The sequence below is a fragment of the Meriones unguiculatus genome, chromosome 19 (genome assembly GCF_030254825.1).
Source record: "Meriones unguiculatus strain TT.TT164.6M chromosome 19, Bangor_MerUng_6.1, whole genome shotgun sequence".
Lineage (NCBI taxonomy): Eukaryota > Metazoa > Chordata > Mammalia > Rodentia > Muridae > Meriones > Meriones unguiculatus.
Window position 1 is genome coordinate 13,303,845 of NC_083366.1, and position 288,358 is coordinate 13,592,202.

Sequence of the window (288,358 nt, forward strand, 5' to 3'; positions counted from 1 at the left end):
ATGAGCCATCCTTTAACATTTCTTTTCCATTAAGTAGGCCACATTTCATCGTGTTGTAGAATGTTAATTTTATCAAGACAATAATGGGTTGCAATGTTCCAAATTCCTGCAACTAAATTATTTAAGCATTCCATAGGCATGTCCATTACTTGGCAGCATAATGATTTCATGGCAGATACAAGTCCACTAAAAGTTTCTTTGGGTCACATTTAATGTTTTAGAGGGACCCAGCAGTGCCTAGATATAGGTATAATAATGGGCCTGTGGTACTATGTACGTATTGTATAACCCTTTGGAGAGTACATCACCACCAGCTTCCTATGTCTTCTCCTTTGCACTTTGTACCCACCATTACTGATGCTTTATTTCAAGTTTGGGTTATTATATATATGCTATCCCTCTGTAAGTCAGTGCACCACCACACTATTTGGGAGATAAAGGACTCCTTATAAAGATTGATTGATAGCCCAGATGAAGGGTCAGTCACCATGCTGAGCACTTACTCTAGACAATCTAGCATACCAGACAACCTCAAGCATCAAAGAGCAATTGATAGGCACAAGTGGCATCCAAATCAGAGTTCTTTACCCAGCTTGTAGTAAGTATCTGAAAGAACTCGACATACGTAGACCCAAATTCTATTAGTGTTGCTCTGATTCAGTGTCCCTCAGGAATTCATATGTTGTAAGCTGAGTCCCCAGTGAGTCAGTGTTGCAAAGTAGGAACTTTAGAGATAACTGAACGGATTGTTGTGGCTGTGATAGGGGTCTTATGATATCACACGAGTTGTGCTTATCTCGTGAACAGGTCCCTGTTAAAGGCTGAGTTCAGTCCGTGCTTACACACTCACATGCGTGTCCCTTTGCTTTTTCCACCATTAACAATGAAGCAAGAAGATCTTCACCAGATACTCACCTCCAGCCTTAGTCTACCCGTTCTCCAGAAGTACATGAAACCCGTGTTCCTTATGGATGATCAGGGCTCAGCTGCTCCTTCACAGAAGCACAATGGTCTATGGCATACACTAATCTGGAGGAAAGGGTATTAGTTCATCCCATTCAAAATACAGCATGGGCAAAGAAGAAAAACCATGTTCAGGAAGTTTCCAGGGTCTGCCTGATAGGATGCCTAGTGAGAGTCGAAGGACATATGTTCTATGTCAGCACATTGGTATAGACGGTAGACTATTAGAAGAATAGAATCTGATAGTAAAACCCCACCCTGGGGTAGATAGCTTAGTAGGTACAGACACGTTTAACGAAGGCATGAAGACCTGAGTTCAAATCCGAAGAAACCATGTAAAAGATGGGCATTGTAGCATGTGCCTGTAACCTCAGTGCCTCATGGCTAGAGACAAGTAGACATCAAGAGAGCTTGGTAGCCAACTGGCCTAGCTGAAACTGTGAGATTCAGGTTCAGGTTCAGGAAGAGATCTTGCCTTAAAGGACTAGGCAGAGACTGATGGAGCAAGACACCCAACATCCTCCTCTGGTCTCTTCTCACGTGTACGCAAGCATGTACATACATGCATAGTTGCATGCATGCACACACACACACACTCACACACACACACACACAATCTTTAAAAACACCTCACTCTGATGCTGCATTTCCTGTGAAGTATTTTTAAGCTTATGCCACAGGCCTTTGCAGTGGAAAGATTCCTATTTGTTTTCCCTGAAATAAGATGAAACAGCTTCTGGAAAAACCCTCAGCAATAACGCAGGTCCCACCCACCATTATGACTTTCACAGAGGTAGACATCGAGGGGAGACAGTCTGTCTTGTGGGAGAATTTGGCAAAAGATGTCACTGTGACTTAATCTGGAGCAGCTCGGGTTACAGTTGCTGTAGAAAACTGACTCCACGCAGCTAATAAAGCCTGCATTAGTTGCAAGCAAGGATCATTGCTGCTACTACCGAGTGAGGCCCTTAAGGGGCCCTACCACGCCCTAGAGGCTGAAGTCAGACATTCCAAGTTTCTTTCACTTGAGCAGACCATCTTTTTACAGAACTTGTGAGACCTGAGGCAGTTAGACCAGATGCAGGACAAATCTGGTTAAGACAGCACATGCTCCCGTTCAGCACAAGTTCCCGAGGGCAAGGGATTTGCCTTGTCCTCTGTTGTGTGCTCCGGACTCATCACTTTCCACTTAAACTCAGTAAACATTGATGACCAATTAAATGAAAGCCAACGTAATGTTCCCCCTGTTGATACAGCCTCGTAGTGATTGAAAAAAGAAAACCAAGACTGTGGGGGTAGGTAAAGAAAAACTAGAATATTGGATTTTGTGTGTGTGTGTGTGTGTGTGTGTGTGTGTGAGCCACTGAGTACAACTTGGATTGATTACAAAGAAATAAAAAGAAACACGAATGGGGGAGGGTTATGGAGAACAGAAAAACTGAATTATTTGCTATAAAAGCAAAAGTATTGGATTAATTTTTGGAGTGAGTTTATTTATAAAATGGTCCCCATCTTTGTAAATCTGATTGCCCATTTCTCAGGGAGTAGATAATGGTATAAATACCCACAGTGCAGGTGAATGTGACAGATTACTCATCCCACCAGTCCCTTTGCTTCTTAGCCAAGGGAGAGAAGTTCTGGGAGGCGGGCACAGCGCTGTTTGATCTCTCTGGTTTTTAACTACTTGAGGATAAACATTGTACAGCACATTACTTGATATCAACAGAACACATACAGAGGCATCTTCCAAGTGCCTATGTTCTCCATTCGCTGTGGCTCAAATGTGTTGTATCTCTCTCGGGCTCACATATCTGAGCACGTGGTCTTCAGTGGGTAACAGTGTTTACAAAGGTTATGGAGCCTTTAGGAAGTAAAGCTTCTCTGGAGGAAGAGGACCGGAGGCAGGACTTGCAGTTTTCTATCTCGGCCTCATTTTCTTCTTCCTGGCTGTGACACTGTGTACCAGTCAATCTCCTGCTCCTGCTACCATGCCTTCCCTGCCATGTCTCCCCACCAGGACAGACTGGATCCCTCTGGAGCCAAAAGAAACCTGCCCTTCTTTAAATTTCAATAACACAAAGTAAGTACAACACCCTCCTTTCTTGCTGAAGCGGATACTGGGGTGGGGGAATGGAAGGAGTTTCCTATAACTGGAAAGCAGCAAGATGGCAAGGGTGACAAAGCTGTATCAGACAGAATTAAGGGGGAGTTCAAAGGAGTGCAGAGATGCCAGCAAGGGGAAACCACGGGAGAAGAACCTCTACAACAGCAGTTCTCAACCTGCAAGTAATAATTCTTTGGTGTTGAATGATCCTATCACTGGAGGACCTAAGAGCATTGGAAAACACAGATACTTATATCATGATTCTAACAGTAGCAATGAGAATAATTTCATAGTTGGGGGTCACCACAACATGAGGAACTGTATTAAATGGTCACAAATTAGGAAAGTTGAGAACCACTGCTCTAGAATATCAGTTAGATGGAGGAGGCACAAACCCTGTACGCGAAGCTAGGTCTAGTGGCAACACCTGTAATTAGGAAGCCAGAACGCATTAGTAAAATTCTGCCTCAAAAAGGTGGGGGCAGGCACAAGAGAAAACTAGACTAACAGTGTGTATTTATGCTGCTTGGATGTGTAACAGATTGTGATATGTATATATGTATGTATATGTATATATATATATATGTAGACACACATATGTGGAAAACAAGAGATTGGGTCTGAAGAGACATTCTAAGAATGCAGAAAAACTTCCCATCCAATGAATAAGCAGACCATGCTCCTTAACTAATGATAGCTCAGTTTAAGAACCATAACAAGAAGGAGTAATCAAGGATTATTATCAGCTCTGACTATATTTCTATGTATCTTTAAATAATACCTATATATATAATATATTTAAAACAATATATTTTCTTAATAACTGCTAAGGTGTGAACATTAGGAACTTTAGGTACATTTAGATTTTGCTCTTATCATTCTAAAACAAGAACTGAAGCATTTGGCTCAGACAAGAGATTCCTGAAAGCCACAATTTGTGATGCTGCTATAAAGTGCGGAATGGAGAAAATGAGGCGGGGAAGTTAAACTGGGAAAGAAGGAAGAGGGCAACACAGAAAGAGAGGATGGATAAATAGCACTGAGATTGTTTGAAAAATCATAAGAAAACATATTATTTATGTTTACTATGATATGTACGCGTATATGAATACACAATGCACAGATTTTTTAACGAAGATATACCACTTGGGCTAACAATGCTTTCCCCAAGAATCATAGACCAGCTAATAAAACTCCTTTAAACTTGCTGGTCAAGGTGTTGAAGGACTCCTCAAACAATTGGGGCATTGCCATCTACCTTGGCTCCCTCACAGAATGTGAAGATAAGACCCAGTTATTAAAGAAATCACAGCCTTAAGACATAGAACTTAGAGGAAGCAGGCTGGAGCTAACATGGCAGTCTCCTCTCTGACTAGCTCTCATAGAAGCCAAAGACACTGTGCCATCTTTAGTACTACCCAGTTGCAAAGCCTGCAAAACACAAAAATAGCTGGGCAGACAAGCTATCCTTGAGGATGCAATAGTGACATTGCTATCTTTGGAGTAACCACCAGCTGCCTAACTGTCCTGAAGGCCTCCTCAGTAGGAGAGAATTCAGGTCTGGTACTATAAACCTAGCCAATTATCTATGGCTGCTGAGGTCATGAACCTTGCAGGAAGAACCTAAATTTCCTAAACCAGTATAATTTCCAACTGCTAACTACTTATCTTTATAGCCACAGGTAACAGTAACTCTTACCCCTTATCAAAAAGCAGCTTCTTTTTTTGTAGCAGGCAGAGATCATTTTAGAAAGCCACAAGTGGTCAAAACACATAGAACAACAGACCCTGGGGTGCCCACCCCCAATTGATTAATCTATAACACAATCCTTTTCCCTAAGGCTCAGGAAACACCATGGAATGGAAGACAGAAAGATTGGAAAAGCCAGAGGACTGGGATGCCAGGGTAAAGATCTTCTATACATGACAAGAAAGCGGAACACATAAAAATCTCAAAAATATGGTCTCTTAATTAAATCCTGCACAACAGTACCACCGGCTGTCATGCCAAGGTGAGCAGGGGAGAGGAGGGGGATCTTACCAGACCCCAACACAGAACTATAGGCAATGAATGGATGCTGCCATTGGGAGAATCAACATTCTCCATTGACAAGGCCTCTAGTAAGTTATTTCATCCAGGGTGAGATCAGCCCTAAACAAACTCACCTAGAAAAACTAAATGGTCTTAGTAGGCTGTAATTATAGACACATATATGCTTCTATAAATAAATAGCATTTTATATATAAATATATAAATACATATAAACCTATAATAACAATTAAAGAAGAAAAGGTTATTAATTTGAAAGGAACTTTAAGAGACAAAGGAGTTTCAGAGGTAGAGGGAAGAGTGGAAATGATATAAATACAGCACTAAAGTATAAAATCCTCAAAACCTTTTTTTTATTCAGTTTCTTTCTTTTTTTATATTTTTTTCAATTTATTTATTTATTTACTTCCTTACTTATACAGCATTTTGCCTGCATGTGAGCCTACACACCCGAAGAGGGCACCAGATCTCACTAGATGGTTATGGGCCACCATGTGGTTGCTGGGAATTGAACTCAGGACCTTTGGAAGAAAACGCCAATGTTCTTATCCTCTGAACTATCTCTCTAGCCCCCTCAAAGACTTTTAAATAAATCTCCACCTCTTCGAAAAGAAAAAAAAAAAACCCACTTGTCACTCCATAAGTATATTAACATATTCTGACATATTAACATGTAATTAGAAATGTGTACTATGAAGCAATGAATCATGGGCTCTTTAAAATAATTTTTATTACATTCACTTATTGAGCATGTGCCATGGTGCGCATGTGGATGTGAAGGACAAAGGACAACTTGTGAGACAGTTCTTTCCACCATGAGGGAGCTAGGGTCCTCAGGCTTGGCAGCAAGTGCCTCTCTCTGCATGCTGAGCCATTTCCCTGCCCCTGGAGCTTGAGCCTTCTAGGGCCGTGAAGGCTCTGAGCAGGTGATAAAAGCTATGGTCCTTCTGTGAAGAAAGATGCAATTTTACTTTATTTTAAATAGCTTGTAGTTCCTATAAACAAAACATACAAAAAAAAGTCTACTTCAGGAAATAAAAAAAAATTGGGGGTGGTAGCTTGGAGGGGTGGTTGTTTGAGACAGGGTTTCTCTGTGTAGCCTTAGCTATCCTGGACTCTGTAGACTAGGCTGGCCTCAAACTCACAGAGATCTTCCTGTCTCTGCCTCCCTGAGTGCTGGGATTAAAAGTGTGCCCCATCACACCCAGCTCTGAAATATGAACTTAATTAAGTCAACAAATGGTGCTGGTCCAACTGGATGTCTACATGTAGAAAAATGAAAATAGATCCATACTTACCACCCTGCACAAAACTAAAGTCCAAGTGGATCAAAGACCTCAATATAAAACCAGACACACTAAACCTGTTAGAAGAAAAAGTAGGGAAGAGCCTTGAACTCATTGGCACAGGAGACAACTTCCTGAACAGAACACCAACAGCACAGGCTCTAAGAGCAACAATCAATAAATGGGACCTCATGAAACTGAAAAGCATCTGTAAAGCAAAGGACACTTTTGTCAGAACAAAATGACTACCTACAGATTGGGAAAGGATCTTCACCAACCCTTTATCTGACAGAGGGCTAATATCTAGAATATATAAAGAACTCAAGAAATTAAACAGCAACAAATCAAGTAATCCAATTTAAAAATGGGGTACAGAGATAAACAGATTTCTCAATAGAGGAATATCGAATGGCAGAGAAACACTTAAATGTTCAACGTCCTTAGTCAACAGGGAAATGCAAATCAAAACGACCCTGAGATTTCACCTTACACCCATCAGAATGGCTAAGATCAAAAACTCAAGTGACAACACATGCTGGAGAGGTTGTGAAGAAAGGGGAACCCTCCTCCACTGCTGGTGGGAATGTAAATTTGTACAAACCCTTTGTAAATCAATCTGGCGATTTCTCAGACAACTAGGAATAGTGCTACCTCAAGATCCAGCTATACCACTATTAGTCATATATCCAAAAGATGCTCAAGTACACAAGGACATTTGCTCAACCATGTTTGTAGCAGCTCTATTTGTAATAATCAGAAGCTGGAAACAACCCAGATGTCCCTCAGTTGAGGAATGGATACAGAAATTGTGGTACATTTACACAATGGAATTCTACTCAGCAATTAAAAACAAGGAAATCATGAAATTTTCAGGCAAATGGAGGGAATTGGAAAAGATCATCCTGGATGAGGTATCCCAGAAGCAGAAAGACACACATGGTATATACTCACTCATAAGTGGATATTAGGTATATAATATAGGATAAACATACTAAAATTTGTATAACTAAAGAAACTAATCAAGAAGGAGGACTCTGGGTAAGATGTTCAATACTCATTCAGAAAGGCAAAAAGGACGGACATCAGAAGAGGGAAAAAACAAGGAACAGGACAGGAGCCTACCACAGAGGGCCTCTGAAAGGCTCTACCCTGCAGGGTATCAAAGCAGATGCTGAGACTTAGAGCCAAACTTTGGGCAGAGTTCAGGGAATCTTACGAAAGAAAGGGGAGATGAAAGACCTGGAGGGGACAGGAGCTCCACAAGGAGAGCAACAGAACCAAAAAATCTGGTCACAGGGGTCTTTTCTGAGACTAATACTCCAGCCATTCATGGAGATAACCTAGAACCACTGCACAGATGTAGCCAATGATAGTTCAGTGTGTAAGTGGGTTCCCTAGTAAAGGGAGCAGGGACTGTCTCTGAACCTGCTCTTTGATCACCTCCCCCTGAGGAGGGTGCAGCCTTACCAGGCCACAGAGGAAGACAATGTAGCCACTCCTAAAGAGACCTGATAGACTAGGATCAGAAGGAAGGAGGGGGGAACCTCTGCTATCAGTGGACTGGGGAAAGGCATTGGTAGAGAAGAGGGAGGGAAGATGAGGTTGGGAGGGGAGGAGGGAGGGAGGGGTTTACAGCTGGGACACAAAGTGAATAAAATATAATTAATAAAAAAACATTTAAAAAGCCAAAAAATCCCAAAACCAACCAACCAAACAAACAAACAAAAAGTCACAGTAGAAATTACTTCATATCACATGTCAATAAAAAGTCAAATTTCCTTTGGCTCAATAAAGAAAATGAAATAGATGTGGTTTATCTGTCAGAGTAATACAAATGTGTCACATTTAATACCTATTCTTTTTTAGTTTTTTAATTTTTTATGTTTAAGTTAATTTTTTATTTATTAATTACAATTTATTCACTTTGTATCCCAGCTGTGGCCCCCTCCTTTGTCTCCTCCCAATCCTACCCTCCCTCCCTCTTCTCCCTCTATACCCCTCCCCTAGTCCACTGATAGGGGAGGTCCTCCTTCCCTTCTATCTGACCCTAGCCTCTCAGGTTCACCAGGACTGGCTGCATTGTCTTTCTCTGTGTCCTGGCAAGGCTGCACCCCTCAGGGGGAGGTGATCAGAGTGCCTATCACTGAGTTCATATCAGAGATAGCCCCTGTTCCCCTTACTAGGGAACCCACTTGGAGACTGAGTCTATGGGTTACATCTGAGCAGGGGTTTCTAGGTCCTTTCTACCCATGGTCCTTGGTTGGGGTAGTAGTCTCTGCAGGGTCCCCTGGGCCCAGTTTTTTTTTTTTTTCTCTGTTGGTCTCCTTTTGGAGCCTGGAAACAACCTAGATGTCCTTCAGCTGAGGAATGGATACACAATCTCATTGTGGCACATTTACACAATGGAATACTACGCGGCAATTAAAAACAAGGAAATCATGAAATTTGCAGGCAAATGGTGGGAACTAGAACAGATCATCTTGAGTGAGGTAACCCAGAAGCAGAAAGACACATATGGTGTATACTCAGTCATAAGTGGTTATTAGACATATAATATAGGATAAACATACTAAAATCTATACTCCTATAGCTTCTATAGGAGTTATAAATCTATAGCTCCTAATGGAGCTAAACAACAAGGAAGACCCTAGGAAAGATGCTCAATCCTCATTCAGAAGGACAAACAGGATAGACATCTGTAGAGGGAGAAGACAAGGAACAGGCAGGAGCCCACCACACAGGGCGTGTGAAAGACTCCACCCAGCAGGGTATTGAAGGAGATACTGAGACTCAGCCAAACTTTGGGCACAGTGCACAGATTTTTTTTTTCATGCACGCTGAGCAAACACTCTGCCTCTGAAGTACACCCCTCTACCCATATCTTCTCAGTTTTGACTTTTATTTTATGAAAACGACACACGACTCTGTTCTAGCCTTACAACTCGGGAGCTCCCCATGCTTTGAGATGAACTATAGCCATCATTTCTCTGGTCAATAAAGTGATCGTAGATAAAGTTTGCATCTTTGATGTCATCCTCAAAGAGGACAGGAAGTATCTAAGAAGACGTAATCACAAGCAAAGGCTTTAAGCCTTACTCAGACAGGAAAATGGACTTTCTCCCGACTTGCCAATGCTCTGCCCTTCTCTTTTTTTAGTTCCTTCCATAACCACATCTTTGTCTGCTTCCAGCCATAGAAGATCTTTGCCACCCTTTTTCATGGGACTACCAAGAAGCACTCCAAACCTACTGTAGCCAGGCAGAATCGCCCCAAGCTCACTGCAGCAAGCGAAGTGAGAAGTCCAGCCATTTCCAGGAGAAACTCGACTGTGCATGTGACTGCTGTCTCTATCACCATGTCAGCCTGCTCCAACACCATGACAGCTGCACTGGTTCCTTTCAGAAAATGTGCTCCAGTTTGTACATAGTCTGTACAAACTGACTTCAGAGCACATTGTCTTCTGAGCCTGGGATGTTACACACAGGCAGCACCCCGTCCACCACACGTTCTAAGAGCAGAACACAGATTTGGATGTCATTTGTTCCTAAGAGGACACTGCATGGCATATGCCAGTCAACATTTCAACTGTCATAGACAGTCGTTAGCATCAAAAGAAACAAAAGTGGCAACAGAGGCTTATAAACACTTTTGCTTTAACTACTACCAAGCAAACCTTGAATTATTATTATTTTTCTGACACTAGAGCAGAAAGCTGGCCTGTTAGCCTTGTCCTTGGAGTCATCTTGGATCCACAGAGTTACAGAGAAGCTGACAACATGGTGGGCTCGCTCAGATTAGAAAGTTGCTTCTGGTCCGACCACATCTTCCCCAATTTGGCCAAACTTGAACTTATTGTGAGACATACCAACTACTTCTTGATTGCCGCTGGCCTTCTGACCTGCAGAGAACATTAGATGGGACTTGGAAGGAATGTCTTGGCTACGCACACAGCCATAGAAGGCAACCTCCCACACATTTTCAAGGCCTAACAGTATCACCATCATCTTCCCTCTTAATTACTGGCCTTCAGGAATGAAGCTGCACTTTTAAAACTGCAGAGTAACTCGCAATAAATGGAATGCGTGCAGCCCAGCGTCTTCCCTCTCACATTATAATAATCCAGTTGTCTCCCTCAGCCCTGCTCAAAGCACACATCTCTATCACAGAGAGCTGTCCGCATCTGCCAAGGCAAGCCTCCAAAGCAGGGCTGTCTGGCACAAACAGGACTGTATTTTAGCAACAGAATCTAAGACAATTGTGAGCGATGATCTGAAACCAGCATAACGTGGGCCAATTAAGGATGCATCTGTTACATCTGGCCTCCAGCTACTCGCACTCCCCATTGATTAACGTGGAATAAGGACACCGTCCAGGCTCTACAGTTAATTTTTTCTCTATAAATTAGAGGCTCAAATTTGTTTGTGAATAAACCCTGGATACCTGAAGTCCTCTTAAAAAACAAAAACAAAAACAACCAAACAAAAAACCAAAACCTTCACTATGTTATCTCAGGTTAGCTGCAAGCTTTCTCCTTCTGATTGGCCTCCTGAGTGCTGGGACTAAGTGTGTATACCACAACACTCAATTTAAAATGCTTTTTACAGTTTCTTGTGAATTTTATTTTTAAAACTCTGTTTAAACGCTTAGTGTTTATATGCCTGAAAATAACAACTTATTTGGATCAGTATGATTTGAAATAGACATAAATGAAACTCCAACTCAAAAGGGTTTATACAGTACCATATAACTCACATATTGGAAATGTCCAGAGGGGAGTTAGGCAGACACTGGGCATTGTCCATCCTTTGAGAACCCTGATACCATCTCTCTGTGTCTTGCTCATTTTTCCTCTCTAGTGGCCACTGCCAGCAGTTGACTTTATAATCCTTCTCTTTCCAACCCAGGAAGAGTAAAAGCCTTGCTCTCCACCATGGTAGTAGTTAGTTGAGCCTGAACCAATTAGCTGACTGTTTGAACGTCAGGCATTGATTGTTTTACACCTGTGATGTGAACCATGCTTCTGCCAATTATTGTTTGCAGAGGGTGGCACAACCCGTTTGGCTTATGCCAATCAGAGCCTTCCACCTGCTGGCTCATGAATCTGCACCGCCTGATAGTAAAGGAGGGATGAGGGGGAGGAGGTGAGTTCCAACACAAAATAGGAAGACAGGTGAATACCCACAGGCAAACAACTTCTAAATATCCACAGCTACTTCCCTTAACAAAGAACCGTGTCTTAGAATTGTGATGAGCCATTATAGATGTCTTTAAAGCTTCATATGGTTTTTGGAAGCGAGCAACAAAGATAGCAATGAGACAGTATTTTTCCAAAGGGGCAATTTGATTGCTATCATAGTAACTAGAATTTGATATTGTGAGAGCTGAGTCCCTGGACCTATGTATGCTATTTCTCCAGCCCTGAACGTTTGCGTGGCCTTCCCAGGTGTCGGCACATGAAGAAAACAATAGTGCCTACATCATGAGGACTATGTTAAATCATACAAGCAAAGAGATCTTGTAAAGTCCTAAGTACCCAGGGCTGTTATCCCCACCACTGCATTGTGACCTCTCGGTGGACAAAGTTGTCACCTGCTTTTCCTTTTGCTGTAGACGGCTAGTGAACTCTTGTGAGAAGAGTGATTGTATCTCCTTCCCTCTGTAGCTGACTCTCTCGAAAGCAGCAAAGGAAAGAATTAAGGAAGCAGGGGCCAGCACCGCTGGCAAGGTCTTGGTTAAGAGCCCACGCTGAGGTTCAGGGTTTGGACATCTCATCTGAGCGCTACTGCAACACTACAACTGACAGAGCAGTGGAAACAGACACAGAAGAGTTGCTTAAAGCGCACAGCAGGGCACTTGCTTCTTTTGTTTAGTTTTTGTTTTTGTTTTTGAGCCCAAGAGGCAAAGGGCCAAGATGGATCATCTGGTTCAGTCCCATAATCTTAAAATGAAAACTCTGGGAATTTCTCTGTGGGAAAAGAAAGCCAAGAACTCGAAGGAAAAAGACAATAGAGGATTTAATCCAAAACATCCACAAGCAAATGTTTTCATGGATTTTTCAGATTCTCTATGGAGGGAGAAACTGACCACTGATGGAGAGCCAGGCACCGCTTGCTGTGGGGAGGCTTCAAACAGGAGCTATGTGTGTTACGGTAGAACATAAAAACCCTCCCGTCTGCACAGATGAGGAGGCCCATCCCAAGTTCCCCTTGGTCTCTAGGCTTCTGCCACCTTCTGGCAGAATATTGGTTGCAAGAATGCATCCTGCAAGATGGGGGGTGGGAGTGGGTTGGGGCAGACGAACAATTAAAACATCAAACAAACAAAAAACAAACAAACCCTGTTTTAGTCTGAGGCCATGAATATTCTTTGTGTAATATTCAGAAAATAATGTAAAAGGAAGTGATAAGAAAGATGATAGAACAGCTTTATGTTCATAGAAACTTTGCGACAGACATAGATCTGTATCCTTGGGCTCTGTATCTATCCATTAATTAAATGAGGAAAAAGACTTTTGCTTTCAACTATCCGGTGAACAATAAGTACAAAGCTTATATGTGGCGTTCACCACTGTTTTAAACATCAGGGGTACTCTACAGAGTATGGGAAGCACACAGGAAGTACATAGGTCATATGCACATACAATGCCAGTTTGCATGAGAAACTTGAACAGCCACAGGCTTTGGTACCCGCTGTGAGATACTCTGCAACCAGTCGGTCACAGATAACGAGAAGCAACTGACCATCTAATATGTCCATGTGTTTTGCAGCTAGAAGACTTTACACAGTACTATGCTAAGACCTTCCACAGCGCTGTGCGGTCTCTACCAGGCAGTGGCGGGCAACACCTTTAATCCCAGCACTTGGAAGGCAGAGACAGGTGAATCTCTGAGTTCGAGGTCTACAGAGAAAGTTCCAGGGTGGCCAGGGCTACACAAAGAAACCCTGTCCATCCCCTCCCCTACACTGCCAAAAAGTCAAAACAAAACCAAAGCCAACCTTATACTACTGTGGTATACTTGTTGTTAATATTGGTTAATGTGTTGTGATTCTGAAAGCTAACGTCTTACTGACAAGCCTTTAATACTCTTTCTGTTCAAAGATCCCATCTAGATACCCAGAACCCCACATGGTATGGGGTCATGATGTCTCCTTTGCCTCTACAAGGCTGTGACAGCTCTCAAACTCCACTTCTTTTGGATGGCCAGCACAAAATGCAAGCCAACCACTTTTGAGTCTCTGACATTCTTTTTTTTTTTTTAGACTAGGGCTGTGTGTTTGTGGAGGAAAACTACAGAGAGACAAAAATGTCACCTTCATTATCTCACACCAAGGGATAATAGCCATATTACCATCACTGGCCACTAGAAGCCTCAGCCCTTAAGACTACTTATAGTCAAGCTTGCCCTCCTACCTACACAGTGCTGTGGCACACAAAGCAAATGAATAAATAAATAAATAGATAGATAAAGCAAGAAATAAGTTATTAAAAGTCACTAGGATATTCTAGGATATTCCTTTTTAAAATTTATTTTGAGCTCCACTTGGAGCTTTTGTTCCCTCCTCTTCTCCTAACCCTTCCCTTCACCTCTCCTCCCCCCTACCCCACTCTGCTTCTCCTCAGAGAAAGGGAGGCCCCCGTGGATATCAGCCCACCTTGGCATATCAAGTTGCTATAGGACTGGATACATCTTCTTCAACTGAGGCTAGACAAGGCAGTCCAGATAGGGAAAAGGGATCCGAAGGCAGGCAACAGAGTCAGAGGCAGCCCCTGCTTCTGCTGTTAGAGGTCCCACGTGAGGACCAAGCTGTACCTCTGTTACATATGTGTAGGGGTTTAGGTCTGTCCCATGCATGCTCTCTGGTTGTGGGTTCAGTCTCTGTGAGCCCATACGGGCCCAGGTTAATTGATTCTGTAGTTTTCCTTGTGATGTCCTTGACTTCTCTGCCTCCTTCAATCTTTCTTCTCCCTTTTCCACAGATTCCCCAGGCTCCTCCTATTGTTTTGTTGTGGGTCTCTGCATCAGTTTTCATTGGCTGCTGGGCGAAGCCACTCAGATGACAGTTATGCTAGCCTCGTGTCTGCAAGTAAAGCAGAATGTTAATAATAGTGTCGGGGTGAACTCTGGTTCAGGGCAGGGGAATTCAAGTTGGGCCTGTTGCTGGTGGGTCATTCTCACACTTTCTGCTCCCTCTTTATCTCTGCACCTTTCACAGGCAGGAAAAATTGTGGGTCGTGGGTTTTGTGGCTGGGCTGGTATTGCCACCCCTCCATTGGAAGTCTCACCTGCTTACAGGAGGTGACTGTTTTATGTTCCAGATTCCCTATTGCCAGGAGTCTTAGCTAGGATCACCCTCATAGGTTCCTGGGAGTTTCCATTGTCCAAGATTTCTAGCTTGTCCCACAAGTAACCTCCCCCACTGATTCCAGTTATTTCCCAGGCCTTTCTCTGGCATCCTCGCCACATTCAACCCTTCCTATTCCCCACCCCACCCTCTCTCCTACCCACTTCCCTCCCTCCATTCACCCAATATGTCTATTTTATTTCCCCTTCTCAGTAAGAGTCAAACATCCTCCCTTGGGCCCTACTTTAGATTTGCACCATGGTTATTCTGTATTTTATGGCTAATATCTACATATAAGTGTGTACATATGCTGCGTTTGTCTTTCTGGGTCTGGGTTACCTCACTTAGGATGATCTTTTCTAGTTTCACCCATGTCCTGCAAATTTCATGATGCCATTGTTTTTAATACCTGAGTAATATTCCAATCTGTAAATATATTCATTCTTTGGTTGAGGGACATCTAGATTGTTTCCAATTTCTGGCTATTACAAATAAAGCTGCTGTGAACATAGTTGAGCAAGTGTCCTTATGGTATGTTGGAACATCTTTTGGGTATATGCCCAGGAGTGATGATATATCTGGGTCTTGAGGTAGTACTACTCCCAATTTTCTGAAAAATTCCAGATTGATTTCCAGAGTGGTTGTACAAGTTTGCATTCCCACCAGCAATGAAGGAGTGTTCCCTTTTCTCCACATCTTTGCCAGCATGTGCTGTCACTTGAGTTTTCATCTTAGGATGAAAGGTGGAATCTCAGAGTTGTTTTGATTTGCATTTCACTGATGAGTAAGGATGTTGAACAGTTCTTTAAATGCTTCTCGGCCATTAAAGATTCCTCTGTTGTGAATTCTCTGTTTAACTCTGTACACCATTTTCAATCGGGTTGTTTGCTTTGTTGGTGTCTAGTTTTTTGAGTTTTTTATATATTTTGGGTATTAGCCCTTTGTTGGGTGTAGGGTTGGTGAAGATCTTTTCCTATTCTGTAGACTGCTGTTTTGTCCTTTTGACAGTGTCTTTTATCTTACAGAAGTTTTTCAGTTTCATGAAGTCACATTTATTAATTTTTTATCTTAGTGACTGAGCTATTTGGTGCTCTCTTCAGGAAGTTGCGTACTGTGCCAATGTGTTCAAGGCTATTCCTCATTTTTTCTTCTATCAGATTTAATGTATCTAGAATTGTGTTGAGGTCTTTGATACACTTGGACTTGATTTTTGGGCTGGGTGATAGAAATGAATCTATATGCATTCTTCTACATTCAGACATCCAGTTAGACTAGCACCATTTGTGCTTTCTTTTTTCCACTGTATGTTTTTGGTTTCTTTGTTAAAACTCAAGTGTTCTTAGGTGTGTGGGTTTATTTCTGGATCTTCAATTTTATTCCATTGAACATCCTGTCTGTTTTTATGCCAATACCGCGTGGTTTTTATTACTATTGCTCTGTATAGTACATCTTGAAATCAGGGATGGAGATACCTCCAGAAGTTCTTTTGATTGTACAGGATTGTTTTAGCTACTGGTTTTTTGTTACTTTTTTTTTTGTTTTTGTTTTGGTTTTGTTTTGTTTTTCCATATAAAGTTGAGAATTGTTTTTTCAAGGTCTTTAAAATTGTGTTGGAATTTTGATGGGAATTGCATTGAATCTATGGATTGCTTTTGGTAAGATTTTTTAGTAAGATTTTTACTATGTTAACACTACCAGTCCCTGAGAGCTTTCCATTTTCTGATATCTTCTTCAATTTTGTTTTTCCAAGACTTGAAGTTCTTGTCATACAGCTTTCTCACTTGCTTGGTTAGAGTTATGCCAAGATATTTTATATTATTTGTGGCTATTGTGAACCCTAATTTCTCCTTCAGCTTGTTTATTGTTTATATAAAGAAGAGCTACTGATTTTTAAAAATTAATTTTGTATCCAGCCGCTTTGCTGAAGGTCTGAATCAGCTGTAGGAGTTCTTTGGTAGAATTTTGTGGGTCACTTAAGGTATACTATCATATCATCTGCAAATAGCAATACTTTGACTTCTTCCTTCCTAATTTGTATCCTCTTGATGTCCTTTACTTGTGATATCACTCTAGCTAAAACTTCAGTTACTATATTGAATAGATATAGACAGAGTGAGCATGCTTGCCTTGCCCCTGATGTTAGTGGAATTGCTTTACATTTATCTCCATTTAACTTTATGTTTGATATTGGCTTGCTATATATTGCCTTTATTGTGTTTAGGTATGTGCCTTGTATCCTTGATCTCCAAGATTTTTATCATGAATGCATGTTGGATTTTGTTAAAGGCTATTTCAAAATTTAGAAAGATGATCATGCTTTGCTTGTTTTGCTTTTTAGAGACAGGGTTTCTCTGTGTAGCCTTGACTGTCCTAGACTTGCTCTATAGACCAGGCTGGCCTCGAACTCACAGCTATTCACCTGCATCTGCCTCCCTGAGTTCTGGGATTACAGGTGTGCACTACAGCTGGTCATGTGTTTTGTTTTGTTTTCATTCAGTTTGTTTGGATGAATGGTGGATTACATTACCAGGACATTCTCTATTTGAAAGATGGAGAGTTGCATTGCATCTCCTCCACAGGAACTGTCTGAGGTTAACACACATCCTGCCAAAGAGAGCACAACAGAGAAGTAGCTCAATACTTGCAAAAAACTTTCTGTGTGGGAATTTGTTTCATTTCTACCTATCTGTGTGTTCAATTATCTATCTATTGACTGGGTGGTACTGGAATTGAACCGAGATTCTCATGCTTGCTAGGCAAGTAGTCTACCAAAAAACTACATCTCCAGCCACAGTGACTCTGAGTCATGGACATTTATTTTACTGCTCTTTTAAAAATGATAAACCATTTAAAATGTACCTGCTTTTCACATTTTTCTTTGAGTTTGGTTTTTAGTGGCTTTAATATGAGAGCTGTAGTTGTGGTTTAACTTCTACTTTGTGATATAAATAACTTTTTGAATCTGTAGCTTAGTTTCTTTCATGGTTTAAAACAAATTTTCATCTACTAAGTTTAGATTATAATATAAATTTCCCACATGACTCTGTCACTTTTAAAGACTCCAATGTACATGTTACACTGCCATATAGTACAGCATTATTATTATTATTATTATTATTATTATTATTTATTTTATATTATTTATTTTATATTTTGAGTTATGGTTCATGAGTACTTACTTATATTGTCTAAAACCTATCTAGTGGATCAAAAAATTTGAAAAATGGCAGCAAACTGGAAACTATACTATGAGAAACCTATGTCTTAGAGATACATCAGGCAAATATTTAGAACTGAATGGTTTAATTTGGTAGCAAGTTAGTAACAATTAAAGAGGTAATCAGTTGAGAGATCAATCAGAGGATATTGATCTAAGTCACATACGATTAAAGGGATGGGCCAGGTGTTGTGGCACATGCCTTTAATCCCAACACTCAGGAGGCAGAGGCAGGTGTATTTCTGTGAGTTCGAGGCAAGCCTGATTAACCAAGGGAGTCCAGGACAGCCAGGGCTATTACATAGAGGAGCTCTCTCACTCTAAGAAAGAAAGAAAGAAAGAAAGAAAGAAAGAAAGAAAGAAAGAAAGAAAGAAAGGAAGGAAGGAAGGAAGGAAGAAGGAAAGAGAAAGCAATGGGCTTGTGTTAGCTTTCCAATGCTGTGACAGAATATCTGAGAAGAGGTGAAGGAGTTATTTTGGTTCACGGTTTTAGTCCATGCTCTACTGGTTCCATTGTTTTTAGACTGTGGTGCATCAGAAACAATCATGGCAGAAAAAGCATGGTGTTGGGTTGCTCACCTCACAGCAGCTAAGAGACAAAGTGCCAGAGAATGGAATGGTCCAGAGACAAGATGTATCACTTGAAGGGATGCCCCAATGACCTACTTCCCACATGGACTAGCAGATTAATAGCTGATTTATCCATGAACTGACCAAACCAGCACTGCTGTGACCCAAGGACTTTCTGCAGCATCACCAGTTGAGAATCAAGCCTTCAATCTGTATCCAAATAATAATAATAATAATAATAATAATAATAATAATAATAATGCTGTACTATATGGCAGTGTAACATGTACATTGGAGTCTTTAAAAGTGACAGAGTCATGTGGGAAACTTATATTATAATCTAAACTTAGTAGATGAAAATTTGTTTTAAACCATGAAAGAAACTAAGCTACAGATTCAAAAAGTTATTTATATCACAAAGTAGAAGTTAAACCACAACTACAGCTCTCATATTAAAGCCACTAAAAACCAAACTCAAAGAAAAATGTGAAAAGCAGGTACATTTTAAATGGTTTATCATTTTTAGAAGAGCAGTAATTGGACTGAAGGGGGATTTCCAAATAGAAACAAATGAAAACTAGACATCACTAGAGTGATATCTTCAAGGTAAAAACATAAATTAAATTAAAGCAGTCAACCCTAAATTCTATATAGTAAAACTATCTTCCAAGAATAAAAGCAAAATAAGGTGGTTTTCAGAGAAATCAAAAGCCAAGACTGTTCATCATGAAGAAATGGCACTAAACTGTCCTAATGTATGTTCTTCAGACTGAGTGGAAATAACAATAAAGAGATGTGCAGAAATCTTAGAAAGCATGAAGAACAACAAAGGGTAAATATATAGTGATATTAAGCAAGTATTGTTGTGTAAGAATAATAACAATTTCTATTCCTAATTTTTTAAAGAAGTAAAATACGGTAATAGCAAAAGAGTCAGGAGAAAATAAATGGCTTTATAGTATTCTAAGGGCTCTAAAAATATCTAGGAAGAGGTAAAATTGTTATTTAATAGCAGAGGTTAATATGAAAAGTGGGCATGTCTGAATGAATGGTAATCAAGTATGAAGTTGTAAAACTAATAGAATGAAAACTAAATAAAAATACCATGTAAGTTTAAAAGCAGACAAGATATCAGAGAAAAAGAATACGAAATGAAAGCAAATAATAAGAGAATGTTCAAACTAAAACTTACTAGTATTAAATATGAAGTCAATAAATGCTCTAATTAAAAGGCAAAGACTAAATGACTGGGGAAACCACCATCATCCTAGCATAGTCACACCCAAATGGAAAGGACTGAAGAGTAACAGCAACCACTGATATCCTATGCTCTAGAAATTCCATGCCTAGGAATATGCCTAATCAAGTGCTTGCAGAAACGTGTGAGGAGACATGGCCATAAATGATCATAATATTACTTATAACAATCAAATCTATCAATTATGGAATGAATAAATAAACCACATTCTATTTATACAAGGCAGAACCACTTACTAATGCGAAATAACTAATATATTTATACAAATAACAACAGAGATGGGTTACAAACATCTGTTAGGCAAAAATAAGCAAGTACAAACAGTATATGAATATTTGGTATGCCGTTAAAAACAGTATAAGAAGCTATGTTTTAAAAAATATTTGTTAATTTTTATTTTTATATGTATGACTGTTGGTTTGCATGTATGCATGTATGTATACCATGTGCACGCCTGATGCCTGTAGAGGCAGGTGGTTGTGAGCCACTGTGTTGTATTGGGAACAAAATCTGTATTCTCTGCAAGAGCAGCCAGTGCTCTTAACTGCTGATCCATTTCTTCAGACTTGTAAGACATGCTTTTTAAATTTAGATTATAGTTTTGAGGACAGAGGCAGGCAGTGATTAGAACTAGCCGGAGGAACTTTTGGGCTGTTGCCACTTTTTCTTCATTTGCATGATAGAGGGTTGTTTTGCTTTGTGATGATCTATCACACATTTTAATTACATTTTCTAATTGCTACATTTCAATTTTCAACTCTAAATAGTTTCTAAACCGTCAGGTCAAGCATGCTAATGAAAGGCTGTAATCACAGCGCTTGAGTTGTGGAGGCAGTAGGACCTTTATTTGCAATAATGAAACTTTGTCTCAAAAGCCAACATGGGAATGTGCACAGTGGTAGATGCTGGGGATGCCGCTCAGGGGTAGAGCACTTGCCTAACATGCAGGGCTCTGAGTTTTATCCCCAGCACTGGGGGGAAATCCTCCAAGTTATGTTTCCCTGTCTTTCCTGCCAGCCAGTCACACAGTTCTGCTGTCATTTGCTTTGTGTCTGTGTGTCTGCTAATCCTGAATGCAGTTCATTTTTCTGACTCTGAGGTTTTATTTTTCCCATATACACTAATCTATACATGTAGTAACTTCTCCAGTTTTCCTCCACTTACCCTTTAGATTAACATTTCTGAAAGATCATCTTGCCATGTCCTTTCATGGCTCTGGATCAGACCTGACTGGGGCAGCAAGGGAATGAAGAAAAGATAAGCATGTAAACACACAGAAAAGCTGGGATCTAATGAGTTGTGATCATTTTGATGGTGAATCTTCAGCACTCTGGACACTTAGGGTGTTTATTGTGTGCAGTTGAACAGAGAGTTGAGGTTAGTGAGTAGAGACGACCAAAGTGACAAGGCTATTGCATATATATTAAATAGAAGGCAGGAGATGCAGTCTCCATAGGGGAGTTGTCTTTAGGCCATAAGAATCCACAGGGGAAAAACTATGGTGGTCAGTTCCTGTATACATTATCAATATCTGCTCAGGGACCAGAGGAAGGCTTCGCCCCGCCCCTCTGGGCATCACCTTGTAGGAGGAAGGGAAGCTTTGCCATTTTCTATGGGCCTGAGGCTATTCTCTTTGTCCTGGGCATACCCATGTCAAACAATATATGTTCATCCAGAACTTCGTTCACTTAGGGATTTTTCTACTTTCTGCACCATTTAGTCCATCAAAATCTCAAACTAATTTATGCAGGGAGATAAATATGAATCTATTTGCACTTTTCTACATGCAGACATCCAGTTAGACCAGCACCATTTGTTGAATATGCTATCTTTTTTTTCATTATATGATTTTGCCTCCATCATACAAACAAAGACACTTGCTCAACTATGCACTTAACAGCTTTATTCATAATGGACAGAATCTGGAAACAACCTAGATGTTCCTCATCTGAAGAGTAGTTAAAGAAACTGTGACATGACAATACAGCCAGTTTGGATGAGACCAGATAAGCTAGGGTCAGATGGAAGGGGAGGAAGACCTCCCCTATCCGTGGACTTGGAGAGGGGCAGGGGAGGAGATGAAGAAGGGAAGGTGGGATTGGGAGGGGAGGAAGGAGGGGGCTACAGCTGGGATACAAAGTGAATAAACTGTAACTAATATAAAAAAAGAAACTGTGACAACAATGATATACTACTCAGCTGTTAAAAACAAAGAAATCGTGAAATTTGCAGGTAAATGGATGGAACTAGAAAAGATTATCCTGAATGAGGTAGCCCAGACCCAGAACGACACACATGGCATGTACTCACAAGGGGATTTCAGCTGTATAATACAGGATAAGAATACTATGAGGCACAGACCCAAAAAAGATAAATAGCAAGGAGGATCCAAGGGAGTTTGCATAAATCTCACTTGGAAAGGAAAACAGAATAGATAGAAGTAGTGGCTGAAGAGAAGGAACAAAGTAGGAGAGGGGGCTCAAGAGGGTGGAGATCAGACCTGGGGAGAGAGAGGGAGAGAAGACTGAAGGCCTGTAGAGAAAAGAGAAACTGAGTGTGGGGACATCTCTGTGACAAGCTAGAGACCTAAGTCAGGGTGGGCTCCTGGGAGGATATGAGGGGGATTCAAGCAGAGACTCCTAGTAGCAGAGACCATAGAGACTGAAGAGGACACCCTCTAACTAAACTAGCCTCCTAGCAGAGGGAGGGGAATACCAGCCCACCCACAAAAACTTCGACCTAAAATTTATGCTGCCTATAAGATGTGCAGGGATAAATATAGAACAGATAGAGCCGACATCGAGGGAACACCCAAACAATGCCTGACCCAGCCAGAGCCCCATCTTATGGGAGAGGGCCAATCCCTGACACTATGAACAATACTCTGCTATGCTTGCAGACAGGAGACTCTCAGAATGTTCCTCTGAGAGAATCTACCCAGAAGTTCCTCAAAACAGATGCTTGGATTCACATCCAAACATTGGGCAATGAGAAGGGAGTCTTGTGAAGAAGTGAGAGTAAAGAGAAAGGGACCTGGAGGTGACAGGAACTCCACAAGAAGACCAATAGGACCAACTAGCCAGGGCCCAGAGGGGCTTGCTGAGACCGAAGCATCCACCAAGGACTGTGTGTGAACTGGACCTAGGCCCCTACAATGATGTAGCATATGGGTGTCTTAGGCCTCATGTGGTTCCTCTAGTAAGAGAAGTGGGGACCGCATTGGACATGGACTTACTTGCCAGTTTTTTTTTTTTTTTTTTTTTTTTTTTTTATCACTTTCCCATGGAGGGACTGCCTTGTCAGGCCACAGGGAAAGAGGACTTGCTCAGTCCTGATGCAACTCGATGAGCTGGGGTGGAAAGGAATAGGGGAAGGAGGGGAACGGAGGGGAATTGGGAGAGGAGGAGGAATGGGACTACAACCAGATATAAAGTGAATAATAAATAACTACATTTTTAAAAATCTCAAAATAATTGAGTAAGGTTTCTATATCCTGCCATTTATTGCCTTTTTTAGGAGGCTCAACCAAGACAGCAGAATACTGCTTTGCTCAAAAATGTGACAAATTTCATGCTAATTCCAGCAAATAGTGAGCACTAGTGAGAAACAGACAAGTGTGGAAATAGAACACAAATATAATGTTACTGTACACACAATACACAACCAACTAGAAGCGTAAGAGAGGCGAGAGACACTGCTTTCCATGCGCATCCTTACATACGCCCAGAGGTCTGGTCCATATGGTCTTCTCTAGTCCATGTGATTTACTGTTAATATGGCATTTTGTAAGTGGGGAAATTGGGGTAAGGAAAAGCCATTGCACAAGCTCCTACAGGTGGAAACACTCAAGTCCAGATCTAGAGCCCACTCATTGTGTTACATTGCCTCTCCACCTATGAACATCGCTGGTTTTTAAACAGGATCATACCATAACTAGGCTGGCTATAAGATTAAGGACCGAAGAGAGAAATTTAACCATATTTAAAATTTTCACTACATGTATTTGCATGCGAGCGTGTGTGTGTGTGTGTGTGTGTGTGTGTGTGTGTGTGTGATGTAGGTTGAGGAGGTTATGCCAGGGTGCACATGTGGAGGTCAGTAGACAGCTTGTGAGATTCAGTTCTCTTCTTCTACATGGATCCCAGAATCCCACAGGCCAGGCCATGAGGCCTGGTGGCAAAGACCTTTACCCATTCACAGAGCTATCTTGCTGGTCTTTATATTTTCAGTCTATCTCTTATGAGTCCATCACTCAACTCCCAAGAGCGAGAAGAAAACCAGTGAGAAGACACAGTGATTAGGTACTGAACAAATGATTGATCTAAAAAAAACAAAATAAAACAACAAACTATCATTCAGAACTCCCCGGGGTAGCCATTGTTTCTGAAGTTTGGCCTGAGAGCAAGCAGCAGCAAATCATTTTTCAGGGATTTTATAGGGAGTCACTCCAACATCTACTTTGAACAAATTCTCCCTGCAAACCAGTTGAAAAACAGGCTAAGTTTAATCCAGTTGACATGTTTCTTTTTCCTTCCAGTAATACTACCTGGCATCTTGATTCCTTTATGGCACGATTTAAACTTTCATCTGCTGGTTTTAATTTAACTAGTCGTATTTCTAGTTTTCTGTGCATGTGCCCAGAGGCCTTTGGGAAAATCCCATATTTTAAAATGACTTAGAACAGTAAAAACCAGAGAGATCATTTTAAGCCAATTAGTCCCATTTTAGGTAATCTAAGTAGAAAGCGAGACATTCCCTTCCAATGCTGTTGTTTCAAAGACTTGCTGGAAGCCAGGCCTTTCCCACATAACAGACTGCATCTCTTTTTAAGCCATGAACCATAATAAATATTTTCTTTCTTAAGCTGCTTTTGCCAGGCGTTTTGTCACAGCAATGGAAAGAGTAACCAACATGGCCCACACGTGGTTTTAGTTTTTGCAGGTGAGAAATCTCTCAGGAGCACTCTTCTCGCCCACCTCCAGCCTTGCCATTCTCAGGTACACCGTCAGCTTTTCTCCCGGCATCCATCCACTTAATTATATTCTCCTCTGCTTTCTTCTTTTCCATCTACAACTTAAATAAATCAAAGTTCTGTAAGAAACTGTCATCATCTCTCAATATCTGTGGGGCTAGGTCCAGAGACCGCACATATACAAAACTCTAAGGATGCTCAAACCTCTTATAATATGGCATAAGACTTACACATAACCTCTGCGATCCTCCTGTGTCCTCAAATCACCTTTTGTAATAATAGCACCAAGTCAGAGCTATGCAAAGAGCTGCTGTAATGTATTGTGTTGAGTATTATGACAAAAAAGAAAAATCTATTATGACAAAAGACACTAAAATTGTGTTTAGTATGGACTCTCTATTTTCTTTTGGATGTTTTCATCCATGAGTTATTAAAGCCGTGGAAGTAGGACCTTTAGACATAGTGGGATGGCTGTGTTTCTCTTTAGCTAGTTGCCTAAGATGGAGTTACTGGTCATGTTTGTTCAGAATATAAAAATAAAGGATCAATCAATCAATAAAGAAAAATCAAGGAGACCAAAGAACTTGAGGGGGCATAGATATCAAATGCATGACAAGAAATCTGATTTAAATTTGCTATTATTGGGAAAATACTAATAAAAATTTTTATATCCACTTCCTTCTCAGACTTCCTGCCCTCTCTCCTGTCTTTTTATTTGTTTCACCTTAATGATGAGCAAGACTATAACAAGGAGATAAAACTCCTAGTAAGTATGTGAGGAATCACCACAATTATTTTGAAATTTTTAAAATATAGACCACATAAGTCTATTTCCAAAGGGTACCTAAATTGTGAGATTTCACAGGAAGACTTACTGATCATGGACGAACCCACACACTTGAACAGGCTCGCAGACGCTGGAGGCAGTCCTGGATACCTGTGAGATAAAAACACAGCACACTGGCTTAGGGGTCCCGCACCCTCAGACCAGCATGTCAAACACTTCAGCCTTCCACCTGTCTTGTGATTGGGACTCTCCCTTGCCTGTTTGGTTTCCAGCGTCTTGTTGAGTCCTGCAACCTCCAGCAAGAGCTGAAGGGAATGGCGAGTGTCTGACTGCTGTCCCAGGGACTGCATCTACTGCTGCTGCCATTGACTATCCTGCACCTCACGCTTGACAGGCAAGCCCCGTACTACTGAGCTCAATCGCTAAACCCATCTTAATCGTACACGTGGAGTCTGGGGATTGGAGGGTTTAATTTTGCTACTCTACTCCTCATGGCTCATATTCAAGGCCAGTGCAAAGGGAAATTACAGGAATGCATTCAAGGGTCTCTCTAAAAGTATCTCATTGTCCTTAATGTATTAGAGTTGGGAATGGGGAATGGCACTTAAACGAAAAGCTTGTTTTCATCCCAAACCCTGTATACCAGGATTACAAGGTAGATGCCCTAGTTGGACCAAGCACAGGCCTTAATCCCAGAGCGTTCACCCACACAACACACACACACACACAAATACCACACACCACGCATACACACAATTTCCATTTAGTTCATTGAGCAGATAATAAAAGGCACATCCCACCTACCCATCAGACTTGTAGAGGGTATTCAGAATTCTGAAAATAAAGGGGTTTCTTTGAAAGCTTTCAGTCACCATTCCAGACCCTGGTTGTAGGCTGAAATCACACAAGGGCTGGGATCTCAGAAAGATTTGCCCTAAATCTCAAAGCTCAGGGAACTACATCTTTTTCCCAGTTCCTTAGCCAGTGGGGGAAGAGTTGCCTTGGGAATCTTTGTTCCTAGAGCACAGCTGTTTGGAAAGTCATGTTCTGAAAAGATCAAGTTGACCAGTGGGAGTTTTCCCTCAGATGAACCAGTTCTTGGTTGTGCTTGGATTTCTGTCAATATGAGGCCATTGCTCCAACACTCATGACTCAGAGGTGGCCAACACCTCTGAGAAGAAAATGACAATCATCAGAAGAGGAAAAATGATTGGACCATGATAAAACTCACCCTGCAGAAATCAGAACAGAAAATTTACAGACATAAGCTGATGTCAGCAGACACTTAGATTTAATTTAAGTTTAAGTAACCACTTCCTTCTAATAATTTCTTTTACTAGTGTGGGAAAACTGAAAAAATTAATTGAGGAAAGTAAAGTCTGCAACACACATTTTATTTCCTTGTGACATGGTCTCTTTGTGTAGCCCTGGCTGTCCTGGACTCACTTTGTAGTCCAGGCTAGCCTCGAACTCACAGAGAGTCGCCTGCCTCTGCCTCCCCAAGCGCTGGAATTACAGGGATGTGCCACCGCACCCAGCTTAAAGTAAAGCCTGTAATTGCAGTAACTTCCCAGATTACAGGAGAGATCGGAAAGTTAAACGTCCCTCTCTGTTATTTACTTTAAAAGTTGATTGAGGGCCTGTAGAGACTTCTCGGTAGGAAAGGCACTTGAGGAGAAGCCTTACATTCTGAGTTCAAGCCTCAGCACCCACTCAGTGAAAGGGGACAGCTGAGTCCCACAGGCTGTCCTCTGACTTACACATGCACATGCACACACACACAAACACGCGCGCACGCACACTGGGTAAAATGAATTTTTAAGCTGGAGGGTCACTTAAAAGAACACTGTTTCCACACTGGCTTGTTTCCTAAGTGGTTTACTGAACATGGTGAACACGTTGAAATTAGTGAAAACAATAGTGTCAGAACTCCCAGACTTCTTGACGTGAAGACTAGGCTACATTCCATCAGATAGAGAAACAGACTTAAACACAGTCACACATCATAACTGATCCTTAAGCTACGTGTGTATTTGGCACTCACTGGATAAATGTTACAGCATCTCTATTTTTAAGCATTTTGTACATGGCTGCAAATCCAAGGTCATTTTTCCCTCTGGTACTCTTTACTTGTTTATTTTTGGAATGTTTGGGCCAAATCTGTTCCATCTTTGACCTTTGGGTTCTTTTCTTTTTCGGGAAACAACTATGTATACCTTTCTTGGAATTAAACATACACATATACTCACACACACGATAAACAGTTCCCAGACTTGCTTTTCTGACAAATAAATCAGTGACATGAGATCTTTAAAATGTCAAACTTCTCATGGAGCCCAAGACCTGTCACCGTCCATGTGTGCCTCTGACAGGACCCAAGACCTTCCCGATTGGCGTGGCTCCCAAGTGCCAGGCAGCTGAAGTATCAAGACACCTACTCAGGCCTGTGCCTTCCCCCACAATTTTCAAAATCCCTTCTTTTCTGAATTCTTGTAAGGTTTACTACTGTGCCCAGCTGTGGGCCTCGTGGAAAGGTCAAAGAGCTTTCCTCCCCACCACTCTCAGACAACAAGGTAGGTACCGTCAAACTGTTCCTCGGGCGTGCCTGAAAAAGTGCATACCTGACTGTTGTCACTTCACAAGCAGCTCTCACAGCTGTGCTCCAAAGGTCAGCCCCAAATAGCCTATGCCCGGAGGAAGGTAATTTCTCATGCTTGTCGTAGCTTTAAGAAAGTATTTTTTTATTTTTCCTTTTATTTTTGAGATTATAATACAATTACACCATTTCCTCTTTCTCTTTCCTGCCCCCAAACCCTCCCATGTAACCCTTCCCACTCTTTAAAATTCATGGCCTCTTTTTCCAGTACTTGGTGTTACAAGCATTTTGTGTGTGTATAACATACATATGTACATATGTGTATATGTTTATGCACATATTTATATGTGTAAATAAATGCATACATAAGCAGATAAGTATTTCTTTACAATATGTGTGTGTGTGTGCATATTCCTAACCCTAACCTTCTCAGTCAGTATAATGTTGCTTATGTGTGTGCTTTCAGGGCTGACCATTTATTTGATATTGGATAACCAATTGGCGTGCTCTTCCCTGGGGGAGACTTTTTCTCCTACTCTCAGCATTTCTCAGTTTCCTGTAGCTCTTTGTGTAGGGTTGAAGCCTCATGATCTTTCTCCCATCCACTTCGGAGTGTGTATTGTTGTCCTTGATCAACTCATGTTTAGGCAGTCATGTTGGTGAGAGTTTAAGGGTGCAGCTTCTGACATTATTCAGGAATACAGTCTCATAGTTAGATCTTTACAATCTCCTGGCTCTTACAAGCTTTCAGCCCCTTCTTCTGAAATGACCCTTAAACCTTAGATGTAGAAGTTGTTTTGTTGATGTACCCCTTGGGACTGGACTCCACAACTTTGCATTTCTATTGGTTAAGGTTTTCTGTAGTGGTCTCCATCTGTTACAGAGAGAAGCTTCCTTGATAAGGAGTGGGGACTGCACTTCTCTGTGGGTGTAAGGACAAATACTTAGAGTATAGTTCTGAATTATGTTGGTTTAGTGAGGTGGTGGTTCTCCTCCAAGATCCATGACTTTACTAGCCCTGGGGAGTTGGCTAGGCTCCCAGTACCAGGCATGACTCCCATCTTGTTGAGTTGGTATTGAGTCCCACTAGAGAGCTGTTGGCCACTGCTGAGGTCCGTGTGCTGCTACTGCACTGTAGGGTTCTGGTGCTGTGCTGGTCATTGTTGTGGTTCATAGGCATGATAGCTGGGTGGGACTGTTGGTTGCTTCCCTCCTTTGGAGGCTTGTATGACTTCTTGTGGCACCATAAAAGCAAGTCCTCAGGGACGAGGCTTTCAGCTCAGTTCCAGCCCAGGGTCCTGTGGCCCTGTGCCTGAAGCCCACAGTGCCTTTCACAACAGAAACCTACCGTCAACCTCGAGGAGGCAACAGAAGGCAACAGCAATGGTCTGTAATGACAGAATCGCATAGACAAGCCTGACCTATAACTTTCTGGTGTTGGGGTTTATTTAGGTCGGGGAATTTTCTTCTTTGACTTTCCAGACCTTTATGCCAGGAAACTTGACCTTTTTTCCTATTCCCATTATTAGGTTTTATCTTTCCATAGTGTCCAAGATTTCCTGATTGTTTTATGTCAAGACTTTTTTTTTTTATTTAACATGGCCTTGCCTGATGTATCAATTTCTTCAATTATATTTTCTACGCCTGCAATTCTGTCTTCTATCTCTTGTGTTCTGTTGTTGATGCTTGTATCTGTAGTTCCTGTTCTCTCCCCTAGGTTTTTCATCTTCAGGATTCTCACAGTTTGTTTTCTTTATTGCTTCCATTTCTATTTTCAGGTCTTGAACAGTTTTATTCATTTCCTTCACCTGTTTTATTGTATTTCCTGTACTTCTTTATGGGAGTTATTCATTCCCTCTTTAAAGGCCTCCATCATCTTCATAAGATTGGATTTAAGATCATATTCTTGTGCTTCAGCTGTTTTAGGTATCCAGGGCTTGCTGTAGTAGGACATTTGGGCTCTGGCAAAGCCATATTGCCCTGGCTGTTGTGGTGTGGGGGCTTTTATCAGGTGATCTTTGGCTCTTGAAGGGAACACTGTCATCCCAGATGAGGAAAAAAAAAGGCAAGGAATTCTTTGGGCATTTGATAGACATGAGCTCAAATCACACTGCTTTCTTGCTTTGTGAGCATGCAAGGATTGTGCTTCCTGGAAACTTAATCTGGGTTCTCGTCTATAAAGAGTAGAATGGCAATATTAAGAATATAACTTATATAAGCAAGGGCAAGCCTATTTTAAAAGAAAGAAACAAAAAAGTCATCCACGTATGTGGGAGCAGGAAATGAAGACTGGGAGACATCTCAGTGGGCACAGTGCTCACTGTGGAAGCATGAGCACATGAGTTCTGTTTCTTAACACCCATAGAAAGCATGGACTGGAAAGCCTGGAATCCCGGTGCTGCGGAGACACAGACATGACTGTTTCTGAGGTTTGGTGGCCATGCAGTTCAGCGGTTCAGCTGAGTCTGTGAACTTCAGGCTCCGTGATATCCTGCCTCAAAATAGAAGAAGAGTGACTGAGGAAGACACCCAACATCCACTTCTGGACTAAACACACACACACACTGAGGGGGAGGGAGGGAGAGAGAGAGAGAAAATGCATATATACAAGTATATATGCACAGGCATGCACACACAGCATGTGTTTTCTTGTGTGAAACAAGAATAAACATCTGATGGCTATCCCAGGGAAATAAGCAAGTGGGTACAACAGAGATGCTGTGGTGATGAGCTGGCTGACACGAAACAATGTATATCATGCTAGTTATGTGCAGAAAGTCTGTCCACAGCCACGTCTAGGCTCATGCTGTCACTCTCTACCCTCTTAGACATTCCGCATAAAACTACTACTTTCCTGGAATATGCCAGCACTCAAGATCGCCATGTACTGGTGCTAGGAAATGATGAAGTTGTGGTCAATGCCCAGCCTTCATGCCCACCGCTTCTCTGAGCCACTCTATGTGTGTGCTGCATGTCAATGGTTCATTTGAGCTCACACTGGGGAGCCTCACTTTTATTATTAGCAATAACTTAACCCGAGCAGCAGCGAGCTCTGTGTCCAACACAAGTTGACTTTAGGATAGAGAAGGAAAAAGAGCCAACTGGTCTACCATCTACTCTTAGGTTCTTAATCTGGAAAGGACAACATAATTAGGAAATGATGATGTCATGACTTGGCAGAGAGCCTTCTGGCAGATTGCTTATTATGATTTTTTAAAACAGGGACAAGTAAAAACACATAATTGAAAGTATTCTACAGAGTGGGTTGTTATGGAAAAGGGCTAAGAAAATATGGTAAATATGTTGTTTTTCAGTAGCCTGAGACTTTGTCGAGTCTACCCAAAATGTATCAACCTCCTGATGGCTCCCCAACTGTAGGGAGTAGTACTAATTTCACGCAAGCTGTACTTTTATTCAGCCACTCTCAGTCTTTTTTTTTTTTTTTTTTTGTAAGTGGGTAACTTTAGACTCAGCTTGGGCCTTTCCTGTCTTTCGTCCTCCCCCGATATTTAGCCTTTTCATTAACTTTTATGATCCTTCCCTCCTGTGCTGTTAACCAGGTTGGAACTTCCTGGTCCATCTCTGCTCTCTTTTTCTTTTAGTAACTCGCCTCTGAACATTTGAATCTCTGTTACTTAATGTATTTCTTTTATTTTTGAGGAGGGTCTTTTTAGCTCTCTAAGCCTTTTCTTTTTTTCCATTTATTTGTTTATTGATTCACTTTATATCCTAATTGCAGCCTCCTCCTGGCTTCCCTGGGACCCCCCTCACACTCTCCTTTCCAATCCCATTCTTTCATCTGCTTCTCCTCAGAAAAGAGGGAGGTCCCTCATGGGTACCAACCTGCCCTAACACAGTAAGTTGCTGCAGGAACAGGCACTTCCTCTCCCACTGAGGCCAGAGGAGCCGAGTTGGGGGAACTGGATCAGAGTTAGAGAAGGCCTATCAAACTTCTGCTCTGGATCCCTTTACCTGGACCCCTGGTGTCAGGATCCATGCAGCCCTATTTCAGAGCACTCCCTAGCTACTGATTTTCACACCAGTCTTGCACACAAATATCTAACACTATGTGTTTAGAGTCTTCAATGTTTCCTTTATATTCTTCTCCCAGGAGGTCCAGGTCTAAGTCTCTTATTCAGATTCCTACCTACATCTACAATTTTTTTTCCCAACTCTCCTGAAAATACCCAGACTCTTCTGCCTCTATATTTTTTGTTTTGATTTTCTGATTGTTTGTTTTAACACAGTCAACTCTGGCAGGCCTTGAACTTGCTAGCTTGGCCCAGGCTGTCCTTGAACTCAAGATCCTCCTATGAACAAAAAACCTCCACTAGTGTTAGAACTTCAGGTATATGTCACCACATCCCACGTTTCTTTCCTCACTCTTAAATTCTGTGTGACCCCAGCTTCACGCTGTTTTATCACTTGTCTATGTTCTGGAAACAAAGCCACATCTATACCACATTTCTCTTCTCCTCTTTTCACCTTCAAGTTCCTCAAAAGATCAACAGTTAATGCACGTGGGGTAGAGTTTCTGTTGTTTCCAACACTCACACCCAAACCCTGCTTTCTTAAACTGCGACTTTGCCGTTCTTCATCATTTGCTTTACTACCAAGTCATACAATGTGCCTGAAATGCCTTTGAGAAAGTCTGGAGAAAATCTACAGGATTTCTTTATTAGTATGTCAGCACAATAGGAGAAAAAGAGGGTTGTTACATTTCAGTTTCAAATCCCAGTCATAGAGGAAGAAACTCATTGATCCTAAAAATCTCTCAAGGGTAGAGGTGACACACCTCTTTTCTAGAGGTGGGATACACTTTGGCATGCTTCCATCCGAGCCTCCAAGTTGTGAGAAACTAGTAAATTCTCGTCCCGTGTGGAACACCGCTTCCCCAAAACAAATGGCTGGAGGTGACACCCGTGAGATTTAGATGGTCCCTAAGATCTTAACTGCTGTAGAAATCCAGCAGGCACAACAGAAGTCCAGCTGTCCTGGACCGCCAGCTCCGGCCCGCAGCCTGGGGACCCGCCACTAGAGGGCGCCGAGAGCGCGCCCGCCCCAGCCCGCCACCGAGAGGGTCAAGCACGGGATCCGCTGCTGCAAGCCCAGAGCAGACGGGTCGGCGGGCCGCACAGGACGCGAGGACTGTCACCGTGGACGCGCCGAGCTCACCGACCCGGGACGCCGGCCTCTGGGGAGCATCCGGCCTTTTCTTCCGGGCTCCACGGTTCCCCATCCCGGGTGAGCAGCGTTTGGGCCGTACTGCGATGTCTGTGGGAGTCCACAGCCGTCCCCCCGGGAGCCGGGCTCCTCCTTTCGCGCGTCTCTGCTGCGTCTCGGCCGCGCTGGGGATGCTGTGGTCCCCCGCATCGCTGGCGTTCAACCTGGACGTGGACAGGCTCACGGTGTACACTGGCCCCGAGGGCAGCTATTTCGGCTACTCGCTGGATTTCTACATCCCTGATGCGCGCACGTAAGTCGCTGGGTTGGTTTGGTAGCGCGCTCCAGTCCCGTCCCTGTCCCTCAGTGGTCCCCGCAGCCAGGAGGAAAGGGTGTCTGAGATTCCAGCCAATTGCCCCCTCGGGGTCGGATTCTGCTCTCTGCCTAACACCAGTCTCTTTCTTTCCTGGCTTATGCTAGATCTATGTGCCCCGGGACCCTGGAATTGGAGATACTCCACTTGTGTATAAGTCCGGATTCAGAGACAGGAGCATCATACAAAGAGGAGAGTGGGACCGGACAGACTCGTGCCGGTGTAAAAATAAGGACCACGACAGAGTGTTCCTACCGAGCTTGAGCTTGTGGCAACTAAGGGCAGGGTGCAAGCGCCTTAGGGTGCAGGCAGTCTGGATCTGTCCTTGCCTTCTCCACCACTGTCACCACCCACCTCCCCCTAGACACTCAGAGCCATTAGCAGCCTCTTCCAAAATCAGGTTTCTGATGCTCACAGGCTTGCAAGGAGGGCATAAAGTTCGGCAGTCTTCCCACAGTAAGGGTGTTTGCGCCCACCACCCCGCAGCAGTTCGGTGGGCGCGCTTCCACAGGCTGAGCGCCCAGGTTTATGATCCCTCAGGAGTGACTCTCTCCAACCGTTTTGCAGAGCCAGTGTCTTGGTGGGGGCGCCCAAGGCCAACACCAGTCAACCGGACATCATAGAAGGGGGAGCCGTCTACTACTGTCCGTGGCCCCTAGAGAGGTCTGCGCAGTGCAAGCAGATACCGTTTGACACCACCAGTAAGTGACGATGTTCGGCACTGTTAAAAAGAACCCGAGCCGAACCCCTTCCCCCTAAACCCATCCCTGGTGGCTGCTTTGCTTTCTCTTTCCCCTCCTAAAGTAAGTCTGAGTGTTTCGGTGCATCTGGCAACTTCTGTTCCCCTACTGCTCAGAGGTGAGCGCTAGGGGGAGTGGGTGCTTGGAAGGGCTAGGACATTGCAACCTATGGGACATACACCTTTTTTTTTTTAACTTTTATTAATTACGCTTTATTCACTTTGTATCCTCCCATAAGCCCCTCCCTCCTCCCCTCCCGATCCCACCCTCCCACCCTCTTCTTCATGTATGTCCCTCTCCAAGTCCACTGATAGGGGAGGTCCTCCTCTCCTTCCTTCTGATCTTAGTCTATCAGATCACATCAGGAGTGGCTGCATTGTCATCTTCTGTGGCCTGGTAAGGTTGCTCCCCCCTCAGGGGGAGGTGATCAAAGAGCAGGCCAGTCAGTTCATGTCAGAGACAGTTCCTCTTCCCGTTACTATGTAATCCACTTGGACACTGAACTGCCATGGGCTACATCTGTGCAGGGGTTCTAGGTTATCTCCATGCATAGTCCTTGGTTGGAGTATGAGTCTCTGAGAAGACCCCTGTGTTCAAATTTTCTGGTTCTGTTGCTCTCCTTGTGGAGTTCCTGTCCTCTCCAGATCTTACTTATTTCCCATTTCTTACATAAGATTCCATTCACTCTGCCCAACAGTTGGCCATAAGTCTCAGCATCTGCAGGGCAGAGCCTTTCAGAGGCCCTCTGTGGCAGGTTCCTAGCTTGTTTCCTGTTTTCTTCTTCTTCTGATGTCCATCCTCTTTGCCTTTCAGGATGGGGATTGAGCATTTTAGTCAGGGTCCTCTCTCTTGATTAGTTTCTTTAGATGTACAGATTTTAGTAGGTTTATCCTATATTATATATCTGTATGAGTGAGTATATACCATGTGTGTCTTTCTGCTTCTGGGACAGCTCACTCAGGATGATCCTTTCCAGGTCCCACCATTTAGACACATACCTTTTTAATCCTAGCACTTAATTGGCAGATGCTGGCTGTTCTCTGTGAGTTCAAGGTCAGCCAGGGAGCCTTAAAACCTTCCCTGGGCTGTAGAGAGAATTGGGTTGTTCCTCACATGCAGAACTGGAAAAAGGCTCACTTGGGAGCTTTTGCAGTTCTCAACTTCCCAAGTCCAGAGTGAAGACTTCCGCTACAGTAGATCCAAACTGAATCTGGGGTGCTCGCCATTCTAATTCCTAACAGAAAAAAAAAAATCTTTCAAAATATTGGACATGGGATGCAAAATACTACAGGCAAGAGTGTGGATGGATTACATTCATTTCCAAAATCCCTAGACAGATGTTTCTTATTTAATTAAAGGGAAAATGCATTTTAAACAATTCAGTCTGGTTATGTTTCGTCTGCTGCTTACCCCCCCTCCTTTGGGTCCTAAGAAAATAATTTAAAAGTAGTGTTTTGAAAACATTATCACTCAGTGTTTTAGCTTGTACCGCCCAAATGTTAGCATTCAAATGATAGATATTATATGAGAATAAATTTCTCTTTTCAGACGAGATCGGGCACGTTCAGGGTGGTATGGCCGTAGACAAAATTTCTCTTTTCAAAGATGCAAATATGTCAGATCAAACGACAGAGTGTGATGGGCAGTGGTTTAAAACACCTTGTCCAAGGCATAGCCTTTTAATGACGTCATTCTTGCTTTCCTGTGGTCTTGTGGTTATCTAGATGCACAGATATTGTGCATCTAGAATTTATGTAAATGTCCATTTTCACAGAATTTTGATGAAATTGGTTAGGTGGTATATACTCATGACTTTAATCTGTATCATTTATGTTGAGAAGGAAAATAATTCTGGTACTATGAATATGGATATCATTTTAAAGAAAAAAAATTATACAGTCCTTACCTTGAATCATGACCCAATTAGAAAATGTTTTGTGAAATAATTTTGTAAATTATATTTCCGTGCCCATCTATGGTCACAATATCTTATTTGTCATCTCATTAAATAATTCAGTCATTTAATGCCAGATTTGTATGCCTTTACTTATTGCACTCAAGTTTAGCAACTGGAAATTTTAAATCTTTTGTCAACAGAACAATGAAGTTTTTAGCTCCTTACTGATCTCTAGTTTACGAGAAACTTCTGGGGCTGGAAAGATGGCTGGGTGGGTGAACGTGCCTGCTGTACAACATGAGGACTGGAGTTTGAACCACAGCACCATACCACAGCTGGTCGGGCTGGGATGTGCCTAGGACCTCAACACTTGGGTGGGTGGTGCACAGGAGGGTTTAAGGTGCTTTCTAGTCAGCTGACCTTAGCTGAAACACTGTGAGCTCCAGGTTGCCTCACCTCAAACAATAAGGCAGAGAGTGATGGGAGAAGATATATCCTCAAACTCTGTCTTCTACATACGCTACTTGGGCAAGTACATCTGCCCACACATGTGCACACATGCATATGTCATGCACACAGGCACACACAAAGACTTCATCTAAGATTTGATTATATAAGCATGAAATCAATGCCATTTTAATTATCTGAGCCCAAGTTGCTTTTTTCAGGCTTATTTTTATTTATCTCTGTGTGCATCTGCTTGTGTATGCTCCATGGGTATGGCTGCCGATGGAGGCAAGAAGAAGGTATTGGATTACCTGAAGCTGGAGTCGTGTGGGCTGTGAGTCAAATGCTGTGGGTGCTGGGATCTGAACTCACTTCCTCTGGAAGAAGAGCTAACGACTCAGCCAACTCTCCAGCTACCAATCTATGTTTTTAAAAGGTAATTTAAATCTGGACCTTGAAACATAAAGATGGAAATCATTGTACTCTTTGAATTTACAGTCAAGAAAGAAAGCATTTAGTTGTTGAAATGATTGATTTTTTTTCACTAAGTAGCTGTGTCTAATCATACAAATGAATTTATTAACTTTCTAGTACATTCTATAATACATGAAATCAGGATGTAGTTACCACTTTCTTTTCATTTGCTTAAAGAAGAACTGATGTCTGCCTAGACAAGTTATACCTGACTATCTTCGTAAGAGCTAATCTCAGTTGATGGTTCAATAGATAAAAGCCACAGAATCTAGGCAGCAAACTGACTTTTAAATTCTCCAGCCAAAACTTTCCATGTTAAATTACAGTAGTTAACATTTTCCAACATTTGCTCTGAAACAATTGTTTGGGGCTTTGTGTTCACTTTTCTTTAGCAAACTAATGCTGAAAGCTTGTGTTTGGATTTCCAGAATGGCCCACAAGAATGCACTTATCCCATATTGTGGCTGTACTTATATTTGCAACAGGACAGAAGGGGACAAGCTAGGGCAATTTTGGCAATTACCCAAGTAGGAAAATACTATCAAGAAAAGACCTTTGTTACTTGGAGAATGGTAAAGGGGTACCTGGCCTCTTGGTACCGTTCTGAAGAACATAGCAGGGTGTGCCAGCACTCAGGCATTGGGGTTATGTTTTATAAATGTATGCAGGATTTCAGCTTTGGTGTGTGTGTGTGTGTGTGTGTGTGTGTGTGTGTATGTGTGTATGTGTGTATGCGCGCTCGCGAATGGGAGCAGGTGTTTGTGTATGTCTGTAGACCAGAAACTGACTCTTGAGTATCTTCTTCAATCTCTTGCCACCTTAATATATTTGAGTTAATGTCTTCATTGGACCCTGAGCCCCCAAATTTGACTCTTCTCCCTGACAGGGAGCCTCAGGGATCCTCCTCTTTCTGTCTTCACAGTGCTGGGAGTGCTCTTGTGTGCCTGAGGGTCTAACTCACACCTGAGTACTTCTGCAGCCAGCACTCTATTGACCAAGCTATCTCCTCAGCTCCAAGACGGTTATTAAATTCTCAAAAGCACCGAGACAGGAAAGGCTGCAGAGTTTGAGAGAAATGAAGGGTTCAGGCAGAAATTAATGCTTCAGTGAGCTATGAAAGAGAGACTTCTCACTGAAAAAGAAGATAGAAGTCTCTGGGAAAGAAAAAAAAAATCCCCGTGTCAGCCAAGAGGGGGTACTGTGAGTCCAGAAACAGTTTTTTTTTTTCCTATGTGAAGTATTGGGGAGAAATGAGTGGGGAGCCAGAAGCCCAGGCTCAAGCATGTGTTCCTGAGTAGGTGCTGATACGCCATACATAATCTGTCCAGTTACTCTATCCACGTGACCAGGTAGAGAAGAACTGGCGGTAGCTGTGATTTGATGCAAAGCTCTGAAAGCAAACATGGGACCTAAGAGCCCACAGAGCTGCCTTCTACTTGAACATCGACATTGTGAGCAAAGGAGAGTGTGAGAATCCAGGCTGAAAGGTGGCAACAGGCGTCCCTGACTCCTGGTGTCACGGTCAGCGTTGTAGAAACGTGAGCCTGGCTGATCACTACTGCAGAGCAACCCTTCTTTGCTCATGTTCGTTATTCCTAACCTCTTACATGAAACAACCACATAATATTCATTTTGTGAATCTAGACTCATATCCCAAAGTTATGGCAGAGACCACATGATGGCACAGCAGCAGACGCAGGCTGCTTTTGGGGAGGATGCGGGTCTTCTCAGAGTCAGAGATCAGGATCTCTAGTGGGTCCATGGAGCCCGAGAAGCACTGTGCCCCCCCCCCCTTAACTCCATCTCACCCTCACCTGCCCACCACAGTTGGATCTGTGAATCCCAGTGTAAATGTTGTCTTCCTCTGAGAGGCCAAACAGCTAAGAAACAATTTTGACAAAGCTCTTGGAGAAAGCAGAGGTTGTTTTGATGGAAATTATGGGTTGCAGTGGCCCTGGTTTGTTTAAGTTCCCACTGAATCTTTTCTTAGGGTCCCTAATGAGTTTTCCTGGGGAGAGGAAGACAATGCCTTTTCTTTAGAAAATGGGACTGTGGCTTAGGGACACAAGCAAGCAAGGAGGCATCCTCGGAGCTGTGTGTAAAGTGTCAGGCGCGCATGTGTGCTGTGTTGCCAGTGGTCCTCTGTAACACTACCCACCAGCCTTGTCTTTCACGCTGTTTGCTTTTCTTGCTACATCTCAAGGCAAGATACCAAGAAAATCTGATTTTGTTTCACCTTATCCCAGCCCTGGGATGTGTAACATTTAATGTTTTGCTGGTGTAACCCATTAAGTAGCTCGTCATATCATTTCGTCTCAGAACCTACCTTAGCTTAAGACCAACTTCCCCCTTAAAAAAGTTACCTGCTAACTTAATTCTTTTTGTTAACTGATCATGATTTTATTTTTAACCTTATCAATCAACTTGGATTTTATTTTTTTTCACTATATCATGCGATAAATACAAAACTAGAGGAAGTTTCCAATAGCCCAGGACTTCAAACGCATGAATGCCATCAAATTCTGGTCCTTTCAAGTCCAGAAAGAGAGGGTTTTAAAGGAAGCATATGGCGATGGGGGAGGTGCAAAGAGCAGATAATTTCCCTGCTCTGTACAAAATCAAGTTCCAAAGAATCGCCTCACTCTTCCCCCCTCGGTTACCCTCATACTTCAATGGGAAAAATTCCTCCTGTTTGCTGAATCGATTTCTTTCACTTTTGCCTGTGAACTCACCCCTGTCACACAGAGCTTAAAACCTCCCATCTGTCACGTGCATATGAAGATCCAAGGCTCAGTTCTCCTTTTCCCGCCCCTTTCCAAGGCAATGTGTGGATGTCATAACGACGGGTAGAATAGGATCCTTCCGGTAAAGGATGGGATGTATAAAATAGAGATTTTCAGTTATGAAAGGGTAAATGGTCGACCACTGTAACCAGCACCATGCAGGAAAAATCTGACGGTTTTTGATTCTCAAGTGGCACGCTTGGAGGAGAAGGCTAACGGCACAGGCTCTTGTATGGTAACAATTGTCTCAGCAGTAGTAAATACAGAGTTAGTCGGCTGGGACCCACGTGAGAGACGGAACCGGAAGAGGTGGGAGGTACCACTGGGGTAAGCCCCGGAGAAAGACTTCTAGAATTTGCCGTAATGTAGTAGCTTTGTGGAAAAGAGAAAACGAAAAGCACGAGATGTTAGGAAATTTGGTCAGGGCCTTTCAGCGTTCCAGAACGGCAAGATTTTGGCCGGGGTTTGGATTGGAAAATGAAACCCCTTGTTTTGTGGGACCCGTTTTCTTCCATGTTGCTGGAGCCCATAAAATAAGCATCACTCAGCATCTGTGTGGCTGTGGGCCCCCGACTGGCTGGTTTTGTGATAGTGCCGGTTTCCTTGCAGAGGTGAGAAATATGTTGGCGACAGAGCCTTGCTTCTCCAGCCGCCCCCTCCCTCCACTCCCGTATAGGTTGGGTGGGGGACTCATGTTTTGTTCAGGGACAAAGGGAAAGGGAAATATAGGTCAGAGCTGCTAACACAAATGGCAGCAAGAAGAACATGAATGTGAAAGGACTCAGGGAGAGCAGAAAGCTGGTTTCCGGTGAAGAAGACGGAGGAGGGGCTGGGGTGATGACCTCCTTTGAAGGGTCCACAAGGGCGCCAAGGGTGCTGGTGCAGACAGGGCCCTCCGGCTGCGTGCAAGGGTGAGGTCAGAATGCCGACAACTCCTGCACGGGCAACGCAGTGAGTCCAGTTACAGCGGGGACAAGTGAGTGAGATGAGACTCAGCTTTCAAACGGAAAGCAGAGGGAGGGTGGTGATAGAACTGGGCGGTAGAATGCTTGCCTAGCATGTGAAAAGCCCTCAGACCGATGCCGGGCACGGCAAATTGATGACGATAAGGGTGAACTGCATGAGGATGAGGACAGTGGGACGAGGGATATATATCTGATTGGCAGAGAGATTTCTTAACATGGACAAGGCCTTGAGTTTGCGTCCCAACACCAAATAGAGTGAAATTTTGCTACTCACCAATATAGACAGATGAATGTATGTGTGCACGTGGAAGACGATACGTTTATGAATGCGTACGCAGAAATGTCACTAGCCATGTGCCAATCTGACGGACCAACACTTGATCAGGTGACACTGTGTTCCCTGTGAGCAATCCCTGATGGCTACCGCACCCAAATACGCTGGCCTCATAGAGACACCCACCAGCCATTCCTAAAGGAATCCCCATTGGCTCAGACTGCCACACAACCAACAAAACTGGGTCCTGATAGGAGAAGGGAGGAGGCAGTGGACTCCACAGCGCTTAGCAACCAGGGGAGAGGGAGGGAGGAAGCAATTAGAAAGAGGAAGCCCTTGAAACTCTGAGGAGAAATGGGAAACAGATCTGCTCCACGGCTAGCTGAGGAGTAGGAACACGAGGCGCCTGTTGCTTAATCTGCAAAATTCTTTCAAGAAGCTGGAAGTCTGTGTGAGGGAACAGGCTTCCAGGTTCCTGGCAAGAATACTCCAGGCAACAGACGCAGTGTTCTGAAAGAAATACTGAAAATAGTCTTGAAATTATTCTGAAAGAGGAAAACTGCACTTTGACATTCAGGCTGACTGGCTGAGGCGTGCATTTGCAGCAGCCCCGTGGAGAGAGTCCTGCGTTCGCGATGAAGATGAGGAGCATGACCAGCACCGTGTCCAGGTCTGCTCAGGTTTGCTCACCTGATACTGTCTGGTTACACAAACATAGATCTTTGTGGAAGATTCATAAAGCTAACATTGGTTTCATTAGAAGCATCCATTCGTCTTTTATCCAACAAACATGTTTAGTACTTTTAATGAAAATGTCTAATTTTTTCAAAATTCAGTTTCAGCACGTTTACCAAAAACGTGTGTAGCTGCGTACAAGGTGTATCTGCGTAACAAGTCCTGAGCTAGATTAGAAGTGATGGCAGTTGTAGGCCATACTCTAAGGAGATCTGAGATAGGGAAGCAAACTGTGATTCAATTGTGGTTTATATTCAAAACCTCTACCTCTTACGCCGGTTCTGCATCATTATGAAGTGCACATGGACAGATCTCAGATGAATGTCACCAGACAGTCTGGGGGGAGAGGGTGGTGCAGCTCAATCTTAGCCACACAGAAAGGCCGGAACTGGGATCTCTGATGCTAAGTGTAGCACCCCAGAGGTCTGTCAAGATGAGAAACATTTCTAGATCTACAGATATTGCCCAGGTCATCATTCACCCTTCGGATTATTTTTGTAAAGATGAGGAATCCATTACAGAACTGGGGCACTCTTGAAATGCTTGTTGCACATTCCAAAGGGGAGGAGGTGACTGTAAAGGGCCAGTGGGGGCAATTGGGGCAGTCTGGTGGAACTTTCTGCAGCCTGGGGATTGTGGTGCATATTTGACTAAATGTAACTGTCAAAATCCATGAAGGTACACAAGAGTGAATGAATGTTCCTGTAAGTAGCATGACGACAAATGTTTAAACTGTAGAGGGAAAGAAGCCTCCTTAAAGGATACAAGAAAGCTATATATTTAATATGATCAAATTTGGTTCTGTAGCCATTGCTTTGAACACAGGGGCATTAGCATCTTCAGTTTATGGCAGGTTCTGATCTAATGAAATTGGAATATGTAAAAATACCTAGTTTGAGTGATGAGTGCCAGCCTGGCACTCTCCTGAGTGAGACTGAGGCTGTGGGACCATCTTCAACCTTCTTTAGCTTAAGGTTGGCAACAGGAATGTATTTGGGAACAGAGCTGTGGCTGAGCACGCGTTGAGAAGGGACACACTGTTCATTGAGATGTTCTAACCTGCACTTCGGCGGTTTGTGAAATGTGAGGGCGGGGTCCCTCATCCACAGTCACCAAGCTGAGTGCTCACTTCAAGCACAATATCTTACATAGCAAAATGAGTGTGACTCCTGTAAGGCTTTTACTTAGCAGTTTCAGACTCATTTTTCTTTATCTCTGGCATTTGGTACTGTAACCGCTTCTTTATCAGTCTTATCATTGTTTCTAGGACACACTGAGAGCAGATAAAAGGGCACACAGTATTGCTACAGCAATCTTATTCAAGAACCCTATATAACCCACACTAGACCCATCATGCGACCCAGGCCTAGTAAGGGAAACTCTTAATGATCAGGCTGCGGCTCCATTTCAGCTGCTTCCATTGTCACCTCCCAAAACTCAGCCAGATGGCTCCACCATGAGCCAGCCACTTGCTGCACTGCTTAATTAATATCTTCCCACAGCTTCTTTCTCATCACACATGTTTCAGTTCATTTTGGTCTGTTTTGTGGCCTCTTTACTGCCTAGAATAACTTTCAGAAGTGATTTCCTTTCTTTCTTGTTCTTTTTTCCCATTTATTTAATTGTTTTTTGTTTGTTTGTTCAATCACTTTACAACCTGATCCCAGCCCCCTCCCTTCTCTCCTTCCAGTCCCACCCCAAGTCCCTCCCTCCATTCTCCTCTCCTTCTTCTCAGAAAAGGGGAGGCCGCCCAAGGGGTAGCAACTCATCTTGGCAGCTCAAATCACAGCAGGACTAAATGCATTCTCTCCCACTGAGGCCAGACAAGGCAGTCCAGCTAAGGGAATGGGATCCAAAAGCAGGCAACAAAGTCAGAGACAGCCTCTATTCCCATTGCTATGGGACCCACATGAGACCAAGCTGCACATCTGCTACATATGTGTGTGTGTGTGGGGGTGTCTCGGTCCAGCCCATGCAAGCTCTTTGGTTGTTGTCTCAGTCTCTGTGAGGCCCCATGGGCCCAGGTTAGTTTACTCTGTAAGGCTGTCCTTTACCCCTCTGGTTCCCTCTGTCTTTCCTCCCACTCTTCCACAAGAACTCCCCCCCCCCGCCCCTACTCAAGCTTGGCCTATTGTTTGGCTGTGGGTCTTGTCATCTGTTTCCATTAATGGCTGAATAAAGCCCCTCAGAAGACAGTTACACTAGGGTCCTGCAAGCATAGCAGAGTATCATTAATAGTGAAAGAGGTTGGCTCATTCCCATGGGGAAGGTCCCAAGTTGGGATAGTTATTGGTTTACCATTTCCTCAATCTCTGCTCCATCTTTATCTCTGCCTTTCTTGTAGGCAAGACAAATAATTTGGGTCGATTTTATGGTTGGGTTGGTGTCCCTTCCACTGGAAGTCCCACCTGGCTACAGGAGGTGGTGACTTCAGACTCCTTCATCCCAGCTGTTTCCTGGTTTTCCTTCTTATACTTCCCAATAGGATATGTTTAGTTCTAGGATTACCACACATTCTTGTATGGAAGAAAGACAAGAAAAATAACTTCAACAGCCTAAAAATGACAGTCAACTAAGTAAATGCCATGTCAATGTGGTGTAATCATAAAATTGAAGTCTACAAAGAAACATGAAAAAGAAAAACAAACAGAAAGAATCAACATGAATATGAGAAGTTACTTTAGTTTTAATGTTAATTAAAAAAATTAAAAACAGTGTACATAACTTTTGAAGAGTACTGGAAGGAGAGTGCAGTGAATGGCTGTCTGGGTTGTAGAGAGTCTCAATTGGTCCGTGCTTTCCCTGAGAGCATGAGGATCCAAGTTTGGGCTCTAGAACCCATATACTGAGTTCAGCTCAGTGAAATATAGCTGCAATATTAGAGTTCTGGAAGCTGGAGGTCAACACCAGGTCTTCTTGCTCAGGTGTTCCTCCCTCTTTTTTTTGAGACAAGGGCTCTCGCTGGACAGTAACTCATCAAGCCTGCTATGGTGGCTGGCCAGCAAGCCCCAAGTATTCTCCTGTCCCTGTTTCCCCAGTGCTGATATTACAAGCACATACCACCTTGCCTGGCTTTTTAACACACACACACACACACACACACACACACACACACACACACGGGTTAGAACTCAGGTTCTTGTGTCTGATGCCTATGTCATCTCCCCTGCCCTAATATAATATCTTTTGTACTTAAAAATTGCCTTTTATCTCCATCCATATATCTACTTATTACAGCGTCATCTAAGGGGAATAGTAGAGTTTTAAATAGACCTTAGTGGCATCATCCAAAGCAAGCCTTCTAGCCCCTGCTGTGTGGTCCCAAAGAGAGCCTTGGCCTTGCCTCTGTAGTGCGTGCAAGGAAAAGCAGTGGCAAGCGGAGGAGCGGAGGGACAGGTGCGTGTGTATGTGCATGAGCATTTATTTCAGACTGCCTTCTATTACTGCCACAGAACATTAGTTCGTACTGGAGAGACTTTAAGCAACACACATTGATTGCCATACAGCTCTGAAAGTCTGAGTCTAAAATTGCCCTCCCTGAGTTAAAATCAAGTTCTTGGCAGAGCCATGTTTCTTCTGGAAGCTCTTGGGGAAAGCTGTTTCTTTGACTTTCCCAGGCTGTACACTGGCCCATGCTTTGGCTGGTGGCCTTTTCCATTTTTAAAGTCCACACTGTTGGCCACGTGCTTCCGTGTGGCTTCTTTGGTAATGCTTTTTCTCTTTTGCAGAACTGGGCCACATTAATAAGCTAGAGACCCTGCCTGTCTTAAAATCAACTGTCTAGTCTCTGGAGTGTACCTCAGACATAGCTCTCCTTTATTATTATTTACTTCCAGCCTGTGTATAAGTTTCTACACATGTGGAGCCTATTATTTTACCTAACCCAAGAGGTAAATTTCACTGAGGGGGTGATACTTGTGAAAGGGCCTAAGTTAAGTGAGGCCTATTAGAGAGAAGTGTTTTATTTAGAGTGTTGTCTGGGGTTAAAATCTGGGAGTGAATGAATGTGGGCAATAGAGAAAGGGCCTATGCCTAGAGAGAAGGGAGTCAGAGAAAGACTAGAAAATTAGACTAGAGAGACTTTGGAGGGAAGATGGGGCCATAATTCTGAAGCCACATGATTCTGAATGCCCATGGCCTCTGCCTGTGTATATTTATTCACAGATGTGAACACGCACACAATTTTTAAAAAGATATAGATTAAAAAAAAAAAGACGTGTAAAAGTATCTCATGAAGGTTGGTAATTGTGTGTAACCAGCCTTTTAACTATGGTCATTTGAGATACTGTGATGGATGCTCAAAGGTGAAGCAGTTCATAAGATCCATCAAAAACTTCATGGGAAATAGAGTTTCTCAGTAGTCCTTCATAACCTCTGGTTTGTACAGTCTTGCTAGTCCCTCTTCCACAGTGACTCCTAAGCCAACTGGACTCCTTGGTTCCAACAAACAGCATGTGGTGTTGGAAGGAAGATTTGGTGGGCAGTGACCTGGTAGGAGGTGCAAGGGAGTGGATTCTATCAAAACATATTGTATATCTGTCCAAACTTAAGTCCTCAGACTTAAAAATAACATCTCAATGGGTCGCCCCTTGATGCAGTTACCTAAAGAGCCGAGATCTGTAGACATTTTATGTTTTACAAATGCCAATGCACAAAGGACATATCTTCATCTACTGAGGAAACACGGATGTTTTATAGTACATGCACAACGCAGACAAACTAAGTCAACACTGTGCTAATGCAATTTCATGGAATAAGTCGAGCAAAAATATGTAAAGCTAACCAGAACCTTTTAAAGTCTTTCTAAAAGCCTCAGGCCATTTGGATACAGTACTCTTCTCTGAAAACACACTCAAAATCATGCCTTAGCAGGCTTCCATACATTTGTTCTGCCCGGCATGATGCTCCTGTGTGAAGCTAAACATGCTAATGCTTTTTCTAGAACTTGACTTTCCTTTCTTCCTGTTTCCCTTTGGAGAGAGTTGTGGTTTGGAGAGCTTGAGGGATTTTGAAATTTGGCATTGTAATCTCTCATGATTATGATTTCAGAGATCTTAGATTTTAAGCACTATAAATCTTACGGATTTGGATCTTTCATAATTTAAACATTTAATATGATGACATGGGTTGGGATGTGTGTTTCAGGATTGCGACCAATACTAAATTATATGGTACTTTAATAGCCAGGGTTGAGATTTGGGGCTTTATACTAAAAGAAATGCACAACCAATGCGGGAGTTTTGAGTAGGAAGTAAGATTATTTGAATTGTGTTTTTTTAAAGGATAACTTAAGCTTTTGGATGGAGAATAGACTATCCAGAACAGAACAAAATACAAGCCAGAACAGAAGCCAAGGGGATAAGGCAAGGGCCTCTTACCATTTTCCAAAGGAAATAATACAGCCTGAAATGAGTAAGAGCAATGGGGGTGGGGTGAGAGATGAGCGGAACTGGATTTCTTATTTCAGTTAATAGGGTCTCATTCTGGGTGAGTTGAACAGTGTGAAAAAGAAAGAAAATTTGACCTTAGTTCCCAGAGTAAATGGACTGGGAGGCTGGGAACAGTGGAGAGGGAGCATGCCTTGGAGGAAATATCAAGAGTTGAATCCAGATATGTAAAATCTGAGATGCTTATTAGACTTCCAAATGGATGTCAAATGCACTGTTGAATAAACAGAACCAGGCCTTGTGAAAGACTTCTGGGATTTTAATTTTGGAAGCCCCGTGTAGATATTTAAGACAATAGCTTACTTATGGGGCATGTGTGGACCAAGTGTAGAGCAGCACAGGGAGAAAATAGAAAAGAGATGATCTCAAAGTTGAAACTGAGGCCCAGAGCAACCCAACCTTCTAGAAAAGAACTGAGCATAAAGGGGAGTGTGTAAGGTCTAAAGAGTCCTGTTAGGTGAAAGTCAAGATGTCAACAAAAATGTTATGTGGAATGAAAATATTTGCTTTGGTAATTGAAAGTTATGTATGTAGATGAGAGAGAATGTGTCAAAACAGACTGAGAGAACATAAGAGGACAGAGCAAGTGTGCAAAGCTGTAATTGGGACCATGGAGATGTAATGATCAAGGAGCTACCATAGCATGGTTGCAAAATGATTGATGGACATTAACTGGAGGAAATGTAAGGAGACAGTGTTGATGGAAAGAGAGAGTGTTCACATAGCTGGGGATGGCTGGGGTTCTAAAATAAACACAGGGTCTAGCCTGGAGGCTCAAGAAGGGAGGGCTGCGGGTCCTTAGTACTGGTGAAGGGTGGAATAGGAAAACAGCTGTGAGTGGCTGATGGATGATAGGTTTCAGGAAGAAAATGACCTTTTGGTTCATTTTGTCTTCAGATTTTTATCAGTGAAACAAAAAGCAAAGTCATCAGCTGAGAATGAGGAGGCAGAGATGGTTGGGAGAATGTGAAATGTGAACTTGATGAACACAGAACACACTAAGTTTTGCTGTAACAAAGCGGCCAGGCACTAGACAGACCACCATTTCTGCACGTGTTGAATGAATGTATCTTTGTCTCCACTTACCCCATAACATGAGTAGCTGGATGGGGTAGAATTTAAGAAAATCTCCCAGAGGACAACTCCATCTTGGATGTTAATCTTCCAAAGTATATATTGCAAGCAAAGATGTCTTGTATTCAGTGGTGCCTATTTGAACCTTAGGAATATCTCTTTAAAAAAACAAAACAAAACATAACATGGGGTGAGTGAAGGTGCCTTCTGAACAAGCCTGACAACCTGAAGTGAGCTCCTGGGACCCACTAAAAAGTGGAAGGAGAGAATCAACTCCACAAAGTTGTCCTCTGACTTCCACACGCACTGTGGCATGCACACACCCATGAGCACAGGAACACACAAACAAAATCTATTTAAAAATTTTTAATTGCATGAACTGTTTTATTAGATGAATGGTTGGGGTCATTTTTATTGCATCATCTGCTAACAAAGGAGATGGAATTCTAACTACTATTCAACCAAGCAACAGGAGGTAGCTTAAACACGTTCTCAAATGCTACCCAGAGAAGCTAGTTTACACAGCCTTTCTTCTGAAGCCCCATCAGCTACTGTATTTAAAAGCATTCTCTGAGGTTATATTGATGCCATTTTCATACTGAAACTTTTCATTACTTCATATAAATAAAGAATTGGGCATTAAATAGAAGCACTCAGCACAGTTGGCAAATAAAAGTGATAAGTTAGCCATATTGGAAACCTTTGATTTTATAGCTGGACCTATAACCAAGACATGCGATCCCAGGTAATTCCTTGAGAGAAAGAGAATTCTAAGAGAAAGAGAAAATCTAGAAGAAGGGCTTGAAGGAGAGTGAATATAAGAAATCCCAAGCAGGTAAATTAAAGTCACATTGGTTGGAAATGACAAGAATGACCCTGGTAAGGTAAAGGTTCTGTGCGGCTGGGTTTTTGGTGGAGAAATCTCTGCCGCTGGGGTAAAGCATGGATTTGAAGGTGGTAAGCTTGAGCAAGAACAGCCAACCAGGAAGGCGTGTTAGCGACTGAAGCTAAGGATCACAGTGGCAGCCATGAGGGATGATTCAGCAGAGACAGGAAAAAATGCAGCAAGTAGACATGAGAGAGACAAAGAAAAGCCATCTGCAGAGAGTGATGATGTGGAAGTCAAACTGTGGAATTGTGGAACACAGGGTTGATGTTTTTGGAGGATGTAGTCCTGGCTCCTGACTTGGTTAATGGGATTGCCTTATGTCAAACTAATAGATAAGATAGACAGAACAGTCTGTCCATGCAATATTTAAATACTATGGAAAACCGGTGCATTGAACTTTTATTCCAAATAGAGGTGTCCTATCAGCAGAAAGATTCGATATTTGACTGAAATATGTGTATTTTGTAGATCCAGGAAAGCTTACATCAGAGGACATGATGTAGAGAGACAGCTGAAAAGTGATGTGTGTGTGTGCACATATATGCACACATATGTGTGCGTGTCCATAGCGGGGATTGTTAAGAGAGAAAACTGTTTCAGCGAATGTGGCTACAATGAAGTGATTTGCAGAAACTGAGGTTTAAGTTGATGGTTTCATCACTACAGTCCAACCGCAGTCAAGCCTGCCTCTCAGCCTCAGTAGGAGTTGTTTTTGTCCTTAATTCTAACTGATCTTATGATTTCTCTTGGGGAGCTCCTTGGTTTGTTTTTTATTTCTAGTTATTTTATTTTTTTGCTCCTCTAGCTGTACCATATATATCAACAGAATTCCAGCCCTCCAAAATTACTTACACCATCTCAACAAAAGTCCATATGTATTTCCAGAACATATGAAAAGCATTTCAAGTAGTATTATAAGATGTTAAAAAAAACCTCATTCATTTCTATTGCTAAGCAAAAGTCTAACTAACGCTGGTTAGCTACTATGGTTATTCAAAACAAGAAGCTTGTAATATCTCTGTTCTATGGGATATGGTTTAGATATGGAAATAATTATAGAAAAATTATGTCCTTATCCAGGGCAGGAAAATATATATAATAGGAATATTGTAATATAATATTTACTGTTGCTTTCCCAAGCCTGTACATATGAATGTTATTATTTAAACTCTAAAAGCATAAATTTGTCCTATTTACATATATTAATGTTTGGTTATATATGGAGAAAAACATTGAAATTGTGGTTTTGACAAATGAATTTAAAAGCTCCACAGTTTTCAGAACAGAATAATTTCTTTTTCTGCTCTTGAGTTGTGAATGGCTGAATAAGTTTACCATGATGAGCAGAAAGTACATCCAGAAAACTGCATTTTAATGTCCTTTCTATTGCCATGTTATAGAACTCAATATTAAGTCACTTAAAAAGAAAAAAGAAAAGAAAAAAAAACCAAACAAAACAAACTTTCATGGCCCATCCCTGTCACAAAAGAACCCCCAAAAGTACCTCTTTTGTCACTGATACACCTCTAAGATGACAAGTTGTCTTTCAGCCAGATATAAATAATTTTCCAAGGTCTTCCATGAACCCACCCAACAGGGAATAGTCCCATCGGCAAACGGCAGAGAAAAACACGTTAAGCCATTGTTAAAACAGCGCTTAGTTCCTACAGAGAAGGGGAACACACAGAGAAGGAGTCTTCATGCGAAACAGTTCACTGTTGGAAAATTATAAAATTACCTACATATTTTCAATGAAAAGAGAATTTACAGCCTTATTTATTTGGTGCTGACACAGAACCGAGAGACCTGTGCCTAATACTCTAATGATGAGCTACAAAACCAGCCCTTTTGTCATTTGTTTGGTTGGTTGGTTTTTGTTGCTTTGTTTTGGGAGAGGTTCTCACGACTAGTCCAAGCTAACCTCAGACCCAGAATACTCCTCATACCACTCACATACTTGGACTGGAAGTGTGTGCCATCACGTCCTTCCCTTGTTTTAAGGAAGTTACGTAGAAAACAGGTTTCAAGGAAGCTATTTTTAAAAACTGGAAATAAGAAAGGATTGCAGTATGTGTGTTTGTGCGCACTTGTGTGTATGTGCATGTGTGTGTGTGCATGTGTGTGTGTGCATGTGTGTGTGTGAGATCAGGCATGGAACTCAATGGGGAAAAGGAGAGAGCTACCAGATTAGGAAAGGAAGCGTCACCCATGGAGATCACATAGAGTCTACGTCCTCTGATCAGAAGAGGAGGGCATGGAGACTCAATCTGTTAAGCAAAGATAAGCAGTTATTTATACTGCATGCGTGTTTTCACATTCATGCACATATCTACTTACGTAGGGCATATGATGTAAACCACCAATTCCAGTTAGTAAATTCTCATTCAACCAGAGTAAGACATCTCTTGACGATCAGAGGCAGAAACGAGTCAGTGAAACTGATTTAAGCACTTGAAAATTCCCAACAGTCTAGAGTGCAGTCCCAGAGCTTTCTGTAACAACTTTTAATGGGGGACTGAGAATAATCCATTCGGAATTTTAATGTTCTGTGACATAAAACTCGACTCATGCTCTCTCTTGGGTTTGTTTCTTTTAGAAAAGGGTTATCTAACACCATCATTTTATCTTGAACTTTACGTATGAGTATTCTTTATTATCACACACCTAGCTCCAACTTAAATGCAACTTTTACACTACACATTTGATGATGTTCAGTATTTAAATGTTTATAGATTTCTTCCCTCTTTTTCTTGATCAAAACTGTCTGGGCAGCTCCCGCGACAGCTTGAGGAGAGACCCTGAGGCGACAGACTTGGAGATGATGACTGAAGGCGGGAGCCAAACTTACTGTTTTTCCAAACTGAGGTCAAGAGCGTTGTAGTTCCCCCAATCGGCCCATCTGCAGAAATGTTTGGTCGCACCTGCGCAGTTTCAGCTTTTCCCTCCCCTTCCCTGGCATCTACCCTCATTTCTTCAGTTCTTCTCATTTCACTAAACAACTTAGAGGACTCTGCTGTTGTTCATGTGTGCACCACATTCTGCAGCCCCACACCCCACTCCGGCTCTGCAACACACGGTCCCCGAAGTAAAAAGACCCAAAGCGGACGTGCTTTGCCGCCCACTTGGTTCTGCCACCCAGACTGCCCAGATACACCAGCTGAAGGGGGGTCATTTACATCCCAGAAAACAGAACAGACCGAAACATGGCTGTCCCCTGCACCCGTCTGTATTTCTCTGGTTGGCTACATGTCTTTTCAGGGTATCTTCAGTTTTGTCCTCACCACCAGATTATGGAAATATATTAAAAGGAAACGTAAAGGGTCAGCCTCGATTTCTGTCTCTCTGCCTCTCTCTCTCTCTCCTTCCCTCCCTTTCTCCCTTCCCCTCCTTTCTTCCCTGACATGCACATACTTTTTTTGTTTACTTTTTTCAACAAAAATGAAATTGTGCTGAATAATTTATCCTGAGAAAACTTCTGACTGAATGCATGGGAACTGGGCCATTCATTCAGTGAACACTTATGGACAGCTTACAGGGTGTCAAGAATTATTCAAGAAGTGCAAAATGCACAGGAGAAACAGGAGGTCTCTGTGCATGGAATTAATGTATATTATCAAGGGAAAGTCAATACATTTTAAAGACCAATATACCATCATCTCAGATAGTGGTCATTGCTGCTAATGGAACTTACAAAGGACCACAAGAGAGTCAGAAAGAGTCGGGTGATGTAGGAAAAGTGTGTCTTGGGGAGGTGGGTGTTTTAATTTCCAGTTGAGTGATGAAGAGGAGAGCTCTCTCAGCCATGGAAAGCACAATGGGAAGAACATTCCAGACAACAGGAAGAGCAGCAGCAATAGGCAGTAGAGAGGTCTTAAAAGCTGGGTGTGTTCATGGGACAACCATCAGTGTATCTTCCTTTTAACAAAAACTACAACCTGGGGGGAGACTGAGGCTGCAGAGAGGCTATGGTGTCTCCTAGGATTTGTAAGGAGTGCTTTGTTTGTTTTGTTTTGTTTTTGTCTTTTTCCCCCCTCAGAGATACAAAAATCATCATTGAGCAAAGAGAGGTCAATTTTTCAATAAATCATTGCTATGGTTCAAATGTAAATGTGACCAACAGATTCACATGTCTGAACACTTGCTTCCCAGCAGAACACAGTTGTGGGAGGTTCCAGAAGTTTTAGGAGCTGGGGTCTGGCTGACAGAGATGGGTTGCTGGCTGGGGTTAGGGTGACATTTGAAAGTATAGCCCAGCCCTAGTTTTAATCTAGTGCTATCTGTTTCTTGGCTAATAGCATGTGACCAGCCAAGTCACCTGGCAGGAACTAAGCCCCCTCCTGGTAACATGGCTTCTGCACCAGACGAACTGAAGTTCCCTGACACTAGAAGCAAAATCAGTTTTTCCTTCCTTCAGTGGCTTCTGTCTGTTATTTGGTCACAGTGGAAAGAAAATAAACAAATATAATGGTGTTGGGACACGTGGCTTTTCATGCTGAAATAAGCCCCATACCTCTACCACAGTATGTAAGAATAAATTCTGCATGGATTGTAAGCTACATACAGTGAAAAGACAAAAAAGAAAACAAAACAAAAGGAGATATTTAAAACATATATGATGAAAGAAGAAATCAATACCCCGTTTATGATTAATTATTACCAATCAGTACAACCAATATGCAAACAATAAATGAATCAAAGGATAGAAATGAGAAACAAATGGGAGGAGGGAAGGGAATGAATGGTCCACAGACGTTATGAGTAGGTGATTGAAGTTTCTAATATTGGGAGAACATAAATGAAAACAAACAAACATGAGATGCCCTTTCCCAGCTACTTTAACTGTTCTGAATAGCGGATGTACCACCCCCACCCCCTGATCTGTTGATAGGCCTGGGAACTTCAGTTAACTTTAATATTCGATGAAATGGTTTTTACAAGGATGCTCAGAGCCCATGTGCTTAGTAATAGCAAAAGAAAGAGACAAAGTTTTGTATGCATGTGCTGTGGATACCTGAAACATACATGGTTTTCTAATGGGGTATAATACTATATAAGAATTTAAGGAGTAAATTAGATTTATGTTTCCCTATTTAGACAACTGTACACCAATGGACCAATCTATGTTTCTATGTACACATTCATCTGTCTGTCCAGCTAGCCACTATGGCTGTCTCTCACGGACATTACATGTGAAACACAAACACACCCACCTAAAGATTACTGTTTATACTAAACATACTAAAGAATGCTATTTATCAGTTAAAAGAATAGTCCACAATGCACATACCTAAACATAGTAAAGACAATATACAGCAAGCCTATACCAACATCAAGCTAAATGGAGAGAAACTTAAATCAATCCCACTTAACTCAGAGACAAAGCAAGGCTGCCCACTCTCTCTGTATCTCTTCAACATAGTACTTGAAGTCCTAGCTAGAACAATAACACAACTAAAGGAGATCAAGGGGACACAAATCAGAAAAGAAGTCAAGGTATCTCTCTTTGATGATGATATGATAGCGACCCCAAAAATTCAACCAGAGAGCTCCTTCAACTGATAAACACCTTCAGCAAAGTGGCTGGATACAAAATTAACTAAAAAAAAATCAGAAGCCCTCCTGCATACCAAAGACAAAAGGGCTGAGAAAGAAATTAGGGAAACTACACCCTTCACAAACAGCATAAAGTACCTTGGTGTGACTCTAACGAAGCAAGTGAAAGATCTGTTTGAAAAAAACTTCAAGTCTCTAAAGAAAGAAATTGAAGAGGATATCAGAAGATGGGAAGGTCTCCCATGCTCATGGATTGGTAGGATTAACATAGAGAAAATGGCCATCCTGCCAAAAGCACTCTACAGATTCAATGGAATTCACATCAAAATACCAACACAATTCTTTACAGACCTTCAAAGAACCATTCTCAATTTCATATGGAAAAAAAACAAAAACCCAGAATTGCTAAAACAACATAATCCTGTACAACAACATATTGTCTGGAGGTATCTCCATCCCTGATCTCAAGCTGTACTACAGAGCAACACCACTAAAAAACTGCATGGTACTGGCATAGAAACAGAATGGTGGATCAATGGAATCAAATAGAAGACCCAGAAATAAACTCACACATCTACAGATTCTTGATTTTTTGACAAAGAAGCCAAAACCATACAATGAAGAAAAGATAGCATATTCAACAAATGGTGCTGGTCTAACTGGATGTCTACATGTAGAAAAATGCAAAGAGACCCATATCTATCACCCTGCATAAAACTAAAGTCCAAGTGCATCAAAGACTAACATAAAACCAGACACACTAAATCTGTTTGAAGAAAAAGTGGGGAAGAACCTTGAACTCAATTGGCACAGGAGAAAACTTCCTGAACAGAACAACAACAGCACAGGCTCTAAAAGCAACAATCAATAAATGGGACCTTGTGGAACTGAAAAGCTTCTGTAAAGCAAAGGACACTGTTGTCAGAACAAAACGACTGCCTACAGATTGGGAAAGGCTCTTTACCAACCCTAGACCTGACAGAGGGCTAATATGCAGAATAGATAAAGAACTCAAGAAGTTAAACAGCAACAAATCAAGTAATCCAATTAAAAAATGAGGTACAGAACTAAACAGAATTCTCAAGGAATATTTAATGGCAGAGAAACACTTAAAGAAATGCTCAACACCCTGAGTCTTCAGGGAATTGCAAGTCAAAATGACCCTAAGATTTCACCTTATACCCATCAGAATGGCTAAGATTAAAAACTGAAATGACAACACATCCTGGAGAGGTTGTGGAGAAAGGGGAACCCTCCTCCATTGCTGGTGGGAATGTAAACTTGTACCACCACTTTGGAAGTCAATCTGGTGCTTTCTCAGACAATCAGGAAGAGTGCTACCTCAAGATCCAGCTATACCACTGCTAGGCATATATCCAAAATATGCTCAAATATATAACAAGGACATTTGCTCAACCATGTTCATACTAGCTTTATTCATAATAGCCAGAATCTGGAAACAACCCAACTGTTCTTCAACTGAGGAATGGATACAGAAATTGTGGTACATTTACACAATGGAATACTACTCAGCAATTCAAAACAAGGAAATCATGAAGTTTGCAGGCAAATGGTGGATTTAGAAAAGATCATCCTGACTGAGGTATCCCAGAAGCAGAAAGACACACATGGTATATACTCACTTATAAGTTAATATTAGACATATAATATAGGATAAACATACTAAAATCTGTACACCTAAAGAAACTAATCAAGATGGAGGACCCCAGGTAAGATGTTCAGTCTTCACTCACAAAGGCAAATGGGAAGGACTTCGGAAGAGGGAGTACACAGGGAACAGGACAGGAGCCTACCACACAGGGCCTCTGAAAGACTCTACCCAGCAGGGTATCAAAACATGCTGAGACTCATAGCCAAACTTTGGGCAGAGTGCAGGGAATCTAGTGAAAGAAGGAAAAGATAGAAAGACCTGGAGGGGATAGGAGCTTCACGAGGAGAGCAAAACAGAACCAAAAAATCTGGGCCCAGGGGTATTTTCTGAGACTGATACTCCAACCAAGGACTGTGTATGGATATAACCTAGAACCCCTTCTCAGATGTAGCCCAACACAGGGACTGTTTCTGACATGAACTCAGAGATCACCTCATCTTGAGGGGGGAAGAACCTTACCAGGCCACAGAGGAAGATGATGCAGCCAGTCCTGATGAGACCTGATTGGCTAGGGTCAGATGGAAGGGAGGAGGACCTCCCTTATCAGTGAACTTGGGAAGGGGTATGGGGGGAGATGAGGGAGAATGGGTGGGGTTGGGAGGGGATGAGGGATTGGGCTACAGCTGGGATACAAAGTGAATTAACTGTAATTAATAAAAAGAATAGTCCACCAAATGTTGGCAAACTACAACTAGTTTGAACTATCTTTTCTTTCTGTGTCTATTATTATTATTAGTAGTAGTGGTAATAATAGTAGTTTTGCACAATTTGTAAGCTATGTGTAATTTTAAAGTTTTAACTAACTAACATTTTAAGGAATATTTTATTATACATGAAAATCATATGGAATTTCAATTTCTGTGCCCTTACATAAAATTTTCTTGAAACTCAGCCAAGCCTACTTTCCTCTGTACTGTCTGTGGTTTCACTTTGAGTGTAGGTCTGGGCAGCTGTAACAGACTGCGGAAGGTCGCAGTGCCTAAATCACTTATTGTCTGGTCCTTAGTGATGCAGAACCTGGGTCTGTATTATTCATGAAGTCATTTGTGTGTTTATGTGTGTGAATGTTTACGCGCACACCGAGGCCGGAGATTGTTGTCTTCTTTAATTGCTCCTCACCTTGTTTTGTTTTGTTTGTTTGTTTGCAACAGGATCTCTCACTGAAGCTGGCGTTCTCCGGTTTGGTTAGTCTCGCTAACAAACAAGGGGATCCTCTTGTTTGCACCTCCTCAGTGCTGGGATTGTGTAGCAGGCCACCTCATCTGGCTTTCACATACGTAATAGGGTTCACATTCAGTTCTTTATGCCTGCATGACTAGCACTTTCTTGAATGAGCTATCTCCTTAGCTCCTGTGTTATTTTCACAAACACACACACACACACACACAATTTGCGATGTGACACCTGTAGAGGAGGAGGTTAGGATGGGTAGAAGAGGGACTGCAATGGTTATGAAGGTGAGAAATCTGTTACACCGTCACTTCCCCTGGGTGATCTCACGTGTGCTTTGCACTTTTCTACCCTAACTTTGTTCTTCCTTACAACTGAAACACTCCACTGTGTATATAGCCACATTTTATGTAAATTCTTCTGTTGATGGACAGTTAGGTTAGGTCTGTGACTTAGCAGTTGTGAACTGTGCTGCAGGGATGGAAAAGTGTCTTTGTGATGCATTGGCCTGTAGTCCTTTGAGCGAATACCTAAGAGTGCTACAAACATGGTCATATGATAGATATATTCGCAGTTTTTGGAACCCTCCTCCCCCACACTAATTTTCATGTGACTGCGGTGTAGAAAAGATTCCTGTTTGTATACGGCTTTCCTATTGAAGTTTTGTCTTTTGTGTATTGATTTTGGAGTTCTTTATATATTAATCGTGTGGTTGTTTCTCTTGAGAAAAAATTCACATGGAATTTTGCTTATTTCTTAACTTTGTAAGTAGTCTACTGTCGCTTAGGAAACTTTAAACTGCATGCAGTCACTTGAAAAGTGTTTCTCAACTGTGGACCTTTCACTTATAATCTGTTAGGAAGTTGCTAAGATGGAGTGGTCTTCTTCAGGTCTGTGCAGTAGACTATGCTCTGGGTCCTGGGGTGACCAGGTACCCTCCTGCTCTGGAGGGCAGGAAGCCGTGCTAAATACTGTGCCCTGTCATTGTGCAGCAGTTGGGTTTGGGTTTGGAGCTGGGTAGGAAAACAGTGCACGTTGCCTGTGACAGTCAGGGAAGAGCTCGGTACAGCAGCTGAGAGGCCTGTGAGCCCTGGAAAGAAAGCAGCTTCCATGGGTCAAGGAATCTAGGAGTGTGGGAATCATGGACATGGCTGTCAAAAGGACATTTGGGGGTGGCTGGGCTGGCCAAGCACTACATCTGCCGCCGCTGAACCCCATGAGTCTACCTGCAGCTGCCACTAGCAAATAGCAGGCTCCCGGTCAAGTCTCCAGTGAGCTTCTTGTTCATAAGAAAGTCCTAGAAATGTGGTTTTTTTTTTTTTTTTCCATTTTGTGTGATGGTTTTCAGTTCCACCCACTTCCCTGAAAAGGACATAATTCCACTGTGCAAGTCAATAAACTCTCATTGTGTAAATGTGCCACATTTTATCCTTGTACCTGTTGGTGGGCATCCAGACTTCTCTGGGCGGCTGTTGTGAATAATACAGTTGCAAACAGGGGCATGCATGTATCTCTGTGGAATGCTGATTTAGACTCCTTTGGGTAAATCCCAAGAGTGGTGCCGGCTGCATCGTGTGGCAGCTGATTCCCATGGTGGCTGCAATATTTTACGTGCTCACCAAGAGCGTAAGTGGGCTTCATTTAGCTGGTGCTCTTGCCAGCATTTGTCATCTGCTTTCCTCATGACAGCTACTCTGGCTGGTGTGACATGAAATCTCAGTGCAGCTTTAATTTGCTTTTCTTTTGTGGTTAAAGATGTAGAGTTATTTTTTCTTTTTCAAATGCTCATTGGCCATTTACTTTGTCTTTTGAGAGCTCTCTGTTAAGTTCACCAGCTTATATATTAATCAAATTTGTTTTTTTTTCTTGTGAAGAATTTTTATCTTTATTTGTTTAACTATTTTAATTGAATTATTATTGGATGTGGGCACATGAGTGGAAGCAAGAGGGTGACTTTTTATAGCAAGCTCCCTTGTTCTACCTTTGTGTTCATTCCAGGGCATGAACTAAAAGGCTTGTGTACCTGGCACCTTTCCCGCTGAGCCACCTCACCAGCCCCAAATGATTTTTTTTAAACAAAATATAGAGTAGAATAAGATAAAACAAACCCCATCATATTGAAGTTGGACAAGCCAAGCCAACAGAAAAATAGAAGAACCCGAAGAGGAGGTTTAAGAAATCAGAGACCCACTCATTTACACATTAAATAGTCTCATGTAAGTCCTAAACTGAAAGCTCTAACAGAAATACTGAGGACCTGGTGCAGACTCATGTAGGCCCCGTCCTTGCTGCTTCAGTCTCTGAGCTCTACCCAATTGTTTTAGAGTGCCTTGTTCTCATGATGTCCTCCGTCTATTCTGTCTCCCTCTCTCCTTCTGCCTCCTCTTCCGAGGAGTTCCCTGAGCTCCAAGAGAAGGGATTTGATGGAGACATCTCATTTAGAACTGTGTGTTCCAGGGTCTCTCTATCTGCAGAATGTCTGGCCATGAGTCTCTGCATTTGTTCCTATCTGCTGCAGGAGAAGCCTGCTGGAAAAGGCTCTGATCTATGGTATAGCAGAACATCATTAGGAGTCATTTGAGACTCTTTTTTTTTAAGTTATTGACCAGTAGTGTTTGGTTTCACCCTGGGCTCTGGGCTATCGACTCTAGTTCTCAGTCACCCAAGTAGTGTCTGGGATGGGCTCCATCTCATGGAGGGGCCTTAAGACAAATCTGACCTCACTTGGTTACTCCTATGAGCTTTGCACTGTCATTGCCCCAGCATATTTTGCAGGCTGGACAGATTGTAGATCGGAGATTTTTGTGGCTGGGCTGGAGTTTACTTTTCTCCTTTGAAAGCCTGCAGAGTGCCTGCCATGTCCTACTCATTAGGACATGAAGGTGAAGGCTCTAAGTAGGCATCAGCTCAACCTCTCCACATTCAGTGAGTTGTGTGGGTGTTTTCTTCCGCAATGGGGCCTTGCTGTCTGTTTTTAAAAGATGTCTTGTATATGATCAGCATCAATGAAAAAATAACACACCCACAAATGTAATGGAAGTCAGTTATGTGCATAGAGGGACCCTGAATCTGAGATATCCAAAATATGCTCAAGTACACAACAAGGACATTTGCTCAATCATGTTTGAAGCAGCTTTTTCATAATAGCCAGAATCTGTAAACAACCCCCAACTGTTCCTCAACTGAGGAATGGATACAGAAATTGTGGTACATTTGCACAATCAGCAATTCAAGACAAGGAAATCATGAAATTTGCAGGCAATTAGTGGAAACTAGAAAAGATCATCCTGAGTGAGGTATCCCAGAAGCAGAAAGACACACATGGTATATACTCACTTATAAGTGGATATTAGACATATAATATAGGCTAATCATACTAAAATCTGTACACCTAAAGAAACTAAGCAAGAAGGAGGACCCTAGGTAAGATGATCAATCCTCACTCAGAAAGACAACGGGATGGACATTGGAAGGAAAAAACAAGGAAATGGACAGAAGCCTAACACAGAGGGCCTCTGAAAGACTCTATCCAGCAGTGTACCAAAGCAGATGTTGAGACTCATAGCCAAACTTTGGGCAGAGTGCAGGGAATCTTATGAAATAAAGGGGAGATAGAAAGACCTGGAGGGGACAGGAGCCCCACAAGGAGAGCAACAGAATAAAAAATCTGGTCACGGGTATTTTCTGAGACAGATGCTCCAACCAAGGATCATTCATGGATATAACCTAGAACCCCTGCTCAGATGTAGCCATGGCAGCTCAATTTCCAGTGGGTTCCCTAGTAAGGGGAACAGGGATTGTATCTGACATGAACTCAGTGGTTGGCTCTTTGATCACCTCCCCCTGAAAGGGGAACAGCCTTTCAAGGCCACAGAGGAAGACAATGCAGCCAGTCCAGATGAGACCTGATAGCCTAGGGTGGATGGAAGGGGAGGAGGATTTCCCTTATCAATGGACTTGGAGAAAGGCATGGGAGGAGATGAGGAAGGGGGGTGGGGTTGGGAGGGAATACAGGAGGGGGCTACAGCTGGGATACAATGTGAATAATAATATAAACAAATTAATATAATTAATTTATTATATTAACTAATATAAACAAATAAATATTATACAAAAACTCAGGTATGTAAATACGTTTTTGTTTTAATCCCAAGTGTGGGATTTTAGTTGGGCTATAGTTTGTCCACACCTATTAATTGTCTATAGTGTAGCAGTTTGGAGAGACCAGAGATAATGGGGAGGCAATTTGGAGCAGACAGTTGGAGAGAAATGCTTCAGAGCATAGCAGCTTGGAGGACAAGGCTGGCTGTATTTGCAGAGCTTGGTATAGAGCCCTAAAAGACCCACTGACCCTAAACAGCTGGGGGAAGTAAAGGGGACTGGGCTGTCTCTCCTCAATAACCTTCTCTCTTCTATGTTGAGTTGGAAATTTAGAAGGGAGGTTGAGGCCTAAACTTCCCCAATACAGTAGAGTTTTAAAAAGGAGCACTACACACATCAGAACAGATCAGGGGAATTTGAGACTGACACAGAAGGAATCTTCTCTATTACAACAAACGGGTTGGAGAGGGACTCAACAAAACTTATTCTCAACTAAATAAAGCTTGTTTCCCCAAATAACCATAGTTTGCTCTCTTGGTAAAGTTATCATACAGCTCAACCTGTAGTAACACACACACACACACACACACACACACACACACACACACACACGACACAGACAGACAGGTTCACACCATTCAGTCCTATAAAACAAAGCCGGGCTTGGAACTGGAATTATTTTCCTCCTCCTAATTTCCATCTTTCCTTACAGAAGCCTGCTTTTCTCAAGCCCTCTGGGGATTTCTTTTAACTGTGAATGTTTGAGTTGCCAGTCTCTTTTTCCTGACTTTTTACTAGGTTAGAAGTTTCAAAGCCGCTCCAGTACTTTCTCCCCATGCTTAATCAAAGCCACATTGACAGCTTTGTGAGGTGTTGCACATTTTTATTTCTGAGTCCCACAGATCACTAAATAGTCTATTATGTTTGTGTGTCCATAAGGTCCTTTCCAATTCGTGAATGTAAGTTGACTTTCTGAGTTCATTTTTTATTCTTTCCATTTTTTATTTTATTTTTTATTAATTACACTTTATTCACATTGTAGCTCCCTGTCACCCCCTCTCTCCTCCCCTCCCAATCCCACCCTCCTTCCCCTTCTTTACACATGCCCCTCCCCAAGTCCACTGATAGGGGAGGTCCTCCTCTCCTTCCTTCTGATCCTAGTCTATCAGGGCTCATCAGGAGTAGCTGCATTGTCTTCCTCTATGTCCTGATAAGGCTGCTCCCCTTCAGGGGGAGGTGATCAAAGAGCAGGCCAGTCAGTTCATGTCAGAGATAGTCCCTGTTCCCATTACTATGGAACCCACTTGAACACTGAACTGCCATGGGCTACATCTGTGCAGGGGTTCTAGGTTATCTCCATGAATGGTCCTTGGTTGGAGTATCAGTCTCAGAAAAGACCCTTGGGCCAAAATTTTTTGGTTATGATGCTCTCCTTGTGGAACTCCTGTCCTCTTCAGGTCTTATTATTTCATACTTCTTTCATGAAATTCCCTGCACTCTGCCCAAAGGTTGGCCATAAGTCTCAGCATCTGCTTTGATACCCTGCAAGGTAGAGCCTTTCAGAGGCCCTTTGTGGCAGGCTCCTGTACTGTTCCCTGTTTTCTCCTTCTTCTGATGTCCATCTTCTTTGCCTTTCTGTATGGGGTTTGAATATTTAGCCAGAGTCCTCCTTCTTTATTAGTTTCTTTAGGTGTACAGATTTTAGTAGGTGTGTCCTGTATTATATGTCTAATATCCACTTATGAGTGAGTTTCTAATTTGATTTTTTTAAGGATTATGAATATTCGGTCAGATTGCTAGAAGACTCTGCTTAATGTGATATCCAATTTGTAAATATATTTCATGCCAACTCTTGCTTGTGACCATGGTGACTTTTGATCACCTGGAAAGTGGCAGGTCAGCCTCAAACAGAAAGGCTGGGACTTTTAAAAGGTTGAATGAATCAATCACCCACTTGGTGGAGGCAAGATCCCTTGGCTTTGAGTTTTTGGTCACTCATGGTGCCTAGACATAAATGGTGATGTTTATAAATTCCATTTAGGGCTTTAAGCTCCAAGATGCTCTAATTCTTTGCCAGTTGTGTGCATTTGGGGTGAAAACTTCCAGAACTTGTCTTTTCAAGAAATTCCAGAGACATCAAAGCTAAGATTTTTGAAAAGGAAATTCATAATTTTCTACTAACATGCCACAATGTAAATTTTAGATTCAGATTGAATACATTATTCTTTCAAAAAATGTCTGTAGTCATAAGTAAACTCAGCTGAATTCTTAATTAGGTGTTTATTTTGGCCTTACCTACTAGAACTTACAGCTTTATTTTTGTAATGTATTTATTTGAGAGACAAGGAAGAAAAATAAAATCTATGTGAGAGGAAACACATGCTGATGAGATGACTTAGGACAAATGTCTTTAGGAATTCCTCAGCTGTTACTATAGAGTACCTTGTTGGGGCAGATGAAATCCCATGGCAAGTAAGTTGACTGTGAACCAAGAATGAAGGGAAATATTAGGGCCTGAACTGTGTTGCACTTGAGCTGAGTTTCTCCCAATATAACCTCTGACAGGCTGAGATCTGCAAGAGGAGTAGAAACTATGTTGGGGCATTATCTTCAGTGGCAATGCAAACACGTGTTACTGAGTTAAAGCCAAGTCCTGAGCATCCTTTCATGCTGGTTTATGATGCATGCTGAGAAACTTTGTGCTTATCTGGTCAGAGAGAAGAGGTTTTTTTTTAAGGTTTGTTTTTATTATGTGATGTTTGTATCTCTCTCTCTCTCTCTATCTCTCTCTCTGTGTGTGTGTATCACCTGTGTGCACAGGTATCCAAGGAGTCCAGAAGACAGCAGTAAGTGCCCTGAAACTAAGGATAAAGGCAGTTGGTTGTGAGTAGCCCAAGTGAATGCTGGAAACCAACCTATTGTCCTCTGGATTGGTAACAAGCATTCTTAATGGCTGGGCAATCATCATAGTTTCCAGGGAGAATCTTATATATTCTACTACTGAAAATAATCCAGCTTTCTTCAAAGCAGTGACAATGATTGATAATTGATACATACATTCAAGATGCTCAGAGCCCACATTATGTGGAAGGTGGAATTATCTCTAAAGTATGAAATGTTAGGAAAACTTTCCTTTAAGTTGTGAGATATCATGTATATGTTTTCATTTTGTATGTGTGTGTTGAATGCCACTCTCATGAAAGCTATGTTTTTTTAAGAGCTGGTGGTCAAACCAAGGTCTCATGCATGCTAGACAAGCACTCTACAAATGAGCCATATTCTCAGCCTGAAAACCATCTTGTAGCTTAGCCTAAAGAAACATTCCCAACGTGTATTAAAATTAGTTTTCAAATATATTTTAATTGGCAAGTAAAATTATATATATGTACATATACAGTATGTGATGTGATCCTTTGATAGATGTATATTCTGTAGGCTATCTAAATCAAACTATTTAATGTATCTATCACTGTATTAGCTATTTGTATGTTGCTGTGATAAAACACTTTGAGAAGATAGTTTATTTTGGCTCATGCTTCCCAAAGAACAGAGCCCATCATGAGAGCAGGAGCAGTAAATTAACTGTCTGGGTTTCATCTACACATAGGGAGCAGAGTGGAGGAACCGGAAGTAGGATGAAGCTATAAATTCTCAAAGCCTTCCCCCAGTGACCTTTCTTCTCCAGCAAGGCTATACCTCCTACTAGTCCTATAACCTCTCCAAACAGCTCCACCAACTGAGGACCAAGTGTTCAAATACTTCAGCCTGTGAGGGACATTCTCATTTAAATCACAAAGATCATTAACATTGTTAGCATTTTTCTGTTGATAATAACATTCAAAATCTATTCTCTTAGAATTTTCTGTATATAATAAATCATTAAAAACTCTTGGTGAGTATATACCATGTGCGTCTTTCTGCTTCTGGGCTAGCTCACTCAGGGTGATCTTTTCCAGGTCCCACCATTTACCTGCAAATTTCATGATTTCCTTGTTTTTTATTGCTGAGTAATATTCCATTGTGTATATATACCACAATTTGTGCATCCATTTCTCCACTGAGGGGCATCTTGGCTGTTTCCAGCTTCTGGCTATTACAAATAAGGCTGCTACAAACATGGTTGAGCAAATGTCCTTATTGTGTACTTGAACCTCTTTTTGGGTATATGCCTAGGAGTGGTATGGCTGGATCTTGAGGAAGCACTATTCCTAGTTATCTGTGAAAATGCCAGATTTCTTTCCAGAGTGGTTGTACAAGTTTACATTCCCACTAGCAGTGGAGGAGGGTTCCCCTTTCTCCACAACCTCTCCAGCACGTGTTGTCTCTTGAGTTTTTGATCTTAGCCACTCATATAGACATATAATATAGGTTAAACCTACTAAAATCTGTACACCTAAAGAAACTAATCAAGAGGGAGGACTCTTGCTAAAATGCTCAATTCCTATCCAGAAAGGCAAAGAGGATGGACATCAGAAGAAGGAGAAAAGAGGGAACAAGTCAGGAGCCTGACACAGAGGACCTCTGAAAGGCTCTGCACTGCAGACTATCAATGCAGATTCTGAGACTTATGGGCAACCTTTGGGCAGTGTGCAGGGAATCTTATGAAAGAAGTAGGAAACAGTAAGATCTGGAGAGGACAGGAACTCCACAAGGAGAGCAACAGAACCAAAAAATCTGAGCACAGGGGTCTTTCCTGAGACTCATACTCCAACCAAGGACTATGCATGGAGATAACCTAAGACCCCTGCACAGATGTAGCCCATGGCAGTTCAGTATCCAAGTGGGTTCCATTGTAATAGGAACAGGGACTGTCTGACATGAACTGATTGGCCTGTTCTTTAATTCCTTCTCCCTGAGGGGGAAGCAGCATTAACCAGGCCACAGAAGAAGACAATGCAGCCACTCCTGATGAGACCTAATTGACTAGGATCAGAAGGAAGGAAAAGAAAACCTCCCCTATCAGTGGACTTGGGGAGGGGCATGCATGCAGAGGGTGGAGGAAGGGAGGGATTGGGATGGGAGGAGGGAGGGAACCACAGGGGGATACAAAGTGAATGAAGTGTAATTAATAAAGAATTAAAAAAAAGAAAATTAAAGTGTAACTGTTTACATTGTTTAAAAAAAAAAGACCTCTTGGTGACCTATTGTATGATAAAACTTCAGAATGTCTGCCTCCTAGCTACAATTTGTCACCTTTTAACCAACAGCTCCTCAGTACCCTTGGCAAATACCATGTGCCTCTGTAAGTTCTTTTTATTTTCTTTTATTTATTTATTTTAATTACTGCAATTTATTCACTTTGTATCCCAGCTGTAGTCTCTTCCTTTGTCTCCTTCCAATCCCACCTTCTCTCCTTCTTCTCCTCCCATGCCCCTCCCCAAGTCCACTGATAGGGGAAGTCCTCTTCCCCTTCCATCTGACCCTAGTCTATCAGGTCTCATCAGGACTGGCTGCATTCTCTTCCTCTGTGGCCTGGTAAGGCTGCACTACCCCCAGAGGGAGGTGATCAAAGAGCTGGACACTGAGATCATATCAGACACAGTCCCTGTTCCCCTTAGTAGGGCACCCACTTGGAAGCTGAGCTTCCATGGGCTACATCTGAGCAAGGGTTATCTCCATGCATGATCCTTGGTTGGTGTATCAGTCTCAGAAAAGACCCCAGATTTTTTGGTTCTGTTCATCTATTTGTGGAGTTCCTGTACCCTCCAAGTCTTTCTATCTCCCCCTTTTCTCATAAGATTCCTTGCACTCTGCCCAAGTCTGGCTATGAGTCTCAGCATCTGCTTTAATATCCTGCTGGGTAGAGTCTTTCAGAGACCCTCTGTGGTAGGCTCCTGTTCTGATCAATGTTTTGTTTTGTTTTTGTTGTTGTTGTTTGTTTTTTATTCCACCCATTGTTGTACTCATGCACTTGGTGTGTCGATGGTGTGTGTGTGTGTATGTCTGACTGATGTTAGTATAATATACCACAGATTCACCCATGTTGTTGCAAATGATTCAATTTCCTTCTTTTATCAGGTCGAATAATCTACTGTGTTTTTGCACGACATTTTTAAATTTATTCGTCTGCTGGTGTGCACTAAAGAAGATCCTTATCTTGGCTATTGTGAGCAATGCTATATTGAACACAGAGTATGACTATCTGGTCAACATACTGACCCCATTTCCTTTGGATATAGACATTAGAAGAGGGCTTCTGTATCAATCAGTAGTTCTATTTTCAATTTTTAAAAGAATTTGCCTATTGTTTTCCATGGCAGTGCACCAGTGTATGTCCATAGCCACCTGGTGCAAAGGGTCCTTTTCTCTCGTTCTTACAAGATTTTTTTTAGTCTTTTTAGTAGTAATTTTTTTTCCTGAGGTGAGTTGATATCTCACTGTGGTTTGAGCTTTCATTTCCCTGATTAGTGTGTTGAAGACATTTTCATTTACCTGTTTTGTCATTTTTATGTCTTCTTTTGAAAAATCCTGTTTAAGTCCTTTGTTCAATTTTTAATTGGCATTATTGCTGTTTTGCTCGTGCGTTATTTGAATTTCTTATACAGATGTACAGTTTGTAAATACTTTCTTCAACACTATAGACTTTCTTCACTATACTTTGATTCAACCCCATTGTCTGTTTTTGCTTTATTGTTCATGTTGTGGGGGTCATGTCCAAAAAAAAAAAAAAATCTGTGCTGAGACAAATGCCTTAAACTTTTCCTTCTATATTCTTCCAGAAGTTTACAGTTGTTATCATTTTGAGTAGTTTTTGTATTTGGGTTTGTGTGAGATAAGGGCCCAATTTCTTTCTTGTGTATGTGGGTATCTAGTTTTTTCATCCATTTATTTATTGAAGCTATCTATTCTCTGTTGTATGTTTTTAACATCACTGTAGAAGATCAGCTAGATAAACTGAAATGTATGAGTTTATCTCTGTGTTCTCTATCCTGGCCCACTGGCCCATGTATCTGTTTTTAGTGTGATGGCATTTTGACTTCTATAATTATTCAATCAATGTATTGTATTTTAGAGTCAAGTTTGTTCACTTTTTTATGCTTGCTTTGGCTATGTGGGGTTGTTGTGATTCAGTATGAATTTTTCTTTCTGTGATGAATATCACTAGAATTTTTATAGAGATTGCATCAAATCAGTAATCATGTTGGGTATCATGGACACGTTAATGATTGAAATTCTTCCAAACCAGGAACATGGATATCTTTTCCACTTATCTTTCTCAGTTTACTTCACCAATATTTTATAGTTTTGATGTACTAATATACTAAATAAATTTGGTACAAATTTGTTACAAAAATGTTGATGCTAATGTTTTTTTAAATTCATTCACAGATAGTTTGTTGTTAGTATACAATAATGCTACCAATATTCTTGTGGATGTCAAAAGAATCTCCTTATATAGGCCAAGCTAGTTTTCAAAGTTTTACATAGAATAAGCTGCATCAAGTCATAAGCCCCATGCTTAAGCTTCCCAGGGGAATGAATTAAAGGTTTGTGCCACCAGAGTCAGTTCTGCTTTCTTCCTTCCTTCCTTTCCTTTCCTTCTTCCTTTCTTTCTCTTTCCTGTGTGTGTGTGTGTGTGTACATGAACATGAGTTACTAGTAATATAACCCAGGGCTTTACATAAGCAGAACAAGCACTTTGTCATTTCTCTGCATCCCTAGCCCTCTGAATTTTGTTTGCTAATTTTGTTTCTTGCAGTTTTATCAAACTTTTATTTCTAACATTCTGGGTTTTTGTTTTGTGGGGTGTTTGTTTTCTGGAGTGTTTAGGATTTTTCACATAGAAGAGCACATTATCTGCACATTATCTGATTTCAATGACTTTCGTTCTTTTCTTGTCTTATAATCCTATGCATTTCTAATATTATGTTGCATCTACGTGGGCGGGGGGGTCTTTGGAGGTGGCTCAGCAGTTAAAACCACTTGCTGCTCTTGCAGAGGAGCCACATTCAATTTCCAGCCCCCACACAGGGAAGCTCACAACTGCCTTAGCTCCAGTCCAAACACTTTGACACTCTCTTCCAGCCTCTGTGGATACTGTTCGCATGTGCACACAGAGATAAGCACACACACACACACACACACACACACACACACACACACACACACATACACAGGAGAGGGCATGCTTTCTTGTTTCTGATCCTAGAGTAAGGTTTAAGTTTCTTCCTGGCGTATGATACTAAATATAAGCTTGTGATGGATGGCCTCTGCTGTGTTCTTCCTTCCATTCCTAACTTATTGAGAGTTTTAACATGAAAGAATGCTGAACATTAGCAATGCTTTGTCTACACGTATGAAATGTTGGCGTGGGTTTCTTTTCTCATGGAATCCTTGTTTGGCTTTAATATCAGGATAATTCTAGCCCTTGGAAACATTTTTTCCTTTTCAACTTTCTAGACACGTTTAAGAAAGATTGGCATTCCTTTATTTCTGGTTTCTTAATGTATAAATTTATTCCTTTATATTTTAATTAACTACCATACTTCCTAAACTATTCATAATTCATCCTTCTTGTCAGACAACAGGAAAATCAGAGTTAATGGAACCAAAGAACCGATAGAGTTTAAGTCAAACCAATGGTTTGGAGCAACAGTCAGAGCTCACAGAGGAAAAGTCGTGGTGAGTATCACGGCCTGGGGAACCGCTTGCTTTGTGCACCGCACAATTTAAATGCCTGGTGTACGTAAGTGCTTATCTAGAGGGATATGTTGATAGACTTTCTGGCAGCTTAGAGAAATGCGGTGCATAAAACCAGACACTCAGTGACAGAAATGAAAGAATCTATTTTTTAATGTGCTTAAAGTTATAGGAAATGACTTTTTTTTTCAAAAACTTTAGAAATTTTCAAACACTTTAAAAGATCGAAAGTTAAAAGCTACAGCTTGAACAGGTAGATACTTTATTGCTTAAGAGCAAATTAAAAGGCTACTTAAAATTGAACCAGAGAAAAATAGGTACAGGGAAAACACTCCAGGGTTGTTTAAATGTTAATCTATTGTGGTATCTTTTTTAGAACAGAGGGAAAGTTTTTCTTAATAGTAAGATTTTTTTTTTTTACTTTTACACAATGGATAACTTTATTTTTAAAGAAAATATTTTAGTCAAAATTTTGGAGGTAAATCTGAGCTTTAAAAACTACCAACTGGCAATTTCTCTGAATTTGTTAATGATTTTTAAAGTAAGCAATTTCACATTTCTTTTTTTGGTGTTTCAAGACAGGGTTCCTCTGTGTATCCCTGACTATCTTAGAACTAGCTCTGTAGACTAGGTTGGTTTCTAATTTACAGAACTCAGCCTCAGTGTTGGGATCAAAGGTGTGAGCCATGATTGCCCAGCAAGCAGTCCCAGGTTTAGGTTGGAATCCCTCATCTTTCCAATGCTGTAATTTTGCTTTTGTTCTCCTATTGTGTAAAGAATTATATGTGCCTAAACTATTGAGAGATAAATGACTTTTAATAGGTCTGGAGTTTTACTTTTTGTTTTCTTTTTTGTTTTTAGTTTGTAAAAGGACTCAGTGCAGGTGTTGGACATAAGTCATGAAAGAAGATACAAATCTTCTTTCTAGTTTTTCTAGTTCTAATTCTGCCACAGGACTTTCATTTTTGGTGGTAGATAAGTGCCTAAAACACACTCAGTAGTCAGAGTGTGAAACCCAGTGTGAAGCTCACAGCTGCTCTCACTGAGATGTACAGACTTTGGGTCTCATTAATTTTGGTGTGTAATGTTTATTCTATCTGCCTATTTTTTTATAATGAAGTTTGAAAAACAGATTAATTAAAAGAAGAGGAAACCAGATTGGGCTATGAGTGAAGCATACTTTTCTTATTATTGTTTAAATTAACTTTTTCTGGTAAAACTCCTGATACTAAGCAAGCTAATTTGAAGGCAGTTCTCTCATTTCACCCTAACATATTACTTGAAATGGCATCACAAGACATAATTTAAAAAGTGTGTTTTTGATTTTTCCAGAATCCTAAAATTAGAACATGTATGCAAGTCATCAAATCAGTATCTGGTATGACAAATTACATACCACAAACTCTAAGATGTAAAAGCTAATTTATAATAATCTGATAGACAGTTGTATTTAAGCTTCTATAGAGTGCATAAATTTAATTTCATTAGGCACGCACTTATTTATTAAGGAGATTTTTACATGCGAAGTTCTATGTTACGTGTGACCAGCAGTTCAGTAAATTCTAAGCAAGGCTTTAATGTGTGTGTAAATGTTTGCGTGGTATGCATTCTTCTCAGGGTTTACCTGGAAATAATCATGGGATGTTTTACTTATAAGCTGCAGAATTTTTGCCAATTTAGAATTAAACATATGTTTATGGAGTGACTAGGGTGGGTCACCACCATCATGAAGATTATCTGTGGTCACTGGAATTTGTCAGAATAAATTTTCCAGAGCAAGCAAGGTCAGAGTATGGGGTTACTTCCCATCGGGTCACAGAACCTTAAATATGTGCCTGTCTGTCGTTAGCATGTGCCCTTTGAATACTTGCTGTCCTCAATGCTCTTTGACTTCCAGTTTTTCCATGAATAAAAACAATTATCTTCAAACTAGTAAAAACTGCTATGCTAAGAAGGTAGCCTTCCTACATAGCAGTCTTTATTTAAAAATTTATAAGATGCAACTTCAGTGATAAATTATGGTAGTCCACAGAACAGAGATTTACAAACTTGCATGAATCCACTGATTTAAAAACCATTTTCAAATATTAATATCCAGACAAAGGAAGAGATGAGTGATTTTAAGACATGGTGTTAATTCAGTCACTACTTGAATGTTATAGCTCTCCCCTCACCTGTTTTTAAACAATGAATAGAAAATGTGCGTTCTTGGCTTTTAGAAAATACTTCTCATTTGCCACTCTGCTTTTTATTCAATTAAAAATTCAACCATGAGATTGGATCATCTCCTTGTTTATGTAGAGTGTGTATAACTTGTTCAATGAATTAATGTTAAAAATTAGCTTTGGAAGTTTGACTCTGGCTACTGAGATACTCATGAACATTCTGTGGACCAATTAGTTTACCTAACAATTTAACATAATTTCATATAACTTCTGTTACACTACTCACCAATTCAGACCAGGTTGAGTGCATTCAGGGTTGGTATAGCCACAGACTACTAGTCAACAATTCAAATCAAGCTATTGTCTGAGAAACCTACATCAAAACTGAATTTCTCTCCTTTGGTATCCATAGGCCTGTGCTCCTTTGTATCACTGGAGAACTCTGAAACCTAACCCAGCCAAGGACCCAGTTGGAACATGCTATGTAGCAATTCAGAATTTCAGTGCTTACGCTGAACATTCTCCGTGCCGGAACAGTAAGTTATTTTTATTCTTTGATGGTGAAATTTAGCTTGAAAGCCTTCAAGCTTGAGAGTTGTGATGGAGGATAGTCAAGATTCTAATATCTAAGAGGATATCAAAAATTCTAATGATCTATTCCGTATTTATTTATGTCTTAGTTACTTTTATAAGAAACTAAGACACCATGACCAAGGCAACTTGCAGAAGAAAACAGTTTATTGGAGTTTACACTTTTTGGAGGATGAGTCCATGACTGTCATGGTAGCATAACAGCAGGCAGGAAGGCATGGTGCTGGAGCAGTAGCTGAGAACTTACAACTGATCCTCAATTAGGAGGCTGAGAGAACAGGAGCTCTAACTAAGAATGCTTTGCTTTTGGAACCTAAAAGCCCAGGCCCAGTGACACACCTTCTCCAATAAGTCCGCACCTCCTAATCCTTCCCAAACAGTTCCACCACCTGGGGACTATGCACTCAAATATATGAGACTATGGAAGCCATTCGCATTCAAACAACCACATTTTTTAACTTCTAAAATTTATGCATTTTGTATGTATGTACATACATGCATGCTAAAGCACATGTGTAGCAGTCAGACAATATAAAGTTGATTCTCTCCTTCCAGCATGTGAGTCTTAGGGATGGAACTTGGGTCATCAGCCTTGTCAGCAGGAACACATATGTGAGCTATGTCATTGACTCTTCTGTGCTTAAAAGTCAGTTTTTAGACAGTATTTGGTAGAACTGATTGGTTCCTTGTGTTTGGCTCTTAGCTGACAGTTTCTTCTGAAAATCCCCACTTATTGTTCCACAGGATGCTGCCTAGCTACTGTACTTGTTTAAGGAAGCAGTAATATCAGCTAGGATGATTGGACTGAGATCATTTTTGACTGCAGCATTACATAGCCTTCATTCCAACTGTTGTTGCTTTGTTTGGCACTTTCTGTTTAAGATGTTGAACCCCCTTTGCCCTCTAAGATTCTGTCCACTTAGCGTCCGAATGTTATCTAGAAGTCCTAGAAGTCTCCCAGGACAGCACCCCTTCTGCATCTCTTATGCTGGCTTTGAACAAGTCCGGGCTGACCTCAGATTACTGATCCTCCTGCCTCAGCCTCCAAAAATCTAACAGCAGGCATACTCCCCCACACCAGTTTAAAGTAGCCTTTAAAGAAAACATCGGAGTAGTAATGGGAAGAGGGACTGCCTCTGACACAATCTGATTGACCTGTTCATTGATCACCTCCCCCTGAGCGGGGAGCAGCCTTACCAGGCCACAGAAGAAGACAATGCAGCCACTTCTGATGAGAACTGATAGTCTAAGATCAGAAAGAAGGAGAGGAAGACCTCCCCTATCAGTGGACTTGGGGAGGGGCATGCATGCAGAAAGGGGAGGAAGGGTGGGATCGGGAGAGGAGGAGGGAGGGGCTTATGGGAGGATGCAAAATGAATAAAGTGTAATTAATAATAATAATAATAAAACATCGGAGTGCCATCTTAGGGCTGCTGAGGTCCAATTTGAGAAGTCATGTCTGATGTTTGATTACCAGTTATCTGCTGGAAAGTCTTTTGTAAACTTCTCTATTTTTTCAAGTTGTTTTGGTAGATCACTGGGAGATATGAACAAGCAACAAAAGAACTTTCTGTTACTGTTCTGTTAACTAATGGGAACACATTGTAAAGAGGAAAATGTCATTACAGAGAAAATCAGAGTAACTTATTTTAGAAAATTATTTTTTTTAAAGACTCAGTCTGAAATTATTATAGATTGTCCCAAAAGCTACAAATAAAATTTCCTCTTTTCCATACTTGCATTTTTTTAGGTTCAAGGTCAATTTGGGGAAAGATAGTAAGCAAACCAGAATATAACAGTGAAGATAGAGAATGTATCAGCGTCTTTAAAGGGTTCATAAAGAAGCCACTGGGATTTACAGCTCTGAACTAACCCTGAGCTTTTTAAACCCAAGAGTTTCTCAAGAGGCTTTTGGCAGGAAACAGTATGGTTTTCTAGGTGTGAGCTGGATAAATATCTGAGATTAAGGAGTTTATCTTAAAATAGCTTTAAAATTAAGGTTCTTTGTTAAGAATGAGATACAATTATTTATTCAACGTTGTTTACTGACCACGTTAGCACCAAGTATTTTATGTGCAAGAAGTGTGTCAAGGAACTAGAGAAAGCAAACTGTGTCCAAAGAATGGGCATAGTGGAAGAAAGAGGGAACAAACCAATAAACTCACAATACCATAATATTTAGTAAAATGTCACATAAATAAATAATTATGTATCATCCGTTTAATGGAAGAGGAGAAGGAGTGGCCTGAGTCCAGAGGGACCAGGAGAAGGGAAACTCTTCAGAAAAGGTCACAGGAAGGATTTCCTAGCAGAGGACATTTGGAGTAGGAAAGGAAGAATTGCCAACACTGGTAATAGCTGGGACATGGCCACAATCCACACCAGATAAGAGGCTGACATTATTGCACTGAAAAGATTCAGTGTCAGCCTTCTCATCAACACTTACGTCTATGAATATTCTATTCTTCGCTGTTTGCTGGAGATGTTTTCTACAGCAGCAAATGATGGCATTCTTCACATACCCATTGACTGTGATGACTTAGAATCTTCTGGCTGTCATGAAGTTCATTTTGTGAAACCTGTCACTACTTCTCATTCTGCCCTTAAGCCTTATGACCTTGTATCCCGAAAGCCTGAATAAGACACTGTCCACAGAACCTCAGCCTGTGAGGAGCCTGATTCAGCATGAGATTGAACCATAATTTAAATATATAATTTAAAACTATAAATTATAGTACCCAAGAATCTTGAACTCTGTGGGCACATATCATGCCCATTTCTTTACTCTCCTTTTTCCCAGGTAGAAATATGCAGAGCCAATGAAATAGTGGAGCTATGAAATAGTTTGCTAGGAGCTGTATGGCAGTAGGGCATACCTACACTTTTCATATACTCACACTTCCTCCTCTTCAGAACAGTCAAAGAGCTGGCTTCCTGTCAAGGCTGAGACACTCATGGTCCACGAACACAAAGCCTGCTTGTTCGTGAGCATATGGTCAATATCCCAGAGCAGGAATATCAGTAATATCTTTTTCAAAAGAGAAATGAAGGAAGTGTCTTGTATTACTTCCGCAGCAGAGCTGGGGCACGGGAAACAACGTGGGCGGTAGCCTGCATGTGCGTCTGAATGGTATGCCTTCTGCTCGTGTGGCCATCCATAATTCAGGTGAGGGTGGTTCTCACAGCCCTTCGATTTCACTTTAGCCATTAGCCACTGGCAGCGAATGAAAATGAATGGCACACATCCCTAGATTCCTGAAGCTATAATAGGGCATAACGCCTAGAGACACTGCGAGGGTCCAGGAAGAAAAATTCCTTTGGGTATCATAAATTATAATTCAATGAGAGAAGGGAACTGGGCTTGCAGAGCAAAGAACACCCACTCTTCTCTAACTGCTACTCAAAACAAACCTTGAAAGTTGATTATTTTCTCAATGACTTGTTTTTAGTTAGAGATTTTTTTTTTCAGCGTCCTTTTTAAAGAACCCTGGAAGTATATTAAAACAAACCTCAAGTAAAAAAAAAAAAGAATGGCCAGGTTTCTGCCCTTCTGAATAATTTACAATATTAAAAATAGAGAAGCAATTTCAAAAGTGGATTTTTAAGAAGGTTTGTTTTTGTAAATAATTTTTAAATATAATTAATGCAATCCACATGAGTTCACATAGACTACATCATACATTCATGTATATTTCTGAATATGTATAAATTTTATACCATTAGATATCTAGAAAATTACAACTCCATAAATTGAGATTATTTAGATGAGATTGAAAAAGATGAGCTTTTAGGGAACTTTACAGAATTCATAACCATAAGTCCTAACACACAGTTGTAAATGAAGGAACAAATTTGGTAAAATATATTGTGTGGGGTTAGTAAACTGTTTTAAATGTCAAGAGAGCAGGGTCAGGTGTGGTGACGTATGCCTGTAACCCAAAGACTGGGAGATAGAGACAGGAAGATCGGGAGTTCAAGGCCGTTCTCTGCTACATGGTAGGCTCCAGGATAGCCTGAGCTGTATGAGAGTCTCTCCCAGCAAACGAACAAACGAAACTACAAGAACAGAAAGCAAGCAGATAGGGCAGAGGGGTGCCTGTACGGATTTGGTTCGGAGAAGCTGAAACTAATGATGAAGTGGCTGGAAGAAAGAAAATGGACAGATCCATTTTAGAGGTCTAATGAAACGAGGCATGCCCAGCCTACCAGCAGTCCCTACACCCATGTTTGCTCCTTTGCATGGCTGTAATGGCATCGGTAGGAAACATGTAATTGTCAGTATGCTCTTATCTAACTACATAATAACTGAGATTTCACCTACTTAACCACACTTTGATTGCAATTCAAGTATGTTAGAAGTTCTAGGACCTCTTTCAAAGTACAGGTTGCAGGGAGTAAATGTGTTTATAAAACTGTATGACAAGTCCTCAGTGGCTCTTCAGATAGTCGAGAGAATATAAAATAGACCATTATTGGAGGATTTCTTCTTCTGCCAACATTAGCATTGCAAGGTCCCTGTGAAATCACTAAAATCAGAAATACAATTTTCAAATTATCCTAGTATAATTTAAAACTACGTTTCTACTAAAGAGCTGGAGATGCACCGCAGTTGGCAGAGAACTTGCCCAGCAGTCGCCTGGGTTTGGTCTCAGCACCACAGCTGGCTGAAGTAGCAGACATTTGTAATTCCAGCACTCTGGAGGTAGAGGTAGGGGACTCACAAGTACAGGCTCACCTTGAGCTACATAGAGAGCTTGAGGCCAGCCCGGGCCTCATGAAGAATGAGAAGGGAGTTGTTGCTGTTATTCTCTCCAGAAAGGTATCATCTCAAGTTGTCACTGAAGAAATGGCGGACACGTCAGGAATGGGCAAAGTGAACACTTCTGTCACATGGGCATTTTGGAACACAATCAGAAGATGGAGGTTTTATTTTAGAAGTGAATATGAGCGTATACCCCAACATAAAGCCATCCTTTGATGGGTCCCCCAACTGGAGATTGGCTTGTGTAATCTGCGCTCAACAGACCAGGAATAGTCATCCCCTCAAGCTGACCTCACCACAGCATGAACGAGATATTCAGGATCAGAAAATACATGGAAATATACTTAATATTTCCTGAAATGCGTTTTTAAAATAAAACAGATTGGTCTTTTTAACTCAGCGGTATATTGGGGAAACAACAGAATAATCTGCATTGCTTATAAAATATTCCCCAGAAATGACCTAACTGGTATATGTTTTGATTTTTCCAGGCAATGCTGATCCTGAAGGACAAGGTTACTGCCAAGCAGGCTTTAGTCTAGACTTCTATAAGGTGAATCTTTCGGTCCGTCAGCATGCGGTGTGGGATGAATTTTCTTGTTGTTGTTGCTACTGTATTATTTTCTGTCTTTCCTGCCCCTCAAACAATAATAACCAGACAAGGCTTGGGAGCCTATCATGTCTGGTAACTTCTGGAAGTTTTTGTTTTGTTTTCCCGATGACTATTTCTATATATATTTAGGCACACAATACTGTATAGAAAAGCAGATGAGATGAAGAAACTCGTTCTTTCCGTCACCAGCATTAGTCATTTTCGGATGCAAATCTCAAAAACTCATTTTTCAAAGACCACAAGAATCTATCGACTTGTCGCTCACTTTATCACTCAGCTGCAATTGGCTGCCTTGGTTTACTATTCATATTAAAATTTACATGCCCCCTCAGAAAGCAAAGAGCATTTGATACACATGTGAAGGAAAATGGCTCTGTGCTTTTGAAATCAGTGCTGGGAAATTTCATATGCATGTGCTCTGTTTCACTACTGCTTCGTTGCATTTTTCTATGATTGCTTGCTTTGATATATTTCTGGAAGCTACAGACCGAAGCTAAAGAATGAAGCTGCTTGCATTTGCTAACCTAGAGGTTTTGCTTTCTCCTTTGAAGGAGGATGGGTTTGCGATTAAAAAAAAACTGTTTTACTTTTTTTTATTTGCTTTTTGGAGAGAAGCCCCTTTTTTCGTGTGTGGGAGCTCAGAAGACACCTTTGGGGACTCAGTTCTCTCCTACAGCATGAGTTCAAGAATGAAATCCAGCTTGTAGGGCTTGCTGGCAAGCGCCCTTACCCCCTGAGCCATCTTGCTGGCAGTAGATGTATTTTTAAAGAAGACATCCCTGTTGCCTTGAAAATAATTGAAATGATTTTTTTTCCAAGGTTTTCAAAACAGCAGTTCCTCCATTCTCCCTCCCCCAAATTTATATGCTCTCCAGGGAGCCAGGTCAAAGTGCCTGAGTCAGATTAAAATTATTTAACACAACACACAAAAGAATTGGAAGAAAAAAAAAAAAAAAAAAGGAAAGAAAAGAAAAGGAAAGGCCCTCCAGCCCTCAGGCATAAGGACCTCTTTAAGAAAACGTGGTTTTACGAGAAATGCTTTGTCGGGGGCAATGCTTGTTAGCAGTGACTCAGCACCCTTAAAACACTTGGCGTCTTGTCCATATGTTCCCTCGATGCTTCTGTTTTGCAGAATGGAGACCTTATAGTGGGAGGACCCGGAAGCTTTTACTGGCAAGGTATGTTCCATGTCAGAGGGAAGCATGTTTGTAGTTACACAGAGAAACAGATGAGACATCAAGTGTTGGCTTTTCCTAAGGGGCACTATAACCCCCTGCTCACACTTTCCTGACTGAAGCATCATTGCGATTTGCATTTTCTTGTGTAAACTGTGTTTCTAAAGCATCCTGATACTCATTCCTCTACCAAGAATTTATTGAGGTTATACCAGGCTTCGTATTAAATGCTGGAGACACTGTACTGAGAAGACAGACTTGCTGGGGTGGAGAACAAACTGAGAACAAAGGCTTGCTGTGGCCAGGCTAGCACTTGCTGGCTTATTCCCTACAGTCAGGGTCTCTCACTGAGCCAGATCTAGTCGGTCACCTGAAATGCTGTTCCAGTCTCCATGCATGGGGTGTACAGTCACACATGGATATAGAGTGTCTGTCCCCAACCCCATAACATACACATATAAATATTTCTAAAAATTAAGCCAAGTGGGAAATATTCAGAAATATAGATTTATGACTATTTTGTATATGAAGTTACTATTAGAATTTATTGACATATGTAAAGATATCAAATAATATTTTATTCTCTTAAAGTTATTTTATAAACTTAAAAGAAATATGTCTTATGCCAGAGATTGCTGTAAACTGAACATTGTATTATGTGTATAAATATTTTGTTCTAATCTTGCTTAATTTCATGTAATTATTTCCTTCATTTAAAGTAGAAAATATGTCAAGTGAAATAATAATAAGCATACAGGAAAACTTACCTGAGATACAGAATTTAAAGTCTTACAGAGACTTAAGACCTTTATAGACTCAGCTAATGAAAACTAGCAACTGTCAGGACATAAGACAAAGAAGGGGAAACTGAGATACAAGTCAGAGAAATTTGGCAAATTCGGCAGATAGTCTTTATAAATTCCCATGTAAATCTAACTGTCTTGATATCAGAGCGGTCATTGGTCCACGTCACATAAAAATATCCACAACCCAGTTTGACTGGGTTTTATTCCTTTCCTAGAGACTTGGAATTCCCAAAGAACAAGGTAGCTTTAAATTTGACACTAAGTACCGTGCTTTCAAAAGCATTTCTCTCGCTTCGTCTCAAAGAACATGAGATGACATTTTTGCCTTAGCTGTCCACGAACAAATATCTGGATGCTTGGACTTTTACAGATGATGATGTATTTTGATATATGTTCCAAATACAATCATATTTTCAGACTTCTGACAGTGACTTTGAGAGAAATGAGCCAAGGTTCTTATCAATGTTTGTGGCCTTTTTCTTTCTTTTTTTTTTTTTGTTTTTGGTGAAATTTTAAAGCTCATTGGACATAGCTGCTTTCTACTATCATAGTTTTACAATAAATATAAATGGCTCAAAGATTTATTAAATCCTTACTTTAACTGGGCTTAGTACTTTAAGAAAATTGCAAAAAAAAAAAAAACCCAACAAAATAGTATTGGAATGCAAAAGAGACTTTGGTTGTATAGGCACTAGCAAAAATATATGACCTTTGAGAACACCATCAAGTTCTTTTAACATAAAAACATCTATATATGATATGTGATATGTATATATATATTTGATGTTAAATTTTCTTCTGACTAGAACGTTATAGTTTGTATTGTTGTTGTTTGTCTGTTTGTTTTAGATACAAGGCTCTATGTATCCTTGCCTGAGCTCCATTGTGTAGCCCAAGATGATCTTGAACTTCTGATTTTTCTGCTTCCATCTCTGAAGTGCTCGGATTGGAGGAATGTGTCTCTCTACTTGATGCTCCCTCCTCAGTTTTCTGTTGAGCTGGGACTTGAACCCAGGGCTTCATGCATGCTAGATAGGCAGTCTATGAAATGAACTCCATTCCTAACTCTAAAATATGAATTTAAACGTAATTTCATTTGTAAATGTTTTTATTCCTTCATACATTTATCATTTGAAGACAGAAAGAGTACTAAGTACAGGGAGAATGGCTAAAACATTGCTATTCATCTCTGGACTTCTACTAGAATAGAAAGTTTTACCCAATTATAACTAACTTCTGTCTGACAGTTTGGGGTGCAGATCAGAACCACATCCTCAGGAGCATTCAGAAGTGTGTGTTGTGGTTCCAGGTTTGCTGAGCAAGAGGCCGCCCTTTGCCTCCATTCAGTTGATGTATTAATTTGCTCAAACACAGGTCAGGTGATCACTGTCAGTATAGCAGATATCATCGCAAACTACTCATTCAAGGATATTCTAAGGAAACTGGCAGGAGAGAAGCAGACAGACGTGGCTCCGGCCTCCTACGATGACAGCTACCTTGGTAAGAACGATTGTTCCAGATTGTGTGTAGTCTCTCAAAAGACAAGCAAATTAAATGCACGTGTGGTGTCTTTTTTGTTGATTTTGTTTTTGTTGTTGTTATTCTTTTATTTTACTTTTTTGTCATGACTTATCTGGTGTTGTCTGAAATCTTTTGAGAGCCTTCTTTCTTATTATTCTCAGTAGACCCTTACATTTTCTTTTTCACCAAAATTTGCTTTTCTCTGTATAACATGCATAATTTGAGCTGCTGTTTTGTAGGCTCTTTGACATTCTCTTATGAAACATTACTGGTAAAAGACATTTGTGTTAGCAGGGCTGCTGCTCATGCTATGGAGCAACAGGATAGTAGCCTGTCCAGTTTCAACAAAAAAAAAAAAAGAATCTTTCCAACTTTTATCATGTGAAAACCATACAGTGTCATCTTAATATTTCTGTTACCCATCTTGGGTATTCAAGTGATATTCTGATTGCTTTACGAATTGAAAAATTAAATTGTGGTTATGCTTTGTGAATGTAAATGGAACCTTGCTTTTGAGCCCAATGGCATCTGTGGGCCAATATCATGAAAGGAATTAAGAGTAGGTCATGATGATGATTAATAGCAAAACCTAACCATGAAGGATGTCTTGTAGAATTATGCTTGATACTGATGAATTTGCAGCCTTTAAAATGCAACAGCCACCACTGCCACTTATAAGGGTTATGACTCACACTCTGATGGCTGATCTGAAAATCTAACTTTTTTGGTCATGTTTCTCCTGAAAATCAGCATTTCTCACTGGAAATTAATCTGAAAGTGTTCATGTTGCTGTGATTTATTTTTCCTCTCAGAGATTCTTTAACTTTTTACATGTTTTTAGAGGTTTCTAAGCAAAATGGTATCATGATAGCACTTTCATTTTTTTCTAGACACAACTCATTCCTTATCAAATAAAATTTATTAGTTTCTTTTCTTTAATACAGGATATTCGGTTGCTGCTGGAGAATTCACTGGGGACTCTCAGCAAGGTCAGAGACATTAATGAATTTAAGTGATTTTAAAACCTTGGGAAATCCTAAATAACACAGAAGTCTTATCATAAATACAATTGATTTTCTTTGCTATACAAAGACTTATAGAGATATAATGTATATATCTATGTGATAACATTTTGTAGAATATATAAATATTTACATATATATATATATATATATATAGTCTCAACACATTTCATAAGAATCAGTTCCACAGCCTGATCTACAGAGTGAATTCCAGGATAGCCAGGGCTACACAAAGAAACCCTTCCTCAGACAAACAAAGAAACACACACAGAAAAATATTCCGATCCCTATAAAAATCTAACTCAGTAATTAAAAATGAGGAAAGCTGCCCAGGATAAGAGAGGAAACTAAACAGATGATCAAATGACTTAGACAAGTGTCACACTTGTGTAGCACTCAAGTGTGAAATCAAGGTTTTCCACTCTGATTTATAGCATCGGTCATCACAGGTGTCCACCACCACCTGACTCCACCCTAATGTAACAGCGTTGTTTCCCTCTCTCCATTAGACACACCAGTCCCAAATAACAGAAGAAATTAACCCCTACTTACACAGACAGCCTTCATTGTTCATCCTGTTTCTAAATCTCTAGTCCTTTATCCGTCTCTGTCTTTCCACAGAATTTGAATTTTCAGGCCAGTTTTCAAATGCCATTTCCTCAACTCCTTATTTAGCGTCCTTCTATAACTGCCTGTGTCATCTCATTTTTCTGGTCTTCTAAGGTTTTTGCCACCCATTCATTTGTTACAGATTTTTTTGTGTACCTATTATGTGCCAGCATCTGTTAAGTGCTGAGAATGCAAAAGTAAACAAATTGTCCTTAATCCTAGAGATTACACTATAGGTCTCACAAACACAAAACATCTGCTGTTTTAGTTAGGGTGAAGACACAAGACCACCATAATTCTTATAAAGGAAAATATTTTAATATTAAAAAGTCCACTGTCTTCACGGCTGGAAACATGACAGAATGTGAGCATGATGCAGGCAGACATGATGCTGGGAAAGGAGATGACATTTTGATCCTCAGGCAGTAGGAAAGGAGTGTACTCCACCCTGGGCTGAGCTTGAACATAGGAGACTTCAAAGCCCACCCCCATAGTGGCACACTTTCTCCAGCAAGGCCACACCTACTCTAACAAGGCCGCACCTCCTAACAGTGCCCCTCCCTAAGGGACAAGCATCCAACCTTATGAGTCTACGGGGTCATTCCTATTCAAACCGCCACAGTTCCCTAAGAATTGTGAGGAGTACTAGAGCAAACCAGAAAGCACAGAGTAGAGGACTTCCATTGACTAGGACTTAGAAGAATGAAAGGGGGTGTGGACTGAGGGGTAATATCTTCAAGATAACTTGTGTAAAAGATTGGAGTAGTTAAGGAATGCATCTGACTGGCTAGGCTTTTATGCTTTGATGGTTACTGTGATTGGGTTAGAGAAAAGGAGGGAGGACCTAGCTCACACTGGATCTTATGGAGCATAGAGTTCTAAAAGTTTGCAAAATACAGGAGCAGAAATCGGAAAAGATTTATGGAGAGGAGCAAACACAATCTAAAACAAAACAAACAGAAGGAAACCACATCGGTTATTCCATTTAAATTTGATTGGGAAGAATAGCATGATATACAACATTTTTATGTTCCTTTCTGGTTCTTGAATATAAGATCTATGTCTCATTGCTATTTATCTTCATTCTAAAGACTAGACAACATTCTTCTCATAAATGGCTCATAAAATAGATACTATCATAAAACGATAGTAAAAAATTTGAGTCAATTTCAAGTTCTGACTTGACTGACAGCATTTTTTTAGGCTACTACAACCTCTCCAATTCTCATTTGCTTATATCCGAATAACATTAACGCTATGTAACCTGAACTATCATTCTGAACATTGCATAAAATAATACATGATACATTCACAAAAAAACCAGAGTTAAGCTTTTGCTTAACTGGTAATATTGACTGAATGAGTCAATTGCTAATCAATATTTGCCATTTTTTTCACCTTGTTTCATAGCAGTATTAACTGTTTTTTCTTATTACATGAGGGTATAACTGTGTCCATAATAAACATATAATTAGAAGATCACTTAGACAACATTGATGTGATTCTTGCAATCAAGACAGACACTTGCAAATGTCTTATTCTAAGCAGTAGTTAGAAAGAGCTTGATTATAGTATTAACACCTTAAAGCTAAAATATTTGTTTCACACAAACCACAATCACACCTCTGACTAGATATCATCAGGAGAAAATGGTCTTACAATCATAAAAGCAAGAATTTACCGTCCCATCACAAGCTCATTGTCCCATTTGAGTGAAAACATAACAGTAACTTTCATTGGATTTCAGAAATATATAGAAAATGCATTCAGGATTTATATGAGTTGAGAATTTATAAAATAAAGGCATTGTCAAAGACGTCTTAAATAGTTAATTAGACCATTGAGAATCCATGGCCATTCATGCTCATTATCAATTAGAGAAGTTGGGGAGTTCCAACATGAAAGACAATTTGAAGGTCTAGAGGGATGGTTCATGAGCAAATGATGGCTACGCAAGAGTGAAGAGCAGAGTTCAGAACCCATGTAAAAAAAGCCAAGTGCAGCAGCAAGAACCTATACTTCCAGCACTGGGGGCAGAGGTGGGACCCTTGGGGCTCAATGACCTAGGTCTAAGTTGAATGGTAAACTCTAAGTTCAGTGAGAGACCCCGTTTCCAAAAACTAGAGTGGAAAATGATAGAAGACGCTACTGGATAGTAGCCTTTGGCCTCCATATACAGACTCATGGCTGCATGTGCACACACACACATGCACACACCAATAAATAAATAAATAGATAAGTAAATATATATACATATATATAATAAGATAAAGAAAAATAAGGAGAAGAGAAAGGAAAAATAATTCTACGAGTTCTAGATGTGGATTCTTAATATGGAATCTTTGGCCTGCTGGGTGGTCCACAGAGCATAATTGAGCCTCTGAGGGTGCACCTTTGTGGTATAAAGATGGCCGGAAAGCAGAAGTTAGCAAAGCCTCAGCAGAAAGTTTACCTTGAAATCACATGCACACCTGCAGAGACAGGAGGATATTCTAAAAGGCAGAGCTGCATGGTGTCTAGTACGCAAAGCACAACAGCTCAAAGTGTGACTTTGCTTGTTTGCAAAAGAAGCATCCTGTAGAAAACAACTGTAAACCCCGATTTCCAGCCTGTAACACTCTGCATTGCCATTCATAAGGCACCAACTTTACCCTCTACATTGCTCATTTATAGAGCGCCATCATCTTTACAGCCTGAGGCTAATAGCTTTAAGCGTACTGGGAACTGAAGACATGACTCTGTTGGTGAGGTTCAACTTGAGCAAGGATAAGTACCGGCTTGTGCTAGGGTTGCGTTCTCAGACCCCATCACACACAGTAGACAGTGTGGGGCTTGGGCTTACAATTCCAGAGCAGGGGACATAGAAGCAGGCAGATCTCCGTGGCTCACCAGTCAGCCAGGAGAGCTGAAATAATTTCATAAGCACTTGGTCCCAGTGAGAGACCCCATCGCAAAAGGTGGATGTCTCCTGAGGAAAAAAAAAACCACACCCAAGGCTCTACTCTGGCCTTTTCATCACCTGCATCTGTGTGTGCCCCATACATACATGAACACACATATGTAGACACAGTAATTAACTAACTAGTGTGTTGTTCTCCCTCTAAATGACTCTTTTTATTCCCAGAATTGGTTGCTGGTATTCCGAGAGGAGCGCAGAACTTTGGCTATGTGAGTACCAAGATGTATTCCAGACATTTTCTACCTGCACTGAAGTATGTCCCCATGTAACTTTAGGCCACTTTCAAAGTTCTTTACTAATGGGTTCCTACTACAGACCCTGTCAAAGAACTAGGTGGGTGTCTCCCGGGGAACATGCATGTAGTTAAACATATGCCTGTAGCATGCAAGGATGTGCACAATGGTGCTCTTATAATGCGACCTCTCAAGAAGCTGCTAAGTCAGAAGAATCCAGAGTCTGAGGTCAAACCAGGCTACACAAGAAGTTTCAGTTCACCTCAAGCTGTAAGTGAATCCCTGTCTCAAAATATAACTTAAAACATAATCTAGACAGTATACAATTTGTAGGTTCGTGTTTGGGTAAATAACATTAAACATGACATTTTTTTTCTATGTAGATAGCATTCAAAAAGCTTATTTTTCCAAAGAGTCATTTATCAGTTCTCATAATAACAGAAGCGATTGCATAAGTACATATCATGTGCACATATTCATTTAGAACAAAATAATAAGCAGATAAATTAATTGGACAACATGATAACTACTACCTACATCCTTGCATTTAATTATTTCCCCTTTCCAGGGTAATAAGCATGCTCTCTGTTTAAAAATTAAAAAGTTTAATTACCTTTTCTGAGATTATGCTTGGGGCCTAACCAACTATTACACTTCATAAGAATGTTTAAGTTGCAATTGTTTAAAAGCCAGTTCTCTGATTCTGTCGAATGATACAGTGTCTCACTTCTGCAATTTCAGGTCTCCATCATTAATTCCACGGATATGACCTTCATTCAGAATTTTACTGGTGAGCAGGTAAAGACTTTTTGGTGTTTGTTGACTAGACACAGAGTCGTATTCAAAATATCCTGGAACTTACTGTGTAGTTGGTCTTGAACTCGTGACAATCTTCCTGCCTCACCCTCCACAGTGCTGAGATTACATACTCACACCACTCTCCCCAGCCTAAGTCATTTCAACCAACACAGCTAGTGCTCATACCATGTACTCATTCATTCAGGAAATAATGAACCCCTGGTACAATGGTGTACCTAATCGATCCTAGCTCTCAAGCAGCTAAATGCGGAAGAATCAGGAAACAGCCGTTGATTGCACTTTAGATGGTGATCAAAGATTTGAAGAAAATAAAACATTTATACTGTGGTGGAGGCAGGGAAAGGCTGGTGTCCTCTACAAAAGTCATGGCCAACTCAAAACCAGCAGCAGAGACTGTACAGGCCTTCACACAGGAGCCAGCTGCACAAAGGTGGGGCTTCTGAGGGCTGCTGTGGCCATAAACAAGCAAGAAATAAGCCAGAGCAGAGGGTCAAATGTGTGACATCTAACCACACTCACCTACAAAATTAAGTACACACTGTGAGGCTGACATAGCAAGCTGCACTGAGCTAATTTTATTTTCCTCTTCATGGTATGGAGGGTGAAACACAGGTCCTTGAACATATTAGCTATATACTGTGCCAAGCTAACCCTTAGTCCTTATTTGGTTCTGACATTTTCAGTATGCAACACATAATCTCCTCTCCTCTGTCTTTCATATGCTAGGATTAGGCCCAGGAACCACCGGGCCCAGCATGGTCTCTGATCTCTCAGGGTGTTAAAAAGGCAAGCCCACCAGGGAAACACTTCTTATCAGAGAAAGGACTCCATATTTTCCTCAGCATAACCGTGTGACCAGTATATACTGTGTTTAAAACTAAGACTTAATTGAAATCATGGAAGGAATAACCCAGGGTCTTTTCTAAAGAAAGATTTTTTTTAATTTTTCATATATTTTGGTCATATTCTTTCCCCTCCCCCAACTCCTCAAAAGCTCTCTCCACCACCCTATCCACCCAACTTAATGTGCACACTCTCTCTTTCACGCTGCCTCTCAAGAAAAAATAAATCAAAAAATTTTAAAAATAAAAAATCAAAACAACACACACACACACACACACACACACACACACACACACACACACACACCAAACCAATAAGACCAGGTCTTAATGAGGTGCCTAAGTAATTACTAGTGGTAAGTGGCAGCCTCAGGTAGAGCTGGCATTGAATTCTGGGAGTAGCTGGGAACGGCAAAGAGGCCCTTGGTTGTCAGTTCCTGGAAGTTCTCAACAAAGGTCAAAGCCTCCTGCCAATGGTGTTTGGGTAGACATGTGTGCACACGTGGGTGGGGCTGCTGAAGAGCGCAGATCAAACACCTCCCTTAGCATCCAGAAATTCCTGGCAAGAGATTGAGACATGAAAAGATTCCGGTGGGTTTATTTCTTCTCTATGTTTATTGTCAAGGATTACAGGAAAGAAAGAATCTCAGCATGTGTTTGGTATTTGAGACTCATGGCTTCCCTCATGGCCAGCCAATAAGTCAGGTCTCTACAGCACAGCAGACTGTAAGGAACCAAAGCAAAAAGCCCCCAGAATACGGAACAGCAGAACAATATTGTTCTGTTGCAGCTGGTGGTCAGTGTACCCAAAGAGTGAGTTCTCAGAACCTCCTTCCCTATGGTAGGAGACTGGCTGTTCCCAGGTCGGCCCTTATCAGCCAGAGGGGGAGTCTGGCTTCTGCCTCGCTTCCCTAGTACACCATAAGCGTTCTCCTGAGCCTCAACATGATGTCGTCCTGGAAGGCTGTTGCTTTGGGTTTCTCCCTTGCAGGAATTAGGCATTTATCTCTATATCCTGTCCTTACCCGAGACCCTATGTAAATGGGTCAACGCTTACATATCACATGCTACCACCTTCCCAACCATGCTTTGAGACCCATGTTTCCCTGATTACTGTGACCTGGTGACATTTTCCACATATTTTTCAAGCACTGGGATGTAACCCTGCCCTCCAGGAGAATGATGTCCAGAGAATTAATTAGAAAGGTTTTTAAATGGACAACAAGAGCTTTTCATGTCTTGCTGTCAACATTTGAGGGTCAGGGTACCCATTGCTGTGAGATTTTCAACAAGGAATTTCATATCTCGCCTGTTGCTTTGTTGGGTGGCAGGGACAAATGAGGCTGGGGTGATAGAGAAGGGAGATGGGTTCATGAGTTCATAACAGCTCTTCTGGAGAGATTTTGTGTCATAATGAAGTCTGCTCTGGTCCACACATTGCTTAGGCACAGCAGGAAGTAGAGAGCTTAAAACAGACAGAAGTCTGCCTTCTGTGAGACAAAGTTTCCTCCTTCCTTCCCTTCTTCCCTCCCTCCCTCCCTCCTTTCCTCCCTCCCTCCTTCCTTCCTTCCTTGCCTCCTTTCTTTCTTACCTATATTTTTTTCTTTTTTAAAAATTATGTATTATTGTTTATTTATTCATTTGTTTACTCTACATCCTGATTGTTTCAGCCCCTCCCCTCCTCTTCTCCCAGTCCCACCTTCCTACTCTCTCCCCCCTTTCTCTTTCTCCCCTTCTCCTCAAAATGGGGAGCCCCTCACCAACCCACCCCAGTACATCAAGTACCATTAGAACTAAGCACATTTTCTTCTACTGAGGCCAGAGGGGGCAGCCCAGCTAGTTTCTCCTAGCTAGAAAGTGACCCCAAAGCAGGTAACAGAGTCCATGTCAGAGATAAGGCTCTACTTGCTAGAGACCCACATGAAGACAAAGCTTCCCATCAGCACACACCCATGAACATGCAGACAAACACATCGACACACAAAGAACAACATTGGTAAGATGAAATGATGAGCTAGACTGAAACAAGTTATAAAACTATTTAAAAACAATTTTGAGGGAAACTGTGGCAAATTATTATATAGTCTTTCTACTCACTGAAAAGATTTAGGAGTTTTATTAAATATGATTTCACTGTAATTTGATGAATTGTGTATCTCCCTAAAATGAAAATCATATTGCAGATAGAGCAATTCCTACTTCTCGTTTCTGTCTTTGTGCTTATGAGCAACCATCTGTTCTTTGAGTCTGCCGTGTGGAAACTCAGAGCTGGACTGTGGGGCATCTGAAAATGCCCCGAAAGTCCTTCCTATGGGGTGGAATTGAGTTGATTCCGTGGGGTTCAAGATGACTGAACTAAACTGAGGAAAGCACTAGATGTCTCAGAAAGACTACAAGTAGCAAAGACCCTCCTAATAGTTGTGTCTGAAAACTGAATGGGCCCAATGTATCCAGAGGATGTACAAGCAGATGTCAGGATTATTATGGAGGGAATTATTCATTAGGTCAGAGGTTAGACTAAATGACTTGAACACTTGGAACAAGGTCCGGAGACTATGAATTTAAATTCAAAAAATATGTGCCACAGTGAGAGCCATTTTTCATGAATAATTAAGAAGTGACCATAAACATGACTTCCTAAACACAAAATCTATTATTGTTTTACAGATGGCATCTTATTTCGGGTATACCATTGTGGTATCAGATGTTAACAGTGATGGGTAAGTTTCTAAGAACTTCCTCCCTTGCTGTATGTTATGTCCTTCCATAAAAGATGTTACATATTTCTTTCATAGAACACATCCTTCTACACTTCCTGAGCAAGATAGAGGCCCTCTTGTTTTAACTTTTGATTCAGGACAAGAGGATGCATCTAATAAAAAAACTCTGTCATCTTATTTTATGTCTTGCTGAGATTTTCCACATCTGCCACTTGTAAAAAGAGGACAATTTTGTTTGCTTTTGCTCTGATCTTCAACAGCCTTTGGCCATTCAAACACCACAGCCAGTGAGGAGTTTGCTCATCTATTTCTCTTTGTGTCTAGAGGTATTCCCTCCACATGATAATCATAAAGCATTTTACACAGAGATAACTTTTTTCTCCTTCTTACAGTGCTTTAACCAGCATATCAGTAAACCCATGGAGAACATGAAATAATTTTATGTTTTTCGAATTGGGGCAGTAAATTACGGCTGAGTTTGAAGTAAACTCATCTTCTCTCAGGCCACTCCCATTTAGAATCCTGTGACTTTTCCCAGAGGTCACAATGTGCTCTGTAAGACTCCCCTTTCTGGAAACATCCTTATTTGCATGACAGCAAGACTTTTTGGCAATATTTACCCTACACGTTTTTGCCATGCAGAAAAGAAAACACTTGTGAAAAGGGATTCTTTTGTTTCTTGCTGATCAAAACAACTTTGTGGTAACAAGCTCAGGGTCTGTTCAGATGGAAGATTTGTCCTTTGTCATGATGTTTCTCAAAATTGCTGTGTACACTAGTTCTTCTTTAATTTAATTAATTTAAAAAATTAATAATATCTTGTATTCCACTAAGAATGGATTCATGAACCCCATACTTCCTTACAAATAAAAGGCCTCAGATTTTCAGTGTGCTAATAAATTGCTGTTTTAAATTACTTGGATACTTTGAGATTCAAGGTGCTATAATAAATAATCATATTCTGGAAACAAATAAGATTGAGCAAAGGCAGATCCACGGTAGAGCTGCACACCTCAGGTGAAACCTAAGATCACAATGGTGGTAGTTTATCCAGAGAGCTAAGAAAAATACTTAGCTAGATGGTGACTCATGTTGAGAAAGGCCATAGGGCCATACCCCTCCAACACACACACACACACACACACACACACACACACACACACACACACACTGTGTTTGTCTCTCTTTTTGTGTCTTTGTCTTTCTCTGTCTCTGCCTGTCTTTCCTCATTCTCTGTTTATCTCTCTGTGTCCCTGTCTCTCTTTCTGCCTCTCTCTTGTCTATTCTTTCTCCTCTCTCTCTTTCTCTCTCTCTCACTGACTGAACCATACTTTTCCACACCAGAAAATTAAGTACCATGTATGAGACAGCTATTGAAGATTGTTTGACAATATGCATGTTCATCTGATGTGCTAGTAAGTCAAGGTTTTTACAAAAATTTAAACTTCAGGAAAGAAAACAAGGTTATATTAAGCAAAGTGAGAAAATAAGGTAATGATTGCTGTTAATTTTACCATAAGCACATGTGTGTATATGTATTTATTTTTGAGGCAGATTTTTGTCATGTAACCCAAACTGGCCCTGAACTCATGATCCTCTTGTTTTAGGCTCCCTACTCTGGGCTTACAAACATTCATCACCACCCCTTTTAATATATTTTTTATTCAGAAAAAAATCTACCAGTACTATAAGTGGATGCCAAACATTTAGACCACAAAATTGTGCACATGATGTTTGGTGAGAGATGTTATCAAATTTGTCATAGTTTTGGAATGGTGGTACATACTAACGGGCAGAATTAAGTGCAGTTTTGGTTTCTTGATGTAGCACATACTATGAACGCATCTATGTAAACTTTCTTAGGAATTTTTGGAACAGAAAATGAAATAGTAATTTTTATTATATTTCTAGACAAGAGAATTTGTTTTAACTTTTCATTATAGCAATTGAACTGTGTAATATTATTTATTCTATTTTAGAAACTGATAGACTTAAAATTGACATCACGGGCATTTCCGCACCCATTGTGAATAGCCTTGCCCAGAAATGAAGAAGACACATTTTAACAGACTTTAGCCATCAGTGAAATTGAAAATACTTTGGAGAGAAACTTTTTGAAAGGAAGTAGCTTCTTAACAGCTATAATTTTAAGCTAGAGACACATAGGAAATTGTTTTACTCACATAGAAGAAGTTGTTACAAGTTAATTAGGTAGAAAAAAACCCCCTAAAACATAATAAGGTTATAAGTTAGATTCAGTCACTATGTAACTAGCTGTTACCTTTGCTGGTGGCCCTCATAAACCAATTAAGTTGCCTAGATGTTAGCTGCTTCAGCCGGTTGTTCTGGAGTTCTTTAGTAAGTATAACCTTTAGCATGCAAGTTTTACCCCTGGAGAAAAAGATAGAAAGTTCCTATATTAAATTAACTTATTAATAATATTTTTCATCCATAGGAAATAAATTCTGATTCTTCATGTTTGATGTTCTCATTGGTGGGTCCTCTCACACTTTATCACAGGGAGTAGCTGTTTGTAATGTCCTGTTCCACATGTCTTTGAAGAGTGCGATGTTGAGCCTTTCATTGTATTGGCTCATCAGGGTGGATTTAGACATGAATTGGAAAGAAAAATGAAACCGTTATGCATCACAGAAATGTTTATATGAACATATTTAAAATCTCTCTATACATAGTCTTTGAGAATGTTTCTCAGCCTGTACATACTATTACTGACCAAACAATCAACAAAACTTATCTTTGCTAATAAATACTTTAAAATTTTAACTTGAATTGGTTACACACACACACACACACACACACACACACACACAAGAATTTATTCAGCTATGGTGGCATACAACATTCTGGAGCCTGAGGCAAGGGGATCATGGGTTAAAGGCTAGTGCTGGCATGATGACATATGCCTATAATCCTAGTACTTGGGAAGTGAGACCAGGAAAATCAGAAATTTAAGGTTAGCCTTGGCTGTATTGCAAATTCAAGGTCACCCTGGACTCTATCTCATAAAGAAATAAAATTGTGCCATAGCCCAGCACACACACACACACACACACACACTTCTTAATCCTCATTATGTATAATATATTCACTCTATTTTCTATTATTATATTCTATTTTATTGAAAACTGTTCCTGGAGACGCATTCAACTGATTTCAAATCCTGTAATGGGTTGCAAATCAAGATTTTAAAACACTAACCCAAACAATCATATGAACTGTGATTAAATGGCCCTGTGAGTATATTTATAACAAGTGAAAATAGTCTATGAAGCACATTGTGCCAACTGAATCTGAGCTGCTTATTGTCTCTTAATTCTGTGAGGGCATAAGTATAAATTAACATTTAAAGTATTTTAAGAGGCTTATAACTTAAACATCTAAGGAAATATATTTCTAAGAAGAGAAATCAGTGCTGTCACATTACTTCAGTTCATGGAATTTAAACATTCCATGAATGCTATAGTTCCTCACAATCACAGGGCTAATAATTTCTGACTTCTAGGACCCAGTGTTTGCAAGGAGAAAAGTACTGAGCCAGTTGTGTCAACCCTTGTCATGGTCACACTCTCGCAGACCAATTGGATGGCTTCAATCAGAAATGGCTCCTGTTAGTCTCTGCAATGGAGAACTGGTGATTCTGTGTGTCTTACTTTGAAGCTGCTAGGCAGCCAGACTCACAGCTAGAAGTCACGTTTGACATGACAGTTGCGGAAATAGAGCTAGCGAGGGTACTCTGGTATAAGACCAGGGGCTGGAAATATGGATCCCTGCTCTCTTCTTTATATGGAGCACAAGGGAAAATGATGTGATGTTTTTGCTTTTGCTTTTACCTTTTTTATTTTTTGACATTTATTTGGAACATGTTAAATTGCGTGTGAGCCTGTAATCCCAGCACCTGGGAAGCTAAGCCAGAAGATTGTGAATTTCAGACCAACGTGGGCAACAGAGTTAAGACTCTGCCTGGAAGAAGGAAGAAGGAAAGTAGAAAGGTGGGATGGAAGGAAGTAGGGAGAGAAAAAGAAAAGTTTAAGGTTAGGAATCCTTCATAGGTTTTGAAATCTAAAACCGGTAAACTCTGTCCCTCGGCCATCTTCCCGCTCACAGCTCAGGCTGCTGGAAGCACTTCCTGGTGTTTTCCAGATGTTGTACCTACTACTATGGGTACCCGGCTCTAAAAGCATCTCCAGACTCCAACCATTCTAGAGTTACTTTCTACTTGTTCGTGGCTCCTGCAGAATGAGAAAGAGGGAACCATAATCTTTGCCTTTTGGACATGAATTTTTTTTCTATTTACATTGCTAGAGTGTAGGATTATTGGGTATTCTCCTTGCCAGAGAGCCCAAGCCCCTGTAATACCTACCATTTGTTAAATGCTTCTGCCTAGGGAGTGCTGGGTAGGAGCTGGGAGGGAGGCAAGAGAGAGCAGGCAGAGATGCCCCCAATGGTTCAGTGAAGTGGTCCATTTCCATATTGTCCATATTTAACAAATAAAGCTCTCCACTACACAATTGCTAGATCTACATCAATATTACTCCAAAATTCTGACTTTTCTCATTTCATCAGCATTTAACTTACTTCTTCAGTTACTTTTCTTTTTCACTAGTGTTAAAATACTCCCTTTTTAGGCATACAAGAGAATGGATGAGACAGTGCAACGTCGCCATATTCCCCCTCACCCCTCCTCCCTCCCCTGCTCTTAACATCTTGCATCAGTGTAGCGCAGTTTTCACAAAGGAGGAACTATTAACAGCAGGAGTTCCCTCTGCATTACAAAGTTCTATAGTTTTGGACAGGTGCATGCCTATGCGTATTTTTCCTCGCTCCTTGCCACTGCATGTCTACACGCATCCGTCATTACAGTGTCTCCCACAGACCATGCTACAGTGTTGCTACCTTATAAATCCCAGGCATGCTTCCTTATCCCCTTCACCTACCTTACCCCTGCAATCCCTGCTTTTCCTACTTTCCACAAATTTGCCTTTCCCCGCACATCACGTAGTTGGAATGATGCAGCCTCGGGCCTTTTCAGGTTGGCTTCTTCCAGTCAGTCCTATGTGTTCCTTCCTCCATATCTTCCCATGGTTCTGGGATAATTTCTTTTCATTGCTGAAGAATATTCCACTAGATGATGTAACAGTTTTTTTTGGGGGGGGCATCTTACTTGTTGCAAATTTTAGCAGTTATGCTGCAAATATCTGCATGCATGTTTTCATATGAGCTAAAGTTTCAAGTTCACATGGAAAACTAAAAAAAGTACAAATGTGAGACAATACGTGATAAGCCTACGTGCAGCTACGTAAGGACCTGCGAGATCGCCTCCGGGCAGCTGTGTGGAGTTGTATACTGCCTCATCCACTTTAACTCTCGGTGTTAGCGGCATTTGGAGTTCAGCTGTTCTAAGCGATTTACAGTAGTACCTCAAGAGGGGAAGAGTAGGCCATAGTGGGGGAAGAGAGAGGTAGGCGGGACTGGGAGGAGATGAGGGATACAAGGTGAGTAAATTGGAATCAAGAAGAAGAAAGAAAAAAAATTTAAAAATAAATTTTCAATCCTTAATGACATGTGATATCAAATATCTTCTCATATGCAAGCACCTTCTTTGAGAAGGTATCTAACTCAGATCTTTTACCCAATTTTAATAAGTCTTGGCTTACAGTTCTTACTACACATTATATAAATATAACATAATTATAAAATAACCTATAGTATTCTATAGGGTTACATATACTATTTGACATTGGTGTGCATGATTGCTTTTTAACTTTTGAATTCTAAGAATTACTTGCACATTTTATCTTTCAAATTGAATGTGCTAGAATGCTCAAATCATGGAACTCACCTAGGCCATTCAGTGCTCTCTGAGTATACTCATTAAGCACCTTCCTCGGCTCACAGCACGGGAAGGGCTGCTTACTTGTAAATATATCAGCAGATTCCTCCCTCTGCCTTCCTCCCCCCATCTCTGTCTCTCTATTTCTGTCTCTGTTTCTGTCTCTCTCTCTCTCTGGTTTTTCAAAACAGGATATATCTTTGTAGCCTTGGCTGTCTTGGATCTCCCTTCATAGACCAGGCTGGCCTCGAACTCACAGAGATACACGAGCCTCTGCCTCCTGAGTGCTGGGATTAAAGTAGTGCACCACCACTGCTGGGCTCAATGTCACATTCTCTAGGAAGCCCAGTTCCATTCCTTCTAAGCTCTGGTCTCTCCTCTACAATCTCAGCGCTAATTGAGATTAAGTTTGCATTTTCAAGCTGCCTTGTTTGTGGTTATGTGAATGATAATTTGAAAGAATATCATTTCAAAGTTTTGGCTTGACCCAATATCAACACTGTATTCTTTAGATTACTACCACCAGTCTTAAACCTAGCAGGCTTGCACATATATTTTTCTTTTTATTATATGTTTATTATTTAAAACAATTTTAAACCTAAATATAGTTTGATCATATTTCTCTCCAAGTACTTTCAGATCCTCTGCCCCTCCCTGCCTACCCAACTTTAGGTTCTTTCTCAAATAAATAAATAAATAAATAAATAAAAATAACCTCCAAAACCAAGAAAACAAGATAAAACCACACCCAAATGAAAACAAAACCAAAAAAAAAAAACAAAAAACAATACTGTCATCAAATAAAAGTGCACACACACACACACACACACACACACACACAAACACCTATGGAGCTTGTATAATGAGCAACTATGTTAGGCCTGTTCTGGAGTACGTGATAGTGTCACTATTGGAGAAAACTGATTCTCCCTCTTCCAGCAGGTATAAAAGACAGTTCTGTTGTTAACCTTTCACCTAGTAGCTAGGTTTTCATTCACTTATTCATTTATTCAAAAATGATAACAAAAAGCTAACAAGATGAAACAAAAACTGTCACATCGAAGTTGGAGAAGACAAACCATCAGAAGGAAAAGGGCCCTGAGAAACAGCCTGTAGACTGTTACTGTAGGAAAGCTCTGAATTCAGAGAGAGAAAGGGCAGAAGAAGAAAGTCAGGACAGAGTGTCATTCATACTACTGAGAGCTTCCGGAAAGATTTTGGCTCTAAAGCTGAACGTGATGGCACACATCTGTAATGCCAGCATTTGGGAGGCTGATATTGATCTTGAGATCAGGGCCACCCTGGGCTACATAGGAGATCCTGACTGAAAAAGAAAAGATAGATAGAGGGAGAGAAGGAGGAAGGAATGTAAGGAGAGAAAAGGGGAGGGTAGAGAAAGAAAAGAAAGGAGGGAAGAGAGGGAAATAGAGAGGAAGTAAGGGGAAACAGTAAAGAGAAGTGAGGGGAGAAGAATAAAGTTTCAGACTTGCAATAGCTTTCCAATCCATCCTTACTTTTTAAAAACTGTATTATAAACGTCATATATTATTAGACTTTTATATATTAGTGACATATCAAAGCATTGATTTTATCCCACAGTACATATATATATTAATATAATTGCTGTATTACTTCTAGTCTAGTAGTTTGCAGTAATGTCACAGCAGTAAATAATTAAATTTTTCTAATGAGAGTATTCAGGTAATTCCGTAACTTGGCAAACCTCAGCATTAATCTGCATAGAGTAAGAGTCAAGCTGAATTTGTGTTTTCATACAAATGCATCTGCCGTCTGCCAAGAGAGGCTCATCTTCAGACATATTTGGGCAGCAGTCATTAATAGAGGTCAAAGCATGTGGTTTTGTTAGTAAAAAACTATTTTCTTAAAATTTTTGAAAATAAAAATCAAATGCTTTAGAAGTCTCCTCACAAAACAGAAAATTCTCCATCCTGTCTGCTCTGTGATATCTACCTTTGCCATGAAAATACCTCTAGCCACTTTTGTTTTTTATCCACATGGTAGTTATAGCTCATCTCTAAATCCAAGCCTTAAAAATATATTATTAGTTTCTTGCTATGACATACACAGAATGACTGCATATTTCATCAGGAGTAAAAACGCATTTTCCAGCTAGTATTAATTACTTATCTGGCCTCCTTTTAACCAGAGAAAGGACAGGACAAAAATTATTTGCAAACTTATTATTGCAAGAAGTCAGGGTCAGCTCAATAAATTATACACAAACTCTTGGGCCCTCAAAAAACGAAACCTGGTCAGGTTTGATATGTTTTCCACGTGTGACTCAAGTTTCTGGAAATGCACTAAAAAGCCAGAAAGATGAAATGTCTCTGTTTTCTTAGTCATTTCTTGCATAGTTGGAAAGTTCAATGCGATAATTTAACAACTTTTATTTTCTTCAGCATTCTGCTTTGTAGACATAACAAAGCTATGAAAGAAATCTGATTGTAAAGTGACCCTCAGAAAAGGAAACATACCAACGGAAACAGACTCGTCTGGTTGGTTACAAATACTTGAGGGACCCGTGTGTGCCCGGTTGCTGACTGTTCATTTGCTTTCTCTGTTCCCTGCAGCATGGATGACATATTGGTCGGGGCACCTCTCTTTATGGAGCGTGAATTTGAAAGTAACCCCAGAGAAGTAGGACAGGTCTACCTGTACCTTCAAGTGAGCGCCCTCCTCTTCCAAGACCCGCAGGTCCTCACCGGCACCGAGACTTTTGGGAGATTCGGTAGCTCTGTGGCCCACCTGGGAGACCTGAACCAAGATGGATACAATGGTAATTCAGGGATATTTGTGGGCTTGCTTGCACTTTAGTGCCGTGCTACTGCTGCAAAAGGGAAGTCGTGACCACTTCAAAGATGCTGAATGATGGCGCCCACTTCTTACTGTTGACTATTAATCAATTCTGAAAATTCTCAAGACAAATTTAAGTTTGTATGTCTTGGTTAATTAAGATATTGCACAGAAATTTTCTCATGTGTGATTTCTCAATGGCAACTTGAGAGCGATAGAAATTTGCATACAAATAGAGTGGAGAAAAACGTGTTGGTGTGTGAGCTAGCATATAATTATTTTCTGATAAACTACAATAGTTTATGCATGTTATACTGGCTCATTCTTGGTCAGTAAATGTCATTTTAAAGGCCCTTTTCACGTTTGCAATATAATAGTGTTAAAGCCTTATTTTGGGCATGTAATTTTTTATGTAAGAAATCCATATATGTTCATGTCAAATTTTGCATACGCTTCCAGGATATGTAAGTAAAGAACGAAAGTTCTGTGTGTTTGTCATTCAAAGAGGATGCTATAAGAGGAACTTCCTGGATATAACCAGGATGGGAGGATTCCCACCAGAGGGATTCATACCCACTAGTGTCAAGGGTTTCACATTCAGAATTTCTTAAAGAAAATCTCAGCAACAGGTAATTGCTAGAGTCCTATGGGTCCTATGGGTCAGGAATACAGGTCAGTAGGAGAGCACTTGCCTAGCATGTGGGAGGCTCTTGACTCAAGCTGAGGCAGAAGAAGAAAACAAAGTGCATGTCAGATGCTGTGTTCTGGGAGGATGAAAAAGACTGTTTCCCCGTAGAGTAACAGACCTTGTCGCTTTCTAAAGCGACTATCGCAGGAAGTATGTGATACAAAATTATGTGATCTAGTTGTCTTTCCCCTTAAACCAATTCTGATATTCTTAAGAGCTAAGAAAAGAATATCTTAGTCTCTGGGCCTTGGTGTTCTAGAGTACAAAACAATCAAAACACTGCCCAGCTGGGCTTAAACTTGGTGACAGCTGGGAAGTCACGGACTTAGGGGGAGGGCAGAAAGTGTTTCTTCCCACCAAGAACATGATGCTGTCTTTATTTTCTACCACAGTCACAGTTGCTAGATCACTTATCTTGGACAGATCTCCTTATTATAATTCTCAAAGAAAATTGAGTCCTGATTCATTCAGAGATGTCCACATAGGAACACACAATGAGACATTTTGCCAACAGATGAGACTCACCCTCAGGTTGTAAACGCGTATGTTGCCATTGGTAACTTCTTTTCAAACTACAAAAGTTTCTATATAGCACCCAGAACAATCCTGATAACTCATATGGCAAGCAATGTATTTGGGTGAGAGTTGGGTAATATGGCTCTCCTTGGGTTTCCTAGAACCCTTGATTATAAAATAGGCTCTTTCTAGTTCACTAGATTAGGGAACTGCTAAATAAGACAATCCATAGGGATGGAGCTTTTGATTTTTTGTTTTGAAAGAAGAAACTCCTACAACAGTACGTGCCTGGTCCAGCAGCCTCATGACTATGCCTCACAATCATTGATGACCATCATGTAGATGGTTCCTTGCCTCCTCTGCTTTTCAAATGGGCTACCCTCCTTCCTCCTCCAGGTCTTTGTAAGGGAGCTCCTTCTCCTGAAAGGGGAGGAAGGGCTCTTCCTTTTAATTGTCACATGCTTGGTTTCTTGGTGACCTCAGATTTCAGGTTCAGTGCAAGCCACAGTGACCCCTCAGCTGACAGCCTAGTCTAAAGCAATGCTCTCTCTTCACTGGGCCAGTGTTTAAAAATTTTAACATTTTCTCAATTGTATCTCTTTTCAGAGTGCCCGTTACCTTCCCATAAAACACAAACTTTCTAAACACGGGTCTTTAGGGTCTCACTGGCATTGCGTCGACTGCATGCTGATCCTAGCACCCTCTCGGCTGACATAAGGCTACGATACTTCTCCATTGCCACAGTACTCCCAAAACCTCTGGAAAATATAACAAGCCATTTGCGCTTTGTGGCATCGCTTTTGGGTTGCACTTAATTTTTTTCTGAAATAATTTTTTCTCCAAATCTGATTCTGCCTCTGTAGACATTGCCATCGGCGCGCCCTTTGCAGGCAAGGACCAAAGGGGCGAAGTGCTCATTTACAACGGGGCTCCAGAAGGCTTACATGCCACGCCTTCCCAAGTTCTGCAAGGAATGTGGGGCTCCCAGGCCATCCCTTCCGGGTTTGGCTTTTCTCTAAGAGGAGATGCAGACATAGACAAGAATGATTACCCAGGTAAGGTTCTCTGTCTTTTCCCACGTGAGTACTTGCTTCCTGGCAAGAGCCCATTCTCTGGCAAATATATTATGCGTAAGTATTTCTCTCCTAAAAGATGAAGGTCAAATTTAAGATGGCATGGGTTTTTTGGTATGATTCCAGAGTGACTTTCACAAATATTTAAGACAAAAGACACAGTTCCTTTATAGTCAAGAGACAATGTTAGAAAGGCAAGATGGCTTTAAAAGCCGCCTCAGACATAAAGCCTGTCAACTGTGCAACCCAAGTTTTCACTGAAAGCCCAAAGTGATGTGGCCTCCAAAGGGCATTCAGCCAGAGTCAGACACATGTCTCAAGCAATTTATTTTAACCTGTTATTCCCGTGTAAGCTCAGTGTTACTATTAATCAGTGCATAACCTAAATTTTTTAGTTCTAAGCTGCATGTTTTCAGAGCACATTTTCCAACCATATTCCTGGCCTTTCCAAAGTCAGTTGGTAAAATAGTTCATGATGGGAAGCATAAGCTCCTCTTGATTGAGCTTTTCATATTGAGGGTGCATGGCAATCCATACAGCACAAACAGGTCATTCATAGTTTGCAGCTGCGACACAAAAATACAAGTTTGTCCTAAAGGACTAGTAATCAGAACGTTTCTCAGAAGCCTTAGACTTCCGGGTTTCATGGTTCATTGGTCACTTTTATGTTAGTTTTTTATGTTAGTTTTTTAAGATTTTCGTAAATCTTAAAAAACATTAATACTTGATGGACAACTTTATTTTCTAAAACCTGTCTCTTTCCACCATACTTTTCCATTTTTGGAAATCTTCCATCTATAGCCTGCTCTCTGGTTTGCGGAAGCAGTTTAGTAAGCTGACTGTGCAAATGTACATCTGTAATTCCCGTTGTTTGGCTTTGTTTCGTCTCTGGAATCAAGCAAAACAAAAATAACAAAATATATTCTCGTAAATTTTCCAGAAACCTTCCACAGCATTGGCAGAGCTGGAATGATGGGCTGAGAGGATTGGGGTCATGCTGTGTGCTAATGCTACTGTGGGAATGCAAAAAAAAAAAAAAAAAAAAAAAAAAAAAAAAAAAGTGACATGCATTTGCTTAAGCGATACAGTCCTAACCATAGTCAATGGTTTGATAGGGGCAAAGGTCTCCTGCATAACGTATCCTAGTTTTGACTAACTAAAAATTCTGGATCCCTCATGTCGTTACTATTGCAACTCTGTCAAGGTGATTAATGAAATCCAACTCTTGTGTTGCGGTTGCAGTTTATTTAGAAACTATGGCTGTTCATCATGTCTGTCGTAAACATCCTTTCCCCACGGGTGGTAACAGGGAACTTGATGGGCAGAATGGCTGTGCCTTCTACAGGGCAAGGGAGTAGAGGATGTATCAGTCAAACAGCCAGCGCACCACTTCCTGTGAAGGCTGAACAAGGGCCAAATGAGGGTAAACACAAAACAACTTTCCCATCAGATTCCATTTCTTCCAAGCGACAGGCCAGGGAAGGAAGGGCAGGACAAGCAGAGAGCGCCAATTTGTCTCTTCACAGGCTCCCAAAGTGCAGCCTTGGCTGGTCTTCCTGTCACCCCTGGGATAAATTGTAGGGGGATGAGATTTGGGTTGGGTTCTGAAACTTACCAGGTGTACCAGGTACTTCCTGATCCTGTTCATAAATGCTGAAGGGATGGCACGCTGGAACTTGAACTCGTCAACACCAGGAGGTGCTGAGGGATCTGAGTTTTGAACCCAGCACCCTCCTTTCCAAGCAAGCTTCAGAGTCGTGGTCGGCAAGGGCAAGGCTGCCACAGCCAGGTGTACAGTTTCCTCTTTTTATCTAAGCTCCCACATCTCCTTTCTCCTTACAAGGGTAAGCTAGGCAGCAGCTCCTTTTTCCAGATCATTCTCCTGTTGTAACAGTGTAAGGTCTGAACGCACCACAGACTGTGACCCAGCAGGAAAACTGAGTGGGAAGGCTCATTGGAACATGTTTCATTTTCCAGGCACTGGTCTACAGCTGATAATGTTTACCAAGTTTCATTTAAAATAGACTACCACAGTTAAAAGTCAAAGTGTTTACTTTTTTAATTTTTAAATATTTATATTAAGGTGAAAGGACTATACCAAGTTGCCCCCTGACCTCTACATGTGTGCTACCCCCCATACACATGCACACAGACACACATACACACAGATACACACACACACACACACACACACACACAAATGAATGAATAAATAAATAAATAGATTTTAAGTGAAAACCATCTTAAGATAACACAAGGGCAGGGACTCCCCAGGCCCTGGAATGTACTGTCAGCTCACCTCTCTTCACTCTCCACAGCTTCCTCCTCTCTCTTCTCCTCTGCTTCTCTCCTCTGTCCTGTCTTCTTCTCTCTGCTCCTCTCTTCCATTCTGTCCTCTCCTTTACTTTCTTCCCCCATTTCTTTCTTGTCCCCTCCCCCACAGGCTCCTCTCCCTCCTCTCATTCTCTTAAATTCCCCCTTCTCTCCTCGCTTTACTTCCCCTCCCCCCCTGTTTTTCTCCTCCCTTCTACTCTCCATTCTCTCCCTTCTTTTGTATCTCACACTCCTCTCTCCCTCCTCTTACTCTCATATCTTCCCTCTTATTAGCTCCTCTGACCCTTTCCTCTCCTCCATTTTCTTTGTTCCCCTTTGTCTCCAGACCAGATTCCTCTGTACACAGGACTAGCTAGCTGTTTCTGCTCCCAACTCCAGAGATGACATGTTTCACTTGAATCCATTGAAGTCTGCAATTCATCTGAGTCTAAAATCCTCTGGGAAGAACTTGGATTGACTCAGAGACAAAGGGTGATATTTTCCAAAATAGACAAGAGTTGACTTGTAGACAGTGGAGACATCCCAGGAAGCCTCCAGTATGGCAACCCTACCAAGCCAATAAGTGGAAAATGACCCCAGAGAATAATAATGGCAACCAGAAAGGAGAAAAACAGTGCAAAGGAAAATGCTACTTGAAATGAAGTACTGATTTTAAATTTCTCAGCCTCGTTTTTCTGTTGGTTGTTTTAGTTTAGAGGCACAGAAGGAAGATAAGTAAGGCACTGCATCCTGTCAGGCAGCACATGTTCTGCTCCGCTGTGGACTGCAGGCTGTGTTGTGGCCAGATAAGTTGCTGCCTTCCCAAACTTAAGACCACAGGTAATGCTGCTCCTCACTGTCTACGGAGGACCTCTGAGTTGACCTCCTGTGAAGGCTGATAACAGACAGCCACGCAGGGGAGGCAGGCAGGGAAACTCCACTGAGAACACGTGACCTCCTGGAACAGCCCAGAGGCGTCCAGAGTCACGGACAAACCACAGGGCAGGAGGCAGAGAGACAAGCTGGAGGCGGACCGAGTGGCTGTCTTTGCACGTCCTCTACAGGGAGGGGAAAGAACACACCTGTGTGTTGCACGCTACCTTCGGTGCGGGAACTGGACACATGGAGCGCTGTATGACATGGTTTAGTGGAGGATGAGCGCGACCTTGATCTTGGTTCTGATGGGATGGTCATAGGGACATAGATGAAGAGCGTCTTGGTAGGTGAGTAACTGTTGTATGCACAGGGTAAGGAGGGGTGGGTTTTTGAGCAGCTTCCCGTTCACAGACTTTGGCGACTAGCCATGGGGCAGTGCCATTCCAAGTTCATTCATACAGGAGAAAGTGAGGAGCCACAGAGCTATGGCGGAGGTACTGATTTGTAAACACTGTGTGTCTGGGATAACTTGGCCTTCCAGTGACAGTGCGGAGAAGTGGTGGGGTGCAGTTTGTTGGGAGCGTGGGGCTTATCCAGAGCTGCAGGACTAGAAGACGTAGGCACTGAGGCGGTGGCTGTGTGAGGTGCCAGTCTGAGGGGCGATTCAGGCGCAGTAAGATTCCACATGTGCGAATTACCACATGGAGCCTCTGCTGAAGACTGAAGAACCTTCTTAGCCTGCTGACCTTCTATTGCTCAGTTCCACCAAATAAGGTGCTCAAGAAGTAGCTGGGTGTGGTGGCGCACACCTATAATCCCAGCACTCGGGGAGGCAGAGGCAGGCGATCTCTGTGAGTTTGAGGCCAGTCTGGTCTATAGAGTGAGTCCAGGACAGCCAAAGATGCACAGAGAAACCTTGTCTCAAAAAACAAAACAACAATAACAAAGATATTCAAGAAGTGAGAGACAGCCTTCACACGGGACTGACAGATAATCCATTTTGTATTTCGGTGCACACTCTCTCTGTGTGTATTGTGGCATGGTGTGTGTGTGCATGTGTGTGTACACTCTAGGGTGCCCACATGTGAGTGCATGTGGAGGCCAGGGTAAGATGTCAGGCATCTTCTTTATCACTCTCTTCTTTATTGCTTTGAGACAGGGTCTCTTACTGCACCGGAAGGGTGCTGTTTTCCCTAGGGGAGCGCTCTTAGGATTCACCTGTCCCCACGCCACAGTGCTGTGGTTAGCTGTGGTTATAGGCATATACCCAGTCATGTCCAGCTTTTCTCCTCTTTTTCACACAGGTGTTGAGGAATTTGAACTATAGCCTCATGCTGGCAAAGCCAGCACTTTTACCTACTGATCCATCTCCTCAGTCCCCAAATCTTGACTTTCTTCAGGAATACCATGAAATGTAAAAATTTGCAAATTCATGAAATGCTTGCATCTTAAAAATGTACCCCTTTTTTTTAATAGAATAGAATATGCTCACAGAAATCTAAAATGTTGTTGAATAATACTCTTGTAAATTAAAAAAAAAAACATACATTTTATAAGAGAAATAGTGCTAGACCTTAGAAATTTATAATCATTTGGCTTTAATTATATGTATTCCCAGAAAAAATGCCCAGGCTCTGTAGATTCATAAACAGGCACCTCTGATTCCCTGATTACTTCCAGAACATGAGCTGGTTCCAAAATCAAAACTGGCGCACATGATACACGTCCAGTTTTTACCCCATCAAGGAGCCAGTGAGGGCAGCTTGACCTAGCAGGGAATTCCTCCGAGGCCAAAGGCACACTGAAATCATCACACAAAGGCACATTCTCCGTGGCTCCATTCTAAGCCAATCAGAAATGAGACCCTCAAGCCTTTACCCCCTTAACCTACTTACCTGAAGAATGTATGAGGGAAAAAAAATGCAAAGACAAACAGATTTGAATCCAAGTTTCGACCAGCCCTACTTTTTGAAGTTGTTACCAACTGGAAAACAACTAAAATTGGTGCTTACCAGTGGTGGTGGGCGGCTGAAGTTACTGACTGGGTTACAATGGTGTATTTTCTGGTTATTGCAATGAACACTGCCCCTCGCTGTAATGCCAACAGGATAAGCAGAATAACACTGCGGACATCAGTTGTCTTTGCTGCCCGCTACACAGCCTTTCTGGGTAGCCTGTCATTAAAGCCCACTGTAACAGTGGCAAGGCACGTGTGCATGTGTCAATTCGTAAACAGCAGCAAGACCTCTAACGTTCTTAATACAACCTGGATGCTCTCTACAGAGAGAAAGAGAGAAGGCCGAGAGTCATATGCTCTAACTCAGCAAGTTTGGGTAGTAAGACTGGATGACACTACATTATTTTGGGGGGAAAATCAAACCAGTATTATCCTGGTAAAGTTAGCAGGGCACACGTGAACAGGGATAGGAATTCAGACACACACCCCCCTGTTCAGATTCCCACTGACTGGCTTGACACTCAAGGGGCCACTCGACTTCCATGAGCTTCTGCTTCCCTGCAGGGCTTGCAGTGTTGCGTGTGTTTGCACTTTTAACTTCACAAAAGACTGTGCATATCAAGATGGGAATCAATTCTGATTGTTGTGGACGGAGTCAAAAGCACTTTGTCACAATAGTTTTAGGTGTCAGAAGACTCTGAAAAATTGCATTCTACTGGGTTAGAGACAGACTGCCCAGGTCGCAAACTTGACTCTTCTAATTTCCAGCTGTGTGTAAGGGTGAGAAAATGTCTTAACCTTCGTTTCCTCGCCTACAAAATTAGACAAGACTGTGTGGATGTAAAATTAAATGGTGGAGGAGGCGGCAGGTGGGTCAGTGGCCAGAACTCGCTGTGTAAGCATGAGGACCTGAGTTCAAATCTCCCACATAAAAGCTGGGAGTGTCCACTCGTATACATGCAGCGCTAGGGCTCTAGGGGTAAAAACAGAATGCTAGGGCTTTCCAGCCCCCAGCCTAGCTCTAGCTTCAGTGAGACTGTGTCTCAAGAAAGTAGATCAGAGTTTTATAGAGCATGATGCCCGCTCGCTCTCCTTGTCTGCTCAAGGAGCATGCACACCTACTGATGTGCGTGTGCATATAACACATAAGTTGGATAAGTCGTGTGTTACAAATTGACATCACATGAAATTAAATTGAGATTATATAATCACATAAGGAGTGGTAACTCTCCACTTCACTTTTAAAACTATGTACTTTGGAGGTCCACTTTTTCCTGTGGATTCTAAGGCACACTCCTTTGCTTGAATAAACAGACTTTCCTAGATTGGCCTATAGGATATGTCTGCCTCTTTCACCAGAAATAGAAATATAAGTCTGATTATCACTACTGTGAATCCCCCTGGTTAGTAATCCCCCAGAAGAAATTTCCTCTCTACCCTGCGGATTGCTATCCCCTGTGAGAATACAAGCCACCCCTCGCCCTACCTCACTGCCACACGTGGATGGAAGATGAGGTAGCAGGGACTTCTCTCAGGGCTGTCTGTGATTTGCTAGGTGGCAAAGACAGGCAATGCACTTATCTTCCTGTCCTTTAGCCATTTAAATATGTAATTACATTCCAATTAGAGATGAACTCCTATGTGATGACAATGGAAACTGAGCAAAAGGAACTTCTAAATTCTGTAAATGAAAGATAGACTAAACATGGGAATGACAAGCTCCAAGGTAATACAAAGGAGTGGAAGAGAGCAAGGAAGAGGCGTGTGAACAACAACTCAAACACTGATGCAGAATAGTAGAGAAAACTCTGTACCATGTGAAGAGGGATTTAGTTACAGAACTATAGACATTCATTTATAAAAATAACGTATGAATTTTTTCTCTCATGTTTATGATATCCAAATTATATTTCTTAGATGTTTCTGTATGTAAAATGTGTTGTCACTGGCACACACACATAAATAGGAATCACAGATATTTTCAAAACCAAAATAGAGATTATTTAACTTTCTCTGTGGGTCCTCACTGGAAGCCAAGGGCTGGCCAGAGGATCTTGTGTACATTAATTGAGTGAAAACATGCCGGAGAAGAAACAGCTGTGATAGTTGGGAATCCTAAAATCCAATGATCTCGTCTAATCCTGTTAACCATGATTGCATAGCAACTGCAGCCTGCCAAACACATAGCCCCGGCATCAGAGGATGGAGGAAGGAAGGGCAGACTCAAATCTTACAAGCAATAAAAACCGGAGAAAACATGGGCTGAGAGCCAAGACTATCGTTGTCTTGTTCGGGCTCCTAATATACGGTGATTATATCATGAAGCCATTTCAGACAATTACACTCAATGAAATAAAACGACCCATCTGTTTTAGTGAATGCTGGGGGAGGGGAAGTAGAAAAGGGGGAAAGGAAGGAGGGAGAGAGGGAGAAGGAGTGAGAAGAGAGTACACACAATGTAAGTGAGTTAGGCCAACCTTTACAGGAGGGAAAATAAAGGGGAGGTTGAGCCAAAGGGAATGATGTATTTTCGTTAAACTTCAAGGACCTTGAACCCATTAATTTGAAGTTTAGTTTAACTGCATTAAAATCTTGTAGTGAAAGTTCATGCACACTTCTCGTGTTTCTAAACCATATGAACAAAGCAAATATGACATTCTTACTGAGGCATGTTGCTCATAAATTCACTATGACATATTACAAGTTAGAATATTGATGTTCTTGTAAACACAGCCTATGAGTTTAAATGGAATTGAGTTAATTCCGTGGAGCTCGTTCTTGCTTCCGCATCAAGGCAGGAGAAATAGAGAGGTAAAAGTCCTCAGTTCTTAATCTGTGTTCCTCAGTGAGGTTTCACAGCTCACCATCTCTGAGCCTCGCATTCAACCTCCAGAAGTAAATCAGGTGTATGTTGCTACTCAAAAGGTCTGGACATCAGCGTCTGTGGTGATAACCCAGGTCTAGACACACTGCCTCCCAGGTGCTTCCACAGTACTGTGCAGGCCACTAAGGATCAGTCTTAAGGAAAATAAAAGGATTTGGTGAAATTATTTTTAAAATGGCTTCTCCTTATGTACTTTAGGGAAAATTTTTAGATTCACAGAAAAGTTATGAAGATACTCACATCTCATGATGCTTTTACTCGGAGTCCCCTGTGAACAGCATCCTATATAACTGTAGTCCATTAGCCATCAGCTAATAAACAGATCTGTTAGAAATTCAATGTGGCGTGTTTACTTTTAGTTTTTACATCCTTTTTCCCCACTCCAGATACAATCAAGGATCCTGCATTGAATTTTGTCAGCTTTTCCTTCTTCTCCTTCTCCTTCTCCTTCTCCTTCTCCTTCTCCTTCTCCTTCTCCTTCTCCTCCTCCTCCTCCTCCTCCTCCTCCTCCTCCTCCTCCTCCTCCTCCTCCTCCTCCTCCTCCTCCTCCTCCTCCTCCTCCTCCTCCTCCTCCTCCTCCTTCTTCTTCTTCTTCTTCTTCTTCTTCTTCTTTTTCTTCTGCCTCTGACACTTTCTCGGTTTTTCATTTACTATCACAACCAGACATATTGGCTAGACATTTTGAAGAACACTGAATTTAGCTTTGTCAGGAGTTTGTTTAGAAGTAGATGGAGGCTGTTTATTTGATGAGAATAGCACCCAGCGGTGCTGTGCCTTCCCGGGTGCATCCTGCCAAGGGAGTGTGATGGCAGCTGTCTTCTTGCACCTGCTGTCCTTGCATAAGGGGCTGTCACAGGCTTCCCCACAGAAAGTCGCATGTTTTGTCACAATGAGTACATTTTTAAAAAATAGACTATGGAAATATCTTGTTTCTTTCATCTATGTTTTTTCACTAATCTAACCATCCATAAATGAGTCTTGCCTAAAGAATTATTACTGACAAGTTGTGATGTATCTAAATTCATTCTGTGTATAAATTTATTCTCTGTAACTCTAACATAGGAGAATATATGTAATCATTTATTATATATTTTATTTATTTATTTATTAGTACTAATATGGAACCATGGACAGTTTCTTAATTTTTGTGTCATATTCCACTTCCATGTCCATTTATGTTTCTGGATTTGCCACAAATTGAGTGACTGGAAAAGCCTTCTTGTGGGTTTCACTGACTTTTTGATATTGCCCATCTTCCTATAAGTATTTCCATACCCTAAAACACCTCACGATACTCCAGAATCATCCTGTGTATTTTTTTTCTTCCTAGACCTTGCAGTCAAACTTTCTTTAAAAAGCCATGGTTCTTTCCTTTCTTATTCTTTAAGACTTGTATTTGACAATCAAGATCTGGACACCAAGTGTTCACGTAGCTACTAGAATGCCAAAGACAAAACTTGTGACCTGCTGAATTAAATGGGATACCTCAACCCATAGCATCTTCCTACCATGATCCCCTCCCACATATCCTGACTACTCCAAACCATCAATATTATCTGAAATCAACAAATTACATACTTTGTCACATAGCTAAACTTGGTGAGTTAGAATTTCTTTACTTTTTTTGTTAGTAACATGTACCCAGGCAATATCAACATTGCTCAGCTAATGTCTTGAACAGCCACTTATTTCCTCCATTTTTAAAAATGACAGAATAACATTGATAGAAGAATGATAGAAGATCATTGAACATGCTTCAAGGAGTGCAATTATTTACTTATTCCACAAAAGCATACTTAGCGCCTTCCACATGCCTACTGCTGTTCTAGATGAAGAAGATACTGTACTGAATTAAACAAGTACCAGATCTTTGAGCCTGAGTTCCAATCCTGCAGGTGACAATGGCTGCAATTGAATCTTAGCAAGTGACTGCACCCTGAAACCTCAGTTTTCTTATCAGTAAAATAGACATAACACCTAATACCAATTTCTGTAAAGGGAATATTTTGAGGTTAAGTTAGATAATATGCATATTTTATTAATATTCATCACAAATGAAATAGTGACACTATGTCGACATAACGTATGCCCTTCAGGAACACTGTATCACACAAAAGAAGCATCTTAATAGCTGGCTTTGATACAAGGCAAAATAGGAAACAATTTAAAATTTTTTTTCATACAACATATTGTTTTTGTTAATTAGGATTTTGTTTTTATTTTATGCACATCAGTGCTTGGCCTGCATGTATGTTTGCGTGTGATTCCCTGGACTGGAGTTACAGAAAGTTGTGAGCTGCCATGCGTGTGCTGGGAATTGAACCCAGATTTTCTCAAAGAGCAGCCAGCGCTCTTAACCACTGAGCTATCTCTTCAGTCCCAAGAAGACAACTTTTAAGACAGTTGACTATAGATGAATTTGGAGGCAGACCACTGGGGAGAAAGCTCGGCCATAAGAACGTGCTACAGGAGCATAAGGAACAGATTTTGATTCCCTAGAACCCTCATCACAGTTATGTCCTTATGAAGATACACATATATCAAGGCTGGGGTAATGATCGGTCAAAAATGTGTTTGTCTGGAAGCATGAGGATCTGAGTTTGATCCCCAGAACCCATGCAAAAACAAAAACAGAAACAGGAATAGTGGTGCACACCTGCAATTCTAGCACTGGATATGGCTCCTGAGGAGCAGGAACAATGATCACCTTTCCCTACAATGACAATGCCTCTGGTTTGCCCTGAGAGGCAGGCATGTTAAAATAGTGTGCCTACCTGGCTTGCCCCTTGAAGGAAGCCATGTTGAAACAGTGTGCTTTTCTGGTTTATCCCTGAGGAGCTGGCCATGTTGAAATTGTGTGCCCCTTGAAGGAAGCCATGTTGAAACAGTGTGCTTTTCTGGTTGGCCCCTGAGGAGCTGGCCATGTTGAAATTGTGTGCCTTCCACCCAGAGCTATCATCACTAATATTAGAACTAACCATAACTTCCTCACACCTGACTCTGAGCCTAAGCTAAAATTTCCATAAATACTTGGTAAAAAAAAAAAAAAAACTTACTCCAAACTCTATTCTAGAGCATATTTAAACAATATCCAACTTGGAAGTAGTAAAACTGTAGCATTTCCCACGCCAGATAAAAGAAATCAAACTGTATGACTATTACATTCAGGTACAAGATGGCATCTGTCAGTTTAAATTTGAACTAATTTCCTTCTAAATCTCCACAGTGTACATGAGGAAGAACTAGAAGAAGCCTAAGCACGGCAGTGCTTGGCCCTCACACTATTTCTTCCCTCTTACTGCCCATTCTTTTATTTATTTTTTCATTTATTTATTTATTTATTTATTTATTTATTTATTTATTATTAGTTACATTTTATTAACTCTTTATACCAGCTGTATCCCGCTCCCTCATTCCCTCCCAAACCCTCCCTTCCTCCCCCCATTCTTTTAATAAGTAATTTAACTTTGTTAATGTGCAAATGGACACTATTTTAGTGTCTTTACTTCTACTCACCCTTCTGTTTCCAAGTCTTCGCACACCCTGGCCATTTCCCCATATTCACTCCCCACTTAGAAACTCAAGTCAAATATCACTTCCAAAGGAAGCCTTTCGTGTGGAAACACACATCTCAAATGGAAGCTATACCCTCATGTGGTTATTTGACAACTTTCCTTCTTAAAGCAAAGGAATGAATATGGTTTGGGTTTCTTTGGAGTCTTGGTGTTCAAACCGTTTGCTAACAGAAAAGAAACCAGGTGAAGATTGGGTGAGCAAGTGAATGATGGGGCGAATGACACGAATTTATGATTCCATGCACCATCTACCTCACAGGCGCATGTCTTTGCCTATGAACCACTGTCCGCCTCTCTCTTTAACTCACCACTGGTTTCTAACTCTACTGAAAATTAGTAAGTCCTTTTATCTCTATGTAGAATGAGCAGGGAACTATAAGCAGAGATGATGAAAAAGAACTTTGGTACTTTTCTCCTAGGGGTTCATCTTAAAGTGGTAGGTCTCTTTTGGCAGCTTTGGCCTTTGCTCCTAGCTTTATCTCGACCAGACAGGTAGGAGCTCATTAGCCACTCAAACTGCTGTAGCAGCTGTGTTAGGTTTTTAATATCTATAGTAAAATAAAAAATCACCTAAAGAAAGATTTGCTTGGCTCTCTCTCAGTCATTTTGGACCGGGGCAGACAGGAAGCAGAGCAGGGCAGCGACAGGAAGGGCATTGGGAAGATGCAGTCCCCATGGACAGCACTTGGATCCTTGGGATCTAAAGCCACCAGGGACCACTTCCTCCAATCAGGCCCCACCCTCCACAGGGCCACTTCCTCTCAATTTCTGTTCAAATTTTGAATGCATCGGGAATGACCTCAAGGACACACAGAAATGGGCTTTTCAGCAGCTAGCTGCCCCTCGTACCAGTCAAGTTCAACACCGAGATGAACCATCACACCAGGTAGTGTGAAGCCAGGAGCCCATGTTCTCCCTTCTTCTCCATCATGAACCAGTTTTACAGTCTTGGCTTATGTTAACCTCAGCTTATCCAACCATAAAAACGTTAAGCAGACCAGCCCTCCCTGTTCAGGATTGTTCTGCATGCAATTGGAAAACTCTAAGATTCTTGTGATTACTCAATTAATTGTTCTCATGTGGCAAGATTGATACTCAGCTTCAAGGATGAGGTCTAAGCTCTCTGCTTCCGGCTCAGTCCTGTGTCCTCAGATAATTAATGTCTAAAGTTTCCTATGAGAGGGTCCGTGTGTGTGTGTGTGTGTGTGTGTGTTCTAAGTGTGATTCTAAGTGTGTGTACATGTGTGGGTGGGTGTGTATGTGCATGTGTATGAATGTGTGTGTGTATGTGAGTGTGTGCACGTGTGTGTATATGAATGTGTGTGCATGCTTGTGCATGTATGTGGAGGCTAGGGCTTTACACTGATGTCTTGTTCAGAGCTTTCCATTGATGTCTTGTTCAGTCATTCTCGTTTATTTTTTGAGGGTTGTTGATTCAGCTGGGCTAGTTGTTATACATCACCACCCTGAGTTGTTACATTGGTGCAGGGATCTGAACTCGGGTCCGCATTCTTGTACTGCAGCCATTTTGCTGAGCTACCCTGAAATGGCACATTAAAAAAAATAATAACCAATAAAGTCTTCTTGAGCCCTTTCTACTTGCATTCTTAATGGAATATCTTTCCATATGATATTCATATTTTATTGATATTTTCTTGTGATGATAGGGATCATTAGCTAAATTCTATTAATCTTCTCTAAGAGGTGTTTACAAGAAAGAGTGAATGGACAGTAGAGAGGCTGGGATCTGGCCAGGCCTTCAGTGGGATTGTGAAGTAGGCAGAGCTTATTTGGGGTGCTCTGAGCCTCTCTTCTCTGCTCATTCTTCTTTCCATCCAAAAAAATGCAGAAATGCCCATGGCTTGCCTTCCCCCAAATATGTGCTAAAGAAGGACTGAAGGATGTCATGTCATCAATTCAGGAGTTATTAGGAGAGCCAGGTTCCACCTAGGAACTCTGATGCTACGGGTCCTGACCCATGAGGTTTAGTGTCTCTGTTTTTCTTCTCTCTTCCTGAGGATGGAAGCAAGGGCTGTATACTCAGTGAGTACTGAGGAAGCACTTGGCCACTTAGGACCCCATCAGCTCTTGACCTTGCTATTTAATAAGCTCCTTGCTGAGTTGGATACTGGCCTCTGAATGCCTGAAGACTAGAAGTACCTGTATCCTGCCTAGGATGAGCCAGGGAGGTTAACACAGCATGGCTTGAGGTCCACGTTCAGTGAAATATTGAGGAATGAGGTGCCAGGGCATGGAGCTATTGGTATAAATGCTGTGCCTGTTTTCCCTACTCCTTTCTAACCTGTAATTTGTATCTTTCTAAAACTACAGATGGGTTGGAACAAACAAAATGAAACAAACAAACAAAAGGCAAAACAGAAGAATAACTTCAACAAAAAACCATCTGTTTCCTCCTAGTCTTATAGACAAGAAGTCAGCCAAGGTGGCAGCAGCTCTTGCCTTGGTTTGTGCTGACCATCAAGGGCTCTCATGGTCTAGGGTACCTGTCCTTGCTTCCTCCTATAATCCCAGGCCCACTACATAACATCATTATAAATTACCCCTCCCATACAGACACACTGTAAGGTGCTTCCTAAGGAAGTTAGAATTTACACCATGAGATATGTTTATTTTATATGTTTAATAAAAATTATATATCTATATAACGTATCAAATTATACCCTCCCTCCACTAACCTTTCCTATTCCCCAATCCTCTGAGCCTCTTCTCCATCCCCAAAGCGCCCATCTTACTCCCATGTCTTTTTAAAAAGTAAAGGCTTCAGTGCATGATACTTAGAAAGCACATACAACCCCATACTGTTCTAATCACAGGAGTTTTCCTTCAAGCTGGATATGGGTGTCTTGGGAGCTTGTGGCGTTTCTGGGGACTGTGAACTTATTTCCTAGGCTGACAAAGGACCCTGTCCTGAAGAAGCAAACTTTTCTCCCGGGCTTTTGGCAGCTGCCTGGACAACACACATACACTGTGCACCAGTGTGGTCCAAGACACAGACCGAGTGAAAGGATTTGTACAGCGACACTGAAAGCAGAGTGGGGGAGGGGTAGTCCTTGCGACCATAGGCTGTTAGTAATGTATAGAAAACGATTTTCATAAGGCACAGTCATTATTTGATGTTCTGCTCTTTTTTGTGTGGGATTTTTTTTTTAAAGAGAAAAAAAAAACTCTTTGTAAATTACAATGCCGAAACCTAATACCGTGCTCAAGCTCATAAATGTTTTTGTCCGGAGTTCATTTGGAAGCATTTCAGACAGATTGTTAGCATTATTGCTTTCTGGGATAAAATCATGCATTTTTCTCAAACATTTCTTCCTCAGCTCATAACCTTCTCCTCAATAATATTTTGCATGTTGTGATAAAATAGCAAAACAGGCGGCCTCTGTCTATTTTTAGGTTAACACATTTGCCAAACTTAAGGAAACTCCTCTAATGCTGGCTTCCCACAGACATGAGCTGTTTTTCTGCTACCCCAAAACACCAATTTTTCCCTTGCCAAACTTACACACCAGCATCTTTAACCCCAGTGTTCTTTAACTGGTGTCCACTCCTGTGATCTCTCTTAGTATCCTTACTATATGTGGAGCAGCAGATCTCGATGGCTCCCCAGAAATGACTTTACCTGACTGCCTTTTTTGGTTTTTACATACTTTAGGAACAGGCCTAGCAAAAATGGACCCTGATGATTACAGCCTGGAAGAGAGTCTATGATGTATGGGCAACAGCAATCCCCAAACAGGGATCAAGAGTCAGTAGGCTGAATCACAAAGATGATACCCAATGTTCATGAATAGGTTGAGAAAGCCATGCCAAACACACACACACACACACACACACACACACACACACACACGCACACACTCGGGCGCCCACACACATGTGTGCACCTCTGCAGGAGAAAGGCTAAAAGACAAGGCTAGGAAAGGCTTGGGTTAGACATGAGAACACAAAAAATAGCATTCATCCAACCCCAGCAAATTCTACTATGCAGTTCGCTTTCTGGTTTTAGTTTGCTTTCTTCAAAGGCTCCATCAGGTATGTTACTGAATGAAGACTCCTCCACGGACACGCACAAGTCAGTGGCCAAGCAAACCAGGACTTGGAACTCCTAGGTCTTCACCTTCCATCCCGCAATTTTCAGCTTGACAGACAACACTTCATTTAAATCGGGGTTTCCAAGTTTTTTTAGGGAATTAAAGGAGAGATGTGGTGCAAGTCAAAAGTCCCCTATATGTAAATGAATGGTCATGTAAATGTGTACCCACTCATGTACACCTATTTACTGTGATTTTCCAAAAGTTGGAAACATTTCTGGAGTCTAGACAGACTGGTCAACCCAGCTGTGGGCCGTGGACGCCAACTGGGCAAGATGGTATACACGCACCCACAACCCCAGCACGTGGGAGTTGGAGGTGGGAGGATCAGGAATTTAAGGTCATCCTCAACTACGTAGCAAGTTCAAGGCCATCCTGGGCTACCTCAGAACCTATCTGAAAAACAAGCAGCAACCTTCCAAGAAAAACATCAGCTTATCCTCTCCTAAACCAGGCACCCGAATTCGTGGTTCTCCACCAGTCCTGCCCTGGGCCAGTCTCTCATCCTTCTACTTTAAAAACAAAATCTCCTTGTTCCCTTCATCTGCAGTCCTTTGATGACTAGTGAAGTTACATATCCTCCCATATAGTTACTGGCCATAACTGTTTCATGGGAAATCTCCCCTTATAACTTTTATGAGTATGTTCATAGTTTTATTAGACATAAATAATAAGCATGTATCTTTAACTAGGTGCCAAACATTCTGGAAAACACTAGCCTTTGGCCAGGCTGACATGGTAGCAGTATTTTCCTGCTTCTTCTGTCCTTTTAAACATGCTCTGGTGCACTTGCTAAAATGATAACCTGAGAATTCCTGCACGATCTCTTTATTTTCTCTCTATTTAAGATGCACCCTATTGAGTTTGTATTAATCTTTTCCTGCAACTACTACCTTTCCCTAGATGTTATGTTAGGGCATTAATTTTTTTCATTATTGTATGGGGGATGGATGTGCCCTTTCAGAGGTCAGTGTGGGATGCTGGGAATCCTCTTACTACTCTGTTCTTGCCTTGGAACAGGGGTATCTGACTGAATCATAAGATCACTGTTTCAGCTAGGCTAAGTGCCTATTTTTGCCCCCAAATGCTGGAGTTGAAGGAAGAAGCAATTACAGCTGGCTTTTTATGTGGGTGCTGGGATTTGAACCCAGGTTCCCATGCTCTTATGGATTGAACTCTCTCTCTCTCTGTCTCTGTCTGTCTCTCTCACTCTTGCTTTCTCTTTCTCTCTCTACATTTCTTGGGATATTTTTATGGTACCCCTCATTGTACACATGCACTCTAAATTGCTAAATCCTCTGCGTGTGAATGTGCATGCGTGCTGCACACATGCACACGTGTTTTCACATGTGTGTGCACATCCGGCAGCCAGAGATGGACAATGTGTGTTTTCTGCATCACTCGCCACCTTAGTTGGAAGGAGGAGTCTCTCACTGAAGTTAGAGCACAGGCGTAGAGCTTGCCTGCCTGAGCAGCAACCCTCAGGAATCTCCTCCCCAGCATCGACACTATAGACAGGTCACATCCCTGGAATTTACGTGGATGCTGAGAATCTGAACTTGAGCTCTCTCGCTCACCCGGTGAACACTTTGCCCACTGAAAAAATTCCCAGCCTCAGTAAATCTTTTTGAGTTCCAAAATAAAAGAAGGAACTATCTGACGGCCCCTGTTGTAGCTCTCTTAAGACTAGCGTGTTCCTCAGGATGGTGGGACAAGGAGAAGGTTCCAGAATGGAGGTTACAGGCGGCAAGGACTGCCCGAGCTTGGGGAGTATAGGTGTGTGGGTGACAGGAAATGACCCTGGACTAAGATTTAGTGGAACACTGTCACCTCTCTTCCTCCCTGCTGGGCAGGTCTTCTCCTGGGGAGTCTCCCCTCCTCCTCACTGCACGCCCCCCACCTGAACAAACTTCAAGCACATATTCCAAATGTATCCACTGCTTGGAACAAAAAGTCAACTGTAAGATTTCCTTCCTCGTGAAGTCAGACTCCGCAGCCCGAGCACGGGAAGGATGAGTGCTTCCCTTCCTCCTTATTTGAAAATAAATAACAGCTTTGTTTTCTCCCTCTTCCGATGTCTGTCCCGTTTGCCTTTCTGGGTGAGGATTGATCATCTTACCTAGGGTCCTCCTTCTTGCTTAGCTTCTTTAGGTGTACAGAGTTTAGTATGTTTATCCTATATTATAGGTCTAATATCCACTTATAAGTGAGTATATACCATGTGTGTCTTTCTGCTTCTGGGATTCCTCCCTCAGGATAATCTATTCTAGTTCCCACCATTTGCCTGCAAATTTCATGATTTCCTTGTTTTTAATTGCTGAGTAGTATTCCATTGTGTAAATGTACACAGGACAAGAGCCTACCACAGAGGGCCTTTGAAATATTCTACCCAGCAAGGTAGCAAAGCAGATGCCGAGGCTCATAGCTAAGCTTTGGGCAGAGTGCAGGGAATCTTATGAAAGAAGGGGGAGACAGAAAGACCTGGAGGGGACAGGAGCTCTATAAGGAGAGCAACAGAACCAAGAAATCTGGGCCCAGGAGTCTTTTCTGACACTAATACTCCAATCAAGGACCATTCATGGAGATAACCTAAAACCACACCACAGATGTAGCCTATGGAAACTTAGTTTCCAAGTGGGTTTCCTAGTAAGGGGAACAGGGACTGTCTCTGACATGAACTCAGTGGCTGCCTCTTTGATCACTTCCTCCTGATGGGGGAGCAGCCTTACCAGGCCACAAAGGAAGACAATGCAGTATCTGTGGAGTTTGGGAGGATCATCGGAAGAGATGAAGGAGAGATTGGGAGGGGATGATTAAGGGGGCTACAGATGAGATACAAAGTGAATAAACTGTAATTTATAAAAAAAATAATTTAATAAAAAAAAGAAAAACAAACAAACAAAATAACAGTTTGGGGGCTGCAGTGATGGACATGGATGAGCACGTCCCCAGTGACTTCACATCTTATTAGGGCTACTTTTTCTTGCTAACTGATCCTGCATATATGCTAAATCCCCCTTTTATTTCTTTAAGAGGATCCAGTCCTTCCATCCAAAGGAAAACAGACTGTGCTTCGCAGGCTAGTAAGGCTGTGACCAAGGCCTGAAACATTTGGAGAACATTTTCTGATTGAGTGGAAAGAACGGATTTGAGTTGCCAGTTATTTCTTCCAGAGAAACAAAACAAAAACAACTAGTGTATATATGTGGAAAGGGGCAATTTTTTTTCATTTGTTTGTTTTCAGATTTGCTTGTGAGACATTTCCTAATTAGAGGAAGTGAGCATGAGCTCACGGTGTAAGACCTGTTATCCAACAGTCAGAGAGCCGGGAGAAGGTGTATATGGTTACAGATCCACAAAGAAGAAGCAAAATTACTTTGTGTCCAGATTACCATTTCAATGCCTAAACAGAGGGGCTGGCAAGATGGCTCAGTGGACAAAGGTGCTTGCCATCAAGCCTGATGAGTTAGATTCCTGAGAACAACGTGGTGGGAAGAGAAAACTGACTCCCACCTAATCAGAATTCTGTAGGAGTTCTTAATAAGTGTTGTCTCTGGATGTGTGTGCATATTTGTGCATGAATATATACATCCAGACTTATGTGTATATAAAGGATACATAGATGCGTAAGTGGAAGCACATACAAACACCCCTTCTTTACCTGTGTAACACACAGAGAGTAGCAGAGAGAGAAAGAGAAGCTGTGTGGTACTCATCAAAACCAGTCCCGTCCTTTAGAAAGACAAAGTAGTGAGAAATGAAACTATCAAATCAATTCTCTTCCCACATGGAGATCAGGCCAGCCTTAGATCCTGAGCATAAATGCTTCTGGCCTTTTCCAGCAGGCATAATACCAAGGTGGGGTCTCAAGAGATAAGCATGGTTTTACTATTTTCTTAGCTTCCGAATAACTGTGGCCACATCTCAGGAAGAAAAATGTGACCTATTTTACCTGTTAATTTTATTTTATCCAGAGCTGGAAAACTCCCTCCCCAAAACACAGGAGTTACAGTGCCTAGAGGGAAGAACCCCTTTTTTGTCATCATTAGGAGTTTGGGATTCTAATGACAATCTGATGATGATGGAGCCTCTAGACTCTTGAGGGTGTGTGCATACTCTTCTACTATCTTCAAGTGCACATGCAAAATAAAATAAAATAAAATAAAATAAAATAAAATAAAATAAAATAAAATAAAATAAAATAAAATAAAATAAAACCCAGCAGAATTCCACCCTGTTTCCCACTACCCTGCTTGGATAAGCACCACAGTTCTTCATGCAGCTCATCCTTTCAATGTCATCACATTTGTATTTACTTTTATTCAGCAGAAAGCTCTGGGCCTTGATTTTGTATCTTGCTCTGTGCCTGATACCACAAAGATTTATTTCCTTTTCAATTTATTTTAATCTATCCTATTGCACAAAGGCTTTGCCTATGCAAACTCAAAGATTTCTACCCTGTTTCTTCTTATGTGTTTTCCACTTCTTTATCAGATAATTATCTTTCTCTCTGTCTCTCATGTGTGTGTGTGCACATGAGAGAGAGAGAGGAGAGAGAGAGAGAGAGAATGATATATGCATGTGTGGTACAAGTGTGCAGTGTTCATGCTTGTACATGACCATGGAAAGGCGAGAAAAGGACATTGGGTTCTCTCTCTACTTCTGTCCACCTTTCAGCCCTGGAGAAGGTCTTTCCAAGCTGGAAGCTCATATTGTGTGCTGGGCAGCAGTTCTCGGAGCTCTTGGGATCCACCTGTCTCCGTCTGCCAATGCTGGAAGCTATAGATATACATAGCAATGTCTGGCTTTTTACATGGTGCTGGAGATTCAAACTCAGGTCCTCGTGCTTGCAGAGTAAGCGCTCTTACCCACTAAAATCTTCCCAACAAATGTTTAAAATTCATCTCTTATTAGTAAAAGGTCCAATCCTTGGGTAGAAATATTTCACTGTATTCAGTGCCAAGAACAAAGCCCACAAGCCTCTTTAATCAGCTGGTGTGACAGCTGTCCATCTGTTGTCGTGTCAACAGGTACAGATTCCAGTGGGGCTGCCCATGTCACCCTCCGCTCATGCTCGGAGCCTGTGAGAACACAGAAAGGAGGGCTCATGTTCCGGCAGCAGTGAAAAATGCACTAATATCCCCAGGGAGACCCAGGAAACAAAGACTATACATGAAAATAGTTGGAGAGGTTGAAATTCTGATATAAGTTATTGAAGGGAGTTTTTAAGTTGGACGACTCAGGAATGTAGTCATCTGGCTTCACGGATTTAAGGCAGAAGCTGGCTAAGCTGCAGCCCCCTTCTCGTGGTTTCTTTAATTCCGTAAACACAGCTCTCTTTAGATGGCGTGTGTCTGACCTACTCAAACAACAGCATGCACAGTGCCTCGGAGTCAAACCTCGAGTCTACAGTTCCAGACACTGTATTTACAAAACAGAAAGAGTTTGCCTGGTCTTTTGATCTTGGAGATGCTTGAGACTGTTTCTTAAGAGAAAATGTTCAATAGGAATTATTGTATCGTAGGTTGACTTAGGTCCCCAAGCAGTCATTAAACCAGGGATTAGAAGACAAATTGTGTATTTGATAAATTAGCCTGCGAAATATTGGTGAAGGAAGGATGAAGGAAGACTAAAAGAGGATGAAGGCTCAACTGCATTTCTATTGGTTGGTGCCAGCTCCCAGCCTTAAATGGCTAGGGCTGTTCCCAGGAGTAACCCTGCGAGCAAGTACCAGGTAGAAAGATGGCTGACGGGACAGCACGGCACGAGAGTCATTTTCCGGTGAAATCCCATCACACCATAGTTGCTCTGTCATTCTCCATACAGCTCTGCAAGCTAAGATTCTGCTTCTTTCTCTTTTAAGAATACTTATCCTTTCCTTTACAGAATTAACCAGTTATAGTTTGAACTGTGTACGTTTCACTCTCCATCCCTTATTCCTCCCAAGTCTGTTCTCTGTACACTCTGTAGGCAGGGTCACTTTTAATGTGTATTTCCATCAAGAATTACCACTGTAAATTAGATAGAGTCGCTGCCCCTCAAAGAGCCCAAGGCTTCACTATTGCTGTCACTGGGATGCACCTCTGACCTGGTTATGTGACTGTTAGTAAGTCTGTAATCTAGTCTTCTCAACCTTCAGTTTCCCTGTGAGTTGCATAGCTGATAAACTTTTGACTTTCCTCATAGAAGTAAAAGGAATCACTGGAAATAATTTTTGATAACATAGTGTGTTTGTCTGTGTGCTATTTATTATTATTATTATTATTATTAATTAAGATCATCAGGATGATACTTCAGTTGTTTGCTATGTTATGGGATACTGTGCCAAAAGAATACTCATTGGCTTCACTCTCTGGAAAGAGGGAATGGCGGCCTCAGAATGACACAGTGTCCTACTCACAGGCAATGACCCTTGCTTCCTAGAGTTGTCCTTGGTAAGAGAGAAAGAAGGCAGCGTATGTAATGGGCCAGGCTTACCGTCAGCCCTCAGCTTATACTATTTCCCTTTGCCTTTTCGTGGGTCATCTGCCTTGAATCTAGAGAATGGGAAAACTGATGCCGTGGTGAGCCCTTACGTATGTCTGAAACACTGACCTAGGGCAGAAGGTGTTTGGAAGCCAGCTACTCATCCGTGTTGTTACACCGAAGCTCCACACTCTTCCAAACAGTCTACGAGCAGTGTGGATTCCTCCTGTTTCTGTGGCTGTCACTCTACGGCCAGCACTCAGGGACAATCCGTGTGCTGCTTCGGACTTTGAGCTCTGTGCGGATAAAGCTGAGCCACCCTTAACAGAAACACTGGAGTCCAGAAATGTTTAGGATTCTGCTTATTTTCTCTTCAAGTTGTGCAACATGTGCATGCACGTAGTGACAGATCTTAGAGATGAGACCCAAACATAAACACAAAATTCATTTACATTTTATATAGACCTTATGTACACAGCTTGCAAGTAATTTTATACAAAACTTTTAGACATTTTGTTCATGAAACGAAGTTTTCTGGTGTGGAGATTTCCCACTTGTAGCATCGTGTCTGTGCTCAGAAAGTTTCAGACTGAGGGAGGAGCATTTCTGATCTGGAGTTTAGGTTGATTACTTCTATAGAATGTATGCTTGTATTTTGATTTTGTCTTCTTTTAAAGATTTGCTTGTAGGGGCGTTTGGAAAAGGGAAAGTGGCTGTCTACAGGTATGTGGTCTCTGGTATGCTTTTGCATTTTCCTTTTATTGTTAGTTTTGCTTAAGAATTCAAAGACCTATCCCACTTGTTTATTCTGGAGAGTGTTCCTGTGTCCTTTTAGAACCCTGGCTGCATTTTCCCGTCTGTTTTTAACCTTCTGCTCATTTCTATGTGTTTTTATTCTCCTGCTTTAAGAGCAAACCTCAAGCTCCTACCAATATAACTAATATTAAACAAGTCATTAAACTCATCAAATGAGAAAACGACCCATGATTTAGATAGTTAACTACCAGAGAGATCCTAAGGTTAACTTTCCTCAAATCAGTCAGCCTTTCTTCCTCAACCCCAATATAAATACATCACGGTCTGATTGTGTCAGCCTTTCTCACTTCAGATTCAGAGAATCAGAGAGCTGAAACTCCTAGCAGCTCTAAAGTATGAGGCTTAGGATTCTTATGGCCGTAAATTGACAAAGCCCAGAACCCTGGCTCTGTCTGCCACACTCCAAATCCACAACAACCCCGTGACAATCCCGTATTTTCCATGAGCTGCTCCAACCTAATTCTGGCACAAGGACATAAGTGCATGCCAGTCCTTGGAGACAGAGAAACCCTGTCACAGGCAACTCTGCCCAAGAAAAGCCCAATGCCAATGTCAGGATGTTCTTCTCCACCCTTGAGGGGATTATTACCCCCACCTTCTTTCACTTGCTTTTCCTTTTTACTCAAACACCATGGCCACAGCAAATCTCTTGCATGCCAATACCATTTTATCATCTGTTTTTTTCAAGATAATACAATTTTGAAAATAAAATAATACAATACACATATCATCAAGAGGCTTGCAAAAATTCCCAGTGGCCCCTTGTTGCTATCATGAAATTGAAGTAGTGGCTTGCACAGCATTTGGCTCCTAGGCATGGCCCTCCTTTCCTTCTGTCAAATAAAATCTATTCAACATGGCATCAGTGTGGCTCCAATGCCATTCCCATCAGTTTCTCTCCTCATATACGACTATTAAACTCATCCAGAGAGTGTGTTTAAAATTCCAGCCCTGGTCCTTACCCCCAGAAGTACTAGCTCTATGGACCCATGTTGTCTGAGTCTAGTGTTTGTTCGAAAGTTCTCAAAGTAATTTCATTGTGCAGACAGGATTGAGAACCACTGCTCTGGGGAAATACAGAATTGTTCTGTAAACTTTGTACATCTACAAAGTTTAGCTAAAAAATTGCTAATCAGGTTGAAAAATTATCAGTGAGCCAACAAAATTAAAAGAAAAAAAAACTCATGTACTTATTATGAGTAGACATACCTTGGGGTTTGAGAGCAGCTCAGTGGTTAAGGGAGCTTGCTGCTCCTGCAGAAGACCTAGTTTGACTCCCATCTCCTGCATGGTGTGGTTATAGTTACCTGTAATTCCAGCTCCAGGACATCTGATGCCCTCTCTGGCTTCCACCATCACCAGCATATGTCATACACACACAACACAGAAATAAACGTAAAATAATTCTTTAAGGAAAATACGTGTCTCCTAAAATGTGAACATGGGGCTCCAAGAAAATTATGGAGCTGTGCTATAATCACGCTATGTTATCACGGTGTGGGAGTCCAGTCAGTAAAGAAATCAGGCCAATGGACGTAACGTGCTCGGCAGGCCTCCAGCATTCCTTGTTCAGAGTTCTCTGTCCTCAGACAGTTTAGAGGACATCAGCTAAATGTGATGCCCACTTGTTGATGACATGAGCAGAATCCATTGTGCAAGGCTGGGCACGTTGACAATGACTTCTAGAAAAAGAATTCCTTTAGCCGGGTAAAGATCTGCTGTGATTCATGAGTCCCACCCATGCCCTGGCTTTCTCCCTACAGAGCGAGGCCAGTTGTAACAGTGGATGCCCAACTTCTGCTGCACCCGATGATTATCAACCTGGAAAATAAAACTTGCCAGATTCCAGAGTTCCCGACACCTGTGGCCTGGTAAGTTAGTCAGTGCTATACATAGGTTCAAATTGCTTAGGATGTTATTTTTAGAACAAGTAAATGAATAGATAAATAGATAAATAAATACAGATTTGGGTGCAGAAAGTCTGGGGTAGGGCCTGATAACATGAACACTGCATTTCTAGAAAGATCTTCAAGAGGATGTTGAGACTTCTGGACTACAGACCAAGACTGGGTGGCAAAGACTGTGGGCTTGCACAAAGGTCACTGCTGCAGCCTACAGACTTCTAGATAAGAAGACCAAAACATTTTTTAAAATCCCAGTTAAATAAACTTTTTCATGGCACACTAAATGTTGACCACACCCAAAAAACACCAAAATACCTTGCCTCTTACTTTTGCACATATTATGGATACCACTTTTTAGATCTATTGTGTTTCTCTTTTTAAAAATAAATAAACTAGTCAGGATTACTTAGTTTCATGTGCTTAAAATAGCAGTTTTATATCTTGGCATGTACGACTAGACTGAAGGTCAATGTTATTAAAAAGGAGATTTTTGTACTCTGACCTGCTCTGTGGCGATGATATCATGAGCATAAAAGGGACAAAAGGAAAACACGGCTGACCCAGCTTTTGAATTACGCCTGTCACCTGAAATGACAAAGTGAAACTGGATTATAACACATCCCAAGAAAAAAAAAATATCAGCTTGTTTGTTAGTGTGGGATCCCCAGACATCAAAAGACATTGCGTTGGCCCATGGTATCAGGGCATTTCCTCTGGAAAAGCCACAAAAATTTTGAGGTTCACCCCCATTTTCCAGGGTGAATGTTCAGGCATTATGTTCAGTTCTTGAAAATATCAGAATAATAATAATAATAAAGCCATCATTGACCCTGAGAAGCTATTTACTGCCCATTGTAGCATGTAGCTGATGGCCTTTTGACAGGAGTTTCTATGAGAGTCAAAGTTTTGGGAGATGGAGAATAGAGAGTTCCAGGATCCTGAGGAATTCTTCAGAAAACATCCTGTTGTGAGGGGCTCCTGGGGTGGGAAGGCCAGTCCTTTCCTTTAACTGCCTTTGAAAGTAGTTGGGAAATGCCCTGAGCACATTTTAAAACAGTTTTAAACCATAAAATAGTATAATGAAAACCTGATCTGAGAGAATACGTGAAGGAGCCAGCATTTTCCTATTGCCTGGTGTGATTAAATGAACACTAAATGAACTGTGAGTGCTACTTGGCTGTGAGCATTAAGACTCTAATGTTCTCCAAGGAGCCCTCTGCTCACACCTCCAAACTCCTCAGTTTCCACCCTGCGTTCTTTTAACATGATGGCAACAGTCCAGGACAGAATGTGTTTATTTCGAAATCAATGATTTTCTTCCTTAGAGTTTCAGTTTTGTGGATTTCAAAAAGAGATTGGAATCTTTTTCAAACAATATAGAGCTTTTTACTTCTGTTCAGGGAAAAATATTTTATTATTAGTCTTTAAAAACTTTCATGCGTGTATAGAATGTATTTTGACTATATCCACCCCTCAATCCACTCCCAGTTTCCTCCAGGACTCTCACCATCTCTCCCTCAAAACTTCATGTACTTTGCTTGTAGTTCTTTATTTAATCACGGAGTCAGTGAGTGCTGCTGTGTATGCATGGGCATGGAATATGTGGCCTGCTAGGACCCTGGCAACCCACCCGTGTTCACACTGCTGAGGACAAGCAGTGCCATCAATGCCAACAGCCCCTCGGCTAGTGCCTTTCTTTTCAGCAGCCATTTTCTTGTCCCCTGGAGTCAAGCTACTAAGATAAAATGTCATTTGCTCTGTGGACAATTATACTACTGTTATTTAATCCTATCACATTACTGTTACTTAATCCTATTGTACCTTTTTCTGAAAGATACTTTATTTTCAAGTGCAAAAGTTTTTGTGTGTTTCAGAATATTGAGACACAAAGTTGGGGGTTGAGGGTGTATCTCAGTGGTAGAGTTCCCTGGGTTCTATCCTCAGGACCACAAAGCAACCAACCAGACAGAAGACAGAAAGCAGACAGCTGACTTGTGTCAAATGCTTTGTGCATAATTTACCCAAAGTGCTTGAAAGGCATCTTTGCTCTAACTCTGGCCTGATTTGACATCAGCTTGTACTGTACATGAACCCTTTTGCAAACTCTACTCACAAATCACTCCTCACTTCCTTCCATGTGGATTTCTGTGTCATTCAGTCAACTGTCTGGTTTTATAAAATATCTGCTGTAGGCATTGCTCCATTAGGAAGAAGGAAGTGAAGTTCAGTGAAATAAATATTAAGCTAATTGGATACTAGTGAGAAAAACTGTATTTTATGTCTTATGAACATAAAACAAACTACTTCTCCAATCTAAAAAAAAAAAAAGGAGATTTTCAGATATGAATGACATTATGTAAAATCAGATACTTTTCAAAGTTAAAGTGGAGTTGAATCGCTAATAATTGGACCAATGAGGTGGCTCAAATAGTAAAGGCACACATGCCGTGGGACCTGAGTTCACTGCCCAGAGCCGGAGTAAAGGTGGAAGGAAAGCCACCTTTACCCTGTCCTCTGATCTCCAAACGAGCACCATGGCATGTGTGCCCCGCAACACATACACATCAAGTACGTATCTGCACAACAATAAACGAATGAGAATTAGTGCTTGTTTGCTTTGTACTTCCATCCTTATTTATTGTGCATGTGCCTGCTGCTTGTGTGGTGTATGTATTGCTCGGAGTGTGCACATATGCACGTGGGTGTGTGTGCACAGCTGTGTGGAGGCCACAGGTTGGCATCAGGGGTCTGTCCCTATCTTAGTTTTGAGACAGGGTCTCTCCGTGAGCCTCGAGCTCCTCAGTTAGGCTACCCTGGTGGGCCAGACGCCCTCCAACAGTGGTTCTCAGCCTTCCTAATGCTGCGACACTAATACGGTTCCTCCTGTCGTGGAGACCACTAACCATAACATTGTTTTGGTTGCTACTTTATAATTTCATTATAAATCTTACATAATTTGATTATGTAATGTAAATATCTAATATACAGGATATCCAATATGTGACTCCTGTGAAAGGACCATTTGATCCCCAAAAGGGCCGCCACCCACACGTTGAGAACCACTGCCCTGGAGTCACGTGTCGCTGCACCTCCTCCTGGCTCCAGCCCCAGCACTGGTGTGGTTGCTGTTGGGCCTCCGGGTTTCTTCTGGGGGTCGGTGTCCAAACCCTGAGTCTCATGCTTCCGCAGCAAGCCCTGGACCAACTGAGCATCAGCCCCCACATCTGGCTTCGTAGTTTGAAATCACGTTTCGCATTTATCTCATTTTCCCTTCATACCTAACCATGAGCAGACTTGCACCACAAGCTCCTTGTTCACGGGCTTGGGAAGGGCAAATAGCGTGAGGATCCTGCCTTGGCCATCCTGCCAGCCTGTCTGCCAAGAGTCTCTTTCACATGTACACAGTGAGAGCATGCAGTTGAAGTCATGTAGCTCCCGTTTGGCTTTGCTTTATTTCTCTAATCAAAAATCCTTAGGCTAACGGACTTTGCTGAATCTGAACATAAACCATGGCTTGATAGTATATTTCAAATTAACTCATATTTCACAGCTTTGCCTGACACAATTCATAATTATGTATCAACCTGAGAATGGATCTGGTTCTTTGGTATCAAACTCATGGTGAATCTGTAGTGACAGATAATAAATATTTTTCTGTATTTAGAATGAATATGATCCTCCCTGACTGTAGAATTCTGAAATTTTCATTTTAGTGTAGGACAGAATTATGAAAAAGCTGCCACCTTGAACAGACCTTTCATCTGGAGCCATCTTTTGCCTGTTCAGGTTGAAATGATACTATCAACCATCGAGCAGGCTATCGCAGTTATATTAAATTTGAATGGAAAAAGTTAGTATCCAACTGTTAATAATGTTGAAGTAACAGAAAGGGGAAACTAAGGAAGAAGTACAGATGTACTCTGACATAATTCATACACTTAGATTAAACCCTTCAGCTGACAGCATTCACCAGATCCCCTCTTACCAAAGATAATGCCCACTTCACAGCTGTAACTGACTCCCTTATAAAAGTATATTGCTTCATGTTGTGTAAGCATTAACTTATCTAAATCCATTTTAATTTCATATGCTGATAATTTTATCACAAATGTGAATTTATTTTGCCAAAGCTTTGTCTCTGCTGAGGAATCACGGGAAAGACACAGGCAGTAGACCATGTGACACACACCAAGTGCTTCTGGAAAAGCTGGGCACGAGGAAAAAAATAATCCAGTTTGGGAGGCCAGAACTGCCAGAAAATGAAAAGATTTGATTACCTACCTTCCTTGAATAATTCTAATTGAAGGAGAAGTGGGCTTGAGTGTGTGATTTCTCTGGGGAAATGGTGTAAACACTTGTAATAGCACAGACATCTCAGGAAACTTTTGACTAAACGGTGTGTGGCGAATTACTTGCCCTGAAGGGAGACACTGAGGTCACAGACATAGATGAATCCCAGATGTGACACATTTTTGTTACATTTGACACAGGAAGCTGACATTCAATTTAAGCATGATTGGAGGGCATTTGCTTCTTTTGAATCCCATAGAAATACTCAAATCATACTAGAGTCTTTTTAAGCAAAAAATGTTAAGACTTCCACTAAGTTATCTATTCTCTTACATTTCTACCTTCTTAGCAATGTGCACAGCCCCTGTCTGCTTCCTGGCTGGTAGACTATTTCAGGGGGAAGGGGAGAATATTCAGTACCAGCAGGCGGAGACAAGTGGACATCTCTCATTCAGTCTCTGGCCACAGACCAGCAGAAGTTCAGGTCATGAGGCAGTCCATAAACATTTCTTAGATGGCGGTTAATGCATGTTGAAGGCAAACTTACAGGGTCTTCCACTCAGTTGTCACTGTCTTTTTATCCACACCGTTGTGAACAGCTAGTTCACAATGAGTGAGATGGTTCACCTTTCTTTCTCCCCTCCTCCTCTTTCCCTCCACCTCCACCACTACCTCACTGCTTTCAAGACACCAAGTTCCAGTCTCCTCCCAGCAGAGTGGCTGGCTGATGTTAAGACCAGCATGCTGCCCCATGCTTGAGATTAAATTCGCACGCTTTACCATTACTTCAAAGCCCTGTTCCGCACTCATCAACCAAACCTGCCAGCCTCCTCATCCAGCCAGGAGCTCTAACCACACTGAAAATCTTCCAGCGCCTCAAGTGGAGCTATGTTTTGCTGTTCTCCAGGCTCTTCCATCGCATTTCTCCCACAGTGTTGCCCAGTCCTTTGTTCCATGGCACAATGAGGATATTCATATGTATTTATTGCATAAAGACAAGTGGGGTATTAATTAATCAACTGATTAAATCTCTAGTAATATTTTCAAGTATTTGTTTTCCTATCCAAAGCTACTTGTGTCTATTATATCAGTATTGTGTCGAGCTGGTGAGAGAGAGGGAGAGAGTCTCTGTGTGTATGTGTGTGTGTGCATGCATGCACATGTGCATGTATGTATAATTAATAGTATCGGGGGAGAACTTGTGTTCACTTTACCTGGAAGGAGGGGAAGGAAACTTCCAATCTTGAATTCAAAACTTCACTAACAATAACCTCTGACTACTGTCTTGCCACAGCTTTTCTCTAGGAGTCTGTGCATCTGTGGCAGGCCAGAGCATCTCAGATACAGTAGGTGAGCACATTTTCTTTTTACGCTATCCCATGTCTTTCTCTGCACAAACAATAGAAAACTAAAGAGCCCTTTATTAAGACTCAAATTTCTATTGTACATTTTAAAACTTTCTAATTCATACTACTTCATGGGTATTAGCTATCAAAAACATAATTGTTGGGAAAGTGGCATGTTGTATTTTTTTTTTTAATGTTACAAAACACGGGCTGGGGAGATTGCTCCATTGTACAGTGCTTGCTATACAAGCCTGAGGATCTAGATTTAAATCTTCAGTACTATATAAAAGCCAAATGTGGCAGGTGCTTCTGTAATCCCAGGGCTGGAGAGGTAGGAAGAGGCACTCCCCAGACCTCACTTGCCAGTCACCCTAGCCAATCATGCTCTCAAAACATAAGTGTGTGTGTGTGTCGGGGGAGAATCAAGTAAGACACCCAGTCTCAACCTCTGGCTTCCACACGTACACACACACCATGCACACCACACACACATACACACACACACACACATACACACACACCACACCATACCACACACACACACACACACACACACACACACACACACACGTGCACACATGCGCGCGCACACACACCACACATGCATGCAAACCACAAAACAATTAGATGCTGGGGGGTATTTATTTTAATATGCCAGCTTATTGTTGTTTGATCCAACTATGAAAGTTTTCCTGAATAAGCATCTTGAAATGAGTCCCTTCCCCTGACAGCACTGCGTTTGCCCAATGCTTTTTCTCCCATGACTTTGTTTACCCTGTCTGTCCTTCAGCCCTGATGGCTGAGGTGCAGTTAGATTTCCTGAAGCAAAAAGGAGCCATCAAGCGGACGCTCTTCCTCCACAACCATCAGTCCCATCTCACCTTCCCCTTTGTGATAAAGCAGCAGAAATCGCTCCACTGCCAGGATTTTCTGGTTTACCTTCGAGTAAGTTTTCTAGCAATCACCCCTGGGGTGTCTCTCATTCAAATCCAAATTCCAACTGTTTCTGTCTAGCTAACCACCATGATTGCCACACATCCCGCCTGTCTGCTTTTATTTCCTTGGGAGGAGACTCTAGCTTAAGGTGGAATACTTTCTTGCTGACCCTGGCTTTAACTAACCCAATGATTTGTTGCTCTTAATTTCTAAGGCTTCTTTCTTGTTCTGGACAAAATCTTGATAAGAGCCCTTAACTCAGGTGGTTCTAATTTTTAACTGCCTCCCTTCCCTCATACATGAAAGTTCAGCGCAACTTATTTGATATTTTTTTATCCTATACATGTCCTGTTAGATCTTATCAGGATACATTTAGAGGGGGCCTAGGAAGGCATTTAGACAACCAAATTTTCATTAAAAATAATTTGTAATCATGCTGATAAAGGTGATGTGGTTTTACAAATCCTCATGAAATTTAAAATTCAAAATATCTGGAACCCCATTATCCACTGGTCAAGCTGCCAGTTGTTAGACAGTGATCAATAGTCCCGTTTTTCTCTCTTCCTGTCAGGGACTTGGTGAGCAGGAAGAATCCTAGTAAGGACCAATAGTTCACAACTACAGTTGAGAATGAGAGACCAGGCCCAGGACACCCCTCGCCCCAGCTTGTATGACCTCGGCTAGCACAGCTGAAGGGCTTAATGCTTAGCGCTTGCTGCTGTGTCCTCACCGCAGGAGGACTTCTGTTTCTTTATCTGAGGAATCTTCAAATGTGCTGAAGGTATTCTGAAGTTCATTAAAGAACTTAAAAAATAAAAAAAAAAGGGAAAAGATGCTTTCTTTCACTGAGCCCAAGAGAACCTTCTGGCAACTTCATCAAAACCAAAAATTCCTGATTCACGAAGTTCTCTGGCATGGAATGGTTATAAACATGATGTTTTACTTGATGACTGAGTCAGTGACAGGCACTGCAGGTCTGGGCCGCCTCTAAAGCAGCGGCTCTCAACCTTCCTAGTGCCGTGACCCTTCCTCGCATTGTGGTGACTATTTAAGTTGCTCCTTCATAACTGTAATTTTGCTGCTGTTATGAAACATAAGGTAAATATCTGCTATGTGACCCCTGTGAAAGGGTCATCCCACCCACTGAAGGTGTTGTGACAACAGGTTGGAAACTGGTGTTCTGGAGTATCCCAGGAAAGCCGTGACTTCATCACTAGACATACTTTATTCACGCCAGCTGCCGCAAACCACATCAGCAGCCAGTTCAGCCTGTGGCAGTGAACGCTGTCATTCCCTAGCACTGATGAGAGTCCGGTGCAGCCTGTTTGTCACAGACTAACATCTTGTACTCATCTCATGGGCCTGAGTTGGTGTTCTTCTCCCCTGTAGGATGAAACTGAATTCCGAGATAAATTATCTCCAATCAACATTAGCCTGAACTACAGTTTGGATGATTCCACCTTTAAAGATGGCCTGGAAGTGAAGCCAATTTTGAACCACTACAGGGACAATGTAGTCACTGAGCAGGTATGTCCATGATGCCAACGTCTAAAGGCATTGTCTCTCCCGTTCTCTGGAGAGAGTTGCTCGTGTGACCTGGAGATGAAAGCCACCCTTTTTATTTCCATCTGTGCACAGAGGTAGACAGCAGTAGGAGTATGTTACTAACTGGAACATACTTCCTCATTGGACTTTTGGAAGCCTTTCTCCCCTTATGCAACTAGGATTTAATTTGTTCAAATGTAGCAGCAACGGAAGCAATGCAGGCAGCAATTCTCACAGTGGTGCCAGCTAGCATCATCTGCAAACATTTCAGAGCAAACTGGGAATGGGCCATAAAATAAACCTCTGTCACTCTATGTCATGTTATATGGCTTTGGGTAGCCTCCTGTGCAGCGGAAAACAAAAGCTTCAGTTTAGTCAATGGAACCCTTTAGAATCTTCAAGAGGAAGGATGTGACCTGGGCTTTCTCAGATTCTCTCTGATGCTTCCTTGCTCGACACAGGCTCGAATCCTGGTGGACTGTGGAGAAGACAATCTGTGTGTTCCTGACTTGAGGCTGTCGGCGAGACCGTAAGTTTAAACAGACAAATGTGGGCACCACACCTGGTGGGCTGTGGGTGTTTACGGAAGGCATCCTTTGAGAAAGTATATTCTTCCAAGAAATGGGCGGGGACACGGGCTGGGGTGGGGGGTGATTCGTGAAATTCTTGAGTGTGGCCACGCTTTGGATTTGACTCTGATCTGGTCAGTTCCCTGTCACTGGTGTCAACTGACACACCCTGAGGTCTTGCCTGGGCCATTTCATCTTTCAGCAAGAGTCTGGGGCAAAGGGGGTTTTTGTTGAACGTAAACTCATGTGTGGTATGGCTCAGGTTACATTTACTTGCCTCAGTCAAGTGAGAAAAGCTTCAGTCCACACCTTAACCAAACTTGTTTTCACAGCACCCCATGACTTAAAGGCCTCCTTAAAACTGTCGAAACAAAATTAATTTTAATTTACTGGCGGGAGGACTTAAAAGGCACACCGGGAGGTCAAGCAGAAGGTGTCAGAAGTCAAATGAGAATCAAAGGTCTCCACAGTTGCCGGTAATGGTGAGCCCTGGCTCTGGAGCCGGTCATTGCACGGCTGTGTTGTGGAAAGAAACAGGAGTACGGCATGAGGCATCCCTGGGTGGAAAAGCATGGCTCTACTCCTCTCACCCAGGAACTCCTGAGCTACCAGGGTTTGGAATCTGCATGGTAATCTCTCCGGGGACCTGCCTCAATGTTCATAACTCACTAAGTGTCAAAAGCAATAGCTTTGAGGAGGGGTCAAAAGTGGAAATGGCACTTCTAAATATTGGTTTCATTTGGAGTTCAAAGTGAACTAAATTTGCTTAAAATACTTCAAAACCCTCTATCGGCCATTTGAGATTCTGTTCCGCCTGCCTGCTTTTCCCTCTTCGCATCACATTCCTGTGAGCCCTCCCTCTATTGCTGTCTAAAGGAGCCCTCTTTCTCTCCCTGCAGCTCCCTCTCTCCTTAATGGGTGTTCTCAGTGATATGAAGGGGCTGAGAGCTCTTCGCTCTGGCTCTGAAGTCAAATGCTAAGTTTGCAGGGATTTTGTTAGCCAACTACTCACTCTGCTGATAGCTTCAGACTGGTCACAGTGGGAAGACACAACACTGGAATCCACAATGATATGTATCAATTTTATTTTTTAGAACCTTTGTTAAATAGTTGCTTGCACAACAGCAACATTTTCCCACCTTCCCCACTCAGAACTTGCTCTCTTAAATCTTCCTACAAGCCTTTCATGACCATCTGTCTTCTTTCTCGGTCCTAGCCTTGCATTTACCATTTTCCCTTTTTCTTTTCTGCCTACTCATTATTTTTCTTGGTTTGTTTGTTGTTTGTTTGTTTGTTTGTTTTAACACAGACCTTTGATATATAGTCTAATAGTCCAGGATGGTCTCAAATTTTCAATTCTCCTACCCTAGTCTCCTGAGTGCTTAGATTATAGGCACACATTATTTAAATTTCTTAAATAGAATATTCATGAATCCAGCGGTATGAGGTTGCATAATCATTCCTTTTAAACTGTGTTTTCAGAGATAAGCATCAGATAATTATTGGGGATGAAAACCACCTCATGCTCACAATAAATGCGAGAAACGAGGGGGAAGGAGCCTACGAAGCTGAACTCTCTGCTCTGATCCCGGAAGAAGCACATTATGTTGGGATTGAGCGAAACAACAAGGTAAGTAAACACTAAGCCTGATCAACAAGGCTGAGTCTTCCCTCCCACAAGAGATGAGAAGGCAGATGAGCTGCCTTTCTTGTCAGCTCATAATAGCAATGAGCCAGGAGAAGATGGGCTATGAAGTATTTAAGTCCCTCTCTGCCATGGTACAAAGATAAATTGGCCAAAGACCAGGAAGGGAGCTGAAGCAAGGCAGAGAAAAGACCAGCCAAAAAGGCAGATGACTCATTTCTCAGCCTAACCCCTCTCCTCATTGCCCTCGCAAGCCTTGTTTTGCGTTCCTTTAAGTTCCAAGAAGATCATAGGAGGCCTGCTTTTTATTACTGGTGATGGAAGAAGAGCCACCCAGAGCTGCTGAGCACTGATAACAGCCTGGACAGGAACTGCAAAGAAAACACGTTTATTTTTCTTTCTTCGTACTCCACATATTTGCGACTGTGACCAGAGAAGGCTCTGTTTCTTCCTGGTGTGCCAATCTTCAATGTCACTCTTTACTGAAAAGCTACCGTTGCTACTTAGGGCCTTCCAGTTCATTACCAGAACATGATTCTTCCCATTCAGTGTGTCCTGGGAACCTGTAGTATTTTTAGTCATATTGTCTGGGAAAAAAAATCATTCCAAATAGGCCAGTGTGGCATGCAAGTAATCTTAGCATCCAGGAGACTGGGGAAAAGGGATCCATGAGTTGAAGGTCTGCCTGAGCTTCATATCAAACTAACTAAAAAGATTGAAAACAAGCAAACAAAGAAAAACAACATTATAAATGCTTGGTAGATTGACAGTTTCTCCATTTCAGAAATATCTGAAACATTCAATTAAGAGCAGAGACTAACATTCACACTCTTTCACAGGAACAGGAATGGCTTAGGTACCCCATAAATGCTTGCTGATGGATTTATTCCACTAAACTTTATGATGTGTCTACCACTTTCTCAAGACCACATTTTCTAAGGGGCTTTCGCAGTCTAATGACTGAATTATGTCATGGAAAGTGAACCGCCTGATGTGGCGTTGTCTTTGGAAGAGCCTTTAAAAATGTGTAGAAAGAGCCTGGTATGAAGTTTATCCCTACAGTCCTAGCACTTGGAGGGCAGAGGCAGAGTGATCACAAGCTCAAGGCTAGCCTATCCAGAGAAAGCTCTTGTGGAAAGAAAGAAGAAGAAGGAAGGAAGGAAGGAAGGAAGGGAGGGAGGGAGGGAGGGAGGGAGGGAGGGAGGGAGAGAATTGGTGTGAAGGAGAAAGAAAGAGAGAGGAAGGAGAGAGGAAGAGAGGAAATGAATGAGTGAAAAAAAGGAAAAAGTAAGGGGCAAAAATTTTCTATTTATATTTTTAGTCTCATGCATTCTTGTTTTCTCAATTAAAAATTTAAAAATTTTTTGATCCAAACAGCAATTGAGTATCTTTGACACTTAAAATCATTATTCATTTCTATTAAAGAAAGTGATTTTAAAATATATACACTTATCAAGTTGTGTACTGAGACTTTTCCTGTCAATTACACTTCAATAAAGGGATTTAAAACAATGATGCAGAAATGTCCAAACCCATCCTCATCATCAGGGAGAAAAAGTTTCCCTGCTTTTCTGCAGTTGCCATGGCATTTCCCTCCTCTGCTGCAAGCATTAGCATCAGTTGATATTCCAATTTCTCCAAGGAATAATCTAAAATTCTCCCATTTTCTCAAACTTCCTTTAGTTATGGTCCTTTATGCTTGTTTCTCTGTTAGGGTTATTTCAGTACATAGCAAAGGAGGGTAAGCACAACACTCACCCAACATCTCCATGGCAGGTTTTTCAACCAAAAATACCATCTCCTAGTAAAACCTGCAAGCAAGAGGAACAAAAGAGATGGAGGGTTGAAGGTGCTCAGTGGCTGAGAGCAGATGACCGGGATTTGCACCTCACGACCCCACTCAGCAGCTCACAGTCACTGGTAACGCCAGCTCCAGGTGATCTGACAGCCTCTCTGGCTGCCACACATAGGCCTACACACACATGGGCACACACACACACACACACACACGAACACACAACTAAAAATAAGTTTACTAAAAGGAGACAGAAGGAAAACGCCACCTAAGATGCTTACATGCAAATGATATGTAAACATATAACCTAAATGTGTAGTTTAACATAACATAACATACCCTCATATTTTTGTTTTCATTTCCCACACATCACCCTGGAGACCCCTGACATTTTTTTAAACGTCTGTTTTAGAACGTTCTTTTAATAGAACATCCAGTTCACTGTTTACTTTGTGGCAACGGGAAACACCAGAGTCTTATCTCTGTATCTTTGGCTATAAACATTGTAAAGAGCATTATCCACAAACTCTCTGCTGATGTCCCTCGGGCAGAGCCTTTACTGCATCTTTACATCTCACACAACACAACTGCATTGTTTTCTCGTTTTGTTTTTAAGTAGCTTGGGGGCTTTTTGACTTCTAAACACAAACTCAGTATAAATATAATAACTATTATCTAGGTTTTGGTGTTCTCTGTTGGGAAACTGTCATCCTCTAGAAAACAGGAATTGAAATGCCTCTCTAAATACACTGTTATTGTATTTACATATATGGTTCAAACCTACCACTTTAACCAGTGTGTGTGGGGGGATGTGTGTGTGTGCCCATGTGTGCACATGCACTCACTCATATACAGGTGTGCGGTGTCTGTGTCAGTGCAGCACATGCCGGTGTGTGTGTGGAAGCTAGAGGTACTATCAGGATGCTTTCTTCAGTCACTCCTTCACTCCTTAATTGTTTTAGGCAATTTCTGTCTCTGAGCCTGCTTCTGCTGTATTGGTTAGACCAACTGGCCTCTCAGATTCTCCTGTCTTTACTTCCCAGTGCTGGGATTACAAACACGAGCTGCCATGCCTGGCTTTTATGTGGATGCTAAGCATCCAAGCTCAGGTCCTCATATTTGTTTAGCAAGCACTTCGATGCACCAAGGCATTTCCACGGCCCGGTTTAATGATGTTTAAGTGTGCAAATATCAGCATCTCACAGACACACAGACACACACACACACACACACACACACACACACACACACACCATCACCACAATGGAATTCCAGGACTCATCGTTGTCCCAAGCTGAAGTTCTGCATCCATGCAAAACCTAATTCTCTATTTCTTCTCCTCTCAGTAGACACTGTCCTGCTACACGTCTGTAGATTTGGCTATTCTGGATAGCTCGTTTACATCCCCACAGAACTCTCTCCCAACCACTGTACGACTAGACTTCACTCTCCAACACCCACATGGCTCTCCTGGCAATTTTCTGTCTCAGAGAGTGGTACCTACACCCAGCTGGTGTCTTAGAGCCAACCTAACGTCCGCCGATCTTTATTCTTCTCTCCAAGCACTAAAACTGCCACCGCCCTCCCCCAGGCTGACACGACACGATCAGAATGTCACCTGCCTTCTCTTCATCGCCCCGTCTTTCCCTCCAGGCTCCTCTTCCATCTCCCCTCAGTCCCTGAAGCCTCTTGGCTGCACAGGAAGCATCTTTCTTTTTTTTCTTTTATCTTTTCTTTCCTTCCTTCCTTCCTTCCTTCCTTCCTTCCTTCCTTCCTTCCTTCCTTCTTTTCTTCCTTCCTTCTTTTCTTCCTTCCTTTTTTGAGTCAGGGTTTCTCTATGTATCCTTGGCTGTCTTGGACTCGCTTTGTAGATCAGGCTGGCCTCGAGGAAGCATCTTTCTGACAAGCAAGTTTCTTTCTTAAAGCTTTCGTTAGTTTTGTACTGCCTTCTGGGTAAGACTCAGATCCTTCAGTGGGTTCATCCTCTGTGACCTTCCTTCTCCATAGCTTCAGCCTCACTGTTAGCCCTTTGCTTCTTTCACCCCAATGCCTCAGATTCCAGCTGGAGTGAATATTTGTTCAATTCATCCCTCCATTGAGCTCTTCTTCCTTGGCATACTAGCTCTACAAATTCACCCTCTTCAGCCACCCCACCTCTTTCTGTTCATCCTTCAGGCTGTCATAATAATTAGGACCCACTAATAACTGCCAATGGTTAATAATGTAGACTATCATGCTTACTGTGCAGTCATTGTGGTCTGGGTATTTCTCTGAGCTCTTGCATGCATTGAATTTGCATGATCTTGAGAGTGACCTAATAAAGAGGAAGCAAATTTGATCTAGGTTTCATAGATAAGGAGACTTGTACCGTATACTTGAGTTACATGGTTGTTGCTTTGCAGAACTAAGACTCAGATCTCAGCTATTTTGAACCACTGAATAAGCCCTGCCCCACTCAGCTTAGATGCTGCCTTCTCCAGGATGTCCTCTCTGATTGTATAACTATGTGTACACTTCTTCCTTAAATCCTATTTACTTTGTAATAAAAAAATCATGGAACTCTTTTGTAATTATGTTTCCATTGCTTGCTACAATTTACCTGTTACAATTGTTAAAATGATTAGAAATTCAGTAAGGACATGGGGTCTTGTTTACCTGGTTAGTATCAGGCCCAAGATAAATATTTCCAGGAAATGAATAAAGGAGTGAATAATGCTCAAAGAGTTATAAATGGATTAGAACAAAAATGTCCCTGGAACCACTGAGAAAAATAACCTAGAAATGTCTAGAAAAACAATTGGTTTCTTTTTTCATCAGAGAGAGAAAATAAAGATTAAAAAAAAAGGAATGTGGAGGGGATGTGGGAGGAAAAGCATTTAAATTGATGTCAAAGAACTGTTTGTAGAAAGCTGAGAAAATGTACATGTGGGCACCGGCAAGGTGGCTCAGCATTAAGAGCACTTGCTGCTCTTGCTGAGGACCTGGGTTCGGTTCCTAGCACCCACATTAGCTTGAATCTGTCCATAACTCCAATTCCAGGAGAGCCAAAGCCACCTTCTGGCCTCCTTGGGCACCAGGTATGCAGGACACATAGATATACACATAGGCAAAAGACTCATAACGCATAAAATCAAATAGTTTTTCTTAATTTAAAAATAAAACTTTAAAAAGTGCATGTCAAATTTATTAACTCTAGAAACTAAATCCCTTGGTTATAGTCAAAGGAAACATGGACACTTTCAAATGGTTTTTAAATTTTGTTTTGCTTTCATGCTTAGCAATCTCAGTGTGAAACATCTCTAACTGATTGCTCTTAGCCACAAGTTCTAAAAATGAATACCCAGTAAACCTACCTTTGAAATACTAGCTTTGGAAAGATGCTTTCTAGTGCCTTCTTGAAAACTAGCATGCCCTCTGCAGGGTATTTGTAAAGAGCTTGTGTTAAATAAATGGTACCTCCAAGTATAAGCCAATCTGCTCTTTCTCATTAATCAGTGTGGGCATGTCTACCTGGGGAGGCTCCGAGTGGGCTTCTATGTTCTTGTAGTCGCCTGTATGAAGTGTTTCTGTCCTACTCTGCTGCTTTGTGTAAATTCGGCTACACACGCTGAGATGGGGCAGCTTCCAGAAGCCCTGCCTTCCTGCGGCTTACAGTCTCAAGTGCGTTTACTGTAGAATTCATCAGTAGAGACTAGATGTTTTTGTTTTGTTTTGTTTTCCTTTGTTTTGGTGAGGGCTGTGTTGGGGGTGCTGTGCCTCTAAAGTAGAAAGGAACAGGGAAACATTTCTAAAGCTTTTATTTGAAAACCTCATATTGTTTCCTTATGTAAACTCCCAGAAACACTAACAGAGGAACAAATTATCATCACACTAGGAACCTTCATCTACAGACTTCCTGTAAGTTCCCGAAAGGTTGCTCCACTGCGAAATCCATTCATATATTATCTTAGGGAATATATAGGTGGCAGGCCACAATTTGGTTGCATTTAATGACTTAGAGTGAAATGACGTGTAAGAAGCTGTCACCAAACACACAATCAAGGCTTTGAAAGAAGGAAAGAAGATTGGGGTAAAAGTGAAGGGTGGATTTGCAGCCCACTGGCATTAGCATGAAGACATAGGCAGAAGGCTGTGAAGAAAAAGCTCTCTGCTTCCTTTCTCATCAGCCTAACCTTGAGAGTTACCCCAAAGAGAGCAAGAACCTCTTCAGATGAGGTTTTCACAAATTCTGATCCAGATAGGACATAGCAAGAGGGGCATAGATAGAAGAGCCAGTTAAACATAGATCTTAAATATGAATCAGAGGATAGGCCGGGACTACAGAAAGCAACGCGTACATAGCACGTGGATATGAAAATGCCTGTAGCACTGGTAGGATTTGGTGGTGTCATGCCTGTAACTCCAAATCCAGGGACCAACATCTTCTTCTGGCCTCAAACATCTGTGTGCTTACACAAACACACACACACACACACTCAGACACAAACAATACACTAAACACTTTTTAAAAAGAAAGAAAATACCATAATAAAATTCATTCACTTGTATGCTAAACCAAATAGTGAATTTTTTAAAATTACATCTTAAGTATCTTAAAGATCAAACAGGCCTGATGGAATCATATTAAAATTCCTCTGTGATGTATAGAAAAGAGTTCAAGGCAATTCCCCTACGATGGCCACGGTGTCATAACTGCATCCCCATTTCCCTTCTGTGGTGTTAATGTAAGGACTGAATCAGTTTGTTCAGATTTGATCGCTTTTTGATCTTAATGTTCTGAGTTTAACACTAAAGTGTAGTGAAAGTACAGATGTTATGTTCACAGAAATACTGTTTGAGCCTCTTATTCCTCAACAAAACATGTGTTTACACAACTTTTCCTAAGGTTTAACGTGTGCTTTTTTTCCTCTGGTTTTTCCCTTGAGTCAATGATTGCAGATGGACTTTGTGCAGTGTGACCCACAGGTGTTTGAAATCAAGGGGAGCGCTGAGGCCTCCCACATTGCATGCCAACAGGACATCACTCATTCTGGCCCTGAACTCCACAATGTTATGCTTTTCCCGTTGCAGGGACTGAGGCCACTGAGCTGTGAGTACAAAATGGAAAACGTGACCAGGATGGTGGTGTGCGACCTTGGGAACCCGATGGTGACTGGAACAAATGTAAGAGAAAGCCAGCCATCTTTACTAATCTCCAGCAGAGTGAATGTTACAGAGGGCTAGGAGAACACTCCCCAATTAGCACTCAGCAAAGAGCAGCTAAAACAGATTGGGCAGGAAATTGCGGGCAGAGAGGGATTTAGCACTTTAACCTACACGGGTGATAATGGCCCGTCAAAAACACAAAAAGGTCTGTGCTGTCACACACTTTCTCTGTAGACTTTACCATAATATCTTATAACCACAGTAAGTCAAGGACAACACTTGCACCTGGGATTTTTGCCTCTGATTGTTTGTTGTCTTTTAATTCTAATACAGATTTTAAAACTACAGTGTTGAGTTCAAAAGCTTTAAAATAAGCTGTTTAGGAGGGCCCATTATGCAGCTCACTTAGTAGGATGCCTGCCTAGAACAAAGGCCTGGGGTTCAAGCCCCAGTACTTTGTAAACCAACCCAGAGTGGATTCGCAGGCCTGGAATGCCAGCACTCAAGGTTTGGCAGAAAGAGAAGCGTAAATGCAGGATCATTCCCAAGCTATAGTGAGTTCAAGGTCAACTTGTGCTGTATGATGCTCTGTCCAAAGTGGCAGGGTGGGGGTGGGGGTAGTTTTAAAATATATTAGCAAAGAAAACTCTTTCCAATATGCTTCCCATATGGCTGGGACAGTGTTTCATGTTAAAAATAGCCATGCTCTGGTTTGTAAAGGCTTTATACTAGGTCTGTGTTTGAAAAACAGGGCTAAACAATGCTTCAACAGTAAGAGTGCTTGCTGCTTTCTCACAGAGGGGTGGGGTTCAGTATCCAGCACCCACATAGCTCACAACCAACCTGTAACTCTAGCTCAGGTGGGTCCAACACCCTCTTCTGAACTCCATGAATACCTATACATATGTGACATGCACAAACACACACGAACAAATAAATCAATAAATATTAAGTAAAATACATTTGAAAACTACAAAGGATATAGAGCAGTGAAAGAAAAATAAACCGATTAATGACCTTGTGAGTGAATAGGAATTGATTCAGAATTCCTCATAGGCAATAAGTTATTTTACCCATCTCCAATTTAAGTATTCAAAAGCAACACTTCATAATAAATGTAACAGTAGCTATTTTGAAGTCAGGGAACAAGTTCTGAAAAATGAAAAAGTTACACAATTAAATCACAATAAAGAGAACTTACGTAATCCTCTACTTAAAACAAAGTGAATTAAAATCATCAGTGAAATGGCCTGTTTGAAAAGAACACTGTGAAAATTTACAATTGCCTAAGTTTAATGGGAACACTCCTTGGTGGACTCTCAAGAGTGATGGCTCTTGGCCACCCTTTAAAGGAGCCTCTGAGGTCACTGTTGCTCATCCTAGGCATGCCCACAGCGGATCCAGAGTCTTATATTTCAAAGATGCTGACAGGTTTTCTAGCAGATAAATCTTTTCTCTCAATGTCTCACAAACTTAACTGAGCCTCCGGAAGGTTTTCATAACTAATAGCGCTTCTCCATTTATGCTTCAGGATAGCATGTGCATTTGAATGGTTGTTTTCTTTCTTTACACTGTTGCTTTGCAGTGATCTTGGATATTAAAAAAAGGGGGGGGCTAGGTGGAATTGTGTAAGCCTACTTCCTGTATTAAAAAAATAGTAATTGACTTAATAAAGCATTTTAATGCAAGCCCAACGTCTGCAGCAGAGCCCTGTTAGTTCCCATGGATTCAATGTCTTCTGTGTGCTGAGCCGACCACTAGAGAATTACTGCTTTAATGCCACCTTGCCACATTTCACCCATTTTCTAGACAAGGACGCTCTGGCCTGGAAAAGTCAAACACATTGCCTGAAGTCACACTGGTGATGAATGGCAGAACCAGGATTCCAACCAGGCCTGACCACAAATGCCCATGTCCTGCTCTGCAACGCTGTGGAAAGTATTGAATGAAAACTAATGCACAATAGATGGGACATTAAAAATAAGATATGAAAGACAGAATGGAATATTTCCCCGTTATAACCCCTTCAGTTAGAAACTAGCAATCCTTTTTGTGAGTTTTCAAGGAAATAAATCCAACCACTTGCTATGATATAAAGACATTAACTAAAAGACAAGAGGAAACTGGAGTGCCATGAGGGTATCAACATCAGCATCTACAGATACAGTCACTCGCTCTTGTTCAGTTTTGAGAGTATTAAATCCCGACAGCGGATGGTCTAAAATCACCAGTAACTACATGTGGACTAAGAGCTGCCCACCAGGACCACACTGAGAAAAGGATGAAAACGGCAGTGTGGTCTGGACCATGGAGTGTTTGTGTGACCGGCTATCAATCCATTTTACCAGCAAACACTTTCAGGAAGGCAGGGAAGTAAACTGTTTAGACTCTTTTTATCTCTGGGCCCCTAGCAGAAGAAACCGAATAGTTCCTTATCTTGCCCTGTGATGCCCTCAAACACATCTAATTTTATTGCTTTCTAGTTTGTTAGAAAGCGTGCTGATCTGCCTGCCTCTTAGTTTTGCGCTTTAAAAACACTCTCTGTCCACACAGAGGAGTGAAGTGCAGATGAAAATGCAGCTCTACTATTCAAAAAGTACAAGTAAATAAAATGCCAGGAACATTTATCCCAGGCCCAGTATGTTTATTAAAAGTTTCCAAGTGACTTTGATTTTAATTTAAACTTGTCAACTTGGTAATCAGAAGTCTGATTTCTAATTTTTAAAACGAAAAGTTGTTTACATATGTAGCTGCCATGATGATGTAAAATAGTTATTACATGCTAATAAGATTTACACCTTGCAAATTTCTCTTAAAAAAAACAATGGAGATGGGTTCGAAGCTTTTTAGTTAACATATGTGACTATTTTTAAGATTTGTTTTATTTTATTTATATGTATATGTGAAAGAGTATGTATGTGTGGGACTTCTTCCCAAGTGGGCCAGAAGAGAAAGAGCAGCACCAACAGGAAATTGTCGTCTTAGTCTTATCTAGATTGTTCTGTAATGAGGACCAACCTGAGGGAGCTTTCATCACAATGTAGGGAGACTTCCATGACTGCATGTGTAAGTAAGGACACACTCTCATTTTCCCAACAATTTTTACCACACCCTCTTTGGTGTACCACCTTATGCCTGCTTCTTTGCAAAAGTGCCTGATAAGACAGTAAGGAAACACATTATTCCTGTACAACAGGACCCTTGATATCAGCAACATAGTAGGCTGTGTGAGAAAAGAATACCAGAGACAGAGGATAAGAAAGGGAAACACTTGCCTTCGGTCGTGACTTCAGCCAATTCATTACTCTTCTTATCCTGAGAAGTTTCCAGAAACACTTGAAGTCGAAAAAACAAGACAAAGTAAAAGCAAAAGTCTCCCAAAAAAGAGAGAAGAAAACATGCAGAGGTCTAACAACAACAACAACACAAATGGATACATTTGAAAAGTAATTTCTCAGTAGGGCATAAAATATTGCACATGCTTTATTGTAAACACTTGTGTGCTCTCCCAGCCAGGTGTTCGAAACAAGCATGAAACCAAGTGCTAGAGAGGCAGAGACCCAAAGACCCCTGGGGCTCCGGGTTCAGTGAGAGAGCCTGTCAACCTAAAACAGAAATAAAGATGAGGTGGACACCCAGTGTCAAACTCTGGTTTACACACACACACACACACACACACAGGTACCTGCACATACACATTCATACTCACAAAAAACACATGCATGCATGTGCGCACACACACACACACACAAAGATGCTAATGCATTTAGCTCAAACACACCAGGGAAAGGAGAAGTTAGGATAAATTATTGTAGGTCATTGCTGCTGATTCTTAGTGACATTGGTTTGTTGTTGTTGTTTGGGTTTTGTTTTTGTTCTTTTTGCTGAATTTATTCTCACAGTGCAATAGCTGTGAGTGCTGTTCCTGGAATCCGCCTTACAGGGACTGAAATTCCAGCTCTGCTGTTTATTTGCTCAGTACCTGGAGCAGGGCCCTCAGTCGCTCCCCTCCTCAGATAGTTATTGCATTGGAGGATGTCAACATAATCACTACCTCAGAGAAGTCGTGGTTCCCTGAGACAAGGCTAACAGGGCGCAGAACAGTGCTTAGATAACCATGTCCCATCATGAATATGTGTAATATCATTGTATGTATGTTAGTTTTCATTTTCACTTCCTCATTTACACTCCCCATGGGCTTCTTTTTCTCCATTTAAAAAAAACTATTTTCAGGATACAAAAATACTAAGAGCAGTTTTTACAATTTAGAAAATAAAGGTCAAAGAAATCCACACAACCATAACCCCAATGTAGTCTCTTGGAATATTTTTCTACAATTCACTCCAATGTTCTTAAACATACAGTAAGTTGGCTTGCGTGGACTTTCCAAACTACACCAACATACCTGACACACAGAACTCTGTAACCTTCGTTCTTGGTTGAGCACCATTCATTAGGAGTATCACCCACATTCAGCTATGATCTCGCCAACTACACCAGTATCTGGCAAACGGAAGCACACTTCTCTAAATCTTATGTATTTGTGTTGTTAGAATTTTTATATCAGGAAAGTAACAGCAAAAGAGGGATTAGACGGTGAGAGAGAGAGAGAGAGAGGGAGAGGGAGAGAACGAACAAAAGTGTGCATTGAACTGAGTCTTCTGGGCCTTGTGAACTCATTGTGGATTTCTTATCTCGCAGACATCCAGAATCGAGAACAGGAGATAGGCTGTGGGGGTGGTTGGGGTCGGGGTGATCACTGAGGTGGTGCTGTCACACTGTGTGTAAGAGTCCTCCTGTGAATACCTTTGTGTCCCATGTGTGTTATTGCTGTATTTATTTATTTGTTTGTTTTGCTTTTAGCTTTCTCTGGGCCTCCGATTTGCTATTCCCCGTCTTGAGAAAACAAACACGAGCATTAACTTTGATCTCCAGATCAGAAGGTCAGACTTTCAAATGCCTACTCTGTTGACATCACTCTCAAATGAAGAGATGCATGGTGAAATATATTCCATGTTGCCAAGTGCCTGTACTTTAAAGATTCCCCCAAAATTAGAATCTAGACTTTCACAGCTCCCATTCTTTTTAATTATTCTCAATTATTTCAGCTTCTCTGTTATTTTGTATTTTTAAAAAGATTAAATAATATAAGCCAGATTTTTTTTTTCTTGAGCAGCTCCTCAGCCCTGTTGATTCACCTCTACTTTTCCTCCTTCCAGAAACAGGGCTGTTTGCTATACCATAAAGGACTGTACCACTCTATACTATATAGAATAAGGTACTGAACCTACTCTTACTGTGTTTGAGGACCTGGCTGTCTCTACCAATCCTGAGCCACACAGACAGCTGCACATCTATCCTACATGTGACCTATGCTAGGATCTGGCATGATCTCACCCCTTTATTGTTTATTCTGTGGCCAGAGATATTTCATGAACAGAAAGCCCTACACAGAAATGAAGCATGCAGGCTGCAATTTCCCAGACATGAACTTCATTTCAATCAATTTAATGATTCTAGATTCATATGAAATGGAATTGAATAGATGTAATATATAATTAATATATAATGTAATCTAAAATATTATATATGAAACATTCCTCATTGAGAAATATAAGCCTTTCTAACAAGATTCCCTGTCAAATGGGCATTTTTTGAAGTCAAGCATTTGAAAAGCTTTAAAAACACTGATATAGATGACACATGGGTACCTTCCATGATAATTTATATCTTGCCTGGTTTGCAGAACCTTTGCTGTAACCATATGAATGGCTGTAAAGTTGGTGTCTATTACTTGGTTCTCAAATACTCTGTAATTCACCTTAATATCTTATAAGATGAAAGGATATTAGGATGTGATTGATTTTATGGTAATTACTCTGTATAGCAGATTACTTTCTTACATCAGTAAAAGGCTTGAGATAAACCTGAGGATGAGAATATAACTGATGAAACCTGGATGTGTCCCCACCCCCTTTTCCCATCCCACCCAAAGCTCAGGGCAGCTTTCCAAGTGGCTCAGATGTTCCTTTCTCACCTCAATTAACTCCTGTTTGAATGTGTTTTTGTGACGAATCCTAGGACTTTAAATTTTTTACCCACATTAGCAATGGGATAAAAATGGAACTAAGTCTTCTATGATAACTCTTCATTTTACCCAAAGATTATTAAAGCAGTTCTTCACAACTACCAAAACATGTATCTCCCAAAACATTCATATAGTCTTCAATATTTCCATTTTTAAAATTCTGAGAGTGCATTACCAAGCTTAAAGAGAGGAAATCTTAAAGCAAAGGCTTCAATACCACCTTAGACAAAGGCCTGAAAGTTCTATTTCTCCTTGTCATTGTTGGTGTCAGTGATCCTACATGGGCATGAAGCCTTATGTCACTTGGGCAAAGAATTTCTCTTCCAAATATGTAGACACTTCATCTAGAAGAACCATCCAGGGATAAGATAACAAGCTAGCCCACTGCTTCTTCCTTCTTCCTGTTGATCTTTAGATAAGAGAATCTATGAGAACCGTTGCTTACCAAAGAGACAAAAGCCCCTAGATAATGTTCTAGCTGGACATCCCCAGAATCCACCATGTAGTCCTTACTTTAAACAATGAATTCGTCAATGAGGAATTGAATTAGGTGGAATTGGAAATGACCACATGGCTAACAATCTTCTTCTAAGAAAAAGTAATGATCATATTCCATGTCTGCTCAAAACAATTGTAACATTATTTTTAAAATCATAAAAATGCAGAAAAAAAGCTGGGACATCCAACAGAGATCACATTCCCAAAGTATTTGAGAAATAAAAGAATTTGAGAACAGCTTCTTTAAAAATAAATAAATAAATAAATTGTTTGGAAGGTGTTTATCTGTATGCTTTGCTGGCTAACTCCAAAGATGTAAGAATTCACTGAGGTAGCTTTGTATGCAAGTTAAATGTGTTGAAAGAAAGAAAGAAAGAAAGAAAGAAAGAAAGAAAGAAAGAAAGAAAGAAAGAAGGAAAGAGAAAGTCAAGTGTTCTACAGCTTATCTCTGTCATGCATTTGTTACTACAATCCACAATGAAAACCCATTTCTACAAATTACAGTCAGAAGATAAGTTCACCTAATATATTAATACACTTAAAATATTTTCTATTGCCAAATACTTGCATTAAATGGTCCCTCAAAGCCCTAGATCTGTGTGTGGGACTCCCTCTCCAACCTGAGCAGCAAGACAGAGTTCCACATACACACATGCCTTTGTAAGCATCATTGAAGTTGTTTTCCTAGTAAAGGTTAAATGGCATTATAGTATCTTTACTGGCATTCCAAAGGCCAGAAACTATAGAAGAAATGTTACAAAACAGGAGACAGTGGAAAATAAGACAATGGCATTGAACCAAGAAAGTGAAAGGCATACTAATTCTTTCTATGTGACAGGGTTATAGTCACAGAAAGGAATTCAACATTCCTTCTGTGGAACTAGGAGGACCCGCAGTGGTGATGCATCACTTGTTTGCATGTAGATATGGTATTAGCAAGGGAAGTTTCCTTCCAGGAAATAAGTTCAGGAAGCATCTGAGTTATATCAGCCAGATTCTTCTGTACCAGGAGACTTGGTCAACTCTGCCAGGATGCAATGCAAGTCTCCTACCACTGGCACCCTGTGAAGGAGCATTCTCGTCAAACAAGGACTGCACTATGGCAGCCATTTCTCTCACTGAATTTCAAAACAGATGGCTAGAGGAGATGACTTAGTGGGTAAAGTTTCTTGTTGCCTAGCCTGATGGCCCAGCTCAATCCCCCAGGACCTACAGGCTTTTAAAGGAGAGAACCAACTCTGACAGTGTTCCTGACTTCTACCCACATGCTGTGGTACGTGCGCACTCACATACGTACATATAAGTGAATAAAAAAATAAACGTGATTCAAAACCAAAATGGCAGCTCAGTATCCAAGTGGGTTCATAAGGGGAACAGGGACTGTTTCTGCATGAACTCAGTGGCTGGCTCTTTGACCTCCCTTCCCCACCCCTCAAGGGAGGAGCAACCTTGCTAGACCACAGAGGAGGATATTGCAGCCAGTCTTGAAGATACCTGATAAGCTAGTGTCAGATGGAAGGGGATGAGGAACTCCCCTATCAGTGGACTTAGAGAGGGGCAGGGAGATGAGGGAGGGAATGAGGGAGGGGGCTACAGCTGAGATACAAAGTTAATAAACTGTAACTAATATAAAAAATAAAAAAATTTAACTAAAAAAAAAAAAACAACAAAAATATTCTCTCACAGCCTCGTGTTAAATCCAGATTGAAAGACAACTTCCAGTAGGTAAATTTTTGAAAGCTTTCATTTTAAAGGCAAAAATAAGCACTTTCCCCCAGGTGTTGGAAAAATCATGGATAACAAAATTAGATGGTTGAAAACTGGGCTTTAAGCTTGTGGAAGTCCCTGTAGGCTCCATTACAAGCCTAGTGGGGGTAAGTCGCTGCAGGAAACGAGCCTGACATCTATCAGTTTCCATCTTTTACTAGTGTTTTCAGTTGAAGGCGCCTTATCAGTAAATACAAGCGACCAAGACTGTCCAAAGGCACTTTGGAAACAGTCCTGCCTTCTCCTGGTTGCAAAGCAGGATTTTATCCAGTCCTTTCCCAAGGCCACACTGGGAAAGCATCAAAACACTGATGTGAAGCCGCCCTGCTGCCATCTTCACAGTGAGAGCTTGCCCCGTGGATCCAAGCAGCACCCGGAAGCACCACGCGGCGGCTTTCTTCACTGACAGAGCCGATTACAGCTGCCACCCTGATGTGGTAGTTCCAACCCCAAGTGACTCTGACAGAGGCCTGAAGTGTGGTGGCAGCTGCATCCAGGCCCTGCCGGAGCCTCTTGGGAGTTCTTATGGCCCTGACTGCTTAACATGCATACTTTTTAAAAAGTTCAGTTTCACAATTGATAATTATATTTGCTTGACGGAAAAAAAAAAAAAAAAACAAAAAACAGCAAACAAATTTTCTGCCACACTGAAAGAGGAATTAGGAAACACATCCTCTGTGCTAGGACTGATGCATTCACAAGCATCCGCCTCCTCTGGTTAGGCAATGCCTCGCTTTCCTGGGCCTCTCTATGCCAGAGTCGGGCTTCTAATCCAGTCCCTCTTCCTTGCCATAGACAGCCCACGAGTGTGCAATGATTGTAAACACTTATTTTATGTATCAATATTAACGTATATATACTAAAACACCGATTTAATGTAAAGTTAAAAAAGAATCCATAAGGAAGATAGAATTGCTGACAGAAACAACAAATGGTGGGATGCACTGTAGGGCCAAACCCAAAAGCTTTCTCGATTATGTGCTGCCCTGGACTGTTCATGCCAGTTCTCCACTTTATTAGCATGGAAAATCTGGAGTTGACTGTGCTGTCATTTTGTATCTGAAGGGCACTGAGCGTGATGTGCAGAGAAGCAAAGGAATTTGTCTGAGGTGGAGGCTGGAAGACGAATGCAATTCAGTGCCTTTGGTTTATTCTAACCAGAAAGTGTTAGCTTTCTTCTGTCTCTGTTGTGCTTCCAAATGAAACATCTCCCCAGAGAAAGCTGATTGCTTTCTATGTATCCAAAGACCTCTTAGCATTTCTGTGGACAAAGGGTTATGATTTTGTAGAATAAATCCCATTGTTTTTCCAAATGATAAAATTGAAAATATGGTTTGCTCTTGTGATATGTTTCTTGTGATTGTGAGAAAGTATGCTGAAATCATGTCACCCCTGTGTTTTAGCTCCAACAAGGACAATCCAGACAGCAATCTTGTGAGTGTGCAAATCAACATCACTGCTGTTGCTCAAGTAGAAATAAGAGGGTAAGTAGTAAATCATTAAGTTTAGCATTTGTATGTAAAGACTTCAGATGAAATACTAGACAAAATTACATGCAAGATTCATATTCAGTTATGACAGATTTTTTTATCCTTTTCTACTCAGCATTAGCTCATCAGCGAGCAAAGTAACCTTGTATGATAATTAAGTCTAAGCATAAACAGATAATAGATACATAGAGGGATAGATGATAGTTGGATGATAGATAGATACATAGATACATAGACACATAGATATATTGACTGACACATACATAGTTAGATCATACATACATACATACATACATATATAGATACATAGACGCACAGAGAGAAATATGATTGCCTGAAAGAAAATCCTCACTTTTACTATAATTATTTTTAATACAATGGCCATTTAACTTTGTTCCATCTCATTATGATTTTAGTAAACTGCTAGCATAGATATGAGGGTCAATGGCTCTGCATTCTGTATCATGATCTTTCCATCCATGCTGTTCTTTGAAGAAGGGTCCAATAAAGATAGGGAGGAGAAAGAAGGTCAAGAGAAGCATTTGAATGACTCCCAACTGGGAATCTGGTAGAAGAGGAAATCACACTGCTTATCTTACACAAATTCAGGTTTTATTGATTTTGTTATTGTAATTCTGCTTTCTTCAGACCAATCACTTAGCTAAAAAAAATATTAAAAATTAAAAATGTCAACTAGTATTTTAAATCAAATTATTCTTTGGCTCCAGAATCCTGCTTGCCTTCCTTTCCCAGAGTTCCCAGAGCTCACTCCTCCAAGATGACAGTTGTGGGTTTCTGCTCACAGAGCTGTGTCACTATGCTCATGTCCTCAATGTACAAGTCACGGGATTGTGGCACAGGAGTTAAAGGTCACACAACTAGCAAACACTGAAAGCCAGGCAATCTCTCTCCAGATCTCACCCCCAAAATTGGTGATTGTACCCCTCTTTTGAAGCTTATTTTATGACTTTATTAGCACATGCTTCTGTGGATTATGGTTCACATGCATGCTTTCGAGATCTGCCCATTTTAAGCACCCATGTTTACAGTTAGTTTATCATTTTACTGACACAGCAGTAGTATGTTGTAAAATGCTGCCATAACACATCCATTTTATGTACATTTGGAGCTTCCCCATCTCCAAGTTTTAGAACTTTTCCCTGCACATCTTCTGGTACAATGTGGAAGAATTTTTTCATGAAATACATTAAGAAGTGGGATTCAAGATCAGAGAGAGTGTTCGTACTTTCCTGGCTGATACCAATTTATTTTTCAAAATATGTATTTCTTTATCAAATCCCACTACTGGAAGAACCAGATGAAAGTTCCCATTGTCCTATGTAATCATCTGGCCCCGAGGGTGGTCCAGTTTAAATTCCAAGTCTACTGGTTGGGTGAGAAGTGGCTGAAGATGAAACTTATAGTTCCCTAATTGTTAAGTGAAACTGAGGTACTTTTTACATTTTTGTGGTTTTTATTCTTCCTATCAAGGGAAATTCATCTTCATTTTTTTGTACATATTCCTATAAAAACAATTGACTTTTCTTACTAACAGCAATTTTTAAATGCAGGACGTGCTGTGGAGCCCTGATTAAAATTTTAAAACTCAGTTCTCTCCTAGCATGTGGGATAAAACTGGGTTCATAAGCGCTTTGACACTGCAGGAATTCATTTATGGATGTAGACATATATGTCGCCGTTAGACTTTCAGCCAGACACGCTACAGATCTTTTCATAGCTTATTGGGTTTCCAGTGTGTTTCTAAAGTGGCGTTTGAGATGAAAATTGCATGCTGTAAAATTCACACTTCTGAGAGCACATTTTGTAAAGTAGGATACCAGGAGACCACTGAAAACAGTGATTGATTTGGGTTCCTCTGTAGTTAGCCATTCTCCTGTACCCTGGCATCTTGATCTATTTTCTGTCATTTTATTTTTGCCTTTTTTCAAATGCCACAGAGTAAACTCATTCAGAATTAGTCTGGCTTCTTCTAATTAACATAAAGAATTTGAAAATAGCCATGTTCTTGCATATATCAGTAGTCTGTTTCATAATACTGCTGAAAAAGAGTACAGTCCTTTTCACTGTAGGACCACTTAATGAATGATTCATTCACCATTTGGTGACCATACAGATTGTCTCCATTTTGTAGCAGGTAAGAATAGAGCTGCTATGAGTATTAATGCAACAGTCTTTGCTGGGACATTTGTTCTCACAAATGGGGTTATATAGTAACTGTATGTCTATAAGAGCTTGCCCAGTTATCTTGCAGAGGACTGAATGGCTGAGCTGCACCCTTTCTGCATTCTCATTAGCAATTTAAGAGAGTGCCCTGTGTCCTGTCCCTGCCAGCATGTGAGACACACACACACACACACACACACACACACACACACATAAACGTGTCTTTTAGAGTTCATTTCCTTACTGACTATTTATACGCATATCTCATCCAGGTTTGTTTGCCATTAGTCGCCCCCTTTTTCATGAAGTATCTATTTCAATCTTTCATTTGTTATGGAATCATTTGTCTTGTTACTGAGCCATCAAACCCCCTTACAAGTCCTGGTAGGAAATCACCTGTCATACATCTGGCCTTGAAACAATTTCTCCCAGTGTGAGGGATGTGGTTCTATGTCTTCTTAACAATGTTATTTGAAGAATGAAAACCTATTAATAGGATTTTTTAATGGTGTGTGTTCTTTGTTTCTTATCTGAGTAATAGGTGTCTCTCTGAAGTCACAGCGAGCTTTGTCCTTTTCTTTCTCCAATGTTTTTATGTTTAGGTTTATAATTTCTTTTAAGTCAACTTTTGTGGTTTGTGGGTGGTAAGGCCAAAGGTACATTGCCCTCATGAATATTCATTTCTTCCTGGCCTGTTTGTTGAAATGTCCATCACTTTACCCCTTTCACTACTTTGGCACTTTTAAAACAAATCAATTGTTCAAATGTGAGGGTCTAGTCCTAGATATTTTTCTCTTCCATATAACACACAATAAGTTTTGAAAAGGAGGAACACAAGCATGTAAATTCTAATGACATTTTTGTTGATTTCCTAGAATTTTTTTTTGCATATTTATGTTGCCTGTGAACAAAATTAGTTTTCCCTCTTACTTTTCAAAATACATACATAGATTTAGCCAATTACAAAGTTAGGGATCCTCCCAAAAAAAGAGCAGTATCCCAATTTCTTCATTGTCAAATTGACTCAACTTTGTCACCTGGGGACAGGAACCCTGGACTGAAGAACTGCCATAACCAGAGCGGCCATGTCTGTGTGAGCAGTTGTTTGATGACTGCTGAGGGCAGGCCCAGCCTCCATAAACCATCCTGGATGTCAACACCTAGACAGATGAGCCTGTGCTGTATAAGAAATCTAGCTAGGCAGAACCCTGTGAGACAGCCAGGAACAACATCCCTCCATGGTCTCTGCTTCAAGTTCCTGCCCTTACTTCTCTCAGTGATAGGCTGCTGCATGGAACTGTAGACTGATATGAACCCCTTCCTCCATGAAGTTGTTTTTAGCCAGAGTATTTTGCCAGAGCTTGAATGGGCAACTAAAACAAGTACCATCATTTCTAACACCAGCTGCTTACAAATCTTGTGGTCACAGCAATAGGTTACTGCTGGGAGAAAATCAGATTAAGGTCATCAAAGGAAGAAGGCTATAAGGAGGAAACTGGACAAGTGCCAAACACTAGCTTCTCTTTGTCCTTGTCTGCAAAGTACAACCTATTACTTCCTATTATTGATTCATAACAACATGTAGGGAGTATGATCTCCCATGACACAAGCCTTGGGGAGAAAGTCTCATTAGTCCTTTAAAAGGGAGAATTATTGATTGGTTGCCTTCTCACCTAAGTGATTTCCATCTCCAAGTTGACTGAAATGACATGACAAAAGCTTCCACCTAAATTACACCAGTGATCTTTCTGGTTTGGACAACCTCACAGTAAGTCTTCCTGTTGGAATATCTAGTGTGTCCCAAAGCTTCAGACATACCTTATCACTTTTTGAAGCCTTAAAAGTATATCTTAGAAATTATCCTGAAGAAAATGAGGGCAAAGACCAGACCTCTTCTTGGACGAAGTTGAATGCCTTCTTGTTTTTCTTCTGTTAGAGCAGACTCACTAGTTCAAGACTGAATAGACATGGTACCAGGAGATGTCCTTACTTTATTCTCACTCTTACAGTCATTCAGTATTCCACATGTAGTCTGATATTCACTTCATGGTTTTCATAATTGCTCTTTATCAAGTTCTGGCTGTTCCCTTTAAAATTTTATTTCTTTTGTTTTGTTTTTGATTAAGAGCTGCTAGAATGAATATGTATTGAGTTCTGTCAAATGCTGTTCCTGTGCCTATGAGGATGATTAAATGATTCTGTCTTCCTTTCCATGGTCCTTGAAATTTGTAAACTTATTAATTTTTGTTCTGAAAGTTTAACTAAGCCTGCTTTCTGCAGATACCCTAGGCTTGAACTTGCTAGAATTATGCTAGTGACTTTCACATTTATGTTCATGAGAAGTATTGATCTATAGTTTTCTTACAGTGTATTTTTCTTTCTTGAGTGTTAGGGGAAAGTAGATTCGTAAAATTTATTGGAAGCCTTCCTCCATCCACATGTTCCTAACTACCGAGCATCTCTCCAGACTCAGCACCAACACATGTGTTTTTCATGCCTGTAGGATTTATCCAGACTCCTCTACAATCCCACCCTGCAACCAGAGTTAGCAACTTTGTGGGATCTTCTTTCTTCCATCCTTCTTCACCCCTTTTCTTTTTCCCTTTCAATCCCTAACACTAGGTATGACAGGGGAAAAGTATACAAGGGAAAGGAAAGAGATCCTGAATAAAGTCAGGAGTCAGAAATGGGCGACATTTTAGTTAGAGTACTTCCTGCTAATTAGGGACATTGAGCTCCTTGGGGCAACTTTGACCTTTGCTATCAGGATATCGAATTCCTTTTTGATTTTTACTTTTCTTTGAGCATGACTACTTAACAACTGCAACCAAGAGCAACCAACAACCAACAACCAACCAACAACCGTTGATCCCACCTACTGGGCCTCTAGCATTCCTATATCATCCGAAAAGTCCCCAGAATTCCTGATGTCACTCAACCCCAGAAACTATCTGCAGCTTGCAAAACCACGCCTCTGCTAGAGCACGAGGTAAATCATAGTCAGCTGCTTCAAAGCAGACCCATATTCCCACACGTGGGATTAAAACAAAAACATATTTTTAAATTTTTCTGTTTTTTTTTATAAAGAAATTGAAATTCTAAGATTGTCACCACACCAACCCTCAGAAGGCCGAGTGTGCTTGTGCAATATGTATATCTGTGGAATCTATATCCTTTGTCCCAGACCCCTGTCTTCTCTTGCCTCCTTCCTACTAAGAGAGTGTTCTCCAGCTTGGAGTTCTTGTTATTGGCTCCTACTTGGGAGCCCTCTGCTCTACCAGGGCAGGAAGTCCTGATTTCAGGGGAGCCTGAAATGCTCCAGCTCCTGTTTTGACTCAGACTTATACACAACCTCTGACCTCTTGCTGCTGTGCCTCTTAGTGGCAGATCCATCCTCTTCTATTACTGCCTTGTTCTGGGGAACAAAGAGGAGGGTGGCTGCTCTGCCAGTACCTGGACACACTTCTCTTTCTGTTTCTTTTCCTTTTTGTCTGTTTTGTGATTCTGCACTGTTTTTTCCTCGTGAGTTTGATATTCTCTGTCTTTCTCCCTCTCTTTCTTCTCTTCCCCCTCTCTCTCCCCTCTCTGTCCCCTCTCCTCTCTCTCTTCCTCTCTCTCTCTCTCTCTCTCTCTCTCTAAATTCTCTCTAGAAATTCTCTATCTAGAAATTCTATCTTTGGAGGTTTTCTTTTTTCTTGTAGAAATATTAGCACCATATATTTTTCTTTAATAATGAATTTATCAAGGGCTAGGAAGATGGCTCAGTCAATAAAGGGTTTGCAGTGCAAGCATGATGACAGAATGACAACTTAAGCTCCAGTCCTTAGTACATACTCTAATAAGCAAGTGTGGTGTGCATCGCTGTAATCTTAGCAATGTGGAGGCAGAAACTGTGGCTTGTTGGCCAGTCAGTCTTTTGCAATCAGTGAGCTCTGGTTTCAGCCAGAGACCTGACTCAAAAACTACACTGGAGATAGATAGAGGAAGACTCCTAACGTTTCCACTGAGATCCACATACATATACACACACAGGAACAGACACACACAGGAACACATACACAAGTATACAACACATATACACACACATACAAGCGTGAAAAAAATGACTTTAGCAACATTTTAAACTGTTGCTATGTTGGGTTTCTTATAACTCAGCTTAAATATTTTCTAACTTGCTTTATGATTTTTCCTTTGATTCATCTGACTAAAGGGAAGTGACCTGTTTGAAGTATAGTGATGTGGAGTTAGGAGTTAGTATTGTTTTATTCTTGTTGAGTTTCAATTTCATTCCCTTGTCTTTTTCTAAAAGAAAAGAGCTTCTATTTTAAAAGCCCAGAGAAGAAAATACAGCATTAATTTTTACTGCCTTCTTTTCTTTTCAAAAATAGTATTCATGAACCCTGTCTCACCCTCTATATTTATCTTAGAGTTTTGCCATTGTTTGTTTATTTGGGTTGGGTTTGATGTGTTTGTTTTGGTTTTTCACAGTGCTACGCATTAAACCTAGGACCTTAGACATGCTAAGTAATCTCATACAACTATCTCCTTAAAATTCTTTCTGCTTTTCCTTTTGAGGCAGAATTCTCCAAGTTTCTAAGGTGAGCCTCAAACTTACTCTATAACCCACATTGAACTTGCTCTGTAACCTTTGAACTTTCAATTCTGCTGCCCCAGTCTCTTGAGAAGCTAGTTACAGACCTGTGAGTAGCTGGTATTACAGATATGTGCCACCAAATGCCCTGTAGTTTATTTTGGCTTTGCTAACCAGAAATTATACGAAGCAATCTGAGCATAGTACTATGGTTTAATCCCAGCACTTGGGAGGTAGAGGCAGATGAATCTCCGAGTTCAAAGCCAGCCTGAGCTGCAGATAAAGTTCTAGGGCAGCCAGGGCTATACAGAGAAACCTTCTCTCATAAAACCAATAATAATAATAAATAAAAATAACAAGAACAACATATATATGAACTGTTTTTTAAGTCTACATTTAAATTGCTTTGTAAATAAATTTAAATTGCAGAAGTTTTCCATATTCAATAACGTATAAGTGATGCCAAGGCAGTTGAAGGCTGACTGCAATTGCCTTCATTCTTTTTTTTTCACTCTTTCTTTCTTTTAATTTTAAATTTTTCTTCACAATTTATTCATTATATATCCTGATTGAAGCCTCCTTCCTCAACTACCCCAGTCCCACCCTCCCTCCCTCTTCCCTCTATCCCCTTCCCCTAGTTCACTGAAAGGGGGAACTCTCCACTATTGCCATCTGCCCATAGCTTGTTAAGTCTCATCAGGACTGCCTGGATCTGCTACCTCCTTAGCCTGGCAAGACTGCATCAAACAGCAGTCAACTGAGTTCATGACAGAGGCAGCCCCTGCTCCCCTCACTCAGAGATCCATATGGAGACTAAGCTGCCAATCAGCCACATCTGTGCAGGGGGTCTAGGTCCTCTCCATGCAAAGTCCTTGGTTGGTCTCTGCAGGACCCCTTGAATTGCCTTCATTCTTATACATTCATCCTGTGGGATTGATGTTTTCACATGTATTTCTGCCATCAGTTACAGTAAAAAGGGAAATATCTATTCATGGTTGCCAGCAGTCCAAACGACTAATTAAAACTGGTTTCTCATGTGGATGCAGTTGTTTTAATTGCTACGTTAATGTCCAACAGTTGATCACAGTTTATTCTCTGACGGTGTTGAAGTTCTTTCTGGCCAGATCACATAGCTAAACTCTTTCCTGTGATGATGCTTCTGAAACAGTGATTCCAGTGTTTAATACCTCAAGGAACAAGTAGTTTCGATGTTGAAGATCTCTTGTGTTCAGCCTTTAGGAAAATCTTATGTTCTTCTGGTTAATGCTGTTTATTCTTTGCTACTTTATCATGTGCTATGTTAAGCCCACTTTTATTTGTTGTTGTTTTATAGTTTTAAAATAGTCTTAAGTAGAATGTCTTGAGTGGTAAAAAGTACTTATAACAGTTCCACTCGATTCGGTACGACATGGCATCAACATTGTCTTTGAGCCGATTGGCACACAGTTCATTAGGACAAAGGATGATTTAACACAGGTCTGTACTAGGTAAAACTTAGTCATCATATATAGAGTTCATGAAGAATTCCTGAAATACACAGCCTTTTAAAAATAATCCAGTGGAATAGGAGGTCAAGAGAGGAAGCAGGGCTCAGAAGAAGGTGCACCAGGTGCTATACTTGCTGCCAAGTCTGAGGACCCAGGCATTATACCCAAATGCAAGCCAAAATGAGGACCCAGGCATTATACCCAAATGCAAGCCAAAATGGTAGAAGGAAAGTACTCACTCACACAAGATGCCATCGCAAACACACACACACACACAGAGATGCACACACAAGCACACACAGTCTTAGGGCTACTATTGACATAAGGAGACACCATGACAATGCTAAGAAAGAAAAGTATCTAATTGGGGCTGGCTTACAATTGAAGTTTAGTCCATTGTTATCATGGTGGAAATTATGGCCGCGTGCAGGCAGGCAGAGTTCTGGAAAAGTAGCCAAGAGTTCTACATCCAGATTGGCAGGCAACAGGAAAAGAGAGGCACTGGACCTGGCTTGAGAATCTGAAACCTCAAAGCCCACCCCTAGTGACACAGTTACTCCAACAAGGCCACACTTACTAATAGTGCCACCTCCTGTGAGGCTATGGGGGCCATTTTCATTTAAACCAACACACATACCAAAAAAAAAAAAAGAAAGAAAGAAAGCAAAAGAAAAAATAAAAGAAATAAATTTGAAAAGAGAAAAATCATGAATAATGAAGGCCTATATAGTATACTGTCCATAGCAGGTAGGGTTAGCATCGTTCAAGAAAATAAATTATGTTCTTTGCTTCTGTGGATTAAGAGAAATTAAAAACAATCCTATTATTTTTTAAAGATCACATCATATAACCAAATATTTTGGTTCACATCATGTAACCAAATATTTTGTTTTAAAGTTCCTGACAGCAAACACACTTCTACTCATCAAAACTTTTTCTTTATCCCAGAAAAAAATTATTCCCAGAAAAATTAAAGTTTAAATTTACACAGAAACTTCTATATAAATGTTTATAGAAACTCATTTGTAATAGCCACCAACTATAAACAACTCAAATGGTTTTTCAGTGAGTCAATGATAAACAAACCATACCATACACTATTATTCAACAATAAAGCAGAATGGACCCTTAATAGATGGAACAGTCTGGAAGAAAAAAAAAATGTTTGGAGTTGCTAGAGGCTGGAGCAATTACTGAATATTCCTAAAGTAGCCTTTTAGACCTACATAGGGATGCATTCTGTTGAGACTGATTTTAGCTAAAAATCAAGGCTTCTTTTAAAGATACCCTTTCCCAATAAAAATCTAGAAAGCTGTGTCTTTCGGCATTCTCCTTTGGGGGCTGGGGAGTGGCTCAGGGTAAAGTGCTTGCCGAGGACATGAGCCTGGATTCTCACTGTGCAAACTCTTGTAATCCCAGCACCGAATGGCAGAGATGAGGTGTGGGGTAGAGGATTTCAGGGGCTCACTGCATGGCCAGCCCAGCAAAGCCAAAGCAGTGAATGCAAAGTTCAGTGAGCTCTCCTGTCTCAAATATGAGGTGGAGGAGACACTGAGGATGGCATCTCAGCATCAGGCTCTGGCCTCCATGTCCTCCAGGAGAGAGGAGGACATATGAATGCGTGTGCACACATGCTCGCGCCACACACGCGTAAATAACACCACAAGCTGAATCTCACTCATCAAGTATATCTATGTGTACACTGCGAATGTCAGGCTAATTTCATACTTAGATGAGGGCGACACTGAGCACCTCTCTTGTTCCTTGAGTTTTCTGTAAAGCAACACTTTGCCTCAGTTCATACTTGACCCCATCTGGCTCCGAGTTTGGCTTTGGTCCCTTCAGTAACAGGAAGCAAAGGAATCTCAAGGACTGTATACAAAGCAGCCACTGCTCTAAGCAGGCATTTTTAAACCAAAGCTATTTCTTCCCAACTGGATATTGAATACATCACACAGGAGCCTAGATATATTTATGTACCAACACACACCGCACACACATACAAACAGACACACATCCTATTTCTTATTTGGGGTTAAAGCAGGGACTATAGAACCTCTATGCACAGAGATACATACACATACTTACAAAGAATAGATAGCAGGCTTTGTGAATGTACACGTGTGTTTGTGTATTCTCTCCTTCATGTCCATTCAAGAATGGTCTCTACTCTGCCCCCTAGTGTCCAAGTTATGGGAGACTGTAAAACAGTGACTGTACCATAGACTAGTGCATCAGATATGTCTTCAGATAACTGCAGAGCACTTGTCTTCCTCTGAAGCCAGTGCGACTATATGGTAATATGCAAGAAAGACATCCTCAGCAGGCCCTCATCAGTAATCAACCTCATATTCCGTATTCCAGAGTGTCCCACCCTCCGCAGATTGTTCTGCCCATCCACAACTGGGAACCGGAAGAGCAGCCCCACAGAGAGGAGGAAGTTGGTCCTTTGGTTGAGCACATTTACGAGGTAGCTACTTCTTTTTTAATTATTATTTTACTAATTTACGTGTTTGAGAGTCCTACCTGCGTATATGTCTGTGCACCTTACATGTGTGTGGTGTCCGTGGAGGCCAGAGGGTGGCATCTGCTCCTCAGGACCTGGAGTTCCAGATGGTTGTAAACTGCCTCGTGGGTGCTGGACACTGAGCTCAGATCCTCTGCAAGAGCAGCCAGTGCTCTTAAATGCTGAGTCATCTCTCCAGCCCAAGGTGGTTATTTCTTATATTACATGCTTTGAGGTTCTATTCATATACTCTTTACTGATAAGGACTTCATAGAACCTCATGTCCAAGTCTAAGGTCCACGCTTTGTAACTTGTGCTACTGCGCTGCCATTTTGCGGTGGCTGCCGATGGGTGCCCTGCCAAATAACCACGGACCGGACACTCGGTCTTCAGTGGTAATGTAAGACCTGGGGTCTCACAGCTCAGGAGTTCAATCGCGCCCTTCCCAGAAACTCCCCCAGACCAAGACTCGTTGCAAAAGCAAGAGGTTTATTAACCATTGTACAACGGGGTCACCCCTGCCGGTCAGCAAAGAGTGGCACTGGGAGACAAAGGCCTTTAGGTTTTTAAAAGAAAAATTGCGGGAGATTTGAAGTTCTAGTTTTGGCAATTTAGGATTGGATGAGGAAGCTATAAAGTAAGATAATTGGTTAGTCTTAGGTGTTCAAGCTTGGCCAGTCCTGCCAAGTGTGGATGCAGCTGCAATTGAAGGTGGGGGTGGTTAGCTCATCCTTGAAGATTAGGGCTGCGGGCTCTTGGCTGGAGGTCAAAAGCTACTCAGAAGAAGTCTAGGTTTGTTGCTAAGAAACGCTATCTCAAGGACAAGGGTCTGGTCATTCTTTTGCTGAGTGAAGGTTATGGGCTTCACTCAGGTCAAGGGCTTGCTTGCCCTTTTTTTATATTTGTCCTCACAGATAGAGTCACATTTCTTTACTCTCTGGAAAGGTACTAAGAGGCTTTAGCTTAACTTGGACCTAAAACTCAAAACTATAGGCTTTAGAAGACATATAGGTTACAAAGTTAGCCTAACCCTTTCAGTAAGATATACTACCTGGCAAGACACAGCTCGTCTCATTAAGTGAGCTTTCAAAAATGCTTTTATTTGTTCTCCACTTAATATTTGGACAGCCTTTATATTTAAGAAAAAAAAAAAAAAAACTAGGTCCTTTGTATTTCTTCCTTTTCTTCTCACATTTTCAGATACCTTAAACTTACCTAAATATAAGTTAATGGTCATTATGTATAAGGTACTATTAGAATACCTTATGAACTATTCATTACTGTACCAAAATATAGATATAATTATATAATTATATAATTGTGTAATTATAATCAGAAATGAATCGTTTACTCTGAGATCTGAAATACTGCAAAGTTTAGTAAACTATCTTCAGAGGCAAACAGCAGCTCACAGAAAGAGCCCAATGGACTTTTCCCAAAGTCAATGTGTTGATTTATTGACATGTTACCTAAAACATTTAAAATTTTAATGAAAAATAGACATACGGTAGAGGCTTAATTTAGCAGTTACTTGTTTGTTTGTTTGTTTTTCTTTAGAGCTAATGTCACCAGCCATGTAGTAATTGATTTTCAGGGGACCCAGCATGGAATTTCAGAAAAATAAAACTCCAAGTGACTTTCTGATTGAGATCCTTTTCCATTCCTTCTCTCTTTATTCGTTGTTCAGAGTATGACTTCCTTTCCTTCTCTTTTACTGAAAAGAGATGTTTTAATACAGCATGCTGGCTCTGGCTCCCCCACCAGCTCCTCTCAGTTCATCTCCACTTACCCGCACGCCATTTCTCTCTCATTACGATAAAAACAGGCATGTAAAGAGTGATAAAATTAGATTTAAAAAACAAATAAATAAAAGAAAAAGCGACAAAGAAAAAGCTCAAGAAACACATACAGGTGCAGAGACATAAAATTTTGCACATGCAGAAAAGCCGTAAAAACACAAAACCAGAAATATATAATATATACAAAATATATACAAATATATAATATATAATATATACAAAAGGAGTTTTAAGGGAAACAAACAAATCAACAACAACAAAAAGCCCTAAAGAAGCATTAGAAGATAACCATCAAAATACCACTGAGTTCATTTTGTGTTACCCATCCACTGCTCAGAATGTGTTTCTATACCCAGCAAGGCTGTCCAGGAGAAAACTCCTTTTAATTTGCAAGTAGTTTTCTATTAGAGAGAGCTTCTGGGTTATGGATGGGGGCTTGTGTCTACTTCCTCTCTCAGCACTGGCACAGTCTCTGGGAGTTCATCTCTGTGTGTCAATCCTGTTGTGTTTGGAAGCCCTTGTTTCCTTGGTGTTCTCCATTTCCCTTGGCTCTTATAACTAACCCTCCTATGGCCTCTTCTGCAGAGTCCTCTGAGCCTTGAGGGGAAGGGAACGGATGGAGAGAAACATCCCATCTAGGACAGAGAGTTCAAGGTCCCTTTCTCTCTGCATATTGTCTGGCTGTGGGCCTCTGTGTTTGTTCCCATCTACTGCAGGCAGAAGCTGCTCTGATGTTGGCTGAGGGAAGACACTGATGGATGGGACTAGCAGGCTGTCATGTGGAGTCACTTTATTTCTGAACATGGCTTTCATCTCAAGTGACAAGAATGTAGCTGTTACTTTTTCGTGGCTGTAATAAAATACACTAACAACAGTGACAGGAAGACAGTTTATTTTAGCTTATAGTTTTAAAGGAACACAGTTCAATGGGGCAGGAAAGACATAGCAGCAAGCCTAGTGGCAGTAACAGCATTGGGCACACTGCATCTGCACTCAGGAGTCAGAGAGAAATAGATGCATGCATGCTCAGATCATCTTCTTCATTTGAAACATCCCGGGGTGACAGCCCCTCCTACAGTTAAAGAGGAGCCTGCCCATGCCAATACAAGATAAATATAATTCCCCACAGGGCCAGAGACTCATGTCTCCAGTGAATATAGCTTCTGTCAAGTTGACAAATAGTCTTAACTATCTCAAAAGGCAATGAAAAGTGTCTCTGGGTTAGCAACGAAGACATTCCCAAACTTGAGCTATTTATCTATGAGGAAGAATTGACAACTTCTAAGTTGTATTGGCACGAAAGTGTTCTTCGTCTGTATATCCAGAAGCCCTGGTCCAAGATTAAGCTCTTCCGATAGCAAAAGCACAGCCCTGTCCCACCACAACTCAGGCCAAGAACCTCACAGGGGAACAAGCCAAGCTGTTGAATCATTTATTATACTGTGTGGGCAAACGTCCTCTTAGGAGTAGTAAAACTACAGAGTTTGGGGGAATTGTTCAGATTCAATCATTTATGTGCAGCTTTGCTTCTAGGATTAGCATAAACATCATAAAAGTTTAAAGTAATCACCAGGATGGCAAGAAAAAAAAATCACTGACTATCTCTTAAACACCAGTCTCATCTCATAATATGCTGTCAGTGGGTGCCATATTCTTTTAATGATGTGAATTGAACAGGCCGTCAAACAGCAAAGGCAAAATTGAGTTGCTTTATATAGATTATGATGATAATTGTCAGAACTGAGGGGAACAAAGATCTCTCCTAATCTTGGAAAGAATCTGTAAACTCACATACCTTACAATGTGCTTAGTGTTTGGGGATGTGATCTGCGTCCTCTGAGTATAATTCGTGTGTTTAAAATGTCCATCTTCCTGAGATGTGGCTTTCCTTTCCCCGGCATTTGCTAATGCAGCTAGTCAGCTTGCTCGAGGAACCTCACTTTGAAACATGCACTCACAGAGGACTATGTGGTGCACAGACTGTCTCTGGCACTTGATGGATGGCCATTTTCCCAGAGGGTGAAAGAGAGTGCATCACATATGGTTGCAATTGACAAGTCAGTAGTCAGGCAGGAGGAGGCAAATTCCAATGTAAAGAAAGGATGGCTGTAGTTTGGAAGCATATCATTAAAATTGCATTTCTGGTGCTACCATTAAATTTACGTGAGGTCAAGGTAAGCATAGCAGTGGTTGCACGCAGTGGGTACAGACTGAGCACACAGTGGGCCCCTCTACACTAAAAACAACAGAGGATTTTTTGTTTGTTTGGATGTTTGTTCTCTGGGAAACCCATACTGAGACTTTGAAAACCTGAGCCCTCTCTGAATAGCTACATACTGTGATTTCAGAGCGTCTACCTCCTGACCAGGTAGGTTTTCCGTTCTACTGCCACGGTTAAAGCTAATGACACATGCCTTTCAATGCAGATACACGGTAGCAGGGTTGGACTATGTCAGCCTGATGTGTCATTTCCTGATGTGTCACCTCCTTGCAGCTGCACAATATTGGACCCAGCACCATCAGTGACACCATTCTGGAAGTTGGCTGGCCATTTTCTGCACGGGATGAGTTTCTCCTTTATATTTTCCATCTTCAAACTCTGGGACCTCTCCAATGTCAAACAAATCCTGAGATCAACCCACAGGATATAAAGGTAGGAATGTGGCCCAACCAGGGGCTTGATCTGAGTGACCATTGGGCAGAACCTTTCTCCTGGTTTTAAAGGGCTCAGCCTAGTGCAGTCTTGCCCTGAGCAAATGTCTACTGTTCATAGCAACTTGTCAGTCATTGAGCCTAGCCTCTGTCAATAGGACATCTTTTATAGATCCATCAGTAGAGCAATCAAACTAAAATCATATCTAGGTATGTCAAGTTCGGGAGTGTTAGTATAAAATGCTATTTTTAAAAGTCTTTTTCTGGTATATTGCCCAAAGACATGAGGATCTTTGCCAAAATGGGCTCTCACAGCTGTTGTCAATAGCATGTGGTAAAATGTGAGAATTTGCCAAAGTCTGTCTCAGTGCCCTGAGAACCCCCAGACTGGAATGCTGGGAGGCAGGCACCTCAGTAATGAATGCTTGTAGAGAAGCCCAAAGCAGTGCAGTACAGATGTTAAGTGCTTCTGTGAGCCTAGGAGCAAGAATGGTCAGGAGTAGCCTGGGGAGTCCATGGTGCAACAGATTCAATGGGTACCTCCAGCCTATTAGAATGCAGAGTCAGGGCAGGGCCTACAAAGTCTATTAAAAGCAGGATCAGAAAGGAATCTTGGAGGTGTGCTGGAAGGTAGGACTACAGCAGAGCCTGTGGAATCAGAGAGAGTGCACTAGGGCCTGGTGGAAGGGTCTACAACCAGGCTAGGTCAGGGGAGGGCAGAGCCCAGGGGCTTCATTGGAGAAAGCCCGGGAGTCTATTGAGAGCAGGACCTGGGCTGGGCCTGAGATTCTCCCTCTCCTTGCTTTTGCCTCCTCTTCAAGCAGCTTGTTTGCTGGCCACTAGTTCATTACCAAAGAGCCCAAGTGTCCCAAAGACACATCCCCTCTAGAGTAAGGTCCAAATGTGGCTCAGTTTCTTCCCGGGAAGTAAAGAAATGAAGTAACACGAGCCCTTGAAAATGTCACATTTGCATGAAAGCAAAAACAAAATTTCGTGAATCGGATGTTGTCTTCCGAAGACAACTTCTCTCAAGAACATTCCCCGAGTAGCTACAAGGGCCCAGTGTCTCTGGCGCAAGGACGGACTTCCTGAACCACGGACTGAGACATCTAGGACCTAGCCACAGGCCTGGGGTCACTGCCGCTGTGAATGGCTTCCTTTTTACCCCCAAACGCTCCATACGTAGAGGCAAGAGAACTAACAGGAGGCTCAGCATTAAAGGATACAAGGGATGGTAAGCCTCCCTCTTTGTGGAACAGTAATAAATAAAGCCACTGTGTGTCGTGAAAGTATTTCAGCTACTTCCTGGAATTCTTATCCCATTTCCTCTTTCTTTCCTCTTCATTGAGATGGTTTTTGTCTTCAGGGACAACATCTTATTAAAGAACAATGTCTTCACACATTAGCGTATACGATTTAAGTAGCTCAGATCTTCACCCACTGCGCCCTGTAAACAGTGTATCTCACACACAGCCTTGCCTTTGTACTCCAGCAGAAGGCCCCTAACTCTCCGGGAGTGCAATGTTTGCCTTATGCCTGACCCTGCTGATAGATGTTTGTATATATTATGTAACTTGTTTAACGTGCACTGTGCTGGCTGTAAGTTGTTTTTTTTTTTTTTTTTTGTTTTTGTTTTGTTTTGTTTTTCCTTTCCTGTGTGGCAATTTAACCATCATTTTTGGTGACAGTGACAGCACTAACAGATAACTTGCATTGAGCGTTGACAGATTCGTGCAGTCTGAGAGTCAGTGCGCACTGAGCACCTCGCGCCCTCCGAGTCCTACTCATTCCTTAGAGTGCCCGCAGATGCCTATTAGAGATCTGCCCAAGGCTGGGAAATCACTGCAATGCAACCTAAGTGGACTTCTTTAAAAAAGAAAGAAACTTCCAATCTGTGAAAACCGAATATAAGATTTTATGACAATATGAAGCAACAGCTTCCTAAAAACAGCTTAATTAGAATAATATGTAAATTCCTCCTAAGGTATACAGAAGTTGACTGTCACTACTTTCAAGTTCTTAACGCATTTTATAAAGTTTACTGTAGTCTATGTACACGAGTGTTTTGTCTGCACATCTGTATGTATACCACACGCATGCTGGGTGTCTGAGGAGGCCAGGAGGGGGCACGGAGACCGTTGGAACTAGAGTTGGCAATGGCTGTGAGCCACCAGATAGGTGCTGGGAATAGAACCTGGTTTGTCTGGAAGAGCAGCCAGTGCCCTCAAGGCCTCTTTTCCCAGCCCCCTTCATATACTTTAACAACATTTAATGTTCCCAGAGAATTTCAAAAAATCTCTTATTAATAAGTAAACATTAAATGATTACTTTTATGTCAGTAACACTTCTAATTGAGAGTGCTTGAATATTATTTTCTCTTAGGATGTTAAATTGGTTAGTGACACTGCTAGTAACTTACTCAGCAAGTTATTCCTTCCTAGACAATGCAAAGGTAAACAACTTGATCTGTATTTAATATGAGTAGAAATTAGTGTAAAATGGGTTTCAAATTTTTTTCAACAAATAGGTTTAAATTTTTAAATGGTAATTTCAAGGCTAGTTGATAGCTTACGTATGTTGTCTTGTTATGTAGTATGTGAGTTTGTGTATGCTTGTGTGTACATGTGTGTGTGTGTGTGTGTGTGTGTACACGCACACTTTTGTGGATGTCATAGCTCAGCACTGGTTGTCCCCCTCTATCATCCAGAGCTATTCACTAAACCTGGAGCTGACATGCCTCCCAGTGCTGCTGGTATTATAGACACAGGCCTGGTGTCGGACGTATGGGGATGCTGGAAACCTGAACTCAGATCCTCATGCATTCATGCAGGCACTTCCCAGCTGAGCCATATCCCCAGACGTAATTGCTAGACTTTAAAAATGTAATAATAAACAGAGAAAGTAGGTTTCACAAAAGGAAGAAGGAAAGCTACATTTGCTTATTTCATTTATTTATTATTTATTACAATTTATTCACTTTGTATCCTGCCTGTGTTCCCCTCCCTTCTCTCCTCCTATTTCCACCCACTCTTCCTCTTCTCCCATACCCCTTCCCCAGTGCACTGATAGGGGAGGTCCTCCTCCCCTTCCTTCTGACCCAAGCCTATCAGGTCTCATCAGGACTAGCTGCATCATCTTCTTCTGTGGCCTGGCAAGGCTGCATACCCCCATCCCCCACCAGAGAGAGATGATCAAAGACTCAGGCCACAGAGTTCATGTCAGAGACAGTCCGTGCTCCCCTTACTAGGAAACCCATTTGTTAACTGAGAAGTCTATGGGCTTTATCTGAGCAGGGGGTCTATGTCCTCTCAATGATGGTCCTTGGTTGGAGTATTGGTTTCTGCAGGCCCCCTGGGCCCAGGTTTAAAAGGAGGAAATCATGAAATTTGTAGGCGAATGGATGGAACTAGAAAAGATCATCCTAATGAGGTAACCCAGAAGCAGAAAGATAAACATGGTGTATGCTCACTTATAAGTGGATATTAACCATATAATATAGGATAAACATACTAAAATCTATAGTCCTAAAGAAGCTAAACAACAAGGAGGACCCTAGGAAAGAGGCTTAAACCTCATTCAGAAGGGCAAACAGGATAGTCGTTGGAAATAGGAGAAGATAGGGAACAGCACAGGAGCCTACCACAGAGGGACTCAGAAAGACTCTACCCATCAGGGTATTGAAGCAGATGCTAAGACTCACAACCAAACTTTGGGAAGAGTGCAGGTAATCTTTTGGAAGAAAGGGGAGATAGAAAGACCTGGGGTGGACAGGAGCTCCACAAGGAGACAAAAAACAAACAAACAAACAAACAAAAAAAACCCTAAAAGCTACATTTTTTTTAAAGGCAAGAAGTAAATCCCAATATTCAGTTTTAATTAGTGGGTAGAGTAAAGCCAGCTCCTTGCTATCTATGCTCTGGCTGGAATGTGCTGGAAGTTGTCACCAGTGTACGTGCTGGAGGGAGGGAGGGCCCTGAGGAGGTGTATGAGTCATGGGAGTTTCTGCCCTCACAACTGCATTAATGCCATTCTCAGAAGGGCACGTTCTCGGAGGACTCAGTAACTGTGGGCGCAGGTAGTTAAGGCACTGAGGTGGCTTCCCTAGGTTTCCTGTTTCCTCCCTTTCCATGTCACCCCTTTCCCAGCCAGGAGCCAAGAAACCAAATGGATGCCAGCTCCGTGCTCCTGGGCAGACACAATGCCCATGTTCTTAGTCTCCCCCTGTATACCCCCCACTCCATTCTCAAGAATTATTCCAGCAACTGGACAAGGCCACGCTATCTGCATACAAATTTTTCTTTGCTTCTTTCTTTAATTTTACAATTTTAAAGAATAGCTTTTATCGTTCTTCGACAGTTTCATGCCTGTATACAATGTGCTTTGATCAGGTCCCTCATCCCAGCTGCACCTGGAAACATCCCAATGCATCTCACCCCCACCTTACGCTCTTCTTTTTCTCTTATACTTTCATTTTTACTTAATTTTTTTTATATTTTAAGAGAATATATATTTTAAACTTATCTACAACATATTCTGAGCATATTCTTCCCCTCCCCTAACTTTTCCTAGATCCCCCTAACCTCCCTGCCTACCAAACTTCATGTTATTTCTCTCCTTCAAAACAGAAAATAAAACAAACAAACAAAAAGACAAAAAAAATATCAAAACAAAGCAAGCAAAAGAGTACATACACACACGCACACATGTGTATGGAGCCTATTTAATTTTGACCAACTACTCCTGTGCATGGATCTTTGGAGTATGGATGATGTACCCAGTGTTCATGGAGAAAAACCAATTTTCTTTAATGGACTGATTCTCCCAGCAGGTATCATCTGTGAAATAGCTTCTTAGTTAGCAGTGGGACTTTGTGCCCATTTTCCCTTCTCCATGCTGAGATTTTTTTTTGGGGGGGTGGGGGGAGGAGGGCGCTGAACTTGTGCTGCTCTTGTACACGCTACCACGGTCTCTGTGATTTCATATGTTGTGTCTAGAAGACGCTGTTTCTTTGGAACCATCTACCACCTTTGGCTTTTATAATCTTCTAGCCAGCTCATCTGCAGCCTTGAGGGAAGGAATTTGATAAAGATATCCCAGTTTGATCTGAGTGCTCCAAAGTCCCTTCCTCTGCACATTCTCCAGTTGCATGGTCTCTGTACTAATAACCATCTACAGCCAGAAGAAACTTCTCTAATGAGGGCTGAAGAACGCATTGACCCTCTGTTAGATGCACTTTCACACACCTTTTGGAAAAGAGACCTACTGAATCGAATTAGTGCTGCCCTTATGCATGTGCGTGTGGGGTCATTCGCCAGAGCACGGGCAGTCTACCCGTGTCCACACCTCCAAAGGAAAGTGGCGCCCCACTCAGGTGTCATCAGCTGCCAATGTTTCAGCATCTAAAGCTAGAGCCTCATGACCCCCTCCTCCACCCATGCTGGACTTTGAAGTGACTTGACCTTGTGTAGTCTTTGTGCAGACAGCCACACCTGCATTGAGTCCTTGAGTGCAACTGCCTCGTCATAGCAAGAGGGCAGCATTTCACAGCGCTCCTCCTCATCCCGCAGCCCTTACATTCTTTCCACCCCCTCTTCTGCAATGTCCCTGAGCTCTGGGACCGAGAGGTAATAAAAGTGGGTTGGTTGATGGTATAGATTTCCCATCTAGGCCTGAACACTCAATAGTAATTTTTTTTTTGTCAGCTCTTTGGCCAGCTATGGGTCTCTGCATTAACTATGGCCTACTCTGCAACGTCTTAATAAGGAAAACATGAGGTGGTGACTGGCTCTTGGAACCTCTGTGCCCACGAGCCCTCCATCTTCGACCACCATTCACGTAATTTCCTCTTAGTCACCTCCCCCCATTTCTGTGCTCAGAAACACATCCCCGTCAACTTGTTCTCTCGTGTGAATTCTTAGCTACAGTCACTTATGGCTGAAAAGATTTCTGTCTTGCTGTCTCTGTGCAAGCCTCTAACCAGCTTTTCTGCTCACTTTTATTATTTTGTTTTTTCTTTTGTTCTGCTGTTTTGATGCAAGTTCTCATGCAGCCCAAGCTGACCTCAAACTCTCCATTCTCCTGCCTTGGGCTCCTGGCTTCTTGGATTATGGCGTGCACCACCATGCCTGCTGCTCTCACAGAGTACTGGAAAAGAAACCATCCAGATTTCCTGAGAAGCACTGTCTAGGCCACCCACTACAGTAAACCAGAGCCACCAAAAACCTTTGAAGTGATCTAGATATCCTTTTAGAGCCTACCAAATGACATACTTTACAGATTCCCTCAATAAAAAAATATATATATATCACAGAGCAAACAAATACGTTTTCTACTTTTTATGATCACTCAGATGGCCATTGTCCTGGATATCATTATTTTTATTAACAAATACACAGTTTTATGACATCAAAACCATATTGAAGCTTAAGGGGGTTTTTCCTCCTTAGGATTTTTTTTTTTTTGGACTGGCTTGAGTACTGAGTTACCATTTAAAACATGATTTTTAAAGAGAAATGCTTCCTTAATGCCAAATAGCTCCCCAAACCCTCTGAAATTTGACCTGTGTGCAAACAAAGATGTGTTCCAAATTCAACATGAGCCTTCAAATCTTCTCACATGTACATCAAGGTCCAGTGAGTCTGACCTTACCCGGCTCAGTTTTCACAGTGGGAGCCGACTATTCGGCTATTGTACTATTGGTACTATTGTACCAAGTTAGTACAATATCTCTCAAGTCTGAGGAAGGGATACTGAGTGCATAATAATTCTAACCTATGGTCACTTTAAGTAACAATGAACAAACCACCTCACCCACATTTATCTCACTTACTGCCCAAATACAGAGCATCTGGATGGAACAAAGAGAGACCACGTACAGATAACACTCAACAATAGTGAATTCTTTATTTTAAATGTAGATGCCTACATCACTGTAGGCATCATGGAGATCCACTCACTTTGGTCTGTCACACCTCAGAGTATGGGGAGAAGTAGAAAGGTAAAGAGAAGAAAGAGCTTTGCAGCCCCTATAGTTCTCACTCAAGGAAGCCAGTGCCCAGCTGAGGTCAACACAGAGCGAGGAGATAACTCCTTCACTCTACCTGCAATGCAAAGGTTGGGGTTCTGTTGTGCAGAGATGCTTTCCACATTCTGGGGTTTGGTTACCCATCTTCTCTCACCCCAGGGGAAGGAAAGAGGAGACATCCATGAAGGTTCTGCCTGCACACTTCATAGTCGAGGTCAGAAAGATTTCAATTGGCTGTTTCTTCCCCTTCCACCATCTAAAACATTTTGAAACCATTCAATTGTCTGCAGCATTCAGACCAATGCATTAATCTAATTCATTCCAGATCCTTCTTGGAAAAAGATTTTAGAGTTGAGTAAAGTGTTTCTCAACTATACTAAAGATGGTAAAATAATTCTTTTTTCAAACTACCAATTTTGTTATTTTGGTGGACTTTATCCTGGGGTTTGGATAAACTTTCAAACATGCTGTGATCTTTAGATAAGATGAGGCTGAAAAAGTAAACCCAACCAGGGAACCACAAGTTTCATGAAGAATAAAGGATTTTAAGGTTTTTGACTGGCAAGACTTTGCAATAAGCAGTCAAAGTGTGAGCTGATCAGGATCAGGCACAAGGCTGAAGAATGTGAGGCTGCCCGGGAAGAAAAGCAAAGATGCTCAGAGCTGACCTGCACTAGCACCCCAGAATGCCTTCCAGAAAAAAAATTTCACAAAGCTGAGAATCCTCAGTTATCAGGAATCTTACAGCGACTAGACCAGTCAGCATGAAAAGCCTGTGTCTTCAGCAGCATCCTTGGATGTATGGAAGAAGGTCGCCGCTGAGTCTCTTCTTGCTTCAGCAAGGCTGATCCCACAGGAAGTCCAAATTACAACCAGATCATACAAACAGAGATGGCAGACACCCAGAACCAGCTCATCTGTCAAGGATTATAGTCTTGCAAATAGTTTTCTAGACTCAAGTGGCCGGCAGACAGTGGCTTGGCAAATTTGCATAGTTTGTCTTATCCTTTTAAGAGTACTTTCTTTTCCGTTAACTGCCTCTGTACACTGTTTTCCATCAATTCAAAACTGGGGGATGTTTGTTAGTTTCTAAACAACAGCTCTGGCTCACTCAGCCCCTAGCTCCTGCCTAACATACACTTTTAAAACAAAGACAGAGAAAGAACTTTCTTTCCTATGCCATTGCCTAACAATTTTTTTCCATACCTTTTGGAATCATTTTAAGGAGCTTGAATATTTGCAGTCACAGTTTATTTCATGGCTGAAGCTCTCAGTGGTGCCCAGGACTTACCCCTATCATGGTGTAGGCTGTAAACTTTACCTCCTTCTTTGAGAATCCCAGCCATTCACGGCTTCAGAAGGTCTGAGTGAGACAGCCTCCTGGCTCCGGTTTTCTTGTCCAGTTAGGATGCTGTGGTTGCCTCCTGTGCTTACCACTGAGCTCATTTCCTGCATCCTACTATAATGCTAGCACTCCCCTGTAAATGCTCCCTCTGACTCTTAACGGAGCCTGTGGATCCAATTCATTTGTTTTTTTAATGTTAATATATATATTATTATTATCATTTATTACAGTTTATTCAATTTGTATCCAGGCTGTGGCCCCCTCTATTGTCTCCTCCCAAACCCACCTTCCGTCCCTTTTCTCTCCCTATGCCCCTCCCCTAGTCCACTGATAGGGGAGGTCCTCCTCCCCTTCTCTAGAGTTTACTCACTAGACATTCTTCTTGTTTTGCTCCCTGAAGATCTTAAGATTCCTGTGCATGCGCATGAAGACCTCTGCACGTGAGTTTGTGGGTGCATACTCATGTGGGTAGATGCGTGCATGTGTTCATGCGTGTACACACAAACGTGCACACATGTGCATTGACACAGGATTTCATTATATAGTCTAGGCTGACCTCAACCACTCAACCTCCTTCTGCACTCTCTAAAATGCTGGTGTTATAGGCATACGCCACCATTCCTAGACGTAGAAGGACATATTAGAAAGGTTGATGAACAACTCTAATAATAACGGCAATGGCACAGACCTGAGTACAGACTCAGGTAAGATCTGGGTGTGGTAGCACATACTTGCTGCTGAGGTGAGAGGAAGAGACAGCCAGAATTTTGGAGCTTTCCCAGCTGGCTAGCCTCGCCTACTGGCAAACACACAGGCCGGTGAGTGACCTCTCTCAGTCAAAATGTGAAGATGCCTGAAGAATGACACCCGAGGTGGTTCATTGACTCCCACTCACACTCACATACAGGTGAGTGTGCACCCACATGCACACATACATACATATACATGTATACATATCATGTACTTGTACATCTCATAGAAATTATACAATGAAAAAAAAACACATCAAAAAGCTAAGGAAACTTCAACACTATCAATGGAGTGCATTGATTCTTCTAGTTAGACTGTGCATAACTCTTTCAGGAGGAGAAAAAAAAAGTAGGGTTTTCCCTCTAACCACAAACCCTTAACATGTATATCCTAATTGCAGAGTACACGGGCCCTCTAGTCTTGCATCCACTTAGATTTAATTATAGTCCACAAGTTTAGTCTGTTCTTCCGTGTATGCTAGGAATACCTGAAGTCCAAAACACATTACAGACAAGACAAAGATGGAACACAGTGCTTAAGTCTAGATTCTCACAGCCGGCTGGCCCATTTCATCTAACCTCTTTCTTCAAATTCCATTCTTTTCAACTGCACCTCACATTCTGGCTAAACAGTGTTTCTTTAATCCATAAATTTAAACCTACAACAGAGTAAGGACTTTGGGAGAATATTATGAAAATGAAAAAGTCTTGTTGGGGTCAAATTCTGAGGAGCAGCTGGAGAAAGAAACATGTTTACTAACAGTTGTCTTTGTGGTGCAGAAAGTGGCTTGCATTTGTTTAAGCAGTCACTTTGGTGTTTGCTTAGAGCTACTCGTAGCGCTGAACCAACTTGTTCTCCACTGTATGTCTCCCTCACCCGGATGTTTAGAACTGAGCTTCCCTCACCTCTACCCATCTCTTGCCACAAAAAAGCATGGTCTACGGGACGATGGCCAAGAGGGAAAGAGACTCCATTCTGTATCTAGAAAATGAATTTTAATTGTTGTTTACATTTCTTAGATAACTTCTCCCCTCTTATTGTGTTTTGTTTTACACAACAATAATTCCATAATTCCTGGAATGCTAGTTGAGAAAACTGGCTTTGTAAGCTGTTTTGAAGATCGTTTGACTATGGTACTCAATCGTGGCATTTTTCTATCTGCAAACAGTGGTGTGAAATGAACAGAGCAAATTCTGTCAACCTCTGTCTCACAGGGGCTTTGTTTTCTAGCTCACAGGAAGACCTAAGCTTCATCCAGAGACCACGTATTAATATCGCCAAATTATAATGTATTCCAGTACATATGTTTTTTATTTCCACATAAGCCACATCTATTGAAACCACACAAGGAGTTCTTGGTTTGGGGCCATTGTTTTATTAATATGATAAAAATCATAGGTTAAAATTAGGGAATAAAGAATCACAACTAGGGACTAGGGAGATGGCGCACTGGATAAAAGGCCTGCCATGCAAACATGGGGCCATGTGCTTAATCCCAAAATCCTTTGCAAAGAGAACGCCCAGATGTGGTGGAGTAGGATTGTATCCTCCAGCACCCAGCACCGGGGAGGCAGAGACAAGCAGATCGCTGGGGCTTGCTGGCCTGCCTGCCCAGCCTTCAGGGAAATCTCCAAGCCAATGAGAGACTAGGTCTCAAAACAAACAAACAAACAAAAAACAGAAGACCCCACCAGTTGATGACACCTGAGAAACAATAACCAAAAGTGTACACTGTTATCCATGTGTGTGTATCCACACTTGCATACACATGTGGACCTGTACATGCATGCTCATGTGCGCACACACACACACACACACACACACACACACAAATAATCATGACCCCGATTTTTTCAGTACTTCCACTCTGTACTTTAGGTAACTTCCAGAGGCAGGGGTGGGAGATCACAAGTTTAAGGTTAGCCTGAGTTACATCATGAGACCCTGTCTCAAATAAAGAAAGAGAAAAGAAAGAGAAGTTGCACATAATAAATCTGAAAGCCGGGACAGCAGACACATACAGACACTGTAATAGAAAACATATGAGGAATTAGGGATTTACACGATTCTTAATTGTCTGTTGAGCTCGTTTTTTGTTTTTGTTTTTTTTTAATCTTGAGCTGTAAACACTTTCTATCAGATCCTTCATTTTTGAGCATCTGTGAACAACCCCCTGGCTCATCCTCCTTGCAGAGCAGGCTCTGTCATTGTCCTGGGAGATTCCAACACCCCTGGAGCCAACACGTCTGAGTTCTCACATCACTCCATCTACGCTCCTGACTATCCAGGGCGTTGGCCACTGGTCTTGAGCAAGTTCTCTAGATACCTTACCTTGCAATACTCAACATCCTGTTCTTCATCCATTCTCCCATTTTTGTAATGTTCTCAGTTATCTCCGTTGAACCTTTTCTTTCTTTGCATGCTTTCTCTGAAGCGGTTAGTCCAGCCCAGCCCACCCTTAAGGCTACCATTGGCCAAAATTTCTTCCAGTCATGCTGAGAATGCAAGATGATTCACCTGGACATTCTTTTAGAAGTTGTCATGACCTCTCTTCTGCAGTCTCCAAATCCCTGCCCTGAAAATCCTAGCCAGACAGTTTCATAGTCCAGCTTCTTCACCCTTTAGCTGGTGGTCACATTATATTCCAATGGCTGAAGCATTTATGGTGCCATTCTTGTCCCAAGGAAGCACTGTCCTCGTCAATCCACACGCTGGCCTCTCCAGTCCTTCACTACCCTCTTTGTGACTTCTTATCACTTCCTTCGCATTATTGTCGGTAGTGGCCTGAAGTATGTCTTCAATTGTTCTGTTTATACATCACAAAATCCAGCCCACAACATGGACCTTTTAATATTCTCTCACACCCTCAACTTCTCTCTGTAATACTTTTAGAGAAAAAGCCAGTTCTTCCCAGAGCTCCAGGCTTAATGGTTCTAACATCAACTGCCACATCACCAAGGGCAAGTGATCAAAGAGCAGGTAACTGAGTTCATGACAGAGGCAGCCCCTGCTCCCCTTATTCAGAAATCCATAAGGATACTGAGCTGCCAACTGGCTACATCTGAGCAGGGGTCTAGGTCCTCTCCATGGATGGTCCTCAGTTGATCCATCAGTCTCTGCAGGAGCCCCTGGGCTCAGATTTTTTAACTTTGTTGGTCTCTTTGTGGGAATCCTGTCCCCTACCTGTCCTTCTATCCCCACTCCCCTCTTTTTCCATAAGACTACCTGTGCTCTGCCCAAAGTTTCTCTGTGAGTCTCGGCATCTATTTCAATTTCAATCCCCTGTTGAGTGGAGCCTTTCAGAGGACCTTCTATAGTAGGCTCCCATCCTGTTTTTTTCTCTTCTACCAATTCTGTTCTCTATCTTGTTTGTCACTCTGAATGAGACTGAAGCATCCTTCCTTAGGTCCTCTTTAGTGTTTAGCTTCTTTAGGTCTGTAGATTTTAGTATGGCTATCCTATATTATATGGCTAATATCCACCTATAAGTGAGTGTATACCATGCCTGTCTTTCTGTTTCTTGGTTACCTCACTCAGTATGACCTTTTCTACAACCACTTTGGAAAACAATCTGGTGCTTTCTCAAAAAATTGGTAATAGCACTACCTCAAGATCCACCTATACCACTCCTGGGCATATACCCAAAAGATGCTCTACCATTCAATAAGGACATTTGCTCAACTATATTCATAGCAGCTTTATTTGTAATAACCATAATCTGGAAACAACCTAGATGTCCCCCAGTGGAGAAGTGGAAACAGAAAGTGGTACATCTACACAGTGGAATATTAGTCAGCTGTTAAAAACAAGGAAATCATTAATTTTGCAGCCAAATGGATGGAACTAGAAAAGTGACATAACACTTTAATCTACAATGCTTATACTTGGGAACTTTACAAGTTATAAAAGAAAGATAATCTTGTGAAGATTTAAGCACATTCGCTACTTTGTGGCGGACTTCATTCATACTTTCCCATGCTGCTTGTGTCCCGTGATCTGCAGCTTGCGCATACCTACAAGCAAATAATGTCACTAGGATAGAGTGTTTGGTCTATTGGAATCCCAAGACATGTTTACAGTCAGAAGTTGTGATCAGCAGAGACATCGAGGTAAAAATCACCAGTTCTAGAATGCAAACTAACTAAGGGTGGAAAGAAAGCTGTCCTACAGCAGTGTGGGCATTACGAGATCCACTATCCACAGGGCACAGCTCTCCTTGCAGGAGAACTTGACCTGGGCATGGGAGCAGGGTGGAAATCATGAAGACAATAGCTGGAAGACCACCTCAGGCTATTCCCCTCCCTCTCCAGGTGCCTCAGCTTTTATCTTACCTCATAAAAGTTGCCTCCATTTAGCCAGGTTCACTTCCTCATGAGGGGAAGCATTGAGAGGAACTCATGTCTGGAAGGTCAGGTATTTTTGTTTCTACCCTTATGGGGAAATTGGTATTCCTTAAAACCTTATTCTCACAAGATAAACCTCCCAAGAATGTGTTCTCCCACGCTTTATGGGTTCTTGTAACCCAAGAGTGGACAGGCTTGTTCCTGGCAGCTTGAGTCCCTTTGGTGTTGAATGTGCCAATGGCCAAGCCCCACCTTTGTGTGTGCCCTCTCATGTGAATCCAATCCAACTGCCCAGGGGTCGGCCAGGATTTGAGGTAAAGGGAGAGGAAAACCTGTGAGTGCAGCTATGTGTGATGCATCCTGCTTTCTCTCTGTAGCCTGCTGCCTCCCCAGAGGACACCCCAGAGCTCAGTGCCTTCTTAAGAAATGCTACGATTCCTCATCTGGTCAGGAAAAGGGATGTGCCCGCGGTCCAGCTCCACAGACAGAGCCCTGCAAAAATACTGGTGAGTCGTCACAGGCACGGGACTGCAGAAGACATCTGAATACAGATGCTTTTAACCTCAGCCTGCCTTTCCTTCTCCTCCGGTGCTCAGATGCACCTGAAAGTTGGGGCAGCATGCATGGTGGCACACGAACGCGACTCTTTTGTAAACGGTTTAAGGAGAGTTTGTAATATCAGCTTTACATTCCCCTAAGTCCACCATGGAGGCCACACAGAAATAGAGTTAAAAACAAAGTGTGACCGTAAATCTATTCCAAGAATGTAAAAGAACAAAACAGGAGGATAGGCAGGAATAATATTCAACTACGACATCATACTGACTTTCATTATTTTTTAGATTAATTTGTAGAAATCAGTTTAATGTCATAAAGGTTCAGTGGTTGGCCCACCCAGAGGCACTGAGCTGGGTGGTTGGAATGAGTGCTGGGAGCCCCATCTACCCAGGGTGTTCTTATAGTTTACACCTATCCCTGACTCTCACAGGGCTTGGCTTCTCCAAAAACGGCAAGAACCTTTTGACCAGGGAAACCAAGTCAGCCTGCAGTTTGTATGCACCTTTATATTTATTAAGGCACCGCTTACAAGAACCAAGTGACAGAATCAGCCTAGGGGCTTGTCAGAACATGAACTGATAAAGAAAATTTGATAGACATGGGCAATGGAGCACTGTAGCACCTCGAAGAAGAATGAAATCAAGTCATTTGCAGGAAAAAAAAATCAATGGAACTAAAGGACATCACATTAAGCAAAATAACCTATACAGAAAGCAAGAATTTCCTGGGTTTTTCATATAAAATATAGAATATAAAAAAATAAAAGATCACCAGAAATCCCATCATCACCTTAGCAAGCCAGAAAACACCCAGGAACATGGGATATACATGCCCACTTGGGAGGTAGAGGCATGGAGGACAGGAATTCAAGGTTGCCTTTGGCTACATAGCAAGTACAAGGCCAGCCTAGCCTACATGAGGACCTGAAATTAAAGTAGCATAGAGACTACTGAAAAAAGCGTGATGAACTAAGGCAGGGGGATAGAGGAGAGTAAGAGAGGGTAGCCAAGTAGGCAGGTGAGATCAAAGTGTGATATCTTCATGCCTGAAAAGCCAGGGTGAAATCCACTAGCAAGTACAATAAATATGCACCAACTTAAAAAAACACACACACACACACAAGTAGCAAAAAGATGAAAAGAAAAAATCAGCGTCATATTAATTAGAAACTCTGTTGTATTGCATTTCTATATATTAGTCAACATAAAAATAAAATCTCCTTACAGAAAAATGAATAGTGTGTTCAGGTTTCCTGGGCTGAAACATGGGTGTCTTGGTACCAAGGGGCTTTGCTGGGTCTAACTTGATCTTAGTCAGGACTTTGCAGAACTGTCAGCATGAGTCAGCATGAGTCAGCATTTTTGTGCAAGGCCCTTACCTATCGCAAGGCTGATTCTGATCTTATCCCCTCATATGTTCAGTCTCTGTCCTGACCACGTAGCAAAGGCTCGAAGCATCCTTCAGTTTATCAGCATTTCACGGACTAGGTCCATAAGGAGCAGTCAGCTACCGGTACATTCTCAAATTCTGCAGAAGTCAGAGACGACACGAAATCCTGTCCCCTTTTCTAGCATACCCAAGGTCTTTGGGTAGGGACAAGCTGAGAGCAGAGGCCCCTTATCCCACAGCTGCCCTGAAGAGGCCCAACCTGATATTCATTACCCTGTGCTGATTTCAGCTGGAGCTACATCCTTGAGCTAAGAATTGCCGATCCAAAGACACAGACAGAGAGGAAAGACACCTTCATCAAAAGGAACAAGTGAAAAGCGAGGGAAGGACAGCAGAGATACAACCCGGAGACAAAGAGAGTTCTACAGCTGTTTCCACGGGGGCAGTAGTCACTGTCCTGGCCGGGTGGGGATCCAGGAAATCCTAACCCCACACTGTTGGCCCTCTCCCAGAAATGCAGACTCTCTTGGGGACAACAGTGTGCTGACTCTCAGGCCTGCTCCCCCACCTGCCTAAAACCCACAGATGAGAATTGTGTGGTTTCCCCTTCGTTGCCTCCTCTAGGTGCAGTTCATGCGTGGCTCGTATGCTCAGTGACTGTGTGAACAAATGACTCAGGTGTGAGCCACTGCTGATAGCTTTTGGAGTCATGTCTCAAAGGCTCTTAGAATGCCACTCCCCAGCCTCTGTTCCTCCTCTCCTCTCCTGCCCTCAGTCCTCTTAACTCTCAACCCCATTATAAAAATTTCCACAGCACATTAAAAGATACTCTGGGTACTGACCAATTTCATTAGCCACCACATTCACTGAATTTAAATTGATGTCTATCCTAGCAGCACTTCAGTAAACCCCATTGTTCCAGCCAGTCATAAAAGTGAAATAATTCAAGGTTAAAGGGATCGAAGCAACATCCAAGGATTTGAGTCTCTGGGTTTAGCATTTCCACAATTGAAAGAGAAGTAATGACAAGTGCTGTTACTTTTCTCTCTAAGTTACCGTAGCAACTTAGTGGAGGATTTATTTTTGTTCACAGTTTTAGTGACTTGGTTCATCACATGCTCTATTGGTTGCATGTGCCTGGGCATCACACCAGGATGGCAGGGTGTATGGAAAAGAAGAGCTGTCCGTGCCCTTGCTGCCCACCACTCAGAGAATAGAGAATGCCAGTACTCAGTGGGCTTTCTCCTTTGCCCCTTTTATTCATATCAGGCCACAGGATTGTACCACCCTCCTTTTGCCAGTGATCTTCTCCTCACAGGCATGTCCACAGGTGCACCTCACCAACCTCTTCAGGGACTGCAGATTTAGTCAGACAGTGAAGACTAATCACCACAAACCTCAGTTTACACAATTAAAATTTTGAAAGTTATAGTTTGCAGTCCATAAATTAGAACGTGGCGGTATGAATGAATGTTAATGATTGTTTGCTCTCGAACCAAAGTGGAGAATTCCCTGAGTAGAAATAGCACCCCACTCCTTCAAGCAAATCAGGTAAGTGGAAGTTATTGAAGGGACCAGAGAAGGGAGTGGGGAGAAGGGTTTTAACAAAAGAGGTTAGATTTGGGTACAACTGGTACACAAGCTAGGTCTGGGCAACCAACCATACCGTTAGGCCATTTGCTTTATGGAAAAGATGCAGTAGCAAGAAGGAAGCATTTGTTCTGACCTGTAATACGTAGGCTTTGGGTATGGGGCCTTGAGGCCCAGGTGAACATCCCTATCTGCAGACTCTGTTTCTTCTGAGTTCTGAGCCCTGATCAGTTCTTTTGGGGGGCCACAGTCTTGGTAGTCAGCTGAGAGAGACACCTGTGAGTTTTGAAGAAGACAAAGACAGCAAAAACAGAGAAAACAGGGAAAGCCCTGAATTGGCATCTGTTCTGTTCCTGTAGTTGTGTATTGACACTGAGTTAATTTTTAAGCTGGAGAAAAAATATGCAAAAGCCTGATAATCCTAACTACTTATTTCAGCCCCCAAAAAGTAGGACAATATTATTCCAAATCACAGTTCTAGCACTCCAGAACCTGTTGCCCATCACGTGGGTACCCTAACAGTAGTGAAGAGCATGGAAAGAGGATGACAGGTAACAGAGATGCAAATCCCAGCTGTGTATCAGTAAGACAAAAGCCTTCAAGAGGTGGAGTCTCAATCTGAGAGGGTAGTTCTGTGGGTAGACGGTAGAGATGACAGCACAACTGGCCTGGACTCCTAAAATGATGACAGGATTTTACAATTATGTCTTAGGTCTGGGAGATGGCTCACCCTGAAAAGTGATTTCCTGGCAATACTGAGACACTGAGTTTGACACCCAGAACCCACATAAAATAACCGAGTATGGTGGTGTGCATTAACCCCAGTACCGAAGACACAGACATCCCCAGGGCTCACTGGCCAGCCTAGAATCTTGGCAAGTTGTAGGTCAGTGAGAGACATTGTCTCAGCATAGAAGGTGGGCAGTGCTTGAGGAATAACACTGAGGGGACCTCTGGCCATCCACGCATGTGCACAGAGGTGTGTGTGTGCTTATACACATAAACAAACAAGCACGCACACATACACACCCTAGGTCTTAACTTCTGATAGCTATCTATTTCTTAACAGGAAAATTCAAGCGTGAAAATGAAAAGTACAGGAGAATTTAACCCCAAGGTTACTTACACTTAAGGAAAAAGCACCTGAGATACAAGAGAAAAAGCTACAATAATCAGCAGTCTATGATTCAAGTACCTGTACATTTGCAAAACCATCCAATGGCTTCAAAATGTTAGAATAGGCAATCAGTACACAGTCCTTTTTAGAATAAATTAATAAAACTGTGTGTTGTCATTGGTAAAATCTGCCAGCCATAAAAGTGAGAAGAGACCATTAGAAAACCAATATCCAGACTTCTGAAGAACTAAACATTTGTAAAAACAAGATTCAAATTCCTGTTATAAATGTCTACTTTATGTGTGAATCTTGAGTACAAAAGCAGTAGAGATCTATAAATGGTATTCTCTTGAAAATTGTATGCATTTGTGTTGTGGGTCTAATTTTGTCCCTTTTGCTATTTCTCATTAAATATTTTAACATAAACTTCAACTTTTAAATATCGTGGGAGCATTTTATTTGCAAACGATTGCCAAAACAGTCATTAGTACCTTATCTGATTTCAAACTCATAATACCTTTCTTCTTTTCTCCTATTGGTTCAAAAACTGCAAACCTTGCAATACCCACCCATGTCCTTGAATCAGACTCTGAGGAGAGGGTGATTATGCAAAGTTTACTCTAAAATCAAAAGCTAAAGAAGACCTCCTACAGTTTTTGTTTGGTTAAAACAAAGCACTGAATCCCACTCCTGATTAGGAATTTGTAACTTCAAAATGCCAACATCCTGTGCTGGGATCATAATTTCCAGTTTGCACGTTTAAAAATGTGTATCTCTAACACAGAAACATATTTATTCTCCCACCTAGAGCCACCTTTGCCTGCCGCGCCTCAGGTCCTTGCTGCTTTTGGCATGGTTAACTCCAAACTTTGCTCCCTTTGTGCCTTTGAAGTGACAGTGACTCAAGGGTCTCTTCTGCAAAGCCTTCCAGGTTTTTCCGGTGTCTCTGTCATCTCTGAGAAGCACGCTCCCAAACCCTGAGAAAAGGAAAGAGTACTCCACCCAGAGCTGGAGCCCTAGGAGAAGAACCTGCATTAACTGTATTTATGATCCACTTTCACTTTTCCGTGAACAGGAAAATCAATGTCTCACCATTGCTAACTGTTCTTTGTGTCAGTTATTTCAATGAATTTGTTCTTTCCCTAAATGTAATGGAGTAAAGGAGACTTGCCGGCAAGGTAATGTCTTCTGAGGAAAGAGAGTGCTTTCAGTGTTGATTCTTTCCCTCTGTTCATGACACTAATGCTCTGCCCTTGCCTTTGCATTTTGCAGAACTGTACAAATATCGAGTGCTTGCAAATCTCTTGTGCAGTGGGACGGCTGGGAGGAGGAGAGAGTGCAGTCCTGAAGGTCAGATCAAGACTGTGGGCCCATACGTTCCTCCAGGTAACAATGGCGCTGGCTGGCAGTTCACATGCCACTCACCCAGAACCTCCTCCCCAGAGCTCAGCGCTATGCCCCTTGGCGTGAATTTTTCATACACGTGTGTATGTAAGTGTTATTAATGTTGCTGTGTATTTGTGGACACACACTAGTGGGAGGCCAGAGGTCTCCACCCTCCTTTCGGAGGCCATCTGTCACTGAACCTGATGCCCACCAACACAGCTAGGCTGGCTGGCCACCTCTCCGCACAGCCCTCTACCTTTCCCACCAGCACTGGCATGGCAGACATGCACCACTGTACGTGGCTCTGTATGTGGCTCCGGGAGACCCGGGCTCCGCATCTCATGCCTGTGAAGCAAACAGGTTACTCATGTGATATCTCCCCAGCCCTGATTATTCTTTTTTTTTTTTTCATTTTTTAATTTTAATTCTTTTAGGTTTTAAATTCAAAGATTTTAATTTTTAAAATTCAAGAATATAAATATTTCAAAGGAAATATCTTTGGAAGAGATGAACCAAGATCAACTGGTGAAGACAGTGAACCTCAACTTGCATGTGCAAACACAGATACACACACACACACACACACACACACACACAGACCACTCCCCACCTCAAAGCTCAGTGAACTTCCCTGCCACACAGATAGAGATAGGCAAAGCAGCAAGCAGTCTTCAGATCCGAAAGGTCCAAACTCCACTGAGATGTTTGCCTGTGTTGTATTGCTGCCATCTAGGAGGAACTTTCTAGAACGATCTTTACTTCCTGGTCGCCTCTCCCAGCAGGAAAACAAACAAACAAACAAACAAACAGTTGAGTATCCTGAGTCCCTGAGAGTCAGATGACAGACTCATTGCTGGATGGGTGGCTGGAGACAGTGTAGGACCAGTGTGGAGATACAATACTTGTCCAGAAAACTGAACAAAAGGAACCGAAAAGAAAGAAATAGCAAGACTGTTCTAGAAAGCTCCCTGTGCATGTGTGTCTGTGTGTACCTTCAAGCTGAGGCCGACTGTCTTCTCCAGTCGAGGTCCTCTTTATTTGTTGAGTCAGAGTCTGTTTCTGAATCTGAGAGCTTGAAATCCAGCTAAGTCTAGCCACTCACCTTGCTCTGGGGATGCCCGTCTCTGCCTCTCAGGTGCTAGAATCGCAGACGGCCACACACCTGCCTGGCTGCCCTGTGCGGAGAGAATGTGCTGTCTTGTGCTCTCAAGCAAGCACTTCATCCACTGAGCCATCTCCCATCCTGACTTAACTCTCCTTACACCGAGAAAATGAAATTCAATTAAATGATACCGCTGTGTTAACACCTTATTGTTTGGGAAATTTAAATTACTCTAATCTTGCTCATATTTTACCTCCTAAACTAGACAGATTTAGCTGCCTCATCCGACATAGAAAATCCTTTTGTCTACTTATTAAAATAGGATTTGAAGTCTCTGGATCTTTATCTTTTCTATGATTGAAACTATCTCAGTAATCCCACTAATCTTTTCTAATTTTTCTTATAAAGCAAACAAACAATAGGAAGAAAACTTTTCCCACTTTCAGTGCATCTTATTTAACACGGACCGCTTTATAGGTCACTATCACTATAAATGCTACGTTATGGATGAACCTGCTGTAGCTCAGAGAGACTAATCAGCTGGAACCTCAGCTGTGCAGGGTTAAACCAGGCTTCTTTAACATGCCCTGCACTGCCAAGGCTAAGGCAGAAAGAGGGTGTCCTAGGCCAGTACTGAGTTGGAGACCAGCCTGAACCAAATCACAAAGACCCCGTGTCAAAAATATGTATATATTTTCAAGATCCTACTTCAAAATATCAAAGCTAAAGGTATATAACTCAGTGATAGGGCACTGTTCTAATATGTACAAGGATGTGGGTTCAATCCAAGGCAACATACATACAAACATACACTACACACACACACTGCACACCACACACACCCCACATTCATACATATCACATTACCACACATACACTACAAACATACCACACACACACAATGCACACAGACACACCACACATGCACTCATACATACACAGTACACCACACACACACACACACACACACACACACACACACACACCACCAGAAGTCCTAAGCCAGTGTAGTGGAGCTGTAGGTCCCCTGGGTGCTGAGGGAGAAATTATCCTCTACCTTCCCCTTTGGCCTCCATTACTTTGTAAACATCACTCTCACCTCGGTTGCTATATCACCTCATTCATGCCTGTGTCTTCTTTGTCTTCTTGTGAATGGTACAGTAGTGTGTATAAGGCTTTGTGTGTGTGTGCATGCGTGTTCATGTGTGTGCATGCATGTTCATGTGTGTGCACATGCATATGCAGGACAGAGGTAGATGGCAGGTGCTTCCATTGTGTCTCTTCTCATTACCTTTCGAGATAGAATCTCCTGCTGAGCCCAGCACTCACTGATGGGCTAGCCTGCAGCCTGGCAAGCTCAGAGAATTAGCCTGTGTCTGCCCCAGCCTGCCCCCCAGTGCTAGGATTAGAGGTTAGCTCAACCACACCCACCTTTTTAACGTAGATGCCAGTCTGAACTCAGGTCCTCATGCTCAAGGCTCACAGGGCAGGCACTGTGCCCTTGGAGCTCCTCCCCAGCCCTCTTCTCTGTTCCTATAAGGTCACTGTCCTTGGATATATACGGCACCTGAGTCAGAATAATGTGAGCTCAAACTTGACCTTGAGTCTTCAGAAATCTTTATTCTAAGTCATGAGACTCCATGGGCTTATGGGGAGGATACTCAGTACACCACAGTCAGCACTGTTAATCTGTCCTAGCCACCTTTGCTCCTGAGTAATAATCTAGTTAATATGCTTCTTAAGATACTTTCCTAACCTTAGTGCTTGAGAGAATCAATTAGGGTTTAAGACTTTTATTATGGTTTTCTTTCTGTTCACCCTCTACCTTTCCCATAAACTTGTAGATATATCATTACTAATCTTGGGCAAAAGTTGCAATTATAAGCAAGCCAATGTAGGTTCCTTTTGCTTTCATGGTAAACATTGGCCAAAGCCTCTATGAGAACATGTAGGGAAGCATGTTTATGGATTTCATAGACAGATTCATATCTAAAAAATACCTATGAGCCAAATGCTCTATAAAAATCCAAGTCCACACATTAAAAACAAGTTCTAGGATTGATGTCCCTGATTTAAACTACAATCTGTGCTCAGCATCATGATGGCTGTGGGGTCAGGAGGCCGGAGCTCAATTCCATCCTGAACTAGCTGTGTTTGACCGAGCTCCCAAGGGTCTGAATTCCCTCCAGTGTGAGAGGAAAGGCTTGGACAAGTCTCCTTTCTCTCCTGAAAATTCCATGATGTATGGGCAGCTCATATGGAACCTCTCCTAATAAGTTATTTATGATGTTTATTCTACTTAGCTGAAGTCAGCAGTAACTCTGTGTGCTTTATTAATGGCCTCCTTTTGTATTGTGTTGACACTTTGGTTGACTCAGAACAGACTATGTCAAAATGGCTCTCTCTAAACATTAAGGAACAGCCAGCCAGCCCTTCCAGAGAGGTCTGCCTGTCCGCAAAGAGCCGGGTTTCTGCTGAATGATGACTATGCAGCTAGGCACCAGGATAAATGCTCATGTGTAAATTACTTAATCCTTAAAGCAAACCATGGGATACATACGGTTATTATCAACTACAGTTTACAGGGGGGCAAACAGAGACACAGAGGTTAAGTGGCCTTCCCAGGGTAACATAGCTGGTAAGAGGAGGAGTCCAGGAGCTTTAGTCCTGTGTGCATCCCTAGGTTAGAGTACTGATCTCCAGAGATTGCCACATCATACTCTCTACTGGAGATTTCATGTCATAACCACATGGTACTACTGACTGCTAATCTGTTATCCTCAGAGTATAGGTTACTTTATAGTAACCACAATATGGAGATTTTCCCCCTAAAACATAATAGGGCCTTACTACTCTCTTAAAGGATCTATATGGTGCATAACATATTATTTCAGAATCCAGGAAAGAAGACATTGGTTAGTTTGAGACGAGCGTTCATAGCCCAGACTGGAATCCAGCTCACCGTCCTCCCGCCTCTGCCTCTGAGAGCTGGGATTACAGACATGCACTCACACCTGTAATAAACAAAAGATAGTTGCTGGTGTGTACTGCTTAACAGAGTAGTAACAGTAATAAGCTTTAAATTCAGAACTGCCAAGCCTTTTGTTGCTTTTCATTTTCTCTGCCAAAACAGACTGTGAGGGGCCCACCTGACATCAGTCATACCTAATTTGAAGCAGGTAACTCTGGCCAAAAATGCTCACATGTTTTCTATGGCCTTAAGGACACACCGGCCCATTTCTTTCTGTTTTATAGCTGAAATACACAAAAAAGTGAGCACGTACACCAAAGGACTTTACCAACTATTCTACACATGTACGATTCATCTCAGAGGATGCCACACGCAGATCTTTAACTCAGTCTATTCATTCCCTTGTATTGTGAGGGAAGTTTCAAAAACAAAATTTTACATCAAAATGTTGGATGGTTTCTTGAAAAGTCTCTAAAAAAATTAAAACTTTAAATAAGAGAGGAACATGACAGACTCTCAAAAGGCGATTTCAATTAAAAACTTCACTTTCCCAGTATAATTCAGAGAGTGTGACTGTTAGTCTCTTTGTGATAAATTGCCACGCTAGACTTTTATCATTTAATTACTTTTCTGTCACACACACATGAATACTAATTTCTTCAAAGGCTGAGCTGTAACAAAAAAATAGGCCGTTTTTAATACTTTCAAATGGCATAAATTTGAAATGTAATTGGCCTTCTCAAGTCCTATTGCACTTTTAAAAAATGACAGCGGTGTCCCTGGAGTTACAGCTTTCCCAGCCGTGACACAATGTTTCAGCGGAAGAGCTAGGAAGATGACTGTGACTCCCATAGCACAGGTCTGCCTGGGTCACTCGGCCAGTCTGCTGTTGTTCTTACATGGGAGTTGGGAGAGAAGCACTCTGGGGGATTCCCAAGCCCACATGGTCCAGAAGAAAGAGGAATACTCTTCCTGTCACTCTGAGCATCCCATCTTCCTGAAAGAAGAGAGAAGGGCCTTTCCATGAAGCAGGACCTGTCATTACAGCAATGCAACTGGGAATGATTATTTCACAATGCCTGCTTCTGCTCAGTGCTTAGAATTCTGTCCCAGTGTAAGGGCCATAGAGAGACAGCATCTTCCTTCTCCTTTTAAGAAGACCCAGTGTAGGAGCAGGAGAGATGTCTCAGTGATTAGGAACACTGGCTGCTCTCACAGAGTATCTGAATTCAGTTCCAACAAGCCACATGGAGGCTCACAATAGTCTATCATGCTAGCCCAGGGTATCCAATACCCTCTTCTGGCCTCTGTAGGCCCCAGGCGTATGTGCATGGGTGCATGCATGGGTGTAGGCAAACACTCTTATACATAAAATAAAAGTAAATCTTAAAGAAAAAAAAAAGACCCATGTCTGAAGGAAGTCACTAATGACTGAAGGACCAATTAAATACTAGGTAACAGAGGAGTCTGACTAGAACCCATGCCAGCACTCTGAATTCCTCAGAAAGAGGAAGCCACTTCGAGGGTTGCAGAGTAGAACAAGTCACATGGGCACATAAAAACTGGTCAGAAAAAAAAAATCTTCTTAGCCTAATACTAAGTGACACCTTATTCCTTGCCTGTTGCTTAATAGTGAAAGCTTTACTATTTAAGTTTCACCAAGAGTTGCTCAGAAACCTCCGGATTCTGGCAACTACTGAGTATTTAAATATAAAATGTGTGTATGCTTAAAAATCATTATTGAGCTGAACACAGAAGCATACATCTAGAATTCCAACACTCTTGGATGATAGAGGCAGGAAGATGGCAAGTTCAATACCAGCGTGAGCTACATGGAGAGTGCTTTCTCAAATAAAGCCATCATCATCATCTGTCTTGAGAAGGAAGAAATTAAGCAGTTCAAATATGGGAGAGAGAAAGCTGTTGATACTGGCAAATGCCCTTAGGTATTTATCAAGCTCAGAGTTCTCTTCTCCCCATGCATTGCTGGCCCCATAACTTATTAGTACCATGAGGAAACCACAGTGAGAAAGTGTCCTCTAGCTGGCTGGGAAGACAGCTTCTCCAGTAAAGTTCCTGCAGCACTATAACAAGGACTTGACTTTGATCCCCAGAACCCAAGTAAAAAGCAGGACATGGTGCTGTGCTCAGCTAATATCACCACCTGGATTCAGGCGGCTCCCTGAGGCACAACGACCTGCCACCCTATCCTAACTGGTGTGCCCCAGATCCCAGGAAACCCTGCTTCAAAAACAAGTAGACAGGCCCTGAGAAAAATAACCAAGGTGGACCTCAGTCTTACACACACACACACACACACACACACACACACACACAGAGAGAGAGAGAGAGAGAGAGAGAGAAAGAGAGAGAGAGAGACAGGCAGTGAATGGCATAGTTTAATGATGTGGTTACAACAGAGAAAGTGCATTTCTGAGGACTAATAGCAATCTGGGGCAGGAGGAAGTTTTTCAGTCACCATCTGCTATAGTGTAGCAATGTGTGCAGAAGTTTGCAGTAAGGCAGAGCTCAAACTCCCTATATAGCAGAGAACAACACTGTACCTCCATCTGCACACCTCTGACTCCCAAGGGCTGGGGTTGCAGTCGTGAACTTACAGCCCCTGTTGGAGTTGCAGTCCTGACTCCCTTCAGTGAGCACTGTACCCTAGAAGAGTAAGAACTTAACCCTTTCCTCCTTGAAATCTCTTTCAGTCAGAGTTTTATCACAGCAACAGAAAAGGGTACTATGACAGTGCCTTGTGTAACCGCTGGAAAACTTCATCCTTTTGTTGTAAGAGGCCAGCATATCAGTCATGTGAAGACCCAAAAGGTCATCAAATAACTCGTGCATCAGTTCATGCAGTGAGTCAAAATGCACTGGTTAGTCAGTGGTTCATTTTATTTCTGTGGGGTAGGCCTTCCATTTTGTATCATCAGGTTGCGGAAAAAGGAGCAGTCATGTATCGCTGAACATCAGTTAATGACGGGTACGTGGAAGACACAGGTTTATAAGAGGCGTGATTCCTGTGCAAACGACAAAGCAGACGCACTCACACTAAGGCAGCCATGGTGCCATTAGGCAGTATAACCTGGAGAGCTACCATCATGTACGTAATATGTTGTTGTCCAGGCATCGTTTTGTGGATCATTAATGTGAAACAGGAAAACAAGAAAATAATGAACCAAAACATAAAACCTTAAAAACCTAAATACAAATGCTATGAGATCATATAATACTACATTTCAAATATGGTGTCACTGCAGACAGATTCAGAACCTCTAACATGGATCTCAGGGATTCTCATAGACACGGAAAATCCCAGTGGCCTGTGAATTAGTGGAAACAACAGTAAAGACTGTCAATAGATGAAAAGTCTGGGGGGTCTAGCTTTGGGGAACAGTGGGAGGGGCAAAAGGAGAACATCTTTTGAAATACCCAGAGAGACTCCATTGGAGAAAACTGATTTTCCATTTGCCAGACAATATCAACAGCAGAGAGCCTCTCAGTTAGGGGTGGGACACTGTGCCCACTTTTCCACCTCAGTGCTGGGATCCCACCTAGCTAATACCTGAGCAGGTCTTACGTCCCAGGGTCTGTGAGTTCATGTATGCATAGGTCCCATGGTGTCTGGGAGACACTGTCAAGCCCTGTCTTAGATGCCTTCAGAAACTCCTGTTCCTAAATGCAAACATGCAGTTTTTGCTAAATTTGTTTGCTGAGGATATGGCTACCAGCAAAGGAATTCAGCTTTCTATGAATTTTTTATTGAGCTTGGAGATTTATAAAAACATTTTGGGTTTTTTTAGAATTTTTTTAAAAAAACTCTACACTCACTACGTAAGCTAGGACTGCTAATGTACACCAATCTTCCTGCCTCATTCTCTCATCTTTTATGATTATAGGTGTGAGCCAACACTCCCAGCTAAAACTACTCTCTGGGAGTCTTTCTTTCTTTCTTTCTTTCTTTCTTTCTCTCTCTCTCTCTCTCTCTCTCTCTCTCTCTCTCTTTCTTTCTTTCCTTTCTTTTTGATTTGGTTTCTTTCATTTGGTTTTTCCCAGAGCAGGGGATTGGACTCAGAGCTTTACGAATGCTAGACAAGTGTCTAACCGCAGAACTTACTTCCAAAAGTTCCTTGAATACGCCTTCCAAGTTCTGTTCTGTTCTGTTTTGTGACAAGGTCTTGCACAGCCTAGGCTGGTGCAATGGCCTCCAACTCTTAGGTAGCCCAGCTTGGCCTTGAAGCCCTAATCACCCTCCCTCCTAAGAACCTTCATTGAAGGTTGTCCTGGTTGGATTTTTGCCAGCCTGAAAACTGCTAGAATTACATAGGAAGAAGAACCTGATAGAGAACATGTCTCCATTAAATTGCCTGTAGTTAAGTTTGTGGGGCATTTTCTTAACTAATGATTGCAGTGCATGAGCACAGCTTACTGTGGGTGGGGCCTCTCTCTGACCAGGTAGTCCTGAGTTGAATAAGAGAACAAGCTGAGCAAGGTGCGGCCCCTAAGCAACACTCCACTATGGCCTTTACTTCAGTTCCTGCTTCCAGGTTCCTGTCTTGAGTTTCTGCCCTGACGTCACTCCATCATGCAGTATGACCTTAGAGTTAGTTATAAGATGAAACACACCCTTTCTTTTCTGAGTTGCTTTTGGTATTGGTGTGTTGTCCTGGCAATAGAAACCCTAACTAAACAAAGGTTTAGAAGCATGGAAACCACTAAGCATGGGGTTACAATTCCTACCCATAAAATTTTTTTTACTAGCCTGTGTATGGTGGCTCGTGCCTGAGGCTGAATTAATGGAATTACCATCAGTTTGAGGCTAGCCTAGGCAAGAGTTCCAAGTAAGCTTTAGCTACAAAGTAAGATTCAGTCTAAAACCAATACAAAATCATAGAATCTCATTACCAGAGTGCTTCTTTTGTGAATAAATTAGATTGAAATCAGGTACTAGCAAATATTTCCACATTTTATAACAGTTTCAAAATATAAATAAAAATCCAACTTTCAGTTAAAATGGAAATGAAAGCCAAGAATATATTATTAAAGAATGACACCCTGTGGGTATTTTTTTAATGAATACAGTTACTTATTCCTGGACAATGAGAAAGAAAAGGCAAATACAGTTACTATAAATACATAAAAGTTACATTTTATGGGCTGTGCTTATCATGTACAAAAAGTAGGGTTTACTAGGGTCAGAAAAATTCAGTCATATGAAAAAACTTAACTTGTAAAAAGAGTTGAACAAAATTTTTACAATCCTAATAGTTGGATTGGTTCCAAGAGGCCCAACACTGGGTTACTGGGGATGCACTGCTAACTGTTTGATTTATTGAAACAGTGACGTCTGGGAGGAATCAAAGGCCTCTGTAATACAGCAGCTGTCATTTTCCACAGTATATGTTCCAACCTACTAGTTTTAGTGTGCTAGCACTGTTAGGAAATACAGACTCTGGGAAGAGATGCCCAAGTGCACGTCATTGTATGGTGTTTTCCTCTATAGATGAAGTAGACATAAGTAATACTAGAAGCATGGGTAATAATAAAATATAACTCAACATAATTCAGTTTTGACTGTTATTTTTATAAGTATAAATCAATGTATATAATTATAATAATAGTACTATTTTGAAATTTTTGTACATGTCTACAAAGTATCTTGCTCACATCTATCCCTCCAACTCCCTCAGAAATCTTCCCACCTCATGTCTTTTATTTATTTATTTATTTATTTATTTATCTATCTATCTATCATGCTGTGATTTAAGAATGACCTCAAAGTTTCTGAAATCTTGGCCATTGGCGCTCGGGAGCAGTCCAGTCCCCACAGCTGGAATGGCTGCCAAGGAGAAGGGAGAGACTGTGTTGAACATCTTCAAGTACTCAGGACAAACTCCAGGCCTCTATAGCTCTGTAGCCCCCAGGTTAGCCAGTCCTGCCCTGGGTCGTCTGTGTGACACAAAATATAAAACATCCCTTTTTAAGTTGTCACCAGGGTCTCCTCCAAAACACTGTCCTCTTTCAGAGAACAAGCATCTGTATGTGTGGTGTGTGTGTGTGTGTGTGTGTGTGTGTGTGTGTGTATGTGGTGTGTGGTGTGTGTGTGTGTGTATGTGGTGTGTGGTGTGTGTGTGTGTATGTGGTGTGTGGTGTGTGTGTGTGTATGTGGTGTGTGGTGTGTGTGTGTGTGTGTGTGTGTATGTGGTGTGTGGTGTGTGTGTGTGTGTGTGTGTGTGTATGTGGTGTGTGGTGTGTGTGTGGTGTGTGGTGTGTGTGTGTGTGTGTGTGGTGTGTGTATGTGTGTGTGTGGTGTGGTGTGTAAAATAAAAGTTTTAATACATATATACATTTATATACATAAAGTATATGTATAGCTAATCAGATATTTAAAGGGACAGGATGAAAATTGGAGGAAAGATAAATTTACAGACAGATGTTTGCAAGAAATGGATAAATCCATCATAGTTGGGTAGTTGTTGAGATGGACAGATGGATGGATGGGTAGAGGGATGGGTAGATGGACAGACAGACTGGCAGATGGACAGGTGAATAGATTGATGGATTCGTGGATGGATAACATAAAAGAAAGACAGAAAAAGAAGGAAAAGAGGAAATGTTGCACTGGACATATAACGGAGTGTGTAGCCATAGAATGTGTCAGGGTTTTGAAGGACATACACTTAAGTGAGTGTTTTCACTTTCAGAGGAAGAATGACCCTTATGCTCTTGCATCGCTGGTGTCCTTTGAGGTGAAAGGAATGCCTTATAAAGATCAGCCAGCAAAACTGCCAGCCGGGAGCACAGCGGTGAGTTTCTTTTTAAGAATCACAGGTACAAATAATATAAGTAAAGTTATTTCTAAAACACTGTCCGTCTTTGGCCTGGTTTAACATTTATATAGATTAGGGAATATTGCTCTTCTCTATCCCACCACTTCCCCACCCCCTTTCATTCTAGAAATTTCCCAGTGCCTTTTGATCCAGTTATTAACTTTTCATATAGATTTCTATTTTAAAGAGCTACCGGTGCCAGACAAACAGTGCACAGCCTTGTTAAGTCAGCTGCTCTGGTTCAGAGAAATGCATTCCAGGACAAATGGTGGTCCTAACAACATCAGACTGATTCTTCAAGTTTGATAAGAGCATGGTTGGTCTGACAGGGAGAGAGAAAACTTGCCTAGACTAGCTGCAAACTTAGAACCCTCTCTCCTTTTCATGCCAAGAACAATTCTGAGTTGAGGAGGGTCGGAAACACCAGCGTTGCTTGAATAAATACCGCCTTTTAAAATCAAGGCTGTTAACTATCATTGAACTCCATAGCTGCCACTGAACAACTTTTCACATCTCCAGGAGTGCCAAAGCCCAAGTAGAGAGGAGAAAGGCATATGGCTGAGGGAGTTTCAGTAGGCCAGCTAAAAAAATTCTCTGCCTTCCCAGTTACTTAGGAGGATGATCCAACCCTGGAAAACTCACTTCTCTTAAAAACAATATAAAGCAGGCATGGTGGCACACATCTTTAATCCCAGGACTTGAGAAGCAGAGGCAGGCATATCTCGGAGTTCAAGACCAGCCTGGTCTATACACTAAGTTCCAGAACAGCAAGAGATACATAGTGAGACCCTGTCTTGACGGAAAAACAAACAAACAAACAAACAAACAAAATGTAGTAAAGTTTCAAGTCTCATAGTCTAGTTCAGTGGATATTTACAACCCCCATTTGGACTCTGGCTTCATAGACCATTGTTATTCAAAATGTGGCTTGTAAGCCAGGATCCTGGGCACCTCCTGCGAGCTGCTTAGAAATACAGAAGCTCAGAAAAGACCCCTGGGCCCAGATTTTTTTGTTCTATTGCTCTCCTTGTGGAGCTCCTGTCCTCTCCCGGTCTTATGATCTCCCCCTTCTTTCATAAGATTCCCTGAACTCTGCCCAAAGTTTGGCTATAAGTCTCAGTATCTGCCTCGATACCCTGCAGGGTAGAGTCTTTCAGAGGCCCTCTCTGGTAGGTTCCTGTCCTGTTCCCTGTTTTCTACCTCCTCCGACATCCATCCTCTTTGCCTTTCTGAATGGGGATTGAACATTTTAGCCAGAGTCCTCCTTCTTGATTAGCTTCCTTAGGTATACAGATTTTAGTAGGTTTATCCTATATTATATGGCTAGTATCTACTTATGAGCGAGTATATACCCTGTGTGTCTTTCTGCTTCTGGGATACCTCACTCAGGATGATCTTTTCCAGTTCCCAACATTTACCTGCAAATTTCATGATTTCTCTGCCATTTGATGTTCCTCTATTGAGAATTCTCTGTTTAGCTCTGTACCCCATTTTTTAATTGGATTACTTATTTTGTTGCTGTTTAACATCTTGAGTTCTTTATATATACTGGATATTATCCCCCTGTCAGATATAGGGTTGGTGAAGATCCTTTCCCAATCTGTAGGCAGATTTGTACTGACTACAGTGTCCTTTGCTTTACAGAAGCTTCTCAGTTTCATGAGGTCCCAGGTCCCATTTATTGATTGTTGCTCTTCGAGCCTGTGCTGTTGGTGTTCTGTTCAGGAAGTTGTCTCCTGTGCCAATGAGTTCAAGGCTTTCCCCCACTTTTTCTTCTAACAGGTTTAGTGTGTCTGGTTTTACATTGACATCTTTGATCCACTTGAACTTTAGTTTTGTGCAGGGTAATAAGTATCGATCTATTTGCATTTTTCTTCATGTAGACATCCAGTTAGACCAGCACCATTTGTTGAAGATGCTATCTTCTTTCCATTTAATGGTTTTGGCATCTTTGTCAAAAATCAGGTGTCCATAAGTGTGTGGGTCTATTTCAGGGATTCATGGAGATAACCTAGAACCCCTGCACAGGTGTAGCCCATGGCAGCTCAGTGTCCATGTGGGTTCCACAGTAATAGGAACAGGGACTGTCTCTGACATGAACTGATCGGCCTGCTCTTTGATCACCTCCCCCTGAGCAGAGAGCAGCCTCACCAGGCCACAGAGGAAGAGAGCAGCCTTACCAGGCCACAGTCCTGATGAGACCTGATAGACTAGGATCAGAAGGAAGGAGAGGAAGTCCTCCCTTATCAGTGGACTGGGGGGAGGGAATAAGTGAAGAAGGGGGAGGGAGGGTAGGATTGGGAGGGAAGGAGGAATGGAGCTACAGGGGGGATACAAAGTGAATAAACTGAAATTAATTTAAAAAAGAATTTACATTAAAAAAAAACAGAAAAAAGAAACACAGAAGCAAGTTTCACTCCAAAATTATCAAATTATCAGGACATCCACACAGTCAGGTTTGCGAAGTGCTCCTTTAGAACGTATGTAATTGGTCCCTTTGCTTTCCATTTCCAGCCTAGGTTTTCCGTTGCATTGTAATGACTCATCTTCATGGCTACTTGACCTTTAGAAATTGAAATGAGAGATTGAAGAAATAGTTTAGTCAGTACATTGCCTTGCAAGCATGAGCCCAGTATCTGAAACCCACAGGTTTTTTTGTTTTGTTTTGTTTTTTGTTTTTTTAAGGAGAAGGAGATTGGAGAGATGGCTCAGTGCTTAAGGGCACTGGCTCCTTGTCCAAAGGACCTGAGTTTGATTCTCTGTACCCACACCCTTACAGAAACACATCTGTCTATAACTCTCATTCTAGGGAATCTGATGCCCTCTTCTGGTTGCTGTGGGCACTGGGCATGCATGCAGTGCACAACCAGACATGAAGGAAAAATACCCATACACGTGTAGTACAAGATAAAATAAATAAAATAAAGAGCAAGGCTTGATGATGCACACCTCTACACCCAGGACTGAGGAGGTAGAGACAGGCTCACTGGGCCCCAGGCTCCCTAGCCAGCTGCCTTGTCTACGTTACCAGTCCCAGGCCAATGAATAACCTCATCTCAAAACAAAAATAACAAAAAGAAAGTTGGACTGTGCCCAAGGAACAACACCTGTCTCCACATGCATGCACATGCATGAGCACATGGACACACACACACACACACACACACACACACACGGATATGTGCATACACAGACACATACCAAAATGTGAGTAGATTACTTGTTGATTAGTTTTCCAGTTGCAACTTGGAGTAGACACTTAAAATCATTAATGTTGCAACTTCAAATACATGTGAAAATGTTTACATCCTGAGCCCTCACTCCATGTGTCTGGACGAAGTAGGTCTGGAGGAGGGGACTGGACCTGCACTTTAAAATCCTTACAAGAGGAGATTCCTCAGGGGAGCCTAGGTTGAGAAGTTTAACACCACAGAGCACTTAGAAGAAAAATTAAGGCTTTGGGGCCCTTCCTCAATCCAATTAGAAACTGTCTCATATGGAACTGTTACAATAAGTAGTAAAATTATATATCCAACGTTTTCGTGGTCCAACAGGGTTAATTAAGTCTCTAGTTTCGATAAAAGTTAATAACCACCCCCCAAATGTCTTATGTTCTCTGGATAAGTCTGGTAACGCCACACTGGAAATGACAGTAAAGATTTGAGCAACGTATTTTAAAATCAGCAAGGTCACATCCTTCTTCATTTAGATCACCTTTCTTTCTCTTGTGCATTGTCTGCGATAGCCTGAATTTATGTTCAACCCAGAAAACAGGGGCTTGGGATTTTAATACAGAGTGTTCACTCAAAGAGGTTCAAAGACACGCAGCCCTTGGGAGATAAATCCAGACCCCCTTTGTTTTCTTGGAGCACATGTTTCATAACAGAAACACATGTTTCAGTTGATTCCATCAATAGGACTGTATCTTTCAGGGCTGGCTACAGGTGACAGCCTGCTGTTCTCAACTCATCTCAAAAGATCCATGAAATGATCAAATGCATGCTTCCTCCTACGACACCATCCGTTACCATATTAAAAACGAAAAAAAAAAAGAAAAGAAAAGAAAAGGGAGGATGATGATTTACCACATCATTTAGATAGAGGTTATTGGGAAAACATTTAGGAAGGGAAATGCTTTTAAATCTCCTAATATCTGACTCACAGGAGATCTTGCCAGTATAAAGTTAGCTGTCCAGTGTAGGGAACCAGGCTTTCTGTGGCTTGGAGAGAACTCTGGCTGGAGGAGCAGACATCTCTCCTTCTGAGAGAACTTTCTCTCTTTCTCTCAAAAGGAGCCCTGCCAAAGGGAATGGCTGTGAGGGGGTAGAGTCAGTTAAATGAGTCGCTTAGACGCTGGGGACACTGTGTAGTGAGACAAGCTAATATACGATTGTTTTCCTAGACTTGTGTACGGGATGATTGGTCTGTTTGTACTTTCTTTTCAACATGGTCACGATTCAGCTACATCTTGAGGCATAAGAAAGCTGTGCTTACGTAGGAAGTAGTCCCTGGCTGCCACTCACAAGGCATCTGACTTGCTAACACACGAACTCTTCTTCTCAGAGGTGAGGTGGAGTGAGGTGGGGGCTGTATGATTCAGAGATGCACAAGTGGATATCTTCTTCTTTTTTTTTTGTTTTGTTTTGTTTAACCAATGAAACCTAGCCATTTGCATGTCATTCAACAAATCCTAATTCCACAATTTACATCTAGGAGAGAGGATTGTAGCCTACTATAAATGCAAAAGTGATTATTATTGTAAAATATTCATGAAAATCCTTATGTGAAACCTCTTCTGTAAATTGCAAAAGTATTTTATATTCAGAATTTTTCCAAAACTTTGATATTTAAAAACAGAATTCTAGAATGAAATGGCCTTTGGAGCATGGACTTGTGGTGAGGTGACCTGACACAGAGGGCTAGTTAAATGTGTGCTCAGCTGCTCCCCTTTCTACTTCTATTTTGTTCTAAATGGCATTACAGGTAAAGCGTCCTGGTACATTTATTAAAACAGTTGCCTGGCCCCATTGCAGTGTGTTTACATAAGGCTGTGATATGTAAACACACATGTCAATGTTGATTACAGTTGCAAACACAAGGGAGCTGTTTCATCTCACCTTGGTGTTTTTTTAATCAAAATACCCAAAATATATATCATAAGCACCAGTGATGGAATGTAGACATATTGAAGTTTATTTATAGTCTTTCGGCTGTAATAAAGAACAGCAAGATTTACGAGATGATGAAGGTAAGATTAAATGTTCCCTGCTTAGGATCACTTTGAGAAAATCCAACTGCTTATAATTTATAGAGCCCACTTCCTAAAGCCACAGATAATGATAATAAGTGAGTTGCTAGGTTTTCATACTATTTCTTTAAATAGTTTCAAGTTCCTGATAAGCAAAAAATGCATGAAAGCAGATAGCTGGTTTATTGGCATGCAGCTGGACTCTGCACTACATTTTAAGTTCTCCAGTTACTCAGTACTAACCTTTGTTCGGAAATAGAAGTACCCAGTCACAAATCTGCCTCCTTGAAATAAATCTTTAAAGTGTGTGTGTGTGTGTGTGTGTGTGTATGTGTGTGTTTGCACACATGCACCTAGTGGAGGTCAGAGGGCAACTCAGGAATTGCTTCTCTCCTGCTCTCCTATAGAATATGGGGACTGCACTCAGGTCATCAGGCCTGGGCACAAGGGCTTCTCTCTGCTGCTGGCCCTAAAGTAAACACTTACTTTATGTACACCCTGGACTCTGCTACAAGAAAGAAAAATCTCACAGTGAGGAGTTTGGATATGCCAGCTGCTCTCTCCATTGTGTCACATGGACCCAATGCCAGGCACGAAGCGCCTGAGATTCTGACATGTGAGATGGCAGAACGCACCCATAGCTTGATTTCATTTTCATTCTATGAAGTGTAAACTCAAGGACTGATGCTGTACAAATATTTCTTCCACTAAGTACAGTTTGTTAGCTTTGTGGGGTGTGTTTCACTTTAGTGATTGAAAACTTTGCAGCTGTCTTGTGCCACCAATGTGAAGAGCCACCAGAATTTGGAGATAATAATAATCAGAAAAGAATGTAGGAGATATTTACTTTTAAAATATGAATTACATGTTTAAATGACAATGGGTTTATATTAACAGATAATAGTTGATATTTGGGTTTTAACATCTTAGTGTTCAAGTTAATGTCTCCTATTCTCATTACTTTTTTAACATGGATGCTGCAAAATTTGAATTCATGATGTCTTAAATCTCTTTTGGGCAGCACTGAGCAAGATGATGATTCCTACAGAGATTCAGAGAACATAGGGTGTTTTATATTATTTGACATGAAAGCTAATTTCTTAGCGTAAATCCAAAGTTGGTCGTAAGAAACCTTACATTTTATGGTTCATTTTTTTGTTAGTAACCTTTGGATGCTTCGTACTAAACTTCTTGTGTGCTTGTCAACATAAATATAAGTACTAGAAATGATAGAGTTTTGATATTTGTCAGCACTTCATTTTCATTTGAACATCTCCAAAATTAGCCTGCAATCCCCCCACCACGTATTTAAAGAAGCTAGGTCCTAACAAAATGACCCGTTAAATTATCTCCTTTTAAGCCACATGCAATTTAAGTCTCTCATTTATCTACACAGCACTGAGTCTCAGGAAGAGCTGTGTTTTGCTACTGGCACATGATGATGGCAGAGTCACAGATCTGAGTGTCACCTGACTCCCTTGATTACTCACTTGTAGAAAAGCCTTGTTCCAGGCTTGGGTGATGTCCCCTGTGAGTGAAGCCTGAGACTGGTACCTGAGCTCCAGACCGTATGGGTCTGCAGGAGGTTCTTTTGGGGATCATAGGAAAACTTAAGGTAGAAGAGGGTTTTTTTCTGTTTCCTTTAAGGCCACCTTGTCTGTCTCAAGTGAGAGAAGTGCAGCCACAGGCATGCACTCACTTCTCCTCGCTGCTCTGTCGGCCTTGCTGCTGCTTTGGTACATAGGAATGTAAAGCTGTCAAGGAGAGGGCAGAGGCTAAAGCAAAGCTTAACAGTACTGAACTCAGGTTCTCTTCGCAGTGTTCTGGCACTGCTTTAGTTTATGTTCATCTGAGTTCCCAGAAGGCTCTCCACATGCCAGAGCTGGGCTCCTGTGCTGTAGCCCTCACAGATGACTGATGTGGCGACGTAGCACCTGGCAGCAGCTCCCAGGTCCGCTGTGGCACTTCGGTGTTAAATGCTATAGGAGTCTCTCTTTGACCAAACCTCTGAGCTCCCTCAGGGACTAGATGACTTCAGCAGCTTTGGCTTGAGCCGCACAGAACACACAGGGAAACTCACCTGTGTCCTGGGTACAGTGCATTCGAGAATGTGGTGTGATTTTGTATAGACACTCCCTACACTGCAGAATGTGTGCACGGACAGCAGCTGGTCTCTGTACATACCCCGCCCCACTCCCTTGTCGTCTGCTGGGGAGCCTGCTCACAGAGTAGCTGCAGTCCAGAAGGGGTTGGGGAGCATCAGGACTTGGGTTGTCTATGCTGTGTGACACAAGGAGAGAGGGGACAATCGTGAAGTCCAGGCACCTGCAGGTCTAGAGAAAACAGTGCTGATAGGTGTGCAAAGATTTGGAATTTTTAAAAAGTACTAAGTTCCTGAAATTTAATAAAATATTTTTATTAATTTAAAATAAAAGAAAAAGGAAAGCCTTGTTCCAAGGCCTACAGTCTCTTCCAGTGGCTCACATTATCTGGCTCTTTGCAGTCACTCTCTGTCGTCTCTGCCCCACAAACCAGGCAGTGCTCCGTTGGCTTATGCTGGTGCTGTGACTTTCTAAATGTGCATCGTAAACTCCTGTGATCCCAGCACTCAAGGAGGCAGAGGCAGGCGGATCTCTGTGAGTTTGAGGCCAGCCTGGTCTACAGAGTGTGTCCAGGACAGCCAAGGCTGTCTCGGTGATTAAAAAAAAAAAATCCAGACCAGCTTAGAGAGACACAACGGTGAAGAGAGCTGTGCAGTTGTACCCACCTTGGGTTGTGTCCCGCGAGTTCCAAAGACAGGGACACATTCAGAGCCCTTCAAGACCCTCTACTCCTCCCTCTTAGTGAACTGCATGGGATGACAGGCAAGAACTGTACATAACATGGACAGTCCTAACAGCTCATGGTGTGCTGTTACTGGAACCTAACGTTACTGGAAGCAGGCTGGCCATGGTTTTGATAATGAGAAATTCAGCATTCTGGAACTAAAAGAATTTCGGAGTTTTGGATCTTCATACTGTGATCATCTTCCCACAGGTTGCCCTAAGGCCCAGCTGCCAGATTCTCTGGAAATAAATATAAGCGATGGGCCAGGAAAGAGTTGCTCACCGCTGCAGGCACACCTGTTGAGTTGACCCATGATTTAATTGTGCTTTTTCATTACTGTTAGGAGAAGAAAAGTCTTTCAAGCATCTTCCTTGGTATTTGTAAGGGACTTTAATGCCTATTTCAACAGATACACTGGCTTTTGAGTGTATCACTCCAACAAAGCTTGCAGTGCCAGGTAGGGAGGTCACCTGGTGATGGACTTATAATCCATTAGTATGTCTGCTAAATAGGGGCATGGATTAAGAGGGGAGGAGCAATAACAACCAGGACTAGCTGAGCAGGGCATTGGCAGGACATGTCCAATCTAGTTTAAAAGGCAGAAGAAACAAATACATAGGTAGGTAGGCAGATAGATGATAGACAGATAGGTACATACATATGTACATATGTATGTACATTGATGATAGAGATGACAGATGATAGATAGATAGATTAGATAGATAGATAGATAGATAGATAGATAGATAGATAGATAGATAGAGTTAGATAGATAGATAGATAGATAGATAGATAGATAGATAGAGTTAGATAGAGATAGATAGATAGATAGATAGATAGATAGATAGATAGATAGATATGACAGATGATGGGTAGGTAGGTAGATAGATATGACAGATGATAGGTAGGTAAATATGACAGATGATAGATAGGTAGATAGATAGATAGATAGATAGATAGATAGATAGATAGATAGATAGATAGATAGATAGACGGACATGAAAGAAATACAAATGGATGTGCTTAGGGCCCAATATTAACGTCTAGTAATGAAAATATGTAATCATTTCCTTCCAGACTGGTTCACAGCTACCAACTAGTCATGATGTCATTTCCTTCTAGAGGAAAACTATAGGATTGTTCTCTAGAGTTCTTGGGTAGTTTCCATGAATGAACTTAACATGAAGAGCATACAGACTAGTTTAAAGGGAGCAATGCTTTCTACTGCTAAGGTCAGGCATATCAAGCACGGTATTTCTTGTTTTTATTTTCTCTGATCAAAGGTTTCAGTGGCATGGCTGGGTCCCTCCTCTGCTTTACATAAGGACTATATCCTCCTTGTATAGACTCCCAGTTCTGGTACAAGAGAAGTTTGTTTTCTGCCCATATGGGGAAGCAGTGTTCATAGGTTCTGAGCCTACAGACCCATTGGGGAGGTGTCATTGCCTTCCAGGATTCTTTCCAACAGCGGGGGATGGCATGCTAAGCTCTGTCCATGAAAACTGGACTTAGGCTTGAAGGCAGCCCAAACACATGTGGTAAGCCCACATCACTCTGTATAGTCCAGCATCAACTTAAACAACAATGGGTGTCTCTTCTTAATGATGTTTATTAGGGAGTAGAACATCACTGCAATGAGAATACATTTGCTGTAGTAAGCTAGTGCACCTGAAGATGTTGAGGAAAGGGAAATAGTGGCTGAGAGAGTATGCATGCGTGTGAACACAAGAAGACTATATCAATTATAAGTCCTTGTCTTCCTCTTTGTCACAGAGTCTCTGTTTGTTGTTCATTGTTCATTCATTAGAATCCCAAGAGCTTCAGGGATTCCCATCTTCAGCTCCCATCTCCCGGTAACCATACTGGGATTAGCGATGCTCATGCTACATGCGCATGTTTGCATGGATTCTGAGGGTTCTAATTCAGATCCTCTTGCTTGCACAGCAAGTAATTTACTCACTGAAGCATCTTCCCAGGCCCAGCGCAACAATGAGGACGATGAAAGAAGATGTGTTGAAACAATCATTAGCCTACAGATTAACGAGAGATGTTATTATACATTAGTCAAGTAATTGCTGGGCAGATAATTCACAGAATTGAAGAGTGTGTGTATTATGTACACTGTGTGTGTGTGTGTGTGTGTGCGCGCGCGTGCGTGCGTGTGTGCGTGAACGTGTGCACTGAAGTGGCCCACTTTGATCTTGCCAGATTGTTTTTAAGATTTTCTTTGTATTTATGTGTGTGGGCGTGCATGAACATTTGTATGCAGGTGTCTGTAGAAGTCAGAAGAGGAAGTCACACCTTCTGGAGCTGGACTTCAGGACATTTGCAGGTGCTGGGAGTCAAACTCTGCTCCTCTGCAAGAGCAACATGTGCTCTAACCACTGAATGACCTGTCCAGCCCCTACTGGCAGAATCTTTGTTGCCGGTTACTATCAAGCAATCATTCTTGAGAAAACTCCCCCATAACTGCCTGCCTCTGTTTATTCTTATTTGTTAGGCTTGACACAGTGCTTTCGCTCTCATTTTGACAATTTTTACAAGTAATTCCATTAAAATGCAAGATAGGGGTTGGCAAGATGGCTTAGTGGGTGGGGCACATGCTACCAATCCCGACAACCTGAGTTCCAGTCATAGAATTCACAGGGTGTGAGGAGAGAACTGACCCTAGCAAGTTGTTCTCTGACCTCTACATGCAAACTGAGGCATACAGACAAACACACAAATACACACATGCACAAGAGAGAGGCAGAAAGAGAGAATAAAAACTAAATAAATGCCGGATGGCTAGCCTCAGATTCTCAGCTGTCATTTACTAAGAGATCACAAAGTCTACAAGTGACGAGACACAGCACTGACATTAACTAGTGAAGTTAACTATTGGGTATCTAATACTTGATGGTTGCTCACAAGTTCACCTTTCAGTGAGATCAACTGAGCTACGTGTAGAGATGTGTGGATACCCTTGACACCTGTAGGAGTCTCTTGATTGATTGTTTGCACCTCCAGTTTAAAGCTCTTCTTTCCCATCCTAATGGCTCCAAGTGTACCTGCATCTCAGCCTAGGGTTCCTTGACTAAAGTTCACCCAGTCAACAGTGTCTGTTATTAAATCTTTAGCAGCCTGATGCACATGGACATGCACTTGTTTTAGAGAGCCCAAGTTTAAGTGCTCTGGCCTCCTATGCTCCCCTGCCATTCCTCCAGCCATTATGAGAATCACTTCAGACAGTTTCAGGTTGGTGCTCATTAGCTTTGCTTTCTTTTCAGATCAAGACGTCAGTTATTTGGGCCACTCCAAATGTCTCCTTCTCAATTCCGTTATGGGTCATAATACTAGCTATCCTTCTTGGCTTGCTGGTTCTGGCCATCTTAACTTTAGCTTTATGGAAGGTAAGTTAATTTCCTTTACTTTTCCTTTGGGGTTTCAGAAGCAATTGAGGGGGTGGAAGGATATTGTTGGGAATTATTAAATATAATGATAAAGCCATAACTTGCTGATTTTGATAAATCCTCAAGGATAGGAGAAAATTGTGTCTATTATGCTTTGGAATTTAATGTTTGTGAAGCTAATATTGTAGAAGATGAGGAGCAAAACGTTTCCACATTGAAAGGTTATTTTTATGTGTATGGTGGTGGGGGGGATTGATTTATATCTGAGTGCTAAGAATTGAATCCAGGACTACGAACAGGCTATTTAAGCCTTTATCTCCTGAGTGACATTCACAGCCGTTATCTTGAGATTTCTTATAAATAAATACAGTGAATAATTGCCTTGGGACCTATGGTCTTCTTTTTAATGTGCTTAGAGTAATGATCTTATCAAGCTTCGTTTTCTTTTCCATTAACCAGGAAGTTGTGTGTTTTATTGGCATACTCCTATCATCAGTCTTTTGAATTTTTCTTTAGAAGTAATACACTCATGCAGCTAATATAGGTCCATTCTATTTTTTTAACAAGTAGGCCATGCATACGGTGTGTGGGCTTAGTTTTCAATCTTGCCAACCAGTCTGCCTCTAATAGGAAACCTTAACAAATTGTCAGGTGTGCCCTATTGAGACTTGTTCTAAAAGTCCATAAGAGCAGCAGATTTATAGCCCAGTGGCTTGTCCACCTCACAAGTCATACAGAGCCCTCCACTCTAAATGAAAAGCAGTGTCACAGTGACATGACTAGAAGAATTAGCCCAGTCACATCTTGGTCAACCTCTATTATGTGGCTAAGAGCAAGACCTTTATACATTTTGAAATAGGCAGCTGTATGCTTTACTGTGAACTTAGAAAGCCTTGTTTGAGTTAAAGAATCGCTTTTTAAATCATTATGGGTTGCCTTTACTCTCCTGAGCCCATATAGCCCATGGCTCACGCGTAGAGGTAACTTTAGCATTAGTCTGCTATTTAGAGGAACTGGGTAGAATTCTATGTTCTAAATGACAGAACACCCAACTAGTTTTTACAAAAAACTATGTTGTGTTTCCCACAAAAAAAAAAAAAAAAACGATAAATAATAATTAAAATTCTAGGGTTTTAGGAAAAGATGCATCCTCTGGTGATAACGATTAATTTGAAATTCAATAGAAAGACTATTCTAGAACCAGTTTTGCCAGAGTACTGGTAAACCTGTGGGAAGTCACAGATTGTTCCCTCCTGCCTGGTACTGTCATTGGCATAAACTGACATAAATGACAAATTGGATCTTCCTCTCAACACTGTGTGTCCCACCAAGTACATAAGGACAGTCACATCTTCGTCTACTGTGTCTTAAGGACCCTATAGAACACCACAGGAAGTGACCTTTGTCAAACCTGCAGTCATGCACCATGAGGAAAGCATGCAGGGAAGCAGAGAGGGATTCTTAGAATGCTAGCTATAACAGAAAAATGCCCAAGGTCTGTGAGAAGAGTCTATAGAATGAAGGCGTTCTACCACCCTGCTTGTGTGGCAGGAGGAAGGGCACAGCTTCTCTGCCTTCTGCCAACCTTGTCTGAGCAATGAATCCTCTCCACAGGTAACCAGAACTCTGGTTTCCCCTCGTAATTTGGAGAATTGGACAGATAGCATTCTCATATCCCTGGGTTTCTTTAAAAATATACAAAACATAAATTCCCTAAATAAAGTATTTTACAAATTCCCCAGACGACTTGATTTTTAGCCTACTTTTTTTCTTTCTCCTAGTGTGGATTCTTTGATAGAGCAAGACCTCCCCAGGATGAAATGACAGACAGGGAACAATTGACCAGTGACAAGACCCCAGAGGCATGACTTAGAAACACAAAGACCTAAAATCCAAGCACTGGTCCTGTTAAAAGACAGAAAGAAAGAAAAGGACACAAGGGCTAAATGATCGTAGCCTTCCATACCTGCCAGCGACCCAGGAAATGGAAGGGTGCCTAATGATCACCTCATCTACTTCATGCATTGATTGACATGAAGAGACCCTTGAGGCAAAGAAACCACCACCAACTGTCGAAATATTCAGCAGTCACGAAGATTTCTTTTGCTTTCACCGTTTCACATCTGGCCGACATTTTGGAACGGTTGTAGGAACGCAGGTGGATGCCCAGATCAACCCAAAGCGACCTGCAAAAACAATTCCTACAGAGACAAGATGAAGTAAGATTGAACACTACTGTAATCCGATGGAATCTCTGAAACCTCCCCATGGAAGAGAAACTTTTCTAAGGATGTGATGGCTCAGGGAGACAAGCAACATGTTGTCGGGACTGTGAAAGTACTTGTGGAACAACCAAAATCATTTCATACATTGAGGACTCACGATGTATTTATTTATGTTCTATTTCTCGAAGGTAGAGAAATGGGCCATCTAGAGGATTTGGAAATTAAGATTTGGTTAGCTAGACTTCAACATCACTCATCTTATTTCATCTTAAAATAACTAGTCTGTGCGGATAACACGTTTAATTGGGCTTCTTCATGTGTTACACACACATTAGTATTAGGGCTCTGTCTTGCTTAATATCTTGCTGTCTTCTACCTGGAGTTACTTTTCTTCATTTCTCCAGGAACTCACATCTGCATAATTCAACTTTACAGAAATCTTGTATTTACAATGCCTTTTATACATGTAAAAAAAACTATTTTCACTGATTTCTTTAAAGCATACATTTAGGTACTCAATACCCTAATGATGTTTAAAAGTACTAGCACAATTTGTAAAGTCTATCTAAAAAACAATTTAATAATGAGTGAATATTATCTTAATAGCTATAGTAAACATCAGTATTTAGCTTGAGATTTATACACTTGTTTTCATTGTAATACCTCACAATTATATAAAAGAAAAAATGTTAGCAATATACAAACTTATATTGTATAAGTTTGAGATATACAAGTGTGAGATAAAAAAACTCACTCCTAAGGACCTAATAATGCTTATTATGGCTTTATCACTCACTCTTCACTGTTAGTCTTTCCTAGCAGGTAATCTTGGAGAATAATCTTTTATATTTAAGCTGTTTTACCATTATTTTTACTTAAATATCCAGAAAACATTGCTTAAAGCTCTTGTAAATAATCCATAATCATTTGTAGTGTTATCATTTTGAAGTAATATTGACCAGTCAAATTCATAAGATGGTCTGCACAACTTTATATCCTTTTTATAAAAATGAAAAATTGCTATGGAGAAATGCTGAACAAAATTTTATGTGCAATATTTTATAGACCTATGTATCTGAGGCATGTTTACACTGGGGTTAGTTATTTTTTAATTAATATTCTGAATACTAAGTGTGATACAACAAGCTGACCAAAATCCTAACGTTTACAAAGCAGTTGGGAAAATCTGTGTCTCAATTTCAACAATGACACTTTATCTGAAAGATGAGCCAAACTCACAGTCAGTAAATTTTATGCGGTGCCTTGACCTGGAAAGGAGCCATTTGGCTTCAGTCGCCACAGTTCCTCAGAAAGAAAATGAAAGGCGCAGAGTCAATCATCATTGCCGTTCATCTTCCCCTGCTTGTCAGTTAAATCTGTCCTGGTAGCTGGTTTCTATCTATCAGGAACTCAGATCTAGTTCCCAGTCTGTGTGGCTAGTAGCTATGAAGCATTGCACTCGCCTCAAAGAGTTTTTTAAGGGTTAGATGCAAGCCTCTGGGATGTCTTTACTGTTGTCTTTTTGGTAGGACATTTTATGGGCAGAAAGCCATCTGTATGATATGATTTGAGGGATGACAAACAACTCTCTCTACACCAATGCTTCATCTTTTGTGCCTCCTGATACAGGACAAATACAAACTCCTCAGAAATTTGGAATGCATCTCTGGTCTTGAAAGAACTCAGAGAACTCTTAGGGCTAAACATAAGAACTGTGAGAGACAGCCATATGGGACAAACTAAAGATTCCAGGAGGAAGACAGGACCGACACTAAACAAAGTATCAAAGGCAAACCATGAGGTCCTATAGTCCCAACTATGGAAGTGCAGGAGGCTGTCACACACATGCACACAGAAAACCGAGGTCAGGGGAACCCTCTGCTGGCATGTTCTTCAGCATCCCATCCTCATAAAGAACACTGGTAAACAACATTGCTCATAGCATTGCTGACTCATTTATAACCCATCTTGCACTGGTCTTCATTGGGAGTCTGTCTGTGTTTGTCTTCAATAAGCTCTCTCTTCTGGTTCTCACGGCTATTTTTTTAAGACACAGGGAAATGAGCAGATTTTATAGACTGGGAGATTTTTATACAGCAAAGATATAGTGTTCTAGTCATCACTGAAATCCAAGTCTTAGAATTCTTGTTTTATTTAAATACATTGGTAGAGATGGCAGAGATTTTCATGTACCTTTTTACACTGTCACCAATAAAATTAAAAATTAAAGACAGAAAAGCACTTTATAGTTTATTTCATACACAATATGAAGTGTTCCTATTCATAATAAGCCAACGGTGAAGAGCTCCACCTTTATACCTAGTTTCCTTTATCAGAAAAACATTTGACATTGGAAGAAGTTATCTTTGCGAAGTAAGTCTGCTCTACACTTGGGTCCTGGTGATGGTTGTTCAACTCTGAGGAACTGTTAAAGGTGTAGATCCCAAAGCACAAAGAGGAGGTAAAGCCATTAGGACATGGGGCCAAGGGGCTGGGGGAGGTCTTTGGGTCATGGAACATGCCCTGGAAGGAGACTGTGAAACCCTGCTCACTTCCCTTCACTCTGCTGCTACCTGGCTTGTGTTGGACATGGTTCTGTCCCAACCACATGCCCCTCACTTTTGTCATCAAACATCCTCACCAGAGGCTTGCAGCAGTGACAGCACTCAACCATAGACTTGAACTTCCAAAACAAAAGGCTAAATCCAACTTCCTGCATAATCTCAAACATTATGATACAGTGTGGCAAGCCGCCACATGCCGTGGAGTAACTCAGTAGACTTCCTCACTGGAAGGTTCTGGTCCTTGCATTAGCAAGAAGTAACCGTTGAGCCAGAAGCTTGGTCCCTTCACCCTCTTGCTGTTTAAAGATCCTAAGAAGGTATTGTTTAAACCCAGAATGATACAGAGCTGAGAATAGCTATGGAAATAGATTATGGGAACAAGATCATAAATCAAAAGTAACTAGAATTCTCTGGGCACATGTGGTGTGTGGCACCCAGCCACACACCTGTGGTAGGAAAAGGAGCTAGCCAAGCAACAAAAAAGGCAGGCTCAGAAGTGCCACAGAGAGAGGGAGATCCCTGTGGACATCATTCTTATCTGACAAACTAGGGGATAGGTAGAGTTAGCTCTCACAGTCTCTTGCTTCCCTCCATCTGTCTACTCCTTCCCCTACCCCACACCTGCCATTCCATTGGGAAGTGGACAGTCCCATCTCTAGCTGGACAGCAAGTGACAATCCCTTCTGGCTAGTAGGTGCCCAGTGAGCACTCAAGCACAGGGGTTTGTCTGAGAACAAGAGCCCCAGCATCAACTACTGACAATGCCTCCCTGAGAGGGAAGCACCAGGAAGATGAGATGCTTTCAAACATTATATAAAGAAAAGTTAAGGGGCACAGTTTTTAAACCCAGAAAAGACAATTCCTGGGGGGAGGGGGAAATATTGGCCATGAGTATCTCAAGAAAGAGGAAGGCAGACTATCAAGGAAACAAGAACAGAATCGTGACTAAAGCGGGAAAGCATCACACACTATCCCCGCAGGAGACTCCCCCTAAGTGCTTTCCCTGCATTTCAGCTCTCATCTTCACCACAACCATCTAAGGCAGATACAGTCTGAGGAAAAAAAATCATATTGACCCATTTCAAAAGACAAGGCAGAGTATTCAAGAGCGCTGCACTGGGTGTAGGAAGCACTTTGGCGGGGTTTGGCTGTAGGGAACAGAGATGTGGGGCTCAACTTGCAACACAACAAGGGAAGAGGGGAGATTGTCACCAAAGAGTAGAGTAGGCAGAGGGGAGAGTGTCGCCAAAGAGTACAGTAGGCAGAGGGGAGATTGTCGCCAAAGAGTACAGTAGGCAGAGGGGAGATTGTCGCCAAAGAGTAGAGTAGGCAGAGGGGAGATTGTCGCCAAAGAGTAGAGTAGGCAGAGGGGAGATTGTCACCAAAGAGTAGAGTAGGCAGAGGGGAGATTGTCGCCAAAGAGTAGAGTAGGCAGAGGGGAGATTGTCGCCAAAGAGTAGAGTAGGCATCAGTGACGGGGAGTTATTCAGAGTAAATAGGGATAAGGGGATGGTGAGACATGAGGAATTTAATCAGATGTGGAGAACAGAGGATCTTCACTTAATAGAATTCTTGCTCAACTGGACCCCTCACAGACAGAGACTGAAGTACAAGTCCAGCTTTTGTTAGAGAGCTAAGAGATTCTGGTTCCAGTCTGTCATACAGAGCATCTTAGTCCATACTACATTTATCCTTATTTGCAGGACATTGCTTTGCAAATTTATACCATACTATGTAACAGAACAGGCACTCAAGTCCACATCTGCTCAGTTCCAGAGTCTGGGGTTGTACAATGCTATTGGCAACAAATGCTGAACATTCCTACTGAATTCCATGTTGAAAGCAAAGAGCATAAAAACAATGAGATTAGAATGCTCTCAAGAATCTTTTAAGTTCTTCCACTGTGCTGGCTACCTTTTATGTCAACTTGACACAAGTTGGCATCATTTTGGAAGAGGGAACCTCAGCTGAGAACATTTCCCACCAGATTGGCCTGTGGACAAGCTTGTGGTACATGCTTGATTGATGATTGATATGAGAGGCCCAGATCACTGTAGGTGGTTCTATCCTTAGGCTGCTGGTCCTTGGTTCTGTAAGAAAGCAGGATAATCTCCAGTCCTTACCCTTCCCAGGCCCTCTCTCACCCTGTTCTCTCTTTCCACCTACTTCAGATGTTTATTTTATTTCCTCTTCTGAGTGAGATTCAAGCATCCTCCCTTGGGACCAGGAGAGAGAATGGAAATCGGTGTGTGTGGGGGCATCACTTGGACAATAGAGACTCCTAGGTGTCTATGAGGGTGACCCTTGCTGAGACTCTTAGCGGTGGGGATTAAGGAGCTTGGGGCCACTACTTCCTGTATCCAGGTGAGACTTCCAGTGAAGGGAGGGGGACACCAACCCCCACATAAAACCTTCTATTCTACAAAAGTGTAGAGATTAAAATGGAGCAGAGATTGAGGGAATGACCAACCAATGACTGGCCCAACTTGAGATCCACCCCATGGGAGAGAGGAACCCCCTGTCAGTACTAATGAAACTCTGCTATGCTTGCAGACAGAAGCCTAGCATAACTATCTTCTGAGAGGCTCCACCCAGCATCTGATAGAAACAGATGCAGAGACACACAGCCAAACAATAGTCAGAGCTGCAGGAGTTTTGTGGAAGAGTAGGAGGAAGGAATACAGGGAGCCAGATGGGTCAGTGTCACCACAAAAAGACCTTCAGAGTAAACTAACCTGGGCCCATAGAGGCTCACAGAGACTGAACCACCAACCAAAGAACATGCATGGCTGACCTAGACCCCCTACACATATGTAGCCGATGTGCAGCTTGGTCTTGTGTGGGTCCCCTAGCAATGGGAGTAGAGGCTGTCTCTGACTTTGTTGCCTGCCTCTGGATCCTTTTCTGGGCTGCCTTGTCAGTCCCCAGTGGGAGAGGATGCTCTTAGTCCAAATGTGACTTGAAGTACCAGAGTAGGTTGGTACCCACTGAGAGCCTCCCCTTCTCTGAGAAGGAGGGGGTTTGGGGAAAGGGTGTGTGAGGGTGGAACTGGGAGGAAAGGAGGGATAGAGCTGGGATCAGTCTGTAAAGTGATTAATAAATTTTAAAGAAATTGAAGAGAAAGAAAGAGAGAGAGAGAAAGGAAAGAAAAGAAAAAAAGGAAGGAAGGAAGGAAGGAAGGAAGGAAGGAAGGAAGGAAGGAAGAAAGAAAGAAAGAAAGAAAGAAAGAAAGAAAGAAAGAAAGAAAGAAAGAAAGAAAGAAAGAAAGAAAGAAATGCAACCCATTAGAAGAAATAAAGGAACCCCTCTCTCCATGGCCTCTGCATCAGCCCCTGTCTCCCAGGTTCCTGCCCTGACTTTCATTATCAATGAAGTATAACCTGAGCGCAGTAAACAGAAATAAACCCATTCCATTTTCAGGTTGTTTATGGTCATGGTGTCTTCCCACAGAAGTAGAAACTCTAGCCTACTAAGAAAGCAGAACTTTGATCACCTCCCTGAGGAGAGAGCAGTCTTACCAGGCCACAGAAGATGACAAGGCAGCCACTCCTGATGTGATCTGATAGACTAAGATCAGAAGGAAGGAGAGGAGGACCTCCCCTATCAGTGGACTTGAGGAAGGGCATGCATGAAGAAGGGGGAGGGAGGGTGGGATCAGGAGGGGAGGAGAGAGGGGCTTATGGGGGGATACAAAGTGAATAAAGTGTAAAATAATAATAATAATAATAATAATAATAATAAATGCAAAACAAAACACCAAAAAAAAGCAGAAAAATGGCTAAACTGTGTTTGGGGTCACTAGGTACAAAGTATAAAAATGAATCCTTCTACTTAGATTCATGTACATCATTAAACATTCTCAACATCTCTTTTATTATTTTTATTTTTATTAATTACAGATTATTCACTTTTTATCCCCCTGTACCTCCTTCCTTTCCCTCCCAATCCCACCGTCCCTCTTTCCCACCGTTGTCCCTCTCCCAGTCCACTGATGGGGGAGGTCCTCCTCCCCTTCCCTCTGATCCTAGTCTATCAGGTCTCATCAAGAGTGGCTACATTATCTTCTTCTGTGGCCTGGTAAGGTTGCTCCCCCCTCAGGTGGAGGTGATCAAAGAGCAGGCCAATCAGTTCATGTCAGAGACAGTTCCTGTTCCCGTTACTATGCAGGCCACCTGGATACTGAACTCCCATGGGCTACCTCTGTGCAGGAGTTCCTGGCCATCTCCATGAGTGGTCCTTGCCTGGAGTATCAGTTTCAGAAAATACCCCTGTGCCCAGACTTTTAGGATCTGTCACTGTCACAGGAGCTCCTGTCTTCTCCAGGTCTTACTATCTCCCCCTTCTTTCATAAGATTCCCTGTGCTCTGCCCAAAGTTTGGCTATGGGGGTCCCAACATCTGCCTCAATACCCTTCAGGGTATCACCTTTCAGAGGCCCTCTGTGGTAGGCTCCTGTCTTGTTCCCTGTTTTCTACTTCCGATGTCCATCCTGTTTGCCTTTCTGAATGAAGATTGAACATCTTAGCCAGATGTTCCTGATTAGCTTCCTTAGGTGTACAGATTTTAGTATGTTTATCCTATATTATATGTCTAGTATCTACTTATGAGTGAGTATATACCCTGTGTGTCTTTCTGCTTCTGGGATAGCTCACTCAGGATGATCTTTTCCAGTTCCCAACATTTACCTGCAAATTTCATGATTTCCTTGTTTTTTTATCACTGAGTAATATTCCATTGTGTAGATGTACCACAATTTCTGTATCCATTCCTCAACTGAGGGGCATCTGGACTGTTTCCAGCTTCTGGCTATTACAAATAAAGCTGCTACAAACATTGTTGAGCAGATGTCCTTGTTGTGTACTTGAGCATCTTTTGGATATATGCCTAGCAGTGGTATAGCTGGATCTTGAGGAAACGCTATTCCTAATTGTCTGAGAAAGCACCATATTGATTTCCAAAGTGGCTGTACAAGTTTACATTCCCACCAGCAGTGGAGGAGGGTTCCCCTTTCTCCACAACCTCTCCAGTATGTGTTGTCACTTGAGTTTTTGATCTTAGCCATTCTGATGGGTATAAGGTGAAATCTCAGGGTCATTTTGATTTGCATTTCCCTGTTGACTAACGACATTGAGCATTTCTTTAAGTGCTTCTCTGCCATTTGATGTTCCTTTATTGAGAATTTCCTGTTTAGCACTGTACCCAATTTTTTAATTGGATTGCTTGATCTGTTGTTGTTTAACTTCTTGAGTTCTTTATATATTCTGGATATTAGCCCTCTGTCAGATATAGGGTTGGTGAAGATCCTTCCCCAATCTGTAGGTAGTCATTTTGTTCTGTTGACAGTGTCCTTTGCTTTACAGAGCTTTTCGGTTTCATGAGGTCCCATTTATTGATTGTTGCTCTTAGAGCCTGCGCTGTTAATGTTCTGTTCAGGAAGTTGTCTCCTGTGCCAATGAGTTCAAGGCTTTTTCCTACTTTTTCTTCTAACTGATTTAATGTGTCTGGTTTTATGTTGAAGTCTTTGATCCACCTGGACTTTAGTTTTGTGCAGGATGATAAGTATGGATCTAATTGCATTTTTCTACATGTAGATATATCCAGTTAGACCAGCACCATTTTTTGAAGATGCTATTTTTTTTCCATTATATGGTTTTGGCATCTTTGTCAAAAATCAGGTGTCCATAAGTGTGTGGGTTTATTTCTGGGTCTTCTATTTGGTTCCATTGATCCACCATTCTGTTTCTATGTCAGTACCATGCAGTTTTTTATTACTGTTGCTCTATAATACAGCTTGAGATCAGGAATGGAGATCCCTCCAGAAGATCTTTTATTGTAGAGGATTGTTTTAGCAATTCTGGGTTTCTTGTTGTTCCATATGAAGTTGAGAATTTTTCTTTCAAGGTCTGTAAAGAATTGTGTTGGTGATTTGATGGGAATTGCATTGAATCTGTAGATTGCTTTTGGTAAGATGACCATTTTTACTATGTTAATCCTGCCAAGCCATGAGCATGGGAGATCTTTCCATCTTCTGATATCCTCTTCTAATTCTTTCTTCAGAGACTTGAAATTTTTTTCATACAAGTCTTTGACTTGCTTGGTTAGGGTCACACCAACATACTTTATGTCTTTTGTGACTATTGTGAAGGGTGTTATTTCCCTAATTTCTTTCGCAGCCCTTTGTCTTTTGTATTCAGGAGGGCTACTGACTTTTTTTTAAGTTAATTTTGTATCCAGCCACTTTGCTGAAGGTGTTTATCAGTTGTAGGAGTTCCCTGGTAGAATTTTTGGGATCATTCAGGTATATTATCATATCATCTGCAAATAGTGATACTTTGACTTCTTCCTTTCCAATTTGTATCCCCTTGATCTCCTTCAATTGTCTTATTGCTTTAGCAAGGACTTCAAGAAACTATTTTTTTTTTGATACCTAAAAGGTTTGGCAGTTGCTGTTCTGATATTCAAAATACCTGGTAAGAGAAATTCTCATGGTCCCAATCATTGATCAAAGTTGGAACTGACTACCAATTCCACAGGGATTTGGGGATTTAAGAACCATATAGTTTATCAATAGTCTTGCTAGCAAAACTCTACTTGTTAGAAATCTAAATGATATGCTAACTTCAATTCACCAAGTTAAATATAGCTAGACATTTTTTATTTCATTTGAGAAAATGCTGACTTCACAAAAATGTGCTGTCGTGTCCTCAAACTATCACTGTCCAATGAATGATACCATTGCCTGAGAGATGATTACGACATTTCATTTTCATCTTTTGCAAATCAAAAACATAAAGAAGGATTAACCCTGAAAAATGGGATTCCAATTCAACCTTCCACCTAGGAGGTTTTTCTGATTGTGTTAATATCAATCTTTGTTCAAAAGCAGTTGAGGTGATATGACATTTAGATGCCATACAGAAGAATACTATATGAATAATTGAGATGATGGATTTCAGACTCACCATGTATAACTGAGACATGGAAAAGGCATTCTCTGTGTCAAGTAAAGGTCATAATTTTTTTCCCCCTGGAAATCTACTATTTAAAAAAAAAATTATTTTGGGAGTAATGCCACCAAAGAGTGGAAAATGTGTAGCATGGCTCCCATTTCTATCATTTCTCTTTATGTGTTTATGCTGTATTGTCTTTATGAATTCACACTTATCTTTAGGAGTTGGAAGGGTGTGGGTGTGAAGTGTGTGTGTGGCTATGTTTGGATATGGATTTAATAAAGACTGAGAGGAAATATGAATCTCGGAGATTTATAACGCTCACTACTGTGGTTTGAATGTGAAATGTCCCCACAGAATCGTGTGTTTCACTACTTGGTCCCCAGCTAAGGGCAGGTTTTGAAGGTTTTGGAACCTTTAGGAGGTAGACCCTTAGACCCTTAGGGCTGAAGTGGATCACTAATGGCAGGTTCTATGCGTCAACCCCACTTCCTGCTCATTCTTTCTCTGCTTCCTGACTGTGGGTGTGTAATAAGCTCCTGCTTCTGCAAAGATTTCTGCCCTTTCATGTGGCCTGCATTCTGTCAAACTGTGAATCAGAATATGACCTTTCTCCTTTTAAGCTTATTCCTGTCAGGGAGTTGTCTCAACAATGAAAAAGGCAACTGAAAGACACAGTGATGGAGAAACCTGAGTGGAGAGACGCAGAGTGAGTCAAACACACAAAGCATCCTAAGATGTTCTCCCTTCAAAACAACTGACTTCAGCAACAAATCTCACAAAATTAAGCTTTGTGTGGGGAAGAAAGCAATAAAAAAAGAGAAATCTCTCTAAAGAACTTCAATCCATAGACATTCCTCCATGCTAGTGTGACATTTGGAACTTCTCTTTGGAGAAATGCAATGTAGCTCCCGGAGGCGGGCCTGAATGGCACCGGTTACCTGTTCTCTATGCCTTGTGCTGTTCTTCATCAAAAGGCCAACTGTCTTTCTTTGACTCTTCTTCCTATGTGGGACGTGCTCCAGCAGTGGGACATGAGCAATGGGGAGGCAACATGTGGAAAACACACAAGCACAACTAAGCTGCATCTCCTTTGCTTCCAGCGTCCCACAAGGTGGGGAAGATTGCTCTCATCAGAATGGCTAGAGACCTCAGGAGCAGACGTTCCTCTCGTCAAAACCAGAATATAGCAGATGACCCTACCAACCCATAGACTCCCCAAAATTTGTATGCATACATGTGTGTGTGTGTACACATATACGTATCATCTTGATGAGGAATACAGTTTCAGATACCACTCTTAACTATTATGGTGCGTCATCTCTCTGCAGGGTAAGTCCAGCACAAATAAAGGGAAGTATAGCATGCTTAAAATCTTAGCTCTTCTCTATATTATCTTACAGCAGAACTCTCAACCTGTGGGTCGTGGGCCTTTGGGACTCTCATATCAGATATCCTGCATGTCATATATTTACTATGCAATTCACAAAAGTAGCAAAATGACAGTTAGGAAGTAGCAATGAGTTAATTTTACGGTTGGGGGTCGCCCAAACATAAGGAACTGTATATACTAAAGGGTCTCAGTGTTAGGAAGGTTAAGATGCACTGATCTAGAGGGAGAAGAATCCCATTAAAAGGGTTAGGAGGGACACTCAGTGGCAGAAGGGCTTTGTGGCACCTAGAAGCATGAAAGACAGTCCTACTCTGCCCCACCCACTTATTCATAAACAGTCCTAAGATAATCACAAAACTCACCTTATTCTAGACAAGGACTCCTTCTGAGAAAATGAAAAAAAAATCCCTCGTGTTATATATGCCATGATTTCTATGCAATAAAACTTTCACAAGTGTTTACGTAGATCTCATATGTATGTGTGTGTACTCCAATATGTGTGCTGAACGTATCTGCGTGTGAGTCATTATACAGTGATATGGGGATTCTCACATTGATAATCTATGTGCTGTTTGACTTCTGTTCTGAAAGCCAGCCGGTTATTGCCACTGGAATGTCTCATTGTCTTATCCTATCATCTAACTAGGGTTGTCTGTTTGTCCGTCTCTTTTTCATTTTTAATATGAACAGCCTGTGAGTCATTACAAGAGAATTGCCCTTTTAAGGTTAGACCCAAAGCCCAAAGTTTTCTTTTGACTAAACTTATCTTCATTTTTAGAAGTCTCCACCTTTGACCTACCTCTGTTAAGAAGTCTGCTTTCTCATCCCATTGGGATTCAACATAGATCCAAGGAGGCTGCAGAAAGAACCCTCTAAAGGCAAGTATTTACCACCGAAGTTGCAGATCTGTGTCTCTCACTTGTAAGTTCACTGAAGAAAAGCCGTCTCCTCTAGCAGTTTTGTCCCAGACAAAAAATATGAGGAGGGAGAAAGAGTGAAGCTTTACATCTGGAGAGAGTTAAGCTTTGTGGCTGGCAGAGAGCAATGTGGCTATTTCTCTCATGCAGCCATCTTGCTTTTGCTTGAAAATGCCTGTGTTTCTTAATGTTTTAAGTTTTATTAGGAAAGGGGAAAAAAAAAAGACAGTGTGTTTTTATAGAGAAAATTTAGTGGTTTATTTATGTTGTTAACCTGCTCTTGCCCTGGATATACTGGCTAGGAAGAGGCCATTAAGTAAAATTGGGAGGGCTTGGGGAAACTTTAAATCTTGTTTAGCAATTAATTATTGGCTGCAATTAGAGCCTTTGATAAGATTAACACAGAGTGTCCTGTGTGTGTGTGTGTATGTGTGCATGTACACATGGGTGCACTGTGCATGTGTGTGAGTGCGCACACATGTTCCTGTGTGTGAATGCAGACACACGCACACATGCAGACATGTTTGTGAAGGCCAGAGCACAACTTGGGTATAGCTGCTCGTCTTGCGCATTATTTGACGAAGGATTTGTTTTGAACCACTGTATACAGGCCAGCTGGCCCAAGCTTCTGAAGATTCTACTGTCTCCACCTCCCATCTCCCTGTAAGAGCATCCGGCCTGTTGGCATGTTCACCAGCACACACAGCCTCTACATGGGTTCTGGGGAGTCAGACTCGTGTCCTCAAGCTTGTGCGACAAGCACTCTACCCAGCGAGGCAGCTCCCAAGCTCCCTAGAGTACTTCCTTTAGATGGCTCGAAAACCTGAAGTCTTCGTATTCTGTTCTTGCTTCGCTGCCTGCATTGAAGTCACTGTGGATCAGAGACAAAATGGACTTAAGAATCCTGGTAATGAGGCCAGGCATGGTGGCACACACCCGTGATCCCAGCACACAGGGACACAAAGGCAGGCCGATCTCTGTGAGGTGAAGGCCAGCCTGGTCTACAAAGTGAGTCCAGGACAGCTAGGGCTACGCAGAGAAACCCTGTCTCAAAGGTAAAAAAATTAAACATAAAAAATAAAAGAATCCTGGTAATGGTGTCCCCACATTCCTTCTAGAGTCATCAGAGAAGGAGCCATCCTTGCTCTAACCTCTCTTGTCTGCCTGCCAACTTGCACCATTTGGTTAGGGAAGGATGATTCTGGCATGTAAGAACAGAACAGAACAGTTTCCACTTAGGAGTAAAGCAATGGTTCGCCCATGTTAAACTGCCTCCTCCGTGGGAGAGGATGAGGATGTGCTTAGTCCTACTGTGACATGATGTGCCAGGGTGGGTTGGTACCCATGGGGGCGGTGTTCATCAGGCTGAGATTGGGAGGAGAGGAAGGAGGGGCCTACAACCAGGCTGTAAAGTGATTAAATAAATAAGTTAATGGAGAAAAACTGTGAACTACTTTGCATATTGCTGCCCTAAGTTTCTTAAAGAAGAAAAATTACCAACATGCTTAAAACCCTTAAGTTCGATGAGAGATTTTTGTAGAGGTTTTATTATTATTTTTTAATTTACAATTAGTTAGGTTCCAAGAAGCAGTTCACAAGTGGGTTCCTGAGGAAACTCAAAGGGAGCACTGCCTGAGGCATTTCCTCTAAATGTGGTGTGTGCAAGTCCTTTGAATTCTGAAAGCTGAGCAGAAAGTCCTCCCACCAGGGATGAGAGCTTCACTTTTCCATGAAGTCCTAGGGGAGCTGGTTCCAGAATCCTTAATACTGAAATCTACAGATGAGTACGCAGGCTCCTTAAATAAAGGAGCACAATATTTGCATGTAACGTACCCCAGCTAACCTACGCTTTATGTCACTTGTAGATGACTTTCAACACCCAAAATAATGGAATGGCGGTGCAAGTAGTTGTTACACTATTAATCTGGAGAGAATGATGGAAAGGTTGTTAAAACAAACATTATTTTCAAACATTTTTATCTACGTTTTATGGGATGTACATATATATATGACGATATATATATCTCCCACAGATATAGTTAAAGGTGTTCTCTCAAGAGTCCCTTCCATGATTCTCTATGTTTATTTGTGATACATGAAAGGGCAAAACAGCATCACTCTTCTAAAAATGTCCAATATTCCTCAGTTGCTGACCCCAAAGACGCTGAAAGAAGTAAAGTGCCAGATGAAGATTTCCAAGGTTTACTAACAAAGACAGGCAAACAGGATAAAATAAACAGATTAACTGCAGATTAATTCAATCTGGGACCTAAAGAGGAAAGTCAGCAACAAAGAAGAAAAAGTCAGCAGGATGGATGAGAAAGATTAGAAATATGAACGGAATAGTCAGCAGCATGGGAAAAAAATCTTGAGCAAAGCAATTCAGGTTAGGTTTTTGTTGTTGTTTTGAGGGTTTGTTTGTTTGTTTGTTTGTTTTTGAGACAGGGTTTCTCTGTATAGCCCTGGCTATCCTGAAACCTCACCAGGACCAGGCTGGCCTTGAACTCACAGAGATTGGCCTGCCTCTGTCTCCCAAGTGCTGGGACTAAAGGCATACACCACCACCACCTGGCTTCAAATTGTTTTTTTTTAATAGAAATATTGAAAATGATTCAAGTGGAAAGCACCACCAATAAACTGTGAAGCAGAAGAAAGAAGGTCAGGGCTAAAGGACAAAGTCAATGAAATACTGCAATCAAACATCTTTAGGAAAATAAATAAATAGGAGCACAGCATACAAGAATTCTGAGATCTAATCAAAATTCCATAGGCAAGAAGAAGAGCTGAGAAAAGCACAAAAGGAGTACAAAATCTGTTCAATGAAATTACAGCAAACACTTTCCAAAATCTAGAGAAATGGGCATCCAAACATAAGAGGCATTTAAAGTTCTTAACAGATGTGCTGAGAGAAGAATGTCTCTATGATATATATGTCTCCATAACATATTATATTTGAGAGATTAAAAAAAAAGCAAAACAAAAAGAAAAATCAAACCAAAGAAACAATATGTGAAACTATAAAGGGGAAATGCCAAATCAGTAAGAAATGTCCAATCTCTCATCTGTAACCTTAAAATCCAAACATTAATAAGAATAAAAATAAGAATGGTGTAGGTAGCACGGTAGAGCTGGCCCTGGCCGTGTGGTTTGTGGGCACAGCTGAGGGGGTAAGAGCAGGAGAGCTGGGCCCGCTGCTTGCCAGCTGTAGCACTGGGTAGCTAGCTTGGGCAGTGCTGGAGAGCTCATCCTGGTGGTGTGAGGACAGGAGAGCTGGGGGGCTGACTAAAGCAGCTACCACCAGGGCTTTAAGTTGGCTCACCCCAACGTCAAACCCATCTGTGAACTGCTAGAGCACATGAAGGGGCCAGTCCTGCAGATGCAAAACTTCAGGATCTCTATGACACAGGACAACCACAGGATGTCCAAGAGGAGTCCCAGTAATGAGTCAGTCATGATGGTATAGCAGAAGCTAGAGTCCTCCAACCAGACCAATGACTCATTGTAAAGATGTGTGGATAGAGGGGTATAATGTGTAACACACTACAGCTTCCACAACAATATGCTTTTTTGTTTTCTTTTTTATCCTTTTGGGGGTTTGCATGGGGAGGGCCATACAAAGGGATGAGGAGATAAGTAAGATTGGGGTGCATGATGTGAAATTTACAGAGTCAAGAAAATGTTTGTTGTTGTTGTTGTTGTTTTAAGAATAAAAATGGCATGTTTCAGCCCTAAAAATAAATAACTACTAGTGGGATGGCTATATTCAGCAAAGCTACCTTCTGAAGCAATGAAGAAACTGAGCATGGTGGCACATGTCAGTAATCCCAGCACTAAGGAGGCAGGGACAGGTGGATCTCTGTGAGTTCAAGGCCAGCCTGCTCTACAAAGCCAGTCCAGGACAGCCAAGGCTACACAGAGAAACCCTGTCTTGAAAAAAATAAAATTAAATAAAAACTAATAAAAGAATGAAGAAAAGAGTGGCTGTTCCAGACAAGAACAAGTTAGGATCTTTTATTGTAGAGGATTGTTTTAGCAACTCTGGGTTTCTTGTTGTTCCATATGAAGTTGAGAATTTTTCTTTCAAGGTCTGTAAAGGATTGTATTGGTAATTTGATGGAAATTGCATTGAATCTGTAGATTGCTTTTGGTAAGATGACCATTTTTACTATGTTAATCCTGCCAAGCCATGGGCATGGGAGATCTTATCATCTTCTGATATTTTCTATTTTTTTTATACTTTTTATTTTTTATATTAATCACAGGTTATTTACTTTGTATCCCAGCTGAAGTCCCCTCCTTCATTCCCTCCCAATCCCACCCTCCCTCTCCCATCTCCTCCCTGCCCCTTTCCAATACCACTGATAGGGGAGGTCCTCCTCCCTTTCCATCTGACCTTAACTTATCAGGTATCTTCAGGACTGGCTGCAACGTCCTCCTCTGTGGCCTAGCAGGGCTGCTCCTCCCTCGGGAGGTGGAGAGGTCAAAGAGCCTGCCATTCAATTCATGTCAGAAATAGTCCTTGTTCCTCTTACTAGAGACCCCACTTGGATACTGAGCTACCATGGGCTACATCTGAGCAGGGGTTCTAGGTTATATCCATACATGGTCCTTGGTTGGAGAAACAGTCTCATAGAAAATCCCTGTGCCCTGATATATTTGGTCCTTATAGAGCTCCTGTTCTCTCCAGGTAATACTAACTCCCCCTTCTTTCATATGATTCCCTGCATTCTGCCGGAGGTTTGGTTATGAGTCTCAGCATCTGCTTTGATCCACTGCTAGGTAGAGACTTTCAGACCCTCTGTGGTAGGCTCCTGTCGTGTTTGTTGTTTTCTCCTACTTCTTCAAAGACTTGGAAGTTTTTTTCATACAAGTCTTTGATTTGCTTGGTTAGAGTTACACCAAACTACTTTATGTCTTTTGTGGCTATTGTGAAAGATGTTGTTTCCCTTATTTCTTTCTCAGCCCTCAGAATAAAATTATAGCATAGATCGAATGGAGATAACAAATGTATCAGGATATTTCATCCAAGAGATACCAAATATACATTATTCTTAGCAGACTTTTGTAAGACTGATAACATACTAAGTCACAAATAAAGTCTTGCCCAATAGTAAAGAATCAAAATAATTTCTTACATTTTATCAGATCACAGTATAATAAAAAATCAATAACAAGAAAACTGCACTAACTGTATAAATACACAAACACTGAACAATGCAGTCTTGAATGACAGGTGAGTCATTCAAGATAAAGAAATCAGGGAGGAAAATTATTAATTCCTAGAGTCAGATGAAAATTAAAGCACAACTAACTTACCAGAACCTTAAGAACATAGCTATATCACCAGGTTGTGGTGACACATACCTTGAATCCCAGCACTCAGGAGGCAAACAGATCTTTGTGAGTTTGAGACTAGCCTGGTCTACAGAGCAAACTCTAGGAGAGCCAGGACTACACAGAGAAACCCTGTCTATAAACAAACAAATATACAAATGAAGGAAGGAGGGAAGGTTCAAAGCAACAACAAAAATAATATAGCTACAGCATTTCTAATTTCTAAAAGGAAAGTGTCTGGCTATGAATGTTTACATTTAACAAAAAGCAAAACTAAAAGATCTCAAACAAATAGCCTAATAATGCACTTCATGGTCTTAGAATAACAAGAACCATCTATACTCTAAACTAACATACAAAAAGAACCAATAAAAATCAAGGAATAAACTAATGAAATAGAAACTAAAAGAGCAATACATAGGAGGAATCAAAGAGTTGATTCTTTGAAACAATAACAAAATTAACCAAACCATAGCTGAAGTAAGCAAAAGAAAAAGAAAACCCAAATTCATAAAATTAGACATGAAAAGAAGAGTTTACTACATATTCCATTGATATACAGACTATCATTAGGGAATACTTTTGAGAATATATACCAACAAAGCTGGAAAATCTAGAAGAAATGAATAAATTCTTAGACATACATAGTCTGCCAAAATTAAATCAAGAATACAAACAACTTAAACAGTTCCATAACAATCCACAAAACTGAAGAAGTAATAAAGTCTCCCAACAAAGAAAACTCTGGGATTTAAAGGATTCACTGCCAAATTCTACTAAGCTTTTAGAGCAGAGTTAGCTCATCTTTAACACCAGAGCCTCACAAACTGCTCTAAGAAAAACAAATAGTAGGGGGATGAACAGGACCAAACTCATCCTATGAAGCCAGAATCACCTTGATACTAAAATTGCATATGAATGTAACCCCCAAAAGTAAACTAGACCAATTTTCTTGGTGAGCATAAACCCAATATTGTCAGTAAAATTCTAACAAACTGGATTAAAAAACCATACTGAGATAATCACAAGCAAGAATAGGTTGATTTCATTCCGGGCATGCAAGTTTGTCCTGTATGCAAATCAATACCTATAACAGGCTTAAATACAGAAATCACATCATTCTATGAATAGATGCGGAAAGTAACTTCAATATTCCTTCATGATAAAAGCACTGAATAAATTTAGAATAGAAGAAATAGATTTCAACAAAATAAAGGCTACATATTACAAATATTTAACTAATCTTATATTAAATGGGGAAAAACTGGGAACATTTCCTCTAAAACCTGGTGTGAGACAAGGGTATCCACTCTCTCTGCTCTTATTCAACATAATTTTTAAAGATTTAACTACAGCAACAAGACAAAAATAATACAATTAGGAAAGGAAGAAATAAAATAATACCTGTTTGCTAATACATAGTGCCATATTAAATACTTACAAGACTCTAAAGACTCCTTCAGAAAATTTTTAGAATTATAAGTACTTTCAAAAAAATATCAGTGTACAAAATCAAAATACAAAAATCAGTTGCTCTCCTGTACACTAATAGCAAACTAAAAAATTCTGTTCATGGCATCTTTGGAAATCATAAACTATATAGAAATAACCTGAATTGTAGAAGTGAATATTTCAACAATAAAAACCTTAAGACACTGAAGAAGATACTGGAAGATGGAAACACAACCCATGCTCATGGATTGGCAGAATTCATATCGTAAAAATGACCATATTTCCCAAAGCAGCCTACAAATTCAACACAATTCCTATCAAAATTCCAATGACTTTTTTTTCACAGAACTAGATAAGACAATTCTAAAATTCACGTGAAAGCACAAAAAAAACTCAGATAGCCAAAGCAATCTTTTTTTTTTTTTTTCAATGCAGTTTATTCAGGAACATTGAATAATCCTCGGACCCCGGGGAAAGCCAGCCCACAGCTTAAATAGCCTCTGGGTAGCCAACCCAGGCGTGCCACGGGGGCAATGCAGATAGGTCCACATACATGGAAGCAAGCCAGATCCTCAGCCTTAGCCAAATGTGGAGTTGTATAGAGAGCTGCGGAATGCTATGCCTTAAAGATGGAGCTGGTTTCCGCCTTCCACCTTCCCGATGGTGAGTGCTCTCTGTCACGAACAACGCCAAAGCAATCTTTAGAAGAAAGAACAATACTTAAGGTACCACAACATGTGGTTTAAAACTATATTACAAAACCCTAGTAACAAAACTAGCATGGAACAAACTAGCAAGCATGAGAATAGACATGTAAAAGCCACAGACTAGAACAGAGGATTAGGAAGTAAACCCATTCATACAGTGGAGAAAAGCCGTCTTTAACAAACTGAATTTCCACATGTAGAAGAATGAAACTAGATCCATATTTCCTACCCTCAATGAAAATTAATTCAGAACTGATCAAAGACGAACACCCTAAGATCTAAAACTGCTAGAAAAAAAAAAAAAGAGGTAAGTCACTTCAAGATATAACTAAGCATAGGCAAAGTCTTTTTGAAAAGAACTCCGATAATATGGGGAATGCTCCCAAGAATTGATAAATGTCATTATATGAATTATACATTTCTACACTGTGAAACAAGTAATAGCTAGAGTGAAGGGCCCTCACCCATTTCTGCTGCCACCACTTCAGAAAATTTATTTGCCAACTACCCATCAGACAAGGAAGTAACATCTAGATTCTATGAAAAACTGCAACAATTAAACAACAAAACATCATCAAATATGAGAGTGGGCCTGTTAACTGAATAAATAGATTCCCCCAAAAAATACAAATGACCAACAAATGTTTGAAAAAAAAATGATCCTGTATCCTTGCAAATTAAACCTACCCTTGGATTTCATCTCAACCCAGTTAAAATGGTTATCATCAAGAAAACAAGTGTCTATAAATACTGAGGAGGAAGTAAAGAAAGAGGAAAAAGAGAAATTCTCCCAATGTTGGTGGGGATAAAAATGTATGTGGTCACTATGGAAATCAGAATAGAGTTTTCTCAAAAAAAATTAAAAAAAAAAAAACAACTACTCTTTGATCCAGCTATAGCACCAAGGAGTATGTCTTGAATATTCACATGGCAAAGATTCACTTTCATGCCATGTTGATGACGTACTGGTCACAACAGCCAGAAAATAGAAGCAACCTCGATGTCCACCAACAGATGAGTTAAGAAAATATGGTACAGATGCATGTTGAGTTTTATTCAGCTATAAAGAAGAATGAAATCATGATAAGTGCATAAAAATAGATACAACTGTAAATCATTATGTTAAGTGAAATAATCCAGACTTGGAAAAATAAAAATTACCTGTTTTCTCTCATCTGTGGAATGTATAAATGTGTGGAGGGTGGGGGCTAGGTCACAGGACTAGAAGGAGGATCTTAAGTGAGAGGCAGAAAGAGACAATATTACAATGGTTTGGTATGAAAGCAGAAGGGGAAAGTATTTGGGAGGAAAAAGGAATCATCCAGGCAAAGGCAGGGAGCATGGAAGAGAGTGTGGGAGAGGGACAAGAAAAACAAAGCATAATGATATACATGAATTAAAGTGTCATAGTGAAACATATTTCTTTGTATGCTAAATTAAAAATTAATGAAAGCAAGAATGTGGACCAGCCCAAAAGGGACACTGTATATGACAAGCTATTGCTGGAATCTGATAACGTTTGAATTTTTAAAAGCAAAAGAAGTCACAGCATCCATATGAAAAGTCAGTTGGGAACAATACACCTCTTCATTTATTACAGCTACAAATGTCACAGCAAATTCCTTAACAGCTGACTTTTCTAAGTTTACTCCTTCATTATCCAAACAGGCTTTGATCCAATGGACATCACTGTGGCTTGTCACAAACGTTACGTGAGCAGCGCAGACAGGGTGCTCCTCCTTTAAATATTTTCTGCAAATCACTTGACTTCTCTGAAATTAACATTCCACCAATAAGCACCAATGTTATGCTAGATTCTTTCCCAACGTTTCACAATAGTCTATGTTATCATTCAGTTGTCTTTTCTTGCTCACCTTGTAGAGGTCATGGATATGAAATTTTCACATGCAGCTGGATTGCTTCTCTTTTTCCGAATCATGTCAAGTCCCGGATAATTCATCCAGTATGCCTTGTTATTTCCAGCTTTGTCTCACCATTTTGAGGGTTTTGGTGGAAGGGATGTTGTGTATTTTTGTGCTACATACTTCTATTTGTAAATGTGAGCCTTCCCTCATTCGTGTTTTTAAGGGCTCATCACTTCTGCACAGATTGAACATCTCCATATGAATAATGTCTTAAAACAACCCCCAAATGAAGCACATGCACAAGAGAACACAACCAAACTTAGGATCAAAGATACTCTCTGGGTTGAGGTATGGTGGCTTAAGCCTGCAATTCCAGGACACAAGAAAAATCAGGATAAATGCAGGTTTGAGGCCACCCTGAGATATAACCCATTAATAATGCAATAAAATTGGATTTTAAAATAAAAGGCAGGACTCCAGCTCAATAGTACAGTACTTACCTAGCATGTGTAAGGCCATGGGTTCAATCCCTAACATTAAATACACAAAACGTTTATATGTCTTGATTCAGAAGTGAGTTGATATATATTTGAACTCTACATGTAAAACTTTGGATCTGTGCATCAACATCTAAAATTCTGCCCTCTTTGAACCATTAGGTCAGCAACAGATTCACATTCTCCTGCTGAAACTGGCTCTCATCCTCAGTGGCAGGGCCTCTTCAGACCCATTTGGGCTCTCTGTTCAACCACAGTAAACACCTAGCCCTCTTAAGGAAAACAAATGGGACCCGACCTTTAAAAGAAAGTCTTGAGCCTAAGAAACTCATACAATAGGCCTTTACATGTGGAAAGAAAGCTTGCTCTTGTTTCTTTTTAAATTTATGAGAGCTGATTTCTTTTCTGTTATTCTTTGATGCTTTCATACATGTATATCGTATGTATAATAAACCCACAAAAGAAGTCCCCTTCCACTCCCATGTCTTTTGTTTTAAGTTTTCTTTTGTGACTCACTGAGTTCAAATAGGATTATCCAATAGAGAGAGAGAGAAAGAGAGAGTTTGCTCTTTGCTCTTTGATGCTGAACAACCCAATGAGAACATATGCCTCTGACATGTAAAAAAACAAAAACAAAAACAAAAAAACCAAGGAGCTTTAAGAACCAAATTGGTAAAATATGGAGAATACCAAATGAAATTATTTAATGATGACAAATCATTTTTTTAAATTATTACAACTGAGAAAACAACCTTATGGTAATCATTAACACTTTGGTTGGACACAATAGCGCATAGTTACAGGCCCAGCTAAAACAGACAAATGCGTTAGGCCCAGCCATTTCAGTTCTGCCTGAATGTATAACAAGAGTTTATGAAACAAGAGGACTTAAGTATTGAAAGCTTTATCTTGGCTTGCTGTTGCAGCAGATTTAATTTATGATCCCTTAGTCTCCTGAATCTGGGGAGAACAACATGGTGGCAGGAGCCTGGGGCTGAAGCTGTTTACTTCTTGGTGGACAAGAAACAAAGACAAAAAGAATACAAGAGGAGGCCAGGATGAGACGTAGTCCCATGCTAACTACTTATTCCAACTAGAATTCCCCTTCTACCGTTGACCATCTTCTAACAATGTCATCATATTATGAATCCATCAAGGGAGTAATCTATTGGCTAGGTCAGAGCCCTTAAGTGCTGATGGTCTCTGAAAAAGTCCTTCATAGATGCTTAACTAGGAGATGCTTAACTAAGCCCCCAGGAAGTTCCTAATCCTTTCCAATTGACAAGCAAAATTATCCATCACAGCTACCAGGAAGAGACAGGTAAAAACCAAAGCACAGCGCTTACTGGGGAAGCACGGGGACCTGAGTCTGGATCACCAGCACTTGTGTAAAAGCCAACAGGTGGCCATGTGCCTGTTACTCGGAGACAGGGCAATTACAGAACTTGCTGACTGCCCAGCCTAGATAAAAAACAAAACAAAACAACAAGAAAAAACGACACTCAGATTCAATAAGACCCTGTCTCAAGACATAAGGCAGAGTGATAGGGAAGACCTTTGATATCCTCCTTGTGTCTCCACATGTTCACAGATGTGCACATCTTCACACACACACACACACACACACACACACACACACCATAAATACCGACTACATAGGAAATTATTATTAGTGCTAGAACAAAGTGCCAGAAAGTGATTGCCTTGCAACAACACTAATTTGTCTTCCTCTTCTCCAGCTGAGAGGCCTGAGGTCCATCTTACTTGACTAAAGTCAAGGTGTCAACAGGACTGTGTTCTGGAAGTGCCTGGGAGAATCTGCCTCCCTCCTCTCTAGTATACAGAGACTGCCTGAATCACTTAGCTCACAGCGCTTTCACCACCTTCAAGGGCAGCACAGCAGACCCTTCCAGCTTCAAGCTCTCTCCTGCCTCTCACTGTGAAGGGCTTCCATGACTACACTGGGTTCATCAGAATGCCTCCTCACTTTCTTTAACTAAGATCAGCAGTTCCCAGCTTTGGTCCCATCTGCAACCGTAATTCCCCCTCTGCATGCAGTATGACAGAGTCATTGGTTCCAGGAATTCCATCACGGTTAACTTTGGGAGACTACTACATTATCTACCAAAATACAAATAATCATCTATATATATTTTTTTTCTCTATGAAGGCCTAATATTATGCTTAGAATTTCCTTATTCCGTACAGCAGTGGTCTCAACCTGTGGGTCATAACCCCTTGGGAGTTGAGCGACCTTGTCACAGGGTCGCATATCAGATATTTACATGGTGGTTTAGAACTGTAGCAAAATTAGAGTTATGAAGAAGCAATGAAAGTTATGAAAAAATGAGAGTTATGTTGGTGCAGCCCAGCATGAGGAACTGTATCAGAGGGTCACAGCGTTAGGAAGACTGAGAGCCACTGCCTTGGAAGCTTGTTTGTTTGTTTGTTTCTCCCTGTTCCGGCTCATTGAATCATTCACCCCTCTATTCAGTGGCCATTGAGGACAGTGCGGCAAACTGTCTAAACGCCAAATATAGACCGATTAGCAAAACATCCCCTCCCCTCACAAAGCTTGCAGTCAATAGTGAAACAATAACAAATAATCACCAATCTATTTCTCTGGCAGTTTTATTGTACTCCAATTGGCTTGAAAACTGTTGACTGTAGGGCCAGCTCTTTGGCTGAGGGCTGTGTTTACACTCTGTGTGTGGCTGGGACACCATGGGAAAGAGGCACGTCGATAAAGCATGGCGGACTTAGCGTACCATAGCAGACATCCATGTGGACAAGCACGGCAGCACGTCCTACCTAGAGTTCCAGCTGGAACACATGACCATGACGTAAAAGCAGGTGGCCTGGACTCTTCGCATATAACTCTTGCTCCTTCCCACGATCCAGCCCTGCTGGTGCAAGAGTGCAATCATTTACATTTTATTCCTTTAGCTTTAGCATCATGATGGTTGAATTCGTGGAAAATACAAAGCTGTTCAGAATAAATCGGAGGTGAGGAAGAGGACCTTGCCCTTAACTCACCTGACTGGGAGATAAGATCACAATTATGCGAGAATTCCCATTTTAGTTAAGACCTGTCTGTCACAAATACATCATTGCAGAAGAGTTTCCGTTTGCACTTTAACCTCTCAGCCATGTTATCCTGATCATATCTGTGCCGCGGTGTCTGTGTTTAAGGGAGGTGGGTAGAAAAGCATCCATCTTTCATCCATCCATGAGGAGGTTGTTTTTAAGGGCATTTGAGGCTTGGGGCATGTCTTAGGCACCGGTCAAAGGGTTTTGTATACAATCACTAAAATTCTTTCAATGCCTCTGTAGCTCAGACCACATGCTGTTCTTGCTATCTTACAAGGCTCACATGGCCCTAAAGGATGTGACCTTGGAAAAATCCTTTTTAATGAGGTGCTGACAGGAACACCGTCTCCTCCTTCCTCCCGGCACACTGTCCTCCCTCTTCAGAAATAACATTTATATTTATCCTGGAAGATAACGTTGTGCTAACACACATGACCATAAAATTTAATTTTCAACTAAGCCCTTCCTCCTAATTGTGAAAACAACTAATTAATTTTCTCCTCCAAAGAAAGCACAAGCAGCAGTAACTGGAGACTTTATTCAGTATATTTCCTCATAGCATACAGGTTTGGGACTGCATCGCTGACAAGGTCTAATACATGTGTCATCTAAATGTGCTTTCATGATGTCTAAAACTCCATATGCTTTTTCATTTATTTCATTTCTGTTCCTTTCTTCAACAAAGTCTCCAGATTCATCAAGGATAGTTGAGGAATATACAAAGAAATTCCACTTCCAGGTATATAGCCCTGAGACTGAAAGCTGGAGGAATCTCACAGATCCTTGCATGCCAATGCTGAAAGGGACAGAAACAACTAAATGTTCATTAACAGAGCTATGAACCAGCAGAAGATAGTCTATAGAGACAATGGAATATTGCTCAGTCTTAAAAATGAAAGATACTCTAGTCTATGCAGTGACACTGATGAATCCTGAAGACACGATGAACAAATCTATATGCATGAGGATTTGTATACTATACAAAATACCAATAATACAAAATACAGTCATTTGCATGCTGGAGAGGTTGTGGAGTAAGGGGAACCCTCCTCCATTGCTTGTGGGATGTAACTTTGTACAACCACTTTGGAAATCAGTCTGGCACTTTCTCAGAAAATTAGGAATAGTGCTACCTCAAGATTCAGCCGTACCACTCCTGAGCATGTATCCGAAAGATACTAAACCATACAACAAAGGCATTTACTCAACTATGTTCATAGAAGCTTTATTCATAATAGCCAGAATCTGGAAACAAACTAGACGTCCCTCAGTTGAAGAATGGATACAGAAATGGTGGTACATTTACACAATGGAACACTACTCAGATATTAAAAATAAGGAAATCATGAAATTTGCAGGCAAATGGTAGGAACTAGAAAAGATCATCCTGAGTGATGTAACCCAGAAGCAGAAAGACACATAGTATATACTCATTTATAAGTGGATATTAACCATATAATATAAGATAAACATACTAAAATATATATCCTAAAGAAGCTAAACAAGGAGGACCCTAGGGAAGTGGCTGAAACCTTACTCAGAAGGAAAAACAGGATAGACATCGAAAGTAGGAGAAGAAAAGGAACAGGACAGGGGCCTCCCACAGAGGGCCTCTGAAAGACTATGCATCAGGGTATCAAAGCAGATGATGAGACTCATAGCCAAAGTTTGGGCAGAGTAAAGGAAACTTTACGGAAGAAGAGGGAGATAGAGAGACCTGGAGGGGACAGGAACTCCACAAGGAGACGAACAGAGCCAAAAATTCTGGACCCAGGGGAGCCTGCAGAGACCAATAATCCAACTAAGGACCATGCATGGAGAGGACCTAGACCCCCTGCTCAGAGGAAGCCCAGAGGCTTCTCAGTTCCCAAGTGGGATCCCTAGTAATGGGAACAGGGGCCATCTCTGACATAAGCTCGGGGGCTGGCTCTTTGATCACCTCACCTCACTTCCTTGCCAGGCTACAAAGGAAGATGAAACCAGCCCTGATGAGACATGATGGGCTAGGGTCAGAAAGGGAGGAAGTCCTCCCCTATCAGTGGGCTAAGGAAAGGCTATAGGGGGAAGAAGGAGGGTGAGTGGGACTGGGAGGAGATGAGGGAGTGGGCTACAGCTGGAATACAAAGTGAATAAACTATAATAAACAAACAAATAAATAAAAAGAAAAATGCAGTCATCAAATTCATAGAGACAGAGAGTGGAATAGAGGTTTCTGGAGACTGAGAAGGAGAAATATCTCTAGGTCCATGCTTATCCCTCAGCTACAGGTACAAATAACTTTTAAAGGAAATTAGGAGGCTGAGGAGATGGACCATCTTGCAAACATAAGGACCTTTATATGATCCCCAGAACCCATGTAAACAAGGCAGCCATGGTAGCTCATGTTTATAACTCCACCACTGGAAGGCTCACTGGCAGCCAACCTAACCTACTTGGAGAGCTTCAGACCAGTGAGAGAAGCTTCCACAGACATGGTGGTCAGCCCCCGAGGAGCAATATTCGAAGTTTTTGTTTTGGTCTCACATTGATACATACTCATGCACACTCATACACATAGACATTCATGTTCATGAATACAAATACAAACAACAGACACATCAGTAACACACATTCCTATGTACTTACATTCACATACTCATGGACACAGACACATACATATAAATTTTCTCTTTCTGTCTCTGTCTCTCTCTCTCTGTGTCTGTCTTTCTGTCTCTCTTTCTCCGTGTCTATCTCTCTCTCTCACACACACATACACACACTACTCTCAGGCTCCACACACCCAACCTGGGTACAGCCTTACCCTATTTCATCACAGCAGCTCGGTTCTACCCCCTCTTTCTTCTCCATTTCTTCCTCCATTTCCATCAACAGTTCTGCCTTTGAAGACCCAAACACCCGAGTTGTTCTAGACTCCTCTCTCTGCAGCTTCACTGTTGAAATATCTGTCGGGCTGGGGCATCATCATCTGCTGCCGAGAATGTCAGCCTCTTTCTATTCTTTTTCAATATTTTGACAACACTATCGCTAAGGTACGAATCGGATCTTGTGTCCTCTGCCCTCCCCTCCAGTTCCTCTACCCACTTTTCAGAGGCCACACCTCACCCTTGGGATAATGCTGTGGTGTTCATAACAACGCCATTGTGAAGTGTCCATTCTCCTTCATATATTTCCTTTCTACAAGCACCTTCTGTCTCCCCACCTTGGCGTTCTTACTGTATTTCTATGACTTTGCCAATACTGATCCCCTGCCTGAAATACCTTTCCTTTTCTTTCTACTTCTTCCCTTCCCAAAGTCAGTATGAACATCTGTATTTCCTGAAGGTATCTAGTGTCTATCAGCCCTCTCGCTGCTCTAGGTTGATTTATGCTTTGCTGTGTTCTCATGGCTTCCCAGATGCCCATTCTGGGTTCTTTTCACCTTTCCCATCATCCACCAGTGAGGTAGAGATTGCTTACTTCTGTGCTACTGGGGCTCAGCACTCATCCTGACATGTCTAAGAAGTCACCAACTTCACCACTAAGACAGGGTCCTCTCTCCCTGGGGTACATAATAAGAACAACCCGCCAGTCAAAAGAGCAAAGTGAAATGTAGGAAGATATGGTTGGTCCATTCCTTCCAGTCTCATTCACAATCTGCTACGGAAAGACAGGCCTGTTTCAAACTACCCATGGTCAAGCCGGCCATGTTCCCACACAAGAAGAGTGAACCTGTAAGAGTCATGCTTTTCCCTTCCCTGAGGACTGATTAAACTCAAGAATGCAAGCCCCAAAAAATAACACAACACAATTGGGAGCTGATGAAGTACTCGTTGTTACTTGCCCTGGCTGTGCCTCTACATGCAAGTAATTCTGTTTACATCTCTACAAGAAAAATCTGGGATTCATTTCTGTAAACTCAGAGCAGAAATCAGCTGCCTGGAGACATCCTGACATTGTCACAGCATTTTAGGGAAATTCCATGTATTACACAGTTTCTGGTGAACACCCGCCGCCCACTCCCTACGCCCCCCCCAAACACACACACTCAAAAATGTGCCCATGAAGGAGAATCTCAGACGTCACCTATGAAGGGCAGTCCAGGGTTGATTTGTTCCTAGTTCCCAGAGGAACATGGTCATGTGAGTTCTATTTATAGGTTAAATCTGGTCACCACAAAAATGTGCAATAACAAAAGATGGCTGTGCCCCAAGGGAATAACCTGCTTAGAGGAAATCCATTGATCACTGGGAAAGTGCAGGCCTTGGAAGAGTTAGCCCAAGTCTTCCCTGGCTGGAATTTGACCTGTGTAACCATACACCACCCTCTCTTCACAGATCAGCTCTGTAGCAGGGCTTCCTTAGAGCTCTAATCCAAACCTCATTTGCTGCTTTTTCCTCATCTGGCCTGGCAGATGGTATTTCGAGAAGCTGGATTGAGTTAAGATAACTAGACAGTCTCGGTGGTTAGAAACGTGAATGGATGAATGAAGGCAGGGCGAACTCAAGTGCCCTCTCTTTCAGAAAGGGTAGGAATGGGACCCATATAAGGTCCTGGGGTAAAATCCTTCTCCTCCTTTCTCCAAAATATTACAAGAATGTTATAGTATGCATAAACAGCAACTTGTTCAGTACAGGAATTGTTCACAGTGTTCTCGTCAGTAGTGTTTATATTTAGAATCTGTCACGCCCCACATTCTCATTTGAAAGAACTAAAACAGAATAGGTACCAAAATTTTATGAATGTGAAAACTTTTCCTGCAGGGAACATGATACCAATCAAATGAGAACAAAGATAACAGATTCTCTTGATCTCTGTATCATTCTTTTCCTGCTCTGCCTTCATCTCTATCCTTGGCCAGTCTTTAGAAAATGAATAGCCAATCTCAGAACCTTCATCCTTCCCAACTAGACCAAGTACTCATAGATACTCCCAACGCTCTGAAGTATCCTCAGATTTAAGCTAATACCCATATAGAGGCTTTTTAAAAGATACTCCAACAACAGAGGGGATACTCTGCTCAAGTCACCCAAACACCTCCAGATTCAGAAGCATCTCATGTGACCTCAGATTGCTGTGAATCCTGTCATCACTCCCAATGACAGGGTCATGGCTATAGGGACATTATAGGAAATGAGGTTGAAAGTTCTCTAAATGTACTGTCCTTTCATGTTAACCAAAATGTAGTGTAGAAGTCACAGAATGGAGAGACAGTCCAGTGAAAAGCAGTGAAGACCACAGGAACACACACACACACACACACACACACACACACACACACACACACCTGGGCACACACACACCCTGGGCTTCCTGTATAATGCAAATATTTTAAATTGATTTTTCATCTACAAAAGACGTAACTACATATATGACCACACACAGGCAAGCACTCGGATACACACAAAAATTTACTGTGTAGAAAATTTTAATTGACATTTCATGGAGCAAATAAGGCTATCTACTGCCATTCAAACAATGAGGTACTCATTTAAAATAATAAAAAGACTGAGGCTTATTTTTTATCTTATAAGCAAATAAACTATGACTAGAGATATAAATCTAAGGAAATATAATGATAATCTCATAAAATATTAAATGACAATTGAGAACTTTAAAAAATAATTCCACTATGAAAGATGTATGAAAGATCTCCTTCCCACCTTTTCTTCCTTTTTTCTTTCTCTCTTTCATTTGTGTGTGTGTGTGTGTGTGTGTGTGTGTGTGTGTGTGTGTAGTATGCAGGGTTGTTTGTTCTGGTTTTGGGAATAAAGTCTCACTTTGTAGCTTTGGCTAATCATGAACCCATTACCCTCAATGTCGACTCACTGGGTGTATACCACCATTCCTACTGAGGTAGCTGGTTATGTATAAAATTTGGGGCTGAGGAGACAGCTCAGGAATTAAATGCACTTGATTCACTTACAGAGAAAAGAGGGTTCAGTTCCCAGCACCCAATTCAGACAGCTAGCAAGTACATGTAACTTCAGCTCCAGGTGATCTGATGGCCTTGTCTGGTCTACACACACACACACACACACACACACACACAGGCACACCAAATAACATCATAAATAAATAAATCATAAGTATGAGATCTTACTCAGATTCTGTGAAGGAAAAGGTATGGATAGACTCAACACCATAAAAAAATTTAACCCCCCTATGACAGAAAAGGGCATGAGGCATACCTATTAAGTTTGAAGGTCACTGACAAGTTGGAGAAAGTATTTGCAATAGGTCTTTCTGAAGGCAGTAGAGAAGGGACTCTTGTAAAGTAAGGCATAAGTGAGGGAAATAGAAAACCCCACTAGAAATTGGGTAAAAGACAAAAAGGCAATTCACAAAGGGAAAGGGAGAGTTTGTAAAACACTGTTAAAGATCAAAGAAACTCAGATTAAACAACAGTGATATATCATATTCACCCATCTGATTAGCAAGCTAAAAAGAGTGATACTTCCCACACATAGCAAAGGGGAGGAAAATAAGGCTTTGTCCATTGTTTGTGGGAATGGAACTTGCCATGCCCTTTCTAGAGGGCAAGAAGACACTGAGTTTCCGAATTTAAAATGCATATACCATCTAAGCATCAATTCCACCTCTGGGAATTTATCCTAGGGAAATAGCTAGATATGGAGCAGAAAAAAACAGGCAATGTCATGGGCTCTGCACAAGGTGAGATGGGAGCAGAGATGCCCAGTGAGTCTTGGGGACCAAACAGAACAGGGGATTTTGACAAACTTCCAAGAGGGCAGGATGCTGTACATAGAAGGAGGAATAGAAAATAATGCCGAAAACGGATGTAAAGACAAGAGAGAATGCTATTCAACTTCAAACAAGAGCTGGAGTAACTGATCTCAAGGGAATAAGGTGGCAGGAGTCCTAGAGAGTTCGCAGTGGCAAGCACACTAATGATGACAACAATGCCCACTTGTTTGGTGAGGCAACTGAGATTTGATCATGAGTCATCATAGCTACTCGAATGGTTTGTAAGAACAATATTAAAAATGGGAACCAGACCATGGTGAGATATATGGATCTATCCCAATGGCCTGGTTTCTACATTGTTCAGTTTGCTATCTGGAAAGTTTTCCTTGACATCAGACTCTTCCCAGACAGAAAAAAAAAAGAAAAAGAAAAAGAAAAAGCAAACTAAGGCATTGATGATTGCAAGACAGGCTGGGAAAGATGAAATGCAAAGCAATCAGTGTTGGAATTAAAATATATTTTAGAGTTAAGATTCATTGGCTTGAGTGACCTGTCACACAAAGAATGGAAGAAATCAAGGTGTTAGAATGCCTCCTGGTTTCTAATTGGCAGTATGACTTAAGAGCATGGTAGTATTTACCAAAATTACCTAGAGCGTAGTTTCTTGGGAACATTCTTTTAGTCCCCATCTTAGATTTTCTTTTTCCTCCTCCATGAAACTTCATAGCCAACTGTCTTCAGGATAAAGTCCACTTATTCTCCAAAGCCCATCAAACACAGAACCCACAAATTCTTCATTGGTAACTCTCACATGTTTGACCTGGAATTTGCCTGTATCTGTCTTATAGCTAATCAATCATGCAGATACTTCCTTTTTCTCCCTTGTCAGTCTCCTAATAGCAAAGGCCACATGTATTTTCACATCCTAAAATACCCAACAGTATTATTTGGGCATAGTAGACATCTAAACAGAAAATACATATCTCTCTCTCCTCCTCTTCCTCTTAGATTTTTGTCTTTTCAGTTTTAAGGATAGAAAAGTCACATGTTTCTTGCCCTTAGGAGAAACTAAGAGAATTGGAAGGAAGTTTTGGAATGCCTGCAGGAGATTTTCTTAATCCTTAACTAGCCAATAACACCACGGGAAACTATCTTCAGGAAAACATGGTGATGAAACAGCAGGGTCTTATTACCACTTCTTTTTTATACTGCACAGAACACTGTGAGAGTAATTTCCAGAAGAATGTTTTCCAAATATATATAAATAGTCAGGTCAGCTTCGTGAAAGTGTGTTTCCAAGATGGAATGATAAACTAGGCAAGATAAAGGGGGTCAAATGGACAAGATAAATTGCCTGGCACTTTTATACATAGGGCGTGCACTTACTGTTGGAAGCAGTCTCAAAAGAGCTCAGGCATTCTGTGGGTCTATTTCATTTCAAAGACTCTAATGGATAATTTTAATCGCAAGCAAAAATTAGAAAGGCCAGTGGGTAGCTTGGTGGAAAAGGTACTTGCTACACAACCCTGATGACTTGAACTTAATCTTCCTACACCCATGAAAGTGTGGAAAGAGAAAACAAGTTCCACAAAGATATCCTCCGACCTCCGACCTTCACATGAACACTGTGCCGAGTGCACACACATGTACATGCACACACACTAATAGTAATAATTTTCAATTACTATTTTTTCTGTATATTGCTGTTTTGCTTATGCGTGAACTGTGTGTGTGTGTGTGTGTGTGTGTGTGTGTCCCTGAAACTGGAGTTACACACAGTTCTGAGCCACCATGTCTGCGCCAGGAACTGAACACTAGTCCTACGGAAGACTACCCAGCATTCTTTAGCACTGAGCCAGCTCTCCAGTCCCCCAAATAGTAGTTACAATAGAAAAATATTTTAACTAGGAAAACATTGTTTACATAACTAAAATGTTCTTACTGCTAAAGGCAAACACATATTTATGTAAGACATAAGGCTGGTCCTTGACAAAAATTCCTCAACCCGACAGAATGCTTCCGCCACAGTGTGACACAAAGCAGCCCCTCCTGAAGTTGCCCTTACTTTCAGCGCATCAGGCCGATTCTCAGTTTCGCAATGCACCAATCCCCAATTTTTTTTTGACAAAAAAGGCTCCCATCATCAAACATACTTGAGAAGTGCTTACTCGTGTAATTCCTTGGAGAGTCACTATGTATATTGCGTGGTGATGACTATAAAGGTGCTATTATACATAAACTTTTTTTAAATGTGCTATTTCAACAGCTCCTTTGAGCACAGGACCTTTCTGTCCTGGTGATACCAAATCAAAATAGCGTTTCCCACAAGACACTTGGAAAACCTCAAGACCCTGCCTCAGTTTCTATTCCTTTCTCTTTTGCCACCTCTTCACTTCGAAATTCGACAGCCTGAGAATACATTTCTCCTGAGCCCATTGAAGAAGTCACTGAATTCATTTAAAATTCCTAATGAGAAATCATTTTTGTTTTACCACTCACTGGGAGCTCTTAGACATTTACTGAGGCTTTGAAGTAAAACTATTTAGTTCAAAACAACAGTGCAAATGTCACGAACCTCATGCCCACACATAGCATAGGCAAACTGATTTCTGTCCGTGCCTCTGGTCTCAACAAAGATAATGAAAGTCTCTCTCTCTCTCTCTCTCTCTCTCTCTCTCTCTCTCTCTCTCTCTCTGTGTGTGTGTGTGTGTGTGTGTGTGTGTGTGTGTGTGTGTCTGTCTGTCTGTCATGTGAGTGTCCTTGGCAACAACCTAATCTTCTGGCTCAGATATTCCATAAAGTCTTTTGGGGGGTACCCTTCCAAAGCTGGCCTCCATCTCCTTAGGACTCAAAACAAATGCTGATTCCTCCTCCCTGAGCCCCAGGCTAGAGTAAATCTTAAGCCATCCACTTTCACAAAGCCCAGTGATACTGTCTTGCCTCTGCAGCATTTACGACTCTGTGCAAATATCGCTTTATTCTTCATCTCAACCACATGATAAGTTTGCAAAGTCAAAAATGCTGTCTGTCTTAACTCCTCCTGTGTGCCCAGACTCTTAACTCAGAATGAGAATGCAATAAGGAGCAGCCTGAAGAACAGAAAATGTTAATGTTGTGTGTTTGTGTGTCTGTGTTATAAAACCTATTGAGCTGTTAACCTCATTTTCAAGGAAAAGAGGAACCACATGAAAACAGTTCGGTTGGTACAAGCCCAGTGATTTCATCCAGCCATTCACATTAACTGAGTTTCATTATATATGGCATTCTAAAAGAAACTGTAGGAACAAGACATAGATGATTCAATTCCCGTCCTCCATCACCCTTCTACTGACCTCAAATATGGCTGACCAGTTTGGAGATCTGAGTACATTCTAAACACTGAGAGAGCCGGCCAGTTCCTTCTCAGCCTGTGAATTGAGTGACCCGGTGTTTATTCAATGAAAAATTTTACCCTGGTCCCCCAGTGCCAACGGCTTAGAAGAGGCTAATTTTCTGCTGCAAGGAGGGTTGCCCAAAGAACACTAAATAAGTGTGCTTCCGTGCCTCCTCCCTGTGCAGGCATTGACACTAGCCCCAAGGTCAAGAGCTCAGGCATGAGGGGGCTGAGGAAGTTGGGGGTGGGAGCTGTACAGCACTGCTGGTGTGTGTGATATCAGGCGAATGGAGAACATCTGGACCCTGTCAGTGCTTCCCAGAGATCTCTTCTGTCTAACTGTAGTACGAGCAAATTAAGATTGATAAATTGTCTAGCTGTTTAGGGCTTTAAGATCCCAGATGTGCTGTTAAATTAATGGTTGCTCTCTCTCCCCTCAATCTGACACCCAAACAGAGCCTTGAAAACACCCCAGACCCCAACTCCCCCGATCAGCTTAGTATACCGGACGGGGAGGCGTGGCTTCTTTCAGATGGATTCCAGTACACAGGCTTGTTCGTTCAGTGTTTCTGTGTGTGTGTGCTTGCGTGTGCATGTGTACAAGCATAATCATAGACATAGGTGTTCAGGATAGAAGCCATCTTAGCCATGGGGAGTATGTACGCTCAGTCTGGACCAACCTTTTGCTATACATCTGGAAACACAAATTGTTGAACTTACCCAATGTTTTTAAACACCCAACTGTCCATGACAGAATAATTCCAAAAAAAAAATGAGATCATTTGTGTCATTTGGAAACTATGGCTTTACAAAAATATGACACATTACTAATAATACCTAAGACTGCTCTGTTCTTATTCTCTGGCATTCAGTTCAATAACTCTGTCTCTCCATGGCGGACAGCTTGTTATGTTTATATTGGTAGGAAACAATCAACCACAGCTCAAGGGGAAGAATCCCAGGCACTTTGCTAACATTCTGTTTCTCTGAGTTTCTAGAAATCAAACACAATGGAAAAGGGCTTCCCAGTGCTCATTCTGACACCTCTAAATCCCCAAGTCTAAGACAAGCATCTCCCACAATGATGTATACTTTGAATGGGACCAACAAGAAGAAACTATTTATCTAACTGAAGGTTGAGCCTTCTAAGAAGACAAGACCAAAAATGAATCATCTGCAGCAGAATATGTGATAACACAGCACTTGGGAAGATGAGGCAGGAGGATTATGGGTTTGAGGCTAGACTGAGCTATATAGAGCCAACTTTAACAATCCCCAGTGGAGATTTCAATTCTGTGATAAAATTAGAGAATTATGACCCTATAATCCCAGCTACTCAGGAGGCTGAGGCATGAGGGTCCCTTGAGTTCTGGACCCTCTGTTAAAGGGATAGACACTGTCTCCACACTGTGTGATACCAAAACAAAAGGCCAAAAACAGTCTGAGCAATATATCAAAATCCCCATCTCAAAAAAAAAAAAGTACAACTGTGATATAGCCTATGCCCTCTGGCCCCCACCCTCAGAGAGAAGATTCTAAGGGAAGTAATGGGCAATGAATCTATTTTTTTTTTAATTTGCAATTTGTCAGGCAATGATTGATGCTTTTTTTTTTTAGAAGAAAAAATATTAAATGGAGGAAACAGGAAGAGAATAATTTGGTGCTACTTCAGATAAGGCTGTCAGGGAAGGAAAACCCTCACTTAGATGACAACACCAGAGCAGAGTAATGCATGGGGCGGGGGGTGGGGGCAGGCATGCTGCTGTCTGGCTCAGTATCTCGGCCCTGCATTCTGTTTCCCTTCAGAGTCTCTAGATAACCATCAGACCACACTGGAAAGAAATCTGCCAGCCATTCCAGAGCGCCAATCAGAATTTCAGCCCTGAAAAGAATGTGGTCTACTAACTTCTCCAAACTACTACCTTAAATTAGTGAATCAAAAAAGGCCAAAAGCCCGAAGTATTCCAGTTATGATGGAAACAGACAGAATGAAGAATATCCTGATAGCAGAGATGGGGACAGTGGAGCGTGGGCTGCCAGAGGGGAGAAGCACGCTCTCTTTAAGCAGACATTGTTCTCAGATGTTCCTGGCCCACGAGCGATTTGGTGGGAGGTGAGCCTGTCCAAGCTAATCCTTTAGGGTCAGACTTGTCCCCAAGATGGAAAACATATTCTCTGCCACTCTTTTCTAGGTTTTCTGAAAGTTTTCAAGCGCAGCATAGAATTATCACATATGGACCCATCATCAGGAACTGAAGATTGTTGACATTTTTCCATGCTTTTTTAAAGCTAGATAATGTGTACATAAATGGATGAAACATATGCCTAATGCTATATCTTTTCATGCTTTGTGCTAATAACTTAATTTCCATTTCCCTTGCTTGACCTCATGACAAAGCAGTTTGGGCTTGGAAGGAAGCTCAGTTACTTAAGTGCCTGCCCTACAAGCACAAAAACATGAGTTTAGATTCCTAGCACCCATGTAAAAGCCGGCCATAGCAGTAATGCCTGGAACCCAGTAATGCCTGGAGTTGGGGGACAGAGACTGAAGGATTTCTGGTTGCCAGCCAGCTTTGCCAAACTGAAAGACCTCCAGGATCAAGAAAATGCCCTAAAAAAAGAAATAGAGCAACCCAGTAGGACCCGCAACATCAGCCTCTGACCTCTACACACACATGCACACACATACACACATACATTTGTGTCCATACACCTGCACACACACATGCACACACATATCTATACACACCACATACACACACCCCAAATTTTTAAAAAGAAAGAAAGAAAGAAAAGTGATATAATGATTGAAATAGCTTAAGAATATCTTGGTTTTCTCAGATCTGATCTCTCTTTCTGGAAGTGACTTTATTCTAATTTTAGTCTTCAGCAATACTTGAAGCAGTGTGGGCTGAAAACTATTTGACCCAACTTTCTGGGTCAAAAGAAATCTCTACCATTGGAACTGCTGTCACTTCTACACTCACTCAATGATCCTAGCCCTCTTAAGGAAACATTGAGAGCCTGTTTGTAAGTTTTTGTGGCTGGACAACAAGCCAGTGAGGCAAGGACAGTTTAAGCAGCCTGGGCATCACGTGAATAGCCAACCTAATTGGCATTTAATGCAAGCAGTTTTCTTAAAAGCAAGTAGGACTTGAAGACACAATTCCCAATTGAAAGGTCTGGGCAACATCTTTGAACTGTTCTTCAACAAAGAGTAGGCTTAATCTTTAACTCTGATGGCTTTTCAGTCTTCTCCCAGAAAAAGACCAGCATTTAAAATAATGGGTCAGTGATAATCAAATTTTTGGAATTCCTGATAGTCCATGAAATAATTTTTGGAAAAAACAACCTCTAATAGCCATATAGGCCGCTCGCTTTTCATGTCTTTCAATGATTGGAAATATACTCCAAAGTCTATCATTTGCTTCTGTTGTAGATTCTATTAGCAATTACTTAATTTATTCCTATGGAGAGGTTTTGACACCTCTATGTAGCCATGGTCTATACCAACAATGACCACAGTTTTTTATATCTGGTACTTTTCAGGGCAACCAAAAGACCCCAGCTGAGCTTTGGCCCCTGGCTACATTCAGCAGAACTACCTCCCACTGTGTCACTTAATTAACTCCATCCAGCAAACAATGAGGTGCACAAGGAGACCTTGTTTCTCTGTGTCCTCAAATAAGCTAGGGTGTGACAGACGTGATCCCTTGGCTTCCACGGCCCTGGGCAGGCCATCACAAGTGACATTTCTATTTCCTTTTGTGAAGAACATGAGAAGACCGGAAAGTCTGGTGAGAATCTAAACTCTCAGTAGCTAGGCAAGGTTTCCTAAGACCTGCTTCTCTTTCCTCTTGATCTGCCAGTAGATGCCATAAGTGTTTCTGTCTCTACCTCCAACGTTCCACAGATCAATTGCTTCTGAGTGTCACAAAGCAAAGAGGGAACAAGATTTAGAAAAAGACACTATTTGAAATCTACACAATAGTCTCACTTTCTATTCTTTGCCCAGTTGCCCCATACTCACCTCTAACTTCTACCATCCCACACAAACCACTGAGCCACCTTAACCACTTCTATTTATTCCTTTAAGATGGCTCCAAGTTGGCCACGCTCATGCTTGAGTCAGACTGAAGATACGTTACCAGGGAAAGAATAGCCTGCTCATTTTCCCATCTCTCTAACAGGGCTTGCACTGCCACAATCACCTGTTAATACAAAGAGGAAGCGGCTGGCCTGCATTTCCTTGGCATGCATAGATGGCACAAAGCACCTGGGCAGTAAAATGGGACATACAGCAAAGAAAATTCCCAATTCCCATGACTTTTTCACAGACCCTTACAACAAAGCCTCGGGTGGCCATTCTGTCTCCTCTCACCTTTTCTTTCCTTTCTTCCCCTTTTCCATCTTTGATTTCTCTGGCTATTTATTTTTAATTGTAGTTCATAATTAAACATCTGCACTTGAGTTTTGCTTATCTTTGAGCTTCACTTCCTTTGGATAACCAACTGAGTCTTTGCTTCCCAGTTACATTATAAAGAGTTTTTATACTATTTTTAAGAGAGAGAGAGAAAGAGAGAGAGAGGGAGAGAGAGTGTATGTGTAACCAGACCGTGTTGGATCCCCCTGGAGCTGGAATCACAGGTGGTTGTGAGCCATCCAATATGGATGCTGAGAATTGAACTCAGCTCCTTTGCAAGAACTCTCTATGCTCTTAATGACTGAGTAATCTCTCTACCATATCCTACCCATCTCAAGTTCCAGGACTGCTGATAGTTCCGTTTCAGGCAGGTCAACAACCATGACCATTATACTTATCCCAAAGAGCAATACTCTATAATCCTTAGAACTTTCTGACAGGGGCTCAGGATGGAGCAAACTATCTACGACAGAACAGAATGGGAAAGCACAGAGTAGTAAAATAAACACTTTTAGCACCCATGAGGCTGCACCACAGAATCTTTGTCTCGGTCTCTGTTACCTCTGACAGCCCTGGCCAATGACAAAGCATACAGGAGGCCTGATGCCTTTCTGAGATATGGGACCATTGGGCCTTCCTGATGACATTGCTGAAACGTTCTTGATCATCCCATCTGACTCTTCTTCCTGTGGTCCTAACTTGGTCAGAGTTTGTGTTTGTAGGAAGCTTTTGGTCTATCCTAGCTCCCAGACCATCTTCCTCCACTAAGGTGTCCCTCTGAACAAATATCCTCACGTCACTCACCTCTTCACCTGTCAATCTCATTTTACCATCTACTTTTTCAAGGACTCGGACTATCCTAGCATGGTGGCAGTTCTGTAAAAGACAGCTATGGCTACAAAGATACACAACTCTCTGGTGACAACTCTTCAGCTGGACAGGGCAACTGGCACACACTTTTTTTTCTTTCATTTTTGTTTGTTTGGTTGGTTTTGGTTTTGGTTTTTGATACATGGTTTCTCTGTGTAGCCTTAGCTGTCCTGGACTCACTTTGTAGACGAAGCTGGCCTCGAACTCACAGAAATTGGCTGACTCTGCCTCCCTGAATGCTAGGATCACAGGCATGTGCCACCAGGCCCAGCCACACTTTTTTTCTTGTTACTGTTGTTTTACAGTCCAAACAGGGTAATGCCCTGATGTTTCTCAACTCACATATGCAGAGAGAGAGAGAGAGACAGAGACAGAGAAACAGAGAGGGGGAGACACACAGAAACAGAAAGGAGAGATATGGAGATGGGGAGGTGGGGAAGGGAGAGAGTCCTTGCCTAAATTTGAGCTAAATTTGCCCCAGTTTCTCTCCTCTCCTCAGTCATGTGTGCATCTTCAGCATCCCCAGGTATCCACTTCAGAACAGAACATAAGCTTCATTCTTCATTTCTGTCCTCTATGAAAGAGAAAGTTTCCTGTGAGGTTTAAAGTGTAATTAATCCCTTTCATCTCAATGTTACCCTCCTTTCCAATGACTAGGGACCTTTTCATGCTGAAGTCCTCTGTTCTTAACTCCCCCACAGGCTTCTGTCCTTCTTCCATAGACATTTGTCAGTCTTTGTCCGCCTCAGTAACTCAGTGGGTCAGCCAAATGCTGACTCTTCCTTGTTAAGGATGTTTGGAAGCCAAATGCCCCCCTGCTTGGCTGTGGAGGATCTACCTCTTGCAAGCTAAATGAAGGTGAAGCTACAAATGCAAAATCAGCACCTCTAAGCCAAATTTTCAAAAAAGATAAAAAGTAAACAAACTTTCCCTGGAAAGGGAATCCTTTCTTTGATGACCTTTGCTAATTCAGGAACTCCTTAGGGGACATTTCCACCTCTGGACAAAGGGCAGAAGTCCTAGGGAGGGTCACTGCCCCAGATGTGGCCATTGCCTCCTTTTGTCCCCTAAGCTATACACACAGGGAACTCAGGCCTTGTATCAGGAATGTTTCATCTTCCTGGTGATGTAAGCTTCGGCTTTGATTCACCAGTTCTTCTGGAGGTTTTTGTGACTGGGCCAAATCCCTTACAGAGTGATTAGCTGAGTCCCTGAATGTGTGAAAACAGGATCTGCCATTGATTTTTGCCATTCTATTTTTGCCCTTCCTCCCATTTCCTTACCTAAGGCAGCTAAGCTGTCTCCAAACCCTATACCAGGAACTCTCAGGTTGTAGCCAACAGGAAGAACCAGAGGCCTAATGCCACATCCCACAAAGCATTGGCCCAGTCCTGCCCTAGACTCACTTTGTAGACCAGGCTGGCCTTGAACTCACAGGCCTGCCACTGCCTCTCCAAGTGCTAGGATTATAGGCATACACCACCATGCCCGGCAAACTTCCTTTTGCTATTAACCATCTAACTCCCAAGCTTCCCAGTAGATCTGACCAATGACTCTCAGGGCACCACTCTGCTCAGAGTCCAGTGCCCTTATTCCCTGCTTTAGCTGAAATGACTAAAATAGAAGGCTTTCCTAGGCAAACAACTAAGGGCTTTTTTTTTTTTTTTTTTTTTTGTTGCTTGTTCCTGTTTCCACTTTACTGTCCTTGGGGGACATAGAAAAAGCAAATATTATCTATAGCGATTTCCTCTTATTAGTGGCCACATGCAGGAAGCTTTATGTCCCCAAAGAATTTGTGGCCTTTCCCAAAAAGGCTTTTTCTAATATCCTCTCTCCAGTTATTTATTGTGACATTTCCAAAATAAACAAACACACAACCAGACACAGGCCTGGATGGAGATGCCTAGAGTGCAGAGGGATTGCTTTCCAGCTGCCTGTATAGAGACACGGGATGATCCCCGTAGCCTGCTGAACTCTGCTGAGCTTCTCCAGTCACCCTTGAAGGCTGCAGCAGTAGCTGGCTGAAGCTCCCCCCAGCTTCCTGCTCCAGCTAAGGGGGGGCCACATGGGAAGACAGATATGACCATGCCTAAATGTAAATCTCTTGCAACTATTCACATGGCTCATGCAGCATTCAGGCAAGATCTGGGGCCTACTAAGTATGTTGAAACTAAGGCTTCAACTCTTGTAATCTTGGCTTACAAAAAGCCCAGCTAAAAAGTAAGGAATTCTGCCCCCCTTGGTATAAGTACAAACCCTTCCATCCAAAAGCATACTTTCTAAATCTGAACTCCATTGCAAATGTCCTAAAATGGAAGAAATCAAGCCATGAACGTTGAGATGGTAATGGTCCTGGAGCTGGTGTCCAAAACGATAATGAAGGAGACCAGGCTTCGAAAACAATAACCCCTGAGTGACGGAAGAAAAACAAGATGTATCCCCACTGCATTTGAGGGTTTAGACACATCTCTTATTCTGCACCATGAACACATCTCCCGAAAGCAACCTCCTTGACTCGTTCAGCTCACTCTTTTATATCTCCAGAGACAAGTTCAGAAATGAATGACAGCTTTGCAGGTGATCCTTATACAAAGCTACTTGCATCTCTGAGAAATCACTGAAACTAACCTCAATAATGCAATAAACCCAAGAGGCCCAGCAGCATACAGGTTAGGGTGGAGTTATTGTACCAATAACTTAATCACTTATATTCCATTCCACAAGAAACCGAGGTGTTGAGTGGGTTCCACAACAAGCATTTAGAAGCTGCCTTTACACAAAGCATTAACTCCTCACTTGGGCTCTGTGAAGTGACTGTGAGCAAGATCAGAGCAGGCACCTCTGCCTTCAGTTCTGCTTCCGTCTCCTTTATTTTGAGTCAGACTCCTGCCTAACTCTGCAAAGGCATGGCAATCACTCAAAGAATGTCTGTCTAGCTAACCTATTTCATTCCCTCTCAAGAATAAAGGCATGAAGAGAAGGCATTGTCCTAAACCAAAAGTCACCTTGTATTTTGGAAACAGCAAGGCCTTGCAGGATAATCATCCATGGTGATGAGGCTGTACCCTAAAGCAGAAATGATTATCTCCTGGCAAACTTTTTTCTCTTAAACACACACCTTCTTGTTCCAAGTTCTTCTCTATTTAAACCTAAAGCTCATGTCAGTACTCCAAAGATGAACTTGGGGTCACTAGATCCCCTTATGTTCTCCTTCTCCGAGGATGTCACTTTCAGCAATGTAATCTTTATTGTCTTGAGGTAAAGTGGTCCAGCCTTCTATCTGAGGCTGTGTTCACCCTGGAAAAATTGTTGTAAGAATGCATGTAATTTTCTGGTGATAAACTAATAGCAAACTCCTTTGCTATTAGTTGTCTACTTTGTCCTCCTTGCTAATTGACAAAACATGTTACTAGAAAGCAAACAGAAGTTAAGGAAAACCAAGAGAAAAATAAAGGGAAATTTAAGGGATGAAGTTTTTAACCCAAGAATAGTATATGGCCCATGGAAGATTATCTACAATGCAGGCCCCTGAAAGTATGCTGGAACACAGGGGGAAAAAAATTTACAGTAGGTATGAGAAATTCCTTAGCAAAACATTGTTATATAAAAAAAAGAAATTAAAATGCAGTATTCTTTGATTATTAAAGAAATTCCTCCTTCTAACCAAAGATGGCTACAACTACAAGTTGACTATTTTCATTTACAGACAACAGACATTTGAGCAACCTTTGCTCTGGCTACTTATGCCAGAACTAGCTTTACTTAGTGGTCGAGATCATCAGAGATGATAGCATATGTGCTGCCCAAAATTCAGTCGTTACATTTCAGAGTTGTGCTTGAATCTACATGAAGACAATGATCTCTGGGTATTTTTAAAGTTCTGTGAAGATTCTGACTAAATAATCCATGTTTGAAAAAAAATGGAATGACAGAAAGACAAATTGGATAGACATTGGAAGAAGGAGAAAATAGGAAGCAGGATGGGAGCCTACCACAGAGGGCCTTTGAAAGACTCTACCCAGCAGGGTATCAAAGCAGATGCTGAGACTCTTAACCAAACTTTGGGCAGAGTACAGGGAATCTTATGAAAGAAGGGTGAGATAGTAAGACCTGGAGAGGACAGGAGCTCCACAAGGAGAGCCAAAAAAATGTGGGCCCATGGGTCTTTTCTGAGACTAATACTCCAACCTAAGACCATTCATGGATATAACCTAGAACCCCTGCTCAGATGTAGCCCAGGGCAGCTCAGTATCCAAGTGGGTTCCCTAGTAAGAAAATAGGGACTGTCTCTGACATGAACTCGGTGGCAGGTTTGACCACCCACCATGAAGGGGGGAGCAGCCTTGCCAGGCCATAGAGGAGGACAATGCAGGCAGTTCTGATGAGACCTGATAAGCTAGGGTCACATGGAAGGAGAAGAGGACCTCCCCTATCAGTGGACCTAGAGAGGGGAATGGGAGGAGATGAGGGAGAGAGAGTGGGATTGGGAGGAAATGAGGGAGGGGCCTACAGCTGGGATACAAAGTGAATCAACTGTAATTAATACAAAAAATAAAAATTTAATTAAAAAATAAAATGTTTATTTTTTTTTTAAAAAAATGGAGTGAAGCAACACAATACTTTGGTGGAAATTCTTGCACTCAACAGAAAGGAGAGAAGGTGAATGGACCATTTTGGTGACATTTAGAGGTAATGAAGATATGCTGATCACAAAAATATTACAAAAATTTTCCAAATGCACACTACAGTCTACCTTATCCCACACCTATAGTGCCAAAAGCCACAGCTCACTAAAGATGTTGAAACTTTCTTAAAATGGGAACAAGGATATGACTCGGTCAATAAAGAGCTCCCTAGCACACATGCAGAAAAAAAAAAAAAGTACAACTGTGAACAACAACGCATGTCTATAGTCCCAGAACTACTGGGGAAAAGACAGAAGACCATTGGGGTTTGTTGGTGTCTATTCTCACCAAATCAGAGAGCTGAGGCTTCATGAGAGATCCAGCCTCAAAATAAATAGATGATGATGGTTATGATGATGATGATGATGATAGATAGATAGATAGATAGATACATACATACATACATACATACATAGACAGATAAATAGCTAGAGATAGATGATAGACAGATAAAGGTAGAAAGCAACTGGGGAAGACACAGAATGTAAAACTCTCCATATACTCCATATACTCTCTCTCACACACACACACACATGCACATGGGTGCGCGCAGACACACACACAAAAACACAAACACACACACTTTTCCTGAATTAACTTAGAGTGACTGTATTTTGAGGAACTGACTCTAATCACCTTTGGTGCTAAAAAAAATAAAAAATAAAAAAGTGCAGAGTTAATCAGGCATGCATCTATTAGGAATGGGGGAGATTTCCGAGATGGCTGCAGCCACTGTATCTGAGTGCAGAAGATCAGAGTCTGCGGTTATGGTGAGTAACCTAGCGATGAATCCCAAACACTGACATTGGAGCTTCACCCAGAGGGGAGGGAGCATATCCAGTGCTGGGAACAGAACGCATGGTTCAAGCCTAGATGACACAGCGCTTTCGGCCGGTATGGGCCGGGTCTGGTGGTGCCTGCACAGTGCTTCCAGCCTGCCTGACTGTGGGACGCAGACCCCTTCCATCCATAAGACCTTGGCTAACTCCCCCTCCTGCTTAGTGAAGCCAGCACCTTAACCCCAGGGTACTCAGGGGCCAAGCACAGCCCAGGGCTCGCTGCGCCCACTTAGTGCTTTCTGTCTACCTGAACTTGGGGTGCGCAGATCCAGGAGCTCTTTGTTCCATCACCCAGTCCTCAGATGACTCCCGCTTTTCCAAGAGCGATGTCTGGACTAGAGACAGCACCCCAACCCCAACCCAGGGTTCTTCTGGTCCCCGTGGAGAGACCAGCTGGACAGGACAAAGTACAGGGTCCAAGAAGGTGAAGCCAAGTCAGATCTGAGTGCCAAGAGCTCAGTGACTGCTGGGCAAGCAAGCAGCTGCATGGCTGAATCTGAATCCATAACGCCAGCACCCGTTTGTCCGTTTGTGTGGCAGCTGACCCCGTGACACTAACGCCCACTCATAATCTGCCTGATCTGCCTGACCCACTCCAGACACAGCCAGCAGAGAGGTCCTCCAGCCTGTGGGCCTCCATCTGGTGGCTGAGCCACATTCAGCTTAGAGACCACCCCCTGCTGGCTCCTGACCTGACTGGGACAAGACCAGCGGAGGGAACTGTATTGGAGCCCACATCGTCTGTCTATCATCCCCAGGAGGATAGTATTAGGACCCTAGCAACATTAAACTTGGAGCCCTCTCTACTTACTCCAGAACTCTCTGACTGTCAGAGACCACCAGACCTGCTAACACTAGAGATACCAAAATATATAGAAAAAAAGAGAGAATATTAAAAGCTGCAAAAGGAAAAAGTCAAGTCACATATAATGGCAAACCTATCAGAATTACATTGGACTTCTCATTAGAAACTCTAAAAGTCCGAAGGACCTAGACAGATGTCATGCAGACCCTAAGAGAACACAGATGTCAGCCCTGACTACTATACCCAGCAAAACTTTTAATCACCATAGAGGGAGAAAACAAGATATTCTATGACAAAAACAATTTAAACAGTACCTATCTGCAAATCTAGCCCTACAGAAAATATTAAAAGGAAAACTCCAACCCAAGGAGGCCAACTACACCCAGGAAAACACAGGTAATAAATAACCTCATATCAGCAAAACCAAAAGAAGGGAATCACACACACAAACACACACAACCACCAACATCAAAATAACAAGAAGTAGCAACTACCTGTCATTAATATCTCCCAACATCAATGGCCTCAACTCCCCAATAAAAAGACACAGGTTAACAGAATGAATGTGGAAACAGGACCCATCATTCTGCTGCATAAAAGAAACACACCTCAGCAATAAAGATAGACATTTCCTCAGAATAAAAGGATGAAAAAAAGAAAGGTTTAAGTCAAATGGATTCAAGAATCAAGTTGGAGTAGCCATTCTAGGATCTAATAAAATAGACTTTCAAACAAAATTAATTAAAAGACACGGGGAAGGATACTTCATATTCATCAAAGGAAAAACTCAGCAATATGATATCTCAATTCTGAACGTATATACCACAAGTGCAAGGGCATCCACATTCGTAAAGGAAACTAAAGCTTAAATCACACATAGAACCCACATATTAATAGTGGGAGATTTTTAACACCCACTCACTCCAATGGACAGATCATCAAGACAGAAACTAAATGGGGAAATAAGAAAACTAACAGATGTCATGAATCAAATGGACCTAAGAAATTTCTACAGAACATTTCACCCAAACACAAGAGAATATACCTTCTTCTCAGCACCTCACTGAACCTTCTCCAAAACAAACTATATAGTCTGTCACAAAGCAAACCTCAACAGATACGAGAAGATTGAAATAACCCCCTGCATCCCATCAGACCACCGTGAGTTAAAGCTGGAACTCAATAACAACAGATACAACAGAAAGTACAAACTCATGGACCTGAACAACTCTGAACTCAGTGACCACTGGTCAGGGAAGATAAAGAAATTAAAGACTTTCTAGTATTCAGTGAAAGTGAGCACACACAATACTTAAACACAATGAAAGCAGTGCTAAGAAGAATGTTCACAGCACTAAGAGCCTTTATAAAGAAATTGGACGGATCCCATGCTACTAACCTAGCTGCACACCTGAAAGCTCTTGAATAGAAAGAAGGTATCAGTTCAAAAAGGAGCATCATGGATTGCTGCAGCCATGAATCATCTGAAGGAATGGGCGGGCATGGGAGCGTTAGCAGGCCTTCTGGTGTTGGTCTCCTTGGTTTGCCTGTGGTGTATATGCAAGATTAGAGTCTCACAACAGCATAATGCAGCCATGATCATTCAGGCCTTTACAGCCATTGAAGCAGGACAGTCTCCCCAAGCATGAGAGCTAAAATGTTACGCTCAGGATGCGAGGCTAAGCACTGCACTCAGGGTCAGCCACTTTCAACCCAGAGAAAAGCATGTCTGATTGCATGCGGGTTGATGCCCCAGGTCCCGCCTCTGAGAAAAAGGTATCAGACGGGTCTGATGCTCTTTGGGTGGATGACACCTAAATGAACATTGGTACAAAGTCCCAATTTATTTCTAATATCAGAGATCAGACCTCTACTCTTGCCTGATGTGTCTAAAACAAAAAGGGAGAACTGTAGAGAGCTGCGTAATGCCATGCCTTAAAGATGGAGCTGGTTTCCGCCTTCCACCTTCCCGATGGTGAGTGCTCTCTGTCACAAACAACTCCATATTTGGCTAAGGGTGAGGATCTGGCTTGCTTCCGTGTATGTGGACCTATCTGCATTGCCCACGAGGCACGCTGGGGTTGGCTACCCAGAGGCTATTTAAGCTGTGGGCTGGCTTTCCCCAGGGTCTGAAGATTGTTCAAGGTTCCTGAATAAACTGCATTGAAAAAAAAAAAAAAAAAGGAGCAGATGACAGGAAATAATCAAACTAAGGGTTAAAATCAATAAATTGGAAACAAAAAGAACAATATAAAAAAAATCAATGAAACCAAAAGCTGGTTTTGGAGAAAATCAACAAAATAAACAAACCCTTAGCCAAACTAACTAAAAAGCAGAGGGAGAGTACCCAAATTAACAAAATCAGAAACAAAGAGGGGGGTAATACAACAAATAATGAAGAAATCTTAAAAAATCATTAGGTCTTACTTCAAAAGCCTATATTCCACAAAATTGGAAAATTTAAAGGAAATGGATAATTTTCTTGATAGATTTCACTTAAAGTTAAATCAAGATCAGATAATCAGCTTAAATAGACCTATAACCCTTATGGAAATAAAAACAGTCATTTAAAGTCTCCCAACCCCCCCCCCCCAAAAAAAAATGCTTAGTAACAGATGGTGTTAGCACAGAATTCTACCAGACATTCAAAAAAGAGCTAATACTAATATTTTTCAAACTATCCCACAAAATAGAAACCAAAGGAACATTGCCAAACTCATTCTACAAAGCCACAGTCACTCTGATGCCTACACCACACAACAACTCAACAAAGAGACTATCAGACCAGTTTCACTCATGAACATCAGTGCAAAAATACTCAATAAAATAGTCACAAACTGAATCCGAGAACACATCAAATACCTCATCTACCATAATCAAGTAGGCTTCATACCAGCAATGTGAAGATGGTTCAACATACAAAAATCCATCGACATAATCCACCATATAAACAAACTCAAAGAAAAAAAGTCACATGATTATCTCATTAGATGCATTAAAAATCCTTTGGAAAAAATTCAATATCCTTCCATGATAAAAATCTTAGAGAGCTCAGGGATATAAGGCACATGTCTAAACATAATAAAGGCTATATACAGCAAGCCGATAGCCAACATCAAAATAAATGGAGAGAAACTCAAAGCAATTCCACTAAAATCAGAGACCAGACAAGATTACCCACTCTCTCCCTACTTCTTCAATATAGTACTTGAAGTTCTAGCTAGAGCAATAAGACAACTAAAGGAGATCAAGAGGATGCAAATTGGGAAGGAAGAAGTCAAAGTATCACTATTTGAAGATGATATGATAGTATATATGAACCACCACCAACAAATCCATGAAACAACTTCTACAGCTGATAAACAGCTTCATCAAAGTGGCTGCATGCAAGATTAATTCAAAAAAATCACTAACGCTTTTGTACACACATGTTACATGGGCCAAGAAAGAAATTAAGGAAACTATACCCTTCACAATAGCCACAAATAATATAAAGCATCTTGGTGTAACTTTTACCAAGCAAGTGAAAGACCTGTATAACAAGAACTTCAAATCTCTGAAGAAAGAAATTGAAGATATCAGAAGATGGAACGATCACCCACGCTCGTGGATCAGTAGGATGGTGAAAATGTCGGCTATCCTGCCAAAAGCAATCTACAGATTTAATGCAATCCCCATCAAAATACAAACACAGTTCTTTACAGACCTTGAAAGAACAGTTCTAAACTTCATATCGAAAACTAAAAAAACCTAGAATTGCTAAAACAATTCTATACAATAAAAGAATTTCTGGAGGTATCTTCATTCTCCATCCCTGACTTGAAGCTATACTACAGAGAAATAGTAGTAAAAACTGCATGGTACTGGCAATAAATAGACTGGTTGATCAATGGAATCAAATAGAAGTCCCAGAAATAAACCCACATACCTATGGTCACTTGGTTTTTGACAAAGGAGTCAAAATCATACAATAGAAAATAAGACAGCAATCTTCAACAAATGAAGCAGGTGTAACTGGATGTCTACATATAGAAAAAATGCAAATAAATCCATATTTATCTCCCTGCACAAAACTCAAATCCAAGTTGGATTAAAGAACTCAATATAACACCAGATACACTAAATCTATTTGAAGAGAAAGTGGGAAAAGCCTTGAATTCACTGGCACAGGAGACAACTTCCTGAACAGAACATCAACAGCTCAGGCTCTAAGGTCAACAATTAATAAATGAGACCTCTTGAAACTGAAACGTTTCTGTAAGGCAAAGGACACTGTCAATAGATTAAAATGACAGCCAGTTGATTGGGAAAAGATCTTTACCAGTTCTACATCTAACAAAGGGCTAATATCCAAAATATATAATGAATTCAAGAAATCAAACACCAATTTAAAAAAACAATTTAAAAATGTGGTACAGAACTAAAAAGAAAATTTTCAACAAAGGAATCTCTAGTGGCTGAGAAACATTTAAAGAAATCCTCAGCAAGGTAGCCTTATTAGGCCACAGAGAAAGAGGATCCAACCAGTCCTGATGAGACCTGATAGGCTAGGGTCAAATAGTAGGGGAGGAGGACCTCCCTATCAGTGGACTAGGGGAGGGACATAGAGGGAGAAGAGGGAGGGAGGGTGGGACCAGAAGGAGATGAGGGAGGGGCTACAGCCAGAATACAAAATGAATAAATTGTATTTTAATACAACAATAATAACAATAATGAAATGCTCAACTTCCTTAGTCATCAAGAAAATGCAAATCAAAACAACTCTGAGATTTCATCATATACCTATCAGAATGGCTAAAAATCTCAAGTTACAACACATGCTGGAGAGGATGTGAAAAAAGGAGAACCTGCCTCCATTGCTGGTGGGAATGCAAACTTCTACAACCACTTTGGAAATCAATCTGGTGTTTTCTCAGAAATTTGGGAAGAGCTTTACCTCAAGACCCAGCTATGCCACTCTTGGGTATGTACCCAAAAGATGCTCTACCATAGAACAAGGACATTTGTTCAACTATGTTCATAGCAGCTTTATTCATAATAGCCAGAATCTGGAACCAATCCAGATGTCCCTCAACTGAAGAATGGATAGAGAAACTATGGCGCATTTGCAGAATGGAATAATACTTAGCTATTAAAAACAAAGAAATCATGAAATTTAAAGGAAAATGGATGAAACTAGAAAGATAATCCTGAGTGAGGTAACTCATACCCGAAAGACACACATGGTGTATACTCACTTATACGGGAATTTTGGCCATATAATACAGGATAGGTATACTATGAGCATAGACCCAAAGAAGATAAATAACAAGGAGGATCCAAGGAAGGATGCACAAAACTCACATAGAAGGAGAGACAGAATAGACAGAGGTAGTGGCTGAAGAGAGGGAACAAGGTAGGAGAGGAGGTGCAGAGAGTGAAGAGGGTGGAGATCAGACCTGGGGAGAGTGAGGGCGAGAGGACAGAAGGCCTGTAGAGGACAGAGAAATGGAGGGTGGGAGTATCTCTGTGACAAGCTGGAGACCTAAGTCAGGGTAGGCTCCTGGGAGGACATGAGGGGGGTTTACGAAGTGGCTTCTAGTAGCAGAGGCCGCAGAGACTGAAGAGGACACCACTAAGTAAACTAGTCTCCTAGCAGAGGGAGGAGAACACCAACCCACCCACAAAAACTTCAATCCCAAACAAGATATGCAGGGATAAAGATAGAGCAGACATTGAGGGAATGCCCAAACAATGCCTGACCCAAGCAAAGACCATCCCATCCTATGGGAGAGTGCCAGCCCCTGACACAATAAATGATCCTCTGCTAAACTTGCAGACAGGAGCCTGACAGAGTTGTCCTCTGAGAGCACCTCAAACAGCAGCACCTCAAAACAGATGCTGAGACTCACATCCAAACATTGAGTGATGCGTAGGGAGTCTTTTAGAAAAGTGGGAAGAAAGAGAAAAGGATGTCGAGGTGACAGGAGCTCCACAAAAAGACCAACAGAGCCAACTAACCAGAGCCCAGAGGGGCTTGCTGAGACTGAAACATCAACCAAGAACCATGCATGAACTGGACCTAAACCCCTACAAAGATGTAGCAGATGGGCAGCTTAGGCTTCATGTGGCTCCTCTACTAAGGGAAGTGGGAACTGCATGGGACACAGACTCACCTCTCAGCTTTTTGATCACTTCCCCCTGGTGGGACTTCCTTACCAGGCCACAGGGGAAGAGGACATGCTAAGTCCTGATGCAACTTGATGAGCTGGGATGGATGGGAAAAGGAGCTCCCCTTTTCTGAGGAAGAGATGAGGGGGGAGGAGAAGGGAAGAAGGATGAGACTGGGAAGAGAGGAGGGATGGGTCTACAACAAGGATGTAAAATGAATCAAAAAAGAATCACTATGGAATAGGGTTGTTGAAGACACTTTAAATGCATCAAAGAAGTATATGCTAGAATTATCATTATTAAAAGTATTTGTGTGTGTGTGTGTGTGTGTGTGTGTGTGTGTGTGTATTCTAAGGGCAACTCCCAGAAGTTGGTTCTCTTCTGCCACCTTGTGGAATCCAGGGATTGAACTCAGGTTGCCAAGCCTGCTGAGCCATCTCATTGGTGCTTAAAACTTTGAAAACAATTAGTGTAAATAGTAGTCTGTGAAAAACTCATGAGTTTCTAGTATAGCAGAGCCATAAAGAAAATTGCAGAAGAATGAAAGCAGGAGCATTGGCCCTGGAAGACTGTGCCCTGAAGGCACAAGAGTGTGGGACTAGACAAAAATATCCTTTTGCTCATAAAAAAGCAATTAGACAGCAAGCAATGCTTTGTGAGCCAGGTTTGGACATTAGTGTAGACGCTGGCCCCATCAGAACAGAGGATCTGAGGCAGGGAGTAAGGTCTAATCATTTTTAGATGAGTCATTTGAGATTTCGTGAGGGAAGCCTTTAATCTTAGGCAGGGGTGTGTCCATTCCATAATAAGAAAACAGGGAGCTACTTCAAGCTTCTAAGCAAGAAGTCAGGCTGACCAACTACCAAGTGTTGAAAGCCAGGCATCAGGAATCAGAACAGAGATTAAAATGTGGCAGCTATGGCAAAGTGGAGCAGGGAAGAGAACAGAAACATTCCAAAGGCAAGATGAGAGAGACATTTCAAAGGCACAGTCCATAGGACATGGTGACTAACTATCTAACCCAAATCTCCCTGGAGACCTGCCATTAGAGCCTGCCGGCGTCATCTGAGCAGAATGCCATGTGTGATTCATTTTCCCAAAATACTCTTTGCAGGGGACAGATGTAGGGAAGAATCTTTGCCCTGGTAATTCAAAAGGCAATGCTGGAATATTTGGTCGGAAGACCACATTATAGCTTTCAAAGAAGAAAATAATTGTGGGTTGAACCTGAAGACCACATATTGAAAAGAAGATGAAATGAGGTGAAATGTGGTTTGCTCTGTAGAACTGAGGCCTCTCAGCTCCCACACTGAGGTCTGTCTTGCTGTCAGCAACATCACTGACTCTAGCAACAAATGGGACGTCACAGTCCCTTCCTTCTAAAAGACAGTAGTTCATAGAAGAAAGATGCCTGGCTGGTACCATCATATGCCTACCCTTCCCCAAACCAGTCTCCATGACAAAAAGCTGCCCTTATGGGGACTTTGGCAGCCCCTGGTAGTTCCTGACCATTCCACTCCCAAGCCCTCTTACAGAGATCTTTGAGGGCTCCAACTTCCTGTTTTTACACAATAGTTAGATCCCGTTACACATTAGCTGGTTCAAGGAGGAAGCACTTAATGCTGCCTCTTCTATCTCTAACCAGTTATGGCAAGCCAAGAGGGACAGCTAATCCAGATTACATCCTGATGGTAATATTGCCCACTGCCTCTGCTTCAGCAGCTCCCTGCTCACCTACTCTAGAGCACCATAGGAAAAGCAGCAAATATGAGTTTAACAGCATTAATAGCCTGAAGGAGACAAGAGGAGTCCACTCCTAGAAGTCAGCAGCAGTGACTCTTCCCTGCTTCTCATCCTCACTTGAGCAAAGCCTTTACCATGATCTAGAGGCCTCTTGGGGTGTGAGCTCTCATTTAAATAAAATTCCCTGAAAAGCTCAAAGCACACTTTCCTATACTCTATTTTATTCTGTTTTGGTACTCAAATGTATCAGTGATGTCTCATCAAAGACTAAACTGAAAGCAAGTGATGTGTACCTGTGTAAGAATGTATGTGGATGGTATATAGTCACTTATAAGTGGATACTAGACCTGTCGGATAAGATAGCATAATTCTACTAAAATCTGTACACCTAAAGAAGCTAAACAAGAAGGAAGACCCAGGGTAAGAAGATCACTCCTTACTTAGAAAGACAAATGGAATGGACATTGATGTAGGAGAAAACGAGAAGCAGGAGGGGCCCTACCACAGAGGGCTTCTGAAAGACTGCATAGCAGTGTATCGAAGCAGATGCTGAGACTCATAAACAAATTTTGGGCAGAGTGCAGGGAATCATATGAAAAAAAAGAGAGAGTTAGTAATACCTGGAGAGGGCAGGAGCTCCACAAGGACCAAATATATCTGGGCACAGGGGCTTATCTGAGACTGATTCTTCAACCAAGGGCCATGCATGGATATAACCTAGAACCTCTACTTGGATGTAGCCCATGGCAACTCAGTATCCAAGGGAGTACCCTAGTAAGGGGAACAGAGACTATCTCTGACATGAACTCAGTGGCTAGCTCTTTGACCTCCCCAGCCCCCAGTGAGAGGAGCAGCCTAGCTAGGCCACAGAGGAGGACATTGCAGCCAGTCCTGGTGAGATCTGATAAGCTAGAGTCGGATGGAAGGGGAGGAGGGCCTCCCCTATAAGTGGACTTAGAGAAGGGCAAGGAGGAGATGAGGGAAGGGGGATGGGATTGGGAGAAAATGAGGGAGGGGGCTACAGCTGGGACACAAAATAAATAAACTGTAATTAATATAAAAAATAAAAAATTATATCAAAAACAGATAGAAAAAAAGAATGCATGTGGAGGTTAAAGATCAACCTCAGCTTTCATTCCTCAAACACCATTCACACTGGGTTTTCTGGGAACAGAAGGGATTCTCTCAATGTTCAGGGATTCACAAAGTAGGCAAAGCTGGCTGGCCACAGTGCCCCAAGCATCTAGATGTTTCTACCTCCATGGAACTCAGCTTACAAGTATGTGACATTACACCCTGCTTTTTATCTTTTATATTTTGGCATGGTTATAAGGTCTCAAACTGAGGTAACAAGGCAGCACGTTCCCAACTGAGTTTTCTATTCAGACCGCACAACAGTTATTATATTATTTTAGCAAAACAAACCGTTTTACATGGCATTCTTATAGGAATAAAGAAATACTCTCTATAAGTGTGTACTCAATGGGGACTCCACAGGGAAATGTCCACGCAATCACCACTTGAATACCCACAAGATTAGAGTCTCACAACAGTGTGATGCAGCCATGATCATTCAGGCCTTTACAGCCATTGAAGCAGGACAGTCTCCCCAAGCATGGTTGGATACCATAAAAAGCTAAAATGTTACGCTCAGGATGCGAGGCTAAGCACTGCACTCAGGGTCAGCCGCTTTCGACCCAGAGAAGAGATTGCATGCGGGTTGATGCCCCAGGTCCCACCTCTGAGAAAAAGGTATCGGACAGGTCTGATGCTCTTTGGGTGGATGACACCTAAATGAACATCAGTACAAAGTCCCAATTTATTTCTAATATCAGAGATCAGACCTCTACTCTTGCCTGATGCGTCTAAAACAAAAAGGGGGAACTGTAGAGAGCTGCGTAATGCCGCGCCTTAAAGATGGAGCTGGTTTCCGCCTTCCACCTTCCTGATGGTGAGTGCTCTCTGTCACAAACAACTCCATATTTGGCTAAGGCTGAGGATCTGGCTTGCTTCCGTGTATGTGGACCTATCTGCATTGCCCATGTGGCATGCTGGGGTTGGCTACCCAGAGGCTATTTTAAGCTGTGGGGTGGCTTTCCCCAGGGTCAGATGATTGTTCAAGGCTCCTGAATAAACTGCATTGAGAAGAACAAAAACAAAACAAACAAAAAAAAAAAGATCAGAAAGAAAGAGAGGAGGACCTCCCCTATCAGTGGACTTGGGGAGAGGCATGCATGCAGAAAGGGGGGAAGGGTGGGACCGGGAGGGGAGGAGGGAGGGGCTTATGGGAGATACAAAAGGAATAAAGTGTAATTAATAAAAGTTAAATAAAAAATTAAAAAAAGAAGAACTGTACTTTGAAAATGACCTACAGATATTTTTTTTCTGGCTCTTCAAGACAGAGCTTCTCTGTATAGTCCTGGCAGTCCTGAGCCTCTGTAGACCAGGCTGGCCTCAAACTCATTGAGATCCCCTGCCTCTGCCTCGCAAGTGCTGGGATTAAAGGCAGGCACCACCACTGCCCGGCTGCCCCATAGATATTTTAATCTTAAAGGGACTCACCCCACATATTGTTAATCTAGGATTCCATTCCTCATGCTTGGTGGCTTCATGCTCAATGCTAACGTGAGGGTCCTACTGTACCAAACAAGCCCACCTCCAAAAACAAAGCTGAAAGCAGCTCTGAAGCAGATTATCTGCTTACTCTCCCATTGTCTCATTCTATCTGGGATGTCCTGACCCATGCTTCAGAGCCCAGCAAACACCTGCTGAGTCTACAGATGTTAAACTCTCCTCCCTTTTTCCCAGCCCCAACACCTTCCACCAAAATGAAGACATCCGTCCGCTGCTGTGTTGACCAGCTGAGGACTGTCTGCCCACTCTCATAACAGTTTTTCCTGGGTGCCTTTTCCATCCTTGCCTCCTCTGTTTAGATAACAGGAGAGTTCCTGCCCTTCATGTAAGTGCTGGTCCTTTTTCCTGTGGTATTTTAACTTGTCTTTTCTCCTTACGAATGTTCTACCAGTCTTCCTATTAATGTGTCCACAGCAGCTAATTTGTCTTTCTGGTAAACTTCCATTGCATCCCAGATTGGTAAAATGCACTCTTATTTACACATAGGAGCTGGGGGTAGGTGAAGGAAAATAGAAGGAACCCGTGAGCTCACAGAGGACTACTTCTGTAATAAATATTATAGAGAGATGCTCAAGAGATTAATGGTCTCCATGTCATGCTACTAACCATTAATGCCGTGTGAGTTGTCTGTCTTGCAGTGCGTGATATCCGCTGTTGCTTCCTGCTTGAGAACAAGGTTCCCATTGATTAGAAAGGCATTTATACTCTCCAGAAAGATTTTAAGTTTTAGGAGTGGACACTCTAAGCAAACATTTTTATAGCAAAAAAAAAAAAAAAAAAAAAAAAAATGAGTTTCAGGCATGCATAGAGAAGAGACAAAGTTCAATTTCATTTTTAACTCATTCTCTCAGCAGCTGCTTGTTGAGCTGTGGTACATGCAGATTTATTCTGAGAACACGACGGAACACATGGCCAAACCCTGGCCCTTTGAAGTTTGAAGTGAAGCATAATTAAATGTAATTTATAATGTAATACTGATTTCTAAAGCAAAATGAAGGACAGTCTGAGTAGAGAAGTTGGAATAATAAGAAGGAAAAATAAAATAGGACGTAGAGAAAGAACACTTCACAGAGATTAAAACATGAAGGTTGTAGGGCTAGACCGATGGCTCCTAAGGATCTGAACCCATCTTCTAAACTTTACAGGCACAGGGCACGTATATGGGGCACGTACATCCATGTAGGCAAAACACCTATGCACATATGCTAAAATAAACCAGTCTAATTTTTTAAATTGTAATGCTCAGGTTCTCCAGAGACACAGAATGAGTGGCCACTCAGGGCTCTGGGCTCTGGAGTTTCAGGTGTACTAGGGGAAAAATGCAGCCTGAATGTACTGATATTTGGCGAGTATTCTGAAAGAGAAACTACATTCATATGATTTTATCGCATTTGTATGCTCAGAACTATCATATTTGATTGGCTATTTCTAATTTATTGCTGTGTCAACATTACAAATTAAACCTTATCATGGTAAGTATATCCAAAAGTAAATAATGTTATAAAATTCAGTATTGATTTCAGACAGTTTTTAGGATCATAGAACACATGTCCAGTTAGTTTTCTACGGTTTTCTAGGGTAACAGAACTTATAAAATGAATCTCCTTCTTTCTCTCTCTCTCATATGTATGTTTGTGTATCTTGCTCATAGATATATCTCATATATATACATATATATGCATGTGTGTATATATATATACATATATATGCATGTGTGTGTATATATATATATATATGGGATTTATCACAATAACTTACAGGCTGAGGTCCATCAATGACTGCCCATAAATGTAAGATTCAAAATCCAGTAGTTGTTTGGTCCACAATGCTGGATGTCTCAGGTGGTATTCAACATGTGCTGGAATCCCAAAGAAGTAAGCTCTAGTGCCAATGGAGGAATGCGCTTGCTAGTGAGAGATAGAACAAGCAGGCAAAGAGAAGAGAGCTTCTTTCTTCCATGTTCTTTATATGGGCTACCAGAAGAAAGTGTGGCCTAGAAAGTGGTCTTCCCACCTCAAGAGATAGGAATTAGAGATTATCTTCTCACCACAAAGATCAGATAGAAGTAGGTCTTCCAGCTTCAAGCGATTTAATTAAAAAAGCAGGCTGTCATGGGTGTGTTCAGTCAGTTTGGGTTTTAGTTAATTCCAGATGTAGCCAAGTTGACAATCGAGATCAGCCATCTCATTCCCCAACAATAACCAGAGAAGGTTATAGATAAGAGGAGTTTAGTTCTGGACGTTGATTTGTGAGAATATGGAGGCTGAGAAATCTCAGTGTCTGACCCACAAGATAGAGAACCAGGGGAATCAAAGAATTTGGTCTATGTCTAAAGACCCAAGATCTAGAACTATATTGACATTATCTTCATCCAAAACTATAGGAAGAGTATGCCTGTGCTAAGTCCTGGGGTCTGAAGACTCAAGACCTGATGCTCAAGGCCAAACAAGATGAATAGCTGAGTTTAAAGAAGAAGGAAGGTAGGAGGGGAGAAAGAGGGAGAGAAAAGATACATATATTTGTATACATATGTATTTACATATATATGTAATTTATAATGTATACAAATATATTTTTAGATGATAGAGAGAGTGATTGATTTATTGATAGATTGATATAGATATTCCATGGAACATTGAACAGTGACAGAACTAAGAATAACATAAATAGAATTATTCACCAAAGATTCTATAATAATATAATTCTACCATAAGTATAATTATATATACATGTATATATATATATATATGAAAGAGAAATAATATTAGAATGGACCTTTTCTCTACCTTCTTCTTCTGTTGAGAACCTCAGTGAATTAGGTGAATGATGCCCATGCCAACTGGTGAGGAGGGGGCTTTTTGTTCTGTCTACTGACTCAAATGCTAATCTTTTCCAGAAATACCTCCCAGACACACCCACAGATAATGTTTTACCAACTTCTGGGTATCTGTTAGCCAACTCAAGTGTTATATAAAATTAACCATCCCAAAGACCATACAGAAGAAACTAAAGTTGTTTATCTAACAAATATTAAGACTACTGGAGCAGAGCACAGTGAGCGTACAAAGTAAAGCCAGGCTGAGGCAAAGAATGAGACAAAAACACTCCTCCACAAATGCCGCTGAATTTATTGAATTTGTTTTGTGTTGATGATCTACTTCTGGCCATGGGCCTGCCCTTAAGTGTGGTTTGTATACCCAGTGAGGCTCCATAGGAGAAAACTAATTTTTCCTTTGCAAGTGGCTAACAATTATAGCTTCTAGGTTAGAATTAAGGATTTATGTCTACCTCCCCTTTCAGCACCGGGACCCCAAATGACTTAGACCTGCACAGGCCCAGTGCATGCTGCTATAATCTGTAAGTTCATATGTGCATTAGTCCTGTAGTATCTGTCTAGAAGGCCTTGGTGTCTTCCATCCCTTCTGGCTCTTAGAGTCTTTCTGTCTTACCATCTGCAGTGTTCCTTGAGCCCTGAGGGAAAGGATTTATTAGAGACATCCCATATAAGATTGAGTGTTCCAAGGTCGCTCATGCTCTGCACTTTGTCCATTTGTGTGTCTCTGTGTTTGTTCCCACTTACTGTGAGAGGAAGCTTCTCTGTTTATGGCTGAGCAAGACAGAACTATGAGCTTATCAGAATGCTGTTGGGAACCATTTTATTGCTACATTTCTTTTTTTTATTTTATTTTTTTAATTTAATTTTATTTTATTAATTACACTTTATTCACTTTGTATCCCCCCATAAACCTCTCTCTCCTCCCCTACCGGTCCTTCCCCCTTCTTCATGCATGCCCCTCCCCAAGTCCACTAATAAGGGAGGTCCTCCTCTCCTTCCTTCTGATCTTAATCTATCAGATCACATCAGAAGTGGCTGCATTGTCATCCTCTGTGGCCTGGTAAGGTTGCTCTCCCGTTGGGCAGAGTGCATGGAATCTTATGTAAGAAGTGGGAAATAGTAAGATCTGGAGAGGACAGGAACCCCACAAGGAGAGCAACAGAACCCTAAAAATTTGAACACAGGGGTCTTCCCAGAGACTCATACTCCAACCAAGTACCAGGCATGGAGATAACCTAGAACCCCTGCACAGATGTACCCCATGGCAGTTCAGTGTCCAAGTGGTTACATAGTAATAGGAAGAGGGACTGCCTCTGACATAATCTGATTGGCCTGCTACATTTCTTAAGCAGAACAGTAGTATTTGGTTTTCTTCCATACAGTGCCAGGTTCTTGGCCGCCAGAGTAATGTCAGGCCTGGGTTGACTCCATCTCATGGACTGGGCCTTAAATCCAATCGCACAGTGATTGCTTACTCCCACAGCTTTTGTGTCACTGTTGCATCAGCACAACTTGCAGCTGGGTCCCCAGTGTTAGTCACAGCGTTTGTAGCTGGACTGGTGTTTCTTTCTCCTCTGGTAGTATGCGAAACAACATCCAGTACCTTAAACACTTGTCGGTAAGGGTATTAAATGTTATTTTTAAAAGATTGTGAAAAGTTAACATTAATAGTGTAACCCTTGGAACAATTACTCAAAGTAATAGCCTATTTTTTTTTGTAGTGAGAAAGACAATATTGATTTAGAACAATATGCTAAAAATATTTACTTACATACAAAAACAACAAATGATAAAGAGCAAAAAATATGAATAGAAAAGAAACATCAAAATAGTTTTTGGAAATTCATCCATATCAATAATTACATTAATTATAAATGGACTAAATGTTCCATTCAAAACACAGATATTAACCTATTAGATAAGAAAGCAAAATTTGTGTATATACTAGCCACTGAATAAATAAATGCATTCAAAGTAAAAGCATAGAAAAAACTATATCCTGTATAAAAATATGTTGATACAGAAAACACAAATAGCAGGTAAACAGATTTTAAGAAGCATCTGAAGACAAAGGAAGATTTTCATGATGATTGAAAGGTCAACTTACCTGATGGACAGAACAAATTTTTATATATGTCTTCATGAAGCAGATCTCTAAAATACCTGGACCATGAGCCAACATAACAGTAATATCTGGAGATTTCAATCCTCGGGGCTCAACAGTAGATAGAACCACTGACAAAACAACAAAAACAAATCAGTAAAGATATAGCAGTGAACAAGGCTATCCAACAAAATAATACTCCTAGAACACTACAGTCAGAGATTACAAGATCACAAACTTTATTGGGCACAGAAGGAGCATTCTTCAGAGATGGATGCTGAGCCACAAAACAAGTCTTAACAAACTTAAACACATTACAATTATACAATGTTTTCTGACCACAACAAAAAGAGCAAACCAAAAGAAGAATAAATTCAGGGAATATTTAGACATGAAGCAACACACTTCTAAGAAAAAGTACAGGTCAAAGTGAAAATACACAGAAAAAAGTTAAAGGTTTTGAGCTGAAAAAAAGTGAAAACACGACATCAAAATGTGTCAGATGCATAGAAGGCAGCATAGGAAGAAAAAATGCATGGCTTTGGTGACTGTGTCAGAAGCCTAAATCAGTAGCCTAAGACTTTACTCCACAGCTAAGACAGAGATGAATAAACAATACAACTACGATTACAATGGAGCTTAATAAAATTGTGAGCAGAAAAGCAATAAAGTCAACAGAACGAAAAGTTGAGCTTTTAAAAAGATTAACCAGTTTACAAAATGTGCATTACACTAACAAATAAAAAAGAAGACACACATTTACCAAAGTCAAGGAGGAAAGAAGGAAAAACACTATCAACTTCACAAAACTAAAAGGATTTTAAAAGAATGTCATGCCATTATGCAAAGGAATTAGACTAATTACATAAAATTTTTCAATTCCTAGAAAAATAGCTAGGAAAATGGCTCAATAGGTATGGAGACTGAAGAGGTCACCCTCTAGCTAGACAGGACTCCTAGTGGAGGGAAGGTAACATCAACCCCCACACAAAAACTTCAACCAAAATTTACCCTGCCTACAAGATGTACAGGAATAAGATAGAGCAGAGATTGAGGGAATGTCCAACCAATGCCTGGGCCAACCTGAGACTAGCCCATGAAAGAGAGCCAAGCCCTGACACTAATAGCAATATTCTGCTATGCCCGCAGACAGAAGTTTAGCATAGCTGTCCTCTCTGAGAGGCTCCCCCAGCAGCAGATGAAAGCAGATGCTGAGCAGTACTTCACTATGTAAATGTACCACAGTTTCTTTGTCCGTTCTTCAGCTGAGGGACATCTAGGTTGTGTTCGGGTTCTGAATAAACTGCCAATAAGAATAAAGCTGCTAAGCGTCCTTGTTGCATGCTGAAACATCTTTCAGGTGTATGCCCAGGAGAGGTACAGCTGGGTCTTGAGGTAAAGATATTTCCAATTTTCTGAGAAAGCTCCAGATTTATTTTCAAAGTGTTGTACAAGTTTACACTCCCATCAGCAATGGAGGAGGGTTCCCCTTTCTCCACATCCTCAACAGCATGTGCTATCTCTTGAGATTTTGATCTTAGCCATTCTGACAAGTGTGAGATAGAATCTCAGAGTCATTTTGATTTGTGTTTCCCTGATGACTAAGGAAGATGAGCATTTCTTTAAGTGCTCCTCTGCCACTTGAGATTCCACTGTTGAGAACTCTGTTTAGTTCTATGCCCCATTTTTTAATTGGGTTATATTTTATTGGTGTTTGATTTTTTGAATTCATTATATATTTTGGATATTAGCTTTTTGTTGGATATAGGATTGGTGAAGATCTTTTCCCAATCAACTGGCTGTCATTTTAATCTATTGACAGTGTCCTTTGCCTTATAGAAACTTTTCAGTTTCAAGAGGTCTCATTTATTAATTGTTGACCTTAGAGCCTGAGCTGCTGGTGTTCTGTTCAGGAAGTTGTCTCCTGTGCCAATGAGGTCATGGCTTTTTTCCACTTTCTCTTCAAATAGATTTAGTGTATCTGGTGTTATATTGGGGTCTTTGATCCACTTGGATTTGAGTTTTGTGCAGGGAGATAAATATGGATTTATTTGCATTTTTCTATATGTACACATCCAGTTAGACTTGCTCCATTTGTTAAAGATTGCTGTCTTTTTCCATTGTATGGTTTTGACTCCTTTGTCAAAAACCAAGTGACCATAGGTATGTGGGTTTATTTCTGGGACTTCTATTTGATTCCATTGATCAACCAGTCTATTTATTGCCAGTACCATGCAGTTTTTACTACTATTTCTCTGTAGTATAGCTTCAAGTCAGGGATGGAGAATGAAGATACCTCCAGAAATTCTTTTATTGTATAGAATTGTTTTAGCAATTTTAGGTTTTTTTTAGTTTTCAATATGAAGTTTAGAACTGTTCTTTCAAGGTCTGTAAAGAACTGTGTTAGTATTTTGATGGGGATTGCATTGAATCTGTAGATTGCTTTTGGTTAGATGACCATTTTTACTATGTTAATCCTACCAATTCATGAGCATGGATGTCTTTTCATCTCCTCTGAGAGGCGCTACCCAGCAGCACCTAAAATAGATGCAGAGACTCACAGCCAAACATTGGGTGATGCATAGGGCATCTTGTGGGAGGAAAGAGAAAAGGACCTGGAGGTGACAAGAGCTCCACAAGAGGACCAACAGAGCCAATTAACCAGGGTTTGCTGAGACTGAAGAAACAACCAAGGACCATTCAGGAACTGGACCTAGGCCCCTACAAAGATGTAGCACACAGGCACCCTAGGCCTCATATGGATTCTCTAGTAAAGGAAGTGGGGAGTGCATTGGACAGGAACTCACTTGCCAGCTTTTTGATCACTTACCCCTGGTGGGACTGCCTTACCAGGCCCTATGGGGAAGAGGACATGCTCAGTACTAATGAAACTTGATGACCTGGGCTAGATGGGAAATTAAGCTCTCCTTTTCTGAGGAAAAGGCAGGGAGAAGGTGGCACTGGAAGGGGAGGGGGAATGGGGCTATAACACGAATGTAAGGTGAATTTTTAAAAATTAACAATATAAAAAGCAGATGCTGAGACTCATAGGCAAACATTGGGCAAAGTGTAGAGAGTCTTGTGGAAATGTTGGGGAAACGTGGGGGACTTGGAGGTAACAGGAGCTCCACAGACCAACAGAGCCAACTAACCAGGGCCCAGAGGAGCTTGTGGAGACCGGAGCACTCAGCCAAGGACTATGCATGGACTAGACCTAGACCCTACATAGATGTAACCAAGGGGCATCTCGGGCTTCACATGGAACTGTCTTTGACATAGACTCGTTTGTCTGCTTTTTGGTAACTTCCTGGTAGGGCTGCCTGGCCAGACCACAGGGGGAAAGGATGTGCTTAGTCCTAATGCAATTTGATTAGCTGGAATGGGTTGGCGGAGTGGGGTTCCACTCTTCTGAGGAACAGGGAAGAGGAGAGGGGGCACAGATGAGGAAGGAGGGACTGCGAGGAGAGGGGGGAGGGGCTATGGTCAGGGTGTGAAATGAGTAAATATATTAAATTTATAAAAAAGTAAAAGGTAAACATACTTAGAAAGAGATTGCTCAAGAAAAAAAAATAGGTCTATTCATAGGTTAAAAAGAAATTATACTAGCAATTGAGAATCTTTCCAGAAAAAAACAAAAAACAAAACAGGACCAAGTTAACGCAGAACTATTTACTTTGCTAGTAAAATCTCTCACGTACTCATTTTGCAAAAACTTTCAGAACATAGAGGAGAAAAGACTATCTGCAATGAGGTCAGTGTTACCGTGTTAACAAACCACACGAAAACATCACAAGAAAGGTCAATATGTTGATATGCCTAATAAACCATTGACACAAAAATCTTTTATGAAGAAATATCAGCAAAGGTGAATTAAATGGTGGCTTAATGCCCATAAAACTAAAATAATAGAGAATTAAAATTCACATGATCATTTCAATAGATAGAGAAAAAAAGCAGCTACTGTAATAGCCATAATAAAAAAAGAAAAAGAAAGCATCAAATATTGGCATGGCTGCAAAGAAACTAGAACTTATATATTGTTAATGAGAATATAATAAAGTACAGCCACCTTAAAAATCTGTTTGTATGTTTCCTAAAAATGATGTCATCAGCTTCCCATTGCATACTCAAGAATGTACTGAAGAAATGAAAACATATGTCCACAGAAAAGCCTGGCTCTTAATGCTCATAGCTACAATATACCAAATAGATAAAAACCAGAAATATGTTGTGTATCTATCAACTAGTGAACAGCCTAAAAAGTTTCTGGTCTATCTCTACAATGAGACATTTTCCATTGATTAAAAGGAATGAAATGTTAATAAATGGTGGAACATGAATGAATCAAAACAGAACAGATGTTTAATGGGAGAAGTTAAATACTAGAGAGTGCATATTTAAATGACTGCGTTGATAAGAAGTATGGAAAGGAAACATTCACAAAACCAAAAAGATTAATGCTTGTTTAGTACTTGGAGTCAGAATAGATAGTGACTGAAAGTAATATAATAATTTTTGAGACTATAAAAATATTTTCTTTAAAGGTTTATTATGCATAAGTGTGTGTGTTTCTGTGTGTGTCTCTGTGTGAAGGTATGCAGAAATGTGTGGGGAGATGCCTTGGGAGGACAGAAGAGGTTGACCTGGAGCTGTAGGTTACAGAATTTGGGAGCTGCCCACGATTGATTCTAGGATCTGACTTCCAACCCAGTGAGCAATAGATATCTTAACCACTGAGCCATCTATCTCTCCATCCCCAAGATGCGAAATTGTTCTATACCTAGATTTTGGTGATGGTTTATAAAGACAATAGATTTATTAAACTTCAGAAGATAATTTTTGTAAACCTAAAGCCAGAAGAAGAAACAGGGGCCTTAAATAACATGGCAAAGTGTGGAGAGAGCCACGGTGAAGTTTTAAGAAATGTTTAATAGTCTAATTTCCTATTATGGCGCTTCCCCTTCATTTTAAAATTTCACATGCTGTTATGTGAAAACTGAACAATGGAGGAGCAAGAATGAAAATGGGGAGACGGTGAGGAAGCCCTTACATAAGTAAGGCAAGAAACAATGAAATCTCACATGAGACTGAATTTAGCCTCAAGGAAATGGAATTATTGCCATTTAGTTCAATAAATGAAACAGGAGATCAAAGAATAAATAATGCTGAATTTGCCCATCTCTGGATAAAGTCATACAGGGAAAAAAAAGACAAAGAAAATCAAATAGATACCTCCCAAGAGGAGGCTGAGTGAGCAGATCGCTTCTGGGTCCCCAGGTTCGGTGGTTTCCAAGAGATGAACTTGGAGTAAACAAGAAAATTGAATGATTTTTAATCATGCAGCAGTCAGACTGGTATTCAACATGTTATTTACATTTTAAGAACCTTTTCTTTTTCCCTCCAAGCATGTTGTGTTTGTTTGTCCTAAAGAAGCCATCATCAAAAATTCTAGGGATCTGTGCATAGTTAGCAGGCGCGTACTTGAGCAGAGCGCGCCTGTCTGCTGCTGGTGCAGACTTTTGGGGCCCTCGGTGGAGGCAATAAAAGCCGGGAAACAGAACAGAGGCACGGCTGATGAGAGACGCCAGCTTTCTCTGCGCCACCAGCACTGAGCAGTCTTGATATTTCTGCATGTATTCGAGTCTGCTGCTTGTTTTAATTATCTTCATCCAATTCCAAGTGACGCATGATATCAAGCATGACCAAGAATGGAAATATTTCTTGGTGGAATTTTTTAAATCTTGATTGCTACAAGGAAAAGGCCTTTAAAAAAAAAAAGTATCTTTCCAAGAACAGAACAGATTCCTGTAACTAAGACCATGCCTGAAATGGAAGAGGATTAAAGTTATGGTGTGTTTGACCCATTCCTGCTAGTCATGATGGGGCACCCCAAAACGACTCAGAGAATGCACCGCCAGAAAACAGGAAACAAAAGTAGTAGAGCAGCAAGGGCGACCCCAGAAGGTTTTTCTATGTCTTGGTTTGTGAGAGGAAAGAGCTGTTTACTCCAGATGCTGCTTTGGGGGACAGGAAAACAAAGAGGAGAAGGGCGACCCAGTGACCTCCTGGAATTGCTGGCAGGAGCTCGGCCTCCCTGCGTGGTCTGTAGGAAGCCAGCCATGCAGACTCCAAACGTCCAGCCTTAATCAGAGGAGGTGATGGGGCAGACCTCAAGCACTGCAAAAGCCATGAGAATGCTATTAACCACGTTCAAAGTTCAGGGCTCTGCTTCCTCCCCAGGCATCGGGAGGACACCAAACAGCAGCTCTGAGGCTAGGGGCAGCAGACTTGTTCCCAAGAGAACGGTTGAGAGTGGGTGGCCAGCTTTGGGTCAGAGCCCTGGCTTAGGAGGAAATCCTTGTTTCCTCTGGGCCACTAAGTCACTGTGCCTTGGATTTGTAAGCTAGTTGGGAATCTTACACAGTCTCTCCGTGTTTCATGCTGACTCTGCATTAAGGTAGCCTTGACTAGTCCATGATGTTAAGTTGGCATTACAACCTCTGTCAGCTGTGCTATCCTACACCATGCTTCCTAGCCACATGACCACCCAGGAAAATATCTGAGTACTCATGAGCTGTCCTGCCATTAACATGGTAAGAAGTCGAGCTGCTATCAGCTAGGACCTAGGTGTTTGGGGGGTTGTTTCTGTAGTTGGAACTAGTTTGCTCTTACTCATGAGTGCTCACATGTAATAACTATGGTGTCATCCCACCAGAACTTGGTGTGACACGTAAGACAAGTTACATCTAGGAAGTGGAGACACAGCACAGCGCATACTTCTTGCCTTGAACTATGACACAAAACAGAAGCCTCAAAGGACATCAAATTCATGTATGAAGTAATTGCTTCTTCTGCTTGAAAAGACTTTACTTCTTTAGGGTATCTCTCTCTCTCTCTCTCTCTCTCTCTCTCTCTCTCTCTCTCTCTGTGTGTGTGTGTGTGTGTGTGTGTGTGTGATATGCACATGCTTATGTATGTGTGTATATGTTATATGTGCAAATATGTGTGTACAGTGGCCAGGCATCAACCTTGTCTTCCTCAGTCAACCATTGCTTTGCTTTCTGACACAGTCTCTCTCACTGATCCCATAGCTCACTGGGTTGGCTACACTGACTAGCATGTGAGCTCCAGGGTTCCTACTGTCTTCTCCTCCCCAGTGCTGGGATTCCAGCACATGCTACTGCTCATGGCTTTTCTGTTTGTTTATATCTAGATTCTGAGAGATTGAGCGATCTCCCTAGTTCTGAAGTGACTTAACAGAAAGCTGAATTAAGGGTCCCATGACTTCGTGACTTCCAGCTCTGGGGTGTAGAAAGCAGGTACCTGTTGCTAGGGTGGCAGGCCGCCATACCCCTTCACTTCAGCTGTGATGATGTCATGAGTGGTTCCCACCGAAGCCTGCCGAAATCCGGAAACACTGCTTCCGTCCCTGCCCCAGCCTACATATCCTGCCACTGTAAGGATATAGCTCATCTTGTGCCATTTAAAGATCATTGCACTCAGTGCGGCCTAAGTCCCTTGTTCTTGGGGCAGATGCTAGTGAGTCATACTCCGCTGAGACCCAGCCCTCATCCCTTTAGGATTCCACTTGTAATCTTAGACAGGTGCAGTCAGAGCCCCACACTGTGTGAGGTACCATCACCTGGGCTGGGGACCTAAAATAAAAGAGGCAGCTGGAGAAAGTCCAATGGGCACCAGCCTTTCCTACTGTCCACCTGCTGAGGCACCAAGAGGTGAGGAGGCTCAGCACAAACCTGTCACCCTGAACTTCATCTGTCTTCCCTGCATTACGGGCTGTGGGGCACAATAAATCCTTCTGCCAGGTATTTTGAAAATAAGAAAAACAACTGAAACTCCAGGACGGCACGAAACTGTGCTGGCTCCAGTCTCCTGGTATTTGAGAATGGTGGCTAATTCCTCAGACACATCTGAAAGCCACCATGCCCATTACTGCCTGTGGTACGAGTTCTCTAGAGGCAACCTGTGGGTACACAGCAAGGATCTTGTGCACTGTGCCTTGACCCAGGTCAGGGCACAAAGAGTCACCTTTCTGCGACTCCAGCTTGTCTCAGGGAAGAGATCTGGTAGTAGTTATGACCTATAAATAAAAGCTTATGTACAGTGGCAGGGATGGTTATAACTGCATTATAAGATTTATTTTCTTTTTAATCATGTATCTACTCACCAACAACTCAAATGTTAACTGGGTGCATACACAGAGTAAAAAGATCATAATCATTAAAGCAGGTAGCTTGTTTTGTGCACTTGTTTTTTTAGATTTTCTTTTATTTTTGAGATTATGATTACATTGCTACCTTCTCTTCCCTTTCCTCCCTTCAAATCCTCCCATGTATCCCACCTTGCTCTCTTTCAAATTCATGGCCTCTCTTTCCATTGCTGTTACATGCATATATGTAGATACATATGTATTCTTTAATTCAGCATGTTCAGCCTGTACAATGTGACTTGCACGTATGTTTTCAGGCTGATCATTTGGTATTGGGCAATCAGCTGATGTGCTCTTCCCTGGAGAAGACTATTTCTCCCACACTCAGCATTACCTTGTTGCCTATGGTTCTTCGTATAGGGTCAAGGCCAAATGGGCTTTCCTCCAGCAGCTTGGCATGTCTACCATTGATGTCCTCATTTAGCTCATTTGCATTTAGGCAGCTATGTTGGTGAGTTTTTACAGGTATAGCTTCTGACATTACTAGGAAACACAATCTCACAGCAAACTTCCTGATCCTCTGACTCTTCCACTCTTTCTGCCCATTCTTCCACAATGTCCCCTGAGCCTTAGGTACAGAGTTGTTTTTGTAGACCAGAATCTACAAATCTGAATTTTGATTGTTTGTGGTTTTCTACAGTGGTCTCTGTCTGTTGCAATGAGAAGTTTCCTTGATGAGGGTTGAGTACTACGCTTATCTGAGGGTATGAGGAAAAATATTTGGATTGTAGTGAGGGTCATGCTGCCTTAGTAAAGTGGTGGTTGTAGGTCCTCCCAGATCTGTGACTTCCGTGGCCCTGGGTATTTGGCTAGGCTTTCAGTACTATGCATAATTTCCCTCTTGTCAAATTAAGAGGCATGTTTATTTATGCACCCAGAGGGCCGTTGTTGTGGGTCATAGGTGGTTAGCTGGGTAGGACTGTTGGGCAGTTCCCTCCTTTGGAAGCTTGCATGGAGATTTCTGGCACCATGAAGGCTGGTTCTCAGGGAGAAGGCATTCAAGTCAGTATCAGCTCAGGGATCTCAAGGCCCTGTGTCTGAAATATTCAGTTTCTTCAGCAATAAGGTCTTACCTTCCATAAAACAAGTTTTTAAAAAACACTTATTGTGGTGGGGATGAATATTTGCCTGGAGGCACGTGTGTTCATGAGCGTGTGCAGGCCAGAAGTAAGCTCTGAGTGCCGTTCCTCACATGAAGACAGGGTCTCTCATTAGCCTGTAACCAACCAATTACACTAGACTGACCATCAATCCCCAGGAACCTCAGTTTTGTTTTGAAGAATCATATTGTTAAGAGTAGAAATGTTGATGGTTAATATAATCACCTTTTATTTTCACTTTTTCACATCTTTCTAGTTTACAACACTTTTATGTTTTTTGTTTTTTGTTGTTTTTTGTTTTTGTTTTTGTTTTCTTTTTTTTCTTTTAAGACTGGGTTTCTCTGTGTAGTCCTGGCTGTCATGGAACTCACTTTGTAGACCAGGATTGCGTCAAACTCAAAGATCTGCCTGCCTCTGCCTCCTGAGTGCTTGGATCAAAGGTGTGCGCTGTCACTGCCCGGTTTCTATTTGACTGCTTTTAACATCATATTTTAAGTTATCTGTAAAGTCAAATTTTCCCGTTTCTATGACTTAGAATTGGATGTGAAGTAGGGATATGAATGATTCGTTTTTTATAATCTTATGGGGTTCTAAGAAGGAAAGAGCATATGGGGAAGGGGAGCAGAAAGTTGTGGCATGAAAACTTTGTCAGAAAGTAGTTGGGCTGGAGAGGCTGTGGTCTGGAGATGCAGTGCGAGCAAAGGGAGAGATTGGGATCGACAGTGCCGTTGGGTCAGGCACTGTGTGCCGAGGAGGCTGGGAAGAGAAGACTCCGTCCATGTCTGGTGCAGTGCTACGTGTCTAATAACATAACTGGCATTTAATCCAGGAAATGGTGGGAGACCATGAGAGGTTTGAGCAAGGGGGCAGTATCACCTCAGCTGTGCTTTGATTTTTTTTTCTGGTGCTGGGAATGGAACTCAGGCTCTTACACGTGCTGAGCACGCGCGCTTCCCTCAACCCCAGGGTGTGCTCTGGCGACCTCTGCAGAGAACACATGCAGTGAGATACTGAAGTCTAACCAGAGAGAGCGGCACCATAATAAACTGCCACGCGATGTAGCATCATAGGGCACACAGCAGCCCAGCTCCAAAAGTAGGTCCAACAGACAAGCCAAGAGCTGCATGTCTTCTTAGACGGATCCCTGAGCATCTAAGTGGGACCTCCATGGCCCCACTGCGCTGTGTTTATCACAAGCATTCACCAGATCTTCAAGGACAAGGGACAAAGTACCCTGTCCCATGCATGTCAACACATCTAAAGATGTTTAAAAACTGCTCTAACTCCTTGCTGTTTGTTTTTCTTTTTTTCTCATCTCTCTTTCATTGTTTGAGTCATTCTTTCTCTCTTCCTTTGCTCCAGGGGAGGAGTCCCTTAGAGTGTAAAAGGCAGATAAACTCCTTAGTAACTCTGCACACATCCCTTGAGCATCTGTCACTGGCCAGGGATTACACAGGACTCTTCCTTCCAAGGGCTTAAATGGAAACTTGCAGCCCTGTAAAGGCCTTCGCTCAACCAGCAGGCAGTTCTGGTGGCACAGTTTGGGCCAGACTATGATAAGTCACCTTTGGACATCAATTAATTATTTCATAAACTTGATTTGAAAAAGTAAATAGAAAAGAACAGCGAGACCACATGATTCCAGTGAGTGTCTCTTAAGAATTCCAAGTTTAAAGCTTAGATTAAGACTCCTTTAGGAAAAAATATTAAACTCACAGAAAAGGTGTTGGGTCTCCAAATAACTATTTTTTAAAGAAGGAAATTAGAGTGAAAGCAGTTTCTCCCATGGTACACAAAATTATCAACTTCCTTAACATTAGCTGAGTGACCTGACAGAGCCCCAATGTAATCAATCCATTCCCGGGGCTAACCAGCTCATTCTGGTTGGTATTGGACGCCCTCCCAGAGTTAAGGCATGGAAAGTGCTTTTATACAATGCGTGCTAGCAAAAAGATGATTTTTTTTATCTTAGCTGAATGAGTGTAAGGAAATGCTTTACATCAGAAGGTCAGTCTGAAACATATACTGCAATTTCGCATGAGAGGAAGTAATAAGAAAAGACGGACAGGAGTCCTGTGTGACTGCTCAGCAGGTCAGTGGGTGTTGACCTGGGGATGTAATCCAAGAGGAGTCAAATGGTCGCCTTGAGGCCCCAACTAAGTTCACTGTGAAACAGAATTCTTCTTCCTGATTCTTTGCATAAAGGTGTATGTGTGTGATGTTTTTGCATGTGTGCAGTGGGGAAGGCAGTGCTGTGGACAAGTACAGAAGCCAGAAGAGAACATCAGACATTCTGTTCTACCACCCTCTGCCTTGTTCCTTTTAAGACAGGAGTGCCTGCTGCACCCAGAGCTAGGCTGGCAGCTAGCCAGCCCCAATCATCCCCTCCCCACCCCGCCTCGGTCTCCATCCCACAGCATTGACCTTATAGGTGTGTGCACAGCTAGAGTGGGATTTTTGCATTCATGCCGGAGGTTTGATCTGACCCTGAGGCCTGCACAGTAAGCACTCTTTCACAGTAAACTTTCCCCAGCACCACCACGACCCAATATCCCTTCATTTCCAGAGCAGAAAGAGTAAAATAGCAAAGAATCTCTGAGTTGTGACTCACTGAGAGACACTTCTCAAATTTACCTACTAAACAACTGCAAGTGCTACAAAGTCTATCTGGTATGTGTGCATCGTATGTGCTCATATGTGTGCATCGTATGTGCTCATATGTGTGCATCGCATGTGCTCATATGTGTGCACATGTACATGCCAATGCACATGCACTTGTGTGTGTATATGTATAGAAGCAGAGCTAATGCCTGGGTGTCTTTCTCAATCGCTCCCCAACTTTTTGTTTCTTTTTGAGGACAGGATTTCTCACTAACCTGGGAAACCTGGAACTCAACCAGTTCAGTGAGGCTTGGTGGCCGGGGAGCCCCAAGCTTCCACCCGTCCTGCCCATTCTACCACCCCACCACCCGACTCGGGATTACAGGCGCATGCATGCTCTCCCAGCCAGCTTTGTGCATAGATGTTGAGGATCTGGACCTGAACTCTCCTGCCTGAACAGCGGGTGCTTCAACCGCTCAACTGCCCAGTCCAGGATTCGGGCCTTTTGCTTCCCTCTGTCTCCCTCACTACTCACATGAGGAACGTTGCTGACCGAAGATTTAGAAGAAGAAACAAAGAGTTCCATCCCAAACTCTCTCTTTCCTCTCTAGAGACTTGTGTTTCGAACTGGGAGGGGAGAAAGGGAAGGGAGAAAGTGATGTAATTCTAGTTTAAATAAAATGTGCAAAGCCTTTTAACTCTGAAAAAGAGAGAGCAGCCTGTCTGCAGGGGTGGTGCTGTGCATGGCATGCTATTTGTCAGTCCCTTAGAAAACAGCGCATCTAGCCTCAGGCGCCACCGACGTAAGCCGTGCCCTCTCAGCAATAAAAGCATACCCTTTTATAACACTCATAGAA

The 288,358-nt window shown here is 41.6% G+C and overlaps 1 protein-coding gene across 3 annotated transcripts; it reads left to right on the top strand.

The window, feature by feature from the left end:
* Positions 1-33,244: 33,244 nt before the first annotated feature.
* Itga8 (integrin subunit alpha 8) lies at positions 33,245-215,897 on the top strand. Of its 3 annotated transcripts, XM_021657791.2 has the most exons (30): positions 33,246-33,622; positions 34,250-34,383; positions 70,425-70,525; positions 73,121-73,244; positions 78,553-78,614; positions 79,807-79,852; positions 82,030-82,155; positions 83,121-83,165; positions 86,932-86,975; positions 87,741-87,797; positions 91,328-91,380; positions 99,823-100,028; positions 102,113-102,304; positions 125,182-125,227; positions 127,084-127,191; positions 132,809-132,864; positions 133,651-133,805; positions 135,186-135,323; positions 135,803-135,870; positions 137,393-137,540; positions 144,421-144,513; positions 149,359-149,438; positions 154,252-154,332; positions 164,965-165,070; positions 169,400-169,558; positions 183,397-183,525; positions 188,946-189,059; positions 199,843-199,944; positions 211,312-211,434; positions 213,216-215,897. In XM_021657791.2, the coding sequence occupies exons 1-30, from the start codon at positions 33,417-33,419 to the stop codon at positions 213,300-213,302; spliced, it is 3,189 nt and encodes a 1,062-aa protein (XP_021513466.1). In that variant the 5' UTR covers positions 33,246-33,416; the 3' UTR covers positions 213,303-215,897. The 3 variants fall into 3 exon arrangements, with proteins under 3 accessions (XP_060228322.1, XP_021513466.1, XP_060228321.1); XM_060372338.1 differs by lacking the exon at positions 34,250-34,383 and having other exon boundaries at positions 70,432-70,525; XM_060372339.1 differs by lacking the exons at positions 199,843-199,944; positions 211,312-211,434; positions 213,216-215,897 and adding an exon at positions 190,195-190,328 and having other exon boundaries at positions 33,245-33,622.
* Positions 215,898-288,358: the final 72,461 nt, after the last annotated feature.

What these genes read in the sequence shown, in the direction of transcription:
- Itga8 (XM_021657791.2), top strand. Translation starts at nt 33,417, where the DNA reads ATGTCTGTGGGAGTCCACAGCCGTCCCCCCGGGAGCCGGGCTCCTCCT. An exon ending in GGATTGAGCGAAACAACAAG is followed by an intron (nt 137,541 to 144,420) that starts GTAAGTAAACAC and finishes TTCCCGTTGCAG; the next exon opens with GGACTGAGGCCACTGAGCTG. An exon ending in TGCCAGCCGGGAGCACAGCG is followed by an intron (nt 199,945 to 211,311) that starts GTGAGTTTCTTT and finishes CTTTCTTTTCAG; the next exon opens with ATCAAGACGTCAGTTATTTG.